This window comes from Heterodontus francisci, chromosome 1 (assembly GCF_036365525.1).
Source record: "Heterodontus francisci isolate sHetFra1 chromosome 1, sHetFra1.hap1, whole genome shotgun sequence".
Lineage (NCBI taxonomy): Eukaryota > Metazoa > Chordata > Chondrichthyes > Heterodontiformes > Heterodontidae > Heterodontus > Heterodontus francisci.
The window spans coordinates 9,292,602-9,540,821 of NC_090371.1; the positions used below are offsets into that span (position 1 = coordinate 9,292,602).

General features: G+C 48.1%; 1 protein-coding gene across 6 annotated transcripts; it reads left to right on the forward strand.

Moving 5' to 3' along the window:
• The first annotated feature begins 18,359 nt into the window (after positions 1-18,359).
• Positions 18,360-236,790, forward strand: LOC137367435 (lysyl oxidase homolog 3B-like). Of its 6 annotated transcripts, none has more exons than XM_068028647.1 (15): positions 18,360-18,488; positions 44,832-45,125; positions 49,333-49,496; positions 61,995-62,209; positions 82,578-82,631; positions 84,923-85,124; positions 86,837-87,017; positions 166,759-166,913; positions 181,650-181,805; positions 183,405-183,570; positions 190,390-190,633; positions 197,756-197,871; positions 203,705-203,841; positions 226,400-226,511; positions 235,168-236,790. In XM_068028647.1, exons 2-15 carry the CDS (start codon positions 44,840-44,842, stop codon positions 235,239-235,241), a joined length of 2,262 nt encoding a protein of 753 aa, XP_067884748.1. In that variant the 5' UTR covers positions 18,360-18,488; positions 44,832-44,839; the 3' UTR covers positions 235,242-236,790. The 6 variants fall into 6 exon arrangements, with proteins under 6 accessions (XP_067884748.1, XP_067884747.1, XP_067884745.1 ...); XM_068028646.1 differs by lacking the exon at positions 181,650-181,805 and adding an exon at positions 180,325-180,495 and having other exon boundaries at positions 61,998-62,209; XM_068028644.1 differs by lacking the exon at positions 181,650-181,805 and adding an exon at positions 180,325-180,495 and having other exon boundaries at positions 18,361-18,488.
• Positions 236,791-248,220: the final 11,430 nt, after the last annotated feature.

Below are 248,220 nucleotides of genomic sequence, written 5' to 3' on the forward strand. Positions count from 1 at the left end.
TGCTGGTTCCCTCTCCTTCCCCTGACGGTAACCCATCTACCTTCTTCTTTTACCTGAGGTGTGACTGCCTCCCGATAACTCCTCTCAATAATCCCCTCCGCCTCCCGAATGATCCGAAGTTCCTCCAGCTCCAGTTCCCTAACGCGGTCCATGAGGAGCTGGAGCTGGGTGCACTTCCCGCAGATGCAGTCAGCAGGGACACCCTTGGCGACCCTTACCTCCCACATTCTGCAGGAGGAACATTCAACTGCCTTAACCTCCATTCCCACTATTCTAAATTCCCAAGTTTTTAACCAATCACACGATAAAACAAGAGAAATAGAAAAAGCCTTACCTTACCTACACACAACCGAGTCCTTTTTTTTTGGTAAGAGGAGGAGGGCGGGTGGGAGACACTACAAGAGTAGTGTCTCGGGTTCAGAAACAGCCCAAATATATAGGTTTCTACTTACCCAGCTATCCCTGCTCCTCCGAAACTCCCGATGAAATTGACTTCCCAGCTGTTCACTCCTCGCTCGCAATGCCTGTGCTCCTGGAAAAGCTGCACAACGAAAATTTATATTAGCCCCTCGCACACGCACACACTCACACACATACATACACCGATTAACCGGAAAAATAAAAGGGATTTTTGTTTTATTGCACTGTTACTAAGAAAACAGAAAAAAACCCCACTTAGGATGAATATTTGCTCATTATTGAAGGACAAAAAGGTATGGAAAGATGTCATTTGCGTTGGTTTGGTGTCCCAAATGTGTATAGGCAGCTGTCACTAGGATCTTCCTAGAACAGTTCCTTCCAGGCGATTTTGAAGATCAGTTTGGGTAGGCTTTCCAAGAAATGAATCTGCAGAGGTTTCAGATTGCTCTTGCAGCAGAAATGCAGCAACAAGGGTTTCAGTTCCCACACGTTCGATACACAGGGTTTCTTCAAATAGGAAACTAACACACTGGAAATGCAGGATTTCTTTTCGAGAGAGCGAGAGAGATGAGCTGGGTCGTCTTGGCAGGCAAAAAATTCAAATTGAAACTGTTACGACCAAGGCAGAAGAGTGCATTGTTAATTCAGTCCCACTTCTTCACAGATCACAACATATTTTAAATTTTCCCACATCGATACGGTCAATCATATTTATTTCAGAATAGAACACACCAACCAGGTTTCTTGACTGAACAATAACATTATCAGTTTATTATCAAACAAGTCTGAACCCAGAAAGTCAATTTTTAAAAAAATCCCAACATTAAATTTTAAAGTCCCCTTTTTACCTTTGCATCTCACACACACACAAGTTCACTGAAAAAAGATTAAAAGAAATTTTTGGAGCAGAGCTTTGTTACAGACAAAAAGCACGTGTTTATTACTTGCTCATTTTTGAAGAAAACATTAGATGAGATATGTTCCAAAATTGGCATATAAAGTCTAACTTCTGAGTACACGTAGATAGGTCACTAGGATCTTCAGAACAGTTCTTTTCAGGTGGCGTTGAGAATTATTTTTTGAGGCTTTCTTCTGAGATAGGAGACGAGATGAATTGACACAGTGGATTTCACAGGATCTTCAGAGTTTTGCTGAAAAACAAAGCTGGGTTGTGGTCTTTTCCTTGGAATTCTCTCCTTCTGCAACAGACTTGACTTTATCTCACTCCGGAAGGTAAAACATACACAGACCCACAACCAAAATGTTTTAGTTTTTCTGCACTCCCAGGTGCTCTGCTGCTTCTGGGCTTGTCCAATCAAGGGAATGTTTGTCACTTCCCTGTCCCTGTTACTAGGGTTTCTGTTCTATCTTTAACTTGAGCCATATGACAACCAGTAACATTGTTGTCACCAGTTCCTTCAGTGCCCTCTTGATGGCTCTCTTTTGAAATAAAATAGTCCAATATTTATTCAGTTTAACTATAAAGGCCTTTAACAAGAAACAATCACTTTCATAACAAAACTAAAAACATCCCAGAAGTCTAGCCTCCTGACCTCTATAAATCTCGATCTGTCACTTCTTTGTAAACATCTCCCCAAGTCAAAACCAATGCCTGCTGGGTGATTATCTACAGACAGGTGCCTTCCAGTATGATTTGTTTACAAGCCAATCCAGGAACCTTTTTTATTTAGAGATACAGCACTGAAACAGGCCCTTTGGCCCACCGAGTCTGTGCCAACCAACAACCACCCATTTATACTAATCCTACATTAACTCCATATTCCCTACCACATCTCCATCATTCTCCTACCTACACTAGGGGCAATTTACAATGGTCAATTTACCTATCAACCTGCAAGTCTTTGGCTGTGGGAGGGAACTGGAACACCTGGCGGAAACCCACGCAGTCACAGGGAGAACTTGCAAACTCCGCACAGGCAGTACCCAGAACTGAACCCGGGTTGCTAGAGCTGTGAGCCTGCGGTGCTAACCACTGTGCCGCCCATAAAGTCACCCTTCTGGTGACTTCTTTTAAAAGAAAACACAAAGTTCAACATCTCTTCAAGATTCCAGATGAATTAATTGCATATTTCAACTATAAGTCCTTAAAACATATTTTACAAAAAAAAAAGCACTCTCATAACACAGCCTTAAATGTATTCATTGATGGAGCATCCACAACCCTCTGGGGTAGAGAATTCACAACTCTCCAAGTAAAGAAATTCCTCATTTCGGTCCTAAATGATCAGCCCCTTAACCTGAGACTGTGCACCCGTGTTTTAGATTCCTCGACATGCGGAAATAATATCCAGCCCCTTTAGAATCTTATATATTTCAATGAGATCGCCTCTCATTCTTCTAAACTCAGAGTACAGGCCCAATTTACTCCGCCTCTCATCATTGGGCAACCCCCTCATCCCAGGGACCAATCTAATGATCCTTTGCTGTACTGCCTCCAGTGCAAGTATATCCTTCCTTAAATGTGGAGACCAAAACTGCACACAGTACTCCAGGTGGGGTCTCACCAAAACCCTGTACAATTTTAGTAAGGATTCCGTATTCCTGTACTCCAATCCCCTTGCAGTAAAGGCCAACGTGCCATTTGCCTTCCTATTTGCTGCACCTGCATGTTAACTTTCTGCATTCCTTGTACAAGCACACCAAAGTCTCTTTGAACATCGACACTGACACATGTTTCACACCTTTTAAAAAAAATCTGCTTTTCTATTCTGATGACCTAAATGAATAACTTCACACTTCCCTACATTATACTCCATCTGCCATCTTGTTGGCCACTCACTTAACCTGTCTATATCTCTTTGCAGCCTCTCTACATCCTCCCCACAGCTTACCTTTCCATCTACCTTTGTATCATCAGCAAACTTAGATACATTACTCTCTGTCTCTTCATCTAAGTCATTAATATAGATTGTAAATAGCTGAGGCCCCAGCACTGATCCTTGTGGCACTCCACTAATTACTGCCTTCCAACATGCAAATGCCCCATTTATGCCCACTGGTTGCTTCCTGTCTCGAAAGCAATCATCTTCCATGTTGGATGCAGAGCAGGGGAGTTCTCCCTGGTACCCTGGCCAATATTTATCCCTCAACTGATATTGCTAAAAACTTCTGGTCATTATCACATTGCTGCTTTTGGCAGCTTGCTGTGTGTTGTGTTGAGGGAGTTGCCCTGGGAGTCCTCAACATTGACTCCGGACTCCATGAAGTCTCATGGCATCAGGTCAAATATGGGCAAGGAAACCTCCTGCTGAATACCACCACCACCCCAGCTGATGAATCAGTGCTTCTCCATGTTGAACACCAACTGGAAGAAGCACTGAGGGTAGGAAGGGCACAAAATGTATTCTGGGTGGGGGACTTCCATGCCTGTCACCTGGGGGGCACACTGGCACAGTGGTTAGCACCGCAGCCTCACAGCTCCAGCGACCTGGGTTCGATTCTGGGTACTGCCTGTGTGGAGTTTGCAAGTTCTCCCTGTGTCTGCGTGGGTTTTCGCCGGGTGCTCCAGTTTCCTCCCACAGCCAAAGACTTGCAGGTTGATAGGTAAATTGGCCATTATAAATTACCCCTAGTATAGGTAGGTGGTAGGGAAATATAGGGACAGGTGGGGATGTGGTAGGAATATGGGATTAGTGTAGGATTAGTATAAATGGGTGGTTGATGGTCGGCACATCGGTGGACCGAAGGGCTGTTACAGTGCTGTATCTCTCAATAAAATAAAAAATAAAGAAATAAAAAACATAGCTGCTAGGCAGGTAGTGAGGGAACCAACAAGAGGGAGAAAACTACTTGATCTTGTCCTCTGCAATCTACTTGTCTCAGATGCATTTGTCCATGATGGTATTGGCAGGAATGACCATTGCACAGTCCTTGTGGTGACAAAGTCCCGTCTTCACATTGAGGATACCCTCCATCATGTTGTGTGGCACTATCACCATGCTAAATGGGATAGATTTTGAACAGATCTCGCAACTCAAAACTGGGCATCCATGAGACACTGTGGGCCATCAGCAGCAGCAGAATTGTACTCAACCACAATCTGTAAGCTCATGGCCTGGCATATCCCCCACTCTACCATTACCATCAAGCCAGGGGACCAACCCTTGTTCAATGAAGAGTGCAGGAGGGCATGCCAGGAGCAGCACCAGGCACACCTCAAAATGAGGTGTCAACCTGGTGAAGCAACAACACAGGACTGCTTACATGCCAAACAGCTAAAGCAGCATGCAATCCTAATGATGAGGGAAGGGCTGTAGATGTCATATACATGGACTTCAGTAAGGCGTTTGATAAGGTTCCCCATGGTAGGCTGATGGAGAAAGTGAAGGCGCATGGGGTCCAAGGTGTACTAGCTAGATGGATAAAGAACTGGCTGGGCAACAGGAGACAGAGAGTAGCAGTGGAAGGGAGTTTCTCAAAATGGTGACGTGTGACCAGTGGTGTTCCACAGGGATCCGTGCTGGGACCACTGTTGTTTGTGATATACATAAATGATTTGGAGGAAAGTAGAGGTGGTCTGATTAGCAAGTTTGCAGACAACGCTAAGATTGGTGGAGTAGCAGATAGTGAAGGGGACTGTCAGAGAATACAGCAGAATATAGATAGACTGGAGAGTTGAGCAGAGAAATGGCAGATGGAGTTCAATCAGGGCAAATGCGAGGTGATGCATTTTGGAAGATCCAATTCAAGAGTGAACTATACAGTAAATGGAAAAGTCCTGGGGAAAATTGATGTACAGAGAGATTTGGGTGTTCAGGTCCATTGTTCCCTGAAGGTGGCAACGCAGGTCAATAGAGTGGTCAAGAAGGCATACGGCATGCTTTCCTTCATCGGACGGGGTATTGAGTACAAGAGTTGGCAGGTCATGTTACAGTTGTATAGGACTTTGGTTCGGCCACATTTGGAATACTGCGTGCAGTTCTGGTCGCCACATTACCAAAAGGATGTGGATGCTTTGGAGAGGGTGCAGAGGAGGTTCACCAGGATGTTGCCTGGTATGGAGGGCGCTAGCTATGAAGAGAGGTTGAGTAGATTAGGATTATTTTCATTAGAAAGACGGAGGTTGAGGGGGGACCTGATTGAGGTGTACAAAATCATGAGAGGTGGATAGCAAGAAGCTTTTTCCCAGAGTGGGGGATTCAATTACAAGGGGACACGAGTTCAAAGTGAAAGGGGAAAAGTTTAGGGGGGATATGCGTGGAAAGTTCTTTACGCAGAGAGTGGTGGGTGCATGGTACGCATTACCAGCGGAGGTGGTAGACGCGGGCACGATAGCATCTTTTAAGATGTATCTAGACAGATACATGAATGGGCAGGAAGTAAAGAGATACAGACCCTTAGAAAATAGGCGACAGGTTTAGATAGAGGATTTGGATCGGCGTAGGCTTGGAGGGCCGAATGGCCTGTTCCTGTGCTGTAATTTTCTTTGTTCTTTGTTCTTTGTTCTAAGGCGTTTTATAAGTATATTAAGGGCAAGAGGATAACCAGGGAAAGAGTATGGCGCATTAGGGACCAAAGTGGCAGTCTGTGTGTGGAGCCAGAGGACATTGGTGAGGTTTTAAATGATTACTTTTCATCTGTTTTCACTGTGGAGAACGACGATGTAGGTGTAGAGATCAGGGAGAGGGATTGCGATTTACTTGAACATATTAACATTGAAAGGGAGGAAGTATTAGATGCTTTAGTGGGCTTAAGAGTGGATAAATCCCCAGGCCCGGATGAAATGTATCCCAGGTCGTTGTGTGAGGCAAGGAAGGTGATAGCAGGGGCTCTGACACAAATTTTCAGATCCTCTCTGGCCACGGGAGAGGTGCCAGAGGATTGGAGGACAGCGAATGTGGTACCATTATTCAAGAAGGGGAGCAAGGATAAACCAGGCAATTACAGGCCGGTGAGTCTACCATCAGTGGTTGGGAAATTATTGGAGAAAATTCTGAGGGACAGGATTAATCTCCACTTGGAGAGGCGGGGATTAATCAGGGATAGTCAGCATGGCTTTGTCAGGGGGAGATCATGTCGAACAAACTTGATTTAATTTTTCGAGGAGGTGACTAGATGTGTACATGAGGGTAAAGCATTTGTTGTAGTCTACATGGACTTCAGTAAGGCTTTTGATAAGGTCTTGCATGGGAGATTGGTTAAGGTAAGAGCCCATGGGATACAGGGCAATTTGGCAAATTGGATCCAAGATTGGCTTGGTGGCAGGAGGCAGACGGTGATGGTCAAGGGTTATTTCTGCGATTGGAAGCCTGTGACCAGTGGTGTACCACAGGGATCAGTACTGGGACCCTTGCTGTTTGTAGTGTACGTTAATGATTTAGACATGAATATAGGAGATATGATCAGTAAGTTCGCAGATGACACGAAAATTGGTGGTGTCGTAAATAGTGAGGAGATTACAGGGCGATATAGATGGGCTGGTAAAATGGGCGGAGCAGTGGCAAATGGAATTTAATCCTAAGAAATGTGAGGTGATGCATTTTGGGAGGACTAACAAGGCAAGGGAATATACAATGGATGGTAGGACCCTAGGAAGTACAGAGGGTCAGAGGGACCTTGGTGTACTTGTCCATTGATCACTGAAGGCAGCACCACAGGTAGATAAGGTGGTTAGGAAGGCATATGGGATACTTGCCTTTATTAGCCGAGGCATAGAATATAAGAGCAGGGAGCTTATGATGGAGCTGTATAAAACGCTAGTTAGGCCACAGCTGGAGTACTGTATACAGTTCTGGTCACCACACTATAGGAAGGATGTGATTGCACTGGAGAGGGTGCAGAGGAGATTCACCAGGATGTTGCCTGGGCTGGAGCATTTCAGCTATGAAGAGAGACTGAAAAGGCTAGGGTTGTTTTCCTTAGAACAGAGAAGGCTGAGGGGGGACTTATTGAGGTATACAAAATTATGAGGGGCATTGATACGTTGAAAGGAAGAAACATTTTCCTTTAACGAAGGGGTCAGTAACCAGGGGGCATAGATTTAAGGTAAGGGGCAGGAGGTTTAGAGGGGATTTGAGGGGAAAAAAATTCACCCAGAGGGTGGTTGGAATCTGGAACACACTGCCTGAAGTGGTGGTAGAGGCAGGAACCCTCACAACATTTAAGAAGTATTTAGATGAGCACTTGAAACGCCATAGCATACAAGGCTACAGGCCAAGTGCAGGAAAATGGGACTAGAATAGTTAAGTGCTTGACGGCCGGCACAGACACGATGGGCCGAAGGGACTGTTTCTGTGCTGTATGACTCTTTGACTCAATAGACAGGGCTAAATGATCCCACAGCCAATGGATCAGATCTAAGCTCTGCAGTCCTACCACATCCAGTCGTGAATGGTGGTGGACAATTAAACAACTGACAGGAGGAGGTGGCTCCACAAATATCCCCATCCTCAATGATGGGGGAGCCCAGCACATCAGTGCGAAAGCCAAGGCTGAAGCATTTGCATCAATCTGCAGCCAGAAGTGCCGAGTTGATGATCCATCTCGGCCTCCTCCTGAAGTCCCCAGCATTACAGGTGCCAGACCTCAGCCAATTTAATTCACTCCGCGTGATATCAAGAAACGACTGAAGGCACTGGATACTGCAAAGGCTATGGGCCCTGACAACATTACAGCAATAGTACTGAAGACCTGTGTTCCAGAACTAGCCGCACCCCCTAGCCAAGCTGTTCCAGTACAGCTACAACACTGGCATCTACCCTGCAATGTGGAAAGTTACTCAGGTATGTCCTGTGCACAAAAAGCAGGACAAATTCAGTCTGGCCATTTACTGCCCTATCATTTTACTCCCGATCATCAGCAAAGCGATAGAAGGTGTCGTCGACAGTGCTATCAAGTGGCATACGAACATATGAATTAGGAGCAGGAGTAAGCCACACGGCCCCTCAAGCCTGCTCCGCCATTCAATAAGATCATGACTGAACTGATTACTCCACATTCCCACCTAACCCCGATAACCTTTCACCCCCTTGACTATCAGAAATTTATCTACCTCTGCCTTAAAAATATTCAAAGACTCTGCTTTCGCCACCTTTTGAGGAAGACAGTTCCAAAGACGACCCTCTGAGACAAAAGGATTTCTCCTCATCTCTGTCGTAAATGGGCGACCCCTTTTTTTAAACAGTGATCCCCTGGTTCTACATTCTTCCACAAGGGGAAACATCCTTTCCATATCCACCCTGTCAAGACCCCTCAAGATCTTGTACGCTTAAATCAAGTCGCCTCTTACTCTTCTAAATTCTAGCGGATACAAGCCTAGCCTGTCCAATCCTTCCTCGTAAGACAACCCACCCATTCCAGGTATTACTCTAGTAAACCTTCTCTGAACTGCTTCCAATGTATTTACATCCTTCCTTAGATAAGGAGATCAATACTGTACACTTGCTCAGCAATAACCTGCTCACTGATACTCTGTTTGACTTCTGCCAGGGCCACTCAGCTCCTGAACTCATTACAGCCATGGTCTAAACATAGACAAAAGAGCTGAACTCCAGAGGCGACTGCCCTTGTCATCAAGGCAGCATTTGACTGAGTATGGCATCAAGGAGCCCTAGCAAAACTGGAGTCAATGAGTATCAGGGGAAAAGTCTCCACTACTTGGAGTCATACCTAGCACAAAGGAAGATGTTTGTGGTTGTTGGAGGTCAATCATCTCAGCTTCAGGACATCACTGCAGGAGTTCCTCAGGGTTGTGTCCTAGGCCCAACCATCTTCAGCTGCTTCATCAATGAACTTCCTTCAATCATAAGGTCAGAAGTGGGGATGTTCGCTGATGATTGCACAATGTTCAGCACCATTCACGACTCATCAATTCACCAAGGATCCTTAGACAGCACCTTCCAAACCTGCGACCTCTACCACCTATAAGGACAAGGGCAGCAGATACATGGGAGCACCACCACCTGCAAGTTCCCCTCCAAGCCACACACCATCCTGACTTGGAACTACAATCGCCGTTCCTTCACTGTCACTGGGTCAAAATCCCGGAACTCCCTTCCTAACAGCACTGTCGGTGTACCTGCACTAGATGGACTGCAGCAGTTCAAGAAGGCAGCTCACCACCACCTTCTCAAGGGCAATTAGGGATGGGCAATAAATGCTGGCCTGGCCAGCGACACCCACATCCCACGAACGAATAAAAAAAAAAATTGGCTGCCACTTCTACACCCATCAGTGCCTACACTTCAAAAGTACTTCTTTGACTGTAAAGTTGTTTGGACTTCCTGGGGCGGTGAATGTTACTATATAAATGAACATCTTTCAGTTCCTTTCCAATTACTCCAATGCGTCTGCTACAGCACCCAAAGAACCATCTGAAAACAATGTTGGGGTTTTGGCCGTTTTAATCTGACCAGGATCTCCTCACCTTGTTTTCAAGTTGTTCTTTGGACAGGATCCTATTCACCAGTCTTTGAAGGGCAGTAGCAAGGTAAGGCAGTGGTTCCTGGCACTGATTGTGAGATAAAGCATAAAACAGTCCAACCAGGCGAGTGTCTGCTCTTTTCTCTCATTCATTCTTGGGATATGGGCGTCACTTGCATTGGCTTAGCACATCCTAAAACACTCGACAGCCGATGAACTACGTTTTGAAGTGTAGCCACTGTTGTAATGTAGAAAATGTAGCAGTTATTTTGCACATGGCAAAACCCCATAAACAGCAATGTGATAATCTGTTTTACTGATGTTGGTTGAGGGATAAATATTGGACAAGATGCCTCCGTGTCCCATTTGGATTTTTGCAACAATCCCACAACTTCATGGCCACTTTTACTGACACCAACTTTTTATTCCCAGATATTTCATTTTAGTGAATTCAGTTTCTCAGATGGTCATGGTGACATTTGAACTCACTTCCTCTAAACTACTTTGTCCAGGTCTCTAGATTACTAGTGCGATAACCTGTTCTGGGTTTACCTGATCTCAGCTGGAGAGCTCGAGGTTTTAATCAGACCCTGAATTCCTGGGCTCAAATCAGGTTGTGTTTTGTTCCCGACTGCAAGCCATAGAACCACAGAAAGGTTACAGCACAGAAAGAGGCCATTCAGCCCATCATGTCTGTGCCAGCTGGAAAAACTAGCCGCTCATTCTAATCTCATCTTCCAACACCTGATCCGTAGCCTTGCAGGTTACAGTACTTCATCTTACCTTCCGGGAGAGGAGTGGACCTGCGGGAGGAACACAGAGCGGGGAGCGGATAAACAGAGCCCAAGGATCACGGCCTAGAGCAGTTACCTTCCGGGAGAGCAGCGGAGAGGAGTCCAGGAGCGCCGGAGTTTGAAAAAAAGTGGAGTGACATCACAGGAAAGGTGTAAGATGATTGGTTGGTGAGTATCTGCTGTTAGGGAATAACTCTAAATAGCTGGGTTAGCATACCATTGTTAGGGTGCTTGTGTAAATAACTTAATAACAAGGAACAAGTGAGTAGTTGGTATTTTTTTTTGAATAAGGTTTACCAATGAGCTGTATTGATTTTTAGTCGGATTTATCAGTACTAGTAAGGTTTTTTAATATTTCTAAGCTGTTGTAGTATTGGTAAGTTTTTTTTAGCAGTAGCAAAGTGTAAACTGATAAATAAAGGAATGGCATGGTTGCTTCAACCTCAAGAGTGCGCCTCCTGTGTGAGCTCCAGGATGCTTCCCGTATCCTGGAAAACCATTTGTGCAGGAAGTGTCGTCAGTTGAAGCAGCTTGAGCTCCGGGTTTTGGAACTTGAGCGGCAGCTGGCGACACTGTGGTGCATTTGTGAGGATGAGAGCTACGTGGAAAGCATGTTTATAGATGTGGTCACCACACAGCTTAAGACTATGCAGAGAGAGAGGGAATGGATGACCGCCAGGCAGTCAAAAAGAATCAGGCAGGTAGTACAAGAAACCCCTGAGTGCATCTCACTCTCCAACATGTATTCATCTCTGAATACTGAGGAAAGTGATGCTTCACCTGGGGAGTGCAGCCAGAGCCAAGTCCATGGCACCATGGGTGGCTTAGCTGCACAGGGGGGTACAGTGAAGACTGGAAGAGCCATAGTGATAGATGATTCAATAGTCAGGGGAACAGACAGGCATTTCAGTGGCCGCAGAAGTGAATCCTGGATGGTGTGTTGCCTCCCTGGTGCCAGGGTCAAGGATGTCACTGAGCGGCTGCAGAGCATCCTGAAAGGGGAGGGTGAACAGCCAGCAGTCATGGTCCACATTGGAACCAACGACATAGGCAGAAAGAGGGATGTGGTCTTGCAGTCAGAATTTAGGGAACTAGGTAAGAAATTAGCAAGCAGGACCTCAAAAGTAGCAATCTCCGGATTACTCCCAGTGTCGCGCGCATGTGAGTATAGAAATAGAAGGATAAGACAGATGAATGCATGGCTGGAAAGATAGTGCAGGAGGGAGGGCTTTAGATTCCTGGGACATTGGGACCGGCTCTGGGGGAGATGGGACCTGTACAGGCTGGATGGGTTGCACCTGAACAGAGCCGGGACTGAGTTCCGTGCGGGACGTTTTGCTAGGCCTGTTGGGAGGGTTTAAACTAGCTTGGCAGGGGTATGGGGATCTGAGGGTAGACTCAGTTGGGACAAAATCAGAAATGAAAATGGAAGGTGGAAAATTAATGGATGAGTCTGGAAGACAGAGGAAACGAGGGTCAGAAAATAAAAGAGAGTTTGGCAGTGCTCAAGGGTATTTATTTCAATGCAAGGAGTATAGCAAATAAAACAGATGAGCTGAGGGCACAGATAGACACGTGGCAGTATGATATCATAGCTATTATAGAAACATGGTTTAAGGAGGGACACGAATGGCAGCTCAACGTTCCTGGTTACAGGGTTTTCAGACTCGATGGGGAGGGGGATAAGAGAAGGGCAGCAGATACATGGGAACATCACCACCTGCAAGTTCTCCTCCAAGCCACACACCATCCTGACTTGGAACTATATCGCCGTTCCTTCACTGTCGCTGGGTCAAAATCCTGGAACTCCCTTCCTAACAGCACTGTGGGTCCACCTACCCCACATGGACTGCAGCGGTTCAAGAAGGCAGCTCACCACCACCTTCTCAAGGGCAATTAGGGATGGGCAATAAATGCTGGCCTTGCCAGCGATGCCCACATCCGAGGAACGAATATAAAAAAAGGTGCATGTCCAGGTACCTTTTAAAAGAGTTGAGGGTTTCTGCCTCCACCACCAATCCAGGCAGCGAATTCCAGACACCCACCACCCTATGGGTGAAAAATCCTTCTCCCGTCTAATCCTTCTACCAATCTCCTTAAATCTGTGCCCACTGTTAATTGTCCTCTCTGCTATTGTCCTGTCTATCGAGGCCCCACAAAATTTGTACAGCTCAATTAAGTCACCCCTCAGCCTTGTCTGTTCGAAGGGAAACAACCCTAGCCTATCCAATCTTTCCTCATAGCTGCAACTTTCCAGCCCTGGCAACCTTCTTGTAAATCTGCTCTGTACTCTCTCCAGAGCAATTATGTCCTTCCTGTAATGTGGTGACCAGAACTGTATGCAATACTCCAGCTGCGGCCTAACCAGCATTTTATACAGTTCCAGCATTACATCCCTGCTTTTGTATTCTATACCTCGGCCAATAAAGGAAAGCATTCCATATGCCTTCTTCACCACTCTATCTACCTGTCCTGTCACCATCAGGGACCTCTGGACATGCACTCCAAGGTCTCGCAGTTCCTCAACCTTCTCATTATCCTGCCATTTATTGTGTATTCCCTCGTTTTGTTTTCCTTCCCCAAATGCATTACCTCACACTTGAATTCCATTTGCCATTTTTCCGCCCACTCAACCAAACCATTGATATCATTCTGGAGTCTACAGCTATCCTCTTCACTATCAACTACACGGCCAATTTTTGTGTCATCAGCAAATTTCCCAATCATGCCTCCCATATTTAATTCCAAATCATTAATATATAGCACAAACAGCAATGGACTCAACACTGAGCCCTGTGGAACGCCACTGGAAACTGCTTTCCATTCACAAAAACATCCATCGACCATTACCCTTTGTTTCCTGTCACTGAGCCAATTTTGGATCCAACTCACCACATTTCCCTGTATCCCATGGGCTTTTATTTTGCTGACCAGTCTGCCATGTGGGACCTTGTCAAATGCCTTACTAAAATCCACGTAGACCACATCCACTGCACTACCCTCATCAATCCACCTTGTTACTTCCTCAAACAATTCAATAAGTTAGTAAGACATGACCTTCCCTTAACAAACCCATGCTGACTATCCCTGATTAATCTGTGCCTTTCTAAGTGACAGTTTATCCTGTCTCTCAGAATTGATTCTAATAATTTACCCACCACCGAGGTCAGACTGACCGGCCTATAATTATTTGGCCTATCCCTCACACCCTTTTTAAACAATGGTGTAATGTTCACAGACCTCCAATCCTCTGGTACCTCACCTGTATCTAGTGAGGATTTGAAGATGATCCTCAGAGCATCCACTATTTCCTCCCTGGCTTCCTTTAACAACCTGGGATACAATCCATCCGACCCTGGTGATTTATCCACTTTCAAAAATGTCAGACTCTCGAGTACTTCCTTTCTAATTAGGCTTGTCCTATCTAATATTTCACACTCTTTCTCTTTAACTACAATGTCTACATCATCCCTCTCCTTTGTGGAGACAGAGGCAAAAAACTCATTAAGAACCCTGCCCACATCTTCTGCATCCAGGCATAAGTTACCTTGTATATCTCTGATAGGCCCCACCCTTTCCTTAGTTATTCTCTTGCTCTTAATGTACTGATAAAATATCTTTGGGTTTTCCTTGATTTTACCTGCCAATATTTTTTCATGTTTTCTCCTTGCTTTCCTAACTTCATTTTTTACCTCACTCCTGCATTTTCTATACCCCTCTAGGCTTTCTAAAGTATTACGTTTTTTGTGACTGTCATCCTGGGGGAACAGTGGGTGTGGCCCTTGTCTGAGCTTGGGTACGATGTCCTCCCATGTGAAATAGCCTATTCAGTCTCACACACAAATAACCGCTGGAAGTGAGAGAGCCATTGCTCAACAGATTTCAATGCAATCTAGAGAGGACTATGGGAACTGTGAGGCAGAAAAAGACCAGGGTCTGTCTACTTCACTTTTAACCATCCTGGAAGAACATAAGAAATAGGAACAGGCCAGCATGTTTCTGTTAGATGGAAGGGCAAGGCTGGCAAGTTTAGGGAACCTTGGTTGACGAGGGATATTGAGGGTCTGGTCAGGACAAAGAAGGAGGCATATGTCAGGTACAGGCAGCTGGGATCAAGCAAGTCCCTCGAGGAGTATAGGGGATGTCGGAGTACACTTAAGAAGGAAATTAGGAGGGCAAAAAGGGGCCATGAGATTTCCCTGGCAGATAAGATAAAGGAGAATCCTTTTTTGATTGAGTTTTTCGAGGAGGTGACCAAGAGGATTGACGAGGGCAGGGCGATGGACGTTGTCTACATGGACTTTAGCAAGGCCTTTGACAAGGTCCCGCATGGTAGGCTGGTCCAGAAGGTTCGAACACATGGGATCCAGGGTGAGCTTGCAAATTGGATACAACATTGGCTTGGTGATAGGAGGCAGAGGGTGGTAGTGGAGGGTTGTTTTTCAGATTGGAGGCCAGTGACCAGTGGTGTGCCGCAGGGATCGGTGCTGGGCCCTCTGTTGTTTGTCATGTATATTAATGACTTGGATGTGAATGTAAGGGGCATGATTAGTAAGTTTGCAGATGACACCAAAATTGGTGGTATAGTGGACAGTGAAGAAGGTTGCCTAAGGTTACAACAGGATATAGATAAACTGGGAAAGTGGGCAAGGGAGTGGCAAATGGAATTTAATGCAGACAAGTGTGAAGTGATGCATTTTGGGAAGTTAAACCAGGGCAGGACATATACAGTGAATGGCAGGGCCCTGGGGAGTGTTGTTTAGTAGAGAGACCTTGGGGTGCAAGTACATAGTTCCCTGAAAGTGGCAACACAGGTAGACAGGGTGGTGAAGAAGGCATATGGCATGCTTGTCTTCATCGGCTGAGGCATTGAGTACAAGAGTTGGGACGTCATTTTACAGTTGTACATAACGTTGGTTAGGCTGCATTTGGAGTACTGTGTGCAGTTCTGGTCGCCGCACTACAGGAAAGATGTGATTAAGCTAGAGAGGGTGCAGAAAAGATTCACAAGGATGTTGCCTGGTTTGGAGGGCTTGAGTTATAAAGAGAGATTGGATAGGCTGGGTCTGTTTTCCCTGGAGCGAAGGAGGTTGAGAGGGGACATGATGGAGGTATATAAAATTGAGAGGCATAGATAGGGTAGATAGCCAGAATCTGTTTCCCATGGTAGGGGTGACTAAAACTAGAGGGCATAGATTTAAGGTGAGAGGAAGGAGGTTTAAAGGGGATCAAAGGGGTAAATTTTTCACACAAAGAATAGTGGGTATCTAGAATGAGCTGCCTGAGGAGATGGTGGAGGCCGGAACAGTAGCAACATTTAAGAGGCATCTGGACAGGTACTTGAATGAGCAAGGCATAGAGGGATATGGAATTAATGCAGGCAGGTGGGATTAGTATAGAGAGGCATTATGGTCGGCATGGACGTGGTGGGCTGAAGGGCCTGTTTCTATGCTGTATGACTCTATGACTCTGTGACTCTAGGCGCAGGCGTAGGCCGTTCAGCCTCTTGAGCCTGTTCCACCATTCAATAAGATCATGGCTGATCTGTTTGTGGCCTTAACTCCACTTTCCTGCCTTCCCCTCCACCCCCCATAACCCTTGACTCCCTTGTAGATCAAAAATCTGTCTGGTAGTTGCATGGTCAAAAGAGCTGAACTCCAGAGGTGAGGTGAGAGTGACTGCCCTTGACATCAAGGCAGCATTTGACCGAGTATGGCATCAAGGAGCCCTAGCAAGAGTCAATGGGAATCAGGAGGAAAACTCTCCACTGGTTGGAGTCGTACCTGGCACAAAGGAAAATGGTTGTGGTTGTTGGAGATCAATCATCTCAGCTCCAGGACATCACTGCAGGAGTTTCTCAGAGTAGTGTCCTAGGCCCAACCATCTTCAGCTGCTTCATCAATGACCTTCCTTAAATCATAAGGTCAGAAGTGGGGATGTTCACTGATGATTGCACAATGTTCAGCACCATTCGTGACTCCTCAGATACTGAAACAGTCCGTGTAGAAATGCAGCAAGACCTGGACAATACCCAGGCTTGGGCTGATACGTGGCAAATAATTTTCATGCCACACAAATGCCAGGCAATGACCATCTCCAACAAGAGAGAATCTAACCATCTCCCCTTGACATTCAATGGCATTACCATTGCTGAATCCCCCACTATCAACATCCTAGGGGCTACCATTGACCAGAAACTGAACTGGAGTAGCCATATAATTACCTTGGCTACAAAAGCAGGTCAGAGGCTAGGAATCCAGCGGCGAGTAACTCACCTCCTGACTCCCCAAAGCCTGTCCACCAACTACAAGGGACAAGTCAGGAGTGTGATGGAATACTGTCCACTTGCCTGGATGGGTGCAGCTCCAACAACACTCAAGAAGCTCGACACCATCCAGGACAAAGCAGCCCGCTTGATTGGCACCCCATCTACAAACATTCACTCCCTCCACCACTGACGCACATTGGCAGCAGTGTGTACCATCTACAAGATGCACTGCAGCAACACACCAAGGCTCCTTGGACAGCACCTTGCAAACCCGCGACCTCTACCAACTAGAAGGGCAAGGGCAGCAAATACATGGGAACACCACCACCTGCAAGTTCCCCTCCAAGCCACACACCATCCTGACTTGGAACTGTATCACCGTTCCCTCACCGTCACTGGGTCAAAATCCTGGAACTCCCTTCCTAACAGCACTGTGGGTCGACCTACCCCACATGGACTGCAGCGGTTCAAGAAGGCAGCTCACCACCGCCTTCTCAAGGGCAATTAGGGATGGGCAATAAATGTTGGCCTGGCCAGCGATGTTCATATGCATGAATTTTAAAAAACACAACCAATGAATTACTTTTAAAGCAGTGCTGATGTGTACAAACATGGCAACCGACAGCAGACAGCAAGATCCCACAAACTGCAGTGAGCTAAGTGATTGATGGAGGCAGTTGAGGCAGGAATATTGGCCAGGTTTTGCTTCCAATTGTGTCATGGTATATTTTACATCCACCTGAGAGGGCAGACGGCAGGGATGGGTGGGCGGGTGGGCGGTGTTGGGGGTGCGGGGGGTGGGGGTGGGGTGCGGTTGGAGGCCCAGTTCAACATCTCAGAATCTTACAGCAGAGAAGGAGGCCACTTGACCCATCATGCCTGTGGCAGCTCTTTCTGAGCCTCACTTCCCTGCTCTTTCCCCACAGTCTCACATATTTCAAGTGTTTATCCAATCCATTCTTGAAAGCTGAATCTGCTCCAGCACCTCTCAGGCAGCATGTGACATCACAACTCTATCAGGTGGGATTAGTATAGATAGGCATTTTGGTCGGCATGGACGCGGTGGGCCGAAGGGCCTGTTTCTATGCTGTAGAACTCTATGACTGTATAACTCTGCTTCAAAACACTTCTCATCACGCCCCTGGTTCTTTTGCCAATTATCTTAAATCTGTGCCTCCTCTGGTTACCGACTCTCCTGCCAGTGGAAACAGTCCCTACCCACTCCATCAATACTCCTTAAACCATGTTAATTAGATTTCCATACCTCACACACTCCTCCATGAGGACTCAATGCTGAGTGCTCCCTCTATTCTTTATAGTTAGCTCTTTGTGTGGGTGCAATGTCTCTTTAAAACATACAGTACAGAGAGTTGTAGAATCAAAAAATAACTTTGATTTCCCTTCTAACGGTCCTCATTTTCTGAATGATTCCCTTCACTTTCCCCTCTGGTTCTGAGCCGCCCACTTGTGTTAGTTCTGCCCTCAGTGCTGACATCAATCACACTGAACTGAGAGAAAAATGTGAGATGTTGGGAGAGAGGGAGGGAGAAAGAGAGAGAGCAGCTGGAGTCAGACTAGACAAGGCTGGGGACCAGGAGAAAGTTTGGAAAAGTTTCTCAAATCAGGTAAGATTAACGCAAGTATTTTCCGCAATTAAAACTATTTTAAATGACTTCTAAATTATTCTTGTTCGGTCGACATTTAGTCTTTTTCCCCACTTGAGTTCTTTTGGGCAAGTGTTTAGTTATTTCAGACTCCAGGTCAGAATGGGAATTTGAAATTGCAGCGGAATTCAGCCAAATCTCTCCCAGTCATTAACTGACCTTATTTTTTAATGAATGAATGACCAGGACAGGAAAGGTGCTGTTTCAGACATCGATTTAGTTCCGAGTCAAAATTAATTCATAATTTAATAAAAACAGTCCAGCAAGAAATACCGATAACATCCGCATGAGTAAAGTCCCGACTTCAGGGAGTACAGAGAGGCAGAACCTGAGAGAGAGAAAGGGACAGAGGGAGACCCGGAGAGAAAGAGAGGATCCCAGAGAGAGACAGCAACCGAGAGTCATAGCCAGAGACAGAACCAGACAGGGACCCAGACAGAGACAGAACCAGACAGGCACCCAGACAGAGTTATAACCAGAGATTGAAACAGACAGAGTTATAACCAGAGACAGAACCAGACAGGGACCCAGACAGAGTTATAACCAGAGATTGAAACAGACAGAGTTATAACCAGAGACAGAACCAGACAGGGACCCAGACAGAGACAGAACCAGACAGGGACCCAGACAGAGTTATAACCAGAGATTGAACCAGACAGGGACACAGACAGAGACAGAACCAGACAGAGTTATAACCAGAGACAGAACCAGACAGGGACCCAGACAGAGTTATAACCAGAGATTGAGCCAGACAGAGTTATAACTGGAGACAGAACCAGACAGGGGCCCAGACAGAGTTATAACCAGAGACAGAACCAGACAGGGACCCAGACAGAGACAGAACCAGACAGGGACCCAGACAGAGTTATAACCAGAGATTGAACCAGACAGAGTTATAACTGGAGACAGAACCAGACAGGGACCCAGACAGAGTTATAACCAGAGACAGAACCAGACAGGGATCCAGACAGACAGAGTTATAGCCAGAGATAGAACCAGACAGGGTCCCCAGGCAGAGTTATAATCAGACAGACCCAGATAGGGACCCAGACAGAGTTGTAGCCAGGGACTGAACCAGAGAGGGACCCAGACAGAGTTATAACCAGAGACAGAACCAGACAGGGACCCAGACAGAGTTGTAGCCAGGGACTGAACCAGTGAGGGACCCAGACAGAGTTATAACCAGAGACAGAACCAGACAGGGACCCAGACAGAGTTATAGCCAGAGACTGAACCAGAGAGGGACCCAGACAGAGTTCGAACCAGACAGGGACCCAGACAGAGTTGTAGCCAGGGACTGAACCAGTGAGGGACCCAGACAGAGTTATAACCAGAGACAGAACCAGACAGGGACCGAGACAGAGTTATAGCCAGAGACTGAACCAGAGAGGGACCCAGACAGAGTTGTAGCCAGGGACTGAACCAGAGAGGGACCCAGACAGAGTTATAACCAAAGACAGAGCCAGACAGGGTCCCAGACAGAGTTATAACCAGAGACAGAACCAGACAGGGACCCAGACAGACAGAGTTATAACCGAAGACAGAACCAGAGAGGGACCCAGACAGAGTGGTAGCCAGGGACTGAACCAGAGAGGGACCCAGACAGAGTTATAACCAGAGACAGAACCAGACAGGGACCCAGACAGAGTTGTAGCCAGGGACTGAACCAGAGAGGGACCCAGACAGAGTTATAACCAGAGACAGAACCAGACAGGGACCCAGACAGAGTTATAACCAGAGACAGAACTAGACAGGGTTTCAGACAGACAGAGTTATAACCAGAGACAGAACCAGACAGGGATCCCAGGCAGAGTTATAACCAAAGACAGAGCCAGACAGGGTCCCAGACAGAGTTATAACCAGAGACAGAACCAGACAGGGACCCAGACAGACAGAGTTATAACCAGAGATAGAGGCAGACAGGAACCCAGACAGAGTTATAACCAGAGATAGAGGCAGACAGGGACCCAGACCGAGTTATAACCAGAGATAGAACCAGACAGGGACCCAGACAGAGTTAGAATCAGAGACAGAACCAGTGAGGGACACAGACAGAGTTGGTTAGGATTGTATTTGCTGGAGTTCAGAAGAGTGAGGGGGGATCTCATAGAAACCTATAAAATTCTAACAGGACTTGACAGGGTAGATGCAGGAAGGATGTTCCCGATGGTGGGGGAGTCCAGATCCAGGGGTCATAGTCTAAGGATATGGGGTAAACCTTTCAGGACTGAGATGAGGAGAAATTTCTTCACCCAAACAGTGGTGAGCCTGTGGAATTCACTACCACAGAAAGCAGTTGAGGCCAAAACATTGTATGTTTTCAAGAAGGAGTTAGATATCGCTCTTGGGTCTAAAGGGATCAAAGGATATGGGCGGAAAGCGGGAACAGGTTACTGAGTTGGATGATCAGCCATGATCATATTGAATGGTGGAGCAGGCTCGAAGGGCCGAATGGCCTACTCCTGCTCCTATTTTCTATGCTTCTATAACCAGAGACCGGATCAGACAGGGACACAGACAGTCAGAGTTATGACCAGAGACAGAGCGAACATGTACCCGTTAAGGTGAAGGGTAGGACCAACAAATCCAGGGAATCCTGGATGTCAAGGGATATAGACTATTGGATCAGGAAAAATAAGGGAGGCTTATGGCAGATTCCGATTGCTGAAAACAGCGGAGGCACTAGAGGAGTACAGAAAGTGTAGGGGGGTACTTAAAAAAAGTAATTAGGAGAGTGAAGAGGGGACATGAGAAAACACTAATAAAAACAAGAAATGCTGGAACCATTCAGCAGGTCTGGCAGCATCTGTGGAAAGAGAAGCAGAGTTAACGTTTCGGGTCAGTGACCCTTCTTCGGAACTGTATTAGCTGTTTTAGCAGGTTTAAAAGTGGATAAATCCCCAGGCCCAGATGAGATGTATCCCAGACTCTTATGTGAGGCAAGGGAGGAGATAGCAGGGGCTCTGACACAAATTTTCAAATCCTCTCTGGGCACAGGAGAGGTACCAGAGGACTGGAGGACAGCGAATGTGGTACCATTATTCAAGAAGGGTAGCAAGGATAAACCAGGTAATTACAGGCCGGTGAGTCTACCATCAGTGGTTGGGAAATTATTGGAAAAAATTCTGAGGGAGAGGATTAATCTCCACTTGGAGAGGCAGGGATTAATCAGGGATAGTCAGCATGGCTTTGTCAGGGAAAGATCGTGTCTGATTAAGTTGATTGAATTTCTCGAGGAGCTGACTAGATGTGTGGATGAGGGTAAAGCAGTTGATGTAGTCTACACGGACTTTAGTAAGGCTTTTGATAAGGTCCCGCATGGGAGATCGGTTAAGAAGGTAAGAGCCCATGGGATCCAGAGCAATTTGGCAAATTGGATCCAAAATTGGCTTAGTGGCAGGAGGCAGAATAAGAGGTATGATCAGTAAGTTTGCAGATGACACGAAAATTGGTGGTGTAAATAGTGAGGAGGAAAGCCTTAGATTACAGGACGATATAGATGGGCTGGTAAGATGGGCGGAGCAGTGGCAAATGGAATTTAATCCTGAGAAGTGTGAGATGATGCATTTTGGGAGGACTAACAAGGCAAGGGAATATACAATGGATGGTAGGACACTAGGAAGTACAGAGGGTCAGAGGGACCTTGGTGTACTTGTCCATAGATCACTGAAGGCAGCAGCACGGGTAGATAAGGTGGTTAGGAAGACATATGGAATACTTGCCTTTATTAGCCGAGGCACAGAATATAAGAGCAGGGAGGTTATGATGGAGCTGTATAAAACGCTAGTTAGGCCACAGCTGGAGTACTGTGTACAGTTCTGGGCACCACACTATAGGAAGGATGTGATTGCACTGGAGAGGGTGCAGAGGAGATTCACCAGGATGTTTCCTGGGCTGGAGCATTTCAGCTATGAAGAGAGACTGGATAGGCTAGGGTTGTTTTCCTTAGGGCAGAGAAGGCTGAGGAGGGGGGGGGGGGGATCATGATTGAGGTATACAAAATTATGAGGGGCATTGATAGGTTAGGTCGGAAGAAACATTTTCCCTTAGTGGAGGGGTCAATAACCAGGGGACATAGATTTAAGGTAAGGGGCCAGAGGTTTAGAGGGGATTTGAGGAAAATTTTTTTCACCGAGAGGTGGTTGGAATCTGGAATACACAGCCTGAAGGGGTGGTAGAGGCAGGAACCCTCACAACATTTAAGAAGTATTTAGATGAACCCTTGAAATGCCATAGCATACAAGGCTACGGGCCAAGTGCTGGAAAATGGGATTAGAATAGATAGGTGCTTGATGCCAGCACAGGCATGATGGGCCGAAGGGCCTGTTTCTGTGCTGTATAACTCTATGACAGACAGGGACCCAGACAGAGTGAGTTATAGCAAGAGACAGAGTCAGACAGAGACCCAGACAAAGAGAGTTATAGCCAGAGACAGCTAGACAGCGATCCAGACAGAGAGAAAGAAGGAGAAAAACATGGCCAGAGAGAGAGACCCATAATGAAGTATAGCCAAACACATCCAGACTGAGGGAAAGACAAACTTCCATTTCTATAGCACCTTTCACGTCCTCAGGACGTCTCAAAGTGCTTTACAGCAAATTAAGTGCTTTTGAAGTGTAGTCACTGATGTAGGAAACACTGCACCTAATTTGTGCACAGCAAGATCCCGCAAACAACTGTGTGATAATGACTATATAATCTGTTTTGGGATGTGGGTTGTGGAATACGTATCGGTGAGGATACCGGGGACAATCCCCCTGCTCTTCTTCAAAAATAGTGGCTGTGGGATCTTTTACTTCCACCTGAGGGGCCTCAATTTGACGTCTCATCTAAAAGAGGGCACCTCCAACAGTGCAGCACTCTGTCAGAACTGCACTGGAAAGTTAGTCTGGATTCTGGGCTCAAGTCTCCAGAGTGGGACTTGAACTCATCACCTCTGATTCTAAGCAACAGAACCAAGAAAGACAGACCCAGAGAGACAAACACACACAGGAGATTCACATTAATGCACACTAACACACACACACTAACACACACACACTAACACACACACACTAACACACGCACACTAACACACGCACACTAACACACGCACACTAACACTAACACACTAACACACGCACACTAACACACGCACACTAACACACACACACTAACACTAATACACTAACACTAACACACACACACTAACACACACACACTAACACACGCACACTAACACACGCACACTAACACACACAAACTCTTACACACTAGCACACACACACTAACACTAACACACACACACGCACACTAACACACACACGCACACTAACACACACACACTAACACATACACACTAGAGCACACACACTAACACTAACACACACACACAAACTCATACACACTAGCACACACACACTAACACACACACACTAACACACGCACACTAACACACGCACACTAACACACGCACGCTAACACACACACGCACACTAACACACACACACTAACACATACACACTAGAGCACACACACTAACACTAACACACACACACAAACTCATACACACTAGCACACACACACTAACACACACACACTAACACACGCACGCTAACACACGCACGCTAACACACTAACGCTAACACACAAACTCATACACACTAACACACACACACACACAAACTCATACACACTAGCACACACACACTAATGCACACTAACACATGCACACTAACACACGCACACACACACACACACACAAACTCATACACACTAACACGAACACACTAACACTAACACATACACACTAACACATACACACTAACACATACACACTAACACACACACAAACTCATACACACTAACACTAACACACTAACACTAACACACTAACACTAACACACTAACACGAACACACTAACACAAACTCATACACACAAACTCATACACACTAGCACACACACACTAACACGAACACACTAACACTAACACACACACACTAACACATACACACTAACACACGCACACTAACACACTAACGCTAACACACAAACTCATACACACTAACACACTAACACTAACACATACACACTAACACACACACACTAACACACACACACTAACACACACACACAAACTCATACACACTAGCACACACACACTAACACACACACACAAACTCATACACACTAGCACACACACACTAACACACTAACACACGCACACTAACACACACACACACTAACACACACACACACTAACACACGCACACTAACACACGCACACTAACACACGCACACTAACACACGCACACTAACACACACACACTAACACACACACACACACAAACTCATACACACTAGCACACACACACTAACACTAACACACTCACACTAACACACTCACACTAACACACTCACACTAACACACTAACACACTAACACACTAACACACTAACACATACACACTAACACACTAACACACTAACACACTAACACACTAACACACTAACACTAACACACACACACTAACACACACACACTAACACACACACACTAACACACACACACTAACACATACACACACACAGACTAACACCCACACTAACAGATATACACTAACACACCCTGGCACATGTACACTAATACATACACAGTAACACACACACTATTACACACATACTAACACATACGCATACACACTAACATACACACGCTAACACACACTCACATATATACACAAACACACACACTAGCACATACACAGTAACACATACACACGCGCACACTAACAGACACTAACATACACACTAGCACATTAACTCATGCACGCACTAATACATACACTCGAATACACACTGGCACATATACGCTAACATACCAACATACGAATTAGGAACAGGAGGAGGCCACTCGACCCCTCGACCTTGCTCTGCCATTCAATAAGTTCATGGCTGAACTGATTACTCCACATTTCCACCTCCTCCCGATAACCTTTCACCCCCTGCTTATCAAGAATCTATCTACCTCTGCCTTAAAAATATTCAAAGACTTTCCTTCCACTGCCTTTTGAGGAACAGAATTCCAAAGACTCACGACCCTCTGAGAGAAAAATATTCTCCTAATTTCTCTCTTAAATGGGCGACCCCTTATTTTTAAACAGTGATCCCTGGTTCTAGATTCTCCCACAAGGGGAAACATCCTTTCCACATCCACCCTGTCAAGATTCCTCAGAGTCTTATATGTTTCAATCAAGTCGCCTCTTACTCTTATAAATTCCAGCGGATACAAGCCTAGCCTGTCCAATCTTTCCTCATAAGACAGCCCGCCCATTCCAGGTATTAGTCTAGTAAACCTTCTCTGAACTGCTTCCAACGCATTTACATCCTTCCTTAAATAAGGAGACCAGTACTGTACACAGAACTCCAGATGTGGTCTCACCAATGCCCTGTATAACTGAAGCATAACCTCCCTACTTTTGTATTTAATTCCCCTTGCAATAAACAATAACATTCTATTAGCTTTCCTAATCATGTTCTGTACCTGCATACTAACCTTTTGCTATTCATGCACTAGGACATCCAGATCCCTCTGCATCTCAGAGCTCTGCAATCTCTCACCATTTAGATAATATGCTTCTTTTTTATTCTTCTTGCCAAAATGGATAATTTTAAATTTTCCCACATTATACTCCATTTGCCAGGTCTTTGCCCATTCACTTAACCTATCTATATCACTTTGTAGCCTCCTTATGTCCTTTTCACAAGTTACTTTCCTACCTATCTTTGTGTCATCAGCAAATTTAGCAACCATACCTTCAGTCCCTTCATCCAAGTCATTTATATAAATTGTAAAAAGTTGAGGCCCCAGCACAGATCCCTGCGGCATATCACTGTTTACATCTTGCCAACCAGAAAATGACCCATTTATTCCTACTCTCTGTTTCCTGTTAGCTATCCAATCTTCTATCCATGCCAATATGTTATCCCCTACACCATGAGCTTTTATTTTCCACAATAACCTTTGATGTGGCACCTTATCAAATGCCTTCTGGATATCTAAGTACAGTACATCCACCGGTTCCCCTTTATCCACAGCACATGTTACTTCTTCAAAGAACTCCAATAAATTGGTTAAACATGATTTCCCTTTCACAAAACCATGTTGACTCTGCCTGATTACCTTGAATTTTTCTAAGTACCCTGCTTTAACATCTTTAATAATAGCTTCTAACATTTTCCCAATGACAGATGTTAAGCAAACTGGCCTGTAGTTTCCTGCTTTCTGTCTCCTTCCCTTTTTGAATAAAGGAGTTACATTCACTTTTTTCCAATCTAATGGAACCTTTCATGAAACTAGGGAATTTTGGAAAGTTAAAACCAATGCATCAACTATCTCACGAGTCATTTCTTTTAACGCCCTAGGATGAAGTCCATCAGGACCCTGGGACTTGTCAGCCCACAGCTCCAACAATTTACTCAGTACCACTTCCCTGGTGGATTGTAATTTTCTTGAGTTTCTCTCTCCCTCCCTTCCATTTCCTGATTTACAGCTAATTCTGGGATGTTACTTGTATCCTCAATAGTGAAGACACACACACACTAACAGACACTAACATTTTCACACAATGACACATGAGTGTGTCTGCTCACCAGTGAGTGATGCTCACTGGAAAGTATGATATTACAAATTTGGAGCAGGAGTAGGCCATATTCTCTATCCCTCACTTTACTGAAAACTGAGTGACTTGTTAGGCCACTTCAGAAGGCATTGAGTTAACCATGTCGTGTGGGACTGGAGTCACATGTAGGATGGCAGGCTCCCTTCACTCAAGGGCTTTCATGAACCAGTTGGGTTTTTACAACATTCTGGTAGATTTCAATGGTCCTCGTCTGGTGTCACTCCACAAATTACCAGATTTATTGAATGCAATTTCACAACTTGCTCTGGTGGGATTTGAGCTCACAGCCTGGGTTTCTGGAATATCCTGCACTCTCTCAGCACCAAGGCTCCCATGTAAAGTGTGGCTTCTTGGGGTAAGAGGGGACAGCCCCATCCTGTAGGACAGTAACCACAGTGAGAGTCAGCGCCTGCAGGAGATGAGCGACAAACTCAAGCTCTCTAGGCAGCAGTGTGAAGAGACGTCAGCAATACAAAAACAGGAGGCAGCAACTGCGCCAAGAAACCACTGCCAACTTCGGTGTGGACACGATGGCCTGAAAGGCCTGTACAGGGCACTGATTGAACCCCATCTGGAGCACTGCATTCAGTTCTGGGCACAGCACCACAGGAAAGTTATATTTGCCTTAGAGAGGGTACAACGCAGATTCACCAGAATTATACCAGGACTAAAATGGTTAAATTATGAGGACATATTGCATAGACTAGGCTTGTATTCCTGTATATCGCCCGTCACTGCCCCTGCCTCAGCACGTCTGCTGCTGAAAGCCTCCTTCATGTCTTTGTTACCTTTAGACTTGACTATTCCGATGCTCTCCTGGCTGGTTTCCCACATTCTACTCTCTATAAACTTGAGGTCATCCAAAACTCTGCTGCCTGTGTCTTAACTCACACCAAGTCCCGTTCCCCTATCACCCCTGTGCTCACTGACCTACACTGGCTCCCGGTTAAGCAACATCTTGATTTTAAAATTCTCATCCTTGTTTTCAAATCCCTCCATGGCCTCGCCCCCTCCCTATCTCTGTCATCTCCTACAGTCCTCCGAGACATCTGTGCTTCTCTAATTCTGGCCTCTATGCATCCCTGATTTTAATCGCTCCACCATTGGCAACCGCGCCTTCAGTTGCCTCGGCCCCAAGCTCTTGTTTTTTTTGTAATTATAGAAGATTAAGGGGTGATCTGATTGAGGTGCTGAGACTGTGGAACCTGCTATCAGTTGGAGCTGTGGCTGAACCAGATTGTGGTAATCAGAGCACAAATTTAAAATAATTGGCAAAAATGCCAGAGGGGAGATGAGAATTATTTTTTATGCATTGAGTTGTTACGATCTGGAATGTGCTTCTTGAAAGGATGGTGGAAGCAGGTTGAACCGTAACTTTTGAAAGAGAAAAGAGCCAGCACTGGCACAGTGGGTTGAATGGCCTCCTTCTGTGCTGTACGATTCTTTGAGATGTTGATGCATTCAATGGGAGGTTTTATGCATCCATGATGGAGAAGGGATTTGGGTTACAGAGGGAACATGAATGCTGGCATGGGCCATGCAGCCAAATAACAGTTTCTGTGCTGTAGACGCAACAGAAATTCTCAGGGACACAAGTTAACAATGTTTAGCCCTAATAAGAAGGGAAATCAGGGAAATGTTTCCACCCAGAGCCGAAATTGGGTTTAGGAATGAGATACCAATCGAAGACTCTAAAGCAGGCAGTGTAAATGAGTGTAGCAGTGGCTAAAAGGGGATGGAATGTTTTGGAACTGCACGGCGTTGGAGCATAGACAGCTCCTTGTTTTGGGCTGTGCTGACATCAGCAAGTGCACACGCAGTCAGGTAAGTTATTCCCTCAAACAGGAGAGCCAATCAGCTTCCTCTGAAAAGGCTGATTTACCAGCAGAGAGAACCCTGTTGATGGGAGAGTGGAAAAGGAGCTGAACATTCCTCATTATTCTTTCAGAAGCAGGGCTGGAATTATCTGGCTTTCTCGGAACAGATCTGATAGCTCTTTCAAAGAGCCAGAACAGGCACGGTAGACTGAACGGCCTCCTTCTTAGCACAGCACAGGGGAAGTGGTTCAGTCTACCGTGCCTGTCCTGGCTCTTTGAAAGAGCTATCAGATATGTTCCGAGAAAACCAGATGATTCCATTCAGCCCTTCAAGCCTGTTCCATTATTCAGTGAGATCACAGCTGATCCACCCGTCTTGTTTCAATCTCACGGCTATTTGTCCTCTCCTCAGCTGCTGCTCCCTGCCACTCATTCTTTCAGATTCAGAGCTGCAATGGTCTCTCTCTCTCTCTCTCTCTGACAGCTGATTGCCCTGTTCTTTACACAGAGAGTGGTGGGTGCGTGGAATGCGCTGCCAGCAGTGGTAGTAGAAGCAGATACGTTAGGGGCATTTAAGCGACTCTTGGATAGGTACATGGACGATAGTAGAATGAAGGGTATATAGGTAGTTTGACCTTAGGGTAGGTTAAAGGGTCGGCACAACATCGTGGGCCGAAGGGCCTGTACTGTGCTGCACTGTTCTATGTTCTATGTTCTCACTTGTGATCTCTGCCCTCTCTCTGGGTCAACTCCATTCCAGTACAGAGGCCAGTGGGTCATTTTATGAAGCAGGGACACAGACAGACAGGCGTTCAGTTTTATCTTTGCATGGGAATCAGAGGGCTGAAAAGCAGATTCTGGGGGCCTACGACCTCACCAACGAGTGCTCGCAGAGACCCCACACCACACTGTGAGGAGGCTGTGCACGACCAATGGGTTCAGAAGCAGAAAACGCACAGAGGAGTTATTTTTTTAAATTGCCACTTTTTGATGCAAGCTTTCTGCTGTTCTATTTTTCAAATCCCAAAACTCTGTCCCATGTTTACCTCCTGCCATCATCTGACCACAAAGCTGCTCTCTGTCAGCTGTGGCTCAGTGATAGCACTCTTACCTCAGCGTGAGTAGGCCGAGGGCTCAGGATCCAAGCCAGAGATCTGAGCCCATAATCCAGGTTGACGCTCCCACTTCTATACTGAGGGAGTGCTACACTGTCAGAGGTGCTGTCTTTTGTTAAACCGAGGTCCTACCTTCCCTCTCAGGTGGACATTAAACACCCCATGTGCACTATTTGAAAAGCAGGGGTGTCTGGTACCCGGACGATATTTATACCTCAATCAGCATCACTAAAAACCAGATTATATGGCCATTTATAAAACACTGGTTAGGTGTTAGATGGTGTATCATGGGCAATTCTTGACACCTCACCTTAGGAAGGATGTCAAGGCCTTGGAGAGGCTGGGGTTGATCATCTTACAGCAGAGAAGGTTAAGAGGAGGTTTGACAGAGATTTTCAAAATTATATGGGATTTTAATAGAATCGATGGGGAGCTATTTCCGCAAGCAGGAGGGTTGGTAACCAGAGGAGACAGATTTAAGGTAATTGGTGAAAGAACCAGAGGAGAGATTAAAAAGAAAATGCTTTTTTACTCAGTGAATTGTTATGATCTGGAATGTGCTGCCTGGAAGGGTGAGGGAAGCAGAGCTAAGAACCAGTACAGAAACGATGGGCTGAATGTCTACCTCCTCTACTGTATGATTCTATAATCACATTGCTGTTTGTGGGATCTTGCTGTGCCTGCTGTATTTCCTACATTATAACAGTGACTACAATGCAGAAAAGTACTCCATTGGATATAAAATGCTTTGGGAGGTCCTGAGATCATTAGCGACGTTTTCAAAATGCATGTTCCTTCATTTATTCTTTCCCTGGTCGCTGTGCAGTTGTGGTAAATGGTGCTGGGGATGTGGCGGATGTTTTCTGTTGTTGTGACAATCTGTTGCTATGCTGGGAAAATCCATGAGGCTTGTGGCCTGGGTGAGGGGCAGTCTGACCTGGCTCTGTGCCCGAGCACAGGATCACACTCTGCTTGTTTACAGTCAAACCAGAAAGCAGCAGCTCGATATTCCCAAACTGTGCCTCACTTCCAGGAGCACTGACACAACCTAGTCAGTAAATATATTACATTCAACAATGCCCCAGGGAGGCTTTAGCAAGCAGCTTGTTCATATTGTGTAATTTTGTCAGCTACTGATTTAGTCTTTCTCTGCCTCCCTCTCTCTATCTGTCTGTCTCTGTCTCCCTCTCTTTTTCTTTCCATTTCCCTCTCTCTGTCTCTCTATATATCTCTGTGTGACTCTCTCCCTCTATTTCTCTATTCCTGACCCTCTATCTCACACTGCCTCTCTATCTCTATCTCTGTGTCTCTGACTCTATTTCTCTCGATCTCTATTTCTCTCTCTATCTCTGTGTCTCTCTGTCTCTCTCTGACTCTGTTTTGGACTCTCTATTTCTCCCATATGACCGTATGAATTAGGAGCAAGAGTAGGCCATTCAGCCTGTTGAGCCTGCTCTGCCATTTGATAAGATCATGGCTGATCTTAGAGGGAGGAAGTGGCGTAGTGTATTGTCACTGGACTAGTAACTCAGAGACCCAGGGTATTGCTCTGGGGACATGGGTTCAAATCCCAATATGGCAGAAGGTGGAGTTTGAATTCAATTATAAATCTGGAATTAAAAGCTAATCTAATGATGGCCATGTTGATTGTTGTGAAAAAAAACCCATCTGGTTCCCTAATGTCCTTTAGGGAAGGAAATCTGCTGTCCTACATGTGACTCCAGACCCACAACAATGTGGTTGACTCTGAAAAGGCCGAACAAGACAGTCAGTTGTATCTAACCGCTACACAGTCAATAAAGAATGAAACCGGACGGACCACCCGGCATCGACCTAGGTACCGGAAATGACAGCGGCAAACCCAGCCCTGTCGACCCTGCAAAGTCCTCCTTACTAACATCTGGGGGCTTGTGCCAAAGTTGGGAGAGCTGTCCCACAGACTAGTCAAGCAACAGCCTGACATAGTCATACTCACGGAATCATACCTTACAGACAATGTCCCAGACACTGCAATCACTATCCCTGGGTATATCCTGTCCCACCGGCAGGACAGACCCAGCAGAGGTGGTGGCACAGTGGTATACAGTTGGGGGAGAGTTGCCCGGAGAGTCCTCAACATCGACTCCGGATCCCATGAAGTCTCATGGCATCAGGTCAAACATGGGCAAGGTAACCTCCTACTGATTACCACCTACAGCCCTCCCTCAGCTGATGAGTCAGTACTCTTCCATGTTGAACACCACTTGGAGGAAGCACTGAGGGTGGCAAGGGCACAGAATGTACTCTGGATGGGGGACTTCAATGTCCATCGTCAAGAGTGGCTCGGTAGCACCACGACTGGCCGAGTCATAAAGGACATAGCTGGGTCTGCAGCAGGTGGTGAGGGAACCAACAAGAGGGAAAGTATACTTGTCCTCACCAACCTGCCTGGTGCAGATGCATCTGTCCATGACTGTATTGCTAGGAGTGACCACTGCACAGTCCTTGAGGAGACGAAGCCCCGCCTTCACGTTGAGGATACCGTCCTTCATGTTGTGTGGCACAATCACCGTGCTAAATGGGATAAATTTCAAACAGATCTAGCAATGCAAAACTGGACATCCATGAGGCGCTGTGGGCCATCAGCAGCAGCAGAATTGTACTCAACCACAATCTGTAACCTCATGGCCCAGCATTTCCCCCACTCTACCATTACCATCAAGCCAGGAGACCAACCCTGGTTCAATGAAGAGTGCAGGAGGGCATGCCAGGAGCAGCACCAGGGAGACCTCAAAACCTGGCGAAGTTACAAAAATATAAAAGTAAAATGCTGGAAATACTCAGCAGGTCTGGCAGCATCTGGGGAGAGGGAAGCAGAGTTAATGTTTCAGGTCAGTGACTTTTCATCAGAAGCTACAAGCCAGGACCACTTGCGTACCAAACTGCGTAAGCAGCATGTGAGAGACAGAGCTAAGCGATCCCATAACCAACGGATCAGATCTAAGCTCTGCAGTCCTGCCACATCCAGCCGTGAATGGTGGTGTAATTAAACAACTAACTGGAGGATGTGACTCCACAAATATCCCCATCCTCAATGATGGGGGAGCCCAGCACATCAGTGCAAAAAACAAGGCTGAAGCATTTGCAACAATCTTCAGCCAGAAGTACCGAGTAGAGGATCCATCTCGGCCTCCTCCTGAAGTCCCCAGCATTACAGATGCCAGACTTCAGCCAATTCGATTCCCTCGCATGATATCAAGAAACGACTGAAGACACTGGAGACTGCAAAGGCTACGGGCCCTGACAATATTCCGGCAATAGTACTGAAGACCTGTGCTCCAGAACTTGCCGCGCCCCTAGCCAAGCTGTTCCAGTACAGCGACAACACTGGCATCTACCCGGCAATGTGGAAAATTGCCCAGGTATGTCCTGTACACAAAAAGCAGGACAAATCCAACCTGGCCAATTACCGCCCCATCAGCCTACTCTCAATCATCAGTAAAGTGATGGAAGGTGTCGTCGACAGTGCCATCAAGCGGCACTTGCTTAGCAATAACCTGCTCACTGATGCTCAGTTTGGGTTCCACCAGGGCCACTCAGCTCCAGTAATAAAAACAAGAAATGCTGGAATCACTCAGCAGGTCTGGCAGCATCTGTGGAAAGAGAAGCAGCCTTGGTTCAAACATGGACAAAAGAGCTGAACTCAAGAGGCGAGGTGGGAGTGATTGCTCTTGACATCAAGGCAGCGTTTGACCGAGTATGGCATCAAGGAGCCCTCGCAAAACTGAGGTCAATGGGAATCAGGGGAAAACCCTCCGCTGGCTGGATTCACACCTAGCACAAAGGACGATGGTTGTGGTTGGTGGAGGTCAATCATCTCAGCTCCAGGATATTACTGTAGGAGTTCCTAGGCCCAACCATCTTCAGCTGCTTCATCAATGACCTTCCTTCAATCATAAGGTCAGAAGTGGGGGTGTTCGCTGATGATTGCACAATGTTCAGCACCATTCATGACTCCTCAGATACTGAAACAGTCTGTGTAGAAATGCAGCAAGACCTGGATAATATCCAGGCTTGGGCTGATACGTGGCAAATAATTTTCATGCCACACAAGTGCCAGGCAATGACCATCTCCAACAAGAGAGAGAATCTAACCATCTTCCCTTGACATTCAACGGCATTACCATCGTTGAATCCCCCACTATCAACATCCTAGGGGTCACCATTGACCAGAAACTGAACTGGAGTAGCTACAAGAGCAGGTCAGAGGCAAGGAATCCTGCGGCGAGTAACTCACCTCCTGTCTCTCCAAAGCCTGTCCACCATCTACAAGGCACAAGTCGGGAGTGTGATAGAATACTCTCCACTTGCCTGGATGGGTGCAGCTCCAACAACACTCAAGGAGCTCGACACCATCCAGGACAAAGCAGCCCACTTGATTATCAACCCATGCACAAATATTCACTCCCTTCACCATCAACGCACATTGGCAGCAGTGTGTACCATCCAGAAGATACACTGCAGCAATGCACCAAGGCTCCTTAGACAGCATCTTCCAAACCCGCGACCTCTACCACCTAGAAGGACAAGGGCAGCAAGTGGTTGGGAACACCACCATCTGCAAGTTCCCCTCCAAGTCACATACCATCCTGACTTGGAACTGTATCACCGTTCCTTCACTGTCGCTGGGTCAAACTCCTGGAACTCCCTTCCTAACACCACTGTGGGTGTACCTACCTCACATGGACTGCAGTGGTTCAAGAAAGCAGCTCACCACCACCTTCTCAAAGGCAATTAGGGATGGGCAATAAATGCTGGCCTGGCCAGCGACGCCCACATCCTATAAATGAATGTCTCAAATTCCACACTCCCATCTATCCCCGATAACCTTTGATTCCTTTGCCTAACAAGAATTTATCTACCTCTGCCTTAAAAATATTCAATGACCCCGCCTCCACCACCTTCTGAGGCAGAGTGTTCCAAAGTCGCACAACCCTGGGAGAAAAAAATTTCTCATCTCTGACCTCTAATTTTAAAACCGTGCCCCCTAGTTCTGGACTCACCCACAAGAGGAAACATCCTTTCCACATCCACCTTGTCAAGACCGTTCAGTATTTTATATACTTCAATTAAGTCTCCCCTCACTCTTCTAAACTCCAGTGAAAACAAGCCCAGTCTGTCCAACCTTTCCTCATAAGACAACCCACTCATTCCAGGTATCAATCTAGTAAACCTCCTCTGAACCACCTCCAACACATTTACATCCTTCCTTAAATAATGCCCTGTATAACTGAAGCATAACATCCTTACTTTTATTAATAATTCCTCTCGTAATAAAGGATAGCATTCCATCAGCCTTCTTTATTACTTGCTGTACCTGCAGACTAACATTTTGTGACTCATGCACTAGAACACCTAGATCCCTCAGCACCTCGGAATTCTGCAGTCATTCTCCGTTTAAATAATACTCTGCTTTTTTATTCTTCCTGCCAAAGTAAACAACTTCATATTTTCCCACATTATACTCCATCTGCCAGATTTTTGCCCACTCACCCTATCTATATCGGTCTGCAACCTCCTTATATCCTCTTCACAACATACTTTCCTACCTATCTTTGTGTCATCTGTAAATTTAGCTACCATGCCATCGCTCCCCTCATTTGAATCATTGATATCAGTTGTAAAAAGTCAAGGCCCCAGCACAGACTCCTGTGGGACTCCAATCTTCACATCCTGCCAATCAGAAAAGGACCCATTTATGCATACTTTCTATTTTCTGCCAGCCAGCCAATCTTCTATCCATGTTATTATTTTACCCACTACACCATGAGCTCTTACTTTGTGCAATAACTTTTATGTGGCACCTTGTCAAATGCCTTCTGGAAATCCAAGTACAGTACGTCAACGGGCTCCCCTTTATCCACAGCGCATGTTACTCCTTCAAAGAACTCCAATAAATTGGTTAAACATGATTTCCCTTTCACAAAACCATGCTGACTATTCCCCATTACCTTGAGTTTTTAAGTACCCAGCTATAGCCTCCTTAATGATCAGCGCTGTGGAGCCAGGAAGACTCACAGACGGAAGCACTGCGCAGCAAATAAAGCCGATTGTTTTAATTATAAAAAATAATTGGACATTATGGGAAAATGTGCCAGTGCAAGATCTCTTTGCTCAAAAGCACACTACAAAAGAACTTCACATGAAAGAAGTGCACCAACCTCCAGAAGAAAAGGAACCAGGAGATTTCCTAGGAGAAATTAATGACCCAAATCAAGGATTTTGGACGGCAGTAATCTATGTAAACAGACACCTAGAGTTCTGTCAGACCAAGAGCCATGGTCGATGAGACATTTCCGACAACTGGTGGACACACAGTTGCATGGTCCAAAGGATATCCAACTGAAAGTGAAGGGTAAGCTTCAACTAACTCTCCAACATAGAGGGAGACAAATTATGGAAACCCTACATGTCTTGCAAAACCAAGAATTTTCCTTCTTAAGAAGAAAAGCGTGCTTAGACTTGCAACTGATCAAGAAGATTGATGAAGTCAAACAGCAACAGGTAAACAGTTGCTTTCAAGCAGACTATCCAAAACTTTTCACAGGTCTCAGAAGACTCAAGACAGAGTATAGAATCACACTTAAAGAAAATGCCAGAGCAGTGAGTATCTTCACACCCAGAAAGATACCTTACCCATTGATGAACCAAGTTCAAGACCAGTTGGAAGAGATGACCAGGCGGGGAGTCATTTCTCCGGTTGCACTGCCAATGGAGTGGTGTTCAGCCATGGTTCCTGTCCAGTAACAAACTGGAACTCTATGTATTTGTGCGGATTTAACACAGCTTAACAGAGCAGTAGCGCATGAAATTCATCCAGTGTCCACAGTGGATGACAGCTCAGCGAAACTCTCTCAGAGCACCAAACTTTAGCAATAGTGGGTTTGGGAAGGGTTCCTAAGACACGACCTCAAAATTACTAACCACATTTATAACACCTTTCGGGATGTTTTGTTTCAATTGGTTACTGTTTGGAATAACTTCCGCACCAGAGATCTTCCAAAGATCTATCTCTAACATCTTAGAAGGACTCGAGGTAATTATTTGTCACATGGATGACATCTTGATACATGGATGGTCAGTCGTGAAACATGACCACAGAGATCGAGCAGATCTACAGCGACCTCAAGAAGCAGGGCTAACTAAATTAGAAGTGCGAATTCTCCAAGACCTCAGTTTGTTTCTTGGGACACATAGTGAGCAGTGAAGGTATAATGGCAGATCCACAGAGGACACGAGCCATTGCAGAATTCCCTACTCCTACTTCCATTCAGCAACTCCAAAGATTCCTGGGAATGGTGAGTCAGTTAGACAAAGTTGTACCTCATTTAGTGCAGGTAACAGAACCAGTAAGACAACTCCTCAGAAAAGAGCAAGTGTGGTGTTGGAGTTCACACCAAGAACAAGCATTCTGGAAGATTAAAGAGATGCTCATATCACTGGACATCTTGGCACACTATAACCCTACACTACCAACAACAATAGCGGCAGACACCTCCTCCACTGGGTCAGGGGCAGTCCAGTTCCAGGAAGAACCTAATGGTTTTCATAAACCAGTATACTACACATCTAGAGCTTTGTCCGAGATGGAGACAGGGTATGCGGTAAGTGAAAAAGAAGCACTTGCCGTCACATGGGCGTGTGTAAAGTTTTCTGACTACATCATTGAATTGAGAGTTGTCATCGCGACAGACCATAAACATTTGGTATCTTTGTTGGATGAAAAGGAGATTGCAAAAATGCCTCCAAGAATCCAAAGATTTTGTTTAAGATTGATGAGATATAAGTATGAGACAGTATATGTCCAGGGAAAGATGCAAATGTCTGCTGATGCACTTTCAAGAGAATTGGTAGACCATCCGACAAAACAAGATGTGAATTTCATGTACAACATAGAGCCATAGTCACAATACACTGCGCAAAATTGGCCAGCAAGCATACAGAAATTCATCACGCCCACCAAAGCAATGAAGAATGTATTCGCATAAGACAGTGTTGCACACAAGGGTGGCCACAAGAACATCCTGGTGGAAAAAGGACAAAAACTTTCTAGGAACATAGAAAATACTTCACAATTATTGACGACTTGCGAGTTTACAATGACGGTCATTCCCAGTTCACTGAGATCGGATATCTTGGAACATCTACATCAAGGCCGTATGGGAATAATGAAGTGCAGAGCAAGGGCACAATCATCAGTGTGGTGGCCAGAAATATCCAAAGACATCGAGAATGTGATCCAGAACTCCCAGAACTGTGTAAGACAAAGACCAGAACAGTGTGAACCTCTGTTTACTCAATTTCCGATCAGACCTTGGCAACGGCTGAGTATGAATTTATATTTGCCAGTTCCGAAGAAGGGTCACTGACCTGAAAAGTTAACTCTGCTTCTCTCTCCACAGATGCTGCCAGACCTGCTGAGTATTTCCAGCATTTCTTGTTTTTATTTCGGATTCCAGCGTCTGCAGTATTTTGCTTTTATTCTATATGAATTTATTCATGTTTGACAGCATAATCATCATTGATTATTTCTCAAGGTGGGTCGAAGTGAGAAGGTTGCATTCAAACAGCAACAGAAGCAGTTATAAGAATTCTACAAGACGTCTTTATGACGCATGGTATCCCTGACGAAATACTGTCAGGCAACGGACCACAGTTTGCGAATGAATATTTTACTCAATTTGGGACAACAGTGGGATTTCAACATCTCACAAGTTGACCACATTATCCACAGTTGAATGGAAAGAATGGAAGAACCATAAAGTCCTTATTGAAGAAGAATTCCAACCTCACTTCGAATTTATCGATCTACACCTTTGATGTGCGGACTATCACCCGCAGAATTACTGATGGGCAGGAAGATGAGAATGCAACTTCCTGTGTTACTTAAAAAATTGCCTCCAGGATTGAACGTCCGGGATTATGAGAGAGCAAGAGTCCGGGAAAACTCCAAGGGAAGGCAAAAAACTCGAAATTACAATGGAGACTTAGCAAAATCAAATAACGGCCAAAGAGTATGGATACATGACCTAGAAAGGGAAAGTACTGTAATCCACAAAGATGAAAACTACCAGAGATCGTGTGTGGTACACACACAACTGAAGGAAACTTACGCAGAAATAGGTGAAGCATTATCCCTATTCCCCCAGAAGCAACAGGCTATCATCCATTTGGAAGACCCAGACGATGATGAAGAAACCCAAAGCAAACAGAATACTACAATCCTTAGTAAAGATCAACCAAGTCAGCGATACAGACTTACAAGGAAGACTACTGATCATCCCAGTCAGACTACAACCAGACCGGGGAGAGTCGTGCAACCTCCTAACAGACTAAATTTGTGAATTCAAAGGGTAGTAAATAAAGTTTAAGAAAATGTTGACTAAAGACTTGGGGGGAGATGTAGTATAAGGACATCCCTCCACTGTAAGGGTAATGATGTAACAGGTACATGGTAATGGGCTGTGGAAGAAGAGAGTAGCAGCACAAAGGATGCTAGCTAAGGAGGCTTGAGGAGAGTGTAAATTTTGATATGTAAATAATAAGAGTTATTAGTTGACATTATCTAGACTCCAAGACTTTCTCAATAATGCCCTAGCTATGCTACAATTACAACAACAACACACAACAGTCAGGACAACCCAAAAAGCTTTGCAGCCAATGGAGTGATTTTGAAGCACAGCAGCCGATTTGTGCACAGCAAGCTTCCAGAAATAGCAATGTGATAACGACTGGATAATCTGCTCATATTTATTGAGGGATAAATAATGGGCAGGAGACCGGGATGAACACCCCTGCTCTTCTTCAAAACAGTGCCATAGGATCTTTTACATCCACCTGAGAGGGCCTCATCATGTGAAAGATGGCACCTCCAACAGTGCAGCACTCCCTCCGTACTGCACTGGGAGGGTCGGTTTGGAATCATGAGGCTCATGTCTCCAGAGTGGGACTTGAACCCACAACCTTCTGATGTAGATGTGAGAGTGGAACCAACTGAGCTGAGGGGAGGTGGAAGGAGGATTCAGCATACAGGCCTGTAGAATATTAATGGGATATTTGTAAAGAAAGTGCAGAGGTATGGAATAAGTATGGAATAAAGAAACAAACTACCATTAGTTGTAGGATGTTACAGATAAATAAAGAGGTTAGTAAAAAATTGAACTTAAAGATGTGAGCCTGGAAGAACTAATGGAGAATACTTCAGTAAGGCGTTTGATAAGGTTCCCCATGGCAGGCTGATGGAGAAAGTGAAGGCGCATGGGGTCCAGGGTGTACTAGCTAGATGGATAAAGAACTGGCTGGGCAACAGGAAACAGAGAGTAGCAGTAGAAGGGAGTTTCTCAAAATGGAGACGTGTGACCAGTGGTGTTCCACAGGGATCCGTGCTGGGACCACTGTTGTTTGTGATATACATTAATGATTTGGAGGAAAGTATAGGTGGTCTGATTAGCAAGTTTGCAGACGACACTAAGATTGGTGGAGTAGCAGATAGTGAAGGGGACTGTCAGGGAATACAGCAGAATATAGATAGATTGGAGAGTTGGGCAGAGAAATGGCAGATGGAGTTCAATCAGGGCAAATGCGAGGTGATGCATTTTGGAAGATCCAATTCAAGAGTGAACTATACAGTAAATGGAAAAGTCCTGGGGAAAATTGATGTCCAGAGAGATTTGGGTGTTCAGGTCCACTGTTCCCTGAAGGTGGCAACGCAAGTAAATAGAGTGGTCAAGAAGCCATACGGCATGCTTTCCTTCATCGGACGGGGCATTGAGTACAAGAGTTGGCAGGTCATGTTACAGTTGTATAGGACTTTGGTTCGGCCACATTTGGAATACTGCGTGCAGTTCTGGTCGCCATATTACCAAAAGGATGTGGATGCTTTGGAGAGGGTGCAGAGGAGGTTCACCAGGATGTTGCCTGGTATGGAGGGCGCTAGCTATGAAGAGAGGTTGAGTAGATTAGGATTATTTTCATTAGAAAGACGGAGGTTGAGGGGGGACCTGATTGAGGTGTACAAAATCATGAGAGGTATAGACAGGGTGGATAGCAAGAGGCTTTTTCCCAGAGTGGGGGATTCAATTACTAGAGGACACGAGTTCAAAGTGAAAGGGGAAAAGGTTAGGGGGGATATGCGTGGAAAGTTCTTTACGCAGAGGGTGGTGGGTGCCTGGAACGCATTGCCAGTGGAGGTGGTAGACGCGGGCACGATGGCGTCTTTTAAGATGTATCTAGACAGATACATGAATGGGCAGGAAGTAAAGAGATACAGAACCTTAGAAAATAGGTGACATGTTTAGAGAGAGGATCTGGATCGGCGCAGGCTTGGAGGGCCGAAGGGCCTGTTCCTGTGCTGTAATTTTCTTTGTTCTCTTTGTTCTTTATGTGGAATTAAGACAAGAGAGCATGAGGCAAAAGCAATTTCAACAAATATCAAAAGGAACAGTAAAATATTTTACATCAGTTAAGAGAAGATTGGTGAAAATGATATGTGTGCTATGTGAAGAGAGGATTGTCAATTTGTAGATGGAAGGTATTTTACGTACATATTACATCGAATGTACGGCACAGAACAGGCCATTTGGCCCAACTGGTGTTTCTGCTCCACACGAGCCTCCGTTCACTCCTCTTCATCTCACCCTATCAGCAGATGCTGCTATTCCTTTCTCACTCATGGGTTCATCTAGCTTCTGCCTAAATGCATCTATGCTATTCTCCTCAACCATTCCCTGTGAAAAGAAATTGTAGCTTCAGCTTTTATTTGCTGTTGTTTTACATACTGGACCTAAAAGGGCATCTTGTGCAAAGTGAGGAGAATAGGAAGGGTTATAGTGAGGGGACTACAATTTCGATCCTTCTATCCACACCCTCCCTGCCCCTTGACCCAGGGTAAATACTTCATAATCGGTCTTTATTAAAGAGAAGGATGTGAGAGAGAGGAGGTGAACTGTTTGAGAGCAAGCTGAGTGAGATGTTATGATCGAGCGACAACTCTTCAGTGGGTCAGTTAGTGACGACGGTTGTAAACTGGGTGGGAGTTTGCTGATGTGTTACAGGAAGTGACAGGGTTGGAATTTACTCTTAAACGCAATTGGGAGAGAGCTGAGTCCCACTGTCCCACAGATACTGCTTCATCCCAGCCTCCCGGGAGCAGGAATCGTGACTGTTGAATGGTGGGTAAACCACTGAAGGGGGCGGGTGTGAGGGCACAGGACAGCTCATCACCTGGGTATAACTGAGATCGGGGCAATGACCTGCTAAAAGGTACCTGGACCTGCACCTGAGGTGCTGTAACCTGCAAGGTTATGGACCAGGTGCTGGAAGGTAGGATTAGAATGGGCGGCTAGTTTTTTTTTTAGCCGGAGAGACACGATGGGCTGAATGGCCTCCTTCCGTGCTGTAACTTTTCTATGGTTCTAACCTTCACACACAAAGAATGACCGTTTGGAGGTGGGCGAGAGGGAAACCAGGGCATCTGTATCCCAGGGTGATCTTCTGGAGACGAGGGGCCGAAGCTGAGGGGAGGTTGGGGGGAAGCGGGTGAAAGGGGAGGGGGCACAGTAAGGGGGGGACGCGTGTGTGTGTGTGTCTGTCTGTGTACGCGTGTGTGTGTGTGTGTCTGTCTGTGTGCGTCTGTCTGCGTGTGTGTGTGTGTGTCTGTCTGCGTGTGTGTGTGTGTCTGTCTGTGTGCGTGTGTGTGTGTATGTGTATGTGTGTCTGCGTGTGTGTGTGCGTGTGTGTGTCTGTCTGTCTGTCTGTGTGTGTGTGCGTGTGTGCGTGTGTGTGTGTGTGTGTCTGTCTGTGTGTGTGTGTCTGTGTGTGTGAGTGTGTGTGTGTCTCTCTGTGTGTGTGTGTCTCTCTGTGTGTGTGTGTCTCTCTGTGTGTGTGTGTCTGTGTGTGTGTCTGTGTGTGTGTGTGTGTCTCTGTGTGTGTGTGTGTGTGTCTCTGTGTGTGTGTCTGTGTCTGTGTGTGTGTGTGTCTGTGTGTGTCTGTGTGTGTGTGTCTGTGTGTGTGTGTGTCTGTGTGTGTCTCTGTGTCTATGTGTTTGTGTGTGTGTGTGTCTGTGTGTGTGTCTGTGTGTGTGTCTGCGTGTGTGTATGTCTGTGTGTGTGTCTGTGTGTGTATGTCTGTGTGTGTGTCTGTGTGTGTGTGTCTGTGTGTGTGTCTGTGTATGTGTGTGTGTGTGTCTGTGTGTGTCTGTGTGTGTCTCTGTGTGTGTGTATGTGTGTGTGTTTCTGTGTGTGTGTATGTGTGTGTGTGTCTGTGTGTGTGTGTGTCTCTGTGTGTGTGTCTCTGTGTGTGTCTCTGTGTGTGTGTCTCTGTGTGTGTGTGTGTGTGTGTGTGTCTCTGTGTGTGTGTGTGTGTCTGTGTGTGTGTGTGTCTGTGTGTGTCTGTGTGGCGGGGTGGGTCCTTGTTCACTTACATTGTCTTTTATTTATAAAAAGTTCAATCTGAACCCCAGCGATGATGTCTTCGGTCAGAATTCTTCTCCCTTCGTAGCTCCATCTTACCATCATGAGACAACCTCTACCCACTGGACTCGACCACAGTCAGCTTACATTCATTCATAGGAAAGAAAGAAAAGCACAGTTTACATGATTAAGAGTCATTAATACAATTAAGGTAAATAACACATTGGCTTGCACACTTTGTGTACAGTAAGATCCCACAAACAGCAGTGATAATAGAGACTGGTTAATCTGTGCTTTTTTATAGGAGAAGAGCAGGGAGGGGCGTTCTCCCCGGGGTCCTGGTCAATGTTTATCCCTGAACCAACATCACTAAAGCAGATGATCTGGTCATTATCAAATGGCAGTTTGTGGGATCTTGCTGTGCACAAATTGGCTGGCGTATTTCCTACACTACAACAGTGACTATACTTCAAAAGTACTTCATTGGCTGTAAAGAGCCTTAGAACGTCCTGAGCTTGTGAAAGGTGCTATATAAATGCAAGTCTTTCTTCATTATATGGATTTGAACTGCTCCCACTCTGAAGTCCCAGGTTTGATCACACTTGATATTAATTAATTCACTTCAAAGATATAATGAATATTTCATTTCCTTCCTCCCTCCTCCCTTCCTCCCTTTCCTCATCCCATTCTCCATCACTCCCCACCTCCCTCCCTCACTTCTTCCATCCCCACCTCCATCCCGCCATCTTTCCCTCATTTCCGTCCCTCCCTCCCTTCCCCTTCACTTCCCTATCTCCTCCCTCACTCCCCTCCCTCCCCACCTACCCTTCCTCCTCGCCCATTCCCCCTCCTTCAATCCTCACCTTCCTCCTTCTCCCTCCTCTATCTCTTCCCCTCCCACTCCTCCCTTCCCTCCCTCCCTACTTCCCCTCCCTTCTTCTCCCTCACTCCTCCCTCCCTCCCCACCCCCTCTTTCCTCTTCCCTACCTCCTCCCTCACTCCCCCTCCCTCTGCATCTCCCACTGACCCTCCCCTACCCCCTCCCCTACTCCTCCCTTCTTCCTCCACTCCCTCACCTACCCCATCCTCACCCCCCACCCCCTCCTGTCCCATTCCTAAACTCCTCCCCTCCCACTTCCTCCCCTACATTCTCCCCACCTATTTCCCTCCACTCCCTCCTCTGCCCCATCCCCTCCCATTCCCCTATACCTCCCCCCATACCCCTCTCCTGCCTCCTCTCCTACACCCCCCCCCCCCTCACAGGGTTTGAGATGCGGGTCCTGCGTGTGACACTGACACTTCTCGGGATGTGTGTGCTGACGGTCTGTGGTCAGCAGGCGACGGGGGCGCCCCCCCTTCGGGAGAAGGTGGGTGTCCGATTGTCGGGGTACCCCCGCAAGCACAATGAGGGCAGAGTGGAGGTCTTCTATGAAGGAGAGTGGGGGACGATCTGCGATGATGACTTCAAGCTGGAAAACGCGCATGTTCTGTGCAAGATGATGGGCTTCACGAAGGCCACAGGCTGGACTCACAGTGCCAAGTACGGCAAAGGGGCAGGTGAGGCCTCGAGGGTGTTACAGTGTCCCCAGTGACCCCTCCCTCTAACTTGCAGCCCAAGAGAAAAACAATCAGTGGGACATAAAGCAAAGATCCCACCCATTCGCCATCTGACATCATCATCAAAGCAGACAAGACCATCCCTTAGAATCACACAGCAAAGCAGGAGGCCATTCAACCCATTGTGCCTGTGCTAGCTCTGTGAAAGAGCTATCCAATTAGTGCCCCTTAGACAGCACCTTCCAAACCCACGACCTCTACCAACTAGAAGGACAAGGGCAGCAAATACATGGGAACACCACCACCTGCAAGTTCTCCTCCAAGTCACACACCATTCTGACTTGGAACTATATCGCCGTTCCTTCACTGTCACTGGGTCAAAATCCAGGAATTCCCTTCCTAACAGCACTGTGGGTGTTCCTACCCCACATGGACTGCAGTGGTTCAAGAAGGCAGCTCACCACCACCTTCTCAAGGGCAATTAGGGACGGGCAATAAATGTTGGCCTGGCCAGCGATGTCCACTTCCCAAAAAGTGAATTTTTAAAAACCATATGACCATACAACCGTACGAATTAGGAACAGAAGTAGGCCATTCGGCCCGTTGAGTCTGCATCACCATTCAACAAGATCATGTGTATTTGAATTACACACTCCCATTTTCCCCTGATAATCGTTGATTCCCTTACCTAACAAGAATCTATCCTCCGCCTTAAAAATATTCACTGACCCCGCCTCCACTACCTTCTGAGGCAGAGAGTTCCAAAGTTGCACAACCCTCTGAGAGAAAAAAAATTCTCCTCATCTCTGTCCTAAAAGGGCGACCCCTAATTTTAAAACAGTGCCCGCTTGTTCTGGACTGACCCACAAGAGAAAACATCCTTTCCACATCCACCTTGTCAAGACCATTCAGAATCTTAGAAACTTCAATCAAGTCTCCCCTCACTCTTCTAAACTCCAGTGAAAACAAGCCCAGTCTGTCCAACCTTTCCTCATAAGACAACCCACTCATTCCAGGTATCAATCTAGTAAACCTCCTGTGAACTGCCTCCAACGCATTCACATCCTTCCTTAAATAAGGAGACCAAAACTGCACACAGTATTCGAGATGTGGTCTCACCAATGCTCTGTATAACTGAAACAGCCCCACTCCACCCACACTTTCCCTGTAATACCCAGGGACTGGATTTGAATATGAACAACTGAGAGTGCATGTAAGACCATAAGAAATAAGAGTAGGAGGAGGCCATTCGACCCTTCATCATGGCTGACCTTCCCACACTAATCCCACATCTCTTAATATCTGAGCAACCAGAAATCTCTTCATCTCTCTCTTGAATGTACTCAATGCCTGAGAGTCCAGCGGTCTCTGAACTAGAGAATTCCAAAGATTCGCAACCTTCTGAGTGAAGAAATGTCTCCACATCTCAGCCCTAAATGGCCGACCTCTTACTCTGAGACTGTAACCCTGTGTTCGAGCTTCCCCAGCCAGGGAAATGTTTTCTCAGCACTTTCTCTATCAAACCCACTGTGAATTTTATATGTTTCAATGAGATCACCTCTCATTCTTCTAAATGTTAGGGAATTCAGGCCCATTAATTCTACTCAATCTCACCTCATAGGACAATCCATTTATCCCAAGAATCAGTCAGGTCAGGCTTCCTGATCCTGGGAACGATCCGATTAATCACACACCCCTGCCCTTACTCCATAACTCTGTAGATTTTCCCCTTTCAAGTATTTATCCAATTTGCTTTTGAAAGTTATGATTGAATCTGCTTCCACTGCCCTTCCAGGCAGTGCATTCCAGTTCATAGAATCACAGCACAGAAGGAGGTCATTCAGCCCATCGTGTCTGTGCTGGCTCTCTGCAATAGCAACTCAGCTAGTCCCACTCTCTGCCTTTTCCCTGTAATCCTGCAAATTTTTTCTCTTCAGATAATTATCCAATTCCCATTTGAAAGCCTCGATTGAGTCTGCCTCCACCACATTCTCAGGGAGTGCATTCCAGATCCGAACCACTCACTGCGTAAAAAAGCTTTTCCTCATGCCTTTTTACATTTTTTGCATTTATTTCATTTCATCTTAGTTTGTTCAGTTTGCTTACCCACTGTTTTTTTCAGGTTGTTTTTCTTCAGGTTTGCACTTGCTGATGTTCTATATTCAGTATATTCACACCTAATCTGTACTAATGCTTTGTCTTTCAAAACACCATTAACATATTGTTTGCCTTTGCTCCGTGACCTTTTGGTCAGCTATGTGGCCTGGTCCAATCTGCACCTTCTCCTTTGTTATCTCTTGCCCAACCCCCACCTCACTTGTTTATAATCTGTGACTTTTCTAATATTTGTCAGTTCCGAAGAAGGGTCACTGACCCGAAACGTTAACTCTGCTTCTTTTTCCACAGATGCTGCCAGACCTGCTGAGTGAATCCAGCATTTCTTGTTTTTGTTTCAGATTTCCAGCATCTGCAGTATTTTGCTTTTATTTTCCTCATGTCTCCTCTGGTTCTTTTGCCAATCACTTTAAATTGGTGTCCTCTGGTTCTCGACTCTTCCACCATTGGGAATTGTTTCTCCCGTTCTACTATGTCCAGACCCCTCATGATTTTGAAGACCTCTCTCAAATCTCCTCTCAACCTTCTCTTCTCCAACGAGAACAGACCCAGTTTCTCCAATCTCTCCACGTAACTGAAGTTCCTCATCCCTGGAACCATTCTTGTAAGTCTTTTCTGCATCCTCTCCAATGCCTTCACATTCTTCCTAAAGTGTGGTGCCCAGAACTGGACACAATATTCCAGCTGAGGCTGAACCCGTGTTTTATACAGGTTCACCATAACTCACTTGCTTTTGTACTCTATGATTCTATTCATAAATCCCAGGATCCGTATGCCTTATTAACTGCTTTCTCAGCCTGTCCTGCCACCTTCAATGATTTATGTACATACACCCCCAGGTCCCTCTGCTCCTGCACCCTCTTTAGAATTGTATCTTTTATTTTATATTTCCTCTCCTCATTCTTCCTACCAAAATCAATCACTTCACACTTCTCTGCATTAAATTTCATTTCTCATGTGTCCGCCTATCCCACCATCCTGTCTATGTCCTCTTGAAGTCTATCACTATCCTCCTAGCAGTTCACAATAATTCCAAGTTTTGTGCCATCTACAAATTTTGAAATTGTTCCCTGTACACCCAAGTCTAGGGCGTTAATACAGATCAAGAAAAGCAGTGGTCCTAATACTGACACCTGTGGAACCCCATTATATACAATCCTCCACTACTCTCTGTTACCTGTCACTCAGTCAACTGCATATCCACACTGCCATTGTCCTGTTTATTCCTTGGCCTCTAACTTTGCTGACAAGCCTGTTATGTGACATAGATTTTATCAAATGCCTTTTGGAAGTCCATGTACACCATATCAACCACATTACCCTCATCAACTCTCTCTGTCACTGCATCAGAAAACTCAATCATATAATTTAAGGATGATTTGCCCTTTACAAATCCATGCTGGCTTTCTTTAATTCATCCACATTTGTCCAAGTGACTGGTAATTTTGTCCCGAATTATTGTTTCTGAAAGCTTTCTCAACACCGAGGATAAACTGACTGGTCTGTAATTGCTGGGTTTATCCTAACACCCTTTTTTGAACAAAGGATGTAACATTTGCAATTCTCCAGTCCTCTGGCACCACCCCTGTACCGAAGGAGGATTCGAAGATTATGGTCAGTGGCTCTGCAATTTCCACTCTTAGTTCCCTCAGTATCAGTCTTAACTACAGCTGACCTTTATAATACCTCCTCTTTATCAATTTTTAGCCCCTCCAGTATCTCAGCTACCTCCTCTTTCACTGTAACTTTGGAAAGAGATCACAACAAGTCACAGTTTAAAAATAAGTTCTCCTCATCTCTCCTCTAGGTCTTTAAATCTGTGTCCTCTGGTTACTGACCCTTCTGCCATTGGAAACAGTTTCTCCTTATTTAAGCTATCAAAACCCTTCATAATGTTGAAGCTCTGTTAAATCTCCCCCTAATCTTCTTTGCTCCAAGGAGAACAACCCCAGCTTCTCCAATCTCTCCAAGTGACTGAAGTCCTTCCTCCCTCGTACCATTCCAGTAAATCTCCTCTGTACCTTCTCGAAGGCTTTGATGCCATTCTTAAAGAGGGGCAGATTGTAAAATTGTCTTTCCCATTGCTTTGCAGGAAGGGTGTGGCTGGATAACCTGGATTGTCGTGGGACGGAGAAGGATGTCTCCGAGTGCAAATCCCTAGGATGGGGTCAAACCGACTGCACACATGAGGAGGATGCCGGAGTTATCTGCAAGGATGAGCGGATCCCTGGATTCATAGACTCGAACGTCATTTCGGTAATGAATTGGCGCTATTTGTCACACCCACCAAGTGCAACACTCAGCCTTATGGAGTGGGACTGTGCGAGCTGTGAGCCATGGCTTAGTGGGGAATGCTCTGACTTCTAAGTTAGAAGGTTGTGGGTTCAAATCCTCACTCTAGAGATTTGAGCACATAATCCAGGCTGGTGCTCCCAGTATAATACTGAAGGAGAGCTGTACGTCCAACCTATCTGCCTTTTCAGGTGAATGTTAAAGGTCACCTGGTGCTACTCTGGAGAGCAGGGAAGTTTTCAATCAAAATCACTAAAAGCAGTTTATCAGGTTGTGGTCGTTTTGCTGTTTGTGGGACCTTGTGTGCAAATTGTCTGCCGTGTTTCCTGCAATTCAAAAAGTCCTGAGGTTGTGACAGGTGCTTTATTAATGCAAGTTCTTTCTTCCTAATTTGCTGAACTGTTTGTCTCTGGAGCACAAATGCCTTTCTGTGCAGCTCACCCTCAATGTGGCTGAAATTGGAAACTCACCAATGCCAGCCTTTATTCATAGGATGTGGGTGTCTCTGGCAAAGTCTACTCCATCTCTGCTCATAGGACAATCCCGCCATCCCAGGAATCAGTCTGGTGAACCTTCGTTGCACTCCCTCTAAGGCAAGTATATCCTTCCTTAGGCAAGGAGATCAAAGCTATACACAGTGCTTCAGGTGTGGATTCATCAAGTCCCTATGTAATTGTAGTAAGATTTCTTTGCTCTTATACTCCAATCCTTTTGTAATAAAGGCAAACATAGCATTTGCCTTCCTAATTGCTTCCTGTACCTGCTTGTTAACTTTCTGTGATTCACGAACAAGGACACCCAGATCCCCTTGAAAACCAACATTTCCCAGTCTCTCACAAGCAAAAAAAAAAAATCAGCTTTTCTATTATTCCGGCCAAAGTGGATAACTTCAGACTTTGCCACATTATATTCCATCTCCCATGTTCGTGACCACTCACTTAACATGTCCATATCCCCTTGCAGCCTCTTTGCATCCTCCTCACAACTTATTTTCCCACCTAACTTTGTATCATCAGCCCACTTGAATATGTTACACTCTGTCTCCTCATCTAAGTCATTAATATCAATTGTAAAATGCGAAGCGCATTTGTGATAACACCAAGCTGACTCTGAGGACCAAGCTGAGGCCAGGCCTGTGTTCTCAACACCTTGCTGTATGGCTGTGAAACATGGGAGACTTCTAGCTGCCAGGAAAGGAAGTTCAATAATTTCCATCTTTGCTGGCAGGACAAAATCACAAATGCAGCAGCCCTCTCAAAGGCAGAACTTCTGAATGTGTTGGCACTGATCAAACTGAGGCGGCTTCGGTGGATCGGATTGACCGATCCGCAGGATAGAAGACAGTCGCATGCCCAAAGACGTTTTGTATGCTGGGGCCAGACGACCAGTGGGGTGTTCTCAAGGATGCCCGCAAGTGTGACATGAAGGCCCTAAAAATGCTGACTATTGCACCTGGGAGTCACTAGCTGGTGAAAGAGGGAAATGGCGACACATCCTGTGGGCTGGTGTGCACTACCACGATGACCAGTTGATACAGCAGCTTGGCAACAGGCACCGACATCAAAAACAACTCACAGCGTCACTTGGCAGCTTCATGTGCAGCACTTGTGGCAGAACCTGCCTCTCAAGGATTGACCTTCACAGCCAACAGCAAAGTTTAGTTTTGTTTAGTTTAGAGATACAGCACTGAAACAGGCCCTTCGGCCCACCGAGTCTGTGCCGACCATCAACCACCCATTTATACTAATGCTACACTAATTCCATATTCCTACCACATTCCCACCTGTCCCTATATTTCCCTCAATTTATAATGGCCAATTAACCTATCAACCTGCAAGTCTTTGGCATGTGGGAGGAAACCGGAGCACCCGGAGGAAACCCACGCAGACACAGGGAGAATTTGCAAACTCCACACAGGCAGTACCCAGTATTGAACCCGGGTCGCTGGAGCTGTGAGGCTGCGGTGCTAACCACTGCGCCACAGGTGCACCAAAAGAAGACACTCCACCTAAATGGATTGTTTTCTGTGTGTCCTTCATTTTTCGTAGATGGAAGGATGTCAACCAATTAGCTGAGTCCCAAGTACTGATCCTTGCGGTACCCCATTAGTTCCAGCCTACTGACCCAAAAATATCCTGTTCATTGCTGCTCTCTGTTAACCAGTCCTCATGCTAATGTATTACCTCCAATCCCACGAACCCTGATTTTATGAAATAACCTCTTGTGCGGCACCTTTTCAAATGCTTTTTGAAAATTCGAATAAACAACATTCACCCCCTAGTCACCCTACTAGTTACCTCAGAAATCAAATTTGTCAAACACAACTTCCCTTTTATAAATCCATGTTGACTCTGCCCAATTGTTTATGATTTCTAAGTGCCCTGTTACTATGTCCTTCATAACAGATTTTCACATTTCCTTACTCCTAATGTTGAGCTAACTGGCCTATAGTTTCTGCAGTATAATGGGGCTCCCGAAACTGCACGCAGTCTCTGACTTGCCGAACCAATCATTAATCCTTTACTCTTATAATCTTGGGCTCTATTTATTAGATCACATTCTATTAGTTGTTGTTACACTCACATCTGTTTTGAACATCTGGACTTTTGTTCATCCGGTTGCCTCAGTGCCTTTCCATTCAGTGTATACACTTTGTTTGTTACTCCAAAATACATGACCTCACGCATATCCACGTTAAACTGCATCTGCTCACCTCTCCGCCCATTCTGCCACCTGTCTGCATTCTGCTCAGCTGTCTGTCTATTCTGCCCCTGTCTGCCCTTTCTGTCCAATCTGCTCACCTGTTTGCCCATTCTGCCACCAATCTGCCCATTCTGTTCTGCTGTCAAAAAGAAAAAGGAAGCATTCGTAAGGGCTGGAAGGCTAGGAACAGACGAAGCACTTGAGGAATATAAAGACAGTAGGAAGGAACTTAAGCATGGAGTCAGGAGGGCTAAAAGGGGTCATGAAAAGTCATTGGCAAACAGGATTAAGGAAAATCCCAAGGCTTGTTATACATATATAAAGAGCAAGAGGGTAACCAGGGAAAGGGTTGGCCCACTCAAGGACAGAGATGGGAATCTATGTGTGGAGCCAGAGGAAATGGGCGAGGTACTAAATGAGTACTTTGCATCAGTATTCACCAAAGAGAAGGACTTGGTGGATGATGAGCCTAGGGAAGGGAGTGCAGATAGTCTCAGTCATCTCATTATCAAAAAGGAGGAGGTGTTGGGTGTCTTGCAAAGCATTAAGGTAGTTAAGTCCCCAGGGCCTGATGGGATCTACCCCAGAATACTGAGGAAGGCAAGGGAAGAAATTGCTGGGGCCTTGACAGAAATCTTTGCATCTTCATTGGCTACAGGTGAGGTCCCAGAGGACTGGAGAATAGCCAATGTTGTTCCTTTGTTTAAGAAGGGTAGCAAGGATAATCCAGGAAATTATTGGCTGGTGAGCCTTACGTCATTGGTAGGGAAACTATGAGAGGATTATTTGGGACAGGATTTACTCCCATTTGGAAACAAATGGACTTATTAGCGAGAGGCAGCATGGTTTTGTGAAGGGGAGGTCGTGTCTCACTAATTTGATTGAGTTTTTTGAGGAAGTGGCGAAGATGATTGATGAAGGAAGGGCAGTGGATGTTGTCTATATGGACTTCAGTAAAGCCTTTGACAAGGTCCCTCATGGCAGACTGGTACAAAAGGTGAAGTCACACGGGATCAGAGGTGAGCTGGCAAGATGGATACAGAACTGGCTCGGTCATAGAAGACAGAGGCTATCAGTGGATGGGTGTTTTTCTGAATGGAGGGATGTGACTAGTGGTGTTCCGCAGGGATCAGTTCTGGGACCTTTGCTGTTTGTAGTATATATAAATGATTTGGAGGAAAATGTAGCTGGTCTGATTAGTAAGTTTGCGGACGACACAAAGGTTGGTGGAGTTGCGGATAATGAGGAGGATTGTCAGAGGATACAGCAGGATATAGATCGGTTGGAGACTTGGGCGGAGAAATGGCAGATGGAGTTTAATCTGGACAAATGTGAGGTAATGCATTTTGGAAGGTCTAATGCAGGTGGGAGGTATACAGTAAATGGCAGAACCTTTAGGAGTATTGACAGGCAGAGAGATCTGGGCGTACAGGTCCACAGGTCACTGAAAGTGGCAACGCAGGTGGATAAGGTAGTCAAGAAGGCATTCGGCATGCTTGCCTTCATCGGTCGGGGCACAGAGTATAAAAATTGGCAAGTCATGTTGCAGCTGTACAGAACCTTAGTTAGGCCACACTTAGAATATTGCATGCAATTCTGGTCGCCACACTACCAGAAGGACGCGGAGGCTTTGGAGAGGGTACAGAAGAGGTTTACCAGGATGTTGCCTGGTCTGGAGGGCATTAGCTATGAGGAGAGGTTGGAAAAACTCGGATTGTTTTCACTGGAACGACGGAGGTGGAGGGGCGACATGATAGAAGTTTACAAAGTTATGAGCGGCATGGACAGAGTGGATAGTCAGAAGCTTTTTCCCAGGGTGGAAGAGTCAGTTACTAGGGGACATAGGTTTAGGTGCGAGGGGCAAAGTTTAGAGGGGATGTGCGAGGCAAGTTTTTTACACAGAGGGTGGTGAGTGCCTGGAACTTGCTGCCAGGGGAGGTGGTGGAAGCAGATACGATAGCGACGTTTAAGAAGCATCTTGACAAATACATGAATAGGATGGGAATAGAGGGATACGGTCCCAGGAAGTGCAGAAGGTTTTAGTTTAGGCAGGCATCAAGATCGGCGCAGGCTTGGAGGGCTGAATGGCCTGTTCCTGTGCTGTACTGTTCTTTGTTCTTTGTCTGCCCATTCTGCCACCTGTCTGTCCAATCTGCTCACCTGTTTGCCCATTCTGCCACCTGTCTGTCCAATCTGCTCACCTGTTTGCCCATTCTGCCACCTGTCTGTCCAATCTGCTCACCTGTTTGCCCATTCTGCCACCTGTCTGCCTATTCTACTCGTCCACCTGCTCCTTGAATCCTTTACAGTCCTTTTCACTAATTGCCAAACTTTTTAACATTTGCGTCGTCAACGACTTTTGAGATTTTTCTCTCAATGCTAAAATCCAAATCATCAATATATACTGAAAACAAAAGTGGAGGCAGCTGTGAACCCTGGGGTACGCCACTCCCAACCCCAAACCCAACCCCACAAAACAACCCTTCTCCTGTCTGTCCCATTTACCCCAATTCCTGGCTCACTGTCTGATAATCATCGTTTTATCCAAGCAGCAACATTTCGTCAGTCACTAGATTCATGACATTTTCTAACAAGCCGCTTGTGAGATGCATTATCAAAAGTTGGCCGGTTTCCTGACCAACATTTATTCCTCAACCAAAAAACAGATTATCTGGTCATTGCCCTTTGTGGAATCCTGCTCTGTGCAAATCAGCTACTGTGTTTCCTACAGTACTACAGTGACTACACTTCAAAAGGATTTCATTGGTTGTAAAGCGCTTTGGGTCATGAAAAGCACTATATAGATACAAGTCTTTCATATCTATTGCATTTTTTTAATCTATTTTTTTTATTCATTCATGGAATGTGGGCATCGCTGGCTAGGCCAGCATTTATTGCCCATCCCTAATTGCCCTTGAGAAGGTGGTGGTACCTGCAGTTCATTTGGGGTAGGTACACCCACAGCTGTTAGGAAGGGAGTTCCAGGATTTTGACCCAGCGACAGTGAAGGAACGGCGATATAGTTCCAAGTCAGGATGGTGTGTGACTTGGAGGGGAACTTGCAGGTGGTGGTTTTCCCATGCATTTGCTGCCCTTGTCCTTCTAGGTGGGAGAGGTCGTGGGTTTGGAAGGTGCTGTATAAGGAGCCTTGGTGCATTACTGCAGTGCATTTTGTAGATGGTACACACTGCTGCCACTGTGCGTCGGTGGTGGAGGGAGTGAATGTTTGTAGATGGGGTGCCAATTAAGTGGGCTGCTTTGTCCTGGATGGTGTTGAACTTCTTGAGTGTTGTTGGAGCTGCACCCATCCAGACAAGTGGAGAGTATTCCATCACACTCCTGACTTGTGCCTTGGAGATGTTGGACAGACTTTGGGGAGTCAGGAGGTGAGTTACTCACCACAGGATTCCTAGCCTCTGACCTGCTCTTGTAGCCATGGTATTTATATGGCTACTCCAGTTCAGTTTCTGGTCAATGGTAACCCCTCGGATGTTGATAGTGGGGGATTCAGCGATGGTAATGCCATTGAATGTTATGGGGAGATGGTTAGATTCTCTTTTGTTGGAGATGGTCATTTCCTGGCACTTGTGTGGTGTGAATGTTACTTTCCACTTATCATCCCAAGTCTGGATATTGTCCAGGTCTTGCTGCATTTCTACACAGACTGCTTCAGTATCTGAGGAGTCGCGAATGGTGCTGAACATTGTGCAATCATCAGCGAACATCCCCACTTCTGACCTTATGATTGAAGGAAGGTCATTGATGAAGCAGCTGAAGATGGCTGGGCCTAGGACACTACCCTGAGGAACTCCTGCAGTGATGTCCTGGAGCTGAGATGATTGACTTGCAACAACCACAGCCATCTTCCTTTGCGCTCGGTATGACTCCAGCCAGCGGAGAGTTTTCCCCCTGATTCCCATTGACTCCAGTTTTGCTAGGGCTCCTTGATGCCATACTCAGTCAAATGCTGCCTTGATGTCAAGGGCAGTCACTCTCACCTCACCTCTTGAGTTCAGCTCTTTTGTCCATGTTTGAACCAAGTCTGTAATGAGGTCAGGAGCTGAGTGGCCCTGGCGGAACCCAAACTGAGCATCAGTGAGCAGGTTATTGCTAAGCAAGTGCCGCTTGATAGCTTGATATTGACGGCATCTTCCATCACTTAACTAATAATCGAATTTAGACTGATGGGGCAGTAATTGGCCGGGTAGGTGCCAGTTTTGTAGCTGTACTGGAACAGCTTGGCTTGGGGCGTGGCAAGTTCTGGAGAACAGGTCTTCAGTACTATTGCCAGAATGTTGACAGGGCCCGTAGCCTTTGCAGTGTCCAGTGCCTTCAGTCATTTCTTGATATCACGTGAAGAAATATAAAAACAAACAGCAAAAGCTTCAACGGGTATATAAAAAGAGAGTAGCTAAAGTGAGTGTGGGACCCTTGGAGGATGTGACTGGAGATTGGATAATGGGAAACAGGGAAATGACAGATAACTTAAACCAATATTTTGTATCGGTCTTCACGGTGGAGCCACTATAAACATCCCACAGATATTAGATAAGCAAGGAGCTAATGGGAGGAAAGATCTTGTAACAGTCTCTATCACGAGGGACAAAGTATTTGACAAACTAATGGGACTAAAGGCAGACAAGTCGCCAGGACCTGATGGTCTGCATCCAAGGGTTTTAAAGGATGTGGCTGCAGAGATAGTGGAAGTGTTGGTCAAAATATTCCAGAAATCACTGGATTCCGGGTGGGCCCTAGTGGTTTGGAAAACAGGTAATGTGATGCCCCTGTTCAAGAAGGGAGGGAGACAAAAAGCAGGAAACTATAGACCAGTCAACCTAACATCGGTCATTGGGAAAATGCTAGAGTCTATTATTAAGGAAGAAATAGCAGGACATTTAGAAACGCTTAAAGCAATCAAACAGAGCCAACATGGTTTCGTGGAAGGGAAATCATGCTTGACAAATTTGCTCGAGTTCTTTGAGGATGTAACAAGCAGAGTTGATGAAGGGGAACCAGTAGATGTAGTGTATTTAAATTTCCAGAAGGCATTCGATAAGGTGCCACATAAAAGATTATCACGCGATAAGAGTTCACAGTATTGGAGGTAATGTATTAGTGTGGATTGAGGATTAGCTGACTCACAGAAGACAAGAGTCGGAATTAATGGGACTTTTTCAGGTTGGAAAGACATAACTAGTGGGGTGCTACAAGGATCAGTCCTAGGGCCTCAATTATTTACTATCTATAGTAATAACTTGGAGGAGGGGGCAGCATGTAATATATCCAAATTTGCTGATGATACAAAAATAGGTGGGAGGGCATGTTGTGATGAGGTCATAAGGAATCTGGGAAAAGGGATATAGATAGGTTGAGTGAGTGGGCAAAAACTTGGCAGATGGAGTTCAATGTTAGAAAGTGTGAGGTCATGCACTTTGGTAGGAACAATCAAAAGGCAGATTATTATTTAAATGGCGAGAGATTCCTAAAAAGTGCAGCACAGAGGGATCTGGGTGTTCTTGTGCATGAAACACAAAAAGTTAACATGCAGGTGCAGCAAGTAATTAAGAAGGCAAATGGAATTTTGGCCTTTATTGCGAAGGGGGTTGAAGTTTAAAAATAGAGAAGTCTTGTTAGAACTGTACAGGGTGTTGGTGAGGCCACACCTGGAGTACTGTGTACAGTTTTGGTCCCTGTATTTAAGAAATGATATACTGGCATTAGAGGCCGTTCAAAAGAGATTCACTAGGCTGATTCCTGGGATGAAGGGGTTGACTCATCAAGAATGGCTAAACACGTTTGGCCTTTTTTCATTGGAGTTTAGAAGAATGAGGCGAATTCTTATTGAAACGTACAAGATTCTGAGGGGGCTTGACAGGGTAGATGTTGAGAAGATGTTTCCACTGGTGGGGGAATCTCGAACTAGGGGACATAGTTATAGAATAAGGGGGCACACATTTAAAACTGAGATACGAAGGAATTTCTTCTCTCAGAGGGTAATGAATGTCTGGAATTCCCTACTCCAGAGAGTTGTGGAGGCTAGATCACTGAAAGTATTTAAAGAGGAGGTGGATAGATTTTTGAAGTATCAGGGAGTTGAGGGCTATGAGGAGCCGGCGCGAAAGACGAGTTGAGGTCTGGGGCAGATCAGCCATGATCTTATTGAATGGCGGGGCAGGCTTGAGGGGCCGAATGGCCTACTCCTGCTCCTGTTTCTTATGTTCCTATGATTCGAATTGGCTGAAGTCTGGCATCTGTGATGCTGGGTACCTCAAGAGGAGGCCAAGGTCAATCATCCACTCGGCACTTCTGGCTGAAGATTGTTGCAAATGTTTCTGCCTTGTCCTTCACACTGATGTGCTGGGCTCCCCCATCATTGAGGATGGGGATATTTGTGGAGCCACCTCCTCCAGTTAGTTGTTTAATTGTCCACCACCATTCACGGCTGGATGTGGCAGGACTGCAGAGCTTAGATCTGATCCGTTGGTTATGAGATCACTTAGCTCTGTCTATTGCATGCTGCTTTAACTGTTTGGCATGCAAGTAGTCCTGGGTTGTAGCTTCACCAGGCTGACACCTCATTTTGAGGTATGCCTGGTGCTGCTCCTGGCATGACCTCCTGCACTCTTCATTGAACCAGGGTTGGTCTCCTGGCTTGATGGTAATGGTAGAGTGGGGGATATGCCGGGCCATGAGGTTACAGATTGTGGTTGAGTACAATTCTGCTGCTGCTGATGGCCCACAGCACCTCATGGATGCCCAGTTTTTCATTGCTAGATCTGTTTGAAATCTATCCCATTCAGCACGGTGATAGTGCCACACAACACGATGGAGGGTATCCTCAATGTGAAGACGAGACTTTGTCTCCACAAGGACTGTACGTGGTCACTCCTACCAATACTGTCATGGACAGATGCATTTGCGATAGGTAGTTTGGTGAGGACGAGGTCAAGTATGCTTTTTCCCTCGTGTTGGTTCCCTCACCACCTGCCGCAGACCCAGTCGAGCAGCTATGTCATTTAGGACTCAGCCAGCTCAGTCAGTAATGGTGCCACCGAGCCACTCTTGGTGATGGACATTGAAGTCCCCTACCCAGAGTACATTCTGTGCCCTCGCCACCCTCAGTGCTTCCTCCAAATGGTGTTCAACATGGAGGAGTACTGACTCATCAGCTGAGGGTGGGGGCAGTAGGTGGTAATCAGCAGAAGATTTCCTTGCCCATGTTTGACCTGATGCCATGAGACTTCATGGGGTCCAGAGTTGATGTTGAGGACTCCCAGGGAAACTCCCTCCCGACTGTATACCACTGTGCCACCACTTTTGCTGGGTCTGTCCTGCCGGTGGGATAGGACATACCTGGGGATAGTGATGGCAGTGTCTGGGACATTGTCTGTAAGATGTCAGGCTGTTGCTTGACTAGAACAGAAACAAGAAATGCTGGAATCACTCAGCAGGTCTGGCAGCATCTGTGGAAAGAGAAGCAGAGTTAACATTTCGGGTCAGTGACCCTTCATCGGAACTTCGGGTCACTGACCCGAAACGTTAACTCTGCTTCTCTTTCCACAGATGCTGCCAGACCTGCTGAGTGGTTCCAGCATTTCTTGTTTCTGTTTCAGATTTCCAGCATCCGCAGTATTTTGCTTTTATTATGTTGCTTGACTAGTCTGTGGGACAGCTGTCCCAACATTGGCGCAAGCTCCCAGATGTTAGTAAGGAGGACTTTGCAGGGTCGACAGGGCTGGGTTTGCCGTTGTCGTTTCCGGTGCCTAGGTCGATGCCGGACGGTCCATCTGGTTTCATTCCTGACTGACTTTGTAGCGGTTTGATACAACTGAGTGACTCAGGAGGCCATTCAGTGGGCATTAAGAGTTAACCACATTGCTGTGGGTCTGGAGTCACATGTAGGACAGACCAGGTAAGGACAGCAGATCTCTTTCCCTAAAGAACACGTCTCTACTTGTGGAAGACTCTAGAACCTTAAATATAAGACAGTCCCTAATAAATCCAATCAGGAATTCAGGAGAAACTTCTTTACCCAGAGAGGGTGAGAATGTGGAACTCAGGACCACAGAAAGTGGTTGAGGTGAATAGCGGAGTTAAACATGAGGCAGAAAGGAATAAAAGAATATGTTGATGGGGTTTGATGAGGGGTGGGAGGACGCTCATGTGGAGCATAAACAGATCTAGTAATGTAGACCTGTTGGGCCGAATGGTCTGTTACTATGCTGTAAATACTGTGTAACACTTTGTCCGTCTTTGACCAAGCTTTCAGTCACCTGGTGATGATATCTTTTTATGTAGCTCGGTGTCACATTTTGTTTGATATTCGCTCCTGTGAAGCACCTTGGGATGTTTTAATATGTTGCAGGTGCTATATAAATGCAAGATGATGTTGTTGCTGAACAGCAGTTGTTATTTATTGTGTCTTTTCTCGGACAGTAAATAGAGTTTGAGGCCGTGGTGGTGTTGTGTAAATTGTAGGGGGAATTCTGTATGGACAAGGCATGGTCATTGAGAGACTTGATCCCATTCCCGCCAACAGTTATTGTGGCTACGGCTAGGTTTATAATTTGGCATTTTCTTTTCCGGGAGCCCATATGGAATCACTTCAGTGGATTCAGGAGCTGAGGAATGCGGACTTTAATGTTCCCACACAGCAATGAGCTGATGGAAAATCAAATTCCTTTTGGCTGCAGTCACTGCTCCTTGACTTTCTGTACTCCCCCATTCCTGCGAAAACTCCACTCCACTCCAACCGAGCAGAGTGAAATGAGACTGAACCCCTCCCTCCGTTGCTTTGGGGTCAGCCGTGGCTCGGTGGGTAACGCTCTGGCCTCTGAGTCAAAAGGTTATCAGTTCAAGCCCTTGTCTGGGCACTTGAGCATATCTAGGCTGACACTCCAGTGCAGTACTGAGGGAGTGCTGCATTGTTGGAGGTGTCGTCTTTCAGCTGAGAGGTTAAACCCAGGCCCTGTTTGTCCTCTCGATGCCACTATTTTGAAGGAGAACAGCAGAGTTGTCTCTAGTGTCCTGGGGCCAATATTTACCCCTCAACCAACATCACTAAAAACAGATTATCTGGTCCTTTTCACATTGCTGTTTGTGGGATCTTGCTGTGTGCAAATTGTCTGCAATCTTTCCTACATTCCAGCAGTGACTACACTTCAAAACTACTTGATTGGCTGTAAGGCTCTTTGGGATATCCTGAGGTTGTGAAAGGTTTTTTAGAAACGTCTATAAGTCTTTTTTAACCCAGTCTGTCAAAATGACGACCCTTCAGTAGCTGCTGTGTTTCCACAGCATTTCTGCAACCCCTCTGTCTCCATTAGCTGCAATTCCAACAGCCGATGGCTGCCCAATGGGAACGGGATAGGGCACACTAAAAACGTGAAAGCCGTGCCATGAGTTTCGTTTAACAGGGAGGGAGGTCTGCACAGTGCCGAACTCACCCATGAGACCTGGCAGGGAGTAGCAGGGTGGGCAAGAGGAAGGAGAGTGCTGCCTCAGCTCGCTCAAGGAATCCCCTCCCATGGCCCATGTACACTCTCCCCCATCATAGACACTTATCGCTCACAGAGGTTTTCTGCAAACGCTCACTGTTGGCCAAGTCTGAGGAAACTCTGTGTAGGAGTAGTGATCACTCTTCATTCCCACGTTGTCTCCTGGCCCTCTGCCAGATAACCAGCAGAAGGGCCTTGGTTTACTTCATTGGTGCTGGAATCTGTTGATGGTTCTCCCCATTCACATTCTCCCCATTCACAGCAGGTGCAGAGTGAGCAGATAGAGGAGGTGCGGCTGAGACCGGTGGTGACCAATGCCAGACGACGCCTGCCGGTGACGGAGGGGTTTGTGGAGGTGAAGTACAAAGGCCGTTGGGAGCAGATCTGTGATAACGGCTGGAACTACAAGAACAGCCGGGTTATCTGTGGAATGCTGGGATTCCCCGCTGAGCGCAAGGTCAACAAGAAATTCTACAAGTAGGTAGTGATAGGAAGGAATGGAGGGTCACTGTGGGAGGGACTGGAAGACGGGGGATGGGTGAGCAGGGATGGGCGAGCGGGGGATGGGCGAGCAGGGGATGGGCGAGCGGGGGTGGGTGAGCGGGGGATAGATGAAGGGGGATGGATGAGGGGGTATGGGCGAGTGAGGGGTGGGCGAGTGGGGGATGGATAAGGGGGTATGGGTGAGCGGGAGTGGTGAGGGAGGGATGGGTGAGGGGGTATGGGTGAGAGGGGGTGGTGAGGGAGGGATGGGTGAGGGGGTATGGGTGAGCGGGGGTGGTGAGGGGGGATGGGTGAGAGGGGGATGGGTGAGGGGGTGATGAGGGGGGGGATGGATGAGGGGGTATGGGTGAGTTGGGGATGGGTGAGTGGGGGAGGGGTGAGTGGGGGAGGGGTGGGGGGGAGGGGTGAGTGGGGGATGGGTGAGTGGGGGAGGGGTTGGGGTGAGGGGTGAGTGGGGGAGGGGTGAGGGGGGGATGGGTGGTTGTGTGGGCGGTTATGGGTCAGCTTGTTTTATACAGCACCAATATTTTACTATCAGCACCATGGCCAATGAGGTTCTGGGGAGTGGGTGAAGTAAATTCTGTCTCTCTGTTTGTAGTCTCTTGTGCATCTCTCCCTCCCCCGGCCCCCCCCTCCCCCCTATGCCCCTCCGCCTCCACTGGCTCCCATGTCTAGACCCCAGCCTGCAGAAATTCCTCCCGAAGCCCTTCTGCCTCCCCTAGGACATCCCGCTTCTGCCTCCAGGGTTCGGTTACCCGCTCCTTACTCCTGGTGGAGTCTGGAACAAAGTGGCAAACTGTAAAATTAAAGCCAGGCTGTTGGGGAGTGAAATCAGGAAGCAATTCATTATATAAAGGGGAATGGAAATCTCTCTCTCTCTCGCTTTGTCTCTCACTTTCACTCTCTTTCCCTGTCTCACACATTCTCTCTGCTCTCGTGTGTCTTTCCCTCTTTCTCTCTTTCTCTTCATGTTTCTTGCCCGGTTTTTCTGTGTCTGTTTCTCTTTCTCTATTCCTGCCGCTCCCCCTTTCTGTCTATCCCTCGCTCTCTACTTCCCCCTCTGCTGCTCTCTTTCTCGGTTTCTCACACTCCCTCTCTTCCTCCTCCTGCATGCTGCTCGTCACGTTCCGTCTTTTCACACTGCTGTTAAATGCAATGTGCTCAAGGACAGAATTCCCCGGAGCCAGCTTTACAGTAAACCACACAATCTGTGTATGTATTGGCACAACATCCAGGACGGCAGGTCTGAGAGTAACTGGATCCTCAACCTCGGTCTGAGAGTAACCGGATCCTCAACCTCGGTCTGAGAGTAACTGGATCCTCAACCTCGGTCTGAGAGTAACCGGATCCTCAACCTCGGTCTGAGAGTAACTGGATCTTCACCCTCGGTCTGAGAGTAACTGGATCCTCACCCTCGGTCTGAGAGTAACTGGATCCTCACCCTCGGTCTGTGAGTAACTGGATCCTCAACCTCGGCCTGAGAGTAACTGGATCCTCACCCTCGGTCTGTGAGTAACTGGATCCTCAACCTCGGTCAGAGAGTAACTGGATCCTCACCCTCGGTCTGTGAGTAACTGGATCCTCAACCTCGGTCTGAGAGTAACTGGATCCTCACCCTCGATCTGAGAATAACTGGATCCTCAACCTCGGTCTGTGAGTAACTGGATCCTCACCCTCGGTCTGTGAGTAACTGGATCCTCAACCTCGGCCTGAGAGTAACTGGATCCTCACCCTCGGTCTGTGAGTAACTGGATCCTCAACCTCGGTCTGAGAGTAACCGGATCCTCAACCTCGGTCTGAGAGTAACTGGATCCTCAACCTCGGTCTGAGAGTAACCGGATCCTCAACCTCGGTCTGAGAGTAACTGGATCTTCACCCTCGGTCTGAGAGTAACTGGATCTTCACCCTCGGTCTGAGAGTAACTGGATCCTCACCCTCGGTCTGTGAGTAACTGGATCCTCAACCTCGGCCTGAGAGTAACTGGATCCTCACCCTCGGTCTGTGAGTAACTGGATCCTCAACCTCGGTCAGAGAGTAACTGGATCCTCACCCTCGGTCTGTGAGTAACTGGATCCTCAACCTCGGTCTGAGAGTAACTGGATCCTCACCCTCGGTCTGTGAGTAACTGGATCCTCAACCTCGGTCTGAGAGTAACTGGATCCTCACCCTCGGTCTGAGAGTAACTGGATCCTCACCCTCGGTCTGTGAGTAACTGGATCCTCATCCTCGGTCTGAGAGTAACTGGATCCTCAACCTCGGTCTGAGAGTAACTGGATCCTCACCCTCGGTCTGTGAGTAACTGGATCCTCACCCTCGGTCTGGATCCTCACCCTCGGTCCGAGAGTAACTGGATCCTCACCCTCGGCCTGAGAGTAACTGGATCCTCACCCTCGGTCTGAGAGTAACTGGATCCTCACCCTCGGCCTGAGAGTAACTGGATCCTCAACCTCGGTCAGAGAGTAACTGGATCCTCACCCTCTGTCTGTGAGTAACTGGATCCTCAACCTCGGTCAGAGAGTAACTGGATCCTCACCCTCTGTCTGTGAGTAACTGGATCCTCAACCTCGGTCTGAGAGTAACTGGATCCTCAACCTCGGTCTGTGGGTAACTGGATCCTCACCCTCGGTCAGAGAGTAACTGGTCCTCACCCTCGGTCTGAGGGTAACTGGATCCTCCCCCTCGGTCTGTGAGTAACTGGATCCTCCCCCTCGGTCTGAGAGTAACTGGATCCTCACCCTCGGTCTGAGGGTAACTGGTCCTCACCCTCGGTCTGAGGGTAACTGGATCCTCCCCCTCGGTCTGTGAGTAACTGGATCCTCCCCCTCGGTCTGAGTGTAACTGGTCCTCACCCTCGGTCTGAGGGTAAATGGATCCTCCCCCTCGGTCTGAGAGTAACTGGATCCTCCCCCTCGGTCAGAGGGCAACTGGACCCTCACCCTCGGTCAGAGAGCAACTGGATCCTCACCCTCGGTCCGAGAGTAACTGGATCCTCACCCTCGGTCTGAGAGTAACTGCTCCTCACCCTCGGTCCGAGAGTAACTGGATCCTCACCCTCGGTCCGAGAGTAACTGGATCCACACCCTCGGTCCGAGTGTAACTGGATCCTCACCCTCGGTCCGAGGGCAACTGGATCCTCACCCTCGGTCCGAGAGTAACTGGATCCTCACCCTCGGTCCCAGAGTAACTGGATCCTCACCCTCGGTCCCAGAGTAACTGGATCCTCACCCTCGGTCCGAGAGTAACTGGATCCTCACCCTCGGTCCCAGAGTAACTGGATCCTCACCCTCGGTCCGAGTGTAACTGGATCCTCACCCTCGGTCCCAGAGTAACTGGATCCTCACCCTCGGTCCGTGGGCAACTGGATCCTCACCCTCGGTCCGAGAGTAACTGGATCCTCACCCTCGGTCCCAGAGTAACTGGATCCTCACCCTCGGTCCGAGTGTAACTGGATCCTCACCCTCGGTCCCAGAGTAACTGGATCCTCACCCTCGGTCCGAGAGCAACTGGATCCTCACCCTCGGACCGAGGGCAACTGGATCCTCACCCTCGGCCTGAGAGTAACTGGATCCTCACCCTCGGTCCGAGAGCAACTGGATCCTCACCGTCGGTCCGAGAGCAACTGGATCCTCACCCTCGGTCTGTGAGTAACTGGATCCTCACCCTCGGTCCGAGAGCAACTGGATCCTCACCGTCGGTCCGAGAGCAACTGGATCCTCACCCTCGGACCGAGGGCAACTGGATCCTCACCCTCGGTCAGAGAGTAACTGGATCCTCACCCTCGGTCTGAGGGAAACTGGATCCTCACCCTCGGCCTGAGAGTAACTGGATCCTCACCCTCGGTCTGTGAGTAACTGGATCCTCACCCTCGGTCTGAGAGTAACTGGATCCTCACCCTCGGCCTGAGGGTAACTGGATCCTCCCCCTCGGTCTGAGAGTAACTGGATCCTCACCCTCGGTCTGAGGGAAACTGGATCCTCACCCTCGGCCTGAGAGTAACTGGATCCTCACCCTCGGTCTGTGAGTAACTGGATCCTCACCCTCGGTCTGAGAGTAACTGGATCCTCACCCTCGGCCTGAGAGTAACTGGATCCTCACCCTCGGTCTGTGAGTAACTGGATCCTCACCCTCGGCCTGAGAGTAACTGGATCCTCACCCTCGGTCTGTGAGTAACTGGATCCTCACCCTCGGCCTGAGAGTAACTGGATCCTCACCCTCGGTCTGTGAGTAACTGGATCCTCACCCTCGGCCTGAGAGTAACTGGATCCTCACCCTCGGCCTGAGAGTAACTGGATCCTCACCCTCGGTCTGAGGGTAACTGGATCCTCATCCTCGGTCTGAGAGTAACTGGATCCTCACCCTCGGTCTGAGGGAAACTGGATCCTCACCCTCGGCCTGAGAGTAACTGGATCCTCACCCTCGGTCTGTGAGTAACTGGATCCTCACCCTCGGCCCGAGAGTAACTGGTCCTCACCCTCGGTCTGAGGGTAACTGGATCCTCCCCCTCGGTCTGTGAGTAACTGGATCCTCACCCTCGGTCTGAGAGTAACTGGTCCTCACCCTCGGTCTGAGGGTAACTGGATCCTCATCCTCGGTCTGAGAGTAACTGGATCCTCACCCTCGGTCTGAGGGAAACTGGATCCTCACCCTCGGCCTGAGAGTAACTGGATCCTCACCCTCGGCCTGAGAGTAACTGGATCCTCACCCTCGGCCTGGGAGCAACTGGATCCTCACCCTCGGTATGAGAGTAACTGGATCCTCACCCTCGGTCAGAGAGTAACTGGATCCTCACCCTCGGTATGAGAGTAACTGGATCCTCACCCTCGGCCTGAGAGTAACTGGATCCTCACCCTCGGCCTGGGAGCAACTGGATCCTCACCCTCGGTATGAGAGTAACTGGATCCTCACCCTCGGTCAGAGAGTAACTGGATCCTCACCCTCGGTATGAGAGTAACTGGATCCTCACCCTCGGCCTGAGAGTAACTGGATCCTCACCCTCGGCCTGGGAGCAACTGGATCCTCACCCTCGGTCTGTGAGTAACTGGATCCTCAACCTCGGTCTGAGGGTAACTGGATCCTCAACCTCGGTCTGTGAGTAACTGGATCCTCACCCTCGGTCTGTGAGTAACTGGATCCTCAACCTCGGTCTGTGAGTAACTGGATCCTCACCCTCAAAGAAAATTACAGCACAGGAACAGGCCCTTCGGCCCTCCAAGCCTGCGCCGATCCAGATCCTCTATCTAAACATGTCGCCTATTTTCTAAGGGTCTGTATCTCTTTACTTCCTGCCCATTCATGTATCTGTCCAGATACATCTTAAAAGACGCCATCGTGCCCGCATCTACCACCTCCGCTGGCAACGCGTTCCAGGCACCCACCACCCTCTGCGTAAAGAACTTTCCACGCATATCCCCTCTAAACTTTTCCCCTCTCACTTTGAACTCATTACCCCTAGTAATTGAATCCCCCACTCTGGGAAAAAGCTTCTTGCTATCCACCCTGTCTATACCTCTCATGATTTTGTACACCTCAATCAGGTCCCCCCTCAACCTCCGTCTTTCTAATGAAAATAATCCTAATCTACTCAACCTCTCTTCATAGCTAGCGCCCTCCATACCAGGCAACATCCTGGTGAACCTCCTCTGCACCCTCTCCAAAGCATCTACATCCTTTTGGTAATGTGGCGACCAGAACTGCACGCAGTATTCCAAATGTGGCCGAACCAAAGTCCTATACAACTGTAACATGACCTGCCAACTCTTGTACTCAATACCCCGTCCGATGAAGGAAAGCATGCCGTATGCCTTCTTGACCACTCTATTTACCTGCGTTGCCACCTTCAGGGAACAATGGACCTGAACACCCAAATCTCTCTGTACATCAATTTTCTCCAGGACTTTTCCATTTACTGTATAGTTCATTCTTGAATTGGATCTTCCAAAATGCATCACCTCGCATTTACCCTGATTGAACTCCATCTGCCATTTCTCTGCCCAACTCTCCATTCTATCTATATTCTGCTGTATTCTCTGACAGTCCCCTTCACTATCTGCTACTCCACCAATCTTAGTGTCGTCTGCAAACTTGCTAATCAGACCACCTATACTTTCCTCCAAATCATTTGTGTATATCACAAACAACAGTGGTCCCAGCACGGATCCCTGTGGAACGCCACTGGTCACACGTCTCCATTTTGAGAAACTCCCTTCCACTGCTACTCTCTGTCTCCTGTTGCCCAGCCAGTTCTTTATCCATCTAGCTAGTACACCCTGGATCCCATGCGACTTCACCTTCTCCATCAGCCTACCATGGGGAACCTTATCAAACGCCTTACTGAAGTCCATGTATATGACATCTACAGCCCTTCCCTCATCAATCAACTTTGTCACTTCCTCAAAGAATTCTATTAAGTTGGTAAGACATGACCTTCCCTGCACAAAACCATGTTGCCTATCACTGATGAGCCCATTTTCTTCCAAATGGGAATAGATCCTATCCCTCAGTATCTTCTCCAGCAGCTTCCCTACCACTGACGTCAGGCTCACCGGTTTATAATTACCTGGATTATCCCTGCTACCCTTCTTAAACAAGGGGACAACATTAGTAATTCTCCAGTCCTCCGGGACCTCACCCGTGTTTAAGGATGCTGCAAAGATATCTGTTAAGGCCCCAGCTATTTCCTCTCTCGCTTCCCTCAGTAACCTGGGATAGATCCCATCCGAACCTGGGGACTTGTCCACCTTAATGCCTTTTAGAATACCCAACACTTCCTCCCTCCTTATGCTGACTTGACCTAGGTCTGAGAGCAACTGGATCCTCACCCTCGGTCTGAGAGTAACTGGATCCTCACCCTCGGTCTGTTTGAGTAACTGGATCCTCACCCTCGGTCAGAGAGTAACTGGATCCTCATATTCGGTCTGAGGGTAACTGGATCCTCCCCCCCGGACTGTGAGTAACTGGATCCTCCCCCTCGGTCTGAGAGTAACTGGATCCTCCCCCTCGGACTGTGAGTAACTGGATCCTCACCCTCGGTCTGAGGGTAACTGGATCCTCCCCCACGGTCTGAGAGTAACTGAATCCTCACCCTCGGTCCGAGGGCAACTGGATCCTCACCCTCGGTCCGAGAGTAACTGGATCCTCACCCTCGGTCAGAGGGTAACTGCTCCTCACCCTCGGTCCGAGAGTAACTGGATCCTCACCCTCGGTCCGAGGGCAACTGGATCCTCACCCTCGGTCCGAGAGCAACTGGATCCTCACCCTCGGTCCGAGTGTAACTGGATCCTCACCCTCGGTCCGAGGGCAACTGGATCCTCACCCTCGGTCCGAAAGTAACTGGATCCTCACCCTCGGTCCCAGAGTAACTGGATCCTCACCCTCGGTCCGAGTGCAACTGAATCCTCACCCTCGGTCCCAGAGTAACTGGATCCTCACCCTCGGTCTGAGAGTAACTGGATCCTCACCCTCGGTCCGAGTGTAACTGGATCCTCACCCTCGGTCCGAGGGCAAATGGATCCTCACCCTCGGTCCGAGAGCAACTGGATCCTCACCCTCGGTCCGAGAGCAACTGGATCCTCACCGTCGGTCCCAGAGTAACTGGATCCTCACCCTCGGTCTGAGGGCAAATGGATCCTCACCCTCGGTCCGAGAGCAACTGGATCCTCACCCTCGGTCCGAGGGCAAATGGATCCTCACCCTCGGTCCGAGAGCAACTGGATCCTCACCCTCGGTCCGAGTGCAACTGAATCCTCACCCTCGGTCCCAGAGTAACTGGATCCTCACCCTCGGTCTGAGAGTAACTGGATCCTCACCCTCGGTCCGAGTGTAACTGGATCCTCACCCTCGGTCCGAGGGCAAATGGATCCTCACCCTCGGTCCGAGAGCAACTGGATCCTCACCCTCGGTCCGAGAGCAACTGGATCCTCACCCTCGGTCCGAGAGCAACTGGTCCTCACCCTCGGTCTGAGGGTAACTGGATCCTCCCCCTCGGTCCGAGGGCAACTGGATCCTCACCCTCGGTCCGAGGGCAACTGGATCCTCACCCTCGGTCAGAGAGTAACTGGTCCTCACCCTCGGTCTGAGGGTAACTGGATCCTCCCCCTCGGTCTGAGAGTAACTGGATCCTCCCCCTCGGTCTGAGGGAAACTGGATCCTCACCCTCGGTCAGAGAGTAACTGGTCCTCACCCTCAGTCTGAGGGTAACTGGATCCTCACCCTCGGTCAGAGAGTAACTGGTCCTCACCCTCAGTCTGAGGGTAACTGGATCCTCACCGTCGGTCCGTGGGCAACTGGATCCTCACCCTCGGTCCGAGAGCAACTGGATCCTCACCCTCGGTCAGAGAGTAACTGGTCCTCACCCTCGGTCTGAGGGTAACTGGATCCTACCCCTCGGTCTGAGAGTAACTGGATCCTCACCCTCGGTCTGAGGGAAACTGGATCCTCACCCTCGGTCAGAGAGTAACTGGTCCTCACCCTCGGTCTGAGGGTAACTGGATCCTCACCCTCGGTCCGAGGGCAACTGGATCCTCACCCTCGGTCAGAGAGTAACTGGTCCTCCCCCTCGGTCTGTGAGTAACTTGATCCTCCCCCTCGGTCTGAGAGTAACTGGATCCTCACCCTCGCTCCGAGAGCAACTGGATCCTCACCCTCGGTCAGAGAGTAACTGGATCCTCACCCTCGGTCCGAGAGCAACTGGATCCTCACCCTCGGTCTGAGGGTAACTGGATCCTCACCCTCGGTCTGAGGGTAACTGGATCCTCACCCTCGGTCTGTGAGTAACTGGATCCTCACCCTCGGTCTGAGAGTAACTGGACCCTCACCCTCGGTCTGAGAGTAACTGGATCCTCACCCTCGGTCCGAGGGCAACTGGTCCTCACCCTCGGTCCGAGAGTAACTGGATCCTCACCCTCGGTCTGAGAGTAACTGGATCTTCACCCTCGGTCCGAGAGCAACTGGATCCTCACCCTCGGTCCGAGAGCAACTGGATCCTCACCCTCGGTCTGAGAGTAACTGGATCCTCACCCTCGGTCTGTTTGAGTAACTGGATCCTCACCCTCGGTCTGAGAGTAACTGGACCCTCACCCTCGGTCCGAGAGTAACTGGATCCTCACCCTCGGTCCGAGAGCAACTGGATCCTCACCCTCGGTCTGAGAGTAACTGGATCCTCACCCTCGGTCTGTTTGAGTAACTGGATCCTCACCCTCGGTCCGAGAGCAACTGGATCCTCACCCTCGGTCAGAGAGTAACTGGATCCTCACCCTCGGTCTGAGGGTAACTGGATCCTCACCCTCGGTCCGAGAGCAACTGGATCCTCACCCTCGGTCCGAGCGCAACTGGATCCTCACCCTCGGTCTGAGGGTAACTGGATCCTCCCCCTCGTTCTGAGAGTAACTGGATCCTCACCCTCGGTCTGAGAGTAACTGGATCCTCACCCTCGGTCTGTTTGAGTAACTGGATCCTCAACCTTGGTCCGAGAGCAACTGGATCCTCACCATCGCTCCGAGAGCAACAGTACCCTCACCCTCGGTCTGACAGTAACTGGACCCTCACCCTCCGTCCGAGAGTAACTGGATCCTCAACCTCGGTCCGAGAGCAACAGGACCCTCACCCTCGCTCCGAGAGCAACAGTACCCTCACCCTCGGTCTGACAGTAACTGGATCCTCACCCTCGGCTTCTGAACTGTTGCTGAATTGATGCTGTGACTGAGTAACAGTTCAGGACAGAATCTGGCTTAGCTGTGATGCCTTCCATCGTCAAACAGCTGGCCACCTAATGCTCTTCAGGCACTAGTGAGGCTGGTGAATGCCACACTGTCTGTGTTTGCTGTAGTGCCAACATATTTCTGTCTATATTTAAGGGCAGTGCTGACACACAGAGCAGAGATGGACAGAGATTGGGTCCTGACCCTGCCTATGGGCATTCCGGGAGATGGAAATGAGGGGAATCAGCAACATTCACCTTAACTGACACAATGTCTCCTCAGTTCAAATAACCTGGCCAGTCGTGAAGCTCCTGCCACCACTTCCTAACATCTTTGTTCCATTGCTATTCCAAGAACGTGGCTAAGGTCCATCACAGGCACTCACTGGTCTGTGCAGCTGTGTGATTTACTCTGGGATTGGCACTGAGTCCCACTAGGATTCCTTTCACACCGACTGTCTTTACTCATTTAAGAGCTGAGGCTGCTCCTGCTGAAACCCACTCAGGTCTAGTTCCCCAGAGAGTCCGGCCATTCCCTGACTCCGTGTCCTCGTGCCCAGTCTACACCTGTAAGTTACAGCATGAGGATGATCAGGCAATTCAGCTGTGAGCAGCATTGCACCCCCACTCTAAACCCCCTCCCCTTCCCCATTCTCCCTCCCCCCCAATCCTCCCCCAATCGCCCTCCCCTAATCCCCCTCACCCCAAACCCACTCACTCCCAAATCCCCCCAAATCCCCCTCACCCCAATCCCCCTCCCCCAATTCTCCCCCAATCCCCCTCCCCTAATACCCTTCCCCCCAATTCTCCCCCAATCCCCCTCCCCCCAATCATTCCCCAATCCCCCCTCCCCAATCCCCTGCCCCCCAATTCTCCCCCAATTCCCTTCCACCCAATCCTCCCCCAATCCCCCTCCCCCCCAATTCTCCCCCAATCCCCCTCCCCCAATTCTCCTCCAATCCTCCTCCCCCAATCCCCCTTCCCCAATCCCCCTCCCCATCCCCTTCCCTCATCCCCCTTATCCTCCCCCAACCCCCCTCCCCCAATCCCCCTTCCCCAATCCCCCTCCCCATCCCCTTCCCTCATCCCCCTTATCCTCCCCCAACCCCCCTCCCCCAATCCCCCTTCCCCAATCCCCCTCCCCATCCCCTTCCCTCATCCCCCTTATCCTCCCCCAACCCCCCTCCCCCAATCCCCCGCCCCCCCCAATCCCACTCTGCCCCAATCCTGCTCTAGTCCAATCCCGTCCTCTCCCAATCTTGTGTGTACATGGGCTGTGGGAGGGGATTAAATGGGAGGGTAGAGTCTATGATAGGGGAGAGTGGACATGGTCTGTGAGGGGGTTGAAACACTTCCCTCTCTGATCTCCCCCCATTCTCACTGCAGTTTACTCTGCTCGGGAAGTTGCAATCACTTTGCTGGTGTGCAGTTTGATGACCCCAGCTCCCATTCTCAAATTCCTCAGTTCCCCATGTATCCCAGAACAGTGAGAGCTGGATTTTCCAGTGTGTATTCCTGGTCAATGTTCCTTCCAATCAACAGAGATTGGTTTAAAATACCACCAATCTGAAGCTTGAAGGCAGGAGGATTAATCCAGGACATCTGAATCTCAATCCCATCCTCACGTCTCCTGCACAGCAACCAGGACAATCCTGGCTGAGGTTCAGTAACCCAAGGATGTGATGGTGTCTCCATGTCTTTCACAGGCTGTATCCGTGCTCCATGTCGGAGAAAGACGGACACAGGACAGATGGGCAAGGTGATTGTACAAGAGGGAGACAGGACAGAGCCCAGGAGAATGTTCTACACACAGGGATCTGTACAGGGTGGGGGATTGGGGTCACACCATATATATCAATGACTGGAATGAAGGAATAGAGAGTTGTATTTCCAAGTTTGCAGATGATTCCTATTTCTTTTGGTCTAGCCCTGTGCTCGCTGACCTACATTGGCTCCCAATCCCCAGTGCTTCAATATCAACAATCCTCATCCTTGTCTTTAAATCCCTCAATAGCCTCACTCCTGCCTATCTCTGTAACCTCCTCCAACCCACAACTGTCTCCCTGAAAACTCTCTGATCCTCTAACCCCAACCTGACCTTGCACTCCACCACTGATTGCCACACCTTCAACCACCTAGGTCCCAAATTCCGGACTTCCCTCCCTAAACACTCTCCCCCTCTCTCCACCCTTTTTCCCTTAAAACCCAGTTCTTTGACCAAGCTTTCGGTTACCTCTCCCAATCTCTTAGGCTCGAAACCCATTTCACTCCCGCCTCCGTGAAGACTCCCCAGACAGTGACAGCCGCAGCTCAGTGGGTAGCACTCTCACCTTGGCATCAGGAGGTCCTGGGGTCAAGCCCCGCACTCCGGTGACTGATGCACAAAATCCAGACTGTCACTCCCAGTACAGTATTGAGGGAGTGCCGCAATGTCGAAGGTACAGTCTTTCGGAAGACACATTAAACTGAGGTCCCATCTGCCCTCTCAAGTGGACGTAAAAGATCCTGTTGCACTATTTGAATAAGAGCAGGAGAGGTCTCCCTGATGTCCTGGCCAATATTTATCCCTCAACCAAAATCACTAAAAACATACAGATAACCTGGGCATTTTCACATTGATGTTTGTGGGATCTTGCTGTGCTCAGATTGGCTGCCTTATTTCAGGCATTATGACAGTGCCTACCTTCATATGTACCTCATTGGCAGTAAAGTTCCTTTGGGTGCCCTGAGGTCGTGAAAGGCGCTATAGAAATGCAAATAGCAACAAGAACCAGAGACAACGTGAGAAAATTTCTTTTTCCACAGTGAGTTATTATGATGTCAGGAAAACCCTATATGCCAAATGGGACATATTCATTTCATCGGTTGGAAACTTACTTTAGACATTTAATGGAAAAAAAAAACCCTGCAAGTAACTTTAAAATAACTAGCAGCCAAGATGGCCACTGCCATTTATATCTGAAATACCAGGAAATTGAACTGGAGACAAAAAGTCTAACAAGAAGCCCAGCCAGGAAAGTGATTGAATTACCTAGAATGGCTTCAACGGCAGTCAAAGCCATCCCCACCCATTGACTTTGAAACAGCCAACCCCCTCCACATGTGAATGGACACCCTGGGGCATATAGAACCCTGAATTTCATTAGAAGATTCCAGAAATTAGTTAACAAAGGGGATTGAGAAGAACCATGTGACCGCCTGTTCATCTCTGAAGACACAAGTTTTGTTACACAGTCAAGCAAACAGGCAGTAACTGAGTGGACAGTAGCTGAGAAGGCTGCTGCCCCCTGTCTCCCTCCCCAGAAAACATCAAGTGAAAACTGTCTGCGACTGGGGACTCTCCAGGCCTACAGACCACTACAGCCAGCAACCAGGGGAAGAGAACTAACTATAATTCTACCTTCAAGTAACGCTGAGCAAAGCAAGCCAACCACAGTGCACTTCAACCAGCAAGGATTTCAAGAATATGGCATCAGCCGAGGACTATTGGATTTACAGACTGTATTTAAGTTCCATTTATTCTGGACTTTAATCCAACCACCAAATCTATTTTCCCTCCTGTAATCTATTTGTGTGTGTGTGATTCTCGTGTAAATGTGTGCGTGAATGTGTAGCACATTTTTAGTATTTTTAAATCGGGTTAGAATGTTAAGTATAATAAACTTTACCTCTTGTTTAAACTCAAGAAAATCTGTCCGATGGGTTCTTTCGCAATCACAGTAAAGGAAAAAGGTAAAATACTCACGGAGGTGGTAAACACAACCACAGTTTTAAAGGAATAAACCCTGTTGCGATCAAATAAGAGGAAGGGGGAAGAGATGAGCCTGAGACCAACCTCCTCACCTAGACGTAACATTGATCTGGAACGCGCTGCCTGGAAGGGCGGTGGAAACAGATTCAATAGTAACTTTCAGAAGGGAATTGGAGAAATACTCGAAACAAAACATTTGCAGGGCTGAGGAGAAAGAGCAGGGGAGTGGGATCTTTCAAAGTGATAGCACAGACACAATAGGCCAAATGGCCTCCCTCAGTGCCGTGAGATTATATGATTATAAGTATTTCTTTGTCACATAAATGTGAATTCTGGTTAGGTGTGTGTGTGTGTGTGTGTGTGTGTGTGTGTGTGTGTGTGTGTGTGTGTGTGTGTGTGTGTGTGTGTGTGTGTGTGTGTGTGTGTGTGTGTGTGTGTGTGTGTGTGTGTGTGTGTGTGTGTGTGTGTGTGTCCTCCTCCTTACCCTTTACTCTCAAATTATCCCAATTGATAATTGCCCCAATATCACCACTCTATAGTTCTTGCACATCTCAGTGATTTCCCTGCAGATTTGCTCCTCTATATCTCTCTCTATTTGGAGGCCTATAGAATACCCCCAGTAGTGTGATCATATCCCTTTTGCTCTTCCACTCTAACCAAATGGATTCTGTCTTTGCCCCCTGAAGGACATCCTCCCTTTCCAACACTACCACGTCTTCCACTGCCACCCCACCTCCATTTTTTTCCTTCTGTATCATTTCGGAACACTTGATATCCTTATATATTAAGCAACCAGTCCTCACCATTTGTAAGCCATGTTTCCATTATTGTCACTACGTCATATTCCTGTACTGCTATGTGTCTTTGTAGCTCACCAACTTTATTCACCACACTTTGTGCATTTACACCCATGCATTGTAATCCTGTCTTTGCATTCCATAGTCCTTCTCAGTCCACTCCCATCTATCACAGAACTATTCCCTTCTCTAGTACTGTCCAACAATCTCACCTTTTGCACCTTATCCCTCTTTTAGAAACATAGAAAAATTACTGCACAGAAGGAGGCCATTCAGCCCATCGTGTCTATGCCAGCTGGAAAAATTAGCCGCCCAATCTAATCCCACCTTCCAGCATCTGGTCCGTAGTCTTGCAGGTTACAGCACTTCAGGTGCATGTCCAGGTACCTTTTAAATGAGTTGAGGGTTTCTGCAGTTAACCTGGAATGCTAGTTTCTCCACCTTCAATGTCTGGTAATCAAAAGTCCACTGTGGATTAAATTGGAGCAGGGAGTGGCCCCTTTGTCCTTTCCAAGCACTGTCTGTTACGATGCAAATGTCTTTCCAGTCAAGGTTCTGGTGTTTTTTTTAAAAAACAAGTTCTTTCTTTACTCCAGTAACAGTTTAAAAATCAGTGCTTATGTGATGAAATTAATGTCTCTCAATCTTGGCAGGTGGGGGCCTGCTTAACAGTATGGTTGCTAATTTTTCTGATGACACAAAGATAGGTAGGGAAGTAAGTTCTGAGGAGGACATAAGGAGGCTACAAAGGAATACAGATAGGTTAAGTGAGTGGGAAAAGATCTGACAAATTGAGTATAATGTGAGAAAATGTGAAATTGTCCATTTTAGCAGGAAGAATAAAAAAGAAGCATATTATCTCAATGTTAAGAGATTGCAGAGCTCTGAGATGCAGAGGGGTCCGGGTGCCCTAGTGCATGAATCACAAAAGGTTAGTATGCAGGTACAGCAAGTAATTTGGAAAGCTAATAGAATGTTATCATTTATTGCGAGGGGAATTGAATACAAAAGTAGGGAGGTTACGTTTCAGTTATTCAGGGCATTGGTGAGACCACATCTGGAGTACTGTGTACAGTATTGGTCTCCTTATTTAAGGAAGGATGTAAATTTGTTAGAAGCAGTTCAGAGAAAGTTTACTAGACTAATACCTGAATGGGCGGGTTGTCTTATGAGGAAAGGTTGGACAGGCTAGGCTTGTATCTGCTGGAGTTTAGAAGGGTAAGTGGTGACTTGATTGAAACATATAAGATGCTGTGGGGTCTTGACAGGGTGGATGTGGAAAGGATGTTTCCCCTTGTGGGAGAATCTAGAACTAGAGGTCACTGTTTAAAAATAAGGGGTCGCCCATTTAAGGCAGAAATGAGGAGAAATTTTTTCTCTCTGAAGGTCATGAGTCTTTGGAATTCTCTTCCTCAAAAGGTGGTGGAAGCAGTGTCTTTGAATATTTTTAAGGCAGAGGTAAATAGATTCATGATAAGCAAGGAGGTGAAAGGTTATTGGGGGTAGGTGAGTTTGTGGAGTTGAGGTTACAATCAGATCAGCCATGATCTTGTTGAATAGCAGAGCAGGCTCAAGGGGCCGAGTGGCCTACTCCTGCTCCTAATTCGTATGTTCGTATGTATGGACTGCACTCCTTCAGGGTATCATCACTCCCAGCAGTCTCCAATGCTGAGTACTGGTTTGAGAGTCGCAGACGCCCTGAAGACTCCTGTACCTCATGCCTCTTCCTACTCTTCCAGATGACCACCCGCACACTATCCTGAATTCCTACTGCCTGTGGGGTCACCACCTTCTGAAACGTACGATCCAGGAAACTCTCCTGCTCCCTGATACTCCGCAGTGACTCCAGCTGCTCCCAAGCTTGGAAGTCCTGAGTTCAAGCTGAAGCAGCTGAAAACACTTCCTATACTTGGTCCCCAGGACACATGAAGTGTCCTGAAGTTCCCACATAGTGTAGGTCACAGCTGCCTATCCATGAACTACAAAAACCCCTCTATTCCCTTTTCTTTAACAGTCTGATTAGTACCACGTTTAAACTATCAATTTTAATTATATTTGTAGTCCTGCTCTGCGTTTGTACTCTCCCTTACTGCTCCATTCCCTGATTGAATCTTTTTAATTTCCCAGCTCCTAATTTGAACCAATACCCTCCCTGCTGGTCTTGCTCTCTCAGTCTCTTTCTCACTCTCTGTCTCTCTCTCTCTCTCTCTCTCTCAGTCTCTTTCTCACTCTCTGTCTCTGTCTCTCTCTCTCTCTCTCTCTCTCAGTCTCTTTCTCTCTCTCTGTCTCTCTCTCTCTCTCTCTCTCAGTCTCTTTCTCACTCTCTGTCTCTCTCTCTCTCGCTCTCTCTCTCTGTCTCTCTCTCTCTCTGTCTATGATAAATTATAAAATCCAGCTGAGTTTTTAGTTTTTATACTAACAAATTGATCAAGTCTTATTTTATAATTGATTAATTTAGATTAAATTGAAAGTTTGCCAGTATACCCGCCCTAGACAGCTTTCTGTTTCCTGTATTCTCTGTTATTTGTGACATCAGCCTGATGTCAATTTTCGATTTCTGATTTGGCTCCAAATCCCCCTCCTCTCCCGAAATCCCCGCTCCTCTTCCCAATCCCCCCTCCTCTCCCGAAATCCCCGCTCCTCTTCCCAATCCCCCCTCCTCTCCCAGAATCCCCGCTCCTCTTCTCAATCCCCTCTCCTCTCCCAGAATCCCCGCTCCTCTTCTCAATCCCCTCTCCTCTCCCAGAATCCCCGCTCCTCTTCCCAATCCGCTCTCCTCTCCCGAAATCCCTGCTCCTCTTCCCAATCCCCTCTCCTCTCCCCGAATTCCCGCTCCTCTCCCTGAATTCCCGCTTCTCTCCCGAAATCCCCACTCCTCTCCCAAATCCCCTCTCCTCTCCCCGAAATCCCGCTCCTCTCCCAATCCCCTCTCCTCTCCCCAAAATCCTGCTCATCTCCTGAAATCCCGCTGCTCTCCCGAAATCCCGCTGCTCTCCCTGAATCCCTGCTCCTCTCCCTGAATCCCCGCTCCTCTCCCGAAATCCCGCTCCTCTCCCCGAATCCCCGCTCCTCTCCTGAATCCCTGCTCCTCTCCTGAATCCCCGCTCCTCTACCGAATCCCCGCTCCTCTCCCAAATCCCCTCTTCTCTCCCAATCCCCTCTCCTCTCCCAATCCCCTCTCCTCTCCCAATCCCCTCTCCTCTCCCCGAAATCCTGCTCCTCTCCCGAAATCCTGCTCCTCTCCCGAAATCCCGCTCCTCTCCCCGAATCCCTGCTCCTCTCCCTGAATCCCGCTCCTCTCCCAAATCCCCGCTCCTCTCCTGAAGTTGAGTGAGTGGACTAATGCATGGCAGATGCAGTATAATGTGGATAAATGTGAGGTTATCCACTTTGGTAGCAAAAACAGGAAGGCAGATTATTATCTGAATGGCTATAAACTGAGAGAGGGGAATATGCAGCGAGACCTGGGTGTTCTCATACACAGGTCGCTGAAGGTAAGCATGCAGGTCCAACAGGCGGTAAAAAAGGCAAATGGTATGTTGACCTTCATAGCGAGAGGATTCGAGTACAGGAGTAGGGATGTCTTGCTGCAATTATACAGGGCCTTGGTGAGGCCTGGAATATTGTGTGCAGTTTTGGTCTCCTTATCTGAGGAAGGATTGTTCTTGCTTTAGAGGGAGTGCAGCGAAGGTTTACCAGACTGATTCCTGGGATGGCAGGACTGACGTATGAGGGGAGATTGAGTCGGTTAGGATTATATTCGCTGGAGTTCAGAAGAGTGAGGGAGGATCATTGCATCCTCATTGGCTACAGGTGAGGTCCCAGAGGACCGGAGAATAGCCAATGTTGTTCCTTTGTTTAAGAAGGGTAGCAAGGATAATCCAGGAAATTATAGGCCGGTGAGCCTTACGTCATAAGTAGGGAAATTATTAGAGAGGATTCTTCGGGACAGGATTTACTCCCATTTGGAAACAAATGGACTTATTAGCGAGAGGCAGCATGGTTTTGTGAAGGGGAGGTCGTGTCTCACTAACTTGATTGAGTTTTTTGAGGAAGTGACAAAGACGATTGATGAAGGAAGGGCAGTGGATGTTATCTATATGGACTTCAGTAAAGCCTTTGACAAGGTCCGTCATGGCAGACTGGTACAAAAGGTGAAGTCACATGGGATCAGAGGTGAGCTGGCAAGATGGATGCAGAACTGGCTCGGTCATAGAAGACAGAGGGTAGGAGTGGAAGGGTGCTTTTCTGAATGGAGGGATGTGACTAGTGGTGTTCCACAGGGATCAGTGCTGGGACCTTTGTTGTTTGTAGTATATATAAATGATTTGGAGGAAAATGTAGCTGGTCTGATTAGTAAGTTTGCGGATGACACAAAGGTTGGTGGAGTTGCGGACAGTGATGAGGATTGTCAGAGGATACAGCAGGATATAGATCGGTTGGAGACTTGGGCGTAGAAATGGCAGATGGAGTTTAATCCGGACAAATGTGAGATAATGCATTTTGGAAGGTCTAATGCAGGTGGGAAGTATACAGTAAATGGCAGAACCCTTAGGAGTATTGACAGGCAGAGAGATCTGGGTGTACAGGTCCACAGGTCACTGAAAGTGGCAACGCAGGTGGATAAGGTAGTCAAGAAGGCATTCGGCATGCTTGCCTTCATCGGTCGGGGCATAGAGTATAAAAATTGGCAAGTCATGTTGCAGCTGTACAGAACTTTAGTTCGGCCACACTTAGAATATTGCGTGCAATTCTGGTCGCCACACTACCAGAAGGACGTGGAAGCTTTGGAGAGGGTACAGAAGAGGTTTACCAGGATGTTGCCTGGTCTGGAGGGCATTAGCTATGAGGAGAGGTTGGATAAACTCGGATTGTTTTCACTGGAACGACGGAGGTGGAGGGGCGACATGATAGAGGTTTACAAAGTTATAAGCAGCATGGACAGAGTGGATAGTCAGAAGCTTTTTCCCAGGGTGGAAGAGTCAGTTACTAAGGGACATAGGTTTAAGGTGAGATGGGCAAAGTTTAGAGGGGATGTGCGAGGCAAGTTCTTTCCACAGAGGGTGGTGAGTGCCTGGAACTTGTTGCCGGGGGAGGTGGTGGAAGCAGGTACGATAGCGACGTTTAAGAGGCATCTTGACAAATATATGAATAGGATGGGAATAGAGGGATACGGTCCCCGGAAGTGCAGAAGGTGTTAGTTTAGACAGGCTTGGAGGGCCGAATGGCCTGTTCCTGTGCTGTACTGTTCTTCGCTCTTTGTTCTTTGATCTCATAGAAACCTATAAAATTCTAACAGGACTTGACAGGGTAGATGCAGGAAGGATGTTCCCGATGGTGGGGGAGTCCAGAACCAGGGGTCATAGTCTAAGGATACGGGGTAAACCTTTCAGGACTGAGATGAGGAGAAATTTCTTCACCCAGGGAGTGATGCGCCTGTGGAATTCACTACCACAGAAAGCAGTTGAGGCCAAAACATTGTATGTTTTCAAGAAGGAGTTAGATATCGCTCTTGGGTCTAAAGGGATCAAAGGATATGGGCGGAAAGCGGGAACAGGTTACTGAGTTGGATGATCAGCCATGATCATAATGAATGGTGGAGCAGGCTCGATGGGCCGAATAGCCTACTCCTGCTCCTATTTTCTATGTTTCTATGTGTGAGGAGGAAGGAGGTATTGAATTGTGAGGAGGGTAGTGAGTTGTGAGGAGGGAGGAGGGCAGTGTGTTGTGAGGAGGGGAGGGTAGTGAGTTGTGAGGAGAGAGGAGGGTAGTGAGTTGTGAGGATGGAGTGAGTGAGTTGTGAGGAGGGGAGGGTAGTGTGTTGTGAGGAGGGGAGGGTAGTGAGTTGTGAGGAGGGGAGGGAGTGAGTTGTGAGGAGGGTAGTGAGTTGTGAGGAGGGGAGGGTAGTGAGTTGTGAGGAGGGGAGGGTAGTGAGTTGTGAGGAGGGAGGGAGTGAGTTGTGAGGAGGGTAATGAGTTGTGAGGAGAGAGGAGGGTAGTGAGTTGTGGGGAGGGAGGGAAGAGGGAGGAGGGCAGGCCGTTTCCTCTGGGACAGACAGACCTCACTATGACACTAGTGTTCTGACCTTTCTTTCGACAGGCGTTTTCGGAGGCGAAGAGCGAGTGTAAAGAGAGCCAGGAGTTCAGCTCCAAGGTAAATGGGGAAGGTGGAGGATGATTGATCATTCTCCCCATTCCCCACAGAGCCCTCCCAACAGGACCTCCTCTCCTCAGAGCCTCCTCCCCACACAGCCCCCTCCTCACACAGCCTCCTCCTCACACAGCCTCCTCCTCACAGAGCCTCCTCCCCATAGGGCCCCCTCCCCACAGGGTCCCCTCCCCACTCAACCCTCCTCACTGAGCTCTCTCCCCACTGAGCCCTCTCCACAAACACCACTCGGAAACTATTCTATCTCTGCCGGTTGGCTGAGGCTTTTGGAAGGTGTCCCGAGCTGCAACCAGTGCTGGGCAGTGTCTATTACCCTCCCATTTCAACCCAGAACAGTGGAACGCGGACAAGCTGAGCACAAGCAGGTTTCCCCAGCTCTACCTGTACAGAATCTAGGTGCCCACTCTCCCTGGGATATACCCATGCAAAGGTCAGGAGGAAGGGGTTGGGGTTCCTGTTATGGGCGTGAGGTCCCCGATCGTAGAGGTATCTGAGGGAATCACCCTCCTCCCTCTCCCTGCCCCCCAAACCCTCAGCACAAGGCTGATGGAGAACTCAAGCTCAAAACCAATTTCACAGCCTTGACTCAAGCAGCACTTGCTCAACAATAACCTGCTCAGTGACGCTCAGTTTGGGTTCCGCCAGGGTCACTCAGCTCATGACCTCATTATAGCCTTGGTTCAAACATGGACTGAAGAGCTGAATTCAAGAGGTGAGGTGAGAGTGACTGCCCTTGACATCAAGGAAGCATTTGCTCGAATATGGCATCAAGGAGCCCGAGCAAAACTGATGTCAATGGGAATCAGGAGAAAAACTGTCCACTGATTCGAGTCGTACCTGGCACAAAGGAAGATAGTTGTGGTTGTTGGAGGTCAATCATCTGAGCTCCAGGACATCACTGCAGGAGTTCCTCAGGATAGTGTCCTAGGCCCAACCATCTTCAGCTGCTTCATCAATGACTTTCCTTCAATCATAAGGTCAGAAGTGGGGATGTTCGCTGATGATTGCACAATGTTCAGCACCATTTGTGACTCCTCAGATACTGAAGCAGTCCATGTAGAAATGCAGCAAGACCTGGACAATATCCAGGCTTGGGCTGATAAGTGGCAAGTAACATTCGCGCCACACAAGTGCCAGGCAATGACCATCTCCAATAACAGGGAATCTAACCATCTCCCCTTGACATTCAATGGAATTACCATCGCTGAATCCCCCACTATCAACATCCTAGCGGTTACCATTGACCAGAAACTGAACTGGAGTAGCCATATATGTACCGTGGCTACAAGAGCAGGTTAGAGGCTGGGAATTCTGCAGCAAGTAACTCACCTCCTGACTCCCCAAACCCTGTCCACCATCTACAAGGCACAAGTCAGGAGTGTGATAGAATACTCTCCACTTGCCTGGATGGGTGCAGCTCCAACAACACTCAAGAAGCTTGACACCAGTCAGGACAAAGCAGCCCGCTTGATTGGCACCCCATCTACAAACATTCACTCCCTTCACCACCAACGCACAGTGGCAGCAGTGTGTGCCATCTACAAGATGCACTGCAGCAATGGACCAAGGCTCCTTAGACAGCACCTTCCAAACCCGCGACCTCTACCACCTAGAAGGTCAAGGGCAGTAAATACGTGGGAACACCACCACCTGCAAGTTCCCCTCCAAGTCACACACCATCCTGACTTGGAACTATATCGCCGTTCCTTCACTGTCACTGGGTCAAAATCCTGGAACTCCCTTCCTAACAGCACTGTGGGTGTACCTACCCCAAATGGACTGCAGCGGTTCAAGAAGGCAGCTCACCACCACCTTCTCAAGGGCAATTAGGGTTGGTCGATAAATATTGGCCAAGCCAGCGAAGCCCACATCCCCATAAAAGAGTGAAAAAAACACTCATTCACATTGGTGTGGGACGGGAGTCATGTACAGGCCCAGACTGGGTAAGGACGGCAGGTTTTCTTCCCTGAAGAATGTTAATGAACCAGTTGGGTTTTTCCAACAATCTTGATCTGCTCTGGGTCCCTGTCTGGTCCAGTCCGTAAATTACCCGATTGATTGACCCCTTGCCCTGGTGAGATTTGAACTCATGACCTCTGTGTTGTTGGGCCCCCACCAGAACCGTCATTAATTAGATACTCGGTCCTACTTGGTGTTGGAATCTCTGTGAGAGAATGTGTAACACCCCTTCTCATTCCCGCTCCCCTGACTAATCCCCCTACTCCACCCCACCAATCATTGATCATCCATCACCAATCTCTCTCTCTTCATTTCAGGATGGTGGCAGTGCACCAGCAGCCAAGGTACCGAGCGCACTCAGTCGCCTGTGCGGGCACTGAGGCCCATTTCTCTCTCTGTCAGTTTGAGCTGGTAAAAGGAAATGGTACGGCCCAGTGCCACGGAGAGATGCCAGCCGCCGTCAGCTGTGTCCCTGGACCCATGTTCAGCAATGGGCGCAAGAGGAAGAAGCAGCCCGAGGTGAGAGAGAACGCAGGAGCGGGCTGCGGGAGTGGGGGGGGGGGGGTGGTTGAGGGGAGAGTGGTGGAGGATGTAGGGGAGGGGAGGGAGACCGGGAGTGTGGGGGAGGGGAGGGAGAGGGGGAATGTGGGGGAGGGGAGGGAGAGGGGGAGTGTGGGGAGGGAGGGGAGGTAATGGTGGGTGGGAACAGCAGCATCAAAAAGGGGTGGGGCAGTGTCAGACCCTCCAGCTCACCCAGCGAGAGATGTGACAGTTTTGATGTACTGTCTCCATTGATATCGTTCCAGTTTTCTCTTCTTCCTATCTGCAATTGGCTTTCATCTTCACCTGTTGTCCTCAGTCCCTCATCCTGTCCTGTCTCTGGCTGAGCTGCAAGCAGACACTTCCGACATATAGTACAGGAGCAGGAGCTCTGACCCTCCCTCTGTCCCTCCTTCCAGTCTCCCTCCTCCCATTCTTCTCACCCTCAGTCTCCCCTTTCCTCACTCATTCATTCCCTCAGTCTTCCCCTCCCTCATACTCCCCCTCCCTCAGTCTCCCTCCTCCCATTCTCCTCACCCTCAGTTTCCCCTTTCCTCACTCTCTTTGCGACGTTTAAGAGACATCTTGACAAATACGTGAATAGGATGGGAATAGAGGGATATGGGCCCCGGAAGTGCAGAAGGTGTTAGTTTAGGCAGGCATCAAGATCAGCGCAGGCTTGGAGGGCCGAATGGCCTGTTCCTGTGCTGTACTGTTCTTTGTTCTTTGTTCTCTCACTCCCTCAGTATTCCCCTCCCTCGGTCTTCCCCTCCTTCATACTCGCTCTCCTGTTCTCCTCTCTCTGTCTCCCCTTACCTCATTCTCTCCCTTCCTCAGTCTTCCCCTCCCTCACATTCCCCCTCCTTTAGTCTCCCTCGGCCTCCCCCTCCCTCAGCAACAGTTATATATCGCTTTGAATCAGTAAAACCATCCCAATGAATGATAATCAACCGAGATTGACACTGAGCCACAGAGTGAGATGTTAGGTGATATTACGCCCAATGACCAAAATCTTGGTCATAGAGGTAGGTTTTAAGGAGTGTCTTAAAGGTGGAAAGTGAGGTGGAGAGGCAGAGAGGTGTAGGGAGGGTATGGGTATGGAGAGCTTGGGGCCGAGGGAACGGAAGGCACGGTGGAGCAATTAAAATCCGGGATGTACAAGAGGCCAGAATTAGAGGATGGCAGATATCTCGGAGGGTTGAGGGGCTGGAGGAGATTCCAGAGATAGGGAGGGGTGAGGCTATGGAGCAATTTGAAAAGAGGATGAGAATTTTAAAATCAAGAAGCTGCTTGGCTGGGAGCCAATGGAGATCAGCGGGGACAGGCGTGATAACGGAACGGGACTTGGTGCGAGTTACGAAATTGGTAGCAGAGTTTTGGATGAACTCAAGTTTACGGAGAGTGGAATGTGGGAGACCATCCAGGAATGTGTTGGAATAGGTTTCAGCAGATGAGCTGAGACAGGGGTGGAGTAGGGTGATGTTTAGGAGGTGGAACTTGGTGATCAGACTCTCCTCATTCAAGCTCCCCTCCCTCAGTCTCCCCTCCCTCAATGGGTCAGAAGGTAGGTCCACCACCATCTCTCCAGCCTCCCAACTACCCTGCACCCTATACTTCCATCGCTGTGGCTCAGATCTCTGCAGCTAAGGCTCACAGGTGCTGTTTTCTCTCCCTCCACCCCTTGGTTACAGCTGTTTGTGCGTCTGAAGGCGGGTGCAAGGATTGGAGAGGGCCGAGTGGAGATTCTTAAAGGCAACGAGTGGGGCACCATCTGTGATGACCGCTGGAATGTCCTGTCTGCCAGCGTGGTCTGCCGTGAGCTCGGGTTTGGCAGTGCCAAGGAGGCTCTGACCGGGGCACGGATGGGTAAAGGTAAGAGCTGTGTGGGAGGGCCAGATTGTGGGAGGGGGGGAGGGATGGAGACGCAACAGCAGGGGAGTGAAGTAACAATGGGGGTGAAGACTCAGAGATACCAGAGAGTGTTACACTGTGTAATGCGTTCTTTATGTTGTCTGATGCAACATAAATGAGATGCTTGGAGTCCAGTTGGTTGGAGATCTCAAACAGGTTTATTACAGCTAATCTATTATTTTTTTTTAAATTCATTCATAGGATGTGGGCATCGCTGGCCAGGCCAGCATTTATTGCCCATCCCTAATTGCCCTTGAGAAGGTGGTGGTGAGCTGCCTTCTTGAACCACTGCAGTCCATGTGGGGTAGGTACACCCACAGTGCTGTTAGGAAGGGAGTTCCAGGATTTTGACCCAGTGACAGTGAAGGAACGGTGATATAGTTCCAAGTCAGGGTGGTGTGTGACTTGGAGGGGAACTTGCAGGTGGTGGTGTTCCCATGTATTTGCTGCCCTTGTCCTTCTAGTTGGTAGAGGTCGCGGGTTTGGAAGGCGCTGTCGAAGGAGCCTTGGTGCATTGCTGCAGTGCATCTTGTAGATGGTACACACTGCTGCCACTGTGCGTCGGTGGTGGAGGGAGTGAATGTTTGTAGATGGGGTGCCAATCAAGCGGGCCGCTTTGTCCTGGATGGTGTCGAGCTTCTTGAGTGTTGTTGGAGCTGCACCCATCCAGGCAAGTGGACAGTATTCCATCACACTCCTGACTTGTGCCTTGTAGATGGTGGACAGGCTTTGGGGAGTCAGGAGGTGAGTTACTCACCTCAGGATTCCTAGCCTCTGACCTGCTCTTGTAGCCACGGTATTTATTTGGCTACTCCAGTTCAGTTTTCGGTCAATGGTAGCCCCTAGGATGTTGATAGTGGGGGATTCAGCGATGGTAATGCCGTTGAATGTCAAGGGGAGATGGTTAGATTCTCTTTTGTTGGAGATGGTCATTGCCTGGCACTTGTGTGGCGTGAATGTTACTTGCCACTTATCAGCCCAAGCCTGGATATTGTCCAGGTCTTGCTGCATTTCTATACGGACTGTTTCAGTACCTGAGGAGACAGTACAGAGCAAACTATTTACAGGACCTTATTCTGGGTGTTACAGTTTCAGAGTGACTCATGCTTGTAGACACATGACTGCATCCTGATACTTGGCTCATTAGCATACTAAGATCTGAAAGGGACATGTCTCTTATAGACACTCATACAACATCCCCTTTCTTTCCATAGCAAAGTCTTGAATGCTAAAAGTAAAAATATGTAACATTAAATAACATCAAAATTATTTACACATGGATAGAGATCATGGAATTTACACATGCAGAAGCTCAAGTGTCCGTATATCGTCTCGCTGGTTTGACAACTCTCGCTCAGGGAGTTTGTGTCTCATCTAATGGTGTTTTTCCTGAGGTTTCTCCCTCTCTGCATTCAGTTTCTGTTGCTCTGCCTTCAGCCTGCTAATATACTCTTGTTTTTCTCAAGATGACAACCTTTGAGGCCTTGTCATTCTTGGAAATTTCTGGCGCATCATCTCAAAGAACCAATCAACATTGCTTCAACTCATTCCTCCTCTGCCTCTGCGTGTCCATCACCTCTCCTCACCCTTCATGTCTGAAGACCTGGGGTTCAAGGTCGAAGACCTGTTGCGGAGAGAAGTACTTGGCCTCATTGTGGTACCTGGCTCGTTGTGGTGTTGGCGGTTCTCTCGAGAGCAGAAGTGAAGGCATAATTGTGCTGTTAATGTTTCAGGTCAGTGACCTTTCATCAGAACTGATAAAAGGTCACAAACCTGAAATGTTAACTCTGCTCCTCTCTCCACAGATGGTGCCTGACCTGCTGAGTATTTCCAGCACTTTGTTTTTATTTCAGATTTCCAGCATCCGCAGTATTTTGCTTTTGTTATAGTTGTGTTTTTGCTGGATTTCGAACAGATCTAGCAATGCAAAACTGGGCATCCATGAGGCACTGTGGGCCATCAGCCGCAGAATTGTACTCAACTAAATCTGTAACCTCATGGCCCGGCATATCCCCCACTCTAACATAACCATTAAGCTGAGGGACCAACCCTGGTGCAATGAAGAGTGCAGGAGGGCATACCAGGAACAGCACCAGGCATACCTCAAAATGAGGTGTCAACCTGGTGAAGCTACAACACAGGACTACTTGTGTGCCAAACAGCATAAGCAGCATGTGATAGACAGAGCTAAGCGATCCCATAATGAACAGACCAGATCTAAGCTCTGCAGTCCTGCCACATCCAGTCATGAATGGTGGTGGACAGTTAAACAACTAACAGGAGGAGGTGGCTCCACAAATATCCCCATCCTCAATGATGGGGGAGTCCGGCACATCAGTGCGAATGATAAGGCTGAAGCATTTGCAACAATCTTCAGCCAGAAGTGCCGAGTTGATGATCCATCTCGACCTCTTCCTGAAGTCCCCAACATCACAGATGCCAGACTTCAGCCAGGAAATAATATTTAAAAATATTTCCAGACTACACCATTTGATGTTGACCAGAGTCTGCGAGTGGGTTCCGGTCCTTGGAGATTTCCCCTTGGGAATCCCCACTGCCAGTCATTGTTTCTCAGTAATGACATCAATTTCTTCTAAGTCGCTGGAGTGCGAGGAAACACTGCCTGTTGACAAAGAACATACACCACCTATGTTTGGATCCTCATTCTCTTGGTGTGGTGTCTTTGAGAAGGGGCTGATACTTTCCAAACCAGAACCACTGAGATCCTGGAGGAACTGTGACTCAATGCGGGTACCCTTGGTGACCTTGGTTACAATGCTGAGGTCCTTACATGCTAGTAGTCCTGCCACTGCTGGTCTGCTTGTGTCTACCAGGTAGAATATTTGTGGTTTCCATGCCGACTCGCCATATCTGCATTTGTTAGTGTGCCACGACAAGGAATGGGTGACCCATTGTATGCAGATAACTTGGCAGTTGTTGGTTGTATCATTGATTTCCAACAACACAGGCACATGTCTTTCAGGATTCGGACTGGTAAGATATTTGCACTTGCGCCGGTGTCAATCTTGACCCTGACTGTGTATGTTTGCCAGCTTTCTTGGGGCATGTGATGCTAATAGTGGCAGAACCTTCCAGTTGTTTGACTTCATCAACATGGTGTGTCAGGTTCACAATGTGAAATACCTGCTCGTCTTCTGGCTGAGATTTTGCTGTGCACTTTGTGTATTGGCTTGTGTTTGTGCAGGTCTCTAGCACTCTCCTTGCTGCTGTTGCCCTGTTGCTGCACTTGTGTCCTGCTGCGGCTTCTGGCCACATCTTTGGAGCCATAATTCCTGCATAGGTGGGCCCAGTGTTGATTTGCACTGCATGCCTTGCACAAGTCACGAAATGTAGGACAATTTCACGTTGAGTGGGACCAACCACACTTACCACACAGCTTGCTTGTTCTTTTCAACCTGGTTATCGTGCCAATATTGTTGGCTGCACTAGTGCTTACAGATATTGTTGTCATATTTCTTGCCATCTTCTAGCAGTGCATCAATGCTGTGACTTTTCTTTTCCCCAAAGAGGTCTTTCTGAAACGCCTCAATGGATGTTGATACAATCACCAGCTCCATTATTTGGTCTGACAGCTCAGCTTCTGAAAAATCACAGTTGTTGCCCTTGCTACAGCATCTACTGATGAACTTCAGCTGTGCTGAAGGAGGGCACTATGGAGGACTCGAGCTGTGAGGCAATATGGGCAGAACTCAGAAATAGGAAGGGTGCGGTAACAATGTTGGGGCTGTACTACAGGCCTCCCAACAGCAAGCGTGAGATAGAGGTACAAATATGGAAACAGATTATGGAAAGATGTAGGAGCAACAGGGTGGTGGTGATAGGAGATTTTAATTTTCCCAACATTGACTGGGATTCACTTAGTGTTAGAGGTCTAGATGGAGCAGAATTTGTAAGGAGCATCCAGGAGGGTTTTCTAGAGCAGTATGTAAATAGTCCAACTCGGGAAGGGGCCATACTGGACCTGGTGTTGGGGAATGAGCCCGGCCAGGTGGTTGAAGTTTCAGTAGGGGACTACTTTGGGAATAGTGATCACAATTCCGTAAGTTTTAGAATACTCATGGACAAAGACGAGAGTGGTCCCAAAGGAAGAGTGCTAAATTGGGGGAAGGCCAACTATACCAAAATTCGGCAGGAGCTGGGGGATGTAGATTGGGAGCAGCTGTTTGAAGGTAAATCCACATTTGATATGTGGGAGGCTTTTAAAGAGAGGTTGATTAGCGTGCAGGAGAGACATGTTCCTGTGAAAATGAGGGGTAGAAATGGCAAGATTAGGGAACCATGGATGACAGGTGAAATTGTGAGACTAGCTAAGAGGAAAAAGGAAGCATACATAAGGTCTAGGCGGCTGATGAAAGACGAAGCTTTGAAAGAATATCGGGAATGTAGGACCAATCTGAAACGAGGAATTAAGAGGGCTAAAAGGGGTCATGAAATATCTTTAGCAAACAGGGTTAAGGAAAATCCCAAAACTTTTTATTCATATATAAGGAGCAAGAAGGTAACTAGAGAAAGGATTGGCCCACTCAAGGACAAAGGAGGAAAGTTATGCGTGGAGTCAGAGAAAATGGGTGAGATTCTAAATGAGTACTTTGCATCGGTATTCACCGAGGAGAGGGACATGACGGATGTTGAGGTTAGGGACAGATGTTTGATTACTCTAGGTCAAGTCGGCATAAGGAGGGAGGAAGTGTTGGGTATTCTAAAAGGCATTAAGGTGGACAAGTCCCCAGGTCTGGATGGGATCTATCCCAGGTTACTGTGGGAAGCGAGAGAGGAAATAGTTGGGGCCTTAACAGATATCTTTGCAACATCCTTAAACACGGGTGAGGTCCCGGAGGACTGGAGAATTGCTAATGTTGTCCCCTTGTTTAAGAAGGGTAGCAGGGATAATCCAGGTAATTATAGACCGGTGAGCCTGACGTCAGTGGTAGGGAAGCTGCTGGAGAAGATACTGAGGGATAGGATCTATTCCCATTTGGAAGAAAATGGGCTTATCAGTGATAGGCAACATGGTTTTGTGCAGGGAAGGTCATGTCTTACCAACTTAATAGAATTCTTTGAGGAAGTGACAAAGTTGATTGATGAGGGAAGGACTGTAGATGTCGTATACATGGACTTCAGTAAGGTGGTTGATAAGGTTCCCCATGGTAGGCTGATGGAGAAAGTGAAGGCGCATGGGGTCCAAGGTGTACTAGCTAGATGGATAAAGAACTGGCTGGGCAACAGGAGACAGAGAGTAGTAGTGGAAGGGAGTTTCTCTAAATGGAGACGTGTGACCAGTGGTGTTCCACAGGGATCCTTGCTGGGACCACTGTTGTTTGTGATATACATAAATGATTTGGAGGAAAGTATAGGTGGTCTGATTAGCAAGTTTGCAGACGACACTAAGATTGGTGGAGTAACAGATAGTGAAGGGGACTGTCAGAGAATACAGCAGAATATAGATAGACTGGAGAGTTGGGCAGAGAAATGGCAGATGGAGTTCAATCAGGGCAAATGCGAGGTGATGCATTTTGGAAGATCCAATTCAAGAGTGAACTATACAGTAAATGGAAAAGTCCTGGGGAAAATTCATGTACAGAGAGATTTAGGTGTTCCCTGAAGGTGGCAACGCAGGTCAATAGAGTGGTCAAGAAGGCATATGGCATGCTTTCCTTCATCGGACCGGGTATTGAGTACAAGAGTTGGCAGGTCATGTTACAGTTGTATAGGACTTTGGTTCAGCCACATTTGGAATACTGCGTGCAGTTCTGGTCGCCACATTACCAAAAGGATGTGGATGCTTTGGAGAGGGTGCAGAGGACGTTCACCAGGATGTTGCCTGGTATGGAGGGCGCTAGCTATGAAGAGAGGTTGAGTAGATTAGGATTATTTTCATTAGAAAGACGGAGGTTGAGGGGGGACCTGATTGAGGTGTACAAAATCATGAGAGGTATAGACAGGGTGGATAGCAAGAAGCTTTTTCTCAGAGTGGGGGATTCAATTACAAGGGGACACGAGTTCAAAGTGAAAGGGGAAAAGTTTAGGGGGGATCTGCGTGGAAAGTTCTTTATGCAGAGGGTGGTGGGTGCATGGAACGCATTGCCAGCGGAGGTGGTAGACGCGGGCACGATAGCTCTTTTAAGATGTATCTAGACAGATACATGAATGGGCAGGAAGTAAAGAGATACAGACCCTTAGAAAATAGGCGACAGGTTTAGATAGAGGATTTGGAGCGGCGTAGGCTTGGAGGGCCGAATGGCCTGTTCCTGTGCTGTAATTTTCTTTGTTCTTTGATTCCTGTGGCTGCTGCCGTAGGACATCAATTCCAGGTGGTGAATTCTAACTTTCACTTGTAATCGGAGCTTGTCTTCTAGCACTCTCCAAATCTTTGTGGAATATCTCTGGTCCTCTTCAGATATGCCTAAGGTATTTATTCTGTGCAATCCCTCATTTCCAATTGCTATTAGTATTTTTGCAGCCTGTTTTTCTGATTCTGCAATCACTTGGTCTGTGAAGCCTAACTGCATTCTTTGTTTGAAAAGTTGGAACTTGGATAGGATATCCATGGCCTTCCAGTTCATGCTAGGAAATTTGGTATCTATTTTTCTGCTGTTTTTTGCTCAAAACCTGCTTTAAGACTTGTGCTATGACTCTGCACTGTTTCCCCTTTAAGGAATAGGCTGTTGTTTAGTCTAGCTGCTTGGATTGAGAGGAGCAGGTGTTTGGTGGTGCTCTCTGTTTATCTTGCTTGCACCACTTAAGCCTCTGTTTACACAGCTGTTCAATAGTCAGTTCAATTGCCTTTTTTTGCTAGGGTCTATTTATGCTGTTCACACTTGAGTGGTTTAATGGTATTTATATAGCTGTGGCTGCGTGAATGGAAGCACTTCTTCACACTCAAGTTATTTAATGAATTTTTTTAAAACTTTGGCTGCATGGATGAAGGCTCTGCAGTGATCAGGGTTTTCCCATGCTTTTTGCAATTGGATGTCGATCAGCCTTGGAGAGGAGTCAGGTCTTTTGTTTCTTTTTAAATGGAGTCCTTAGAAAAAAAAATCAAGCTTTTAAGCACTTCAAAGCTTGTTTTTTTAAACCAGTGTTCCTCGACTGTTGGCACAATGACTCACCTGACTTACTTGCAGCCGGTTCTGAGCTCTCTTCTACAGCTTGAGGTAAGTTCTTTTTTGACTGTTTGAGCCAGTAATTTTGTTGACTTTTCTCTCCAGTGGCTCTAGGAATGGGCATTTTACCTGTGGTCTTCAACTTAGACTTTGTCTTCTGACCACAGCTGCCACCATGTAATATGTTCTTTATGTTGTCTGATGCAACATAAATGAGATGCGTGGAGTCCAGTTGGTTGAAGATCTCAAACAAATTTATTACAGTTAAACTATGGTATACAGTACAGAGCAAACTATTTACAGACCCTTACTCTGGGTGTAACAGTTGCAGAGTGACTCAGGCTTGTAGTCATGTGACTGCATCCTGCTACTTGGCTAATTAGAATACTAAGATCGTAAAGGAACATCACTCTTAAAGGCAATCATAAAACACACTGTGGGATATACCCAAGAGTGTTGAACATAGGAATATGAGTAGGCTATTCAGCCTATCGAGCCTGCTCCGCCATTCAAGACAAACATGGCTGATCATCCACTTCTATGCCTTTTTTCCCACACTATTCCCATAATCCTTTATGTCATTGGTATTTAGAAATCTGTCAATCTCTGCTTTAAACATAATCTATGCCTGAGCTTCCGCAGCCCGCTGGGGTAGAGAATTCCAAAGATTCACAACCCTTTGAGGGCGGCACAGTGGTGCAGTCTAACAGTGGTTAGCACCACAGCCTCACAGCTCCAGGGACCCGGGTTCGATTCTGGGTACTGCCTGTGCGGAGTTTGCAAGTTCTCCCTGTGACCGCGTGGGTTTTCGCCGGGTGCTCTGGTTTCCTCCCACAGCCAAAGACTTACAGGTGATAGGTAAATTGGCCATTGTAAATTGCCCCTAGTGTAGGTAGGTGGTGGGGAACATGGGTTACTGTAGGGTTAGTATAAATGGGTGGTTGTTGGTCGGCGCAGACTCGGTGGGCCGAAGGGCCTGTTTCAGTGCTTTATCTCTAAATAAATTAAATAAATAAAGAAATTTCTCCTCATCTGGTCCTAAGTGGCTTCCCCCTTATTTTTAAATTGTATCCCCTGGTTCTAGACTCCCCAACCAGGGGAAACATCTTAGCTGCATCTACCCTGTCTATCCCTTTAAGTATTTTGTAGGTTTCAATGAGATCACCTCTCATTCTTCGAAACTCTAGAGAATACAGGCCCAGTTTTCCCAATCTGTCTTCATAGAACAGTCCCGCCATCCCAGGAACAAGTCTAGTGAACTTTCGTTGCACTCCCTCTATGGCAATAATATCCTTCCTACGGTAAGGGGACCAAAACTGTACACAGTACTCCAGGTGCGGTCTAGCCAAGGTTCCACACAATTGAAGCAAGACTTCACTACTCCTGTACTCAAATCCTCTTGTGATAAAGGCTAACATACCATTAGCCTTCCTGATTGCTTTCTGCACCTGCATGTTAGCTTTCAGTGACTTATTGAAAAGGACACCCAGGTCCTTTTGTACATCTACACTTTCTAATCTCTTTCTTTTGGGCCTCCTTATCTCGAGAGACAATGGATACGCGCCTGGAGGTGGTCAGTGGTTTGTGAAGCAGCGCCTGGAGTGGCTATAAAGGCCAATTCTGGAGTGACAGGCTCTTCCACAGGTGCTGCAGAGAAATTTGTTTGTTGGGGCTGTTGCACAGTTGGCTCTCCCCTTGCGCCTCTGTCTTTTTTCCTGCCAACTACTAAGTCTCTTCAACTCGCCACAATTTAGCCCTGTCTTTATGGCTGCCCGCCAGCTCTGGCGAATGCTGGCAACTGACTCCCACGACTTGTGATCAATGTCACACGATTTCATGTCGCGTTTGCAGACGTCTTTATAACGGAGACATGGACGGCCGGTGGGTCTGATACCAGTGGCGAGCTCGCTGTACAATGTGTCTTTGGGGATCCTGCCATCTTCCATGCGGCTCACATGGCCAAGCCATCTCAAGCGCCGCTGACTCAGTAGTGTGTATAAGCTGGGGGTGTTGGCCGCTTCAAGGACTTCTGTGTTGGAGATATAGTCCTGCCACCTGATGCCAAGTATTCTCCGAAGGCAGCGAAGATGGAATGAATTGAGACGTCGCTCTTGGCTGGCATACGTTGTCCAGGCCTCGCTGCCGTAGAGCAAGGTACTGAGGACACAGGCCTGATACACTCGGACTTTTGTGTTCCGTGTCAGTGCGCCATTTTCCCACACTCTCTTGGCCAGTCTGGACATAGCAGTGGAAGCCTTACCCATGCGCTTGTTGATTTCTGCATCTAGAGACAGGTTACTGGTGATAGTTGAGCCTAGGTAGGTGAACTCTTGAACCACTTCCAGAGCGTGGTCGCCAATATTGATGGATGGAGCATTTCTGACATCCTGCCCCATGATGTTCGTTTTCTTGAGGCTGATGGTTAGGCCAAATTCATTGCAGGCAGACGCAAACCTGTCGATGAGACTCTGCAGGCATTCTTCAGAGTGAGATGTTAAAGCAGCATCGTCAGCAAAGAGGAGTTCTCTGATGAGGACTTTCCGTACTTTGGACTTCGCTCTTAGACGGGCAAGGTTGAACAACCTGCCCCCTGATCTTGTGTGGAGGAAAATTCCTTCTTCAGAGGATTTGAACGCATGTGAAAGCAGCAGGGAGAAGAAAATCCCAAAAAGTGTGGGTGCGAGAACACAGCCCTGTTTCACACCACTCAGGATAGGAAAGGGCTCTGATGAGGAGCCACCATGTTGAATTGTGCCTTTCATATTGTCATGGAATGAGGTGATGATACTTAGTAGCTTTGGTGGACATCCGATCTTTTCTAGTAGTCTGAAGAGACCACGTCTGCTGACGAGGTCAAAGGCTTTGGTGAGATCAATGAAAGCAATGTAGAGGGGCATCTGTTGTTCACGGCATTTCTCCTGTATCTGACGAAGGGAGAACAGCATGTCAATAGTCGATCTCTCTGCACGAAAGCCACACTGTGCCTCAGGGTAGACGCGCTCGGCCAGCTTCTGGAGCCTGTTCAGAGCGACTCGAGCAAAGACTTTCCCCACTATGCTGAGCAGGGAGATTCCACGGTAGTTGTTGCAGTCACCGCGGTCACCTTTGTTTTTATAGAGGGTGATGATGTTGGCATCGCGCATGTCCTGGGGTACTGCTCCCTCGTCCCAGCACAGGCATAGCAGTTCATGTAGTGCTGAGAGTATAGCAGGCTTGGCACTCTTGATTATTTCAGGGGTAATGCTGTCCTTCCCAGGGGCTTTTCCGCTGGCTAGGGAATCAATGGCATCACTGAGTTCCGATTTGGTTGGCTGTATGTCCAGCTCATCCATGACTGGTAGAGGCTGGGCTGCATTGAGGGCAGTCTCAGTGACAGCATTCTCCCTGGAGTACAGTTCTAGGTAGTGCTCAACCCAGCGGTCCATCTGTTTGCATTGGTCAGTGATTATGTCCCCCGATTTAGATTTGAGGGGGGTGATCTTCTTGATGGTTGGCCCAAGAGCTCTCTTCATGCCATCATACATTCCTCTGATGTTTCCGGTGTCTGAGGCCAGCTGAATATGACTGCATAGGTGTTGCCAGTAGTCGTTTGCGCAGCGCCTAGCTGTTCTTTGTGCAGTACTTCTGGCTGCTTTAAGTGCTGCGGATGTTAAATCGCTGGGAGCTTTCTTGTAGTTCAAAAGTGCAATGCGCTTAGCGGCTATGACAGGTTCCAGCTCTTCATTATGAGATTGAAACCAGTCTGCATTTCTCTTCGCACTTTTGCCGTAGGTGGTCAAAGCTGACTCATAGATGGCGTCTCTGATGTGGGCCCACTTGGTCTCAGCATCCCCTGTGGGAGTGTTTTGAAGGGCTGTTACAAGTGAATTTAGAAATTTTTGTAACAGCTGTGGGTGAGAAATTCTGCTCGTGTTGATGCGCGGGTGGCCCTTCTGCTTGGAATGATGCAACTTCTTTGGTCTGAGTCTAACCTTGCTGCACACCAGGGAGTGGTCGGTGTCGCAGTCCGCACTGTGGAAGCTGCGTGTAATTTGAACACTGTTTAAGGCGGCTCGCCTTGTGACAATGAGGTCTAGCTGGTGCCAACGACGTGATCTTGGGTGCCTCCATGAAACCTGGTGACAGGGTTTAGTGTGAAAGAACGAGTTGGTGATGCAGAGGTTATGATAGGTACACAACTCAAGCAGTCTCTGCCCGTTCTCATTCATCCTTCCAACGCCATAGCGCCCAAGGCAGGAGGGCCATGAGTCATGGTCGGCCCCAACCCTGGCATTAAAGTCCCCCAGCAGGAATAGGTGTTCGGTGTTGGGGATGCTGCTAATGATGTTATGGAGTTGTTCATAGAACTGGTCTTTAGCTTCAGGTGCGGAGCAGAGTGTTGGAGCATAGATGCTGAGTAAGTGTACTGGACCAGAGGTGGTGAGCAGTCGGATGGACAGTATGCGTTCCGAGCCATTTGAGGGAGGCTCTATCATGCTGAGCAAGGAGTTTCTGATGGCGAAGCCCACTCCATGCTGTCTTGGTTCTTCAGGATCCCTGCCCTGCCAGAAGAAGGTGTAGTCTTGCTCTGCTAGAGAGCCACTCGCGGGGAGGCGAGTCTCCTGAAGTGCTGCAATGTCCACATTGAATCTACTGAGCTCGTTGTTAATGATGGCGGTCTTCCGAGAATCGTTGATTTGTGTAAGGTCTTCCGACAGGCCAGGACACATAGTTCTGACGTTCCAGCTTGCAAAGCGAAGGGCTGGTACCTTCTTTCCTTTTTTCATGTTGTTTGGTGCGGTGTATCAGTCCACCTTTCGGGCAATGACCCTGAGCTCCAAGCACCCATTGAAGCAGGCAGACTGTGGCGGGACAGAACCTTATTGACCGGGGGCTGCCCGGTTTGAGGCGGGCGGTAGCTGTCCAGTGAGGTGCAATGACCTCTCCCACCGACAAAGGCAACCCGTGGCGCCCAGTTTCTACGCCAATTTATCTGGACTTATAACCCGTAACTGCTGCCTTCCGTGTTGTGTCAGTCGCTGTGAGGCAACTATGGAGTGACCTCTCCATGGCGCATGCCTGGGCAAATTTATGGGGGTTGAGAGTTGCCCAGTCGTCAAAACCCCCCTCTCGGCCTTTCTGGTGGGGTCCAAAGGAGTGCAGGACACGACGTTTGGCACCAGTATGGCTGCAGGAACTGCCGGAAACATGCCAAAGGTGACACATGACCGCCTACGGGGTTCCGCTCCGGATTTTCTGTTAGGGTTTACTCCCTTAGCCTTGGTCTCTCCCGAGACGCCCACAAGGCAGTGGGGTTGTTGGGGCCCCTACACAGGTGTAGGATGGTGCCGGTGGGAGGAGGGGATGCAAGGGGGAGGGGTAGAGGGAGGGGGTGGGGGGGGGTGCAGGGGAAGGGGGTGCGGGGTGAAGATGGTGCGAGGGGGGGCGGGCTGGGACGGGGTTGTGAGGGGGTGAGCTGAGAGGGTGGAGCAGGGAAGGGGACGGGGGTGGGGGGGGGGGGGGTGGAAGGGGTGGAATCTGGTGCAGGTAATAAGCCATTTCCTCAGTGCCCACCATCGACGTCCGGAAAGCTCATCCACGTCCTTCGGGAGGTGAAGCATCATTTGGCAGACTTAGAGGTGATTACATTTGCTAAGGGTTTTTTTTTTGCAGTGGTTTAAATAAAGGCATGCAGCATTGCCGACAGTGCGCTGCAGATGCTCTCCGAGCCATCTCCCGCGGGCGCTTTGAAGTTGCGGCCGGGGGGGCCGTTCGTGGATGTTTTGGGTGTTCGGGGCACCTTTTCACAGGACTTCTCTCGGGTCCCGCAGCTCCTAATTCACCTCAATGGACTTACCGCATGCCGTGGCTGCAGACACTCTGGACTGTGAAGACAGCAGGATCGGAGATTAAAGTATCGGCAGCTGTTCTCGTCAGTTTCATCCGGATCAATTTCATTGAGAAAACAAAGAGCAGGTGTGGCTGGGGGAGGGCAGTGGGCCCAGGTAACATACACTAAACTAACTGTTAACTTTTAGATAGGGCTAAAATGAACTGATTTAAAGAGCCAGGGGAATTTAAACAGTTTAAGAGGGCAGATTGGGGGAGAAAACGTTAGGGATGGGAGCAGATGGCCATGGATAGAGTTGAACAGCAAGGGAGCTTCCTAGGGAGCTTCCAGCCCAGGAGCCATCTTGAACTCTCTAATCTCTTACTATTTAAGAAATACTCTGCACATGTGTTCCTCCTACCAAAGTGGATAACTTCACATTTTTCCACATTATATTCCATCTGCCAAGTTCTTGCCACTCACTAAGTCTGTCTAAATGCCCTTGAAGCCGCTTTGCATCTTCCTCACAACGCACATTTCCACCTAGTTTTGTGTCATCCGCGAACTTGGAAATATTACATTTGGTCCCCACATCCAAATCATTGATATATATTGTGAACAGCTGGGGCCCAAGCACTGATCCCTGTGGTACCCCACTAGTCACAGCCTGCCAACGCCAGAATGGCCTGTTTATTCCTACACTCTAATTTCTGCCTGTTAACCAATCTTTAATCCATGCCAGTATATTACCTCCTATCCCATGTGCTTTAATTTTGTTAAACAACCTCATGTGGGGGATATTATCAAAAGCCTTCTGAAAATCCAAGTCTACCACATCCACTGACTCCCTTTTATCAATTATCAATATGTTAGTAACATCCTCAAAAAACTCCAACATGTTCGTCAAACATGATTTCCCATTCATAAATCCGTGTTGACTATGCCCAATCAGATCATTATTATCCTAGGATCCATTTATCACATCCTTTAGAATAGATTCTAGAATTTTCCCAATGACTGATGGAAGGCTAACAGGTCTGTAATTCCCTGTTTTCTCTCTCCCTCCCTTCTTAAATAGTGGGGTGACATTTGTGACATCTGCAGGAACTGCTCCAGAATCTATAGAATTTTGGAAGATGATCATCAATGCATCCATTATCTCCATAGTTACCTCTTTCAACACTCTGGGATGTAGAATATCAGATCCCAGGGACTTATCAACCTTCAGCCCCATTAATTTCTCCAATACAACCTTCTTACTAATACTAATTTCCTTCAATTTCTTATTCTCCCTAGTCCCTTGGATCTCTAATTCTGGGAGATTTCTTGCATCTTCCTCAGCGAAGAGAGACACCAAGTAATCATTTAGCTTCTCTGCCATTTCTCTATTCTCCATTATAAATTCTCTTGACTCTGCCTGTAATGGACCAACATTTGCCTTAGACAAATGTTTCCTTTTATGTACCGAGAGAAGCTTTCAGCCCATTGTTCTGTTTTTTGCTAGTTTACATTCATATTCTATTCTCCCTTTCTTTATCAATTTCTTGGTCCTCCTTTGCTGTATTCGAAAATCCTCCCAATCCTCAGGTTTACTACTATTTCTGGCAACTTTATAGGCCTGTTTTAATCTTATACCAATCCTTAACTTCCTTTGTTAGCCATAGTTCACAACCTTTACTTTTGGGGTTTTTGTGCCCTGAAGGAATGTATAGTTGCTGTAAATGTTGTAATAATTCTTTAAAGACTATCCATTGCCGATGAACTGTCATACCTTTTAATGTATTTTCCCAATCCACCTCAGCCAATTTGCCCCTCATACCTTCATAATTTTCTTTGTTCAAATTTTACACCCTGGCTTCAGATTTTCTTTTATTCGTTCATGAGATGTGGGCGTCGCTGGCTAGGCCAGCATTTATTGCCCATCCCTAATTGCCCTTGAGAAGGTGGTGATGAGCTGCCTTGCTGAACTGCTGCATTCTATGTGGGGTAGGTACACCCACAGTGCTGTTGGGAAGGGAGTTCCAGGATTTTGACCCAGTGACAGTGAAGGAATGGCGATATAGTTCCAAGTCAGGGTGGTGTGTGACTTGGAGGGGAACTTGCAGGTGATGGTGTTCCCATGTATTTGCTGCCCTTGTCCTTCTAGGTGGTAGAGATTGTGGGTTTGGAAGGTGCTGTCTAAGGAGCCTTGGTGCATTGCTGCAGTGCATCTTGTAGATGGTACACACTGCTGCCACTGTGCGTTGGTGGTGGAGGGAGTGAATGTTGAAGGTGGTGGATGGGCTGCCAATCAAATGGGCTGCTTTGTCCTGGATGGTGTCGAGCTTCTTGAGTGTTGTTGGAGCTGCCCATCCAGGCAAGTGGAGAGTATTCCATCACACTCCTGACTTGTGCCTTGTAGATGGTGGACAGGCTTTGGGGAGTCAGGAGGTGAGTTACTCACCGCAGAATTCCCAGCCTCTAACCTGCTCTTGTAGCCACGGTATTTATATGGCTACTCCAGTTCAGTTTCTGGTCAATGGTAACCCCTAGGATGTTGATAGTGAGGGATTCAGCGATGGTAATGCCGTTGAATGTCAAGGGGAGATGGTTAGATTCTCTCTTGTTGGAGATGGTCATTGCCTGGCACTTGTGTGGCACGAATATTATTTGCCACATCAGCCCAAGCCTGGATATTGTCCAGGTCTTGCTGCATTTCTACACAGACTGCTTCAGTATCTGAGGAGTCACGAATGGTGCTGAACATTGTGCAATCATCAGCGAACATCCCCACTTCTGACCTTATGATTGAAGGAAGGTCATTGATGAAGCAGCTGAAGATGGTTGGGCCTAGGACACTACCCTGAGAACCTCCTGCAGTGATGTCCTGGGGCTCAGATGATTGACCTCCAACAACCACAGCCATCTTCCTTTGCTCTAGGTATGACTCCAGCCAGCAGAGAGTTTTCCCCTGATTCCCATTGACTCCAATTTTGCTCGGGCTCCTTGATGCCATACTCAGTCAAATGCTGCCTTGATGTCAAGGGCAGTCACTCTCACCTCACCAGTTCAGCTCTTTTGTCCATGTTTGAACCAAGGCTGCAATGAGGTCAGGAGCTGAGTGGTCCTGGCGGAACACAAATGGAGTGTCGCTGATCAGGTTATTGCTAAGCAAGTGCTGCTTGATGGCACTGTTGAGGACACCTTCCATCACTTTACTGATGATTGAGAGTAGACTGATGAGGCAGTAATTGGCCAGGTTGGTCTTGTCCTGCATTTTGTGTACAGGACATACCTGGGCAATTTTCCACATTGCTGGGTAGATGCCAGTGTTGTAGCTGTACTGGAACAGCTTGGCTAGGGGCACCACAACGTCTGGAGCACAGGTCCTCAGTACTATTGCCGGAATATTGTCAGGGCTCATAGCCTTTGCAGTATCCAGTGCCTTCAGTCATTCCTTGATATCACATGGAGTGAATTAAGTTGGCTGAAGTCTGGCATCTGTGATGCTGGGGACTTCAGGAGGAGGCCGAGATGAATCATCCACTTGGTACTTCTGGCTGAAGATTGTTACAAATGCTTCAGCCTTATCTTTCACACTGATGTGCTGGGCTCCCCCATCATTGAGGATGGGGATATGTGTGGAGTCACCTCCTCCAGCTAGTTGCTAATTGTCCACCACCATTCACAACTGGAAGTGGCAGGACTACAGAGCTTAGATCTGTTCTGTTGGTTATGGGATTACTTAGCTCTGTCTATCACATGCTGCTTACACTGTTTGGCATGCAGATAGTCCTGGGTTATAGCGTATCCATTGTCTCTCGAGATAAGGAGGCCCAAAAGAAAGAAAGAAAGAATAGCTTCACCAGGCTGCCACCTCATTTTGAGGTCTTCCTGGTGCTGCTCCTGGCATGCCCTCCTGCACTTTTGATTGAACTAATATCCTCACAGGGAGATTTGTTAGTGCTGTTGGGGAGGGTTTAAACTAACTTGTCAGGGGATGGGAACCTGAGGGGTAGCTCAAATTGGAAGGAAGTAAAGCTGGCAACAGGAGGTAGAAAAGTAGCAAGTGACATCAGAAAGGGAGCAAAACAAAGGCGAGCATCAAATAGGCTTCAACTACCTCACTGTGTGATATACCGGAGAGTGTTACACTGTCTGATATATTGGAGAGTGTTCCACTGTGTGATATACCGGAGAGTGTTACACTGGAGGATATACCGGAGAGTGTTACACTGGGGGATATACCAGAGAGTGTTACACTGTGGGATATACTGGAGAGTGTTACACTGTGTGATATACCAGAGAGTGTTACACTGTGGGATATACTGGAGAGTGTTACACTGTGTGATATACCGGAGAGTGTTACACTGTGTGATATACCGGAGAGTGTTACACTGTGGGATATACTGGAGAGTGTTACACTGTGAGATGTACCGGAGAGTGTTACACTGTGTGATGTACCAGAGAGTGTTACACTGTGTGATATACTGGAGAGTGTTACACTATGAGATATACTGGAGAGTGTTACACTGTGTGATATACCAGAGAGTGTTACACTGTGTGATACACTGGAGAGTGTTACACTATGAGATATAATGGAGAGTGTTACACTCTGTGATATACTGGAGAGTGTTACACTGTGTGATACACTGGAGAGTGTTACACTGTGTGATACACTGGAGAGTGTTACACTGTGTGATATACTGGAGAGTGTTACACTGTGTGATACACTGGAGAGTGTTACACTATGAGATATAATGGAGAGTGTTACACTGTGGGATATACTGGAGAGTGTCACACTATGTGATATACTGGAGAGTGTTACACTGTGTGATATACTGGAGAGTGTTACACTGTGTGATATACTGGAGAGTGTTACACTGTGTGAGATACTGGAGAGTGTTACACTGTGGGATATACTGGAGAGTGTTACACTGTGTGATATACTGGAGAGTGTTACACTGTGTGATATACCAGAGAGTGTTACACTGTGTGATATACCAGAGAGTGTTACACTGTGTGATATACTGGAGAGTGTTACACTGTGTGATATACTGGAGAGAGTTACACTGTGGGATATACTGGAGAGTGTTACACTGTGTGATATACTGGAGAGTGTTACACTGTGTGATATACTGGAGAGTGTTACACTGTGTGATACACTGGAGAGTGTTACACTGTGTGATACACTGGAGAGTGTTACACTGTGGGATATACTGGAGAGTGTTACACTGCGTGATACACTGGAGAGTGTTACACTGTGGGATATACTGGAGAGTGTCACACGATGTGATATACTGGAGAGTGTTACACTGTGGGATATACTGGAGAGTGTCACACTGTGTGATATACTGGAGAGTGTTACACTGTGTGATATACCGGAGAGTGTTACACTGTGTGATATACCGGAGAGTGTTACACTGTGTGATATACTGGAGAGTGTTGCACTGTGTGATATACCGGAGAGAGTTACACTGTGGGATATACTGGAGAGTGTTACACTGTGTGATATACTGGAGAGTGTTACACTCTGTGATATACTGGAGAGTGTTACACTCTGTGATATACTGGAGAGTGTTACACTGTGATGTACCACAGAGTGTTACACTATGAGATATACTGGAGAGTGTTACATTGTGTGAAATACTGGAGAGTGTTGCACTGTGAGATATACTGGAGAGTGTTACACTGTGGGATGTACTGGAGAGTGTTACACTGTGGGATATACTGGAGAGTGTTACACTGTGGGATGGACTGGAGAGTGTTACACTGTGGGATATACTGGAGAGTGTTACACTGTGTGATATACTGGAGAGTGTTACACTGTGTGATATACCAGAGAGTGTTACACTGTGTGATATACCGGAGAGTGTTACACTATGAGATATAATGGAGAGTGTTCCACTGTGTGATATACCAGAGAGTGTTACACTGTGTGATATACTGGAGACTGTTACACTGTGTGATATACTGGAGAGTGTTACACTCTGTGATATACTGGAGAGTGTTACACAGTGTGATATACTGGAGAGTGTTACACTGTGTGATATACCGGAGAGTGTTACACTGTGTGATATACTGGAGAGAGTTACACTGTGTGATATACTGGAGAGTGTTACACTGTGGGATATACTGGAGAGTGTTACACTGTGTGATATACCAGAGAGTGTTACACTGTGTGATATACTGGAGAGAGTTACACTGTGGGATATACTGGAGAGTGTTACACTGTGGGATATACTGGAGAGTGTTACACTGTGTGATATACCGGAGAGTGTTATACTGTGTGATATACCGGAGAGTGTTACACTGTGTGATATACTGGAGAGTGTTACACTGTGTGATATACTGGAGAGTGTTACACTGTGTGATATACCAGAGAGTGTTACACTGTGTGATATACCGTAGAGAGTTACACTGTGTGATATACCGGAGAGTGTTACACTCTGTGATATACTGGAGAGTGTTACACTGTGTGATATACTGGAGAGTGTTACACTGTGTGATATACTGGAGAGTGTTACACTGTGTGATATACCAGAGAGTGTTACACTGTGTGATATACTGGAGAGAGTTACACTGTGTGATATACTGGAGAGTGTTACACTGTGGGATATACTGGAGAGTGTTACACTGTGGGATATACTGGAGAGTGTTACACTGTGTGATATACCAGAGAGTGTTACACTATGAGATATACTGGAGAGTGTTACACTATGTCATATACTGGAGAGTGTTACACTGTGTGATATACTGGAGAGTGTTACACTGTGTGATATACTGGAGAGTGTTACACTGTGAGATATACTGGAGAGTGTTACACTGTGAGATATACTGGAGAGTGTTACACTGTGTGATATACTGGAGAGTGTTACACTGTGTGATATACTGGAGAGTGTTACATTGTGTGATATACTGGAGAGTGTTACACTGTGTGATATACTGGAGAGTGTTACACTGTGTGATATACTGGAGAGTGTTACATTGTGTGATATACTGGAGAGTGTTACACGATATGATATACTGGAGAGTGTTACATTGTGTGATATACTGGAGAGTGTTACATTGTGTGATATACTGGAGAGTGTTACACTATATGATTTACTGGAGAGTGTTACATTGTGTGATATACTGGAGAGTGTTACACTATATGATATACTGGAGAGTGTTACATTGTGTGATATACTGGAGAGTGTTACACTATATGATATACTGGAGAGTCTGACATTGTGTGATATACTGGAGAGTGTTACACTATATGATATACTGGAGAGTGTTACACTATATGATATACTGGAGAGTCTTACATTGTGTGATATACTGGAGAGTGTTACATTGTGTGATATACTGGAGAGTGTTACACTATATGATATACTGGAGAGTGTTACATTGTGTGATATACTGGAGAGTGTTACATTGTGTGATATACTGGAGAGTGTTACACTATATGATATACTGGAGAGTCTTACATTGTGTGATATACTGGAGAGTGTTACATTGTGTGATATACTGGAGAGTGTTACACTATATGATATACTGGAGAGTGTTACATTGTGTGATATACTGGAGAGTGTTACACTATGAGATATACTGGAGAGTGTTACATTGTGTGATATACTGGAGAGTGTTACACTGTGTGATATACTGGAGAGTGTTACACTGTGGGATGTACTGGAGAGTGTTACACTGTGGGATATACTGGAGAGTGTTACACTGTGGGATATACTGGAGAGTGTTACACTGTGTGATATACCGGAGAGTGTTACACTGTGTGATATACTGGAGAGAGTTACACTGTGTGATATACTGGAGAGAGTTACACTGTGTGATATACTGGAGAGTGTTACACTGTGGGATATACTGGAGAGTGTTACACTGTGTGATATACCAGAGAGTGTTACACTGTGTGATATACTGGAGAGAGTTACAGTGTGTGATATACTGGAGAGTGTTACACTGTGGGATATACTGGAGAGTGTTACACTGTGTGATATACTGGAGAGTGTTACACTGTGTGATATACCGGAGAGTGTTACACTGTGTGATATACTGGAGAGAGTTACACTGTGTGATATACTGGAGAGTGTTACACTGTGTGATATACTGGAGAGTGTTACACTATATGATATACTGGAGAGTGTTACATTGTGTGATATACTGGAGAGTGTTACACTATGAGATATACTGGAGAGTGTTACATTGTGTGATATACTGGAGAGTGTTACACTGTGTGATATACTGGAGAGTGTTACACTGTGGGATGTACTGGAGAGTGTTACACTGTGGGATATACTGGAGAGTGTTACACTGTGGGATATACTGGAGAGTGTTACACTGTGTGATATACCGGAGAGTGTTACACTGTGTGATATACTGGAGAGAGTTACACTGTGTGATATACTGGAGAGTGTTACACTGTGGGATATACTGGAGAGTGTTACACTGTGTGATATACCAGAGAGTGTTACACTGTGTGATATACTGGAGAGAGTTACACTGTGTGATATACTGGAGAGTGTTACACTGTGTGATATACTGGAGAGTGTTACACTGTGTGATATACTGGAGAGTGTTACACTGTGTGATATACCGGAGAGTGTTACACTGTGTGATATACTGGAGAGAGTTACACTGTGTGATATACTGGAGAGTGTTACACTGTGTGATATACTGGAGAGTGTTACACTGTGTGATATACCGGAGAGTGTTACACTGTGTGATATACCGGAGAGAGTTACACTGTGTGATATACCGGAGAGTGTTACACTCTGTGATATACTGGAGAGTGTTACACTGTGTGATATACTGGAGAGTGTTACACTGTGTGATATACCAGAGAGTGTTACACTGTGTGATATACTGGAGAGAGTTACACTGTGTGATATACTGGAGAGTGTTACACTGTGGGATATACTGGAGAGTGTTACACTGTGTGATATACCAGAGAGTGTTACACTATGAGATATACTGGAGAGTGTTACACTGTGTGATATACTGGAGAGTGTTACACTGTGTGATATACTGGAGAGTGTTACACTGTGGGATATACTGGAGAGTGTTACACTATGTCATCTCCTGGAGAGTGTTACACTGTGTGATATACTGGAGAGTGTTACACTGTGAGATATACTGGAGAGTGTTACACTGTGTGATATACTGGAGAGTGTTACACTGTGTGATATACTGGAGAGTGTTACATTGTGTGATATACTGGAGAGTGTTACACTGTGTGATATACTGGAGAGTGTTACACTGTGTGATATACTGGAGAGTGTTACATTGTGTGATATACTGGAGAGTGTTACACGATATGATATACTGGAGAGTTTTACATTGTGTGATATACTGGAGAGTGTTACATTGTGTGATATACTGGAGAGTGTTACACTATATGATTTACTGGAGAGTGTTACATTGTGTGATATACTGGAGAGTGTTACACTATATGATATACTGGAGAGTGTTACATTGTGTGATATACTGGAGAGTGTTACACTATATGATATACTGGAGAGTCTTACATTGTGTGATATACTGGAGAGTGTTACACTATATGATATACTGGAGAGTGTTACACTATATGATATACTGGAGAGTCTTACTTTGTGTGATATACTGGAGAGTGTTACATTGTGTGATATACTGGAGAGTCTTACATTGTGTGATATACTGGAGAGTGTTACACTATATGATATACTGGAGAGTGTTACATTGTGTGATATACTGGAGAGTGTTACACTATATGATATACTGGAGAGTCTTACATTGTGTGATATACTGGAGAGTGTTACACTATATGATATACTGGAGAGTGTTACATTGTGTGATATACTGGAGAGTGTTACATTGTGTGATATACTGGAGAGTGTTACACTATATGATATACTGGAGAGTCTTACATTGTGTGATATACTGGAGAGTGTTACATTGTGTGATATACTGGAGAGTGTTACACTATATGATATACTGGAGAGTGTTACATTGTGTGATATACTGGAGAGTGTTACATTGTGTGATATACTGGAGAGTGTTACATTGTGTGATATACTGGAGAGTGTTACACTATATGATATACTGGAGAGTGTTACATTGTGTGATATACTGGAGAGTGTTACATTGTGTGATATACTGGAGAGTGTTGCACTGTGAGATATACTGGAGAGTGTTACACTGTGGGATGTACTGGAGAGTGTTACACTGTGGGATATACTGGAGAGTGTTACACTGTGGGATATACTGGAGAGTGTTACACTGTGAGATATACTGGAGAGTGTTGCACTGTGAGATATACTGGAGAGTGTTACACTGTGGGATGTACTGGAGAGTGTTACACTGTGGGATATACTGGAGAGTGTTACACTGTGGGATATACTGGAGAGTGTTACACTGTGAGATATACTGGAGAGTGTTACACTGTGGGATATACTGGAGAGTGTTACACTGTGGGATATACTGGAGAGTGTTACACTATATGATATACTGGAGAGTGTTACACTGTGGGATATACTGGAGAGTGTTACACTGTGTGATATACTGGAGAGTGTTACACTGTGTGATATACCAGAGAGTGTTACACTGTGGGATATACTGGAGAGTGTTACACTGTGAGATATACTGGAGAGTGTTACACTGTGGGATGGACTGGAGAGTGTTACACTGTGGGATATACTGGAGAGTGTTACACTGTGTGATATACTGGAGAGTGTTACACTGTGTGATATACCAGAGAGTGTTACACTGTGTGATATACCGGAGAGTGTTACACTATGAGATATAATGGAGAGTGTTCCACTGTGTGATATACCAGAGAGTGTTACACTGTGTGATATACTGGAGACTGTTACACTGTGTGATATACTGGAGAGTGTTACACTCTGTGATATACTGGAGAGTGTTACACAGTGTGATATACTGGAGAGTGTTACACTGTGTGATATACCGGAGAGTGTTACACTGTGTGATATACTGGAGAGAGTTACACTGTGTGATATACTGGAGAGTGTTACACTGTGGGATATACTGGAGAGTGTTACACTGTGTGATATACCAGAGAGTGTTACACTGTGTGATATACTGGAGAGAGTTACACTGTGGGATATACCGGAGAGTGTTACACTGTGTGATATACTGGAGAGTGTTACACTGTGAGATATACTGGAGAGTGTTACACTGTGTGATATACTGGAGAGTGTTACATTGTGTGATATTCTGGAGAGTGTTACATTGTGTGATATACTGGAGAGTGTTACACTGTGTGATATACTGGAGAGTGTTACACTGTGTGATATACTGGAGAGTGTTACATTGTGTGATATACTGGAGAGTGTTACACGATATGATTTACTGGAGAGTGTTACATTGTGTGATATACTGGAGAGTGTTACACTATATGATATACTGGAGAGTGTTACATTGTGTGATATACTGGAGAGTGTTACACTATATGATATACTGGAGAGTCTTACATTGTGTGATATACTGGAGAGTGTTACACTATATGATATACTGGAGAGTGTTACACTATATGATATACTGGAGAGTCTTACTTTGTGTGATATACTGGAGAGTGTTACATTGTGTGATATACTGGAGAGTGTTACACTATATGATATACTGGAGAGTGTTACATTGTGTGATATACTGGAGAGTGTTACATTGTGTGATATACTGGAGAGTGTTACACTATATGATATACTGGAGAGTCTTACATTGTGTGATATACTGGAGAGTGTTACATTGTGTGATATACTGGAGAGTGTTACACTATATGATATACTGGAGAGTGTTACATTGTGTGATATACTGGAGAGTGTTACATTGTGTGATATACTGGAGAGTGTTACATTGTGTGATATACTGGAGAGTGTTACACTATATGATATACTGGAGAGTGTTACATTGTGTGATATACTGGAGAGTGTTACATTGTGTGATATACTGGAGAGTGTTACACTATATGATATACTGGAGAGTGTTACATTGTGTGATATACTGGAGAGTGTTACATTGTGTGATATACTGGAGAGTGTTACATTGTGTGATATACTGGAGAGTGTTACACTATATGATATACTGGAGAGTGTTACATTGTGTGATATACTGGAGAGTGTTACACTATATGATATACTGGAGAGTGTTACATTGTGTGATATACTGGAGAGTGTTACATTGTGTGATATACTGGAGAGTGTTGCACTGTGTGATATACTGGAGAGTGTTACACTATATGATATACTGGAGAGTGTTACATTGTGTGATATACTGCAAAGTGTTACACTATATGATATACTGGAGAGTGTTACATTGTGTGATATACTGGAGAGTGTTACATTGTGTGATATACTGGAGAGTGTTACACTGTGTGATATACCAGAGAGTGTTACACTATGAGATATACTGGAGAGTGTTACATTGTGTGATATACTGGAGAGTGTTACACTGTGTGATATACTGGAGAGTGTTACACTATATGATATACTGGAGAGTGTTACATTGTGTGATATACTAGAGAGTGTTACATTGTGTGATATACTGGAGAGTGTTACATTGTGTGATATACCAGAGAGTGTTACACTATGAGATATACTGGAGAGTGTTACACTGTGTGATATACTGGAGAGTGTTACATTGTGTGATATACTGGAGAGTGTTACATTGTGTGATATACTGGAGAGTGTTACATTGTGTGATATACCAGAGAGTGTTACACTATGAGATATACTGGAGAGTGTTACACTGTGTGATATACTGGAGAGTGTTACATTGTGTGATATACCAGAGAGTGTTACACTATGAGATATACTGGAGAGTGTTACATTGTGTGATCAACTGGAGAGTGTTACACTGTGTGATATACTGGAGAGTGTTACACTGTGTGAAATACTGGAGAGTGTTACACTATATGATATACTGGAGAGTGTTACATTGTGTGATATACTGGAGAGTGTTACATTGTGTGATATACTGGAGAGTGTTACACTGTGTGATATACCAGAGAGTGTTACACTATGAGATATACTGGAGAGTGTTACATTGTGTGATATACTGGAGAGTGTTACATTGTGTGATCTACTGGAGAGTGTTACACTATATGATATACTGGAGAGTGTTACACTATGAGTTATACTGGAGAGTGTTACACTGTGGGATATACTGGAGAGAGATACACTGTGGGATATACTGGAGAGTGTTACACTGTGGGTTGTACTGGAGAGTGTTACACTGTGGGATGTACTGGAGAGTGTTACACTGTGGGACGGACTGGAGAGTGTTACACTGTGGGACATACTGGAGAGTGTTACACTGTGGGACATACTGGAGAGTGTTACACTGTGGGATATACTGGAGAGTGTTACACTGTGGGATATACTGGAGAGTGTTACACTGTGGGACATACTGGAGAGTGTTACACGATGAGATATACTGGAGAGTGTTACACTGTGGGATGTACTGGAGAGTGTTACACTGTGGGATGGACTGGAGAGTGTTACACTGTGGGATGGACTGGAGAGTGTTACACTGTGGGACATACTGGAGAGAGTTACACTGTGGGATATACTGGAGTGAGTTACACTGTGTGAAAAACTGGAGTGAGTTACACTGTGGGATGTACTGGAGAGTGTTACTCTGTGGGATATACTGGAGAGTGTTACACTGTGGGATATACTGGAGTGAGTTACACTGTGTGATATACTGGAGAGTGTTACACTGTGGGATGTACTGGAGAGTGTTACTCTGTGGGATATACTGGAGTGAGTTACACTGTGGGATATACTGGATTGAGTTACACTGTGTGATATACTGGAGAGAGTTACACTGTGGGATATACTGGAGAGAGTTACACTGTGGGATATACTGGAGTGAGTTACACTGTGTGATATACTGGAGAGAGTTACACTGTGGGATATACTGGAGTGAGTTACACTGTGGGACATACTGGAGAGAGTTACACTGTGGGATATACTGGAGTGAGTTACACTGTGTGACATACTGGAGAGAGTTACACTGTGGGATATACTGGAGAGTGTTACTCTGTGGGATATACTGGAGAGAGTTACACTGTGGGATATACTGGAGAGTGTTACTCTGTGGGATATACTGGAGTGAGTTACACTGTGGGATATACTGGATTGAGTTACACTGTGTGATATACTGGAGAGAGTTACACTGTGGGATATACTGGAGAGTGTTACTCTGTGGGATATACTGGAGAGAGTTACACTGTGGGATATACTGGAGAGTGTCACACTGTGGGATGTACTGGAGAGAGTTACACTGTGGGATGTACTGGAGAGTGTTACTCTGTGGGATATACTGGAGTGAGTTACACTGTGGGATATACTGGATTGAGTTACACTGTGGGATATACTGGATTGTGTTACACTGTGTGATATACTGGAGAGAGTTACACTGTGGGATGTACTGGAGAGTGTTACTCTGTGGGATATACTGGAGTGAGTTACACTGTGGGATATACTGGATTGAGTTACACTGTGGGATATACTGGAGAGAGTTACACTGTGGGATATACTGGAGAGTGTTACTCTGTGGGATATACTGGAGAGAGTTACACTGTGGGATATACTGGAGAGTGTTACACTGTGGGAGATACTGGAGAGTGTTACTCTGTGGGATATACTGGAGAGAGTTACACTGTGGGATGTACTGGAGAGTGTTACACTGTGGGATGTACTGGAGAGTGTTACTCTGTGGGATATACTGGAGTGAGTTACACTGTGTCATATACTGGATTGAGTTACACTGTGTGATATACTGGAGAGAGTTACACTGTGGGATATACTGGAGAGTGTTACTCTGTGGGATATACTGGAGAGAGTTACACTGTGGGATATACTGGAGAGTGTTACAGTGTGGGAGATACTGGAGAGTGTTAGTCTGTGGGATACACTGGAGTGAGTTACACTGTGGGATATACTGGATTGAGTTACACTGTGTGATATACTGGAGAGAGTTACACTGTGGGATATACTGGAGAGTGTTACTCTGTGGGATATACTGGAGAGAGTTACACTGTGGGATATACTGGAGAGTGTTACACTGTGGGAGATACTGGAGAGAGTTACACTGTGTGATATACTGGAGAGAGTTACACTGTGGGATATACTGGAGAGTGTTACTCTGTGGGATATACTGGAGAGAGTTACACTGTGGGATATACTGTAGAGTGTCACACTGTGGGATGTACTGGAGAGAGTTACACTGTGGGATGTACTGGAGAGTGTTACTCTGTGGGATATACTGGAGTGAGTTACACTGTGGGATATACTGGATTGAGTTACACTGTGGGATATACTGGATTGAGTTACACTGTGTGATATACTGGAGAGAGTTACACTGTGGGATGTACTGGAGAGTGTTACTCTGTGGGATATACTGGAGTGAGTTACACTGTGGGATATACTGGATTGAGTTACACTGTGTGATATACTGGAGAGAGTTACACTGTGGGATATACTGGAGAGTGTTACTCTGTGGGATATACTGGAGAGAGTTACACTGTGGGATATACTGGAGAGTGTTACACTGTGGGAGATACTGGAGAGTGTTACTCTGTGGGATATACTGGAGAGAGTTACACTGTGGGATGTACTGGAGAGTGTTACACTGTGGGATGTACTGGAGAGTGTTACTCTGTGGGATATACTGGAGTGAGTTACACTGTGTCATATACTGGATTGAGTTACACTGTGTGATATACTGGAGAGTGTTACACTGTGGGATATACTGGAGAGTGTTACTCTGTGGGATATACTGGAGAGAGTTACACTGTGGGATATACTGGAGAGTGTTACAGTGTGGGAGATACTGGAGAGTGTTAGTCTGTGGGATACACTGGAGTGAGTTACACTGTGGGATATACTGGATTGAGTTACACTGTGTGATGTACTGGAGAGAGTTACACTGTGGGATATACTGGAGAGTGTTACTCTGTGGGATATACTGGAGAGAGTTACACTGTGGGATATACTGGAGAGTGTTACACTGTGGGAGATACTGGAGAGTGTTACTCTGTGTGATATACTCAAGAGAGTTACACTGTGGGATGTACTGGAGAGTGTTACACTGTGGGATGTACTGGAGAGTGTTACTCTGTGGGATACACTGGAGTGAGTTACACTGTGTGATATACTGGAGAGTGTTACACTGTGGTATGTACTGGAGAGTGTTACTCTGTGGGATATACTGGAGTGAGTTACACTGTGTGATATACTGGAGAGTGTTACACTGTGGGATGTACTGGAGAGTGTTACTCTGTGGGACATACTGGATTGAGTTACACTGTGTGATATACTGGAGAGAGTTACACTGTGGGATATACTGGAGAGTGTTACTCTGTGGGATATACTGGAGAGTGTTACTCTGTGGGATATACTGGAGAGAGTTACACTGTGGGATATACTGGAGAGTGTTACACTGTGGGATGTACTGGAGAGTGTTACTCTGTGGGATATACTGGAGTGAGTTACACTGTGTGATAAACTGGAGAGTGTTACTCTGTGGGATGTACTGGAGAGTGTTACTCTGTGGGATATGCTGGAGTGAGTTACACTGTGTGATAAACTGGAGAGTGTTACACTGTGGGATGTACTGGAGAGTGTTACTCTGTGGGATATACTGGAGTGAGTTACACTGTGTGATATACTGGAGAGTGTTACACTGTGGGATATACTGGATTGAGTTACACTGTGGGATATACTGGAGAGTGTTACTCTGTGGGATATACTGGAGAGAGTTACACTGTGGGATATACTGGAGAGTGTTACACTGTGGGATATACTGGAGAGTGTTACACTGTGGGATATACTGGAGAGAGTTACACTGTGGGATGTACTGGAGAGTGTTACACTGTGGGATGTACTGGAGAGTGTTACACTGTGGGATGTACTGGAGAGTGTTACACTGTGTGATGGACTGGAGAGAGTTACACTGTGGGATGTACTGGAGAGTGTTACACTGTGGGATGTACTGGAGAGTGTTACTCTGTGGGATATACTGGAGTGAGTTACACTGTGTCATATACTGGATTGAGTTACACTGTGTGATATACTGGAGAGAGTTACACTGTGGGATATACTGGAGAGTGTTACTCTGTGGGATATACTGGAGAGAGTTACACTGTGGGATATACTGGAGAGTGTTACACTGTGGGAGATACTGGAGAGTGTTACTCTGTGGGATACACTGGAGTGAGTTACACTGTGGGATATACTGGATTGAGTTACACTGTGTGATATACTGGAGAGAGTTACACTGTGGGATATACTGGAGAGTGTTACTCTGTGGGATATACTGGAGAGAGTTACACTGTGGGATATACTGGAGAGTGTTACACTGTGGGAGATACTGGAGAGTGTTACTCTGTGGGAGATACTGGAGAGTGTTACTCTGTGGGATATACTGGAGAGAGTTACACTGTGGGATGTACTGGAGAGTGTTACACTGTGGGATGTACTGGAGAGTGTTACTCTGTGGGATATACTGGAGTGAGTTACACTGTGTGATATACTGGAGAGTGTTACACTGTGGTATGTACTGGAGAGTGTTACACTGTGGGATGTACTGGAGAGTGTTACTCTGTGGGATATGCTGGAGTGAGTTACACTGTGTGATATACTGGAGAGTGTTACACTGTGGGATGTACTGGAGAGTGTTACAGTGTGGGAGATACTGGAGAGTGTTAGTCTGTGGGATACACTGGAGTGAGTTACACTGTGGGATATACTGGATTGAGTTACACTGTGTGATATACTGGAGAGAGTTACACTGTGGGATATACTGGAGAGTGTTACTCTGTGGGATATACTGGAGTGAGTTACACTGTGTGATATACCGGAGAGTGTTACACTCTGTGATATACTGGAGAGTGTTACACTGTGTGATATACCAGAGAGTGTTACACTGTGTGATATACCAGAGAGTGTTACACTGTGTGATATACCGGAGAGAGTTACACTGTGTGATATACTGGAGAGTGTTACACTGTGGGATATACTGGAGAGTGTTACACTGTGGGATATACTGGAGAGTGTTACACTGTGTGATATACCAGAGAGTGTTACACTATGAGATATACTGGAGAGTGTTACACTGTGTGATATACTGGAGAGTGTTACACTGTGTGATATACTGGAGAGTGTTACACTGTGGGATATACTGGAGAGTGTTACATTATGTCATATACTGGAGAGTGTTACACTGTGTGATATACTGGAGAGTGTTACACTGTGAGATATACTGGAGAGTGTTACACTGTGTGATATACTGGAGAGTGTTACACTGTGTGATATACTGGAGAGTGTTACATTGTGTGATATACTGGAGAGTGTTACACTGTGTGATATACTGGAGAGTGTTACACTGTGTGATATACTGGAGAGTGTTACATTGTGTGATATACTGGAGAGTGTTACACGATATGATATACTGGAGAGTGTTACATTGTGTGATATACTGGAGAGTGTTACATTGTGTGATATACTGGAGAGTGTTACACTATATGATTTACTGGAGAGTGTTACATTGTGTGATATACTGGAGAGTGTTACACTATATGATATACTGGAGAGTGTTACATTGTGTGATATACTGGAGAGTGTTACACTATATGATATACTGGAGAGTCTGACATTGTGTGATATACTGGAGAGTGTTACACTATATGATATACTGGAGAGTGTTACACTATATGATATACTGGAGAGTCTTACATTGTGTGATATACTGGAGAGTGTTACATTGTGTGATATACTGGAGAGTGTTACACTATATGATATACTGGAGAGTGTTACATTGTGTGATATACTGGAGAGTGTTACATTGTGTGATATACTGGAGAGTGTTACACTATATGATATACTGGAGAGTCTTACATTGTGTGATATACTGGAGAGTGTTACATTGTGTGATATACTGGAGAGTGTTACACTATATGATATACTGGAGAGTGTTACATTGTGTGATATACTGGAGAGTGTTACACTATGAGATATACTGGAGAGTGTTACATTGTGTGATATACTGGAGAGTGTTACACTGTGTGATATACTGGAGAGTGTTACACTGTGGGATGTACTGGAGAGTGTTACACTGTGGGATATACTGGAGAGTGTTACACTGTGGGATATACTGGAGAGTGTTACACTGTGTGATATACCGGAGAGTGTTACACTGTGTGATATACCGGAGAGTGTTACACTGTGTGATATACTGGAGAGAGTTACACTGTGTGATATACTGGAGAGTGTTACACTGTGGGATATACTGGAGAGTGTTACACTGTGTGATATACCAGAGAGTGTTACACTGTGTGATATACTGGAGAGAGTTACAGTGTGTGATATACTGGAGAGTGTTACACTGTGGGATATACTGGAGAGTGTTACACTGTGTGATATACCGGAGAGTGTTACACTGTGTGATATACTGGAGAGAGTTACACTGTGTGATATACTGGAGAGTGTTACACTGTGTGATATACTGGAGAGTGTTACACTATATGATATACTGGAGAGTGTTACATTGTGTGATATACTGGAGAGTGTTACACTATGAGATATACTGGAGAGTGTTACATTGTGTGATATACTGGAGAGTGTTACACTGTGTGATATACTGGAGAGTGTTACACTGTGGGATGTACTGGAGAGTGTTACACTGTGGGATATACTGGAGAGTGTTACACTGTGGGATATACTGGAGAGTGTTACACTGTGTGATATACCGGAGAGTGTTACACTGTGTGATATACTGGAGAGAGTTACACTGTGTGATATACCAGAGAGTGTTACACTGTGTGATATACTGGAGAGAGTTACACTGTGTGATATACTGGAGAGTGTTACACTGTGGGATATACTGGAGAGTGTTACACTGTGTGATATACTGGAGAGTGTTACACTGTGTGATATACCGGAGAGTGTTACACTGTGTGATATACTGGAGAGAGTTACACTGTGTGATATACTGGAGAGTGTTACACTGTGTGATATACTGGAGAGTGTTACACTGTGTGATATACCGGAGAGTGTTACACTGTGTGATATACCGGAGAGAGTTACACTGTGTGATATACCGGAGAGTGTTACACTCTGTGATATACTGGAGAGTGTTACACTGTGTGATATACTGGAGAGTGTTACACTGTGTCATATACCAGAGAGTGTTACACTGTGTGATATACTGGAGAGAGTTACACTGTGTGATATACTGGAGAGTGTTACACTGTGGGATATACTGGAGAGTGTTACACTGTGGGATATACTGGAGAGTGTTACACTATGTCATCTCCTGGAGAGTGTTACACTGTGTGATATACTGGAGAGTGTTACACTGTGAGATATACTGGAGAGTGTTACACTGTGTGATATACTGGAGAGTGTTACACTGTGTGATATACTGGAGAGTGTTACATTGTGTGATATACTGGAGAGTGTTACACTGTGTGATATACTGGAGAGTGTTACACTGTGTGATATACTGGAGAGTGTTACATTGTGTGATATACTGGAGAGTGTTACACGATATGATATACTGGAGAGTGTTACATTGTGTGATATACTGGAGAGTGTTACATTGTGTGATATACTGGAGAGTGTTACACTATATGATTTACTGGAGAGTGTTACATTGTGTGATATACTGGAGAGTGTTACACTATATGATATACTGGAGAGTGTTACATTGTGTGATATACTGGAGAGTGTTACACTATATGATATACTGGAGAGTCTTACATTGTGTGATATACTGGAGAGTGTTACACTATATGATATACTGGAGAGTGTTACACTATATGATATACTGGAGAGTCTTACTTTGTGTGATATACTGGAGAGTGTTACACTATATGATATACTGGAGAGTGTTACATTGTGTGATATACTGGAGAGTGTTACATTGTGTGATATACTGGAGAGTGTTACACTATATGATATACTGGAGAGTCTTACATTGTGTGATATACTGGAGAGTGTTACATTGTGTGATATACTGGAGAGTGTTACACTATATGATATACTGGAGAGTGTTACATTGTGTGATATACTGGAGAGTGTTACATTGTGTGATATACTGGAGAGTGTTACACTATATGATATACTGGAGAGTGTTACATTGTGTGATATACTGGAGAGTGTTACATTGTGTGATATACTGGAGAGTGTTACACTATATGATATACTGGAGAGTGTTACATTGTGTGATATACTGGAGAGTGTTACATTGTGTGATATACTGGAGAGTGTTACATTGTGTGATATACTGGAGAGTGTTACACTATATGATATACTGGAGAGTGTTACATTGTGTGATATACTGGAGAGTGTTACACTATATGATATACTGGAGAGTGTTACATTGTGTGATATACTGGAGAGTGTTACATTGTGTGATATACTGGAGAGTGTTGCACTGTGTGATATACTGGAGAGTGTTACACTATATGATATACTGGAGAGTGTTACATTGTGTGATATACTGGAAAGTGTTACACTATATGATATACTGGAGAGTGTTACATTGTGTGATATACTGGAGAGTGTTACATTGTGTGATATACTGGAGAGTGTTACACTGTGTGATATACCAGAGAGTGTTACACTATGAGATATACTGGAGAGTGTTACATTGTGTGATATACTGGAGAGTGTTACACTGTGTGATATACTGGAGAGTGTTACACTATATGATATACTGGAGAGTGTTACATTGTGTGATATACTGGAGAGTGTTACATTGTGTGATATACTGGAGAGTGTTACATTGTGTGATATACCAGAGAGTGTTACACTATGAGATATACTGGAGAGTGTTACACTGTGTGATATACTGGAGAGTGTTACATTGTGTGATATACTGGAGAGTGTTACATTGTGTGATATACTGGAGAGTGTTACATTGTGTGATATACCAGAGAGTGTTACACTATGAGATATACTGGAGAGTGTTACACTGTGTGATATACTGGAGAGTGTTACACTGTGTGATATACTGGAGAGTGTTACACTGTGTGATATACTGGAGAGTGTTACATTGTGTGATATACCAGAGAGTGTTACACTATGAGATATACTGGAGAGTGTTACATTGTGTGATCAACTGGAGAGTGTTACACTGTGTGATATACTGGAGAGTGTTACACTGTGTGAAATACTGGAGAGTGTTACACTATATGATATACTGGAGAGTGTTACATTGTGTGATATACTGGAGAGTGTTACATTGTGTGATATACTGGAGAGTGTTACACTGTGTGATATACCAGAGAGTGTTACACTATGAGATATACTGGAGAGTGTTACATTGTGTGATATACTGGAGAGTGTTACATTGTGTGATCTACTGGAGAGTGTTACACTATATGATATACTGGAGAGTGTTACACTATGAGTTATACTGGAGAGTGTTACACTGTGGGATGTACTGGAGAGTGTTACACTGTGGGATGGACTGGAGAGTGTTACACTGTGGGACATACTGGAGAGTGTTACACTGTGGGACATACTGGAGAGTGTTACACTGTGGGATATACTGGAGAGTGTTACACTGTGGGATATACTGGAGAGTGTTACACTGTGGGATATACTGGAGAGTGTTACACTGTGGGACATACTGGAGAGTGTTACACGATGAGATATACTGGAGAGTGTTACACTGTGGGATGTACTGGAGAGTGTTACACTGTGGGATGGACTGGAGAGTGTTACACTGTGGGATGGACTGGAGAGTGTTACACTGTGGGACATACTGGAGAGAGTTACACTGTGGGATATACTGGAGTGAGTTACACTGTGTGAAAAACTGGAGTGAGTTACACTGTGGGATGTACTGGAGAGTGTTACTCTGTGGGATATACTGGAGAGTGTTACACTGTGGGATATACTGGAGTGAGTTACACTGTGTGATATACTGGAGAGTGTTACACTGTGGGATGTACTGGAGAGTGTTACTCTGTGGGATATACTGGAGTGAGTTACACTGTGGGATATACTGGATTGAGTTACACTGTGTGATATACTGGAGAGAGTTACACTGTGGGATATACTGGAGAGAGTTACACTGTGGGATATACTGGAGTGAGTTACACTGTGTGATATACTGGAGAGAGTTACACTGTGGGATATACTGGAGTGAGTTACACTGTGGGACATACTGGAGAGAGTTACACTGTGGGATATACTGGAGTGAGTTACACTGTGTGATATACTGGAGAGAGTTACACTGTGGGATATACTGGAGAGTGTTACTCTGTGGGATATACTGGAGAGAGTTACACTGTGGGATATACTGGAGAGTGTTACTCTGTGGGATATACTGGAGTGAGTTACACTGTGGGATATACTGGATTGAGTTACACTGTGTGATATACTGGAGAGAGTTACACTGTGGGATATACTGGAGAGTGTTACTCTGTGGGATATACTGGAGAGAGTTACACTGTGGGATATACTGGAGAGTGTCACACTGTGGGATGTACTGGAGAGAGTTACACTGTGGGATGTACTGGAGAGTGTTACTCTGTGGGATATACTGGAGTGAGTTACACTGTGGGATATACTGGATTGAGTTACACTGTGGGATATACTGGATTGTGTTACACTGTGTGATATACTGGAGAGAGTTACACTGTGGGATGTACTGGAGAGTGTTACTCTGTGGGATATACTGGAGTGAGTTACACTGTGGGATATACTGGATTGAGTTACACTGTGGGATATACTGGAGAGTGTTACACTGTGGGAGATACTGGAGAGTGTTACTCTGTGGGATATACTGGAGAGAGTTACACTGTGGGATGTACTGGAGAGTGTTACACTGTGGGATGTACTGGAGAGTGTTACTCTGTGGGATATACTGGAGTGAGTTACACTGTGTCATATACTGGATTGAGTTACACTGTGTGATATACTGGAGAGAGTTACACTGTGGGATATACTGGAGAGTGTTACTCTGTGGGATATACTGGAGAGAGTTACACTGTGGGATATACTGGAGAGTGTTACAGTGTGGGAGATACTGGAGAGTGTTAGTCTGTGGGATACACTGGAGTGAGTTACACTGTGGGATATACTGGATTGAGTTACACTGTGTGATATACTGGAGAGAGTTACACTGTGGGATATACTGGAGAGTGTTACTCTGTGGGATATACTGGAGAGAGTTACACTGTGGGATATACTGGAGAGTGTTACACTGTGGGAGATACTGGAGAGAGTTACACTGTGTGATATACTGGAGAGAGTTACACTGTGGGATATACTGGAGAGTGTTACTCTGTGGGATATACTGGAGAGAGTTACACTGTGGGATATACTGTAGAGTGTCACACTGTGGGATGTACTGGAGAGAGTTACACTGTGGGATGTACTGGAGAGTGTTACTCTGTGGGATATACTGGAGTGAGTTACACTGTGGGATATACTGGATTGAGTTACACTGTGGGATATACTGGATTGAGTTACACTGTGTGATATACTGGAGAGAGTTACACTGTGGGATGTACTGGAGAGTGTTACTCTGTGGGATATACTGGAGTGAGTTACACTGTGGGATATACTGGATTGAGTTACACTGTGTGATATACTGGAGAGAGTTACACTGTGGGATATACTGGAGAGTGTTACTCTGTGGGATATACTGGAGAGAGTTACACTGTGGGATATACTGGAGAGTGTTACACTGTGGGAGATACTGGAGAGTGTTACTCTGTGGGATATACTGGAGAGAGTTACACTGTGGGATGTACTGGAGAGTGTTACACTGTGGGATGTACTGGAGAGTGTTACTCTGGGATATACTGGAGTGAGTTACACTGTGTCATATACTGGATTGAGTTACACTGTGTGATATACTGGAGAGAGTTACACTGTGGGATATACTGGAGAGTGTTACTCTGTGGGATATACTGGAGAGAGTTACACTGTGGGATATACTGGAGAGTGTTACAGTGTGGGAGATACTGGAGAGTGTTAGTCTGTGGGATACACTGGAGTGAGTTACACTGTGGGATATACTGGATTGAGTTACACTGTGTGATATACTGGAGAGAGTTACACTGTGGGATATACTGGAGAGTGTTACTCTGTGGGATATACTGGAGAGAGTTACACTGTGGGATATACTGGAGAGTGTTACACTGTGGGAGATACTGGAGAGTGTTACTCTGTGTGATATACTGGAGAGAGTTACACTGTGGGATGTACTGGAGAGTGTTACACTGTGGGATGTACTGGAGAGTGTTACTCTGTGGGATGTACTGGAGTGAGTTACACTGTGTGATATACTGGAGAGTGTTACACTGTGGTATGTACTGGAGAGTGTTACTCTGTGGGATATACTGGAGTGAGTTACACTGTGTGATATACTGGAGAGTGTTACACTGTGGGATGTACTGGAGAGTGTTACTCTGTGGGACATACTGGATTGAGTTACACTGTGTGATATACTGGAGAGAGTTACACTGTGGGATATACTGGAGAGTGTTACTCTGTGGGATATACTGGAGAGTGTTACTCTGTGGGATATACTGGAGAGAGTTACACTGTGGGATATACTGGAGAGTGTTACACTGTGGGATGTACTGGAGAGTGTTACTCTGTGGGATATACTGGAGTGAGTTACACTGTGTGATAAACTGGAGAGTGTTACTCTGTGGGATGTACTGGAGAGTGTTACTCTGTGGGATATGCTGGAGTGAGTTACACTGTGTGATATACTGGAGAGTGTTACACTGTGGGATGTACTGGAGAGTGTTACTCTGTGGGATATACTGGAGTGAGTTACACTGTGTGATAAACTGGAGAGTGTTACTCTGTGGGATGTACTGGAGAGTGTTACTCTGTGGGATATGCTGGAGTGAGTTACACTGTGTGATATACTGGAGAGTGTTACACTGTGGGATGTACTGGAGAGTGTTACTCTGTGGGATATACTGGAGTGAGTTACACTGTGTGATAAACTGGAGAGTGTTACACTGTGGGATGTACTGGAGAGTGTTACTCTGTGGGATATACTGGAGTGAGTTACACTGTGTGATATACTGGAGAGTGTTACACTGTGGGATATACTGGATTGAGTTACACTGTGGGATATACTGGAGAGTGTTACTCTGTGGGATATACTGGAGAGAGTTACACTGTGGGATATACTGGAGAGTGTTACACTGTGGGATATACTGGAGAGTGTTACACTGTGGGATATACTGGAGAGAGTTACACTGTGGGATGTACTGGAGAGTGTTACACTGTGGGATGTACTGGAGAGTGTTACACTGTGGGATGTACTGGAGAGTGTTACACTGTGTGATGGACTGGAGAGAGTTACACTGTGGGATGTACTGGAGAGTGTTACACTGTGGGATGTACTGGAGAGTGTTACTCTGTGGGATATACTGGAGTGAGTTACACTGTGTCATATACTGGATTGAGTTACACTGTGTGATATACTGGAGAGAGTTACACTGTGGGATATACTGGAGAGTGTTACACTGTGGGAGATACTGGAGAGTGTTACTCTGTGGGATACACTGGAGTGAGTTACACTGTGGGATATACTGGATTGAGTTACACTGTGTGATATACTGGAGAGAGTTACACTGTGGGATATACTGGAGAGTGTTACTCTGTGGGATATACTGGAGAGAGTTACACTGTGGGATATACTGGAGAGTGTTACACTGTGGGAGATACTGGAGAGTGTTACTCTGTGGGAGATACTGGAGAGTGTTACTCTGTGGGATATACTGGAGAGAGTTACACTGTGGGATGTACTGGAGAGTGTTACACTGTGGGATGTACTGGAGAGTGTTACTCTGTGGGATATACTGGAGTGAGTTACACTGTGTGATATACTGGAGAGTGTTACACTGTGGTATGTACTGGAGAGTGTTACACTGTGGGATGTACTGGAGAGTGTTACTCTGTGGGATATGCTGGAGTGAGTTACACTGTGTGATATACTGGAGAGTGTTACACTGTGGGATGTACTGGAGAGTGTTACACTGTGGGATGTACTGGAGAGTGTTACTCTGTGGGATATACTGGAGTGAGTTACACTGTGTGATAAACTGGAGAGTGTTACACTGTGGGATGTACTGGAGAGTGTTACTCTGTGGGATATACTGGAGTGAGTTACACTGTGTGATATACTGGAGAGTGTTACACTGTGGGATATACTGGATTGAGTTACACTGTGGGATATACTGGAGAGTGTTACTCTGTGGGATATACTGGAGTGAGTTACACTGTGTGATATACTGGAGAGTGTTACACTGTGGGATGTACTGGAGAGTGTTACTCTGTGGGATATACTGGAGTGAGTTACACTGTGTGATATACTGGAGAGTGTTACACTGTGGGATATACTGGATTGAGTTACACTGTGGGATATACTAGAGAGTGTTACTCTGTGGGATATACTGGAGAGAGTTACACTGTGGGATATACTGGAGGAGAGTTACACTGTGGGATATACTGGAGAGTGTTACACTGTGGGATATACTGGAGAGTGTTACACTGTGGGATATACTGGAGAGAGTTACACTGTGGGATGTACTGGAGAGTGTTACACTGTGGGATGTACTGGAGAGTGTTACACTGTGGGATGTACTGGAGAGTGTTACACTGTGTGATGGACTGGAGAGAGTTACACTGTGGGATATACTGGAGTGAGTTACACTGTGTGATATACTGGAGAGTGTTACACTGTGGGATGTACTGGAGAGTGTTCCACTGTGTGATGTCCTGGAGAGAGTTACACTGTGGGATATACTGGAGTGAGATACACTGTGTGATATGCTGGAGAGTGTTAAACTGTGTGATGTACTGGAGAGTGTTACACTGTGGGATATACTGGAGAGAGTTACACTGTGGGATATACTGGAGAGAGTTACACTGTGGGATATACTGGAGAGAGTTACACTGTGGGATATACTGGAGAGAGTTACACTGTGGGATGGACTGGAGAGTGTTACACTGGGATATACTGGAGAGTGTTACACTGTGGGATATACTGGAGAGTGTTACACTGTGGGATATACTGGAGAGTGTTACACTGTGGGATGTACTGGAGAGTGTTGCACTGTGCGATATACTGGAGAGAGTTACACTGGGATATACTGGAGAGTGTTACACTGTGGGATATACTGGAGAGAGTTACACTGTGGGATATACTGGAGAGATTAACACTGTGGGATGGACTGGAGAGTGTTACACTGGGATATACTGGAGAGTGTTACACTGTGGGATATACTGGAGAGAGTTACACTGGGATATACTGGAGAGTGTTACACTGTGGGATATACTGGAGAGAGTTACACTGTGGGATATAGTGGAGAGCGTTACACTGTGGGATATACTGGAGAGCGTTACACTGAGGGATATAATGGAGAGATTTACACTGTGGGATATACTGGAGAGAGTTACACTGTGGGATATACTGGAGAGTGTTACACTGTGGGATATACTGCAGAGAGTTACACTGTGGGATGTACTGCAGAGAGTTACACTGTGGGATGTACTGCAGAGAGTTACACTGTGGGATGTACTGCAGAGAGTTACACTGTGGGATGTACTGCAGAGAGTTACACTGTGGGATGTACTGGAGAGAGTTACACTGTGGGATGGACTGGAGAGTGTTACACTGGGATATACTGGAGAGTGTTACACTGTGGGATATACTGGAGAGTGTTACACTGTGGGATATACTGGAGAGTGTTACACTGTGGGATGTACTGGAGAGTGTTGCACTGTGCGATATACTGGAGAGAGTTACACTGGGATATACTGGAGAGTGTTACACTGTGGGATATACTGGAGAGAGTTACACTGTGGGATATACTGGAGAGATTAACACTGTGGGATGGACTGGAGAGTGTTACACTGGGATATACTGGAGAGTGTTACACTGTGGGATATACTGGAGAGAGTTACACTGGGATATACTGGAGAGTGTTACACTGTGGGATATACTGGAGAGAGTTACACTGTGGGATATAGTGGAGAGCGTTACACTGTGGGATATACTGGAGAGCGTTACACTGAGGGATATAATGGAGAGATTTACACTGTGGGATATACTGGAGAGAGTTACACTGTGGGATATACTGGAGAGTGTTACACTGTGGGATATACTGCAGAGAGTTACACTGTGGGATGTACTGCAGAGAGTTACACTGTGGGATGTACTGCAGAGAGTTACACTGTGGGATGTACTGCAGAGAGTTACACTGTGGGATGTACTGCAGAGAGTTACACTGTGGGATGTACTGCAGAGAGTTACACTGTGGGATGTACTGCAGAGAGTTACACTGTGGGATGTACTGGAGAGAGTTACACTGTGTGATATACTGGAGAGTGTTACACTGTGGGATATACTGGAGTGAGTTACACTGTGGGATATACTGGAGAGAGTTACACTGTGGGATATACTGGAGAGTGTTGCACTGTGGGATAAACTGGAGAGTGTTGCACTGTGGGATATACTGGAGAGATTTACACTGTGGGATGTACTGGAGAGTGTTACACTGTGGGATGTACTGGAGAGTGTTGCACTGTGCGATATACTGGAGAGAGTTACACTGTGTGATATACTGGAGAGTGTTACACTGTGGGATATACTGGAGAGAGTTACACTGTGGGATGTACTGGAGAATGTTACACTGTGGGATATACTGGAGAGAGTTACACTGTGGGATGTACTGGAGAGTGTTACACTGGGATGTGCTGGAGAGTGTTCCATAGTGGGATATACTGGAGAGTGTTACACTGTGGGATATACTGGAGAGTGTTACACTGTGGGATATACTGGAGAGTGTTACACTGTGGGATATACTGGAGAGTGTTACACTGTGGGGAATACTGGAGAGTGTTACACTGTGATGTACTAGAGAGTGTTCCATAGTGGGATATACTGGAGAGTGTTACACTGTGGGATATACTGGAGAGAGTTACACTGTGGGATGTACTGGAGAGTGTTAGACTGTGGGGAATACTGGAGAGTGTTAGACTGTGGGATGGACTGGAGAGTGTTACATAGTGGGATATACTGGAGAGTGTTACACTGTGGGATATACTGGAGAGAGTTACACTGTGGGATTTACTGGAGAGTGTTAGACTGTGGGGAATACTGGAGAGTGTTAGACTGTGGGGAATACTGGAGAGTGTTACATAGTGGGATATACTGGAGAGTGTTACACTGTGGGATATACTGTAGAGAGTTACACTGTGGGATGTACTGGAGAGTGTTACACTGTGGGATGTACTGGAGAGTGTTACACTGTGTGATATACTGGAGAGTGTTACACTGTGTGATGTAATGGAGAGAGTTACACTGTGGGATATACTGGAGTGAGTTACACTGTGGGATGTACTGGAGAGTGTTACACTGTGTGATTTAATGGAGAGAGTTACACTGTGGGATATACTGGAGTGAGTTACACTGTGGGATGTACTGGAGAGTGTTACACTGTGGGATGTACTGGAGAGTGTTACACTGTGGGATATACTGGATTGAGTTACACTGTGTGATATACTGGAGAGTGTTACACTGTGGGATGTACTGGAGAGTGTTACACTGTGGGATATACTGGATTGAGTTACACTGTGTGATATACTGGAGAGTGTTACACTGTGGGATGTACTGGAGAGTGTTACACTGTGGGATATACTGGATAGTGTTACACTGTGGGATATACTGGAGAGTGTTACACTGTGGGATATACTGGAGAGAGTTACACTGTGGGATAGTCTGGAGAGTGTTACACTGTGTGATAGACTGGAGAGTGTTACACTGTGGGATATACTGGAGAGTGTAACACTGTGGGATATACTGGAGAGTGTAACACTGTGGGATGTACTGGAGAGTGTTACACTGTGGGATGTACTGGAGAGTGTTACACTGTCGGATGTACTGGAGAGTGTTACACTGCGGGATGTACTGGAGAGAGTTACACTGCGGGATGTACTGCAGAGAGTTACACTGCGGGATGTACTGCAGAGAGTTACACTGCGGGATGTACTGCAGAGAGTTACACTGCGGGATGTACTGGAGAGAGTTACACTGCGGGATGTACTGGAGAGAGTTGCACTGCGGGATGTACTGGAGAGAGTTGCACTGCGGGATGTACTGGAGAGTGTTACACTGTGGGATGTACTGGAGAGTGTTACACTGTGGGATGTACTGGAGAGTGTTACACTGTGGGATGTACTGGAGAGTGTTACACTGTGGGATATATTGGAGTGAGTTACACTGTGTGATATACTGGAGAGTGTTACACTGTGTGATATACTGGAGAGTGTTACACTGTGGGATATACTGGAGTGAGTTACACTGTGGGATAGACTGGAGAGAGTTACACTGTGGGATAGACTGGAGAGAGTTACACTGTGGGATAGACTGGAGAGAGTTACACTGTGGGATAGACTGGAGAGAGTTACACTGTGGGATAGACTGGAGAGAGTTACACTGTGGGATAGACTGGAGAGAGTTACACTGTGGGATAGACTGGAGAGAGTTACACTGTGGGATATACTGGAGAGAGTTACACTGTGGGATATACTGGAGAGAGTTACACTGTGGGATAGACTGGAGAGAGTTACACTGGGATATACTGGAGAGAGTTACACTGTGGGATATACTGGAGAGAGTTACACTGTGGGATGTACTGGAGAGTGTTACACTGTGGGATGTACTGGAGAGTGTTACACTGTGTGATGGACTGGAGAGAGTTACACTTTGGGATATACTGGAGTGAGTTACACTGTGTGATATACTGGAGAGTGTTACACTGTGGGATATACTGGAGAGTGTTACAGTGTGGGAGATACTGGAGAGTGTTAGTCTGTGGGATACACTGGAGTGAGTTACACTGTGGGATATACTGGATTGAGTTACACTGTGTGAAAAACTGGAGAGAGTTACACTGTGGGATATACTGGAGAGTGTTACTCTGTGGGATATACTGGAGAGAGTTACACTGTGGGATATACTGGAGAGTGTTACACTGTGGGAGATACTGGAGAGTGTTACTCTGTGGGATATACTGGAGAGTGTTACTCTGTGGGATATACTGGAGAGAGTTACACTGTGGGATGTACTGGAGAGTGTTACACTGTGGGATGGACTGGAGAGTGTTACTCTGTGGGATGCACTGGAGTGAGTTACACTGTGTGATATACTGGAGAGTGTTACACTGTGGTATGTACTGGAGAGTGTTACTCTGTGGGATATACTGGAGTGAGTTACACTGTGTGATATACTGGAGAGTGTTACACTGTGGGATGTACTGGAGAGTGTTACTCTGTGGGACATACTGGATTGAGTTACACTGTGTGATATACTGGAGAGAGTTACACTGTGGGATATACTGGAGAGTGTTACTCTGTGGGATATACTGGAGAGTGTTACTCTGTGGGATATACTGGAGAGAGTTACACTGTGGGATATACTGGAGAGAGTTACACTGTGGGATATACTGGAGAGTGTTACACTGTGGGATGTACTGGAGAGTGTTACACTGTGGGATGTACTGGAGAGTGTTACTCTGTGGGATATGCTGGAGTGAGTTACACTGTGTGATATACTGGAGAGTGTTACACTGTGGGATGTACTGGAGAGTGTTACTCTGTGGGATATACTGGAGTGAGTTACACTGTGTGATAAACTGGAGAGTGTTACACTGTGGGATGTACTGGAGAGTGTTACTCTGTGGGATATACTGGAGTGAGTTACACTGTGTGATATACTGGAGAGTGTTACACTGTGGGATATACTGGATTGAGTTACACTGTGGGATATACTGGAGAGTGTTACTCTGTGGGATATACTGGAGAGAGTTACACTGTGGGATATACTGGAGAGTGTTACACTGTGGGATATACTGGAGAGTGTTACACTGTGGGATATACTGGAGAGAGTTACACTGTGGGATGTACTGGAGAGTGTTACACTGTGGGATGTACTGGAGAGTGTTACACTGTGGGATGTACTGGAGAGTGTTACACTGTGTGATGGACTGGAGAGAGTTACACTGTGGGATGTACTGGAGAGTGTTACACTGTGGGATGTACTGGAGAGTGTTACTCTGTGGGATATACTGGAGTGAGTTACACTGTGTCATATACTGGATTGAGTTACACTGTGTGATATACTGGAGAGAGTTACACTGTGGGATATACTGGAGAGTGTTACTCTGTGGGATATACTGGAGAGTGTTACTCTGTGGGATATACTGGAGAGAGTTACACTGTGGGATATACTGGAGAGTGTTACACTGTGGGAGATACTGGAGAGTGTTACTCTGTGGGATACACTGGAGTGAGTTACACTGTGGGATATACTGGATTGAGTTACACTGTGTGATATACTGGAGAGAGTTACACTGTGGGATATACTGGAGAGTGTTACTCTGTGGGATATACTGGAGAGAGTTACACTGTGGGATATACTGGAGAGTGTTACACTGTGGGAGATACTGGAGAGTGTTACTCTGTGGGAGATACTGGAGAGTGTTACTCTGTGGGATATACTGGAGAGAGTTACACTGTGGTATGTACTGGAGAGTGTTACACTGTGGGATGTACTGGAGAGTGTTACTCTGTGGGATATACTGGAGTGAGTTACACTGTGTGATATACTGGAGAGTGTTACACTGTGGTATGTACTGGAGAGTGTTACACTGTGGGATGTACTGGAGAGTGTTACTCTGTGGGATATGCTGGAGTGAGTTACACTGTGTGATATACTGGAGAGTGTTACACTGTGGGATGTACTGGAGAGTGTTACACTGTGGGATGTACTGGAGAGTGTTACTCTGTGGGATATACTGGAGTGAGTTACACTGTGTGATAAACTGGAGAGTGTTACACTGTGGGATGTACTGGAGAGTGTTACTCTGTGGGATATACTGGAGGGAGTTACACTGTGTGATATACTGGAGAGTGTTACACTGTGGGATATACTGGATTGAGTTACACTGTGGGATATACTGGAGAGTGTTACTCTGTGGGATATACTGGAGAGAGTTACACTGTGGGATATACTGGAGAGAGTTACACTGTGGGATATACTGGAGAGTGTTACACTGTGGGATATACTGGAGAGTGTTACACTGTGGGATATACTGGAGAGAGTTACACTGTGGGATGTACTGGAGAGTGTTACACTGTGGGATGTACTGGAGAGTGTTACACTGTGGGATGTACTGGAGAGTGTTACACTGTGGGATGTACTGGAGAGTGTTACACTGTGTGATGGACTGGAGAGAGTTACACTGTGGGATATACTGGAGTGAGTTACACTGTGTGATATACTGGAGAGTGTTACACTGTGGGATGTACTGGAGAGTGTTCCACTGTGTGATGTCCTGGAGAGAGTTACACTGTGGGATATACTGGAGTGAGATACACTGTGTGATATGCTGGAGAGTGTTAAACTGTGTGATGTACTGGAGAGTGTTACACTGTGGGATATACTGGAGAGAGTTACACTGTGGGATATACTGGAGAGAGTTACACTGTGGGATATACTGGAGAGAGTTACACTGTGGGATGGACTGGAGAGTGTTACACTGGGATATACTGGAGAGTGTTACACTGTGGGATATACTGGAGAGTGTTACACTGTGGGATGTACTGGAGAGTGTTGTACTGTGCGATATACTGGAGAGAGTTACACTGGGATATACTGGAGAGTGTTACACTGTGGGATATACTGGAGAGAGTTACACTGTGGGATATACTGGAGAGATTAACACTGTGGGATGGACTGGAGAGTGTTACACTGGGATATACTGGAGAGTGTTACACTGTGGGATATACTGGAGAGAGTTACACTGGGATATACTGGAGAGTGTTACACTGTGGGATATACTGGAGAGAGTTACACTGTGGGATATAGTGGAGAGTGTTACAATGTGGGATATACTGGAGAGCGTTACACTGAGGGATATACTGGAGAGATTTACACTGTGGGATATACTGGAGAGAGTTACACTGTGGGATATACTGGAGAGTGTTACACTGTGGGATATACTGCAGAGAGTTACACTGTGGGATGTACTGCAGAGAGTTACACTGTGGGATGTACTGCAGAGAGTTACACTGTGGGATGTACTGCAGAGAGTTACACTGTGGGATGTACTGCAGAGAGTTACACTGTGGGATGTACTGCATAGAGTTACACTGTGGGATGTACTGGAGAGAGTTACACTGTGTGATATACTGGAGAGTGTTACACTGTGGGATATACTGGAGTGAGTTACACTGTGGGATATACTGGAGAGAGTTACACTGTGGGATATACTGGAGAGTGTTGCACTGTGGGATAAACTGGAGAGTGTTGCACTGTGGGATATACTGGAGAGATTTACACTGTGGGATGTACTGGAGAGTGTTACACTGTGTGATGGACTGGAGAGAGTTACACTGTGGGATATACTGGAGTGAGTTACACTGTGTGATATACTGGAGAGTGTTACACTGTGGGATGTACTGGAGAGTGTTCCACTGTGTGATGTCCTGGAGAGAGTTACACTGTGGGATATACTGGAGTGAGATACACTGTGTGATATGCTGGAGAGTGTTAAACTGTGTGATGTACTGGAGAGTGTTACACTGTGGGATATACTGGAGAGAGTTACACTGTGGGATATACTGGAGAGAGTTACACTGTGGGATATACTGGAGAGAGTTACACTGTGGGATGGACTGGAGAGTGTTACACTGGGATATACTGGAGAGTGTTACACTGTGGGATATACTGGAGAGTGTTACACTGTGGGATGTACTGGAGAGTGTTGTACTGTGCGATATACTGGAGAGAGTTACACTGGGATATACTGGAGAGTGTTACACTGTGGGATATACTGGAGAGAGTTACACTGTGGGATATACTGGAGAGATTAACACTGTGGGATGGACTGGAGAGTGTTACACTGGGATATACTGGAGAGTGTTACACTGTGGGATATACTGGAGAGAGTTACACTGGGATATACTGGAGAGTGTTACACTGTGGGATATACTGGAGAGAGTTACACTGTGGGATATAGTGGAGAGTGTTACAATGTGGGATATACTGGAGAGCGTTACACTGAGGGATATACTGGAGAGATTTACACTGTGGGATATACTGGAGAGAGTTACACTGTGGGATATACTGGAGAGTGTTACACTGTGGGATATACTGCAGAGAGTTACACTGTGGGATGTACTGCAGAGAGTTACACTGTGGGATGAACTGCAGAGAGTTACACTGTGGGATGTACTGCAGAGAGTTACACTGTGGGATGTACTGCAGAGAGTTACACTGTGGGATGTACTGGAGAGAGTTACACTGTGTGATATACTGGAGAGTGTTACACTGTGGGATATACTGGAGTGAGTTACACTGTGGGATATACTGGAGAGAGTTACACTGTGGGATATACTGGAGAGTGTTGCACTGTGGGATAAACTGGAGAGTGTTGCACTGTGGGATATACTGGAGAGATTTACACTGTGGGATGTACTGGAGAGTGTTACACTGTGGGATGTACTGGAGAGTGTTGCACTGTGCGATATACTGGAGAGAGTTACACTGTGTGATATACTGGAGAGTGTTACACTGTGGGATATACTGGAGAGAGTTACACTGTGGGATGTACTGGAGAATGTTACACTGTGGGATATACTGGAGAGAGTTACACTGTGGGATGTACTGGAGAGTGTTACACTGGGATGTACTGGAGAGTGTTCCATAGTGGGATATACTGGAGAGTGTTACACTGTGGGATATACTGGAGAGTGTTACACTGTGGGATATACTGGAGAGTGTTACACTGTGGGATATACTGGAGAGTGTTACACTGTGGGGAATACTGGAGAGTGTTACACTGTGATGTACTAGAGAGTGTTCCATAGTGGGATATACTGGAGAGTGTTACACTGTGGGATATACTGGAGAGAGTTACACTGTGGGATGTACTGGAGAGTGTTAGACTGTGGGGAATACTGGAGAGTGTTAGACTGTGGGATGGACTGGAGAGTGTTACATAGTGGGATATACTGGAGAGTGTTACACTGTGGGATATACTGGAGAGAGTTACACTGTGGGATGTACTGGAGAGTGTTAGACTGTGGGGAATACTGGAGAGTGTTAGACTGTGGGGAATACTGGAGAGTGTTACATAGTGGGATATACTGGAGAGTGTTACACTGTGGGATATACTGTAGAGAGTTACACTGTGGGATGTACTGGAGAGTGTTACACTGTGGGATAGACTGGAGAGTGTTACACTGTGTGATGTAATGGAGAGAGTTACACTGTGGGATATACTGGAGTGAGTTACACTGTGGGATGTACTGGAGAGTGTTACACTGTGTGATTTAATGGAGAGAGTTACACTGTGGGATATACTGGAGTGAGTTACACTGTGGGATGTACTGGAGAGTGTTACACTGTGGGATGTACTGGAGAGTGTTACACTGTGGGATGTACTGGAGAGTGTTACACTGTGGGATATACTGGATTGAGTTACACTGTGTGATATACTGGAGAGTGTTACACTGTGGGATGTACTGGAGAGTGTTACACTGTGGGATATACTGGATTGAGTTACACTGTGTGATATACTGGAGAGTGTTACACTGTGAGATGTACTGGAGAGTGTTACACTGTGAGATGTACTGGAGAGTGTTACACTGTGGGATATACTGGATAGTGTTACACTGTGGGATATACTGGAGAGTGTTACACTGGGATATACTGGAGAGAGTTACACTGTGGGATAGACTGGAGAGTGTTACACTGTGTGATAGACTGGAGAGTGTTACACTGTGGGATATACTGGAGAGTGTAACACTGTGGGATATACTGGAGAGTGTAACACTGTGGGATGTACTGGAGAGTGTTACACTGTGGGATGTACTGGAGAGTGTTACACTGTCGGATGTACTGGAGAGTGTTACACTGCGGGATGTACTGGAGAGAGTTACACTGCGGGATGTACTGCAGAGAGTTACACTGCGGGATGTACTGGAGAGAGTTACACTGCGGGATGTACTGGAGAGAGTTACACTGCGGGATGTACTGGAGAGAGTTACACTGCGGGATGTACTGGAGAGAGTTGCACTGCGGGATGTACTGGAGAGAGTTGCACTGCGGGATGTACTGGAGAGTGTTACACTGCGGGATGTACTGGAGAGTGTTACACTGTGGGATGTACTGGAGAGTGTTACACTGTGGGATGTACTGGAGAGTGTTACACTGTGGGATATACTGGAGTGAGTTACACTGTGTGATATACTGGAGAGTGTTACACTGTGTGATATACTGGAGAGTGTTACACTGTGGGATATACTGGAGTGAGTTACACTGTGGGATAGACTGGAGAGAGTTACACTGTGGGATAGACTGGAGAGAGTTACACTGTGGGATAGACTGGAGAGAGTTACACTGTGGGATAGACTGGAGAGAGTTACACTGTGGGATATACTGGAGAGAGTTACACTGTGGGATAGACTGGAGAGAGTTACACTGGGATATACTGGAGAGAGTTACACTGTGGGATATACTGGAGAGAGTTACACTGTGGGATATACTGGAGAGAGTTACACTGTGGGATGTACTGGAGAGTGTTACACTGTGGGATGTACTGGAGAGTGTTACACTGTGGGATGTACTGGAGAGTGTTACACTGTGTGATGGACTGGAGAGAGTTACACTGTGGGATATACTGGAGTGAGTTACACTGTGTGATATACTGGAGAGTGTTACACTGTGGGATGTACTGGAGAGTGTTCCACTGTGTGATGTCCTGGAGAGAGTTACACTGTGGGATATGCTGGAGAGTGTTAAACTGTGTGATATGCTGGAGAGTGTTAAACTGTGTGATGTACTGGAGAGTGTTACACTGTGGGATATACTGGAGAGAGTTACACTGTGGGATATACTGGAGAGAGTTACACTGTGGGATATACTGGAGAGAGTTACACTGTGGGATGGACTGGAGAGTGTTACACTGGGATATACTGGAGAGTGTTACACTGGGATATACTGGAGAGTGTTACACTGTGGGATATACTGGAGAGTGTTACACTGTGGGATATACTGGAGAGTGTTACACTGTGGGATGTACTGGAGAGTGTTGCACTGTGCGATATACTGGAGAGAGTTACACTGGGATATACTGGAGAGTGTTACACTGTGGGATATACTGGAGAGAGTTACACTGTGGGATATACTGGAGAGATTAACACTGTGGGATGGACTGGAGAGTGTTACACTGGGATATACTGGAGAGTGTTACACTGTGGGATATACTGGAGAGAGTTACACTGGGATATACTGGAGAGTGTTACACTGTGGGATATACTGGAGAGAGTTACACTGTGGGATATACTGGAGAGTGTTACACTGTGGGATATACTGGAGAGCGTTACACTGAGGGATATACTGGAGAGATTTACACTGTGGGATATACTGGAGAGTGTTACACTGTGGGATATACTGGAGAGTGTTACACTGTGGGATATACTGCAGAGAGTTACACTGTGGGATGTACTGGAGAATGTTACACTGTGGGATATACTGGAGAGAGTTACACTGTGGGATGTACTGGAGAGTGTTACACTGGGATGTACTGGAGAGTGTTCCATAGTGGGATATACTGGAGAGTGTTACACTGTGGGATATACTGGAGAGTGTTACACTGTGGGATATACTGGAGAGTGTTACACTGTGGGGAATACTGGAGAGTGTTACACTGGGATGTACTAGAGAGTGTTCCATAGTGGGATATACTGGAGAGTGTTACACTGTGGGATATACTGGAGAGAGTTACACTGTGGGATGTACTGGAGAGTGTTAGACTGTGGGGAATACTGGAGAGTGTTCGACTGTGGGATGGACTGGAGAGTGTTACATAGTGGGATATACTGGAGAGTGTTACACTGTGTGATGTAATGGAGAGAGTTACACTGTGGGATATACTGGAGTGAGTTACACTGTGGGATGTACTGGAGAGTGTTACACTGTGTGATGTAATGGAGAGAGTTACACTGTGGGATATACTGGAGTGAGTTACACTGTGGGATGTACTGGAGAGTGTTACAATGTGGGATGTACTGGAGAGTGTTACACTGTGGGATATACTGGATTGAGTTACACTGTGTGATATACTGGAGAGTGTTACACTGTGGGATGTACTGGAGAGTGTTACACTGTGGGATGTACTGGAGAGTGTTACACTGTGGGATATACTGGATTGAGTTACACTGTGTGATATACTGGAGAGTGTTACACTGTGGGATGTACTGGAGAGTGTTACACTGTGGGATATACTGGATAGTGTTACACTGTGGGATATACTGGAGAGTGTTACACTGTGGGATATACTGGAGAGTGTTACACTGTGGGATGTACTGGAGAGAGTTACACTGCGGGATGTACTGGAGAGAGTTACACTGCGGGATGTACTGGAGAGAGTTGCACTGCGGGATGTACTGGAGAGAGTTACACTGCGGGATGTACTGGAGAGTGTTACACTGCGGGATGTACTGGAGAGAGTTACACTGCGGGATGTACTGGAGAGAGTTACACTGCGGGATGTACTGGAGAGAGTTACACTGCGGGATGTACTGGAGAGAGTTGCACTGCGGGATGTACTGGAGAGTGTTACACTGTGGGATGCACTGGAGAGTGTTACACTGTGGGATGTACTGGAGAGTGTTACACTGTGGGATGTACTGGAGAGTGTTACACTGTGGGATGTACTGGAGAGTGTTACACTGTGGGATGTACTGGAGAGTGTTACACTGTGGGATGTACTGGAGAGAGTTACACTGTGGGATATAATGGAGTGAGTTACACTGTGGGATGTACTGGAGAGTGTTACACTGTGGGATGTACTGGAGAGTGTTACACTGTGGGATGTACTGGAGAGTGTTCCACTGTGGGATGTACTGGAGAGCGTTACACTGTGGGATATACTGGAGAGTGTTACACTGTGGGATATACTGGAGTGAGTTACACTGTGTGATATACTGGAGAGTGTTACACTGTGGGATATACTGGAGTGAGTTACACTGTGGGATAGACTGGAGAGAGTTACACTGTGGGATAGACTGGAGAGAGTTACACTGTGGGATAGACTGGAGAGAGTTACACTGTGGGATAGACTGGAGAGAGTTACACTGTGGGATAGACTGGAGAGATTTACACTGTGGGATAGACTGGAGAGACTTACACTGTGGGATAGACTGGAGAGAGTTACACTGTGGGATATACTGGAGAGAGTTACACTGAGGGATAGACTGGAGAGAGTTACACTGGGATATACTGGAGAGAGTTACACTGTGGGATATACTGGAGAGAGTTACACTGTGGGATATACTGGAGAGAGTTACACTGTGGGATAGACTGGAGAGTGTTACACTGTGGGATAGACTGGAGAGTGTTACACTGTGGGATAGACTGGAGAGAGTTACACTGTGGGATATACTGGAGAGAGTTACACTGTGGGATGTACTGGAGAGTGTTAGACTGTGGGGAATACTGGAGAGTGTTAGACTGTGGGATGGACTGGAGAGTGTTACATAGTGGGATATACTGGAGAGTGTTACACTGTGGGATATACTGGAGAGAGTTACACTGTGGGATGTACTGGAGAGTGTTAGACTGTGGGGAATACTGGAGAGTGTTAGACTGTGGGGAATACTGGAGAGTGTTACATAGTGGGATATACTGGAGAGTGTTACACTGTGGGATATACTGTAGAGAGTTACACTGTGGGATGTACTGGAGAGTGTTACACTGTGGGATGTACTGGAGAGTGTTACACTGTGGGATGTACTGGAGAGTGTTACACTGTGGGATGTACTGGAGAGTGTTACACTGTGTGATGTACTGGAGAGTGTTACACTGTGTGATGTAATGGAGAGAGTTACACTGTGGGATGTACTGGAGTGAGTTACACTGTGGGATGTACTGGAGAGTGTTACACTGTATGATTTAATGGAGAGAGTTACACTGTGGGATATACTGGAGTGAGTTACACTGTGGGATGTACTGGAGAGTGTTACACTGTGGGATATACTGGAGTGAGTTACACTGTGTGATATACTGGAGAGTGTTACACTGTGGGATATACTGGAGTGAGTTACACTGTGGGATAGACTGGAGAGAGTTACACTGTGGGATAGACTGGAGAGAGTTACACTGTGGGATAGACTGGAGAGAGTTACACTGTGGGATAGACTGGAGAGACTTACACTGCGGGATAGACTGGAGAGAGTTACACTGCGGGATGTACTGGAGAGAGTTACACTGCGGGATGTACTGCAGAGAGTTACACTGCGGGATGTACTGGAGAGAGTTACACTGCGGGATGTACTGGAGAGAGTTGCACTGCGGGATGTACTGGAGAGAGTTGCACTGCGGGATGTACTGGAGAGAGTTGCACTGCGGGATGTACTGGAGAGTGTTACACTGCGGGATGTACTGGAGAGTGTTACACTGCGGGATGTACTGGAGAGTGTTACACTGTGGGATGTACTGGAGTGTGTTACACTGTGGGATGTACTGGAGAGTGTTACACTGTGGGATGTACTGGAGAGTGTTACACTGTGGGATGTACTGGAGAGTGTTACACTGTGGGATGTACTGGAGAGTGTTACACTGTGGGATGTACTGGAGAGAGTTACACTGTGGGATATAATGGAGTGAGTTACACTGTGGGATGTACTGGAGAGTGTTACACTGTGGGATGTACTGGAGAGTGTTCCACTGTGGGATGTACTGGAGAGCGTTACACTGTGGGATATACTGGAGAGTGTTACACTGTGGGATATACTGGAGTGAGTTACACTGTGTGAAATACTGGAGAGTGTTACACTGTGGGATATACTGGAGTGAGTTACACTGTGGGATAGACTGGAGAGAGTTACACTGTGGGATAGACTGGAGAGAGTTACACTGTGGGATAGACTGGAGAGAGTTACACTGTGGGATAGACTGGAGAGAGTTACACTGTGGGATAGACTGGAGAGAGTTACACTGTGGGATAGACTGGAGAGAGTTACACTGTGGGATATACTGGAGAGAGTTACACTGTGGGATAGACTGGAGAGAGTTACACTGGGATATACTGGAGAGAGTTACATAGTGGGATAGACTGGAGAGAGTTACACTGTGGGATAGACTGGAGAGAGTTACACTGTGGGATAGACTGGAGAGAGTTACACTGTGGGATATACTGGAGAGTGTTACACTGTGGGATATACTGGGGAGTGTTACACTGTGGGATGTACTGGAGAGAGTAACACTGTGGGATGTACTGGAGAGTGTTACACTGTGGGATATACTGGAGAGAGTTACACTGTGGGATATACTGGAGAGAGTTACACTGTGGGATGTACTGGAGAGTGTTACACTGTGGGATGTACTGGAGAGTGTTACACTGTGGGATGTACTGGAGAGTGTTACACTGTGGGATGTACTGGAGAGTGTTACACTGTGTGATGGACTGGAGAGAGTTACACTGTGGGATATACTGGAGAGAGTTACACTGTGGGATATACTGGAGAGAGTTACACTGTGGGATATACTGCAGAGAGTTACACTGTGGGATGTACTGGAGAGTGTTACACTGTGTGATATACTGGAGAGTGTTACACTGTGTGATATACTGGAGTGTGTTACACTGTGGGATATACTGGAGAGAGTTACACTGTGGGATATACTGGAGAGAGTTACACTGTGGGATATACTGGAGAGAGTTACACTGGGATATACTGGAGAGAGTTACACTGTGGGATATACTGGAGAGAGTTACACTGTGGGATATACTGGAGGCAGTTACACTGTGGGATATACTGGAGAGAGTTACACTGTGGGATATACTGGAGAGATTTACACTGTGGGTCATACTGGAGAGATTTACACTGTGGGACGTACTGGAGAGATTTACACTGTGGGACGTACTGGAGAGAGTTACACTGCAGGATATACTGGAGAGTGTTACATAGTGGGATGTACTGGATTGAGTTACACTGTGTGATATACTGGAGAGCGTTGCACTGTGGGATATACTGGAGTGAGTTACACTGTGTGATATACTGGAGAGTGTTACACTGTGGGATGTACTGGAGAGTGTTACATAGTGGGATGTACTGGATTGAGTTACACTGTGTGATGTACTGGAGAGTGTTACACTGTGTGATATACTGGAGAGTGTTACACTGTGTGATATACTGGAGCGTGTTACACTGTGTGATATACTGGAGAGTGTTACACTGTGTGATATACTGGAGAGTGTTACACTGTGTGATATACTGGAGAGTGTTACACTGTGGGATACACTGGAGAGATTTACACTGTGGGATGTACTGGAGAGTGTTGCACTGTGCGATATCCTGGAGAGAGTTACACTGGGATATACTGGAGAGTGTTACACTGTGGGATATACTGGAGAGAGTTACACTGTGGGATATACTGGAGAGAGTTACACTGTGGGATATCCTGGAGAGAGTTACACTGTGGGATATCCTGGAGAGAGTTACACTGTGGGATATCCTGGAGAGAGTTACACTGTGGGATATACTGGAGAGAGTTACACTGTGGGATATACTGGAGAGAGTTACACTGTGGGATATACTGGAGAGAGTTACACTGTGGGATATACTGGAGAGAGTTACACTGTGGGATATACTGGAGAGATTTACACTGTGGGATATACTGGAGAGAGTTACACTGTGGGACATACTGGAGAGATTTACACTGTGGGACATACTGGAGAGATTTACACTGTGGGACATACTGGAGAGAGTTACACTGTGGGATATACTGGAGAGATTTACACTGTGGGATATACTGGAGAGAGTTACACTGTGGGACATACTGGAGAGATTTACACTGTGGGACATACTGGAGAGAGTTACACTGTGGGATATACTGGAGAGAGTTACACTGTGGGATATACTGGAGAGAGTTACACTGTGGGATACACTGGAGAGAGTTACACTGTGGGATATACTGGAGAGAGTTACACTGTGGGATATACTGCAGAGAGTTACACTGTGGGATGTACTGGAGAGTGTTACACTGTGTGATATACTGGAGAGTGTTACACTGTGTGATATACTGGAGTGTGTTACACTGTGGGATATACTGGAGAGAGTTACACTGTGGGATATACTGGAGAGAGTTACACTGTGGGATATACTGGAGAGAGTTACACTGGGATATACTGGAGAGAGTTACACTGTGGGATATACTGGAGAGAGTTACACTGTGGGATATACTGGAGGCAGTTACACTGTGGGATATACTGGAGAGAGTTACACTGTGGGATATACTGGAGAGATTTACACTGTGGGTCATACTGGAGAGATTTACACTGTGGGACATACTGGAGAGATTTACACTGTGGGACGTACTGGAGAGAGTTACACTGCAGGATATACTGGAGAGTGTTACATAGTGGGATGTACTGGATTGAGTTACACTGTGTGATATACTGGAGAGCGTTGCACTGTGGGATATACTGGAGTGAGTTACACTGTGTGAAATACTGGAGAGTGTTACACTGTGGGATGTACTGGAGAGTGTTACATAGTGGGATGTACTGGAGAGTGTTACACTGTGTGATATACTGGAGAGTGTTACACTGTGTGATATACTGGAGAGTGTTACACTGTGTGATACACTGGAGAGTGTTACACTGTGGGATACACTGGAGAGATTTACACTGTGGGATGTACTGGAGAGTGTTACACTGTGGGATGTACTGGAGAGTGTTGCACTGTGCGATATCCTGGAGAGAGTTACACTGGGATATACTGGAGAGTGTTACACTGTGGGATATACTGGAGAGAGTTACACTGTGGGATATACTGGAGAGAGTTACACTGTGGGATATACTGGAGAGATTTACACTGTGGGATATACTGGAGAGAGTTACACTGTGGGATATACTGGAGAGAGTTACACTGTGGGATATACTGGAGAGATTTACACTGTGGGATATACTGGAGAGAGTTACACTGTGGGACACACTGGAGAGATTTACACTGTGGGACATACTGGAGAGATTTACACTGGGATATACTGGAGAGAGTTACACTGTGGGATATACTGGAGAGAGTTACACTGTGGGATATACTGCAGAGAGTTACACTGTGGGATAGACTGGAGAGAGTTACACTGTGGGATATACTGCAGAGAGTTACACTGTGGGATGTACTGGAGAGTGTTACACTGTGTGATATACTGGAGAGTGTTACACTGTGGGATATACTGGAGTGAGTTACACTGTGGGATATACTGGAGAGAGTTACACTGTGGGACATACTGGAGAGATTTACACTGTGGGACATACTGGAGAGATTTACACTGGGATATACTGGAGAGAGTTACACTGTGGGATATACTGGAGAGAGTTACACTGTGGGATATACTGCAGAGAGTTACACTGTGGGTCATACTGGAGAGATTTACACTGTGGGACATACTGGAGAGATTTACACTGTGGGACATACTGGAGAGATTTACACTGCGGGACATACTGGAGAGAGTGACACTGCAGGATGTACTGGAGAGTGTTACATAGTGCGATGTACTGGATTGAGTTACACTGTGTGATATACTGGAGAGCGTTGCACTGTGGGATATACTGGAGTGAGTTACACTGTGTGATATACTGGAGAGTGTTACACTGTGGGATGTACTGGAGAGTGTTACATAGTGGGATGTACTGGATTGAGTTACACTGTGTGATATACTGGAGAGTGTTACACTGTGTGATATACTGGAGAGTGTTACACTGTGTGATATACTGGAGAGTGTTACACTGTGTGATATACTGGAGAGTGTTACACTGTGTGATACACTGGAGAGTGTTACACTGTGTGATACACTGGAGAGTGTTACACTGTGTGATACACTGGAGAGTGTTACACTGTGGGATGTACTGGAGAGTGTTACACTGTGGGATGTACTGGAGAGTGTTGCACTGTGCGATATCCTGGAGAGAGTTACACTGGGATATACTGGAGAGTGTTACACTGTGGGATATACTGGAGAGAGTTACACTGTGGGATATACTGGAGAGAGTTACACTGTGGGATATACTGGAGAGAGTTACACTGTGGGATATACTGGAGAGATTTACACTGTGGGATATACTGGAGAGAGTTACACTGTGGGACATACTGGAGAGATTTACACTGTGGGACATACTGGAGAGATTTACACTGGGATATACTGGAGAGAGTTACACTGTGGGATATACTGGAGAGAGTTACACTGTGGGATATACTGCAGAGAGTTACACTGTGGGATATACTGCAGAGAGTTACACTGTGGGTCATACTGGAGAGATTTACACTGTGGGACATACTGGAGAGATTTACACTGCGGGACATACTGGAGAGATTTACACTGCGGGACGTACTGGAGAGAGTTACACTGCAGGATGTACTGGAGAGTGTTACATAGTGCGATGTACTGGATTGAGTTACACTGTGTGATATACTGGAGAGCGTTGCACTGTGGGATATACTGGAGTGAGTTACACTGTGTGATATACTGGAGAGTGTTACACTGTGGGATGTACTGGAGAGTGTTACACTGTGTGATATACTGGAGAGTGTTACACTGTGTGATATACTGGAGAGTGTTACACTGTGTGATATACTGGAGAGTGTTACACTGTGTGATATACTGGAGAGTGTTACACTGTGTGATATACTGGAGAGTGTGACACTGTGTGATATACTGGAGAGTGTTACACTGTGTGATATACTGGAGAGTGTTACACTGTGGGATACACTGGAGAGATTTACACTGTGGGATGTACTGGAGAGTGTTACACTGTGGGATGTACTGGAGAGTGTTGCACTGTGCGATATCCTGGAGAGAGTTACACTGGGATATACTGGAGAGATTTACACTGTGGGATATACTGGAGAGAGTTACACTGTGGGGTATACTGGAGAGAGTTACACTGTGGGATATACTGGAGAGATTTACACTGTGGGATATACTGGAGAGAGTTACACTGTGGGATATACTGGAGAGAGTTACACTGTGGGATATACTGCAGAGAGTTACACTGTGGGATGTACTGGAGAGTGTTACACTGTGTGATATACTGGAGAGTGTTACACTGTGGGATATACTGGAGTGAGTTACACTGTGGGATATACTGGAGTGAGTTACACTGTGGGATATACTGGAGAGAGTTGCACTGTGGGATATACTGGAGAGAGTTACACTGTGGGATATACTGGAGAGAGTTACACTGTGGGATATACTGGAGAGTGTTGCACTGTGGGATATACTGGAGAGATTTACACTGTGGGATGTACTGGGGCGTGTTACACTGTGGGATGTACTGGAGAGTGTTCCATAGTGGGATATACTGGAGAGTGTTACACTGTGGGATATACTGGAGAGAGTTACACTGTGGGATGTACTGGAGAGTGTTACACTGTGGGGAATACTGGAGAGTGTTACTCTGGGATGTACTGGAGAGTGTTCCATAGTGGGATATACTGGAGAGTGTTACATAGTGGGATATACTGGAGAGCGTTACATAGTGGGATATACTGGAGAATGTTACACTGTGGGATGTACTGGAGAGTGTTACATAGTGGGATATACTGGAGAGTGTTACACTGTGGGATATACTGGAGAGAGTTACACTGTGGGATATACTGGAGAGAGTTACACTGTGGGATATACTGGAGAGAGTTACACTGTGGGATATACTGGAGACTGTTACACTGTGGGATGGACTGGAGAGTGTTACACTGTGGGATGGACTGGAGAGTGTTACACTGTGGGATGGACTGGAGAGTGTTACACTGTGGGATGGACTGGAGAGTGTTACACTGTGGGGAATACTGGAGAGTGTTACACAGTGGGATATACTGGAGAGTGTTACACTGTGGGATGTACTGGAGAGTGTTCCATAGTGGGATATACTGGAGAGAGTTACACTGTGGGATGTACTGGAGAGTGTTACAAAGTGGGATATACTGGAGAGTGTTACACTGTGGGATGTACTGGAGAGTGTTACACTGTGGGATGTACTGGAGAGTGTTACATAGTGGGATATACTGGAGAGAGTTACACTGTGGGATGTGCTGGAGAGTGTTACACTGTGGGATGTGCTGGAGAGTGTTACACTGTGGGATGTGCTGGAGAGTGTTACACTGTGGGATGTGCTGGAGAGTGTTACACTGTGGGATATACTGGAGAGAGTTACACTGGGATATACTGGAGAGTGTTACACTGTGGGATATACTGGAGAGTGTTACACTGTGGGATATACTGGAGAGTGTTACACTGTGGGATATACTGGAGAGTGTTACACTGTGGGATATACTGGAGAGTGTTACACTGTGGGATGTACTGGAGAGTGCTACACTGTGGGATATACTGGAGTGAGTTACACTGTGGGATATACTGGAGAGATTTACACTGTGGGATATACTGGAGTGAGTTACACTGTGGGATATACTGGAGAGAGTTACACTGTGGGATATACTGGAGAGAGTTACACTGTGGGATATACTGGAGAGAGTTACACTGTGGGATATACTGGAGAGTGTTACACTGTGTGATATACTGGAGAGTGTTACACTGTGTGATATACTGGAGAGTGTTACACTGTGGGATATACTGGCGAGTGTTACACTGTGGTATATACTGGCGAGTGTTACACTGTGGGATATACTGGAGAGAGTTACACTGTGGGATATACTGGAGAGAGTTACACTGTGGGATATACTGGAGAGAGTTACACTGTGGGATATACTGGAGAGATTTACACTGTGGGACATACTGGAGAGATTGACACTGTGGGATATACTGGAGAGATTTACACTGTGGGACATACTGGAGAGATTTACACTGCGGGACGTACTGGAGAGAGTTACACTGCAGGATGTACTGGAGAGTGTTACATAGTGGGATGTACTGGATTGAGTTACACTGTGTGATATACTGGAGAGCGTTGCACTGTGGGATATACTGGAGTGAGTTACACTGTGTGATATACTGGAGAGATTTACACTGTGGGATGTACTGGAGAGTGTTACATAGTGGGATGTACTGGATTGAGTTACACTGTGTGATATACTGGAGAGTGTTACACTGTGTGATATACTGGAGAGTGTTACACTGTGTGATATACTGGAGAGTGTTACACTGTGTGATATCATGGAGAGTGTTACACTGTGGGATATACTGGCGAGTGTTACATAGTGGGATGTACTGGATTGAGTTACACTGTGTGATATACTGGAGAGCGTTGCACTGTGGGATATACTGGAGTGAGTTACACTGTGGGATGTACTGGAGAGTGTTACACTGTGGGATGTACTGGAGAGTGTTACACTGTGGGATGTACTGGAGAGTGTTACATAGTGGGATGTACTGGATTGAGTTACACTGTGTGATATACTGGAGAGTGTTACACTGTGTGATATACTGGAGAGTGTTACACTGTGTGATATACTGGAGAGTGTTACACTGTGTGATATACTGGAGAGTGTTACACTGTGTGATATACTGGAGAGTGTTACACTGTGGGATATACTGGCGAGTGTTACACTGTGGTATATACTGGCGAGTGTTACACTGTGGTATATACTGGCGAGTGTTACACTGTGGGATATACTGGCGAGTGTTACACTGTGGGATATACTGGAGTGAGTTACACTGTGGGATATACTGGAGAGTGTTACACTGTGGGATATACTGGAGAGTGTTACACTGTGGGATATACTGGCGAGTGTTACACTGTGGGATATACTGGCGAGTGTTACACTGTGGGATATACTGGCGAGTGTTACACTGTGGGGAATACTGGAGAGTGTTACACTGTGGGATATACTGGAGAGAGTTACACTGTGGGATATACCGGAGAGAGTTACACTGTGGGATATACCGGAGAGTGTTACACTGTGGGATATACTGGAGAGTGTTACACTGTGGGATATACTGGCGAGTGTTACACTGTGGGATATACTGGCGAGTGTTACACTGTGGGATATACTGGCGAGTGTTACACTGTGGGGAATACTGGAGAGAGTTACACTGTGGGATATACCGGAGAGAGTTACACTGTGGGATATACCGGAGAGAGTTACACTGTGGGATATACCGGAGAGAGTTACACTGTGGGATATACCGGAGAGAGTTACACTGTGGGATATACCGGAGAGTGTTACACTGTGGGATATACCGGAGAGTGTTACACTGTGGGATATACCGGAGAGAGTTATACTGTGGGATATATTGGAGAGAATTACACTGTGGGATATACTGGAGTGTGATACACTGTGGAATATGCTAGTTTGTCCATTTTGCGATCTCCAGTTACACCTGCTCATTCCTCTGCTTGATGAATTTGAGCTCTTTTCCATTCCTGTGTTGATGTCCCATGGTGTTACGTGCTATACTGCCTGCTCACAGTACCACTGGGTGCTGTGTACTTTGTGTGATTCACTTTTTTCAGACGTGGCCCTTTCTCCGTTTTGAATGTCTAGCCTGGCTGAACTCACAATAAACCTTCACTTTATGCAGAGTAGTCTGAGTGATACCAATACACTCGCTATCCTGGCACCAACCTCCTTGGCTGCATTCCTGAGGCTGGAAAATTCTTTCAATTCTTTTTTCATTCATGAACCTCAGTCTTTCCAGGCAGGTTGTTTTAACCCTGCATATTCGTTCATCATTCCTCTACAAGAACGATTGTCATTCACTGGCTCGAGATGCTGTTGTAGGTTGGGCTGGGCAAGGCTAGGCTTGGCTGGGCTGGGCTGGGTTCGGCTTGGCTGGGCTGGACTGGGAGCCAGGAGGCATGTCAGGGAACCTCATAAAAGAACGAAAGATAGACGTTGTATTCTGACTGCCCCTTTCACAACCTCCGTACATTCCAAAGTGCTTTTCAATCAACAAAGTAACCTTTTGAAGAGTAGAAACTGTTGTAAAAGTGGGAAACACAGAAAGCTCCCAAAAACAGACACCTGAATGGTATTGTTGAATGGTAAATATTGGGCAAGTACACTGGGGAGAATTCACCTGTATGACACACAATAGTGGCTTTTAGGTGTGTTACCGCCACCTGGAAAGTCAGAAAGCAACTCAATTAACCTCTCATCGGAGTGTTATAGTGAGAGATGTGGGGTATATCAGAGTGTTACAGTGAGGGGCGTGGGATATATCAGTGTTATAGTGAGAGGTGTGGGATATATCAAAGTGTTACAGTGAGGGGCGTGGGATATATCAGTGTTATAGTGAGAGGTGTGGGATATATCAAAGTGTTACAGTGAGGGGCGTGGGATATTTCAGTGTTATAGTGAGAGGTGTGGGATATATCAAAGTGTTACAGTGAGGGGCGTGGGATATATCAGTGTTATAGTGAGGAGTGTGGGGTATATCAGAGTGTTACAGTGAGGGGTGTGGGATATATCAAAGTGTTACAGTGAGGGGTGTGGGGTATATCAGAGTGTTACAGTGAGGGGTGTGGGATATATCAAAGTGTTACAGTGAGGGGCGTGGGATATATCAGAGTGTTACAGTGAGGGGCGTGGGATATATCAGTGTTACAGTGAGGAGTGTGGGGTATATCAGAGTGTTACAATGAGGGGTATGGGATATATCAGAGTGTTACAATGAGGGGTGTGGGGTATATCAGAGTGTTACATTGAGGGGTGTGGGATATATCAGAGTTTTACAGTGAGGGATGTGGGATATATCAGAGTGTTACAGTGAGGGGTGTTGAATTTATCAGAGTGTTACAGTGAGGGGTATGGGATATATCAGAGTGTTACAATGAGGGGTGTGGGGTATATCAGAGTGTTACAGTGAGGGGTGTGGGATATATCAGAGTGTTACAATGAGGGGCGTGGGGTATATCAGAGTGTTACAGTGAGGGGTGTTGAATTTATCAGAGTGTTAGAATGAGGGGTGTGGGATAGATCAGAGTGTGGGATATATCTGAGTGTTACAGTGAGGGGTGTGGGGTATATCAGAGTGTTACAGTGAGGGGTGTGGGACATAACAGAGTGTTACAATGAGGGGTGTGGGATATATCAGAGTGTTACAGTGAGGGGTGTGGGGTATATCAGAGTGTACCAGTGAGGGGTGTGGGGTATATCAGAGTGTTACAGTGAGAGGGGTGGGGTATATCAGAGTGTTACAATGAGGGGTGTGGGGTATATCCGAGTGTTACAATGAGGGGTGTGGGGTATATCGGAGTGTTAGTGAGGGGTGTGGGGTATATCGGAGTGTTACAGTGAGGGTTGTGGAATATATCAGAGTTTTACAGTGAGGGGTGTGGGGTATATCAGAGTGTTACAATGAGGGATGTGGGGTATATCAGAGTGTTACAGTGAGGGGTGTGGGACATAACAGAGTGTTACAATGAGGGGTGAGGGGTATATCTGAGTGTTACAGTGAGGGGTGTGGGGTATATCAGAGTGTTACAGTGAGGGGTGTGGGACATAACAGAGTGTTACAATGAGGGGTGAGGGGTATATCTGAGTGTTACAATCAGGGGTGTGGGATAGATCAGAGTGTGGGGTATATCAGAGTGTTACAGTGAGGGGTGTGGGGTATATCAGAGTGTACCAGTGAGGGGTGTGGGGTCTATCAGAGTGTTACAGTGAGAGGGGTGGGGTATATCAGAGTGTTACAGTGAGGGGTGTGGGGTATATCTGAGTGTTACAGTGAGGGGTGTGGGGTATATCAGAGTGTACCAGTGAGGGGTGTGGGGTCTATCAGAGTGTTACAGTGAGAGGGGTGGGGTATATCAGAGTGTTAGAATGAGGGGTGTGGGGTATATCCGAGTATTACAATGAGGGGTGTGGGGTATATCGGAGTGTGACAGTGAGGGGTGTGGGGTATATCAGAGTGTTACAGTGAGGGGTGTGGGGTCTATCAGAGTGTTACAGTGAGGGGTGTGGGGTATATCAGAGTGTTACAGTGAGGGGTGTGGGTATATCAGAGTGTTACAGTGAGGGGTGTGGGGTCTATCAGAGTGTTAAAATGAGGGGTATGGGATATATCAGAGTGTTACAGTGAGGGGTGTGGGGTATATCAGAGTGTTACAGTGAGGGGTGTGGGGTATATCAGAGTGTTACAGTGAGGGGTGTGGGGTATATCAGAGTGTTACAGTGAGGGGTGTGGGGTATATCAGAGTGTTAGTGTGAGGGGTGTGGGATATATCAGAGTGTTACAGTGAGGGGTGTGGGGTATATCAGTGTTACAGTGAGGGGTGTGGGGTATATCAGAGTGTTCCAGTGAGGGGTGTGGGGTATATCAGAGTGTTACAGTGAGGGGTGTGGGGTATATCAGAGTGTTACAGTGAGGGGTGTGGGGTATATCAGAGTGTTACAGTGAGTGGTGTGGGATATATCAGTGTTACAGTGAGGGGTGTGGGATATATCAGAGTGTTACAGTGAGGGGTGTGGGATACATCAGAATGTTACAGTGAGGGTTTGGGATATATCAGTGTTACAGTGAGGGGTGTGGGATATATCAGAGTGTTACAGTGAGGGGTGTGGGATATATCAGAATGTTACAGTGAGGGGTGTGGGATATATCAGTGTGTTACAGTGAGGGGTGTGGGATATATCAGTGTTACAGTGAGGGTTTGGGATATATCAGTGTTACAGTGAGGGGTGTGGGATATATCAGAGTGTTACAGTGAGGGGTGTGGGATATATCAGAGTGTCAGTGAGGGGTGTGGGGTATATCAGAGTGTTACAGTGAGGGGTGTGGGATATATCAGTGTTACAGTGAGGGGTGTGGGATATATCAGAGTGTTACAGTGAGGGGTATGGGTTATATCAGAGTGTTACAGTGAGGGGTGTGGGATATATCAGAGTGTTACAGTGAGGGGTGTGGGATATATCAGAATGTTACAGTGAGGGGCGTGGGATATATCAGAGTGTTACAGTGAGGGGTGTGGGTTATATCAGAGTGTTACATTGAGGGTTTGGGATATATCAGTGTTACAGTGAGGGGTGTGGGATATATCAGAGTGTTACAGTGAGGGGTGTGGGATATATCAGAGTGTTACAGTGAGGGGTGTGGGGTATATCAGAGTGTCAGTGAGGGGTGTGGGGTATATCAGTGTTACAGTGAGGGGTGTGGGGTATATCAGAGTGTTACAGTGAGGGGTGTGGGGTATATCAGAGTGTCAGTGAGGGGTGTGGGGTATATCAGAGTGTTACAGTGAGGGGTGTGGGGTATATCTGAGTGTTACAGTGAGGGGTGTGGGATATATCAGAGTGTTACAGTGAGGGGTGTGGGGTATATCAGAGTGTCAGTGAGGGGTGTGGGGTATATCAGAGTGTTACAGTGAGTGGTGTGGGATATATCAGTGTTACAGTGAGGGGTGTGGGATATATCAGAATGTGACAGTGAGGGGTGTGGGATATATCAGAGTGTTACAGTGAGGGGTGTGGGTTATATCAGAGTGTTACATTGAGGGTTTGGGATATATCAGTGTTACAGTGAGGGGTGTGGGATATATCAGAGTGTTACAGTGAGGGGTGTGGGGTATATCAGAGTGTTACAGTGAGGGGTGTGGGATATATCAGAGTGTTACAGTGAGGGGTGTGGGGTATATCAGAATGTTACAGTGAGGGGTGTGGGATATATCAGAATGTTACAGTGAGGGGTGTGGAATATATCAGAGTGTTACAGTGAGGGGTGTGGGATATATCAGAGTGTTACAGTGAGGGGTGTGGGATATATCAGAGTGTTACAGTGAGGGGTGTGGGATATATCAGAGTGTTACAGTGAGGGGTGTGGGATATATCAGAGTGTTACAGTGAGGGGTGTGGGATATATCAGAGTGTTACAGTGAGGGGTGTGGGATATATAAGAGTGTTACAGTGAGGGGTGTGGAATATATCAGAGTGTTACAGTGAGGGGTGTGGGATATATCAGAGTGTTACAGTGAGTGGTGTGGGATATATCAGAATGTTACAGTGAGGGGTGTGGGATATATCAGAGTGTAACAGTGAGGGGTGTGGGATATATCAGAATGTTACAGTGAGGGGTGTGGGATATATAAGAGTGTTACAGTGAGGGGTGTGGGGTATATCAGAGTGTTACAGTGAGGGCTGTGGGATATATCAGAGTGTTACAGTGAGGGTTTGGGATATATCAGAATGTTACAGTGAGGGGTGTGGGGTATATCAGAGTGTTACAGTGAGGGGTGTGGGGTATATCAGAGTGTTACAGTGAGGGGTGTGGGATATATCAGAGTGTTAGAGTGAGGGGTGTGGGATATATCAGAATGTTACAGTGAGGGGTGTGGAATATATCAGAGTGTTACAGTGAGGGGTGTGGGGTATATCAGAGTGTTACAGTGAGTGTTTGGGATATATCAGAGTGTTAGAGTGAGGGGTGTGGGGTATGTCAGAGTGTTACAGTGAGGGGTGTGGGGTATGTCAGAGTTGTACAGTAAGGGGTGTGGGATATATAAGAGATGTGGAACAGCTAGTCAAGAGGAAGAAGGAAGCTTACTTATGGTTGAGGAAGCAAGGATCCGACAGGGCTCTAGAGGGTTGCAAGGTAGCCAGGAAGGAACTGAAGAATGGACTTAGGAGAGCTAGAAGGGGACATGAAAATGTCTTGGCGGGTAGGATTAAGGAAAATCCCAAGGCGTTCTACACTTATGTGAGGAACAAGAGGATGGCCAGAGTGAGGGTAGGGCCGATCAGGGATAGTGGAGGGAAATTTTTCCTGGAGTCGGAGGAGGTAGGGGAGGTCCTAAATGAATACTTTGCTTCAGTATTCACTAGTAGAGGGACCTGGTCGTTTGTGAGGACAGCGTGGAACAGGCTGATATGCTCGAACAGGTTGTGGTTAAGAGGGAGGATGTGCTGGAAATTTTGAATGATATGAGGACAGATAAGTCCCCGGGGCCAAACGGGATATACCCAAGGATATTACGGGAAGTGAGGGAAGAGATTGCTGCGCCTTTGGCGATGATCTTTGCGTCTTCACTGTCCACTGGAGTAGTACCGGATGATTGGAGGGTGTCAAATGTTGTTCCCTTGTTCAAGAAAGGGAATAGGGATAACCCTGGGAATTATAGACCAGTCAGTCTTACGTCGGTAGTGGGCAAATTATTGGAGAGGATTCTGAGAGACAGAATTTATGATTATTTGGAAAAGCATGGTTTGATTAGAAACAGTCAGCATGGCTTTGTGAGGGGTAGGTCATGCCTCACAAGCCTTATTGAATTCTTTGAAGATGTGACAAAACACATTGATGAAGGAAGAGCAGTGGATGTGGTGTATATGGATTTTAGCAAGGCGTTTGATAAGGTTCCCCATGGTAGGCTCATTCAGAAAGTAAGGAGGCATGGGATTCAGGGAAAGTTGGCTGTCTGGATACAAAATTGGCTGGCCCACAGAAGTCAGAGGGTGGTAGTAGATGGAAAGTATTCAGCATGGAGCTCGGTGACCAGTGGTGTTCCACAAGGATCTGTTCTGGGACCTCTGCTCTTTGTGATTTTTATAAATGACTTGGATGAGGAAGTGGAAGGCTGGGTTAGCAAGTTTGCCGATGACACGAAGATTGCTGGAGTTGTGGATAGTGTGGAAGGCTGTTGTAGGCTGCAATGGGACATTGACAGGATGCAGAGCTGGGCTGAGAAGTGGCAGATGGAGTTCAACCTGGAAAAGTGTGAAGTGATTCATTTTGGAAGGTCGAATTTGAATGCAGAATACAGGCTTAAAGACAGGATTCTTGGTAGTGTGGAGGAACAGAGCGATCTTGGGGTCCACGTCCATAGATCGCTCAAAGTTGCCACCCAAGTTGATAGGGTTGTTAAGAAGGCGTATGGTGTGTTGGCTTTCATTAACAGGGGGATTGAGTTTAAGAGCCGCGAGGTTATGCTGCAGCTCTATAAGGCCCTGGTTCGACCACACTTGGAATATTGTGTTCAGTTCTGGTCGCCTCATTATAGGAAGGATGTGGAAGCTTTAGAGAGGGTGCAGAGGAGATTTACCAGGATGCTGCCTGGACTGGAGGGCATGTCTTAACAAAAAAAGACTGAGGGAGATAGGGCTTTTCTCATTGGAGCGAAGAAGGATGAGAGGTGACTTGATAGAGGGGTACGAGATGATGAGAGGCATGGATAGAGTGGATAGCCGGAGACTTTTTCCCAGGGTGGAAAGGGCTATCACCAGGGGGCATAATTTTAAGGTGATTGGAGGAAGGTTTCGGGGAGATGTCAGAGGTAGGTTCTTTACACAGAGAGTGGTGGGTGCGTGGAATGCACTGCCAGCGGTGGTAGTAGAAGCAGATACATTAGGGACATTTAAGCGACTCTTGGATAGGTACAGGGATGATAGGAGAATGAAGGGTAGGTAGTTAGTTTGATCTTCGAGTAGGTTAAAGGTTTGGCACAACATCATGGGCCGAAGGGCCTGTACTGTGCTGTACTGTTCTATGTTCTACATCAGAGTGTTACAGTGAGGGGTGTGGGGTATATCAGAGCGTCAGAGTGAGGGGTGTGGGATATATCAGAGTGTTACAGTGAGGGGTGTGGAATATATCAGAGTGTTACAGTGAGGGGTGTGGGGTATATCAGAGTTGTACAGTGAGGGTTGTGGGATATATCAGAGTGTGACAGTGAGGGGTGTGGGGTATATCAGAGTGTTCCAGTGAGGGGTGTGGGGTATATCAGAGTTGTACAGTAAGGGGTGTGGGATATATAAGAGATGTGGAACAGCTAGTCAAGAGGAAGAAGGAAGCTGACTTAAGGTTGAGGAAGCAAGGATCAGACAGGGCTCTAGAGGGTTACAAGGTAGCCAGGAAGGAACTGAAGAATGGACTTGGGAGAGCTAGAAGGGGACATGAAAATGTCTTGGCGGGTAGGATTAAGGAAAATCCCAAGGCGTTCTACACTTATGTGAGGAACAAGAGGATGGCCAGAGTGAGGGTAGGGCCGATCAGGGATAGTGGAGGGAAATTGTGCCTGGAGTCGGAGGTAGGGGAGGTCTTAAATGAATACTTTGCTTCAGTATTCACTAGTGCGAGGGACCTGGTCATTTGTGAGGACAGCATGGAACAGGCTGATATGCTCGAACAGGTTGATGTTAAGAAGGAGGATGTGCTGGAAATTTTGAATGATATGAGGACAGATAAGTCCCCGGGGCCAGACGGGATATACCCAAGGATATTACGGGAAGCGAGGGAAGAGATTGCTGCGCCTTTGGCGATGATCTTTGCGTCTTCACTGTCCACTGGAGTAGTACCAGATGATTGGAGGGTGTCAAATGTTGTTCCCTTGTTCAAGAAAGGGAATAGGGATAACCCTGGGAATTATAGACCAGTCAGTCTTAGGTCGGTAGTGGGCAAATTATTGGAGAGGATTCTGAGAGACAGGATTTATGATTATTTGGAAAAGCATGGTTTGATTAGAGACAGTCAGCATGGCTTTGTGAGGGGCAGGTCATGCCTCACAAGCCTTATTGAATTCTTTGAGGATTTGACAAAACACATTGATGAAGGAAGAGCAGTGGATGTGGTGTATATGGATTTTAGCAAGGCGTTTGATAAGGTTCCCCATGGTAGGCTCATTCAGAAAGTAAGGAGGCATGGGATACAGGGAAATCTGGCTGTCTGGATACAGAATTGGCTGGCTCATAGAAGACAGAGGGTGGTAGTAGATGGAAAGGATTCAGCCTGGAGCTCGGTGACCAGTGGCGTTCCGCAGGGATCTGGTCTGGGACCTCTGCTCTTTGTGATTTTTATAAATGACTTGGATGAGGAATTGGAAGGCTGGGTTAGTAAGTTTGCCGATGACACAAAGGGTGCTGGAGTTGTGGATAGTGTGGAAGGCTGTTGTCGGTTGCAACGGGACATTGACAGGATGCAGAGCTGGGCTGAGAAGTGGCAGACGGAGTTCAACCTGGAAAAGTGTGAAGTGATTCATTTTGGAAGGTCGAATTTGAATGTGGAATACAGGCTTAAAGACAGGATTCTTGGTAGTGTGGAGGAACAGAGGGATCTTGGGGTCCATGTCCATAGATCGCTCAAAGTTGCCACCCAAGTTGATAGGGTTGTTAAGAAGGCGTATGGTGTGTTGGCTTTCATTAACAGGGGGATTGAGTTTAAGAGCCGCGAGGTTATGCTGCAGCTCTATAAGGCCCTGGTTCGATCAAACTTGGAATATTGTGTTCCGTTCTGGTCGCCTCATTATAGGAAGGATGTGGAAGCTTTAGAGAGGGTGCAGAGGAGATTTACCAGGATGCTGCCTAGACTGGAGGGCATGTCCAATGAAAAAAGATTGAGGGAGCTGGGGCTTTTCTCATTGGAGCGAAGAAGGATGAGAGGTGACTTTATAGAGGGGTACAAGATGATGAGAGGCATAGACAGAGTGGATAGTCAGAGACTTTTTCCCAGGGTGGAAAGGGCTATCACCAGGGGGCATAATTTTAAGGTGATTGGAGGAAGGTTTCGATAAGATGTCAGAGGTAGGTTCTTTACACAGAGAGTGGTGGGTGCATGGAATGCACTGCCAGCGGTGGTAGTAGAAGCAGATACATTAGGGGCATTTAAGCGACTCTTGGATAGGTACATGGATGATAGTAGAATGAAGGGTAGGTAGTTAGTTTGATCTTCGAGTACGTTAAAGGTTTGGCACAACATCATGGGCCGAAGGGCCTGTACTGTGCTGTACTGTTCTATGTTCTATGTTCTACATCAGAGTTTTACAGTGAGGGCGTGGGGTATATCAGAGTGTTACAGTGAGGGGTGTGGGGTATTTTAGAACAGTACAGCACAGTACAGGCCCTTCGGCCCACGATGTTGTGCCGAACCTTTAACCTACTCCAAGATCAAACTAACTACCCACCCTTCATTCTACGATCATCCATGTACCTATCCAAGAATTAGAATTAGAACATTACAGCGCAGTATAGGCCCTTCGGCCCTCGATGTTGCGCCGGCCTGTGAAACCATCTGACCTACACTATTCCATTTTCATCCATATGTCTATCCAATGACCACTCAAATGCCCTTAAAGTTGGCGAGACTACTACTGCTGCAGGCAGGGCGTTCCACGCCCCTACTACTCTCTGAGTAAAGAAACTACCTCTGACATCTGTCCTACATCTATCACCCCTCAACTTAAAGCGATGTCCCCTCGTGTTTGCCATCACCATCCGAGGAAAAAGACTCTCACTATCCACCCTATCTAACCCTCTGATTATCTTATATGTCTCTATTAAGTCACCTCTCCTCCTCCTTCTCTCCAACGAAAACAACCTCAAGTCCCTCAGCCTTTCCTCGTAAGACCTTCCCTCCATACCAGGCAACATCCTAGTAAATCTCCTCTGCACCCTTTCCATAGCTTCCACATCCTTCCTATAATGCGGTGACCAGAACTGCATGCAATACTCCAGGTGCGGTCTCACCAGAGTTTTGTACAGCTGCAGCATGACCTCGTGGCTCTGAAACCCGATCCCCCGACTAATAAAAGCTAACTCACCATATGCCTTCTTAACAGCCCTATTAACCTGGGTAGCAGCCTTCAGGGATTTATGCACCTGGACACCAAGATCTCTCTGTTCATCTACACTACCAAGAATCTTCCCATTAGCCCAGTACTCTGCATTCGGGTTACTCCTTCCAAAGTGAATCACCTCGCACTTTTCCACATTAAACTCCATTTGCCATCTCTCAGCCCAGCTCTGCAGCCTATCTATGTCCCTCTGTACCCAACAACATCCTTCGGCACTATCCACAACTCCACCGACCTTCGTGTCATCCGCAAATTTACTAACCCACCCTTCTACACCCTCATCCAGGTCATTTATAAAAACGACAAACAGCAGTGGCCCCAAAACAGATCCTTGCTGTACACCACTAGTAACTAAACTCCAGGATGAACATTTGCCATCAACCACCACCCTCTGTCTTCTTTCAGCTAGCCAATTTCTGATCCAAAGCTCTAAATCACCTTCAACCCCTGTAGTGGGGTATATCAGAGTGTAACAGTGAGGGGTGTGGGGTATATCAGAGTGTTACAGTGAGGGGTGTGGGATATATCAGAGTGTTACAGTGAGGGGTGTGGGATAGATCAGAGTGTTACAGTGAGGGGTGTGGGGTATATCAGAGTGTTACAGTGAGGGGTGTGGGGTATATCAGAGTGTTACAGTGAGGCGTGTGGGATATATCAGAGTGTTACAGTGAGGGGTGTGGGGTATATCAGAGTGTTACAATGAGGGGTGTGGGATATATCAGAGTGTTACAGTGAGGGGTGTGGGATATATCAGAGTGTTACAGTGAGGGGTGTGGGTTATATCAGGGTTACAGTGAGTGGTGTGGGATATATCAGAGTGTTACAATGAGGGGTGTGGGAGATATCAGAGTGTTACAATGAGGGGTGTGGGGGATATCAGAGTGTTACAATGAGGGGTGTGGGATATATCAGAGTGTTACAGTGAGTGGTGTGGGATATATCAGAGTGTCTCTGTGAGGGGTGTTGGGTATATCAAAGTGTTACAGTGAGTGGTGTGGGATATATCAGAGTGTTACAGTGAGGGGTGTGGGATATATCAGAGTGTTACAGTGAGTGGTGTGGGATATATCAGTGTCTCTGTGAGGGGTGTTGGGTATATCAAAGTGTTACAGTGAGTGGTGTGGGATATATCAGAGTGTCTCTGTGAGGGGTGTGGGATATATCAGAGTGTTACAGTGAGGGGTGTGGGATATATCAGAGTGTTACAGTGAGGGGCGTGGGATATATCAGAGTGTTACAGTGAGTGGTGTGGGATATATCAGGGTTACAGTGAGGGGTGTGGGGATATCAGAGTGTTACAATGAGGGGTGTGGGGGATATCAGAGTGTTACAGTGAGGGATGTGGGATATATCAGTGTTACAGTGAGGGGTGTGGGATATATCAGTGTTACAGTGAGGGGTGTGGGATATATCAGTGTTACAGTGAGGGGTGTGGGATATATCAGAGTGTTACAGTGAGGGATGTGGGGTATATCAGTGTTACAGTGAGGGCTGTGGGATATATCAGAGTGTTACAGTGAGGGGTGTGGGGTATATCAGAGTGTTACAGTGAGGGGTGTGGGACATATCAGAGTGTTACAGTGAGGGGTGTGGGATATATCAGTGTTACAGTGAGGGGTGTGGGATATATCAGAGTGTTACAGTGAGGGGTGTGGGGTATATCAGGGTTACAGTGAGTGGTGTGGGATATATCAGAGTGTTACAATGAGGGGTGTGGGATATATCAGAGTGTTACAATGAGGGGTGTGGGGTATATCAGTGTTACAGTGAGGGGTGTGGGATATATCAGAGTGTTACAGTGAGGGGTGTGGGGTATATCAGAGTGTTATAGTGAGGGGTGTGGGTTATATCAGAGTGTTACAGTGAGGGGTGTGGGGTATATCAGTGTTACAGTGAGGGGTGTGGGGTATATCAGAGTGTTACAGTGAGGGGTGTGGGGTATATCAGTGTTACAGTGAGGGGTGTGGGGTATATCAGTGTTACAGTGAGGGGTGTGGGGTATATCAGAGTGTTGCAGTGAGGGGTGTGGGGTACATCAGAGTGTTACAGTGAGGGGTGTGGGTTATATCAGTGTTATAGTGAGGGGTGTGGGATATATCAGAGTGTTACAGTGAGGGGTGTGGGGTATATCAGAGTGTTACAGTGAGGGGTGTGGGGTATATCAGAGTGTTACAGTGAGGGGTGTGGGGTATATCAGAGTGTTACAGTGAGGGGTGTGGGATATATCAGAGTGTTACAGTGAGGGGTGTGGGTTATATCAGGGTTACAGTGAGTGGTGTGGGATATATCAGAGTGTTACAATGAGGGGTGTGGGAGATATCAGAGTGTTACAATGAGGGGTGTGGGGGATATCAGAGTGTTACAATGAGGGGTGTGGGATATATCAGAGTGTTACAGTGAGTGGTGTGGGATATATCAGAGTGTCTCTGTGAGGGGTGTTGGGTATATCAAAGTGTTACAGTGAGTGGTATGGGATATATCAGAGTGTTACAGTGAGGGGTGTGGGATATATCAGAGTGTTACAGTGAGGGGTGTGGGTTATATCAGGGTTACAGTGAGTGGTGTGGGATATATCAGAGTGTTACAATGAGGGGTGTGGGAGATATCAGAGTGTTACAGTGAGGGGTGTGGGGGATATCAGAGTGTTACAGTGAGTGGTGTGGGATATATCAGAGTGTCTCTGTGAGGGGTGTTGGGTATATCAAAGTGTTACAGTGAGTGGTGTGGGATATATCAGAGTGTTACAGTGAGGGGTGTGGGATATATCAGAGTGTTACAGTGAGTGGTGTGGGATATATCAGTGTCTCTGTGAGGGGTGTTGGGTATATCAAAGTGTTACAGTGAGTGGTGTGGGATATATCAGAGTGTTACAGTGAGGGGTGTGGGATATATCAGAGTGTTACAGTGAGTGGTGTGGGATATATCAGTGTCTCTGTGAGGGGTGTTGGGTATATCAAAGTGTTACAGTGAGTGGTGTGGGATATATCAGAGTGTCTCTGTGAGGGGTGTGGGATATATCAGAGTGTTACAGTGAGTGGTATGGGATATATCAGTGTTACAATGAGGGGTGTGGGATATATCAGAGTGTTACAGTGAGTGGTGTGGGATATATCAGAGTGTCTCTGTGAGGGGTGTTGGGTATATCAAAGTGTTACAGTGAGTGGTGTGGGATATATCAGAGTGTTACAGTGAGGGGTGTGGGATATATCAGAGTGTTACAGTGAGTGGTGTGGGATATATCAGTGTCTCTGTGAGGGGTGTTGGGTATATCAAAGTGTTACAGTGAGTGGTGTGGGATATATCAGAGTGTCTCTGTGAGGGGTGTGGGATATATCAGAGTGTTACAGTGAGGGGTGTGGGATATATCAGAGTGTTACAGTGAGGGGCGTGGGATATATCAGAGTGTTACAGTGAGTGGTGTGGGATATATCAGGGTTACAGTGAGTGGTGTGGGATATATCAGAGTGCTACAATGAGGGGTGTGGGGGATATCAGAGTGTTACAATGAGGGGTGTGGGGGATATCAGAGTGTTACAGTGAGGGGTGTGGGATATATCAGTGTTACAGTGAGGGGTGTGGGATATATCAGTGTTACAGTGAGGGGTGTGGGATATATCAGAGTGTTACAGTGAGGGATGTGGGGTATATCAGTGTTACAGTGAGGGCTGTGGGATATATCAGAGTGTTACAGTGAGGGGTGTGGGGTATATCAGTGTTACAGTGAGGGGTGTGGGATATATCAGTGTTCCAGTGAGGGATGTCGGGTATATCAGAGTGTTACAGTGAGGGGTGTGGGGTATATCAGAGTGTTACAGTGAGGGGTGTGGGACATATCAGAGTGTTACAGTGAGGGGTGTGGGATATATCAGTGTTACAGTGAGGGGTGTGGGATATATCAGAGTGTTACAGTGAGGGGTGTGGGGTATATCAGGGTTACAGTGAGTGGTGTGGGATATATCAGAGTGTTACAATGAGGGGTGTGGGATATATCAGAGTGTTACAGTGAGGGGTGTGGGGTATATCAGTGTTACAGTGAGGGGTGTGGGATATATCAGAGTGTTACAGTGAGGGGTGTGGGGTATATCAGAGTGTTCCAGTGAGGGGTGTGGGGTATATCAGTGTTACAGTGAGGGGTGTGGGGTATATCGGAGTGTTACAGTGAGGGGTGTGGGGTATATCAGTGTTACAGTGAGGGGTGTGGGGTATATCAGTGTTACAGTGAGGGGTGTGGGATATATCAGAGTGTTACAGTGAGGGGTGTGGGATATATCAGAGTGTTACAGTGAGGGGTGTGGGGTATATCAGAGTGTTACAGTGAGGGGTGTGGGGTATATCAGAGTGTTACAGTGAGGGGTGTGGGGTATATCAGAGTGTTACAGTGAGGGGTGTGGGATATATCAGAGTGTTACAGTGGGGGGTGTGGGGTATATCAGAGTGTTACAGTGAGGGGTGTGGGGTATATCAGAGTGTTACAGTGTGGGGTGTGGGGTATATCAGAGTGTTACAGTGAGGGGTGTGGGATATATCAGAGTGTTACAGTGAGGGGTGTGGGGTATATCAGAGTGTTACAGTGAGGGGTGTGGGGTATATCAGTGTTACAGTGAGGGGTGTGGGATATATCAGAGTGTTACAGTGAGGGGTGTGGGGTATATCAGAGTGTTCCAGTGAGGGGTGTGGGGTATATCAGTGTTACAGTGAGGGGTGTGGGGTATATCGGAGTGTTACAGTGAGGGGTGTGGGGTATATCAGTGTTACAGTGAGGGGTGTGGGGTATATCAGTGTTACAGTGAGGGGTGTGGGATATATCAGAGTGTTACAGTGAGGGGTGTGGGATATATCAGAGTGTTACAGTGAGGGGTGTGGGGTATATCAGAGTGTTACAGTGAGGGGTGTGGGGTATATCAGAGTGTTACAGTGAGGGGTGTGGGGTATATCAGAGTGTTACAGTGAGGGGTGTGGGATATATCAGAGTGTTACAGTGGGGGGTGTGGGGTATATCAGAGTGTTACAGTGAGGGGTGTGGGGTATATCAGAGTGTTACAGTGTGGGGTGTGGGGTATATCAGAGTGTTACAGTGAGGGGTGTGGGATATATCAGAGTGTTACAGTGAGGGGTGTGGGATATATCAGAGTGTTACAGTGAGGGGTGTGGGATATATCAATGTATTAGAGTGTCTTTTGTGGATATTACTCTGAAATTATCTCATTATAACACTGGATGATTTTGCAGGAATGGGCCCAATCTATCTCAACGAGGTGCAGTGCAATGGCTTTGAGAAGTCGATATGGGATTGTGCAGCAAAGAATATCTCAGAGGACGACTGCAAACATACTGAAGATGCAGCCGTTCGCTGCAACATCCCCTACATGGGCTTCGAATCCTCGGTCTGACCTTCTGTTCCTTCAACTATATCAAATGTGTTTGTGTTTGCACAAAACTGTGTCTGTGTGTGTGTGTGAATGGATGTGACTGTGTGTGTGTGAATGAACGTGTGTGTGTGAGAGAATGGGTGTGTGTGTGTGTGAGAGAATGGGTGTGTGTGTGTGTGAGAGAATGGGTGTGTGTGTGTGAGAGAATGGGTGTGACTGTGTGTGTGTGTGCGTGAATGAACGTGTGTGTGTGCGAGTGGGTGTGTGTGTGAGAGAATGGGTGTGTGTGTGTGAATGGATGTGTGTGTGTGTGTGTGTGTGTGTGTGTGAGAATGAGTGTGTGTGTGTGTGGTGTGGGTGGGTGTGTGGCGTGTCAGAGTGTAAGGCAGAGGGAGATGTAGAAGGATAGCCAGTGGGGGACTGGTGAGGGGTAGAGGAGGAGGGAGAGATGGAGGGTGAGTGGAGAGGTAGAGAATGAAGGTGAGGGGAGAAGTGGAAGGTGAGGGGAAGAGAGAGATGGAGGATGAGGGGAGAGGTGGAGTGGAATGGTGGAGTGGCGGTGATGAGGGGGAGTGGCGGGGGAATGAGGGGGAGGGTTGGGGTGGGGGATGAGGGGGAGGGGATAAGGGGAGGGGTGGGGAGTGGGTGTGTGTGGGCGGGTGGACGGGGGAAGGGGGAAGGGGAGTGGAGAGGACGGGATGAGGGGGAGGGGAATGGACGAGGGAGGGGAGGGCAGGGGCGGGGACGAGGGAGGGAGGGGAGGGCAGGGGTGGGGATGAGGGGGAGGGGATGAGGGGGAGGGGAGTGGGCAGGGGAGGGGCGGGGATGAGGGGGAGGGGAGGGAGGGGAGGGGCGGGGATGAGGGGGAGGGAAGTGGGCAGGGGAAGGGTGGGGATGAGGGGGAGGGAAGCAGGCAGGGGAGGGAGGGGAGTGGTGGGGGTTGAGTACAGTGACAGGGTGTAGTCACACAGCCTCACCATGGGACTCAATGGAAGGATTTTCCAAACGTCTGGGCTGCTGTCAAACAGCAGAGAAATTACCACACAGTGAGTCAGCCATCGAATTCAGAGCTCGCTATCTAACCATTAACTTCGATTTAACAGAGGTTAACGTTCCCTCAACACTCAGTGACTAATAAATGCCTCACACATCGTGAGCAACAGAATACAATCTGAGTCTGCTCTGATTGAGGTAGTGTGTGCAGCCCCGGCTACAGCCAGCAGTCAATGAGGACTTGCAGATCCTCATTGTGGTTGGATTAGCAGTGATGGGTTATTGTCTAATCCACAGGCCCTGCTATCTTCCTCCTCCCAGCCCCTGCCTTTAGCTCAGTGTTCCTGCTGCATGAGCGATTCGTCAACTCTCATTATCACATGGGGGAGTGCAGCATTCTGAAAGTAGGAAGCATCCTTCTGAGATTAGGACTAATACAGATTGTTGACACAGTGTAGAGGGAGCTTTACTCTGTATCTAACCCCGTGTGGTACCTGTCCTGGGAGTGTTTGATGGGGACAGTGTAGAGGGAGCTTTACTCTGTATCTAACCCCGTGTGGTACCTGTCCTGGGAGTGTTTGATGGGGACAGTGTAGAGGGAGTAGGAATTGACCTTTGATATCTAAGAGAGGAATCTGTCTCACTGGTGTTTGCTCCATTAAGTTGTGCATTCTTGCGATGGTGAAATATTTGCTCGGGATTAATGAATTGCTAGCTGAGCTTGTTAACTCAACAGAATCCGAGGCCCTTGGAATTGAGGAAAGTTACCAATGGAAGTCCGAGTCCTGATAAACCACTTTGACATTGTGAAGCCAAAGAGCGTCCTGAGGTGTACGCTCCCGGTTACACAGTGATCCTGAGGTGTACACTCCTGGTTACACAGTGATCCTGAGGTGTACACTCCTGGTTACACGGTGATCCTGAGGTGTACGCTCCCGGTTACACAGTGATCCTGAGGTGTACACTCCTGGTTACACAGTGATCCTGAGGTGTACACTCCTGGTTACACGGTGATCCTGAGGTGTACGCTCCCGGTTACACAGTGATCCTGAGGTGTACACTCCTGGTTACATGATCCTGAGGTGTACACTCCTGGTTACACGGTGATCCTGAGGTGTACGCTCCCGGTTACACAGTGATCCTGAGGTGTACACTCCCTGTTACACGGTGATCCTGAGGTGTACACTCCTGGTTACACGGTGATCCTGAGGTGTACACTCCCGGTTACACAGTGATCCTGAGGTGTACACTCCCGGTTACACAGTGATCCTGAGGTGCACGGTCCCGGTTACACGGTGATCCTGAGGTGCACGGTCCCGGTTACACGGTGATCCTGAGGTGTACACTCCCGGTTACACGGTGATCCTGAGGTGTACACTCCCGGTTACACGGTGATCCTGAGGTGTACACTCCCGGTTACACGGTGATCCTGAGGTGTACACTCCCGGTTACACGGTGATCCTGAGGTGCACGGTCCCGGTTACACAGTGATCCTGAGGTGTACACTCCTGGTTACACGGTGATCCTGACGTGTACACTCCTGGTTACACGGTGATCCTGAGGTGTACACTCCTGGTTACACGGTGATCCTGAGGTGTACACTCCTGGTGACATGGTGATCCTGAGGTGTACACTCCTGGTTACACTCTGATCCTGAGGTGTACACTCCCGGTTACACGGTGATCCTGAGGTGTACACTCCCGGTTACACGGTGATCCTGAGGTGTACACTCCCGGTTACACGGTGATCCTGAGGTGTACACTCCCGGTTACACTCTGATCCTGAGGTGTACACTCCCGGTTACACGGTGATCCTGAGGTGTACACTCCCGGTTACACGGTGATCCTGAGGTGTACACTCCCGGTTACACGGTGATCCTGAGGTGTACACTCCTGGTTACACTCTGATCCTGAGGTGTACACTCCCGGTTACACGGTGATCCTGAGGTGTACACTCCTGGTTACACGGTGATCCTGAGGTGTACACTCCCGGTTACACGGTGATCCTGAGGTGTACACTCCCGGTTACACGGTGATCCTGAGGTGTACACGCCCGGTTACACGGTGATCCTGAGGTGTACACTCCCGGTTACACGGTGATCCTGAGGTGTACACTCCCGGTTACACGGTGATCCTGAGGTGTACACTCCTGGTTACACTCTGATCCTGAGGTGTACACTCCCGGTTACACGGTGATCCTGAGGTGTACACTCCCGGTTACACAGTGATCCTGAGGTGTACACGCCCGGTTACACGGTGATCCTGAGGTGTACACTCCCGGTTACACGGTGATCCTGAGGTGTACACGCCCGGTTACACGGTGATCCTGAGGTGTGCACTCCCGGTTACACGGTGATCCTGAGGTGTACACTCCTGGTTACACGGTGATCCTGAGGTGTACACGCCCGGTTACACGGTGATCCTGAGGTGTGCACACAATCATATCACACTGATGGGACGCCCTCTCCCATGGGGGTCCATCGGATGGGTTTCATTCTCCCACAGCAGTCGTAGCACTGAGACTCTCCCTCTCCTACAATTGAGTGCAGGGTACCCCACCCCATTAACAATGACAGACGGTGACAGCACATGTTTACCCGTGCTGGCTGTGGTAACTGAGAGTGGCTCCTTCCTCAGAAATCAGCACAAAAACAAAAGAAGACAGCACGGAACCACACAGAATATTCGTAGAGCCCGGTCACCTCAGCATGGCTGACTGATACCCAGATAACAGTCAGAGCACTGCCTTATACAATGAACAATGTAACGATCACTGCTAGTGGACCATACAACAAATCACTGTCAGTCTCTATTACTCTCTGTTACTCACTCCCAGTCTCTATTACTCTCTGTTACTCACTCCCAGTCTCTATTACCCTCTGTTACTCACTCCCAGTCTCTATTACCCTCTGTTACTCACTCCCAGTCTCTATTACCCTCTGTTACTCACTCCCAGTCTCTATTACCCTCTGTTACTCACTCCCAGTCTCTATTACCCTCTGTCACTCACTCCCAGGCTCTGTTACCCTCTGTCACTCACTCCCAGTCTCTGTTACCCTCTGTTACTCACTCCCAGTCTCTATTCCCCTCTGTTACTCACTCCCAGTCTCTATTCCCCTCTGTTACTCACTCCCAGTCTCTGTTACCCTCTGTCACTCACTCCCAGTCTCTCTTACCCTCTGTCACTCACTCCCAGTCTCTCTTACCCTCTGTCACTCACTCCCAGTCTCTATTACCCTCTGTTACTCACTCCCAGTCTCTCTTATCCTCTGTTACTCACTCCCAGTCTCTCTTACCCTGTTACTCACTCCCAGTCTCTATTACCCTCTGTCACTCACTCCCAGTCTCTCTTACCCTCTGTTACTCACTCCCAGTCTCTCTTACCCTCTGTCACTCACTCCCAGTCTCTATTACCCTCTGTTACTCACTCCCAGTCTCTCTTATCCTCTGTTACTCACTCCCAGTCTCTCTTACCCTGTTACTCACTCCCAGTCTCTATTACCCTCTGTTACTCACTCCCAGTCTCTATTACCCTCTGTCACTCACTCCCAGTCTCTCTTACCCTCTGACACTCACTCCCAGTCTCTCTTACCCTCTGACACTCACTCCCAGTCTCTCTTACCCTCTGTCACTCACTCCCAGTCTCTCTTACCCTCTGTCACTCACTCCCAGTCTCTCTTACCCTCTGTCTCTCACTCCCAGGCTCTATTCCCCTGTTACTCACTCCCAGTCTCTATTACCCTCTGTCACTCACTCCCAGTCTCTATTACCCTCTGTCACTCACTCCCAGTCTCTATTCCCCTCTGTCACTCACTCCCAGTCTCTATTCCCCTCTGTCACTCACTCCCAGTCTCTATTACCCTCTGTTACTCACTCCCAGTCTCTATTACCCTCTGTTACTCACTCCCAGTCTCTATTACCCTCTGTTACTCACTCCCAGTCTCTATTACCCTCTGTTACTCACTCCCAGTCTCTATTACCCTCTGTCACTCACTCCCAGTCTCTATTCCCCTCTGTTACTCACTCCCAATCTCTATTACCCTCTGTCACTCACTCCCAGTCTCTCTTCCCCTCTGTTACTCACTCCCAGTCTCTCTTCCCCTCTGTTACTCACTCCTAGTCTCTATTACCCTCTGTTACTCACTCCCAGGCTCTATTCCCCTGTTACTCACTCCCAGTCTCTATTACCCTCTGTCACTCACTCCCAGTCTCTATTACCCTCTGTCACTCACTCCCAGTCTCTATTACCCTCTGTCACTCACTCCCAGTCTCTATTCCCCTCTGTCACTCACTCCCAGTCTCTATTCCCCTCTGTCGCTCACTCCCAGTCTCTATTACCCTCTGTCGCTCACTCCCAGTCTCTATTACCCTCTGTCGCTCACTCCCAGTCTCTATTACCCTCTGTCGCTCACTCCCAGTCTCTATTACCCTCTGTCGCTCACTCCCAGTCTCTATTCCCCTCTGTTGCTCACTCCCAGTCTCTATTCCCCTGTTACTCACTCCCAGTCTCTATTACCCTCTGTCACTCACTCCCAGTCTCTCTTACCCTCTGTCACTCACTCCCAGTCTCTCTTACCCTCTGTCACTCACTCCCAGTTTCTGTTACCTTCTGTTACTCACTACCAGTCTCTATTACCCTCTGTTACTCACTCCCAATCTCTATTACTCTCTGTTACTCACTCCCAGTCTCTATTATCCTCTGTTACTCACTCCCAGTCTCTAATACCCTCTGTTACTCACTCCCAGTCTCTCTTACCCTCTGTCACTCACTCCCAGTCTCTCTTACCCTCTGTCACTCACTCCCAGTCTCTCTTACCCTCTGTCACTCACTCCCAGTCTCTATTCCCCTCTGTTACTCACTCCCAGTCTCTATTCCCCTCTGTTACTCACTCCCAGTCTCTATTCCCCTCTGTTACTCACTCCCAGTCTCTATTCCCCTCTGTTACTCACTCCCAGTCTCTATTCCCCTCTGTCACTCACTCCCAGTCTCTATTACCCTCTGTCACTCACTCCCAGTCTCTATTACCCTCTGTCACTCACTCCCAGTCTCTATTACCCTCTGTCACTCACTCCCAGTCTCTATTACCCTCTGTTACTCACTCCCAGTCTCTATTACCCTCTGTCACTCACTCCCAGTCTCTATTACCCTCTGTCACTCACTCCCAGTCTCTGTTCCCCTCTGTCACTCACTCCCAGTCGCTGTTCCCCTCTGTCACTCACTCCCAGTCTCTATTACCCTCTGTTACTCACTCCCAGTCTCTATTACCCTCTGTTACTCACTCCCAGTCTCTATTACCCTCTGTTACTCACTCCCAGTCTCTATTCCCCTCTGTTACTCACTCCCAGTCTCTATTCCCCTGTTACTCACTCCCAGTCTCTATTACCCTCTGTCACTCACTCCCAGTCTCTATTCCCCTCTGTTACTCACTCCCAATCTCTATTACCCTCTGTCACTCACTCCCAGTCTCTCTTCCCCTCTGTTACTCACTCCCAGTCTCTATTACCCTCTGTTACTCACTCCCAGTCTCTATTACCCTCTGTTACTCACTCCCAGTCTCTATTACCCTCTGTTACTCACTCCCAGTCTCTATTACCCTCTGTTACTCACTCCCAGTCTCTATTACTCTCTGCCACTCACTCCCAGTCTCTATTACCCTCTGTTACTCACTCCCAGTCTCTATTACCCTCTGTTACTCACTCCCAGTCTCTATTACCCTCTGTTACTCACTCCCAGTCTCTCTTACCCTCTGTCACTCACTCCCAGTCTCTCTTACCCTCTGTCACTCACTCCCAGTCTCTCTTACCCTCTGTCACTCACTCCCAGTCTCTATTCCCCTCTGTTACTCACTCCCAGTCTCTATTATCCTCTGTTACTCACTCCCAGTCTCTATTATCCTCTGTTACTCACTCCCAGTCTCTAATATCCTCTGTCACTCACTCCCAGGCTCTATTATCCTCTGTTACTCACTCCCAGTCTCTATTACCCTCTGTTACTCACTCCCAGTCTCTATTACCCTCTGTTACTCACTCCCAGTCTCTATTACTCTCTGTCACTCACTCCCAGTCTCTATTACCCTCTGTTACTCACTCCCAGTCTCTATTACCCTCTGTTACTCACTCCCAGTCTCTATTACCCTCTGTTACTCACTCCCAGTCTCTCTTACCCTCTGTCACTCACTCCCAGTCTCTCTTACCCTCTGTCACTCACTCCCAGTCTCTATTCCCCTCTGTTACTCACTCCCAGTCTCTATTATCCTCTGTTACTCACTCCCAGTCTCTATTATCCTCTGTTACTCACTCCCAGTCTCTAATATCCTCTGTCACTCACTCCCAGGCTCTATTATCCTCTGTTACTCACTCCCAGTCTCTCTTACCCTCTGTCACTCACTCCCAGTCTCTATTACCCTCTGTCACTCACTCCCAGTCTCTCCTACCCTCTGTCACTCACTCCCAGTCTCTCTTACCCTCTGTCACTCACTCCCAGTCTCTCTTACCCTCTGTCACTCACTCCCAGTCTCTCTTACCCTCTGTCACTCACTCCCAGTCTCTCTTACCCTCTGTCACTCACTCCCAGTCTCTCTCACCCTCTGTCACTCACTCCCAGTCTCTCTTACCCTCTGTCACTCACTCCCAGTCTCTCTTACCCTCTGTCACTCACTCCCAGTCTCTCTTACCCACTGTCACTCACTCCCAGTCTCTCTTACCCTCTGTCACTCACTCCCAGTCTCTCTTACCCTCTGTCACTCACTCCCAGTCTCTCTTACCCTCTGTCACTCACTCCCAGTCTCTCTTACCCACTGTTACTCACTCCCCGTCTCTCTTACCCTCTGTCACTCACTCCCAGGCTCTATTCCCCTGTTACTCACTCCCAGTCTCTATTACCCTCTGTCACTCACTCCCAGTCTCTCTTACCCTCTGTCACTCACTCCCAGTCTCTCTTACCCTCTGTCACTCACTCCCAGTCTCTATGCCCCTCTGTCACTCATTCCCAGGCTCTATTACCCTCTGTCACTCACTCCCAGTTTCTGTTACCCTCTGTTACTCACTACCAGTCTCTATTACCCTCTGTTACTCACTCCCAATCTCTATTACCCTCTGTTACTCACTCCCAATCTCTATTATCTTCTAATTTAAATCAGGAGATCATTACAGGCTCAGAGTACAAGAGTTGGCAGGTCATGTTACAGTTGTATAAGACTTTGGTTCGGCTACATTTGGAATACTGCGTGCAGTTCTGGTCGCCACATTACCAAAAGGATGTCGATGCTTTGGAGAGGGTGCAGAGGAGGTTCACCAGGATGTTGCCTGGTATGGAGGGCGCTAGCTATGAAGAGAGGTTAGGATGATTTTCATTAGAAAGACGGAGGTTGAGGGGGGACCTGATTGAGGTGTACAAAATCATGAGAGGTATAGACAGGGTGGATAGCAAGAAGATTTTTCCCAGAGTGGGGGATTCAATTACTAGGGGTCATGAGTATAGAGGTTTATAAGATGATCAGGGGAATAGATAGGGTAGACAGTCAGAAACTTTTTCCCCGGGTGGAGCAAAGCGTTACAAGGGGTCATAAATTTAAGGTGAAGGGTGGGAGATATAAGGGGGATGTCAGGGGAAGGTTCTTTACCCAGAGAGTGGTCGAGGCATGGAATGCCTTGCCCGGGGAAGTTGTTGAGTCAGAAACTTTAGGGACTTTCAAAAGGCTTTTGGATAGGTATATGGATAAAGGAGAATGATGGGGTATAGATTAAATTGTCCTTGACAGAGGACAAAGGATCGGCACAACATTGTGGGCCGAAGGGCCTGTTCTGTGCTGTATGTTCTATGTTCTATGAGTTCAAAGTGAGGGGGGAAAAGTTTAGGGGGGATATGCGTGGAAAGTTCTTTACGCAGAGGGTGGTGGGTGCCTGGAACGCGTTGCCAGCGGAGGTGGTAGACGTGGGCACGATAGCGTCTTTTAAGATGTATCTAGACAGGTACATGAATGGGCAGGAAGTAAAGAGATACAGACCCTTAGAAAATAGGCGACATGTTTAGGTAGAGGATCTGGATCGGCGCAGGCTTGGAGGGCCGAAGGGCCTGTTCCTGTGCTGTAATTTTCTTTGTTCTTTAAATATATATTTTTAAAATACTGTGATCTAAATTAATTAATTAAATAGAATAGAGATGGCTGGGCCGGTGATGTGTTACAGCTGTAATATGTGGGAGCTGCTGGACATCGGTGTGACCCAAGGTGACCACATCTGTGGCACGTGTTGGCTGCTCGAGGAACTTTGGCTCAGAGTTGTTGAGCTGGAGTCCGAGCTGTGGACACTGAGACACATCAGGGAGGTGGAGAGTTACCTGGACACTGTTTCAGGAGACAGTCACACCCCTTAGATTAATTACATCAAATTCGGCCAGTGGTCAGGAATAGGAGGGTGTGACTGTGACCGAGGCAGGTATGGGGGTCCAGAATTTAGCTTTGGAGTGCCCTTATCCAATAGGTACGAGGTTTGTGCTCCTGGTGTGTACTAGGGCACAAACTGCAGGGAGGATGAGCAAACTGACCACAGCACCCTGGTTCAGAGTGACATTCAAGTGATGGGAGAAAAGAGAAATGTCATTGCAATAGGGGATATCCTAGTTCGGGGAATAGATACTGTACTCTGCAGCAAAGACAGGTTGGAAAGCTGTAACTAGTGGGGTGCCACAAGGATCGGTCCTAGGGCCTCAACTATTTACTATCTATATTAATGACTTAGAGGAAGGGACAGAGTGTAGTGTATCCAAATTTGCTGATGATACAAAAATAGGTGGGAAGGCATGTTGTGATGAGGACACAATGAATCTGCAAAGGGATATAGATAGGTTAAGTGAGTGGGCAAAAACTTGGCAGATGGTGTTCAATGTGGGAAAGTGTGAGGTCATCCACTTTGGTGAGAAGAATAAAAAGGCAGGTAATATTTAGATAGAGAAAGACTACAAAATACTGCAGTACAGAGGGATCTGGGTGTTCTTGTGCATGAAATACAAAAGGTTAGCATGCAGGTGCAGCAAGTAATTAGGAAGGCAAATGGAATTTTGGCCTTTATTGCTGGGGGTTAGAGTTTAAAAATAGGGACGTCTTGTTACAACTGTACAGGGTGTTGGTGAGGCCACACCTGGAGTACCGTGTACAGTTTTAGAACATAGAACAGTACAGCACAGTACAGGCCCTTCGGCCCACGATGTTGTGCCGAACCTTTCACCTACTCTAAGATCAAACTAACTACCTACCCTTCATTCTACTATCATCCATGTACCTGTCCAAGAGTCGCTTAAATGCCCCTAATGTATCTGCTTCTACTACCACCGCTGGCAGTGCATTCCACGCACCCACCACTCTCTGTGTAAAGAACCTACCTCTGACATCTCCCCGAAACCTTCCTCCAATCACCTTAAAATTATGCCCCCTGGTGATAGCCCTTTCCACCCTGGGAAAAAGTCTCTGACTATCCACTCGATCTATGCCTCTCATCATCTTGTACCCCTCTATCAAGTCACCTCTCATCCTTCTTCGCTCCAATGAGAAAAGCCCTCGCTCCCTCAACCTTTCTTCGTAGGACATGCCCTCCAGTCCAGGCAGCATCCTGGTAAATCTCCTCTGCACCCTCTCTAAAGCTTCCACATCCTTCCAATAATGAGGTGACCAGAACTGAACACAATATTCCAAGTGTGGTCGAACCAGGGCTTTATAGAGCTGCAGCATAACCTTGCGGCTCTTAAACTCAATCCCCCTGTTAATGAAAACCAACACACCATACGCCTTCTTAACAACCCTATCAACTTAGGTGGCAACTTTGAGCGATCTATGGACATGGACTCCAAGATCCCTCTGTTCCTCCACACTACCAAGAATCCTGTCTTTAAGCCTGTATTCTGCATTCAAATTCGACGTTCCAAAATGGTCCCCGTATTTAAGGAAGGATATACTAGCATTGGAGACAGTTCACAAAAGTTTCACTAGGCTTATTCCTGGGATAAAGGGGTTGTCTTTATCAAGAACGACTAAACAGGTTAGGCCTTTATTCATTGGAGTTTAGAAGAATGAGAGGTGATCTTATTGAAACATATAAGATTCTAAGGGGGCTTGACAGGGTAGATGTTGAGAATATGTTTCTACTGGTGGGGAAATCTCGAACTAGTGGACATAGTTACAGAATAAGGGGGCACACATTTAAAACTGAGATGCAAAGGAATTTCTTCTCTCAGAGGGTGGTGAATCTCTGGAATTCTCTACCTCAGAGAGTTGTGGAGGCTAGATCACTAAATGTATTTAAGGAGGAGGTAGATAGATTTTTGAAATCTTGGGGAGTCGAGGGTTATGTGGAGCAGGCCCGAAAGAGGAGTTGAGACCTGGGACAGATCAGCCATGATCTTATTGCATGGCGGGGCAGGCTTGAGGGGCTGAATGGCCTACTCCTACTCTTATTTCTTATGTTACTCATCCCCCGTCTCGATTACTCTCTGTTACTCACTCCCAGTGCCTATTGTCCTCTGTTACTCACTCCCAATCTCTATTATCTGCTATTACTCACTCCCAGTCTCTATTACCCTCTGTTACTCACTCCCAGCGTCTGTTATCCTCTGTTACTCACTCCCAGAGTCTACTACCCTCTGTTACTCAACCCCAGTTTTGATTACCCCATTATTCACTCCCAGTCTCTATTACCCTCTGTTACTCACTCCCAGTGTCTATTACCCTCTGTTGCTCACTCCCAGTGTCTATTACCCTCTGTTGCTCACTCCCAGTCTCTATTACCTTTTGTTACTCATTTCCATTGTCTGTTGCCCTCTGTCACTCACTCCTAGTGCCTATTACTCTCGTTACTACTCCCAGTGTCTATTACCCTCTGTTGCTCACTCCCAGTCTCTATTACCTTTTGTTACTCATTTCCATTGTCTATTACCCTCTGTCACTCACTCCCAGTGTCTATTACCCTCTGTTATCACACCCACTCGATTACCCTCGGTTACTCACTCCCAATGTCGATTACCTTCTGTTACTCATTCCCCGTGTCTGTTGCCCTCTGTCACTCACTCCTGGTGCCTAATATCGTCTGTTACGCACTCCCAGTGCCTATTACCCTCTGTTACTCACTCCCAGTCTCTATTACCCTCTGTTACTCACTCCCAGTGCCTATTACCCTCTGTTACTCACTCCCAATCTCTATTACCCTCTGTTACTCACTCCCAATCTCTATTACCCTCTGTTACTCACTCCCAGTGTCTGTTACCGTTTGTTACTCACTTGTGAGGTTTCTTTATTCTCTGTAATGCTGATTTGCTGTGTGGAAATTGGTTTTTGGCAGTTGTTTATGGATTGTACTAAGGCTGGCCTGATTTCTCTAACGCTGGAACATGCAGTATTGTGCAAAAGTGATCAGGTGTGCAATCCAGTATCCTAGTGTGATACTCGGTATGTGCAGACCTTGCTCAGTGCCTCCCTGTGTATAATATATACTCCCTTCTGTGTATGCCCTGGCCCTGGGCCTGTAAACGACACGGCTGCACTTGCCTGGTTTGTAGCTCATTGCCCGTGACCCCTGACCTGTGAGCCTCTGCTCAGGGGCAGTATCTCACTGGAATGCCGCAACCCTCAGGGTGGAAGGCTGGTTGGTTCCTGATGGGAGTTTAGCTGAGATCCTGTCCTCAAGCCACATCCATGCAGGGGAACGGTGCTCCAGTGGGAGTGACTGTGGTACTGAGGCCTGCTTTATTGTCTCCACTTGCTGCTCTGGATGTTTCTTGAATATTGGGAAAGCTCTGTCGAAACCCGTCTCTGCGGAATCCCAACCTAGCATCAGTGAGCTGGGCATTGCCTGGTGTCTACAGCACAGAAACAGGCCATTCAGCCCAACTGGCCCTTGCTGGTGTTTATGCTCCACATGTGTCTCCTCCCACCCCTCTTCAGCTAAACCCTATCAACATATTCCTTTCTCCCTCATGACTTTATCCAGCTTCCCCTTAAATGTATCGATACTATTCACCTCAACCACTGCCTGTGGTAGCGAGTTCCACATTCTCACCACTCTCTGAATTCCCCATTGGATTTATTAGCGACTATTTTATATTGATGGCCCCCTGGTTCTGGTCTCGCCCTCAAGTGAAAACATCTTCTCTACGTCTACCCTGTCAAAACCCCTTCATCGCTTTAAAGACCTCAATCAGGTCCCCCCTCAGTCATATCATTTCTAGAGTTAAGGGCCCCGGCCTGCTCAACCTTTCCTGGTCGATATATGCTCTCAGTTCTGGGATCATCCTTGTAAATCTATATGGAGATGAGAAGTGTGCCCAGTGCTCGGAGTATGGATATTATACACAACACTGACTCTGCTTTTCACGATACTCTGCCTGGTGACCGAGCATTCCTCACTAGGCTGCAGCTACTAACATGTTAATCCGCTAACGCTCACAGATCCGTATCAGTGGAGGACGCACTCGTTTCGAGGGCAGGTTGGAGATCCTGACGACAGTATATAACGGAACTCAGCAATGGGGCCTGATCTGTGGAGAAGGCTGGGGGACGCTGGAAGCCATGGTGGCTTGTCGGCAACTGGGCATCGGATACGCTAACCACGGCGTGCAAGTATGTGGGTTCGAGCGTCCCATTCGCACACCCCCCCCCACCATCCCCCAGAACCCGTGCAGGGCGTGGCACACTCTGTCTCACACTCTGTCTCACCACTAGCTTGGTTTGGTTCCATTGTCCTGGCCCTCAGCTGCCAACTTGTGGGTCAAACGTTTAAAGCAATGAAGCAGAAGAGGGTCAGAGGTGAAACATTAAATGGAGTGGGGGACAAAGATAGAGAGAGGGAGGGGAAAGGGGAGGGAGAGAGAGAGATAGGAGAGAGGGAAGGGAAAGGAGAGGGGGAGAGGGAGGGAGGGGAAAGGAGGGGGAGAGAGAGATGGTGGGGAAAGGAAAAGGAGAGAGATAGAGAGGGAGGGGAACGGGGAGGGAGAGATAGAGAGGGATGCGAAAGGAGAGCGAACGAGAGAGGTGGAGAGGGAGAGATAGAGACGGAGGGGAAGGGAGAGGGAGAGAGCGTGAGGGGAGAGGGAGAGAGAGAGATAGAGAGGGAGGGGAAAGGAGAGGGAGAGAGACAGATAGAGAGGGAAAGGGCAGGGAGAGAGAGAGGGAGTGAAAGGAGGAGGAGAGAGAGAGATAGAGAGGGAGTGAAAGGGGAAGGAGAGCGATAGAGATGGAGTGAGGGGAATGAGAGGGTGGGAGTGATATGGGGAGGGGAGTGAGAGATAGAGAGGGAGTGAGAGAGTGGGAGACACTGAAGAAGTGAGGGAGAAAGTGGGATGGGAAAGGGAGATGGAGGTTGTGAGATTGAGAAGGCAAGTGTGAATGAGAGGAAAGGCACTAATAAGAGAGGCTCAGCAAGTGAGGGGCAGTGATTGAGAGAGAGGGGAAGGATTGAGAGACTGAGGATGAGAGGGAGAGAGAGAGACTGAGACAGAGGCTGAGGGTGAGAAAGAGGCCTAGAGGCAGGATGAGACTGAGGAGGGGAGACTGTGTGAGAGAGATGGGAGGGAATGAGAGAGAGGGAGTGAGAGAGGGACTGAGGGAGTGTGAGAGAGAGAGAGAGACAGGGATTGAGAGCCAGGGGAGGGAGTGGGAGACAGAGAGATAGGAAGAGAGAGTGAGAGATGGATGGAAGGAGAGAGAGAGAGAGAGACTGGGAGAGGAGGGTGTACAGGGATCGGCATGCTGACATTGGTGAGAACTTTCCACAGATTCGGATTGTTGGTGGGAGAACGACCTACGAGGGTCGTGTGGAAATCCTGCATGGCAAAAAATGGGGGATAATATGCAGTGACAGGTGGACCACGAGTGAGGCGATGGTGGTGTGTCGACAGCTGGGTCTGGGCTATTCCCTGCATGCAGTCACGGTATGTACAAAGCCAGCAGTTTAGTAAACTCAGTCGAGTGGCAGGAGCAGTGCCAGTGTACATGTCCGATAGAGGAGAGAGATTGTTTATTCATTCCCTGAATCCCCACAGGCTTCTGGTGGCTTTGGAGCTGAGTGCCCTGATCATCCTACGTCCCATGGAGAAACGTGTGGAGGAGCTACCAGGATGATTGACAGGGTGACACGATATTCTGTTAGTCAGCCTTGGACTCCTCCCACTACTTCACACTAACCTTCCAGGGAAGAGTGCATCGATACCAACCGATGATGGGAGGGGGAGGAGGCGAGGATGGGGAAGGTGATCAGGCAAATATGGGAAGAGGGTGTTGACCGGGATTTCTGAACTGGAGCTCCAGTCTTCAGTTGTCAGCACACCAGGCCTCAATGCTGAGTACACTGCAGCAACTCACCAAGGCTCCTTCAACAGCACCTTCCAAACTTGTGACCTCTACCAGCTAGAAGGACAAGGGCAGTAGATGCATGGGAACACCACCACCTGCAAGTTCCCCTCCAAGTCACACACCATCCTGACTTGGAACGATATCGCCGTTCCTTCACTGTCACTGGGTCAATATCCTGGAACTCCCTCCAGTTACGGATGGGCAATAAAAGCTGGCCTTGCCAGTGACACTCACATCCCATGAAAGCATAAAACGGTTACCAGATTCACTGAATTTAGTTTCTACCCTGGTGGGATTTGAACTCATGGCCTGTAGGTTACTGGTCCCATATCTGGTTTACGAAGTTAACATACCCAATGTGACCTCATTGTGCTGTCAGAACAGCCCCTTTCCCAACAATCCCACTTTCATTCAGTACTTGTGCCCTCTGCAGGTACCAGGGAATGCCCAGACAGCTTGTTGTGGCATTATGGTAAAGCAATATTGGTCCAGGCCATGGGCCTCTCTTTGGTTTCCAGGCACCACACACAAACACACTGTGTTGTTTGTCTGTTCTGGGGGTTTCCCCACAGAGATTGGCCTCACTCGTCCCAGCAAGCCAGGTGGTTGGGGGTGGGTTGGTGGGGAGGGCAGTTGTCTGGGCTGCTTCAGTCTGAGTCTTACTGCTTTTCTCCAGTTAGGAAGGGAAGGCTCAGGGTTCCTGGTTATAACACTGAGTTAAGTAACTGAACGAGCAGATATTTTACAGAAATCGCTGCCTCAGTGACGGCCACACTACTCTGCTTCTCTGACGGACTGGAGTGGACGCGATCTTGTATAATTTCATCTACATAAGGGATGGGAAAGTGCAAGAATACAAGAAATTACTTACCCTGAGACTGGGCCTCTGTGTTCGAGATTGCACCGAAAAGCCATATCTAGTTAACCTACACTGTGACCTCAGCACTCGATTGACAGGGCTGCCAGTCAGAGACTGGACTATAGCCCAATGTCAGGGTCATAGAATCACAGGATGCTACAGTACTGCAGGAGGCCATTCAGCCCATTGTGTGTACCACTGCACCTGGGTCACTGAATAAACCCTTCCGCCTCTCATTTTCCCTTCCAGATTCTTGTGCAGGAAACTAGGGCAGGTGAATGATAGTGCCCTTAACCTTTGACCTCTCATTGTTTCCAAGGAAACCTGGTACTGGGATGCCGACACTGGTGCCACAGAGATGGTTCTGAGTGGAGTGAAGTGCACTGGAAATGAGATGACGTTGAGCCAGTGTCAGAACCATGGAGCCAATGTGAAATGCAAGAAGACTGGGACGCGGTTTGCTGCTGGGGTGATATGTTCTGAGAGTAAGGAGGCTCCAGGGTAATCTTTTTGGTGCTGTCGTTCGGGGGAGCAGTCCCATCCTTGTTTTCAAATCCAAACCCCGGTATCACTTCACGCGACCCCACCCCGATCTCTGTAACCTGCTGCAGCTCGAAAACCCTCCCGAGCTATGTTCCTCCAATTTCCATCACTCCACCACTGGCAGCTACACCTTCAGCTGTTTAGACCCAAAGCTCGGGAATTCCCTCCCTAACCCTCTCTACCTCTCCTCAAAACCTACCTTTTTGACCAAGCTTTTGATCACCTTCCTAATATCTCCTTATGTGACTTGGTGTCCAATTTGGTTTGGTAATCACTGCTGCAAAGACACTGGAGATGTTTCAGCCCCTGAAAAGTGCTATTTAAATATATATAAGTTGTTGTGCCAATGCTGCAGATTTCCTACACCAGAGAAAATAGTTTCTCTCTATCGACCCTCACAAATCCTTTAATCATCTTAAACCCCTCGATTGGATCACCACTTAATCTTCTATACTCGAGGGAATGCAAGTCTAGTGCGTGTAACTGTCCTCATAATTTAACACTTTTAGCCCCAGTCTGACTCATGTTGAATCTGTGCTGCATCCTCCCCAAGGCCAGTACATCCTTCCTGAGGAGTAGAGCCCAGGACTGAATGCAGTTACTGCAGCACCAGAATGAAGCAGTGCAGCTCAGATACAGCATGAGTCAGATTGAGGCTCCCCCTACCAAAACCACCAGTAAATCTCCTCGTAACCTTCTCTGCTCCAATAGGAACAGCCCCAGTATCTCCAGTCTTTCTGCACTCTCTGACTCTTGGCGTCTATCTCCAGCTCAGGATCAAGCACTCCCAAGCACAACATGGGTTGGGTAGAGTTCCCTCTATATGACCTTGCCAGGGTGCACCTCTATTTTATACTTGCATGAAGTGTTGTCAGGTCAGTTCCAACATCACAGAATCACAGAACTGTTACAGTGCAGAAGGAGGCCATTTGGCCCATCGTGTCCGCACTGGCTCTCTGAAAGAGCAACTCCCTCAGTTCCATTCCCCTGCCTTCTCCCCATAACCCTGCACATTCTTCCTCTTCATATAACAGTCCAATTCCCTTTTGAATGCTTCAGTTGAACCTGCCTCCACCACACTCTCAGGCAGCACATTCCAGACCTTAACCACTCGCTGTGTGAAAAAGTTTTTCCTCATGTCACTTTTGCTTCTCTTATCAAACACTTTAAACCTGTGCCCTCTCGTTCTCGATCCTTTCATGAGTGGGAACAGTTACTCTCTATCTACTCTGTCCAGACCCCTCAATCAAATCACCTCTCAGCCTTCTCTTCTCCAAGGAAAACAGTCCCAACTTCTCCAATCTATCTTCATAACTGAAATTCCTCATCCCTGGAACCATTCTCGTAAATCTTTTCTGTACTCTCTTCAATGCCTCACATCTTTCCTCAAGTGCGACGCCCAGAACTGGATGCAAAATTCCAGCTGAGGCTGAACTAGTGTCTTATACAAGTTCAACATAACCTCCTTGCTCTTGTACTCTATGCCCCTATTAATAAAGCCCAGGATACTGTATGCTTTAGTAACTGCTCTCAATGTCCTGTCACCTTTAATGATTTATGCACATATACACCCAGGTCTTCTGCTCCTGCACCCTCTTTAGAATTGTCCTCTTTATGTTATACCTTCTCTTCAAGTTCTAGGTCTAGGTCATTAATATATATCAGGAAAAACAAGGGTCCCAACACTGATCCCTGGGGAACTCCATTACAAACCTTCCTCCAGCCTGAAAAACATCCATTAACCACTACTCTCTGTTTTCTGTCACTCAGCCAATTTCATATCCATGTTACCCTTTTAGTCCATAATCTACAGGTTTGCACACATGTCTGTTGTGTGGCACTGTATGAAATACCTTTTGGAAGTCCATGTACACCACATCAACAGCACTGCCCTCATCAACCCTCTCTGTTGCCACCTCAAAAAACTCCAGCAAGTTCATTAAGCATGAGTTTCCCTTAACGAATCTGTGCTGGCTTTCCTTGATTAACCCGCATTTTAATTTGGTCCCGAATTATTGTTTCTAGAAGTTTCCCCATCACTGAAGTTAAACTGACTGGCCTGTAGTTGCTGGGCTTATCTTTACACCCTTTTTGAACAAGGGTGTAACGTTTGCAATTCTCCAGTCGTCTGGCACCACCCCTGAGTCTAAGGAAGACTGAAAAATGATGGCCAGTGCCTTTGTGATTTCCACTCTCACTTCACTCAGTATCCTTGGATGCATCTCATCCGGCCCTGGTGCTTTATCCACTTTGAGTACAGACAGCCTATCTAATACCTCCTCCTTATCAATTTTAAATCCTTCTAGTGTCTGAATTCCCTCCTCTTTCACTGTGGCCTGGGTTGCCTCTTCTTCCTTGGTAAAGACAGGTACAAAGTATTCATTTAATACCTCAGCTATGTCATCTGCCTCCATGTGTAAATCCCCCTTTTGGTCCCTAATCAGCCCCACTCCTCCTTTTACCATCCTTTTACTATTTATATGCCTGTAGAAAACTTTGGGATTTCCTTTAATGTTAGCTGCCAGTCTCTCTTCATGCTCTCTTTTTGCTTCTCTTATTTGTTTTTTCACTTCCCCTCTGCATCTTCTATATTCAGCCTGGTTCTCAATAGTATTTTCTGCCTGACATCTGTCATAGCACACTTTTTTTTCTTTATCTTAATCTCTACCTCTTTTGTCATCCAGGGAGATCTGGATTTGTTTGCCCTACCTTTCCCCTTCGAGGGAACATACCTCGCCTGTGCCCAAATTATCTCTTCTTTGAAGGTGTTCATCTACCAGTTTTCCTGCCAGCTTTTGACTCCAATTTATTCACCCCAGCTCTGTTCTTTCCCCAGTTAATTATTCTTACTCTGGATTATTCTTTGTCCTTTTCCATAGTCAGCCTAAACCTTATGATACAATGATCACTGACCTCTAAATGTTCTCCTACTTACACTTGATCCACTTGGCCCACCTCATTCCCAAGAACCAGGTCCAGCAGTACCTCCTTTCTCATTAGACTGGCAATATACTGCTGTGGAAAATTTTCCTGAACACACTCTTGCCCCTCACTGCCCTTTACACTACTATTATCCCAGTCTATGTTTGGATAATTAAAGTCTCCCATTATAACTACCCTATAATTTCTGCACCTCTCTGTAATTTCCTTGTAAATTTGTTCCTCCGCGTCCTTCCCACTAGCTGGTGGCCTGTAGACAACACTGAGCAATATAACCGCACCGTTTTTGTTCCTTAATTCTAGCCAAATTGATTCTGTCCTCGACCCTCTGGGACATCCTTTTTCTCCAGCACTGCAATGCTCTCCTTAATCAATACTGCCACCCCTCCCCATTTTTTCCCTTTCCTATCTTTCCTTAATACCTTGTATCCAGGAATATTTAACACCCAGTCCTGCCCTTCTTTGAGCCAGGTCTCTGTTATAGCCACAACATCATATTTCCACATGTCAATCTGTGCCTGTAACTCACCAGTCTTATTAACCACACTCTGTGCATTCACATACATGCACAGTAAGCCTGATTCAGACTTTATTACTTTCTCCCTTACTCTGACCCAACCTAATAACTTAGTATTCCCTACTCTAGTGCTATCCATCTCTCCCAGTATTCTGTGCACCTTGGTATTCCTGTCTGATATTTCCTTCTGGTTCCCACATCCCTGACAAGTTAGTTTAAACGCTCCCCAATAGCACTAGCAAATAGCCCCATAAAAAAATTTGTCCCAGCTTTGTTCAAGTGCGACCCGTCTGGCCTGTACAGGTCCCACCTTCTCCAGAACTGGTCCCAGTGTCCCAGGAATCTAAAGCCCTCCCTCCTGCACCATCTTTCCAGCCACACAGTCATCTGCTCAATCCTCCTATTTCTATACTCACTTGCACATGGTACTGGGAGTAATCAAGAGATTACTACTTTTGAGGTCCTGCTTGCTGATTTCTTACGAGCTCCCTAATCTCTTTCTGTAAGACCACATCCCTCTTCCTACCTATGTCATTGGTTCTGATGTGGACCATGACTGCTGGCTGTTCACCCTCCCCCTTCAGGGTGCTCTGTAGCTGCTCAGTAACATCGTTGATCCTGGTACCAGGGAGGCAACAAACCATCACGTCTGCGGCCACAAAACTGCCTGTCTCTTTGCCTGACTATTGAGTCACCTATCACTATCGCTCTTCCAAGATTCTTTGTGCCCCCCTGTACAGCAGAGCCACTCGTGGTGCCATGACCTTGGCTCTGCCTGCACTTCGCAGATGAACCATCACTTTCCTCAGTATTCAGCACTGAATACCAACCCACCCCCCCCCCCATCCTCCCACCCCACGCTTACAGAGTGAGATGTAATCAGGGAACTGCTGCGCTACCTAGATGTTTCTTATTGACTGTCTGGTGGTCACCCATTCCCTCTCTTCCCGCATACTCTTAAGCTGCAGGGTGACCACATCTATAAACATGCTAGCCATGAAGCTCTCAATCTCGTGGATGCTCCCCAGTGATGCCATCTGCTTCTCAAGTTCCGAAACTGGGAGCTCAAGGTGCTGCAACTGACGACACTTCCTGCTCATATGGTTATCCGGGACATGAGAAGTGTCCTGAAGTTCCCACATAGTACAGGATGTGCACTGCAGAGGTCGGATCAGCCCTGCCATTCCTCTATCTGTTAGTTAATAACATTGCCACTGCTAATAAACCTATACCAATACTAAAAACGCTTACTACTATTAATAAACCTTATGAATTCTAATGAATCATATTAATACTGATATACCCTACTAATGCTTAATGCATGTTACAGGTAGCACTAAATCTTTACTTTACAAATAATACAGGAGTCACCAGTTTATTCCCTAGCTTAGATAATATGAGTATTATGGTCCAGTGTGATCTTTCACTGCTGCTCTGGCACAGTGTTTTAGCGAGATCAGTCACTGCCGCTCTGGCACAGTGTTCTAGAGAGATCAGTCGGTGCCGCTCTGGCACAGTGTTCCAGAGAGATCAGTCAGTGCCGCTCTGGCACAGTGTTCTAGAGAGATCATCACAGCTGCTCTGGCACAGTGTTCTAGAGAGATCAGTCACTGCTGCTCTGGCACAGTGTTCTAGAGAGATCAGTCACTGCTGCTCTGGCACAGTGTTCTAGAGAGATCAGTCACTGCCGCTCTGGCACAGTGTTCTAGAGAGATCAGTCACTGCCGCTCTGGCACAGTGTTCTAGAGAGATCAGTCACTGCCGCTCTGGCACAGTTTGCTAGAGAGATCAGTCGGTGCCACTCTGGCACAGTGTTCTAGAGAGATCAGTCGGTGCCACTCTGGCACAGTGTTCTAGAGAGATCAGTCACTGCTGCTCTGGCACAGTGTTCTAGAGAGATCAGTCACTGCTGCTCTGGCACAGTGTTCTAGAGAGATCAGTCACTGCTGCTCTGGCACAGTGTTCTAGAGAGATCAGTCGGTGCCGCTCTGGCACAGTGTTCTAGACAGATCAGTCACTGATGCTCAGGCACTGTTCTAGAGAGATCAGTCACTGCTCCTCTGGCACAGTGTTCTGGAGATATCAGTCACTGCTGCTCTGGCACAGTGTTCTAGAGATATCAGTCACTGCTGCTCTGGCACAGTGTTCTAGAGAGATCAGTCACTGCTGCTCTGGCACAGTGTTCTAGACAGATCAGTCACTGCTGCTCAGGCACTGTTCTAGAGAGATCAGTCACTGCTCCTCTGACACAGTGTTCTGGAGAGATCAGTCACTGCTGCTCTGGCACAGTGTTCTGGAGAGATCAGTCACTGCTGCTCAGGCACTGTTCCTCTGGCACAGTGTTCTGGAGAGATCAGTCACTGCTGCTCTGGCACAGTGTTCTGGAGAGATCAGTCACTGCTGCTCTGGCACAGTGTTCTAGAGAGATCAGTCACTGCTGCTCTGGCACAGTGTTCTAGAGAGATCAGTCACTGCTGCTCTGGCACAGTGTTCTAGAGAGATCAGTCGGTGCCGCTCTGGCACAGTGTTCTGGAGAGATCAGTCACTGCTGCTCTGGCACAGGGTTCTAGAGAGATCAGTCACTGCTGCTCTGGCACAGTGTTCTAGAGAGATCAGTCACTGCTGCTCTGGCACAGTGTTCTAGAGAGATCAGTCACTGCTGCACTGGCACAGTGATCTAGAGAGATCAGTCACTGCTGCACTGGCACAGTGATCTAGTGAGATCAGTCACTGCTGCTCTGGCACAGTGTTCTAGAGAGATCAGTCACTGCTGCTCTGGCACAGTGTTCTAGAGAGATCAGTCACTGCTGCTCTGGCACAGTCTTCTAGAGAGATCAGTCACTGCTGCTCTGGCACAGTGTGCTAGAGAGATCAGTCACTGCTGCTCTGGCACAGTGTGCTAGCGAGATCAGTCACTGCTGCTCTGGCACAGTGTGCTAGAGAGATCAGTCACTGCCGCTCTGGCACAGTGTTCTAGAGAGATCAGTCACTGCCGCTCTGGCACAGTGTTCTAGAGAGATCAGTCACTGCCGCTCTGGCACAGTATTCTAGAGAGATCAGTCACTGCTGCTCTGGCAGTGTTCTAGAGAGATCAGTCACTGCTGCTCTGGCACAGTCTTCTAGAGAGATCAGTCACTGCTGATCTGGCACAGTGTTGTAGCGAGATCAGTCACTGCTGCTCTGGCACAGTGTTCTAGAGAGATCGGTCACTGCTGATCTGGCACAGTGTTCAAGCGAGATCAGTCACTGCTGCTCTGGCACAGTTCTCCAGCTATTCAACATTTTGTACCCTGTCTCTCCACAGCTTCCTCTGACTTGATCTTAAATGCACGACTTGTCCAGCAGACTGCTTACATTGAGGACCGACCCCTGCACATGCTGTACTGTGCCGCTGAGGAGAACTGTCTCTCCAGCACTGCCAAGAATGCCAACTGGCCATATGGGCACCGCAGACTCCTCCGCTTCTCCTCCGAGATTCGCAACATTGGGCGGGCGGACTTCAGACCCAAGGCTGGCCGACACTCCTGGGTCTGGCACGAATGCCACGGGTGAGAGCGGGGAAGCATTGCCAGATGAGAAAAAGGTTTGGTGGTTACCCGGGGTCAGGATGCTCAAAGGGACTTGGCTTGAGAGAGGGAATGCTAAAGGCTTTGGAGAGTGTGCTGTTAGACTGTGGGAATGGTTGAGAAAAGCACTGGGCAGTCTCAGCTGTCTGAGTCAGGAGGAGTGTGGGTTAAAGCAGATAGCACCGATATATACACAGAGAGAAGGCAATAACCAGAGAGGGAAGACCAGGTGGCAGTGTTTGATGGGACAATGTAGAGGGAACTTTACTCTGTATCTAACCCGTTTTAAAAATTTTTTTAAAAATAACTTTATTAAAAACAGATAAATAAACAAAAAACTCAAATTAAAATGCCATTCTCGACGTCGACAATGCACTCCAGTCCCTGCGGTGACAACCGGTCGCGGAAGGCCTCAAGCGTACCGGCGGACACCGCATGCTCCTTCTCCAGGGCCACCCGGGCGCGAACGTAACCGCGGAAGAGGGGCAGGCAATCAGGGAGGACGGACCCCCCGACGGCCCGCAGCCTGGACCTGTGAATTGCCAGCTTGGCCAGGCCCAGGAGCAGACCGACGAGGAGATCCTCCTCCCGGCCCACGCCCCTCCGCACCGGGTGGCCAAAGATCAGGAGCGTGGGGCTGAAGTGCAGCCAAAACTTGAGGAGCAGCCCCTGCAGATACTCAAAGAGGGGCTGCAACCTCGCACGCTCCGTATATATGGGAAACACGGACTCGTCCAGGCCGCAGAACGTACAGGCGGCCTGGGAGTCTGTGAACCTGCTTAAAAGTCTATTGCACGGGACTACCCTGTGCAACACCCTCCACCCCAGGTCCCCGATGTAAAGGGGGAGGACTCCCGCGTAGAGAGACCTCCATCGGGGTTTCCCCTCGCCGCCAGATGGCAACGCGGACCGCCAGGGCGTGTCCGGCCAGCTGACGAGGGCGAAGAAGTGGAGAATGTGCAGGAGAAGCCCGTACAGGAAACCCCTCCGCGCCGATTGGAATGGCACGGAGGGCATTTCCGAGAGGTGGCTCGGGTTGTGCGGGACCGGCTCCCGAGGAGGGTTTCGGGGCCTGGGTCTGATGAGCAGTTCCGGTCGAGCGGGGGTCACCTTGGCCAGGAGCGCTCCGCACTCCCGAGCCCCCTCGCCACCTGCAGTGAGGGACGTCCTGGGGGTTTCGGCTACTCCTCCGCCCGCCGGACCGTCTCCGGAGTCGGCCGCCCGGACAGCCGAGGCGCGCTCCTCTGCCGGCGGGGGAGCGCCCTGACTGGAGGCGACCATGTTCCAGACTCGGAATAGATCCCGGTAAAAGACAGGCAACTCCCTCAGAGAGGCGCGGCTAACGGACTCCACCAGGAGCTGCGTGTCGTCTTGAAGGCAGTGACACTGGCGGAAAAAATATGTCGCCAGTGCACACCGTCTGGGAGGACGCTCGACGTACAGGTATCTCTGCAGGGTTCGAAGGCGGAGAGTCGCAGCCTGGGTGCGGACGCACACCAGCGACTGACCGCCCTCCTCAATCGGGAGACTCAGGACCGCGGCAGAAACCCAGTGTTTCCTCTTGCCCCAGAAGAAATCAACGAGTTTCTTCTGGATCTTGGTGGCGAATGCTGGGGGCGGGGCCAAAGTGACCAACCGGTACCACAGCATCGAGGCCACCAGTTGGTTTATGACCAGCGCTTGGCCCCTGTAGGAAAGCACTCGGAACAGTCCTGTCCAGCGCCCCAGCCGAGTGGTGACATTCGCCTCCAACTCTTGCCAGTTTGCCAGCCAGGCTTCCTCAGCGGGGTTAAGGTGGACTCCCAGATAGAGGAGGTGCGTGGTGCTCCACTCAAAAGGTGTCAACTCCTCCGGCAGGGAGTCCACCCGCCACTGACCCACAAGGAGACCCACATTTCTCCCAATTGATCCTCGCGGAGAATGTGGCAGAAAAGGTCTGCTGGCAGTCGCGCATCCTCCGCACGTCAACGGGATCTGTGACCGCGAGGAGCACGTTGTCGGCGTAAGCTGAGAGGACGACCCGCATGGCTGGCTCGCGCTGAACCAATCCCGTCAACCTCCTGCGAAGCAGGCACAGGAACGGCTCCACGCAGATGGTATACAATTGGCCGGACATGGGGCATCCCTGATGCACTCCTCTCCCAAAGCGAAGGGGCGCCGTCAAGGACCCGTTAACCTTGACTAGACACTCTGCGGCGGCGTATAAAAGTCGGACCCGGGTCACAAGATGTGGCCCGAGTCCAAAAGCGCGCAGAGTCCCGAAAAGGTACTCATGATCCACCCTGTCGAACGCCTTCTCCTGATCGAGGGAGAGAAAGGCGACCGACTGACCAGTCCTCTGGGAAAGATGGATCAGTTCCCAGACCAGGTGGATGTTGTCCTGGATGGACCGGCCCGGGACCGTGTAGGACTGGTCGGGGTGGATCATGTGGGCCAGCACGGAGCCCAGGCAGGTAGACATAGCCAGGGCAAAGATCTTATAATCTGTGTTGAGGAGGGAGACAGGACGCCAGTTTTTAAACAGGCGGAGATCGCCCCTCTTCGGCAGCAGGACGATGACCGCCCTGCGCCACGAGAGAGGCATCTCCCCGGTCGCCAGGCTTTCCCCCAGGAGCCGCACATAATCGTCCCCCAGGACATCCCAGAACGCCTTGAGGAACTCCACGGTCAACCCATCCAGCCCTGGGGATTTGTCCCTTGAGAGCTGGTGGACGGCGCCGGTCAGCTCCGCCAACGTGAGCGGAGCCTCCAATCCTTTGGCGCACTCCGGGCTGACCTGCGGCAGGTCCTCCCACAAAACTCTGCGCGCATCCTCGCTGGACGGATCCAGAGAGAACAACGCACTGTAATAAGTACGGACCAGGAGGCCCATTCCCTCCAGATCCATGATAGAGGATCCGTCGTCGGCCAGCAGCTCAACGAGCTGCTTACGGACCTCCCGCCATTTTTCCTGCGTGTAGAAGGGTGAGGCGCGGTCCAAATCTTCCAGGATCTGGATCCGCGACCTCACGTACGCGCCTCAGTACCCTATGAGCTGCATGTCCCTCAGCGCGCCCTTCTTCTCTTTGTACGCCTGCCACAGGGCCGGGTCCACGACGGCATGACCGAGGCGGGACTCCAAGTCGAGCACCTCCCTCTCTTGGTGCCCGATCTCGGCTTCCCGCCTCTTGGTCAACCCCTTCGCATACTCCTGACAGAAGACACGAATGTGAGTCTTGCCCACATCCCACCATAGCCTCAAGGAGGGGAAGCCCCCCTGCTTCCTTCTCCAATCGACGGAATGAGTCCCGGAATCGCTCGTCCTCCAAGCAGCCGGTTGTTAAAGTGCCCAGTACACGGACCCCGCCCATGTGCGGAGTGGAGTGAACTCCGCCCACACCAGGCGGTGGTCCGAGCACGGCACCAGCCGCATGGAGTCCGCCGAGATGCAGGAGACGTACGCCTGCGAAAAGTAGAGGCGGTCGATTCGGGACCCTCCCCCTCCAGACCTCCATGTGAAGGCGCTGGAGTCGGGATGGTGATTCCGCCAGACGTCCACCAAGTTAAGGGAGCTGATCAGTCCCCTCAACTTCTCCACTGATGCTTGGCTGCGCTGGGGACCGGAGTGATCCCCCACCTCGAGGGTGCAGTTAAAATCCCCCCCGAGGATGATGTACTCGCCGCTATCGATGGAGCTCAAGAGAGCGGACACTTCTTCAACACGGGCCTGGGCGCGTACACGTTCACAAAGTGGAGCGGCACGCTACCCAGGCGAATGGCGAGGTGGAGCAAGCGGCCCGGCACTAGCTCCTTGACCCCCAAGATCTCCAGCTGAAAAGTCGGGGCCAACAAGATAGCCACCCCACTAGAAATAGGGGTGAGGTGACTCATGTAGACCCCACCCTGCCACTCCAGGAGTCAGGTGACTTCATCTCCCAGAATGGTGTGGGTTTCCTGCAGAAAGCTCACTGCGTATCTCCCTTCCCTAAGGACTGACAGATTGTGAAATCTGCGGTGAGACCCACTGCTGCCGTTGATGTTGAGGCTGGCTATGGTTATCTTCATGTCAAAGGTACTTAAAACCCGTCACCAACACCTCACTGTGAGGAGGGAGTGGAAGTGCACCTGGCCTTCCACTCCCCCAGCAACCCATTGAGGAACACATTAAACCAGCGCCTCTCAACCAGTTTCACGCCCGCGCGCTTGCCCGCTTTCTTGAGGGCAGCACAGACGGACTGAATGATAAGCGACAGATTCGACCAACGGCTCAGGGCCAGCTGAACTTTATCGCAGCAGCCCCTGCAAACCGTGAGGAAATCCTGGAGTTCCACCGTGGGGATGAGAGCAGATTAGGTGGGAGGCACGAGGGACTCCACCACCTCACTAGAATCAAGGTCATCCTCCGTGCCCCACACCAAGTCCCCTTCCTCCTCCGGGTCGTCACCGCTAGCTGCCGACGCGTCCACCACACACTGTGGGGCGGACGTCCCGGCCGCGCCAGCTGAACCCGCCTCCGTCACGATCCCACCCCCAGGATTGATGGCGGAGGAGTCCTCTCTGGGTTCTACTGTGAAACTAGAGCCTGTGGGCACCAGCGGTCCAGGACACCCGTCCACCTCCGTCCCCAGGCCAACGAGCATCCAGGGGAGATGGAAGTTCCCGACTCTGGAAATCCAGCCGGAGCTGAGACCAGAGGCGGAGAGAGGAGGCCATCTCCCGTTCTGCCAGTACCCACAGACCCAGCATTTTCAATTGTAATCGGGTCGGGTGTCCCTTGGTTGTGAGTGGACTCCCCTTCCCCTCTACCCTCCCCCACGCCCGTTCCACCCCCCTGGGCCTCCCCCTCCCCTCCCCTCCACTCAGGGCACCCCACCCAGTGGCAGAATGGGAGGCATCCCCAGGCTCCACCACAAGCAGGGCTCCACTGGCTTCCCCCGGAGGGGTAGGGAGCTCCTGCTCAGGCTTTGCAGCCTTGATGTTGGTGGTGGTGGCAGGGGGAACCTGGGGACCCAAAACAGGAGACAGCTCTCCTCCAGCAGATGGACCCTGCACCTCAGGACCCCTTGTTACCTCTGTGGAGGGGTGCCTTCTCCTCTTTTTCCCACTAGGGCGCGGAGGCTCAGAGACCTCCATGTCATCAGAGGCCTCCGCTCCGCACCCTCCTTTTTTTAGTTACCCTGGACCTGGGCCTGAGCCCAGCCTTGGGACAGGTGGATTCTGTGGGAACGGGCCTTGGGCTAAGCTCAGGCTCGGGTTGTGTCACAGTGTGCAGGGGACGCGCCTCTCGCTGTTTATTTTTGCTCCGCGCCTTCCTTCCTCTTGGACGGGCACTCCCCTCCCCGCCGGAGGCTGTGAAAACCACAGCCTCCGGAACCGACTGAGCGGTGTCTGTTGGATGTGTGGGGGAGGGAGTGGGAGGAGGTGCTGTGGAACCACCCTGGGCTGCCGAGATGGAGCTGGCGGCCGGGAGGTTGGGGCAGTTCTTACGAACATGCCCCACCCCCTTGCAGGCACCGCGCCCCGTCCGAGGTCCAGAAAATGCGATAGCCGTCCCCTGGAATTCCACATTAAATTGGCCCTCCGAGATCTCCTCCCGTGCCAGCTGCATAAATAGCTGGCGGCGGAAGGAGTAGACATGTTGGAGGCTGTTTTCCCAAAGACCGAGTGGGATTGGGGTGATCCCCGACCTCACCTCCCCCAGATGGTGCAGGTGGGGAAGGAGGAGCTCACTGGGAATAAAGGGCGGGACATTTGATAACATTATCCGCTGCGCAGTGGCTCCCAGAGGGTCCACCGGCAGGAAAGTCCCACCCACAGTGAGCCCTTTATTCAGGGTCAGGGACACGGCCCGCTCGGTCTTCAGGAAGAACACAGCCTTCCCGTACATTTTTGAGGCTGCCACAATGGCCGAGGGGCCAACAACCTCAGCCATTGCCTTTACACAGGCCTCTATAGACATATTGGGGTGGGGGTAGCTCTTTACCCCATGGCTTGAAGTAATTAATTTAAAAGGTGACGGGGTCACACGGGCGGCCACAGAGGCTACAGCCGCATAAGTATGAGAAGGCCCCGCCACCGGTGATGATGGGCTTGCCATGGTTCAAGAGCCAACCCCACCCCCAAATTGCAGGCAAACAAAGAAACCAAAGAGTAGGTTTGAGGAGGGGCTGAGGGTATACAGGAAAGGGGAAAGACAGGCTACAAGCGATGACTTTGCTTTTTTTTTTCTCCTTAAAGGGTGATACTCTGAGCACTCTAAACACTCCTGGTCTTCGGGTTGTGGGAGGGGTCTTCACCTGGGTCAGCTGAAAGCTGCCCAAGCACTAGTTAGATCCTTCTGTCTCTATAGCCAGGCAGCTTCAGCTGACCCAGGCTGGGCAATTGGGGTGGGGAGGGAGCTTCCTTGTGTGGTCAGTGCAATTGCACAGCTCCCTGCAGAATTGTACAGCCCCCACCCCTTGTTGTTCCGGCCTCTTCCATCTCCCACAACAGTCCACATGAAATAAAAGTCTGGTGCTCGACACCCACCTCAAAATACAGCCTTATTCCCAAAGTCTTTCCTCCTCTGCAGCAAAAGTTGTTCAACATTTTGCAGTTCTCTCCTCAGCTCTCCCTCTCCAGCAGCACCTCCAGCAACTGACTGCAGCACTATCAGCTGCACCTCGTTGAGGCACTCAGCATTCCCAATCAGAGAGCAGACAATCCCAGTGCTGTACCTGCTCTGGTAGTATTTGATGGGGAGAGTGGAGAGGGAGCTTTACTTTGTATCTAACCCCATTTTTTTTAAAAATCTAACCCCTGTTTTTTTTTTCTTTGTAGAGGGAGCTTTACTCTGTATCTAACCCTGTGCTGTACCTGCACTGGGAGGGTTTGATGGGACAGTGTAGAGGGAGCTTTACTCTGTATCTAACCCTGTGCTGTACCTGCACTGGGAGGGTTTGATGGGACAGTGTAGAGGGAGCTTTACTCTGTATCTAACCCTGTGCTGTACCTGTACTGGGAGGTGTAGAGGGAGATTTACCCTGTATTTTATCCACACAGGTTGTCAGACTGTGTTCTTAGGCAGTGAGTGCAATTGGGTAAGGATTGTGAGTTTGATCTAAGTTCCTGTTACTCTCCCCACAGGCATTACCACAGCATGGACATCTTCACCCATTACGATATCCTCACGTTGAATGGCAGCAAGGTGGCAGAGGGACAAAAGGCCAGCTTCTGTCTGGAGGACAGTGATTGTGAAGATGGTGAGTGACAATAAGCACATCTTCACTGCCAGTAAGGTAGAGTTGCAGAGTTGAAAGACATTGACTGATTCACAGATGCCAGTTTTCAGCCAATCTGATTCACTCTATTTGATATCAAGGAACAGTTGAAGCCACTGGATACAGCAAAGGCTACAACACTGGCATCTAACCAGCAATGTGGAAAAGTGCTCAGGTATGTCCTATCATAAAAATCAGGACAAATCAAACCTGACCAATCACCGCCCCATCAGTCTACTCTCGATCATCAGTAAAGTGATGGAAGGTATCATTGACAGTGCTATCAAGCGGTAATTACATAGCAATAACATGCTCAGTGATGCCCAGTTTGGGTTCCGCCCAAACACGGACAGAGGAGTCAAACTCCAGCGGTGAGGTGAGAGTGACTGCCCTTGACATCAAGGCAGCATTTGACCAAGTATGGCGTCAAGGAGCCCTAGCAAAACTGAGGTCAATCCAGTGACGGTAAAGAAACGGCGATATAGTTCCAGATCAGGATGGTGTGTGGCTTTGAGGGGAACTTGCAGGTGGTGGTGTTCCCATGCATCTGATGCCCTTGTCCTTCTAGGTGGTAGAGGTCGTGGGTTTGGAAAGTGCTGTCTAAGGAGCCTTGGTGAGTTGCTGCAGTGCTTCTTGTAGATGGTACACACTGCTACCACTGTGCGTCAGTGGTGGAGGGAGTGAATGTTGATGGTGGATGGGGTGAATGTTGATGGTGGATGGGGTGAATGTTGATGGTGGATGGAGTGAATGTTGATGGTGGATGGAGTGAATAGAATAAAGAACAAAGAAAATTTACAGCACAGGAACAGGCCCTTCGGCCCTCCAAGCCTGCGCCGATCCAGATCCTCTATCTAAACATGTTGCCTATTTTCTAAGGGTCTGTATCTCTTTTCTTCCTGCCCATTCATATATCTGTCTAGATACATCTTAAAAGACGCCATCGTGCCCGCATCTACCACCTCCGCTGGCAACGCGTTCCAGGCACCCACCACCCTCTGCGTAAAGAACTTTCCACGCATATCCCCCCTAAACTTTTCCCCTTTCACTTTGAACTCGTGTCCTCTAGTAATTGAATCCCCCACTCTGGGAAAAAGCCTCTTGCTATCCACCCTGTCTATACCTCTCATGATTTTGTACACCTCAATCAGGTCCCCCCTCAACCTCCGTCTTTCTAATGAAAATAATCCTAATCTACTCAACCTCTCTTCATAGCTAGCGCCCTCCATACCAGGCAACATCCTGGTGAACCTCCTCTGCACCCTCTCCAAAGCATCCACATCCTTTTGGTAATGTGGCGACCAGAACTGCACGCAGCATTCCAAATGTGGCCGAACCAAAGTCCTATACTACTGTAACATGACCTGCCAACTCTTGTACTCAATACCCCGTCCGATGAAGGAAAGCATGCCGTATGCCTTCTTGACCACTCTATTTACCTGCGTTGCCACCTTCAGGGAACAGTGGACCTGAACACCCAAATCTCTCTGGACATCAATTTTCCCCAGGACTTTTCCATTTACTGTATAGTTCACTCTTGAATTGGATCTTCCAAAATGCATCACCTCGCATTTGCCCTGATTGAACTCCATCTGCCATTTCTCTGCCCAACTCTCCAATCTATCTATATTCTGCTGTATTCTCTGACAGTCCCCTTCACTATCTGCTACTCCACCAATCTTAGTGTCGTCTGCAAACTTGCTAATCAGTCCGCCTATACTTTCCTCCAAATCATTAATGTATATCACAAACAACAGTGGTCCCAGCACGGATCCCTGTGGAACACCACTGGTCACACGTCTCCATTTTGAGAAACTCCCCTCTACTGCTACTCTCTGGTTCCTGTTGCCCAGCCAGTTCTTTATCCATCTAGCTAGTACACCTTGGACCCCATGCGCCTTCACTTTCTCCATCAGCCTGCCATGGGGAACCTTATCAAATGCCTTACTGAAGTCCATGTATATGACATCGACAGCCCTTCCCTCATCAATCAACTTTGTCACTTCCTCAAAGAATTCTATTAAGTTGGTAAGACATGACCTTCCCTGCACAAAACCATGTTGCCTATCACTGATAAGCCCATTTTCTTCCAAATGGGAATAGATCCTATCCCTCAGTATCTTCTCCAGCAGCTTCCCTACCACTGACGTCAGGCTCACCGGTCTATAATTACCTGGATTATCCCTGCTACCCTTCTTAAACAAGGGGACAACATTAGCAATTCTCCAGTCCTCCGGGACCTCACCCGTGTTTAAGGATGCTGCAAAGATATCTGTTAAGGCCCCAGCTATTTCCTCTCTCGCTTCCCTCAGTAACCTGGGATAGATCCCATCCGGACCTGGGGACTTGTCCACCTTAATGCCCTTTAGACTACCCAACACTTCCTCCCTCCTTATGCCGACTTGACCTAGAGTAATCAAACATCTGTTCCTAACCTCAACATCCGTCATGTCCCTCTCCTCGGTGAATACCGATGCAAAGTACTCGTTTAGAATCTCACCCATTTTCTCTGACTCCAAGCATAACATTCCTCCTTTGTCCTTTAGTGGGCAAATCCGTTCTCTAGTTACCCTCTTGCTCCTTATATATGAATAAAAGGCTTTGGGATTTTCTTTAACCCTGTTTGCTAAAGATATTTCATGACCCCTTTTAGCCCTCTTAATTCCTCGTTTCAGATTGGTCCTACATTCCCGATATTCTTTCAAAGCTTCGTCTTTCATCAGCCGCCTAGACCTTATGTATGCTTCCTTTTTCCTCTTAGCTAGTCTCACAATTTCACCTGTCATCCATGGTTCCCTAATCTTGCCATTTCTATCCCTCATTTTCACAGGAACATGTCTCTCCTGCACGCTAATCAACCTCTCTTTAAAAGCCTCCCACATATCACATGTGGATTTACCTTCAAACAGCTGCTCCCAATCTACATTCCCCAGCTCCTGCCGAATTTTGGTATAGTTGGCCTTCCCCCAATTTAGCACTCTTCCTTTAGGACCACTCTCGTCTTTGTCCATGAGTATTTTAAAGCTTACGGAATTGTGATCACTATTCCCAAAGTAGTCCCCTACTGAAACTTCAAACACCTGGCCGGGCTCATTCCCCAACACCAGGTCCAGTATGGCCCCTTCCCGAGTTGGACTATTTACATACTGCTCTAGAAAAGCCTCCTGGATGCTCCTTACAAATTCTGCTCCATCTGGACCTCTAACACTAAGTGAATCCCAGTCAATGTTGGGAAAATTAAAATCTCCTATCACCACCACCCTGTTGCTCCTACATCTTTCCATAATCTGTTTACATATTTGTACCTCTATCTCACGCTCGCTGTTGGGTGGCCTGTAGTACAGCCCCAACATTGTTACCGCACCCTTCCTATTTCTGAGTTCTGTCCATATTGCCTCACTGCTCGAGTCCTCCATAGTGCCCTCCTTCAGCACAGCTGTGATATCCTCTTTGACCAGTAATGCAACTCCTCCACCCCTTTTACCTCCCTCTCTATCCCGCCTGAAGCATCGATATCCTGGGATATTTAGTTGCCAATCATGCCCTTCCCTCAACCAAGTCTCAGTAATAGCAATAACATCATACTCCCAGGTACTAATCCAAGCCCCAAGTTCATCTGCCTTGCCTACTACACTTCTTGCATTAAAACAAATGCACCTCAGACCACCAGTCCCTTGACATTCATCATCTGCTCCCTGCCTGCTCTTCCCCTTAGTCACACTGACTTCATTATCTAGTTCCTTACAGGCTTTTGTTACTACCTCCTTACTGTCAACTGACCTCCTCAATTGGTTCCCATCCCCCTGCCACATTAGTTTAAACCCTCCCCAACAGCGTTAGCAAAAGCACCCCCAAGGACATTGGTTCCAGTCCGGCCCAGGTGTAGACCGTCCAATTTGTAATAGTCCCACCTCCCCCAGAACCGGTCCCAATGTCCCAAAAATCTGAACCCCTCCTTCCTGCACCATCTCTCAAGCCACGCATTCATCCTGACTATTCTTTCATTTTTACTCTGACTATCACGTGGCACTGGTAGCAATCCTGAGATTACTACCTCTGAGGTCTTACTTTTTAACTTGGCTCCTAACTCCCTAAATTCTGCTTGTAGGACCTCATCCTGTTTTTTACCTATATCATTGGTGCCTATGTGCACAATGACAACTGGCTGTTCACCCTCCCCCTTTAGAATGTTCTGCAGCCGATCTGAGACATCCCTGACCCGTGCACCTGGGAGGCAACATACCATTCGGGAGCCTCGTTTTCGACCACAGAACCGCCTATCTACTCCCCTTACAATCGAATCCCCTATGACTATAGCCCTTCCACTCTTTTTCCCGCCCTTCTGAACAGCAGAGCCAGCCACGGTGCCATGAACCTGGCTACTGCTGCCTTCCCCTGGTGAGCCACCTCCCTCAACAGTATCCAAAATGGTATACTTGTTTTGGAGGGAGATGACCGCAGGGGACTCCTGCGCTGCCTTCCTGCTCTTTCTCTGCCTTTTGGTCACCCATTCCCTTTCTCCCTCAGCAATCCTAATCTGCGGTGTGACCAATTCACTAAACGTGCTATCCACGACCTTCTCAGCATCACGCATGCTCCAAAGTGAGTCCATCCGCAGCTCCAGAGCCATCATGCAGTCTAACAAGAGCTGCAGCTGGACACACTTCCTGCACGTGAAGGAGTCAGGGACATCAGCCGTGTCCCTGAGCTCCCACATTGAGCAAGAGGAGCATGATACGGGTCTGAGATCTCCTGCCATTTTTAATCTTAAGCTTAACTTAGATAAATGAAAAAGGAACGAAAAGTTTTTACCAATCACGATAAAACCAGAGAAATAGAAAAAGCCTTACCTTATAAACACCCCACCGAGTCCTTTTTTTTTTGTCAGAGGAGGAGGGCGGGTGGGGGACACTACAAGTGCGGTGTCTCGGGTTCAGAAACCGCCCAAATATATAGTGTTTTACTTACCCAGCAGCCCCCTGGCCTCCGCCGAAAACAAAAGGAAATTAAGTTTACTTTCAAACTGACCTTCCCAGCTGCTCACTCGCTCGCACTCTGCTCCCGAAAAAGCTGCTGCAATGTTGATGGTGGATGGAGTGAATGTTGATGGTGGATGGGGTGAATGTTGATGGTGGATGGAGTGAATGTTGAAGTGAATGAGGTGAATGTTGTTGGTGGATGGAGTGAATGTTGAAGTGGATGGAGTGAATGTTGATGGTGGATGGAGTGAATGTTGAAGTGAATGAGATGAATGTTGTTGGTAGATGGAGTGAATGTTGAAGTGAATGAGGTGAATGTTGTTGGTGGATGGAGTGAATGTTGAAGTGGATGGAGTGAATGTTGAAGTGGATGGAGTGAATGTTGATGGTGGATGGAGTGAATGTTGAAGTGAATGAGGTGAATGTTGTTGGTGGATGGATGCTGTGACAATCAATTGGTTCTGAGACCTGGGTCTCTACTTGTCGACTCTGCAATCTGGGGAATTGACTCTCAGCATCAGCTTGTCAAACCCTCTTTGATATCTATACCTTTCAATGCGATCACCTCTCATTCTTCTATATCCCAGAGAGTCTGGGCCCAATTTACTCATTCTCTCCTCATAGAAATCCTTCTTAGCTCAGGAACAGCAACAGACCGACTAAATGAATAAATTTGACCACCGTGTTGTCAGGTGTCCAGCCAAGGCTGACCGACTGTTGAATCTCTAATGGAGAAAACATTTAAGCCACTCAAGAATCTGGGTCTTTGTTGTTCAGAATGGAAGATAGGGAAATGTCTCTGCTTTTGTGTCTAACCTTCCTTCTGTCACAATCAGACATTATCAAGAGGTACGAGTGTGCTAACTTCGGAGAACAAGGCATCACTGTGGGCTGCTGGGACTCTTACCGTCATGACATTGACTGTCAGTGGATTGACATCACTGACGTCAAACCTGGAAACTACATCATGCAGGTAAAAGAGCAACTGGTCGGGAGAACAGAGATGGGTTAATAGTTCATCACTGTGTGATAGATTCACACACTGTCCTCTCACACTCTGGGACAGTGGGTCACGCACTGTCCTCTCACACTCTGGGAAAGTGGTCGCACACTGTCCTTTCACACACTGGGACAGTGGGTCATACACTGTCCTCTCACACTCTGGGACAGTGGGTCACACACTGCATTGTCCTCTCACACTCTGGGACAGCGGGTCACACACTGTCCTTTCACACACTGGGACAGTGGGTCGCACACTGTCCTCTCACACTCTGGGACAGTGGGTCACGTACTGTCCTCTCGCACTCTGGGACAGTGGGTCACACACTGTCCTCTCACACTCTGGGACAGCGGGTCACACACTGTCCTCTCACACTCTGGGACAGTGGGTCACACACTGTACTCTCACACTCTGGGACAGTGGGTCACACACTGTCCTCTCACACTCTGGGACAGTGGGTCACGCACTGTCCTCTCACACTCTGGGACAGTGGGTCACGCACTGTCCTCTCACACTCTGGGACAGTGGGTCACGCACTGTCCTCTCACACTCTGGGACAGTGGGTCACACACTGTCCTCTCACACTCTGGGACAGTGGGTCAGACACTTTCCTTTCCGACTCTGGGACAGTGGGTCACACACTGTCCTCTCACACTCTGGGACAGTGGGTCACACACTGTCCTCTCACACTCTGGGACAGTGGGTCACACACTGTCCTCTCACACTCTGGGACAGTGGGTCACACACTGTCCTCTCACACTCTGGGACAGTGGATCACACACTGTCCTTTCATACTCTGGGACAGTGGGTCAGACTCTTTCCTTTCCGACTCTGGGACAGTGGGTCACACACTCAGGGACAGTGGGTCACACACTGTCCTCTCACACTCTGGGACAGTGGGTCACACACTGTCCTTTCATACTCTGGGACAGTGGGTCACACACTGTCCTTTCATACTCTGGGACAGTGGGTCATACACTGTCCTCTCACACTCTGGGACAGTGGGTCACACACTGTCCTTTCACACACTGGGACAGTGGTTCACACACTGTCCTCTCACACAAGGGACAAGTGGGTCACACACTGTCCTTTCACACACTGGGACAGTGGGTCACACACTGTCCTTTCACACACTGGGACAGTGGGTCACACACTGTCCTCTCACACTCTGGGAAAGTGGTCGCACACTGTCCTTTCACACACTGGGACAGCGGGTCACACACTGTCCTCTCACACTCTGGGACAGCGGGTCACACACTGTCCTCTCACACTCTGGGACAGCGGGTCACACACTGTCCTCTCGCACTCTGGGACAGTGGGTCACACACTGTCCTCTCGCACTCTGTGACAAAGGGTCACACACTGTCCTCTCGCACTCTGGGACAGTGGGTCACGCACTGTCCTCTCACACTCTGGGACAGCGGGTCACACACTGTCCTCTCACACTCTGGGACAGTGGGTCACACACTGTCCTCTCACACTCTGGGACAGTGGGTCACACACTGTCCTCTCACACTCTGGGACAGTGGGTCACACACTGTCCTCTCACACTCTGGGACAGTGGGTCACACACTGTCCTCTCACACTCTGGGACAGTGGGTCACACACTGTCCTCTCACACTCTGGGACAGTGGGTCACACACTGTCCTCTCACACTCTGGGACAGTGGATCACACACTGTCCTCTCACGCTCTGGGACAGTGGGTCAGACACTTTCCTTTCCGACTCTGGGACAGTGGGTCACACACTCAGGGACAGTGGGTCACACACTGTCCTCTCACACTCTGGGACAGTGGGTCACACACTCAGGGACAGTGGGTCACACACTGTCCTCTCACACTCTGGGACAGTGGGTCACACACTGTCCTTTTACACACTGGGACAGTGGGTCACACACTGTCCTCTCACACTCTGGGACAGTGGGTCACACACTGTCCTCTCACACTCTGGGACAGTGGGTCACACACTGTCCTCTCACACTCTGGGACAGTGGGTCACACACTGTCCTCTCACACTCTGGGACAGTGGGTCACACACTGTCCTTTGACACACTGGGACAGTGGGTCACACACTGGGACAGTGGGTCACACACTCTCCTCTCACACTCTGGGACAGTGGGTCACACACTGTCCTCTCACACACTGGGACAGTGGGTCACACACTGTCCTCTCACACACTGGGACAGTAGGTCACACACTGTCCTCTCACACACTGGGACAGTGGGTCACACACTGTCCTCTCACACACTGGGACAGTGGGTCACACACTGTCCTCTCACACTCTGGGACAGTGGGTCACACACTGTCCTTTGACACACTGGGACAGTGGGTCACACACTGGAACAGTGGGTCACACACTGTCCTCTCACGCTCTGGGACAGTGGTTCGCACACTCTCCTTTGACACACTGAGACAGTGGGTTGCACACTGTCCTCTCACACTCTGGGACAGTGGGTCACACCCTATCCTTTCATACTCTGGGACAGTGGGTCATACACTGTCCTTTCACGCTCTGGGACAGTGGTTCGCACACTCTCCTTTGACACACTGGGACAGTGGGTCACGCACTGTCCCCTCTCACTCTGGGACAGTGGGTCACACACTGTCCTTTCATACTCTGGGACAGTGGGTCATACACTGTCCTTTCACACACTGGGTCAGTGGGTCACACTCTGGGACAAGGGGTCACACACTGTCCACTCACACTCTGGGACAGTGGGTCGCGCACTGTCCTCTCACACTCTGGGACAGTGGGTCGCGCACTGTCCTCTCACACTCTGGGACAGTGGGTCACGCACTGTCCTCTCACACTCTGGGACAGTGGGTCACGCACTGTCCTCTCACACTCTGGGACAGTGGGTCACACACTGTCCTTTCATACTCTGGGACAGTGGATCACACACTGTCCTCTCACACTCTGGGACAGTGGGTCACACACTGTCCTTTCATACTCTGGGACAGTGGGTCAGACACTGTCCTCTCACACTCTGGGACAGTGGGTCACACACTGTCCTCTCACCCTCTGGGACAGTGGGTCACACACTGTCCTTTCATACTCTGGGACAGTGGGTCATACACTGTCCTCTAACACTCTGGGACAGTGGGTCACACACTGTCCTTTCACACACTGGGACAGTGGGTCACACACTGTCCTCTCACACAAGGGACAAGTGGGTCACACACTGTCCTCTCACACACTGGGACAGTGGGTCACACACTGTCCTTTCACACACAGGGACAGTGGGTCACACACTGTCCTCTCACACTCTGGGACAGTGGGTCACACACTGTCCTCTCACACTCTGGGACAGTGGGTCACACACTGTCCTCTCACACTCTGGGACAGTGGGTCACACACTGTCCTCTCACACTCTGGGACAGTGGGTCACACACTGTCCTCTCACGCTCTGGGACAGTGGGTTACACACTGTCCTCTCACGCTCTGGGACAGTGTGTTACACACTGTCCTCTCACACTCTGGGACAGTGGGTCACACACTGTCCTTTGACACACTGGGACAGTGGGTCACACACTGGGACAGTGGGTCACACACTGTCCTCTCACACTCTGGGACAGTGGGTCACACACTGTCCTCCTCTCACACTCTGGGACAGTGGGTCACACACTGTCCTCTCACACTCTGGGACAGTGGGTCACACACTGTCCTTTGACACACTGGGACAGTGGGTCACACACTGGGACAGTGGGTCACACACTGTCCTCTCACGCTCTGGGACAGTGGTTCGCACACTCTCCTTTGACACACTGGGACAGTGGGTCACACACTGTCCTCTCTCACTCTGGGACAGTGGGTCACACACTGTCCTTTCACACTCTGGGACAGTGGGTCACACACTGTCCTCTCACGCTCTGGGACAGTGGTTCGCACACTCTCCTTTGACGCACTGGGACAGTGGGTCGCACACTCTCCTTTGACACACTGGGACAGTGGGTCACACACTGTCCTCTCACGCTCTGGGACAGTGGTTCGCACACTCTCCTTTGACACACTGGGACAGTGGGTCACACACTGTCCTCTCTCACTCTGGGACAGTGGGTCACACCCTATCCTTTCATACTCTGGGACAGTGGGTCATACACTGTCCTTTCACGCTCTGGGACAGTGGTTCGCACACTCTCTTTTGACACACTGGGACAGTGGGTCACACACTGTCCTCTCACACTCTGGGACAGTGGGTCACACACTGTCCTTTCATACTCTGGGACAGTGGGTCATACACTGTCCTTTCACACACTGGGTCAGTGGGTCACACACTCTGGGACAAGGGGTCACACACTGTCCACTCACACTCTGGGACAGTGGGTCAAACACTCTGGGACAGTGGGTCACACACTGTCCTCTCACACTCTGGGAAAGTGGGTCACACACTGTCCTTTGACACACTGGGACAGTGGGTCGCACACTGTCCTTTGACACACTGGGACAGTGGGTCGCACACTGTCCTTTGACACACTGGGACAGTGGGTCACACACTGTCCACTCACACTCTGGGACAGTGGGTCACACACTGTCCACTCACACTCTGGGACAGTGGGTCAAACACTCTGGGACAGTGGGTCACACACTGTCCTTTGACACACTGGGACAGTGGGTCACACACTGTCCTTTGACACACTGGGACAGTGGGTCACACACTGTCCTCTCACGCTCTGGGACAGTGGTTCGTACACTGTCCTTTGACACACTGGGACAGTGGGTCACACACTGTCCTCTCACACTCTGGGACAATGGGTCACACACTGTCCTCTCATACTCTGGGACAGTGGGTCATACACTGTCCTCTCACACTCTGGGACAGTGGGTCACACACTGTCCTTTCACACACTGGGACAGTGGGTCACACACTGTCCTCTCACACTCTGGGACAGTGGGTCACACACTGTCCTCTCACACTCTGGGACAGTGGGTCACACACTGTCCTCTCACACTCTGGGACAGTGGTTCACACACTGTCCTCTCACACTCTGGGACAGTGGGTCACACACTGTCCTTTCACACACAGGGACAGTGGGTCACACACTGTCCTCTCACACTCTGGGACAGTGGGTCACACACTGTCCTCTCACACTCTGGGACAGTGGTTCACACACTGTCCTCTCACAATCTGGGACAGTGGGTCACACACTGTCCTTTCACACACAGGGACAGTGGGTCACACACTGGGACAGTGGGTCACACACTATCCTTTCACACACTGGGACAGTGGGTCTCACACTGTCCTTTCACACACTGGGACAGTGGGTCGCACACTTTCCTCTCACACTCTGGGACAGTGGGTCACACACTGTCCTTTGACACACTGGGACAGTGGGTCACACACTGGGACAGTGGGTCACACACTGTCCTCTCACACTCTGGGACAGTGGGTCACACACTGTCCTCTCACACTCTGGGACAGTAGGTCACACACTGTCCTTTGACACACTGGGACAGTGGGTCACACACTGTCCTCTCACACACTGGGACAGTGGGTCACACACTGTCCTCTCACACTCTGGGACAGTGGGTCACACACTGTCCTTTCACACACTGGGACAGTGGGTCACACACTGTCCTCTCACACTCTGGGAAAGTGGTCGCACACTGTCCTTTCACACACTGGGACAGCGGGTCACACACTGTCCTCTCACACTCTGGGACAGTGGGTCACACACTGTCCTCTCGCACTCTGTGACAAAGGGTCACACACTGTCCTCTCGCACTCTGGGACAGTGGGTCACGCACTGTCCTCTCGCACTCTGGGACAGCGGGTCACACACTGTCCTCTCACACTCTGGGACAGTGGGTCACACACTGTCCTCTCACACTCTGGGACAGTGGGTCACACACTGTCCTCTCACACTCTGGGACAGTGGGTCACACACTGTCCTCTCACACTCTGGGACAGTGGGTCACACACTGTCCTCTCACACTCTGGGACAGTGGATCACACACTGTCCTCTCACGCTCTGGGACAGTGGGTCAGACACTTTCCTTTCCGACTCTGGGACAGTGGGTCACACACTCAGGGACAGTGGGTCACACACTGTCCTCTCACACTCTGGGACAGTGGGTCACACACTCAGGGACAGTGGGTCACACACTGTCCTCTCACACTCTGGGACAGTGGGTCACACACTGTCCTTTTACACACTGGGACAGTGGGTCACACACTGTCCTCTCACACTCTGGGACAGTGGGTCACACACTGTCCTCTCACACTCTGGGACAGTGGGTCACACACTGTCCTCTCACACTCTGGGACAGTGGGTCACACACTGTCCTCTCACACTCTGGGACAGTGGGTCACACACTGTCCTTTGACACACTGGGACAGTGGGTCACACACTGGGACAGTGGGTCACACACTCTCCTCTCACACTCTGGGACAGTGGGTCACACACTGTCCTCTCACACTGGGACAGTGGGTCACACACTGTCCTCTCACACTCTGGGACAGTAGGTCACACACTGTCCTCTCACACACTGGGACAGTGGGTCACACACTGTCCTCTCACACACTGGGACAGTGGGTCACACACTGTCCTCTCACACTCTGGGACAGTGGGTCACACACTGTCCTTTGACACACTGGGACAGTGGGTCACACACTGGAACAGTGGGTCACACACTGTCCTCTCACGCTCTGGGACAGTGGTTCGCACACTCTCCTTTGACACACTGGGACAGTGGGTCGCACACTGTCCTCTCACACTCTGGGACAGTGGGTCACACCCTATCCTTTCATACTCTGGGACAGTGGGTCATACACTGTCCTTTCACGCTCTGGGACAGTGGTTCGCACACTCTCCTTTGACACACTGGGACAGTGGGTCACGCACTGTCCCCTCTCACTCTGGGACAGTGGGTCATACACTGTCCTTTCACGCTCTGGGACAGTGGTTCGCACACTCTCCTTTCACACACTGGGTCAGTGGGTCACACTCTGGGACAAGGGGTCACACACTGTCCACTCACACTCTGGGACAGTGGGTCGCGCACTGTCCTCTCACACTCTGGGACAGTGGGTCGCGCACTGTCCTCTCACACTCTGGGACAGTGGGTCACGCACTGTCCTCTCACACTCTGGGACAGTGGGTCACGCACTGTCCTCTCACACTCTGGGACAGTGGGTCACGCACTGTCCTCTCACACTCTGGGACAGTGGGTCACACACTGTCCTTTCATACTCTGGGACAGTGGATCACACACTGTCCTCTCACACTCTGGGACAGTGGGTCACACACTGTCCTTTCATACTCTGGGACAGTGGGTCAGACACTGTCCTCTCACACTCTGGGACAGTGGGTCACACACTGTCCTCTCACACTCTGGGACAGTGGGTCACACACTGTCCTTTCATACTCTGGGACAGTGGGTCATACACTGTCCTCTAACACTCTGGGACAGTGGGTCACACACTGTCCTTTCACACACTGGGACAGTGGGTCACACACTGTCCTCTCACACAAGGGACAAGTGGGTCACACACTGTCCTCTCACACACTGGGACAGTGGGTCACACACTGTCCTTTCACACACAGGGACAGTGGGTCACACACTGTCCTCTCACACTCTGGGACAGTGGGTCACACACTGTCCTCTCACACTCTGGGACAGTGGGTCACACACTGTCCTCTCACACTCTGGGACAGTGGGTCACACACTGTCCTCTCACACTCTGGGACAGTGGGTCACACACTGTCCTCTCACACTCTGGGACAGTGGGTCACACACTGTCCTCTCACACTCTGGGACAGTGGGTCACACACTGTCCTCTCACACTCTGGGACAGTGGGTCACACACTGTCCTCTCACGCTCTGGGACAGTGGGTTACACACTGTCCTCTCACGCTCTGGGACAGTGTGTTACACACTGTCCTCTCACACTCTGGGACAGTGGGTCACACACTGTCCTTTGACACACTGGGACAGTGGGTCACACACTGGGACAGTGGGTCACACACTGTCCTCTCACACTCTGGGACAGTGGGTCACACACTGTCCTCCTCTCACACTCTGGGACAGTGGGTCACACACTGTCCTTTGACACACTGGGACAGTGGGTCACACACTGGGACAGTGGGTCACACACTGTCCTCTCACGCTCTGGGACAGTGGTTCGCACACTCTCCTTTGACACACTGGGACAGTGGGTCACACACTGTCCTCTCTCACTCTGGGACAGTGGGTCACACACTGTCCTTTCACACTCTGGGACAGTGGGTCACCCACTGTCCTCTCACGCTCTGGGACAGTGGTTCGCACACTCTCCTTTGACGCACTGGGACAGTGGGTCGCACACTCTCCTTTGACACACTGGGACAGTGGGTCACACACTGTCCTCTCACGCTCTGGGACAGTGGTTCGCACACTCTCCTTTGACACACTGGGACAGTGGGTCACACACTGTCCTCTCTCACTCTGGGACAGTGGGTCACACCCTATCCTTTCATACTCTGGGACAGTGGGTCATACACTGTCCTTTCACGCTCTGGGACAGTGGTTCGCACACTCTCCTTTGACACACTGGGACAGTGGGTCACACACTGTCCTCTCACACTCTGGGACAGTGGGTCACACACTGTCCTTTCATACTCTGGGACAGTGGGTCATACACTGTCCTTTCACACACTGGGTCAGTGGGTCACACACTCTGGGACAAGGGGTCACACACTGTCCACTCACACTCTGGGACAGTGGGTCAAACACTCTGGGACAGTGGGTCACACACTGTCCTCTCACACTCTGGGAAAGTGGGTCACACACTGTCCTTTGACACACTGGGACAGTGGGTCGCACACTGTCCTTTGACACACTGGGACAGTGGGTCGCACACTGTCCTTTGACACACTGGGACAGTGGGTCACACACTGTCCACTCACACTCTGGGACAGTGGGTCACACACTGTCCACTCACACTCTGGGACAGTGGGTCAAACACTCTGGGACAGTGGGTCACACACTGTCCTTTGACAAACTGGGACAGTGGGTCACACACTGTCCTTTCATACTCTGGGACAGTGGGTCATACACTGTCCTTTCACACACTGGGTCAGTGGGTCACACACTCTGGGACAAGGGGTCACACACTGTCCACTCACACTCTGGGACAGTGGGTCAAACACTCTGGGACAGTGGGTCACACACTGTCCTCTCACACTCTGGGAAAGTGGGTCACACACTGTCCTTTGACACACTGGGACAGTGGGTCGCACACTGTCCTTTGACACACTGGGACAGTGGTTCGCACACTGTCCTTTGACACACTGGGACAGTGGGTCACACACTGTCCTCTCACGCTCTGGGACAGTGGTTCGTACACTGTCCTTTGACACACTGGGACAGTGGGTCACACACTGTCCTCTCACACTCTGGGACAATGGGTCACACACTGTCCTCTCATACTCTGGGACAGTGGGTCATACACTGTCCTCTCACACTCTGGGACAGTGGGTCACACACTGTCCTTTCACACACTGGGACAGTGGGTCACACACTGTCCTCTCACACTCTGGGACAGTGGGTCACACACTGTCCTCTCACACTCTGGGACAGTGGGTCACACACTGTCCTCTCACACTCTGGGACAGTGGTTCACACACTGTCCTCTCACACTCTGGGACAGTGGGTCACACACTGTCCTTTCACACACAGGGACAGTGGGTCACACACTGTCCTCTCACACTCTGGGACAGTGGGTCACACACTGTCCTCTCACACTCTGGGACAGTGGTTCACACACTGTCCTCTCACACTCTGGGACAGTGGTTCACACACTGTCCTCTCACACTCTGGGACAGTGGGTCACACACTGTCCTTTCACACACAGGGACAGTGGGTCACACACTGGGACAGTGGGTCACACACTATCCTTTCACACACTGGGACAGTGGGTCTCACACTGTCCTTTCACACACTGGGACAGTGGGTCGCACACTGTCCTCTCTCACTCTGGGACAGTGGGTCACACACTGTCCTTTGACACACTGGGACAGTGGGTCACACACTGGGACAGTGGGTCACACACTGTCCTCTCACACTCTGGGACAGTGGGTCACACACTGTCCTTTGACACACTGGGACAGTGGGTCACACACTGTCCTCTCACACACTGGGACAGTGGGTCACACACTGTCCTCTCACACTCTGGGACAGTGGGTCACACACTGTCCTTTCACACACTGGGACAGTGGGTCACACACTGTCCTCTCACACTCTGGGACAGTGGGTCACACACTATCCTTTCATATTCTGGGACAGTGGGTCACACACTGTCCTTTCACACACTGGGACAGTGGGGCGCACACTGTCCTCTCACACTCTGGGACAGTGGGTCACACACTGTCCTTTGACACACTGGGACAGTGGGTCACACACTGTCCTCTCACGCTCTGGAACAGTGGTTCGCACACTCTCCTTTGACACACTGGGACAGTGGGTCGCACACTCTCCTTTGACACACTGGGACAGTGGGTCACACACTGTCCTCTCACGCTCTGGGACAGTGGTTCGCACCCTATCCTTTCATACTGTGGGACAGTGGGTCATACATTGTCCTTTCACGCTCTGGGACAGTGGTTCGCACACTCTCCTTTGACACACTGGGACAGTGGGTCACACACTGTCCTCTCACACTCTGGGACAGTGGGTCACACACTGTCCTTTCATACTCTGGGACAGTGGGTCATACACTGTCCTTTCACACACTGGGTCAGTGGGTCACACACTCTGGGACAAGGGGTCACACACTGTCCACTCACACTCTGGGACAGTGGGTCAAACACTCTGGGACAGTGGGTCACACACTGTCCTCTCACACTCTGGGACAGTGGGTCACACACTGTCCTCTCACACTCTGGGACAGTGGGTCACACACTGTCCTCTCACACTCTGGGACAGTGGGTCACACACTGTCCTCTCACGCTCTGGGACAGTGGGTTACACACTGTCCTCTCACGCTCTGGGACAGTGTGTTACACACTGTCCTCTCACACTCTGGGACAGTGGGTCACACACTGTCCTTTGACACACTGGGACAGTGGGTCACACACTGTCCTCTCACACTCTGGGACAGTGGGTCACACACTGTCCTCCTCTCACACTCTGGGACAGTGGGTCACACACTGTCCTCTCACACTCTGGGACAGTGGGTCACACACTGTCCTTTGACACACTGGGACAGTGGGTCACACACTGGGACAGTGGGTCACACACTGTCCTCTCACGCTCTGGGACAGTGGTTCGCACACTCTCCTTTGACACACTGGGACAGTGGGTCACACTCTGTCCTCTCTCACTCTGGGACAGTGGGTCACACACTGTCCTTTCACACTCTGGGACAGTGGGTCACACACTGTCCTCTCACGCTCTGGGACAGTGGTTCGCACACTCTCCTTTGACACACTGGGACAGTGGGTCGCACACTCTCCTTTGACACACTGGGACAGTGGGTCACACACTGTCCTCTCACGCTCTGGGACAGTGGTTCGCACACTCTCCTTTGACACACTGGGACAGTGGGTCACACACTGTCCTCTCTCACTCTGGGACAGTGGGTCACACCCTATCCTTTCATACTCTGGGACAGTGGGTCATACACTGTCCTTTCACGCTCTGGGACAGTGGTTCGCACACTCTCCTTTGACACACTGGGACAGTGGGTCACACACTGTCCTCTCACACTCTGGGACAGTGGGTCACACACTGTCCTTTCATACTCTGGGACAGTGGGTCATACACTGTCCTTTCACACACTGGGTCAGTGGGTCACACACTCTGGGACAAGGGGTCACACACTGTCCACTCACACTCTGGGACAGTGGGTCAAACACTCTGGGACAGTGGGTCACACACTGTCCTCTCACACTCTGGGACAGTGGGTCACACACTGTCCTTTGACACACTGGGACAGTGGGTCGCACACTGTCCTTTGACACACTGGGACAGTGGGTCACACACTGTCCACTCACACTCTGGGACAGTGGGTCACACACTGTCCACTCACACTCTGGGACAGTGGGTCAAACACTCTGGGACAGTGGGTCACACACTGTCCTTTGACACACTGGGACAGTGGGTCACACACTGTCCTTTGACGCACTGGGACAGTGGTTCGCACACTGTCCTTTGACACACTGGGACAGTGGGTCACACACTGTCCTCTCACGCTCTGGGACAGTGGTTCGTACACTGTCCTTTGACACACTGGGACAGTGGGTCACACACTGTCCTCTCACACTCTGGGACAGTGGGTCACACACTGTCCTTTGACACACTGGGACAGTGGGTCACACACTGTCCTCTCACACTCTGGGACAGTGGGTCACACACTGTCCTCCTCTCACACTCTGGGACAGTGGGTCACACACTGTCCTCTCACACTCTGGGACAGTGGGTCACACACTGTCCTTTGACACACTGGGACAGTGGGTCACACACTGGGACAGTGGGTCACACACTGTCCTCTCACGCTCTGGGACAGTGGTTCGCACACTCTCCTTTGACACACTGGGACAGTGGGTCACACTCTGTCCTCTCTCACTCTGGGACAGTGGGTCACACACTGTCCTTTCACACTCTGGGACAGTGGGTCACACACTGTCCTCTCACGCTCTGGGACAGTGGTTCGCACACTCTCCTTTGACACACTGGGACAGTGGGTCGCACACTCTCCTTTGACACACTGGGACAGTGGGTCACACACTGTCCTCTCACGCTCTGGGACAGTGGTTCGCACACTCTCCTTTGACACACTGGGACAGTGGGTCACACACTGTCCTCTCTCACTCTGGGACAGTGGGTCACACCCTATCCTTTCATACTCTGGGACAGTGGGTCATACACTGTCCTTTCACGCTCTGGGACAGTGGTTCGCACACTCTCCTTTGACACACTGGGACAGTGGGTCACACACTGTCCTCTCACACTCTGGGACAGTGGGTCACACACTGTCCTTTCATACTCTGGGACAGTGGGTCATACACTGTCCTTTCACACACTGGGTCAGTGGGTCACACACTCTGGGACAAGGGGTCACACACTGTCCACTCACACTCTGGGACAGTGGGTCAAACACTCTGGGACAGTGGGTCACACACTGTCCTCTCACACTCTGGGACAGTGGGTCACACACTGTCCTTTGACACACTGGGACAGTGGGTCGCACACTGTCCTTTGACACACTGGGACAGTGGGTCACACACTGTCCACTCACACTCTGGGACAGTGGGTCACACACTGTCCACTCACACTCTGGGACAGTGGGTCAAACACTCTGGGACAGTGGGTCACACACTGTCCTTTGACACACTGGGACAGTGGGTCACACACTGTCCTTTGACGCACTGGGACAGTGGTTCGCACACTGTCCTTTGACACACTGGGACAGTGGGTCACACACTGTCCTCTCACGCTCTGGGACAGTGGTTCGTACACTGTCCTTTGACACACTGGGACAGTGGGTCACACACTGTCCTCTCACACTCTGGGACAATGGGTCACACACTGTCCTCTCATACTCTGGGACAGTGGGTCATACACTGTCCTCTCACACTCTGGGACAGTGGGTCACACACTGTCCTTTCACACACTGGGACAGTGGGTCACACACTGTCCTCTCACACTCTGGGACAGTGGGTCACACACTGTCCTCTCACACTCTGGGACAGTGGGTCACACACTGTCCTCTCACACTCTGGGACAGTGGTTCACACACTGTCCTCTCACACTCTGGGACAGTGGGTCACACACTGTCCTTTCACACACAGGGACAGTGGGTCACACACTGTCCTCTCACACTCTGGGACAGTGGTTCACACACTGTCCTCTCACACTCTGGGACAGTGGGTCACACACTGTCCTTTCACACACAGGGACAGTGGGTCACACACTGGGACAGTGGGTCACACACTATCCTTTCACACACTGGGACAGTGGGTCTCACACTGTCCTTTCACACACTGGGACAGTGGGTCGCACACTGTCCTCTCACACTCTGGGACAGTGGGTCACACACTGTCCTTTGACACACTGGGACAGTGGGTCACACACTGGGACAGTGGGTCACACACTGTCCTCTCACACTCTGGGACAGTGGGTCACACACTGTCCTCTCACACTCTGGGACAGTAGGTCACACACTGTCCTTTGACACACTGGGACAGTGGGTCACACACTGTCCTCTCACACACTGGGACAGTGGGTCACACACTGTCCACTCACACTCTGGGACAGTGGGTCACACACTGTCCTTTCACACACTGGGACAGTGGGTCACACACTGTCCTCTCACACTCTGGGACAGTGGGTCACACACTATCCTTTCATATTCTGGGACAGTGGGTCACACACTGTCCTTTCACACACTGGGACAGTGGGTCGCACACTGTCCTCTCACACTCTGGGACAGTGGGTCACACACTGTCCTTTGACACACTGGGACAGTGGGTCACACACTGTCCTCTCACGCTCTGGGACAGTGGTTCGCACACTCTCCTTTGACACACTGGGACAGTGGGTCGCACACTCTCCTTTGACACACTGGGACAGTGGGTCACACACTGTCCTCTCACGCTCTGGGACAGTGGTTCGCACACTCTCCTTTGACACACTGGGACAGTGGGTCACACACTGTCCTCTCTCACTCTGGGACAGTGGGTCACACCCTATCCTTTCATACTCTGGGACAGTGGGTCATACACTGTCCTTTCACGCTCTGGGACAGTGGTTCGCACACTCTCCTTTGACACACTGGGACAGTGGGTCACACACTGTCCTCTCACACTCTGGGACAGTGGGTCACACACTGTCCTTTCATACTCTGGGACAGTGGGTCATACACTGTCCTTTCACACACTGGGTCAGTGGGTCACACACTCTGGGACAAGGGGTCACACACTGTCCACTCACACTCTGGGACAGTGGGTCAAACACTCTGGGACAGTGGGTCACACACTGTCCTCTCACACTCTGGGAAAGTGGGTCACACACTGTCCTTTGACACACTGGGACAGTGGGTCGCACACTGTCCTTTGACACACTGGGACAGTGGGTCACACACTGTCCACTCACACTCTGGGACAGTGGGTCACACACTGTCCACTCACACTCTGGGACAGTGGGTCAAACACTCTGGGAGAGTGGGTCACACTCTGTCCTTTGACACACTGGGACAGTGGGTCACACACTGTCCTTTGACGCACTGGGACAGTGGTTCGCACACTGTCCTTTGACACACTGGGACAGTGGGTCACACACTGGGACAGTGGGTCACACACTGTCCTCTCACGCTCTGGGACAGTGGTTCGTACACTGTCCTTTGACACACTGGGACAGTGGGTCACACACTGTCCTCTCACACTCTGGGACAGTGGGTCACACACTGTCCTCTCATACTCTGGGACAGTGGGTCATACACTGTCCTCTCACACTCTGGGACAGTGGGTCACACACTGTCCTTTCACACACTGGGACAGTGGGTCACACACTGTCCTCTCACACTCTGGGACAGTGGTTCACACACTGTCCTCTCACACTCTGGGACAGTGGTTCACACACTGTCCTTTCACACACAGGGACAGTGGGTCACACACTGTCCTCTCACACTCTGGGACAGTGGGTCACACACTGTCCTCTCACACTCTGGGACAGTGGGTCACACACTGTCCTCTCACACTCTGGGACAATGGTTCACACACTGTCCTCTCACACTCTGGGACAGTGGGTCACACACTGTCCTTTCACACACAGGGACAGTGGGTCACACACTGGGACAGTGGGTCACACACTATCCTTTCATATTCTGGGACAGTGGGTCTCACACTGTCCTTTCACACACTGGGACAGTGGGTCGCACACTGTCCTCTCACACTCTGGGACAGTGGGTCGCACACTGTCCTTTGACTCACTGGGACAGTGGGTCACACACTGGGACAGTGGGTGGGACAGTGGGTCACACTCTGGGACAGTGGGTCACACACTGTCCTCTCACACTTTGGGACAGTGGGTCACACACTGTCCTCTCACACTCTGGGACAGTGGGTCACACACTGTCCTCTCACACTCTGGGACAGTAGGTCACACACTGTCCTTTGACACACTGGGACAGTGGGTCACACACTGTCCTCTCACACACTGGGACAGTGGGTCACACACTGTCCTCTCACACTCTGGGACAGTGGGTCACACACTGTCCTTTCACACACTGGGACAGTGGGTCACACACTGTCCTCTCACACTCTGGGACAGTGGGTCACACACTATCCTTTCATATTCTGGGACAGTGGGTCACACACTGTCCTTTCACACACTGGGACAGTGGGTCGCACACTGTCCTCTCACACTCTGGGACAGTGGGTCACACACTGTCCTTTGACACACTGGGACAGTGGGTCACACACTGGGACAGTGGGTCACACACTGTCCTCTCACGCTCTGGGACAATGATTCGCACACTCTCCTTTGACACACTGGGACAGTGGGTCACACACTGTCCTCTCTCACTCTGGGACAGTGGGTCACACACTGTCCTTTCATAATCTGGGACAGTGGGTCACACACTGTCCTCTCACACTCTGGGACAGTGGGTCGCGCACTGTCCTCTCACACTCTGGGACAGTGGGTCACACACTGTCCTCTCACACTCTGGGACAGTGGGTCACACACTGTCCTCTCACACTCTGGGACAGTGGGCCACGCACTGTCCTCTCACACTCTGGGACAGTGGGTCACACACTGTCCTTTCATACTCTGGGACAGTGGATCACACACTGTCCTCTCACACTCTGGGACAGTGGGTCACACACTGTCCTTTCATACTCTGGGACAGTGGGTCAGACACTGTCCTCTCACACTCTGGGACAGTGGGTCACACACTGTCCTCTCACACTCTGGGACAGTGGGTCACACACTGTCCTTTCATACTCTGGGACAGTGGGTCATACACTGTCCTCTAACACTCTGGGACAGTGGGTCACACACTGTCCTTTCACACACTGGGACAGTGGGTCACACACTGTCCTCTCACACAAGGGACAAGTGGGTCACACACTGTCCTCTCACACACTGGGACAGTGGGTCACACACTGTCCTTTCACACACTGGGACAGTGGGTCACACACTGTCCTCTCACACTCTGGGACAGTGGGTCACACACTGTCCTCTCTCACTCTGGGACAGTGGGTCACACACTGTCCTCTCACACTCTGGGACAGTGGGTCACACACTGTCCTCTCACGCTCTGGGACAGTGGGTCACACACTGTCCTCTCACGCTCTGGGACAGTGTGTTACACACTGTCCTCTCACGCTCTGGGACAGTGGGTCACACACTGTCCTTTGACACACTGGGACAGTGGGTCACACACTGGGACAGTGGGTCACACACTGTCCTCTCACACTCTGGGACAGTGGGTCACACACTGTCCTCTCACACTCTGGGACAGTGGGTTACACACTGTCCTCTCACGCTCTGGGACAGTGGGTTACACACTGTCCTCTCACGCTCTGGGACAGTGTGTTACACACTGTCCTTTGACACACTGGGACAGTGGGTCACACACTGGGACAGTGGGTCACACACTGGGACAGTGGGTCACACACTGTCCTCTCACACTCTGGGACAGTGGGTCACACACTGTCCTCTCACACTCTGGGACAGTGGGTCACACACTGTCCTTTCACACACTGGGTCAGTGGGTCACACACTCTGGGACAAGGGGTCACACACTGTCCACTCACACTCTGGGACAGTGGGTCAAACACTCTGGGACAGTGGGTCACACACTGTCCTCTCACACTCTGGGAAAGTGGGTCACACACTGTCCTTTGACACACTGGGACAGTGGGTCACACCCTATCCTTTCATACTCTGGGACAGTGGGTCATACACTGTCCTTTCACGCTCTGGGACAGTGGTTCGCACACTCTCCTTTGACACACTGGGACAGTGGGTCACACACTGTCCTCTCACACTCTGGGACAGTGGGTCACACACTTTCCTTTCATACTCTGGGACAGTGGGTCATACACTGTCCTTTCACACACTGGGTCAGTGGGTCACACACTCTGGGACAAGGGGTCACACACTGTCCACTCACACTCTGGGACAGTGGGTCAAACACTCTGGGACAGTGGGTCACACACTGTCCTCTCACACTCTGGGAAAGTGGGTCACACACTGTCCTTTGACACACTGGGAGAGTGGGTCGCACACTGTCCTTTGACACACTGGGACAGTGGGTCACACACTGTCCACTCACACTCTGGGACAGTGGGTCACACACTGTCCATTCACACTCTGGGACAGTGGGTCAAACACTCTGGGACAGTGGGTCACACACTGTCCTTTGACACACTGGGACAGTGGGTCACACACTGTCCTTTGACACACTGGGACAGTGGGTCACACACTGTCCTTTGACACACTGGGACAGTGGGTCACACACTGTCCTTTGACGCACTGGGACAGTGGTTCGCACACTGTCCTTTGACACACTGGGACAGTGGGTCACACACTGGGACAGTGGGTCACACACTGTCCTCTCACGCTCTTGGACAGTGGTTCGTACACTGTCCTTTGACACACTGGGACAGTGGGTCACACACTGTCCTCTCACACTCTGGGACAGTGGGTCACACACTGTCCTCTCATACTCTGGGACAGTGGGTCATACACTGTCCTCTCACACTCTGGGACAGTGGGTCACACACTGTCCTTTCACACACTGGGACAGTGGGTCACACACTGTCCTCTCACACTCTGGGACAGTGGTTCACACACTGTCCTCTCACACTCTGGGACAGTGGTTCACACACTGTCCTCTCACACTCTGGGACAGTGGGTCACACACTGTCCTTTCACACACAGGGACAGTGGGTCACACACTGTCCTCTCACACTCTGGGACAGTGGGTCACACACTGTCCTCTCACACTCTGGGACAGTGGTTCACACACTGTCCTCTCACACTCTGGGACAGTGGGTCACACACTGTCCTTTCACACACAGGGACAGTGGGTCACACACTGGGACAGTGGGTCACACACTATCCTTTCATATTCTGGGACAGTGGGTCTCACACTGTTCTTTCACACACTGGGACAGTGGGTCGCACACTGTCCTCTCACACTCTGGGACAGTGGGTCACACACTGTCCTTTGACACACTGGGACAGTGGGTCACACACTGTCCTCTCACACTCTGGGACAGTGGGTCACACACTGTCCTCTCACACTCTGGGACAGTAGGTCACACACTGTCCTTTGACACACTGGGACAGTGGGTCACACACTGTCCTCTCACACACTGGGACAGTGGGTCACACACTGTCCTCTCACACTCTGGGACAGTGGGTCACACACTGTCCTCTCACACTCTGGGACAGTGGGTCACACACTGTCCTTTCACACACTGGGACAGTGGGTCACACACTATCCTTTCATAGTCTGGGACAGTGGGTCACACACTGTCCTTTCACACACTGGGACAGTGGGTCGCACACTGTCCTCTCACAGTCTGGGACAGTGGGTCACACACTGTCCTTTGACACACTGGGACAGTGGGTCACACACTGTCCTTTGACACACTGGGACAGTGGGTCACACACTGTCCTCTCACGCTCTGGGACAGTGGTTCGCACACTCTCCTTTGACACACTGGGACAGTGGGTCGCACACTCTCCTTTGACACACTGAGACAGTGGGTCACACACTGTCCTCTCACGCTCTGGAACAGTGGTTCGCACACTCTCCTTTGACACACTGGGACAGTGGGTCACACACTGTCCTCTCTCACTCTGGGACAGTGGGTCACACCCTATCCTTTCATACTCTGGGACAGTGGGTCATACACTGTCCTTTCACGCTCTGGGACAGTGGTTCGCACACTCTCCTTTGACACACTGGGACAGTGGGTCACACACTGTCCTCTCACACTCTGGGACAGTGGGTCACACACTGTCCTTTCATACTCTGGGACAGTGGGTCATACACTGTCCTTTCACACACTGGGACAGTGGGTCAAACACTCTGGGACAGTGGGTCACACACTGTCCTCTCACACTCTGGGAAAGTGGGTCACACACTGTCCTTTGACACACTGGGACAGTGGGTCGCACACTGTCCTTTGACACACTGGGACAGTGGGTCACACACTGTCCACTCACACTCTGGGACAGTGGGTCACACACTGTCCACTCACACTCTGGGACAGTGGGTCAAACACTCTGTGACAGTGGGTCACACACTGTCCTTTGACACACTGGGACAGTGGGTCACACACTGTCCTTTGACGCACTGGGACAGTGGTTCGCACACTGTCCTTTGACACACTGGGACAGTGGGTCACACACTGGGACAGTGGGTCACACACTGTCCTCTCACGCTCTGGGACAGTGGTTCGTACACTGTCCTTTGACACACTGGGACAGTGGGTCACACACTGTCCTCTCACACTCTGGGACAGTGGGTCACACACTGTCCTCTCATACTCTGGGACAGTGGGTCATACACTGTCCTCTCACACTCTGGGACAGTGGGTCACACACTGTCCTTTCACACACTGCGACAGTGGGTCACACACTGTCCTCTCACACTCTGGGACAGTGGGTCACACACTGTCCTCTCACACTCTGGGACAGTGGGTCACACACTGTCCTCTCACACTCTGGGACAGTGGTTCACACACTGTCCTCTCACACTCTGGGACAGTGGGTCACACACTGTCCTTTCACACACAGGGACAGTGGGTCACACACTGTCCTCTCACACTCTGGGACAGTGGTTCACACACTGTCCTCTCACACTCTGGGACAGTGGTTCACACACTGTCCTCTCACACTCTGGGACAGTGGGTCACACACTGTCCTTTCACACACAGGGACAGTGGGTCACACACTGGGACAGTGGGTCACACACTATCCTTTCATATTCTGGGACAGTGGGTCTCACACTGTCCTTTCACACACTGGGACAGTGGGTCGCACACTGTCCTCTCACACTCTGGGACAGTGGGTCACACACTGTCCTTTGACACTCTGGGACAGTGGGTCACACTCTGGGACAGTGGGTCACACACTGTCCTCTCACACTCTGGGACAGTGGGTCACACACTGTCCTCTCACACTCTGGGACAGTAGGTCACACACTGTCCTTTGACACACTGGGACAGTGGGTCACACACTGTCCTCTCACACACTGGGACAGTGGGTCACACACTGTCCTCTCACACTCTGGGACAGTGGGTCACACACTGTCCTTTCACACACTGGGACAGTGGGTCACACACTGTCCTCTCACACTCTGGGACAGTGGGTCACACACTGTCCTTTCACACACTGGGACAGTGGGTCACACACTGTCCTTTCACACACTGGGACAGTGGGTCGCACACTGTCCTCTCACACTCTGGGACAGTGGGTCACACACTGTCCTTTGACACACTGGGACAGTGGGTCACACACTGGGACAGTGGGTCACACACTGTCCTCTCACGCTCTGGGACAATGATTCGCACACTCTCCTTTGACACACTGGGACAGTGGGTCACACACTGTCCTCTCTCACTCTGGGACAGTGGGTCACACACTGTCCTTTCATACTCTGGGACAGTGGGTCACACACTGTCCTCTCACACTCTGGGACAGTGGGTCACACACTGTCCTTTCACACACTGGGACAGTGGGTCACACACTGTCCTCTCACACTCTGGGACAGTGGGTCACACACTGTCCTCTCACACTCTGGGACAGTGGGTCACACACTGTCCTCTCACACTCTGGGACAGTGGGTTACACACTGTCCTTTCATACTCTGGGACAGTGGGTCACACACTGTCCTCTCACGCTCTGGCACAGTGGGTCACACACTGTCCTCTCACGCTCTGGGACAGTAGGTCGTACGCTGTCCTTTCATACTCTGGTGCAGTGGGTCACACTCTCTGGGACCGTGGGTCACACACTGTCCTCTCATGCTCTGGAACAGTGGGTCACACACTGTCCTCTCATGCTCTGGGGCAGTGGGTCGCACACTCTGGGGCAGTGGGTCACATACTCTGGGGCAGTGGGTCACACACTGCACTCTCACACTCTGGGACAGTGGGTCACACACTGTCCTCTCATGCTCTGGGGCAGTGGCTCACAAACTCTGGGGCAGTGATTCACACACTCTGGGGCAGTGGGTCACCCACTGTCCTCTCACGCTCTGCGGCATTGGCTCACACACTCTGGGGCAGTGGGTCACACTCTGGGACAGTGGGTCACCCACTGTCGTCACACACTCTGGGGCAGTGGGTCACACACTCTGGGGCAGTGGGTCACACACTCTGGGGCAGTGGGTCACACACTCTGGGGCAGTGGGTCACACACTCTGGGACAGTGGGTCACACACTGCACTCTCACACTCTGGGACAGTGGGTCACACACTGCACTCTCACACTCTGGGGAAGTGGGTAACACACTGTCCTTTCACACTCTGGGACCAATGGGTCAGACAGTGTGCTGTGATTGGACATTAATGTTTGGGCTTAATTGACAGGTTGTGATTAACCCGAACCATGAGGTGTCCGAGAGTGACTTCACCAACAATGCCATGAAGTGTAATTGTAAATACGATGGACATCGAATTTGGATGCACAACTGTCACATAGGTAACTGCTTTCCTCCATAATTATCTGCTATTGGTCACCTGCCTCCACATAAAGTTCAAAGGAGAACTGGTGGATGTGGTGTGTTTGGATTTACAGAAGGCTTTTGATAAGGTCCCACACAAGAGGTTAGTAAACAAAATTAGAGCACATGGGATTGGGTGAAATATACTGCAATGGATTGAGAATTCAGAAAATCAAGAGTAGGAATAAATGTGTGATTCTCAGGAGGGCAGGCTGTTACTAGTGGGATACTGCAAGAATCAGTGCTGGGGCCACAGTTGCTCACAATCCAAATAAATGATTTGGATGTGGGACCAAATGTAATATTTCCAAATTTGCTGATGACACAAAACTAGATTTGGAACCTGGAGAGGCGAAGTGAGTGGACAAGAACATGTCAAATGGAATTTAATGTGAATAAATGTGAAGGTATCCACTTTGGTAGAAGATGCAGAAACATTCCAGTAATAGCTGTAAATCAGGAGGTGGAAGGAAGAGAGGAACTTGGTGAAATTACAGTCACCAAGGAAGCGGTTCTGATCAAACTGATGGAGCTGCGGGCTGACAAGTCCCCGGGTCCTGATGGGCTTCATTTTAGGGTCTTAAAAGAGGTGGCCAATGAGGTAGTAGATGCGTTGGTGTTAATTTTTCAAAATTCACTAGATTCTGGAAAGGTTCCATCAGACTGGAAAGTAACAAATATAACCCCTCTATTCAAGAGGCGGGGAGGCATAAAACAGATAACTATAGGCCAGTTAGCTTGACGTCTGTCTGTCGTAGGGAAAGTGTTAAAATCAATCATTAAGGAAGCTATAGCTGGGCACTTAGAAAAACTCAAGGTAATTGGGAATAGTCAACATGGTTTTGTGAAAGGGATATCATGTGAAATCAAATTATTGGAGTTCTTTGAAGGAGTAACATGCGCTGTGCATAAAGGGGAGCCCGTTGACATACTGTACTTGGATTTCCAGAAGGCATTTGACAAGGTGCCACATAAAATTTATTGCGCAAAGTAGGGGGTAACATATTAGCATGAATAGAAGATTGGCTGGCTGGCAGAAAACAGGGAGTATGCAAAAATGGGTCCTTTTCTGATTGGCAGGATGTGATGAATGGAGTTCCGCAGGAATCTGTGCTGAGGCCTCAACGTTTTACAATTTATATCAATGAACTAGATGACAGGAGCGATGGCATGGTAGCTAAATTTGCAAATGACACAAAGATAGGTAGGAAAGTATGTTGTGAAGAGGATATAAGGAGGTTGCAGACTGATATAGATAGGGTGAGTGGGCAAAAATCTGGCAGATGGAGTATAATGTGGGAAAATGTGAAGTTGTTCACTTTGGCAGGAAGAATAAAAAAGCAGAGTATTACTTAAACGGAGAATGACTGCAGAATTCTGAGGTGCAGAAGGATCTAGGTGTTCTAGTGCATGAGTCACAAAAAGTTAGTATGCAGGTACAGCAAGTAATAAAGAAGGCTGATGGAATGCTATCCTTTATTATGAGAGGAATTGAAAATAAAAGTAAGGATGTTATGCTTCAGTTATACAGGGCATTGGTAAGACCACATCTCGAATACTGGGTGCAGTTTTGGTCTCCTTATTTAAGGAAGGATGTAAATGCGTTGGAGGCGGTTCAGAGGAGGTTTACTAGATTGATACCTGGAATGAATGGGTTGTCTTATGAGGAAAGGTTGGACAGACTGGGCCTGTTTTCACTGGATTTTAGAAGAGTGAGGGGAGACTTGATTGAAGTTTATAAGATCCTCAGCGGTCTTGACAAGGTGGATGTGGAAAGGATGTTTCCTCTTGTGGAGAGTCCAGAACTAGGGGGCACTGTTTTATAATTAGAGGTTGCACTTTTAGGACAGTGATGAGGAGACATTTTTTCTCTGAAGGTTGAGTGTCTTCGGAACTCTCTTCCTCAGAAGGAGGTAGAGGCGGGGTCATTGAATATTTTTAAGGCGGAGGTAGATAGATTCTTGATAAGCAAGGGGGTGAAAGGTTATCGGGGGTAGGCGGGAATGCAGAGTAATCAGTTCAACCATGAACTTATTGAATGGTGGAGCAGGCTTGAGGGGCCGAGTGGCCTGCTCCTGTTCCTAATTCCTATGTTCGTATGGTGAATTTTTGGAATTCATTACCCCAGAGGGCTCTGGAAGCTCAATCATTGAGTATGTTCCAGACAGAAACCAATAGATTTCTGGATCGTAGTGACATCAAAGGATGTGAGGATAGTGTGGGAAAGTGGCATTGAGGTAGATGATCAGCCATGATCTAATTGAATGGCAGAACAGGCTGGATGGGCTGAATGGCCTACTCCTACTCCTGCTCCTATCTTCCTATGTTCCTAATCCATGTTTTCCTTCACCTTTGAGCTGATATACATCTCACACTATCCCCATCCGGGCAACTGCAAACCTTAAATATTTGTGTTAAAATGGTGCAGCTCCCCTTCCATTGGATGTCATTGCGTAGATGAATGGAGTGCTTGAAGCAGTGAGAAATCCAGCTCTCCATATTCTCACATGGGTACAGAGGCAACATAGATTCACCAGAATGAGATCAGAACTGAGCAGTTATACCCATCAGGAAAGATTGAACAGGCTGGGAAGAGAGAGGGTAGAGAGTGAATGATGGGGAAAGAGGTTACTGATGGAGTGATAGCAGGGAGAGGTCAGCGATGGAGTGATAGAAGGAAAATAGAGGTTAGAGATGGAGTGATTAGAGGGAAAAGAGAGATTAGAGATGGAGTGATAGAGGGAAAAGAGAGGTTAGAGATGGAGTAATAGAGGGAAAAGAGAGGTCGGAGATGGAGTTATAGCGGGAAAAGCGAGGTTAGAGATGGAGTGTTAGAGGGAAAAGAGAGGTTAGAGATGGAGTGTTAGAGGGAAAAGAGAGGTCGGAGATGGAGTGATAGAGGGAAAAGAGAGGTCGGAGATGGAGTTATAGCGGGAAAAGCGAGGTTAGAGATGGAGTGATAGAGGGAAAAGAGAGGTTAGAGATGGAGTGATAGAGGGAAAAGAGAGGTTAGAGATGGAGTGATAGAGGGAAAAGAGAGGTTAGAGATGGAGTGATAGAGGGAAAAGAGAGGTTAGAGATGGAGTGATTAGAGGGAAAAGAGAGGTCGGAGATGGAGTGATAGAGGGAAAAGAGGTCGGAGATGGAGTGATAGAGGGAAAAGAGAGGTTGGAGATGGAGTGATAGAGGGAAAAGAGAGGTCGGAGATGGAGTGATAGAGGGAAAAGAGAGGTTAGAGATGGAGTGATTAGAGGGAAAAGAGAGATTAGAGATGGAGTGATAGAGGGAAAAGAGAGGTTAGAGATGGAGTGATAGAGGGAAAAGAGAGGTCGGAGATGGAGTGATAGAGGGAAAAGAGAGGTTAGAGATGGAGTGATTAGAGGGAAAAGAGAGATTAGAGATGGAGTGATAGAGGGAAAAGAGAGGTTAGAGATGGAGTAATAGAGGGAAAAGAGAGGTTAGAGATGGAGTGATAGAGGGAAAAGAGAGATTAGAGATGGAGTGATAGAGGGAAAAGAGAGGTTAGAGATGGAGTGATAGAGGGAAAAGAGAGGTTAGAGATGGAGTAATAGAGGGAAAAGAGAGGTTAGAGATGGAGTGATAGAGGGAAAAGAGAGATTAGAGATGGAGTGATAGAGGGAAAAGAGAGGTTAGAGATGGAGTGATAGAGGGAAAAGAGAGGTTAGAGATGGAGTGATGGAGGGAAAAGAGAGGTTAGAGATGGAGTGATGGAGGGAAAAGAGAGGTTAGAGATGGAGTGATGGAGGGAAAAGAGAGGTTAGAGATGGAGTGATTAGAGGGAAAAGAGAGGTTAGAGATGGAGTGTTAGAGGGAAAAGAGAGGTCGGAGATGGAGTGATGGGGGAAAAGAGAGGTTCGAGATAGAATGATAGATGGAAAAGAGAGCTTAGCGATATCGTGATAGAGGGAAGAGAGAGATTGTAGAGATGGAGTGATAGAGGGAAAAGAGAGGTCAGAGATGGAGTGATAGAGGGAAAAGAGAGGTTACAGACAGAGTGATAGATGGAAAAGAGAGGTTAGAGATGGAGTGATGGAGCGAAAAGAACATAAGAACATAAGAACTAGGAGCAGGAGTAGGCAATTCAGCCCCTCGAGCCTGCTCCGCCATTCAATACGATCATGGCTGATCTCATCTCGACCTCAACTCCACTTTCCTGCCTGTTCTCCATAACCTTTAAACCCATTACTAGTTAAAAATCTGTCTATCTTCTCTTTAAATTTACTCAATGTCCCGGTATCCACCGCACTCTGGCGGAGTGAATTCCACAGACTCATGACCCTTTGAGAGAAGTAATTTCTCCTCATCTCTGTTTTAAATCTGCTACCCCTTATCCTAAAACTATGACCTCTCGTTCTAGATTGCCCCACAAGAGGAAACATCCTCTCTAAGTCTACTTTGCCAATTCCCTTAATCATCTTATACGCCTCAATTAGATCTCCTCTCATTCTTCTAAACTCTAGAGAGTAAAGGCCTAAACTGTTCAATCTCTCCTCATAAGACAAACCCCTCATCTCTGGAATCAATCTAGTGAACCTCCTCTGAACTGCCTCCAATGCAACTACATCCTTTCTCAAGTAAGGGGACCAAAACTGTACGCAATGCTCCAGGTGCGGTCTCACCAGTGCGTTGTACAGTAGCAGCAACACTTCCCTACTTTTATACTCTATTCCTTTAGCAATAAATGCCAAAATTCCATTTGCCTTCCTTATCACCTGCTGTACCTGCAAACTAGTTTTTTGTGATTCAAGCACGACACCCAGATCCCTCTGCACCGAAGTACTCTGAAGTTGCTCTCCATTTAGATAATAATTTGCCTTTCTATTCTTCCGACCAAAATGGATAACCTCACACTTATCCACGTTAAAATCCATCTGCCAAATTTTGGCCCATTTATCTAATCTATCCATATTCATTTGTAGATCTCTCATTTCTTTATTGCAACTTACTGTCCCACCTATTTTAGTGTCATCTGCAAATTTGGCTATAGTACCTTCTATCCCTGCATCCAAGTCATTTATATAGATTGTAAATAGTTGGGGCCCGAGGACCGAACCCTGTGGCACCCCACTAGTTATATCTTGCCAACCAGATTGGGCCAGATGGGATTTATCCTAGGATTCTCTGGGAAGCCAGGGAGGAGATTGCAGAGCCTTTGTCCTTGATCTTTATGTCGTCATTGTCGACAGGAATAGTGCCGGAAGACTGGAGGATAGCAAATGTTGTCCCCTTGTTCAAGAAGGGGAGTAGAGACAGCCCTGGTAATTATAGACCTGTGAGCCTTACTTCGGTTGTGGGTAAAATGTTGGAAAAGGTTATAAGAGATAGGATTTATAATCATCTTGAAAAGAATAAGTTCATTAGAGATAGTCAGCACGGTTTTGTGAAGGGTAGGTCGTGCCTCACAAACCTTATTGAGTTTTTCGAGAAGGTGACCAAACAGGTGGATGAGGGTAAAGCCGTGGATGTGGTGTATATGGATTTCAGTAAGGCATTTGATAAGGTTCCCCACGGTAGGCTATTGCAGAAAATACGGAAGTATGGGATTGAAGGTGATTTAGAGCTTTGGATCAGAAATTGGCTAGCTGAAAGAAGACAGAGGATGGTGGTTGATGGTAAATGTTCATCCTGGAGTATAGTTTCTAGTGGTGTACCGCAAGGATCTGTTTTGGGGCCACTGCTGTTTGTCATTTTTATAAATGACCTGGATGAGGGTGTAGAAGGGTGGGTTAGTAAATTTGCGGATGACACGAAGGTCGGTGGAGTTGTGGATAGTGCCGAAGGATGTTGTAGGGTACAGAGGGACATAGATAGGCTGCAGAGCTGGGCTGAGAGATGGCAAATGGAGTTTAATGTGGAAAAGTGTGAGGTGATTCACTTTGGAAGGAGTAATAGGAATGCAGAGTACTGGGCTAATGGGAAGATTCTTGGTAGTGTAGATGAACAGAGAGATCTTGGTGTCCAGGTACATAAATCCCTGAAAGTTGCTACCCAGGTTAATAGGGCTGTTAAGAAGGCATATGGTGTGTTAGCTTTTATTAGTAGGGGGATCGAGTTTCGGAGCCACGAGGTCATGCTGCAGCTGTACAAAACTCTGGTGAGACCGCACCTGGAGTATTGCATGCAGTTCTGGTCACCGCATTATAGGAAGGATGTGGAAGCTTTGGAAAGGGTGCAGAGGAGATTTACTAGGATGTTGCCTGGTATGGAGGGAAGGTCTTACGAGCAAAGGCTGAGGGACTTGATTAGAGATACAGCACTGAAACAGGCCCTTCGGCCCACCGAGTCTGTGCCGAACATCAACCACCCATTTATACTAATCCTACACTAATCCCATATTCCTACCAAACATCCCCACCTGTCCCTATATTTCCCTACCACCTACCTACACTAGTGACAATTTATAATGGCCAATTTACCGATCAACCTGCAAGGCTTGTGGGAGGAAACCGGAGGACCCGGAGAAAACCCACGCAGACACAGGGAGAACTTGCAAACTCCACACAGGCAGTACCTGGAATCGAACCCGGGTCCCTGGAGCTGTGAGGCTGCGGTGCTAACCACTGCGCCACTGTGACTTGAGGTTGTTTTCGTTGGAGAGAAGGAGGAGGAGAGGTGACTTAATAGAGACATATAAGATAATCAGAGGGTTAGATAGGGTGGATAGTGAGAGTCTTTTTCCTCGGATGGCGATGGCAAACACGAGGGGACATAGCTTTAAGTTAAGCGGTGATAGATATAGGACAGATGTTAGAGGTAGTTTCTTTACACAGAGAGTAGTAGGGGCGTGGAACGCCCTGCCTGCAACAGTAGTAGACTCTCCAACTTTAAGGGCATTTAAGTGGTCATTGGATAGACATATGGATGAAAATGGAATAGTGTAGGTCAGATGGTTTCACAGGTCGGCGCAACATCGAGGGCTGAAGGGCCTGCACTGCGCTGTAATGTTCTAATTCTAAAAAAAAACAGAAAAAGACCCATTTATTCTGACTCTCTGTTTTCTGTTGGTTAGCCAATCCTCTATCCAAGCTAATAAATTGCCCCTAACCCCATGTGATCTTACCTTGTGCATTAACCTTTTGTGCAGCACCTTATCAAATGCCTTCTGGAAGTCCAGATATACTGCATCTACAGGATCCCCTTATCCACTTTACTTGTTACAGCTTCGAAGAACTCTAGCAAATTAATCAAACATGATTTACCCTTCATAAAACCATGCTGACTCTGATAGATTGCGTTTTGACTTTCGAAATGTCCTGTTATTACTTCCTTAATAATGGATTCTAACAATTTCCCAACAACAGGTGTTAAACTAACTGCTCTATAGTTTCCTACTTTCTGCCTCCCTCCCTTTTTGAATAAGGGCGCTACATGAACTTTTTTCCAATCCACTGGATCCTTTCCCGTATCCAGAGAATTTTGGAAGAGAGGTTAGACATGAAATGATAGAGGGATAAGAGAGGTCAGAGATGGAGTGAAGGGGGATAGAGAGGTTATAGAGTAAGTGATAGAGGGAAAGAGTATGTAGAGGTGGTGATAAGTAGAGAGAAAATAAAGGTTAGGGATGGGCTGATAATTGGAGAGGAAAGAAATGTGGCCCATTTATTGATTTTTGCCTTGTGATGTTTTTAGATTCAGGAAGCTGTATATGTTACTGATCTACCAGTTTGTTAGCTCAGTCCCAGCTCCCTCCCCGCTCCCAATATCCCTTAATCCTCAGATAAGTAGCTCTGTCCCTTTTAAACACCTGAATTGATCCTGTATCTTTGGACTGGGGCAATGCTCCCATGTTCTAATTTCCTTTCCTGGATTCCCAATGAACTGGTTAGTCCTAATCCTAAAATTCTGCATCCTGGATTCCCTCTCAAGCTCCTTAACCGCCCCCCCCCCCCCCCCCCCCCCATCGCCAGGAAATATAATCCGGGTTCACCTCTTCTCATAGCTCCCATCTAGGTTCCAGCCACGATCCTGGTGCCTGCTCCCTATAGACTCTCTCCGGACTCCAATAATCTGCACATCTGACTCCGAGACTGGGTCAGACTGAGGACTGACTTCCTGAGATTGAGGCATGGGACTGATTCGTAAAATGACACAGTTTAGGAGGCCATTCAACCCATCATGTCTGTGCCAGCCCGATGAAAGAGCTATCCAATTAATTCCATTGCCCCTACTATTCTCCCATAGCCTGGCAACTTCTTCCTCTTCAAGTATTCATCCCTTTTATATAACAGAAATCATTGATGGGATGTGCTCATTTCTGCTGAGGCCAGCAGTTGTGACCCATCTCTAACTTGCTCAATGGATAGTTTCATGTCAACACGACTGAGACTAGCTTCCAAATCCAGATTTTTATTAATTAATTAACTGAATGCAAATTCCACCAGCTGCCATTGCAGGATTTAAACCCATGCCCCCCTCCATTACTAACTCAATCACATTACCCACTACACCACCATCTCCCTTTCAAAGGTTACTATTGAATCTGCTTCCACCACCCTTTCAGGCAGCGCATTCCAGATCACAACAACTCACTGTGTAAAAAAAAAATGTTTTCTTTCTCTCGTCTGCCAGTTTGTTTGTCAATTACCTTCTTTATTTTTCTGCTTTCTTCTCCAGGTGATGCTTTCAGTGAAGAAGCAGAGAGGGAGTTTGAGAAGTATCCTGGACAGCTAAATAATCTAATTCCCTAAGCACTGTCCCAGCACCGTCTCACCAGGGAGTTCGCCCTTTCAACCATCTCCATGCTAGACTCCTCCTGGTTTGAACCTAGGACTCGTCTCTCTCCCAAGAAACAAACTCCCTTCATCCCCTCTAAACACCGAACTAGAACCTGAATATTACCCGCTGGGTATGAGACAGTGCCCGATGCTAGGTACTGGATTGCTGTGCTCCTCATTAAACAGACAAGTGTTTTTTTTTTGCTTAACACACAGCTGGAGTGAGGTGAAATACAGGGACTCTCACACAGTACTCCAATAACAGCACTGTGGGAGCACCTTCACCACATGGACTGCAGTGGTTCCAGAAGGCAGCTCACCACCACCTTCTCAGGGCAACTAGGGATGGGCAATAAATGCTGGCCTTGACAGCGATGCCCACATTCCAAGAATGGGGGAATCACAGACACAGACCCCTGTACCATCACTTTGTGTGTGTGTGTGTGTGAATCACAGACACAGACCTCTGTACCATCACTTTGTGTGTGTGTGTGAATCACAGAAACAGACCCCTGTACCATCTCTGTGTGTGTGTGTGGGAATCAGACACAGACCCCTGTACCATCTCTGTGTATGTGTGTGTGTGGGAATCACAGACACAGACCCCTGTACCATCTCTGTGTATGTGTGTGTGTGGGAATCACAGACACAGACCCCTGTACCATCTCTGTGTATGTGTGTGTGGGAATCACAGACACAGACCCCTGTACCATCTCTGTGTATGTGTGTGTGGGAATCACAGACACAGACCCCTGTACCATCACTTTGTGTGTGTGTGTGAATCTCAGACACAGACCCCTGTACCATCACTGTGTGTGTGTGGGAATCACAGACACAGACCCCTGTATCATCACTGTTTGTGCATGTGTGTGTCTAGGTGGGGGGAAATCACACAGACCCCTGTATCATCCACAGTGTGTGTTGGGGGTGGGGGGGAATCACACAGACCCCTGTATCATCACAGTGTGTGTGTGTGGGGGGGTGGGGGGGATCACAGACACAGACCCTGTACCATCACTGTGTATGTGTGTGGAAATCACAGACACAGATCTCTGTCCCATTACTGTGTGTATGTGTGTGAATCACAGACTGTGTGAAATCCCAGACGCAGACACCCACCCCTTGTGACCTGTTTCTGTCCATTGTGTAATATGTGCCAGAGGTTGAGATGACATAGGATTGCCAATCCCCTCAATACAGAGGTCCCTGGCAGGGATTGCTGCTTGTGATAATGCCCCCATTCTTGTCTGGTAGAGACATTGTGATCACTGTGCAATACTCCTCCCTGATGAGGAGTTCCCCACACCTCCCCAGGTAACCTGGCTGTAAGGGCCTCCAATACCCTACAAAGCATAGACACACAGGGGAACCTCCCTCCGCAACAAGCTGCAGTGTTGAAACCTGACAAAAGTTCAATAAAGTTTTTCTTTACTGAATTTGAGAGTTTATATGTAATTTACTAACCTTTTTCTAACTGTAATTTAGTATCAGCCCAAATCTATAATTAAAAGTTTCAATAAAATTTTGCAGTTTTTTTTACCTTTTGAAAGTTTGGCAGTATTCCTGTCTAAAAGGCACCACCTCCTCCCATCGCCAGTGATAGTGTATATGTGTATATGTGATAGTGATATGTGTATATGTGATAGTGTATATGTGTATATGTGATAGTGTATATGTGAGCATTCGCTTAATGTTAGAAGTTCAGATGATGCACGAGCAATCTCACCCAGCAATAGGCTAATGAGAAATCTGTGCTGCTATCTTGCAAATAATAATAGTCTGTCTCTCCCTCCATCTCCAGTGCCTCAGTCTGTCTCTCCCTCTATCTCCAATCCCTCTGTGTGTCTCTCCCTCCATCTCCAGTCCCTCAGTCTGTCTCTCCCTCTGTCTCCAGTCCCTCTGTGTGTCTCTCCCTCCATCTCCAGTCCCTCATGTCTGTCTCTCCCTCTGTCTCCAGTCCCTCTGTGTGTCTCTCCCTCCATCTCCAGTCCCTCATGTCTGTCTCTCCCTCTGTCTCCAGTCCCTCTGTGTGTCTCTCCCTCCATCTCCAATCCCTCTGTGTGTCTCTCCCTCCATCTCCAATCCCTCTGTGTGTCTCTCCCTCCATCTCCAGTCCCTCAGTCTGTCTCTCCCTCTGTCTCCAGTCCCTCTGTGTGTCTCTCCTCCATCTCCAGTCCCTCAGTCTGTCTCTCCCTCCGTCTCCAGTCCCTCAGTCTGTCTCTCCCTCCGTCTCCAGTCCCTCAGTCTGTCTCTCCCTCCGTCTCCAGTCCCTCAGTCTGTCTCTCCCTCCGTCTCCAGTCCCTCTGTGTGTCTCTCCCTCCATCTCCAGTCCCTCTGTGTGTCTCTCCCACCATCTCCAGTCCCTCTGTGTCTCTCCCTCTGTCTCCAGTCCCTCAATCTGTCTCTCCCTCCATCTCCAGTCACTCTGTGTGTCTCTCCCTCCGTCTCCAGTCCCTCAGTCTGTCTCTCTCTCCATCTCTGGTCCCTCAGTGTGTCTCTCCCTCCATCTCCATAGTGTCATAGAGTTATGCAGCACAGAAACAGGCCCTTTCGGCCCATCGTGTATGTGCTGGTCATCAAGCATCTAACTATTCTAATCCCATTTTCCAGCACTTGGCCCATAGCCTTGTATGCTATGGCATTTCAAGTGCTCATCTAAATACTTCTTAAATGTTGTGAGGGTTCCTGCCTCCACCACCTCTTCAGGCAGTGCGTTCCAAATTCCAACCACCCTCTGGGTGAAAACAGTTTTCCTCAAGTCCCCTCTAAACCTCCTGCCCCTTACCTTAAATCTATGCCCCCTGGTTCTTGACCCCTCCGCTAAGGGAAAAAAGTTTCTTCCTATCAATGCCCCTCATAATTTTGTATACCTCAATCATGTCCCCCCTCAGCTTTCTCTGCTCTAAGGAAAACAACCCTAACCTTTTCAGTCTCTCTTCATAGCTGAAATGCTCCAGCCCAGGCAACATCCTGGCGAATCTCCTCTGCACCCTCTCCAGTGCAATCACATCCTTCCTATAGTGTGGTGACCCGAACTGTACACAGTGCTCCAGCTGTGGCCTAACTAGTGTTTTATACAGCTCCATCATAACCTATCCGTTCTTATATTCTATGCCTCATGGTGTCTCTGTCTGTCTCCCATCCTTTAGTGCCTCTCTCCATCTCTAATCTGTGTGTCACTATCCATCCGTATAGCCCCTCAGTGTCACTTTAATCTCAGAAATCCTGCACGGGTTGACGCAGTGAGTTTGAGGAAGTTTATTGATGGAATGACCCAGCCCTGGATACAGCAGTGTTTTCCCACTTGGATAATACACACTAATCAGAGCACCTCAGCCTTGTACCAAACTGTCACTGCAGTGGAGAATGACCGTTAGATGTGGGCTGATTTCTTTCACACATCTCACAACTTACAATACAGACTTGGTGTTTCAGTCCTGGGCCGCTCCGCTTCTAAAGAGTTTAGAGTGTTTGCATAGACTGGACTTGTTTTCCCGCGAGGATAGAAGATTAACGGGTGATCTAATCTAGGTTACGATGATCAAAGGATTCAATAGGGTCTCTGGAGAGAAACTGTTTCCTCTGGTGGAGAGGGGATGGAGGGGGGTTGGGGGGGGGGTGGGGGGAATAACCTGAAAATTAGAGCCAGGCTGTTCAGGGAGGAAATAACGAGGTGGATTGATGAGGGTAGTGCAGTAGATGTTGTCTACATGGACTTTAGTAAGGCATTTGACAAGGTTCCACATGGCAGACTGGTCATTAAAATGAAAGCTCATGGGATACAGGGCAATGTGGCAGGATCCAAAATTGGCTCAGTGACAGGAAACAAAGTGTAATGGTCAATGGATGTTTTTGCAAATGGAAAGCAGTTTCCCGAGGCGTTCCACAGGGCTCAGTGTTGAGTCCATTGCTGTTTGTGCTATATATTAATGATTTGGAATTAAATATGGGAGGCATGATTGAGAAATTTGCAGATGACACAAAAATTGGCCGTGTAGTTGATAGTGAGGAGGATAGCCGTAGACTCCAGAATCATAGTCATAGAGTCTTACAGCATAGAAACAGGCCCTTTGGCCCACCGCGTCCGTGCCGACCATAATGCCTATCTATACTAATCCCACCTGCCTACATTATTTCCATATCCCTCTATGCCTTGCTCATTCAAGTACCTGTCCAGATGCCTCTTAAATGTCGCTACTGTTCCTGCCTCCACCACCTCCTCAGGCAGCTCATTCCAGATACCCACTATTCTTTGTGTGAAAAATTTACCCCTTTGATCCCCTTTAAACCTCCTCCCTCCCGCCTTAAATATATGCCCTCTAGTTTTAGTCACCCCTACCATGGGAAACAGACTCTGGCTATCTACCCGATCTATGCCTCTCACAATTTTATATATCTCTATCATGTCCGCTCTCAGCCTTCTTCGCTCCAGGGAAAACAGACCCAACCTATCCAATCTCTCTTTATAACTCAAGCCCTCCAAACCAGGCAACATCCTTGTGAATCTTTTCTGCACCCTCTCTAGCTTAATCACATCTTTCCTGTAGTGCGGCGACCAGAACTGCACACAGTACTCCAAATGCAGCCTAACCAACGTTAAGTACAACTGTAACATGACATCCCAACTCTTGTACTCAGTGCCTCGGCTGATGAAGGCCTTCTTCACCACCCTGTCTACCTGTGTTGCCACTTTCAGGGAACTATGTACTTGCACCCCAAGGTCTCTCTGCTCAACAACACTCCCCAAGGCCCTGCCATTCACTGTATATGTCCTGCCCTGGTTTAACTTCCCAAAATGCATCACTTCGCACTTGTCTGCGTTAAATTCCATTTGCCAATCCCTTGCCCACTTTCCCAGTTGATCTATATCCTGTTTTAACCTTAGGCAACCTTCTTCACTGTCCACTATACCACCAATTTTGGTGTCATCTGCAAACTTACTAATCATGCCCCTTACATTCACATCCAAGTCATGAATAAATATGACAAACGACAGAGGGCCCAGCACCGATCCCTGCGGCACACCACTGGTCACCGGCCTCCAATCTGAAAAACAACCCTCCACTACCACCCTCTGCCTCCTATCACCAAGCCAATTTTGTATCCAATTTGCTAGCTCACCCTGGATCCCATGTGTTTGAACCTTCTGGACCAGCCTGCCATGTGGGATCTTGTCAAAGGACCATATAATGGTTTGGTTGAGTGGGCAGAAAAGTGGCAAATGGAATTCAATCCAGAAAAGTGTGAGGTAATGCATTTGGGGAGGGCAAACAAAGCGAGGGAATACACAATAAACAGGAGGATATTGAGAGGGGTAGAAGAAGTGAGAGACCTTGGAGTGCATGTCCACAGGTCCCTGAAGGTGGCAGGACAGGTAGATAGAGTGGTGAAGAAGGCATATGGAATGCTTTCCTTTATTGGCCGAGGTATAGAATACAAAAGCAGGGATGTAATTCTGGAACTGTATAAAACGCTGGTTTGGCCACAGCTGGAGTATTGCGTTCAGTTCTGGTCACCACATTACAGGAAGGACATAATTGCTCTGGAGAGAGTACAGAGGAGATTTACAAGAATGTTGCCAGGGCTTGAAAGTTGCAGCTATGAGGAAAGATTGGATAGGCTAGGGTTGTTTTCCTTAGAACAGAGAAGGCTGAGGGGTGACTTAATTGACGTGTACAAAATTATGAGGAGCCTAGATAGAGTAGACAGGAAGGACCTGTTTCCCCTAGCGGAGAGGTCAATTACCAGGGGGCACAGATTTAAGGTGATTAGTAGGAGGATTAGAGGGGATATGAGGGAACACTTTTCTCACCCAGAGGGTGGTGGGTGTCTGGAATTCACTGCCAGGATCGGTGGTGGAGGCAGAAACCCTCAACTCATTTAAAAGGTACCTGGACATGCACCTGAAGTGCTGGAACCTGCAAGGCTACGGACCAGGTGCTGGAAGGTCAGATTAGCACGGACGGCTATTTTTTTCAGCTGGTGCAGCCATGATGGGCTGAATCGCCTCTTTCTGTGCCGTAACCTTTCTATGGTTCTATGGGTGATGTCAGCAAGCACTTCATCACTGAAAGGGGAGTGGAAATTTGGAACTCTCTCCCCCAAAAACTGTAAATGCTGGGGGTCAACTGGAGATTTCCAAACTGAAATTGATAGATTTTCATTAGAGAAGGGTGCTAAGGGATACGGAACCTAGGCAGTGAATGGAATTAAGATACAGATCATACATAAACTAATTGAATGGGGGAACAGGCTCAAGCAGCTGAATGGTGTCCTAGTGAAGCTGAGATATTATAAAGGGTTCGGTTTGGATTTGTGAGGATTCTTCGATGGAATATTTCCTCTTAATAATATAGTTTTCAGTAATTGTCACTGGTTTATTGAATAAAGTTGAAGTTCTTGTGACTTCTTAAGGCTTGTAACTGTGCTGTATTGCCAGATTCACGGTGTCTATTTATCACCAGACGCAACCAAATAATGCATCTCCCACCACAGTCTGTGACGCGTGCTCCAGTGACATGACTCTAATAGCTGGCTTTAAGAGGCTGAGGTCAAGTCAGTTGCTTCCTAGGCTTGTTCTTTAGTACTCGGCCAGCTCGGTCAGTAGTGGTGCTACCGAGCCACTCTTGGTGATGGACATGGAAGTCCCCCACCCAGAGTACATTCTGTGCCCTCGCCACCCTCAGTGCTTCCTCCAAGTGGTGTTCAACATGGAGGAGTACTGACTGACTCATCAGCTGAGGGAGGGCGGTAGGTGGTAATCAGCAGGTGGTTTCCTTGCCCATGTTTGACCTGATGCCATGAGACTTCATGGGGTCTGGAGTCGATGTTGAGGACTCCCAGGGCAACTCCCTCCCTACTGTATACCACTGAGCTGCCACCTCTGCTGGGTCTGTCCTGCCGGTGGGACAGGACATACCCAGGGATAGTGATTGCAGTGTCTGGGACATTGTCTGTAAGGTATGATTACGTGAGTATGACTATGTCAGGCTGTTGCTTGACTAATCTGTGGGACAGCTCTCCCAACTTTGGCACAAGCCCCCAGATGTTAGTCAGGAGGACTTTGCAGAGTCGACAGGTTGAGTCTGTACAACCTTTAACAAACGCAGGTGAGGTTTCACCGAGTACAACATTCCGGCAATGAAGAGACCACATTCTCCAGGGTGGAATTCCAAGCCTGGGTGGAATTCCAAGCCTGCTCGGAATTAATGACTCTCCTGTTGAGCAACTCAGGCCCAGAGCTCTGTTTGGAAGAGAAAATACAAGAGGCAGGGTGTTCTCAGGCCAGTGGCAATTCAGCAGACTCTCAAGGCTTCTGTCTGCTGCTCACTGTCGGAAATTGGATTTATTGGCTTCACTGCCTGTTTGCTCCAGGTTGAAAGTGAATGGTGCCAGTGTTTGGTCGTGAGATTTTCCAACACCGAGTCCTGGACAGATCCGTGGAGGATGGAGACGTGACTCTCATTTCAGCTGAGATTGCAGATCTCTTCCTCCCTCCCCCCCTCCCTTCACCTCTCTCTTCCTCCCTCCACCCCTCCCTTCCTCCCTCCCTCCACCTCTCTCTTCCTCCCTCTCTCCACCCCTCCCCCTCCTCCCTCTCTCCACCCCTCCCCCTCCTCCTCCCTCCACCCCTCCCCCCCTCCTCCCTCCACCCCTCCCCCTCCTCCCTCCACCCCTCTCTTCCTCCCTCCACCTCTCCCTTCCCTTCCTCCCCTCCTCTCTTCCTCCCTCCACCCCTCTCTTCCTCCCTCCACCCCTCCCCTCTCCAACCCTCTCTTCCTCCCTCCACCCCTCCCCCCACCCCTCTCTTCCTCCCGCCACCCCACCCCTCCTCTCTCCACCCCTCCCCTCCTCTCTTCTCTCCACCCCTCCCCTCCTCTCTTCTCTCCACCCCTCTTCCTCCCTCCACCCCTCTTCCTCTCTCCACCCCTCCCCTCCTCTCTCCACCCCTCCCCTCCTCTCTCCACCCCTCCCCTCCTCTCTCCACCCCTCCCCTCCTCTCTCCACCCCTCCCCTCCTCTCTCCACCCCTCCCCTCCTCTCTCCACCCCTCCCCTCCTCTCCTCTCCTCTCTCCACCCCTCCCCTCCTCTCTCCACCCCTCCCCTCCTCTCCTCTCTCCACCCCTCCCCTCCCCTCTCCACCCCTCCCCTCCTCTCCTCTCTCCACCCCTCCCCTCCTCTCTCCACCCCCCCTCCTCTCCTCTCTCCACCCCCCCCCTCCTCTCCTCTCTCCACCCCCCCCCTCCTCTCCTCTCTCCACCCCCCCCCCTCCTCTCCTCTCTCCACCCCCCCCTCCTCTCCTCTCTCCACCCCCCCCTCCTCTCCTCTCTCCACCCCCCCCCTCCTCTCCTCTCTCCACCCCCCCCCCTCCTCTCCTCTCTCCACCCCCCCCTCCTCTCCTCTCTCCACCCCCCCCTCCTCTCCTCTCTCCACCCCCCCCCTCCTCTCCTCTCTCCACCCCCCCCCTCCTCTCCTCTCTCCACCCCCCCCCTCCTCTCCTCTCTCCACCCCCCCCCCTCCTCTCCTCTCTCCACCTCCCCCCCTCCTCTCCTCTCTCCACCCCCCCCTCCTCTCCTCTCTCCACCACCCCCTCCTCTCCTCTCTCCACCACCCCCCTCCTCTCCTCTCTCCACCCCCCCCCCTCTCCTCTCTCCACCCCCCCCCCCTCCTCTCCTCTCTCCACCCCCCCCCTCTCCTCTCTCCACCCCCCCCTCCTCTCCTCTCCACCCCCCCTCCTCTCCTCTCCACCCCCCCCTCCTCTCTCCACCCCCCCCTCCTCTCCTCTCTCCACCTCCCCCCCTCCTCTCCTCTCTCCACCCCCCCCCCTCCTCTCCTCTCTCCACCCCCCCCCTCCTCTCCTCTCTCCACCCCCCCCTCCTCTCCTCTCTCCACCCCCCCCCTCCTCTCCTCTCTCCACCCCCCCCTCCTCTCCTCTCTCCATCCCCCCCCCTCCTCTCCTCTCTCCATCCCCCCCCCTCCTCTCCTCTCTCCACCCCCCCCCTCCTCTCCTCTCTCCACCCCCCCCCCTCCTCTCCTCTCTCCACCCCCCCCCCTCCTCTCCTCTCTCCACCCCCCCCCCCTCCTCTCCTCTCTCCACCCCCCCCTCCTATCCTCTCTCCACCCCACCCCTCCCCTCCTATCCTCTCTCCACCCCCTCTTCCTCTCTCCACCCCCTCCCCTCCCCATTCAGCTCCACAACCTCCCTCTCACCCCTACTACTCCTTAGCTCTTTCCTCTCGCCACTCCAGCTCCTGGGGCTAGGGTGCTGAGCCCAATGCACAGAGAAACCAGTCAGTGACATTGTTGAAATAAAAACAAGAAATGCTGGAAATACTCAGTAGGTCTGGCAGCATCTGTGGAGAGAGAAGCAGAGTTAACGTTTCAGGTCAGTGACCCTTCATCAATGACATTGTCGAGCCTGGCAATCGGATAGGTGTGCCCCAGTCTCCAGCTGAGAACCACAGGCCCTGGCGTAGGGCAGAAATCCCCCAACCTCTCAGTGTCTGACACTGGAACTTACCCAACACAAACACAGAGCCCTAACAGTGAGCTGTAACTCAATGGGTAACATTCACACCTCGGAGTCAGCAGATTATGTGTTCAAAACGCACTTCAGAAACTTGATCAGCACAGATGATGTTAAAGATTACACAACACTATTTCATAAACGAGCTGGGGAGTTCTCCCTGGTGACCTGGTCAATATTTATCCAACAATTACCATCACAAAGATAGTGGCCTGCTCCTAATTCCTATGTTTGCATTATCTAGTCATCTTCACATTACTGTGCGTGGGATCTCCCTATACCCTTTAATATCCCACCCAGTCTAATTCCCATTCCCCATACCTAATCCCACCCTAATGACGAGGCAGGGGCGCTTTTCTCCAGTTAAGAGAAGGCTGAAAGATGAGCTGATAGAAGTCTTTCAGGTTATGAAAGGGTTTGATACGGTAGACATAGACTTCTCAAAATTTGGGACCATAAATATAAGGTTGTCCCTGATAAACGCAATCGGCAATTCAGGAGAAACCTCTTTCCCCAGAGGGTGGTGAGAATGTGGAACTCACTATCACAGGGAGAGGTTGAGGTGAATAGTATAGATACATTTAAGGGGAAACTGGATATACACAAGAGGGGAAGAAAGTTGAGCTCGGGTGAGATAAAGTTGGTATCTCACCCAGTCTAGAACATGCTGCTCGGGTGAGATAAAGTAGGATAGGAGGAGGCCTGTGTGGAGCATAAATACCAGTATAGAGCAGTTAGGCCGAATGGCCTGTTTCTGTACTGGAAATATGAAGGACTTTGAAAGTATACATGTGAGAAATTTAGCAGAAATAAGAGGTAATTAGAGCACAGGAGGGCTCTTGTGAAGAATCAACACCAGCACAGAGCAGTTGGGCTGAATGGCCTGTTGCTGTGTTGGTTCTTCATGCATGGGCACCCTCTTCCCACCTATACAGGTGGTCCAGTAGGCGTTGTAGGCTAGTGCTCAGGAGCATGAACCTCAGCTGATGTCCCACAAAACTTTATTGGACCAGGGTGATGAGAATAGCTGAGATCAGGAAGGGAAACTAAGACCTTCCTGCTGTGTGCCTCAGCATCTCTCACACTGAGCTCGGGAGAGATCAGAGTCTGAGAACCTTACCTTACCACAGGAGGCCATTTGGCCCATCCTGCCTCTGCCAGCTCGTTCAAAGATCTTTCTGATTTAGTGGCACTCCTCTGCCTTTTCCCCCATAACCCTTTGAACCTGTCCTCTTCAGGGAAGCTCCTATAGGTGCTGATTCCACCATCCTTTCTGGTAGCGTGTTCCAAATCAGAACCCTGATGTGAAAACCATCCTCTTCATTTCTCCTCTGGTTCTTTAGCCAATTATATTAAATCTATGACCCCTGGATACCGACCCTCCTGCTAACGGAAACAGTTTCTCCCTACTTGCTCCATCAAAACACCTAATTTTGAACACCTCTAATAAATCTCCCCCTTAACCTTCTCTGCTCTAAGGAGAACAATCCCAGCTTCTCCAGTCTTTCATCCCTGGTGCCATTCCAGCAAACCCACTCTGCACCCTCTCTAAGACCTCGAGATCCTTCCTAAGTGTGGTGCCCAGAATTGGGGAGACAATACTCCAGCTATGGCTGAACCAATGATGGGTAAAGGTTCACCATCACTTACTTGCTTTTATATCAGCGCACCTATTTACAAAGCCTATTGCTTCCCCCCCTACTGCCATCCAAAAAAAAAAAATCTGCTTGCTTCACAATCTCCATCTCCCAGAGATGGGCATAATTAGGAATAAACTCACCATCTATTGTTCATGTTTAATATGTGTTAGTGGTCAGTTTTGTACTTCACTGCTGCCCTGGAACATTCTACCTGGAGATATGTTTGTGTTAACCTTCAATGGGCTCACCCACAGGAACAGGAGACCACCATTCAGCCCCCTTGAGCCATTACATAGGAATAGGAGGCCATTCAGCCCCTCGAGCCTGCTCTACCTCAACTCCATTTAGAAGCCATTGCTCCATATCCCTTGATTATACAATGATACAACAAAGAAGGAGACCATTTGGCCCATTGTATCTGTGCCAGCTCTTTGGTAAAGCTATCCAATTAATCCTGCTCCCCTACTCTCTCCCATAGGTAAATCCACATGTGATATGTGGGAGGCTTTTAAAGAGAGGTTGATTAGCGTGCAGGAGAGACATGTTCCTGTGAAAATGAGGGATAGAAATGGCAAGATTAGGGAACCATGGATGACAGGTGAAATTGTGAGACTAGCTAAGAGGAAAAAGGAAGCATACATAAGGTCTAGGCGGCTGATGAAAGACGAAGCTTTGAAAGAATATCGGGAATGTAGGACCAATCTGAACGAGGAATTAAGAGGGCTAAAAGGGGTCATGAAATATCTTTAGCAAACAGGGTTAAGGAAAATCCAAAGCCTTTTATTCATATATAAGGAGAAAGAGGGTAACTAGAGAAGGATTGGCCCACTAAAGGACAAAGGAGGAATGTTATGCTTGGACTCAGAGAAAATGGGTGAGATTCTAAACGAGTACTTTGCATCAGTATTCACCGAGGAGAGGGACATGACGGATGTTGAGGTTAGGAACAGATGTTTGATTACTCTAGGTCAAGTCGGCATAAGGAGGGAGGAAGTGTTGGGTATTCTAAAGGGCATTAAGGTGGACAAGTCCCCAGGTCCGGATGGGATCTATCCCAGGTTACTGAGGGAAGCGAGAGAGGAAATAGCTGGGGCCTTAACAGATATCTTTGCAGCATCCTTAAACACGGGTGAGGTCCCGGAGGACTGGAGAATTGCTAATGTTGTCCCCTTGTTTAAGAAGGGTAGCAGGGATAATCCAGGTAATTATAGACCGGTGAGCCTGACGTCAGTGGTAGGGAAGCTGCTGGAGAAGATACTGAGGGATAGGATCTATTCCCATTTGGAAGAAAATGGGCTCATCAGTGATAGGCAACATGGTTTTGTGCAGGGAAGGTCATGTCTTACCAACTTAATAGAATTCTTTGAGGAAGTGACAAAGTTGATTGATGAGGGAAGGGCTGTCGATGTCATATACATGGACTTCAGTAAGGCGTTTGATAAGGTTCCCCATGGCAGGCTGATGGAGAAAGTGAAGGCGCTTGGGGTCCAAGGTGTACTAGCTAGATGGATAAAGAACTGGCTGGGCAACAGGAGACAGAGAGTAGTAGTGGAAGGGAGTTTCTCAAAATGGAGACGTGTGACCAGTGGTGTTCCACAGGGATCCGTGCTGGGACCACTGTTGTTTGTGATATACATAAATGATTTGGAGGAAAGTATAGGTGGTCTGATTAGCAAGTTTGCAGATGACACTAAGATTGGTGGAGTAGCAGATAGTGAAGGGGACTGTCAGAGAATACAGCAGAATATCGATAGATTGGAGAGTTGGGCAGAGAAATGGCAGATGG

Bases quoted from the DNA above. Each gene is read 5' to 3' on its own strand.
- LOC137367435 (XM_068028644.1), top strand. From the start codon at position 44,840: ATGCGGGTCCTGCGTGTGACACTGACACTTCTCGGGATGTGTGTGCTG. The intron at 166,914-180,324 runs GTCTGACCTTCT...TAACGCTCACAG, and splicing joins ACATGGGCTTCGAATCCTCG to ATCCGTATCAGTGGAGGACG. The intron at 190,634-197,755 runs GTGAGAGCGGGG...CTCTCCCCACAG, and splicing joins GTCTGGCACGAATGCCACGG to GCATTACCACAGCATGGACA.